At 43.6% G+C, this 281,086-nt stretch overlaps 24 protein-coding genes, 4 non-coding genes and 2 pseudogenes across 52 annotated transcripts; 15 read left to right on the forward strand and 15 right to left on the reverse strand.

Moving 5' to 3' along the window:
- The first annotated feature begins 4,478 nt into the window (after positions 1-4,478).
- LOC6615213 (ATP-binding cassette sub-family A member 3) lies at positions 4,479-12,115 on the forward strand. Its single transcript, XM_032726003.1, has 10 exons — positions 4,479-5,351; positions 5,421-5,564; positions 5,969-7,261; positions 7,388-7,767; positions 7,996-8,448; positions 8,566-8,906; positions 9,056-9,379; positions 9,441-9,789; positions 10,813-11,562; positions 11,631-12,115. The coding sequence occupies exons 1-10, from the start codon at positions 4,479-4,481 to the stop codon at positions 11,809-11,811; spliced, it is 5,088 nt and encodes a 1,695-aa protein (XP_032581894.1). The 3' UTR covers positions 11,812-12,115.
- On the reverse strand, positions 11,938-25,599 carry LOC6615215 (ATP-binding cassette sub-family A member 3). Of its 7 annotated transcripts, none has more exons than XM_032725999.1 (13): positions 25,395-25,599; positions 19,713-19,953; positions 19,075-19,140; positions 17,871-18,459; positions 16,375-17,799; positions 15,975-16,311; positions 15,542-15,909; positions 14,628-15,480; positions 14,354-14,504; positions 14,121-14,297; positions 13,214-13,987; positions 12,968-13,156; positions 11,938-12,547 (listed from the first exon to the last, which is right to left on the reverse strand). In XM_032725999.1, exons 2-13 carry the CDS (start codon positions 19,922-19,924, stop codon positions 12,493-12,495), a joined length of 5,196 nt encoding a protein of 1,731 aa, XP_032581890.1. In that variant the 5' UTR covers positions 19,925-19,953; positions 25,395-25,599; the 3' UTR covers positions 11,938-12,492. The 7 variants fall into 7 exon arrangements, with proteins under 7 accessions (XP_032581890.1, XP_032581889.1, XP_032581891.1 ...); XM_032725998.1 differs by lacking the exon at positions 25,395-25,599 and adding an exon at positions 22,476-22,565; XM_032726000.1 differs by lacking the exon at positions 25,395-25,599 and adding an exon at positions 22,148-22,456.
- Positions 24,257-24,350, reverse strand: Trnah-gug. The gene is made up of 2 exons: positions 24,314-24,350; positions 24,257-24,292 (listed from the first exon to the last, which is right to left on the reverse strand). It is a non-coding gene; the product is annotated as a tRNA-His (tRNA).
- Trnay-gua lies at positions 24,522-24,629 on the forward strand. The gene is made up of 2 exons: positions 24,522-24,558; positions 24,594-24,629. It is a non-coding gene; the product is annotated as a tRNA-Tyr (tRNA).
- A 1,832-nt stretch (positions 25,600-27,431) lies between the features above and the next one.
- LOC6615218 (ATP-binding cassette sub-family A member 3) lies at positions 27,432-35,037 on the reverse strand. The gene is made up of 13 exons (XM_032725534.1): positions 34,820-35,037; positions 34,133-34,718; positions 33,922-34,065; positions 33,096-33,852; positions 31,980-32,464; positions 31,611-31,890; positions 30,664-31,174; positions 29,789-30,474; positions 29,122-29,260; positions 28,881-29,063; positions 28,085-28,744; positions 27,952-28,017; positions 27,432-27,777 (listed from the first exon to the last, which is right to left on the reverse strand). Exons 1-13 carry the CDS (start codon positions 35,035-35,037, stop codon positions 27,525-27,527), a joined length of 4,968 nt encoding a protein of 1,655 aa, XP_032581425.1. The 3' UTR covers positions 27,432-27,524.
- Positions 35,038-35,700: 663 nt separating this feature from the next.
- On the forward strand, positions 35,701-37,313 carry LOC6615219 (26S proteasome regulatory subunit 8). The gene is made up of 3 exons (XM_002039589.2): positions 35,701-35,830; positions 35,893-36,037; positions 36,191-37,313. The coding sequence occupies exons 1-3, from the start codon at positions 35,813-35,815 to the stop codon at positions 37,243-37,245; spliced, it is 1,218 nt and encodes a 405-aa protein (XP_002039625.1). The 5' UTR covers positions 35,701-35,812; the 3' UTR covers positions 37,246-37,313.
- Positions 37,314-37,576: 263 nt separating this feature from the next.
- On the reverse strand, positions 37,577-38,460 carry LOC6615220 (acyl-CoA-binding domain-containing protein 6). The gene has a single exon (XM_002039590.2). The coding sequence runs from the start codon at positions 38,433-38,435 to the stop codon at positions 37,704-37,706; it is 732 nt and encodes a 243-aa protein (XP_002039626.1). The 5' UTR covers positions 38,436-38,460; the 3' UTR covers positions 37,577-37,703.
- Positions 38,461-38,466: 6 nt separating this feature from the next.
- Positions 38,467-38,962, reverse strand: LOC6615221 (SRA stem-loop-interacting RNA-binding protein, mitochondrial). Its single transcript, XM_002039591.2, has 2 exons — positions 38,859-38,962; positions 38,467-38,776 (listed from the first exon to the last, which is right to left on the reverse strand). Exon 2 carries the CDS (start codon positions 38,761-38,763, stop codon positions 38,491-38,493), a length of 273 nt encoding a protein of 90 aa, XP_002039627.1. The 5' UTR covers positions 38,764-38,776; positions 38,859-38,962; the 3' UTR covers positions 38,467-38,490.
- A 472-nt stretch (positions 38,963-39,434) lies between these two features.
- On the reverse strand, positions 39,435-43,581 carry LOC6615222 (CTD nuclear envelope phosphatase 1 homolog). 2 transcript variants are annotated; one of them, XM_032726670.1, is made up of 4 exons: positions 42,690-43,581; positions 41,526-41,774; positions 41,258-41,440; positions 39,435-41,142 (listed from the first exon to the last, which is right to left on the reverse strand). In XM_032726670.1, exons 1-4 carry the CDS (start codon positions 42,786-42,788, stop codon positions 40,951-40,953), a joined length of 723 nt encoding a protein of 240 aa, XP_032582561.1. In that variant the 5' UTR covers positions 42,789-43,581; the 3' UTR covers positions 39,435-40,950. The 2 variants fall into 2 exon arrangements, with proteins under 2 accessions (XP_032582561.1, XP_002039628.1); XM_002039592.2 differs by having other exon boundaries at positions 41,526-41,783.
- A 322-nt stretch (positions 43,582-43,903) lies between these two features.
- Positions 43,904-47,630, forward strand: LOC6615223 (pyridoxal-dependent decarboxylase domain-containing protein 1). The gene is made up of 6 exons (XM_002039593.2): positions 43,904-44,148; positions 44,287-45,399; positions 45,466-45,747; positions 45,805-46,320; positions 46,380-46,573; positions 46,637-47,630. The coding sequence occupies exons 1-6, from the start codon at positions 44,038-44,040 to the stop codon at positions 46,977-46,979; spliced, it is 2,559 nt and encodes an 852-aa protein (XP_002039629.2). The 5' UTR covers positions 43,904-44,037; the 3' UTR covers positions 46,980-47,630.
- A 621-nt stretch (positions 47,631-48,251) lies between these two features.
- On the reverse strand, positions 48,252-58,568 carry LOC6615224 (protein tweety). Of its 3 annotated transcripts, none has more exons than XM_032726667.1 (8): positions 58,475-58,568; positions 56,280-56,562; positions 55,633-56,118; positions 54,805-55,568; positions 54,510-54,679; positions 53,684-53,695; positions 52,681-53,602; positions 48,252-52,006 (listed from the first exon to the last, which is right to left on the reverse strand). In XM_032726667.1, the coding sequence occupies exons 2-8, from the start codon at positions 56,415-56,417 to the stop codon at positions 51,610-51,612; spliced, it is 2,889 nt and encodes a 962-aa protein (XP_032582558.1). In that variant the 5' UTR covers positions 56,418-56,562; positions 58,475-58,568; the 3' UTR covers positions 48,252-51,609. The 3 variants fall into 3 exon arrangements, with proteins under 3 accessions (XP_032582558.1, XP_002039630.1, XP_032582559.1); XM_002039594.2 differs by lacking the exon at positions 58,475-58,568 and adding an exon at positions 58,314-58,454; XM_032726668.1 differs by lacking the exon at positions 58,475-58,568 and adding an exon at positions 57,704-58,008.
- A 683-nt stretch (positions 58,569-59,251) lies between these two features.
- LOC6615225 (protein flightless-1) lies at positions 59,252-64,392 on the forward strand. 2 transcript variants are annotated; one of them, XR_004362422.1, is made up of 5 exons: positions 59,252-59,398; positions 59,561-62,715; positions 62,945-63,095; positions 63,207-64,090; positions 64,153-64,392. XR_004362422.1 is itself a non-coding variant. In XM_032724866.1 (4 exons), the coding sequence occupies exons 1-4, from the start codon at positions 59,345-59,347 to the stop codon at positions 63,615-63,617; spliced, it is 3,771 nt and encodes a 1,256-aa protein (XP_032580757.1). In that variant the 5' UTR covers positions 59,252-59,344; the 3' UTR covers positions 63,618-64,392. The 2 variants fall into 2 exon arrangements, 1 of the variants encoding a protein (XP_032580757.1); XM_032724866.1 differs by having other exon boundaries at positions 63,207-64,392.
- A 452-nt stretch (positions 64,393-64,844) lies between these two features.
- On the forward strand, positions 64,845-66,053 carry LOC6615226 (putative peptidyl-prolyl cis-trans isomerase dodo). Its single transcript, XM_002039596.2, has 3 exons — positions 64,845-64,983; positions 65,091-65,423; positions 65,860-66,053. The coding sequence occupies exons 1-3, from the start codon at positions 64,926-64,928 to the stop codon at positions 65,967-65,969; spliced, it is 501 nt and encodes a 166-aa protein (XP_002039632.1). The 5' UTR covers positions 64,845-64,925; the 3' UTR covers positions 65,970-66,053.
- Positions 66,034-69,377, reverse strand: LOC6615227 (protein penguin). The gene is made up of 5 exons (XM_002039597.2): positions 68,827-69,377; positions 67,519-68,221; positions 67,048-67,450; positions 66,491-66,957; positions 66,034-66,286 (listed from the first exon to the last, which is right to left on the reverse strand). The coding sequence occupies exons 1-5, from the start codon at positions 69,288-69,290 to the stop codon at positions 66,101-66,103; spliced, it is 2,223 nt and encodes a 740-aa protein (XP_002039633.1). The 5' UTR covers positions 69,291-69,377; the 3' UTR covers positions 66,034-66,100.
- Positions 69,378-69,853: 476 nt separating this feature from the next.
- On the forward strand, positions 69,854-77,496 carry LOC6615228 (calpain-D). 8 transcript variants are annotated; one of them, XM_032724679.1, is made up of 9 exons: positions 69,866-70,389; positions 71,390-72,021; positions 72,345-73,254; positions 73,710-74,023; positions 74,088-75,664; positions 75,731-76,237; positions 76,297-76,563; positions 76,634-76,776; positions 76,845-77,496. In XM_032724679.1, the coding sequence occupies exons 1-9, from the start codon at positions 70,154-70,156 to the stop codon at positions 77,020-77,022; spliced, it is 4,764 nt and encodes a 1,587-aa protein (XP_032580570.1). In that variant the 5' UTR covers positions 69,866-70,153; the 3' UTR covers positions 77,023-77,496. The 8 variants fall into 8 exon arrangements, 7 of the variants coding, with proteins under 7 accessions (XP_032580576.1, XP_032580570.1, XP_032580571.1 ...); XM_032724680.1 differs by having other exon boundaries at positions 74,091-75,664; XM_032724681.1 differs by lacking the exons at positions 71,390-72,021; positions 72,345-73,254 and having other exon boundaries at positions 69,869-70,389.
- A 366-nt stretch (positions 77,497-77,862) lies between these two features.
- On the forward strand, positions 77,863-81,260 carry LOC6615229 (septin-1). Its single transcript, XM_002039599.2, has 5 exons — positions 77,863-77,967; positions 79,102-79,294; positions 79,361-79,619; positions 79,744-80,109; positions 80,181-81,260. The coding sequence occupies exons 1-5, from the start codon at positions 77,950-77,952 to the stop codon at positions 80,428-80,430; spliced, it is 1,086 nt and encodes a 361-aa protein (XP_002039635.1). The 5' UTR covers positions 77,863-77,949; the 3' UTR covers positions 80,431-81,260.
- A 1,170-nt stretch (positions 81,261-82,430) lies between these two features.
- On the forward strand, positions 82,431-84,630 carry LOC6615230 (translation factor waclaw, mitochondrial). Its single transcript, XM_002039600.2, is given in 3 exon segments — positions 82,431-82,525; positions 82,528-83,003; positions 83,062-84,630. Coding segments are annotated over 3 exon segments (2,088 nt in total). The 5' UTR covers positions 82,431-82,461; the 3' UTR covers positions 84,610-84,630.
- Positions 84,631-87,464: 2,834 nt separating this feature from the next.
- Positions 87,465-92,568, forward strand: LOC6615231. The gene is made up of 4 exons (XM_032726753.1): positions 87,465-87,548; positions 89,114-90,144; positions 90,216-90,297; positions 90,406-92,568. The coding sequence occupies exons 2-4, from the start codon at positions 89,171-89,173 to the stop codon at positions 91,657-91,659; spliced, it is 2,310 nt and encodes a 769-aa protein (XP_032582644.1). The 5' UTR covers positions 87,465-87,548; positions 89,114-89,170; the 3' UTR covers positions 91,660-92,568.
- A 2,968-nt stretch (positions 92,569-95,536) lies between these two features.
- LOC6615233 (proline dehydrogenase 1, mitochondrial) lies at positions 95,537-106,104 on the forward strand. 5 transcript variants are annotated; one of them, XM_002039603.2, is made up of 12 exons: positions 95,537-95,671; positions 97,237-97,783; positions 100,926-101,047; positions 101,573-101,659; positions 101,800-101,981; positions 102,657-102,692; positions 103,122-103,186; positions 103,481-103,659; positions 103,726-103,900; positions 103,961-104,314; positions 104,381-104,558; positions 104,631-106,104. In XM_002039603.2, exons 2-12 carry the CDS (start codon positions 97,322-97,324, stop codon positions 104,834-104,836), a joined length of 2,046 nt encoding a protein of 681 aa, XP_002039639.2. In that variant the 5' UTR covers positions 95,537-95,671; positions 97,237-97,321; the 3' UTR covers positions 104,837-106,104. The 5 variants fall into 5 exon arrangements, with proteins under 5 accessions (XP_002039639.2, XP_032580104.1, XP_032580108.1 ...); XM_032724213.1 differs by lacking the exon at positions 100,926-101,047 and adding an exon at positions 100,545-100,666 and having other exon boundaries at positions 95,538-95,671; XM_032724214.1 differs by lacking the exons at positions 95,537-95,671; positions 100,926-101,047 and adding exons at positions 96,611-96,701; positions 100,545-100,666.
- Positions 106,105-106,309: 205 nt separating this feature from the next.
- Positions 106,310-108,711, reverse strand: LOC6615234 (probable ATP-dependent RNA helicase DDX56). Its single transcript, XM_002039604.2, has 4 exons — positions 108,581-108,711; positions 107,768-108,519; positions 107,153-107,572; positions 106,310-107,094 (listed from the first exon to the last, which is right to left on the reverse strand). Exons 1-4 carry the CDS (start codon positions 108,644-108,646, stop codon positions 106,659-106,661), a joined length of 1,674 nt encoding a protein of 557 aa, XP_002039640.2. The 5' UTR covers positions 108,647-108,711; the 3' UTR covers positions 106,310-106,658.
- On the reverse strand, positions 107,637-107,729 carry LOC6615235. The gene has a single exon (XR_048614.2). It is a non-coding gene; the product is annotated as a small nucleolar RNA Z30a (small nucleolar RNA).
- Positions 108,712-109,914: 1,203 nt separating the features above from the next.
- Positions 109,915-111,895, forward strand: LOC6615237 (protein misato). The gene is made up of 3 exons (XM_032725883.1): positions 109,915-110,048; positions 110,104-110,833; positions 110,893-111,895. Exons 1-3 carry the CDS (start codon positions 109,968-109,970, stop codon positions 111,804-111,806), a joined length of 1,725 nt encoding a protein of 574 aa, XP_032581774.1. The 5' UTR covers positions 109,915-109,967; the 3' UTR covers positions 111,807-111,895.
- Positions 111,896-118,176: 6,281 nt separating this feature from the next.
- Positions 118,177-118,785, reverse strand: LOC6615238 (annotated as a pseudogene).
- Positions 118,786-123,235: 4,450 nt separating this feature from the next.
- On the forward strand, positions 123,236-124,881 carry LOC6615240 (annotated as a pseudogene).
- A 2,617-nt stretch (positions 124,882-127,498) lies between these two features.
- LOC6615241 (basic salivary proline-rich protein 1) lies at positions 127,499-127,894 on the reverse strand. The gene has a single exon (XM_002039610.2). It carries the CDS (start codon positions 127,841-127,843, stop codon positions 127,553-127,555), a length of 291 nt encoding a protein of 96 aa, XP_002039646.1. The 5' UTR covers positions 127,844-127,894; the 3' UTR covers positions 127,499-127,552.
- A 23,387-nt stretch (positions 127,895-151,281) lies between these two features.
- Positions 151,282-186,376, reverse strand: LOC6615244 (neurotrimin). 4 transcript variants are annotated; one of them, XM_032725734.1, is made up of 10 exons: positions 186,152-186,375; positions 172,304-172,610; positions 171,476-171,615; positions 165,397-165,582; positions 161,409-161,601; positions 161,064-161,192; positions 155,699-155,818; positions 154,628-154,798; positions 154,272-154,327; positions 151,282-154,132 (listed from the first exon to the last, which is right to left on the reverse strand). In XM_032725734.1, the coding sequence occupies exons 2-10, from the start codon at positions 172,551-172,553 to the stop codon at positions 153,737-153,739; spliced, it is 1,641 nt and encodes a 546-aa protein (XP_032581625.1). In that variant the 5' UTR covers positions 172,554-172,610; positions 186,152-186,375; the 3' UTR covers positions 151,282-153,736. The 4 variants fall into 4 exon arrangements, with proteins under 4 accessions (XP_032581625.1, XP_032581623.1, XP_032581624.1 ...); XM_032725732.1 differs by having other exon boundaries at positions 171,476-171,645; XM_032725733.1 differs by lacking the exon at positions 186,152-186,375 and adding an exon at positions 185,960-186,024 and having other exon boundaries at positions 171,476-171,645.
- A 5,833-nt stretch (positions 186,377-192,209) lies between these two features.
- On the forward strand, positions 192,210-192,274 carry LOC116802370. Its single transcript, XR_004362712.1, has one exon. It is a non-coding gene; the product is annotated as a U7 small nuclear RNA (small nuclear RNA).
- Positions 192,275-199,735: 7,461 nt separating this feature from the next.
- On the reverse strand, positions 199,736-201,424 carry LOC6615246. Its single transcript, XM_032724129.1, has one exon. The coding sequence runs from the start codon at positions 201,422-201,424 to the stop codon at positions 199,736-199,738; it is 1,689 nt and encodes a 562-aa protein (XP_032580020.1).
- Positions 201,425-223,033: 21,609 nt separating this feature from the next.
- LOC116802087 lies at positions 223,034-224,188 on the forward strand. The gene is made up of 2 exons (XM_032725189.1): positions 223,034-223,827; positions 223,883-224,188. The coding sequence occupies exons 1-2, from the start codon at positions 223,042-223,044 to the stop codon at positions 223,892-223,894; spliced, it is 798 nt and encodes a 265-aa protein (XP_032581080.1). The 5' UTR covers positions 223,034-223,041; the 3' UTR covers positions 223,895-224,188.
- Positions 224,189-245,447: 21,259 nt separating this feature from the next.
- Positions 245,448-247,348, reverse strand: LOC116802199 (probable cytochrome P450 6t1). Its single transcript, XM_032725848.1, has one exon. The coding sequence runs from the start codon at positions 247,310-247,312 to the stop codon at positions 245,723-245,725; it is 1,590 nt and encodes a 529-aa protein (XP_032581739.1). The 5' UTR covers positions 247,313-247,348; the 3' UTR covers positions 245,448-245,722.
- Between the last annotated feature and the right edge of the window lie 33,738 nt (positions 247,349-281,086).

Below are 281,086 nucleotides of genomic sequence, written 5' to 3' on the forward strand. Positions count from 1 at the left end.
AAATGAACATACTTACACAACTGATGTAGCAGAATCAATATACACATACTATATTGCGGTTGTATCGGATTATAACTTATCCAATTATTACATTTCCAATAGATTCATTATGAAAGCCAAACAAATAAATTAATTGGTATCAAAGATGAGAATCACATCAGCCCCTGCATACCCTGCATATTTACCACTAACGGCACTTACTCACGCCGGAGTAAAAAGAAGAAGACGGCTGGCAAAGAAGAAGAAACAGCAGAAACGCCAGTTAAAAGAAAGTTGGCAGAGCTATGATTTTAATTGGGAATCGTTTATGGGACAGAGATTTTTCTAATCCAAATGAGTTATTCGGTCATTAGTAAGGCTATTAGGGTTCCCTCCCGCTCATGATGTCTCCCACTCCCTTGCACTCTCTGCTGACGGTATCTTTTTGATACCCTATATGTGGGATTAATAAATATGGTTTCTCTTATTTTCTTAATCTTTTTACTTTATTTTGGTTTGTTGCCACGTTAAATATACATTTGTATGTAATTATTGTACATTGTGTACAATAAATTCTAAATACCGATCCAAATTCAAGTTACCAAATTACGAAACTGTCCGCTAGGTGGCTATTCAGCACATTTGTTTACATCCCTAAACCAAAGACACTAGAATAATAGAATAATTATTCTAGTGTCTTTGCCTAAACAATACATTTTTGGTAGGGAACTTTAAGATTCGGTCAGATTTCGCTTCTCATCCTATTGTAACATTTATGTATGTGCAAATTATCATTTTAATAGATTTTCGATATATTTATTAGTGTAGGTTTATTAATTATAATAGGGCTTGCGCGGTCTGCACTTAATGAGACGAATAGTAAGTACGTGGCGATGACCGACGCTTCTAATCTTCCAAAATCGTCTGACTTAAGTACAGAGGTGGTCAAAATTATTTTCACAAAGTGCATTTGAGTGAAATGTGAAAAGTGAAAATACTTTTGACCACCTCTGTATATCAAGAGTTCTTATCTCTATAGCTTAACAAGTTACAGTTTCTTATAGGTAAAGCTCGATCTATAAATGGGAAAAGCACTTGAGGCTTACGACTATATTTCGTCTGTTTGGTGATTGTGTTAACTTGCATATGTATGTATATTTTCAGTTGTGTTGTTGTTATAAGCAAGGCAGAACGAATTTTTCAAGTTCAACATGTCGCCGCTTATTTTAATTTTAATCACACAACACATAACATGAGCCGTGGTTATTGCTGTTGTTGTGGCTTTTTGTGTTACATTTTAATGTTATGCGGCCTTTGTTTGTTTGTTTATGCACACAAAATATTCGTAAAAGTGCCCCAGGGTGGACTTCAATTGTTCCTAAAATTTAAAGTCATGGGGTGCAGTTTATAGGAAATTATTTAAGGCGAAACTGAACACTGGTGCGTTTTGAACAGAAATAATTAATACAAATGATAACCATTTTAATTACAACAATTAATCAAGTACTTGTTTATTAAATAATATTTCTGTATAAATGGGTTTTTCAAAAGTTAGCATAACTTATATGGTACAAATTAATTCTTTACATTTTTAGGAATTTCCTATCTTTTCCTTTCAAAATCCACCCCAAATGACGCATATTTTATGGGATTTTTTCTGGCTTTCCTTATTTAGACTTTTGGACCCTTAATGTCCTCTATGAGATATTATGTGCCATGCACACACACTAGCACATATCCAAAGATAACTGTAATGTTGTAATGTAGTCCATTTGCGACAAATATGCGCACCCAAAAAATGCTCCTCGGACAATGGCTGAAATTGTTCGCATATTCATGACCGAATTACCCACATTCGGCTGGCGTGTGAGCGAGAGGAGAGACCCTCCAGTGCGAGCGAGAGGGAAGACGAAGGGAGCGCGGGGAGGGCGGATGGCTGGACACAGCAGAACAAACAAAACCCATTGGCAAGGCACGCAAATCTCGGCTATGACCAAAATATTTGCCAAAGCTCGTCGAGTCCTAAAAAATCACAAAAAATGTACACCGAACATAAAATCTTGAAGCAACCCTGAACATTATAGGATTGAGAGCCACTTTCAATTATAAACACATATGTATGCATGTACATATGTTGCCTGTTACATGAACTTAATAAGAATCATTCATAATTTTAAAACATGAATTTCTTTGATTTTCTGGTTTGACCATTGCTATATTAAATAGGCGAATAAGTAGAAATATTAAAAAAACATAACCTTAATGCTAATGAGTTACGAATTTAAAGGAATGATATTTGTTTATTACATTTGTTTAACGCCCACAAACCACGCAAAACTGTTTTGATATATTTCTATCGATTTGCAAAAAAACTTTTTGCCACGCCCACCTTAAGGCTCTCAAGCCGCCGAACCGGTCACGCTCACAATTTGGAACAATTTTTACATTTTTTTGTCAATTTATTCATCAATATTTATGAAATTTCGCGTTCACATTCAAACTAGCTGAGTAACGGGTATCTGATAGTCGGGGAACTCGCCTATAGCATTCTCTCTTGTTCAACATTGTATTATACAAATATATACCTTTAATTTTAAATACATTTTTTTTTTTGGTTACGGAAGATCATTTCCCATGGGCCTAATTCCGTTTGTGATATATAACCTTATTTACATCTGAAATGTGCCTATATTTTTGCTGAGTGTGAGAGTGTGTAAAAAAGCGTTGCCAAGAAATCAAAGTGAGAGGGTTTGCTGACGACAACGGGGGGATGAAGCCAGGCCGGATATATTAGCCAAGACAGGACAGGGACAGCATCGTCGTTTCATTTTGCTGCCTGCGTCAATGACAACAAATTTCATGTAAGTCCCTCTCCCAAAAAATTGGAGGGGATTCACTCCATTGACGACGGGCAACTAATATTTGCCAAGCGTAAAGTAATAAAATATTTCTTTGGTCAATAAATGCAATTGAATGTGAGGCCCAGAGCCGAAGACACGAATGAAATGGAAACAAGTCCAAAAGCGCTAAGGGCGCAAATACAAATTAAACGAGTTCAGAGAAACCCGCAAACTGGATATGCTCTAGTAACTAGAACATTTCGGAAAAGGGTTTTCCAAATAACACTGAATCATATGTGTGAAGAAAAGTTATAGCCACTACTACTACAAATATATATATATTATATATTATATATACATATAAAATTAAATTTTAGCTGTATTAAATATATTCCTAAAAATGCTGAAATAATTAATTGATTTGAACACTTCCAACGCAGTTTCAACATTTTTAGAAATTTATTTCAAACAGCTAAAATTTAATTTTTTGAAAACTAATAGTCATGTTTTTGAACCAACCTAAAAGTTTTTTGGTTAAAGTCACTGTCAAAACAATATATTATAATAAACTGAAATGCAAGTGCAAGTGAACTGACTTTGAATTTTAAAGATAATATCCTGTCAGCGCCTCTTGCGCCTCCCCCGCATTCGGCAGGACTTTTATAACTATTTTTTCTCATTTTCATTTTTCCTTTGAAAGCACTCTGGTGTCATTTTAATGCCCACTCCCTCGCCTTTCTTCCGGAGAAATATACGTAAAAGCTTTTATTGTCGTTTGTTTGCTTTAGAATGCAATAAAAATGTTATGCCAAAGGATAAATAAATACGCCTGCATGTTGCCAAAAATCAACATGCGACTGACACGATAGATCTATCGCCCTATACTATATATGTATGTATATGATACAGAAAGGAGGTCACATGCATCAAAGATGACCAACGAAAGAGGCGAAAAAGAGCGGATATGAAAATTGACAGCAAAAAGAACTCCATTGAAATAGAAGGTTTAAATGATCGAAGGTGTTGGAAAGTAGACAAAATGATAAGAAGGATAGGTATTCATTTAATAACTTTAATAACAGTGAATAACTTTAATAACCCGTTACTCGTAGAGTCAAAGGGTATACTAGATTCGTTAAGAAGTATGTAACAGGCAGAAGAAAGCGTTTCCGACTATATAAAGTATATACTTGTATATTCTTGATCAGGATCAATTGGCGAGTCGAACTATAAAAGATTTTAGAGGCAAAGGCGCAGCTCAAGTTTGTTGACCCACTCTAACGCCCACAAACCGCACAAAAGTGCCGCGCCCACATTTTTGAAAAATTTGTGGATATTGTTTCATAATGTGTTTGGTCGTGTAAATTTCTATCGATTTGCCAAAATTATTTTGCCACGCCCACTCTAACGCCCTAAAGTCGCCTGATTTTATTCCCCAATATCTATCGATATCCCAGAAATATGATGAAAATTCGCGTTCGCATTCACACTAGCTGAGTAACGGGTATCTGATAGTCGAGCAACTCGACTATAGCATTCTCGCTTGTTTATTTTATTTTCAACGCGTCTCACAGCTCACACTTCATCGCAGTAGCCTGTTTCGTATCAAAGCGAACGTATCATATATGGAACCCGAGCCCATCTGAAAACCCTGGAACGATGACGGTGCGCAGCTACATCCGCAAGTTTCTACTGATGAACTGGAAGAACCATAAGTTGCAGCTGGCCAATCCGTTGGAACTGCTGGTCATATTGCTGGTGCCGCCATTGTTCACCCTCGTGGCTGTGCTGATGCGGTTCTTCATACCGGTGGATCATCGCTCTGATACGGTCTACGATCCGATCGACCTGGACCGCAGCTGGATGCAGATGGTCGAGAAGCTGGAGAAGGCGCGACAGGTGGCCGATACTTACAACGTGAAGGGGAACCCGTTTACTCCGCATCTGGTCATCGGCTGGGCACCGAAACGCTATGGCATATTTCAGGCGATGATGCGCAGGGTCCAGAAACAAATCGAGCCGATGACCTCAGTGGGCTTCGAGGATTGCGAACAGATGCGAGAGTCGGTGATCGAGAACAGCTTGTTCGCGGGCCTCTGTTTCGATGGGAGTCCCTTCGTAGAGGACCAAGTCTTCGAGGAGGACACCTTGGAGAGCTACTCGAACATTCAGCCGATGCTCAACTACACGATCCTCCTGCCCAGCGAGCTAAGACTGCTGGACGGCGACTTTCGGATGGCCAACTGGATGACTCTGTACAATGATGATCCGCACACTTTTGTCCTTAGCCGACTCAACCAGCCGTATGAGGGCGGATTCGTTGGCTATGTCCGTGAGGGCTTCATTCGGCTCCAGAAGTCCGTCAGCGAGTCCTTCCTGGTCCTGACCAGTCACAAGTCCTTGCCGACCATTCAGATTAGACGCTTTCCCATCACAGGCCGCGAACAGGACCCATTGATGGGTAATCTCGACTACGGCATGCCCCTTATAATCATAATAGGGTTCCTCTTTCCCGCCCAGCTATTCGTCTGGGTAGGCCGATGACCTGAACTCCTTGTTTACAGTGCTTTCAAGCTTCCTTCCTATTTCATTTATTTTCAGCAAGTGGTATCTGAGAAGCAGTCCCAAGTTCGCCAGTTTCTAATCAACATGAACATTGGCAATCTCATTCACTTCGTGTCGTGGTACCTCAAGGGCTTGATATACGAGATGATAAGTTCCCTAATCATAGCAGCACTTTTGAAGGTAGGTTATTCAAATTATACTATCACTAAGCATCCAATTACAAAACACAGCAGGAACATTAAGGCAGTAAACATTCATGCAACTATGTACAGAAGTTGTCCGAATAACTCTAGTACTTAAGTGAAATTAATAAATTGTCTTAATCGCACTATAGCTTTGTAATGGGTACCTTACCTAACTATAGCTAGACGGGTAGTGAATTTCAATGTACAATATTATTCATTTATGCTATTGTTAAGTCCACCTTTGATCAGTAAAGTACAAATTCAATTTGAAACGATTTATGCTTGGTCTTGGCTTTCTTGTATAAGTCCTCATGCAACATCACTTACATAAGTCAGCTTTGCAAAGATATAATTTTAGTTCGCTATGTTTACAAATACTCTAATTTCTTCACTGTACAGATAAGGTGGGACCAGGACCACGGGGTGCTGACCCAAACACCCTGGTACATACTGATCTTAGTGCTGTTCTGCTACAACTGCGCTGCCGTTGCCTTTGCAATAATGGTGGCAGCCTTTTTCCGGAACGCCCTCAACGCCGTTCGGGTGTTGACAATCTTGTGGATAATGTCCTACGTGCCCACCTTCATTCTGTCGAACAACTTGGAGGGCAATATCCACGCCCTGCGCTACGTGTCGTATGCGCTGCCAAATGTGGTGGCAACTCTGGTGATTGAATTTCTCATCGAACGCGAGTCGATCGTCCATATCACGTGGGAGGACTCTGGGTACAGACTCAACTATGACGGCGGCCACATAACGGTAACCTCGAGCACCTGGATTTTCATGCTGAACTCGTTGGTTTACTGCGCAATTGGTCTCTACGTGGACATGTGGCGGGGTGGCGACCGATCGGGCAAGAAGATGAAGAAGCCCAACACGAATGCCAGTGTACAGGAAGATCCATACCACGAACGGGGGGACAGTTTCACCCATCAGGGTCAGGCCATTGGCGTTAACTCCACGAAAATCTACGAGGTGGAACCCTCCCATCGGCGCTTCAAGCTGAAGATCAAGAAGCTGTGCAAGCGGTTTGCGACGAACGATCGTCCGGCGTTAAATCTCTTCTCGTGGAATGTATACGAGAACGAGGTCACCGTTCTGATGGGCCACAATGGCTGTGGCAAGAGTACACTGCTCAAAATACTAGCCGGCTTGGTGGAGCCCAGTCGGGGCACTGTGATGATATCCAGCCACAATATACAGACCGAAAGGAAGGCGGCCTCAATGGAGCTGGGCATCGCATTTGGCCATGACATGCTCCTGACCGGCTTCACAGTCATTGATTACCTACGATTCATTTGCCGAGTTAAGGGACTGCACAACAACATCGAGATCGATGGGCAGTGCAGCTACTTTCTTAACGTCCTGCAAATTGGAGGCCTAAAGACCAAACGAATCCGCACCCTCACCGATCGCGATTTGTGCCTGGTTAGCATCTGCTGTGCCTTCGTCGGTAATAGTCCCATAATCCTCATAGACGACGTTCACTCCGATCTGGACAAGCGCACGCAGTCGCTGGTCTGGAACCTGATTAACGAGGAAAAGTCCAAGCGCACCATTATCCTGGTGTCCAACTCGCCGGCTCTGGCCGAAAACATTGCCGATCGGATGGCCATTATGTCCAACGGGGAGCTCAAGTGTACCGGAACGAAACCGTTTCTGAAGAATATGTACGGTCATGGCTATCGATTGGTGAGTATTTGGGTTATCCTATTCGGGCAGCACGCTACAACTGGACGTAGGTTTTTTCAGTGTTAAGCAATCGCGTATTGCATTTAACTAACAGCTTTAATCAACACTTCATTTGATTACTTTCAGACCTGCGTTAAGGGCAAGAACTACAAAAGGGATGAACTGTTCGGCATGATGAACAGCTACATGCCGAACATGAGCATCGAGAGGGATATTGGGTACAAGGTCACCTTTGTACTGGAGAACAAGTTTGAGGATCAGTTCCCTATGCTAATCGATGATCTGGAGGAGAATATGCAGCAGCTGGGTGTGGTCAGTTTTCGGATTCGGGACACGTCGATGGAGGAAATTTTCCTGCGATTCGGATGCGAGGAGAATGACCAGAGTGGCGCTTTTCAATCGCACGAAAACACGCAAATCCTGCTGGAGGAGTACTATTCCACACTGGCTGAGGCCAATGAAAAAGGTCGAAGGACTGGCTGGAAACTGTTTTTTTTGCATGGCAGGTATTTGAAAAACAATACTCTATAAAAGCTATATGCATATATTTCGAAAAAAGCTCCATCAAAAGTGTGATAATAGCTGCTGATCCATTAACTACTTTTAACCACAAAATCTTCGGCTAGCCGAATCTTACGTATATACCCTTGCAGCAATGATAGGGTAAATGTATTGTCGTAGTAAAGTCAATATATCTGCAATTTATAAATTACATAATTATTAACCAATGCCAGGGCGGTGATCTACAAACGTTGGATTGCGGCCCACCGACACTGGATCGTTTTAATTTTTGAGGTTCTGGCCATGGCCCTGGTGGCGGTGTGCACCTTCTCCAGCATTTTCATCTACGGCAAGAACTATGAGTTGGCACCGCTGACCTTTAACCTCAGCCAGCTGCACACCGTGGACGCCTTCGTGGAGCTCTTCTCCGAAGAGGAGGATGTAAAGGATATGCACGCCTATTACACGGAGCTGCTCTATTGGTACGACGCTCATGTGGCGACGCTGACAAGAAACCGGCATAACGCGTACGCCCTGTTGACCCAAAACCAGTTCACCGCCCACGTCAACTCGCGCTACATTTTCGGGGCCACGTTCGATCAAAAGATCGTCACCGCCTGGTTTAATAATATACCACTGCACGCTGCACCCTATGCCTTGAATGTTGTCCACAATGCGGTAGCCAGGTGGGTTTCATTTGTTTAAACAAGGCTGCCTCAGGTGGTAACCTAATGCATTTGAAGTAGGATGCGTCCAATTTCAGCTGTTGTACTTTCATAACCTAACCAGTTCTTATGCCGCAGGCACTTGTTCGACGAGGAGGCCACCATTGATGTGACCCTGACGCCGCTCCCGTTCCGTACGGCCATTAACAACTTTCCGCCCAGCACCCATACATTTGGTGGCTGTTTAGCCTTTGGCATTTGCTTCGTGCTGACCTTCATCTGGCCAGCATTCGCGATTTACATGATCACCGAGCGTGGAAGCTTGCTGAAGAAGCAACAGTTTTTGGCCGGAGTCAGGGTGTGCAGCTACTGGACGTTTACGGTTGTATATGATTTGCTCTTCCTGCTGATCTTCTGCGTGTGCGTTGTGGTCATGGTGGCCTTATACGAGAATCCCAACCACGACGCCATGCTATACGGTGATATGTCCGTCCTATGCCAACACCAATATAGAATGCCTGTCGGTTAAGCGAAGATGGGAAATGCCAAGCATTTCTATCATCACTGGACTTGATAGATGTTTGCTACACAGAGTTTTGATCATGCCTATTGACACATCCATCCACAGGTTACATATCGGTCACATTGATGCTGGGAGGATTCTGGGTGATCCTGCTCGCGTATTTATTGGCGAGCCTGTGCCGGAACCCGTGCTATGGATTTTTGTGGCTATGCGGGATTAACAGTATCGGCCTCGTCTGCTTCTCGCAATTCTATAGAACTGATCCAGAATCTATGCTCCTCGAGCCGACCTTTTTGGCCATGTACACGGTGGCCACAGTTATATGCAAGCTTTTCATGATCTACGAATTCAAGCTAATCTGCATGGATCCCGTTGTGAATTTCACCTCCGTCGAGGTATTCAAGTGCAATAGCACACCCAATTGCTGCAGTTGAGTATGATTCCATAAAAAAACACAATTTTTCTATAAATATCTCTCTCTCTTTTATAGTAAAATCGAACTACGGCACTTTTACCGCGGGCATCTACCAGGATCTGGTGTTACTGACCCTACTTAATATTATCCTGCTGGCTTTCCTTTTTGTCTCCGAGTATCATTCCATCTTGGGGTTTGCAGACTGCCGTCTGGATTCCGGGACGGATGAATCGTCGGATAGGAACCAGGAAAGCCGTCCTTTCCCTGGCATCGTAACTCATGACACCGCGACTGTTGTAGATAAAGAACACACTAGTCGTTTGAATGATGAGGAGCGCAGCAAATGCGCCGCTGTCGGGATTGGGATTGTCTGCAAATATCGACGAAATCGCGTGCTCAGAGATCTGGACTTCACTGTGGCCAAGCAAGTATTCATTGTGGAATTACATTTTTATACGCAAAATTTAAACATAAAAGAATTTGAGACTAATCGGCTATCTATTTCATCGACTAGCAGATACCCGTTACTCAGCTACAGGCAGTGCTAGGGAGAAATTTCAGAATTCATTTCGCATATCGATAGAAATTGGCTAGAAAAACAAAAAAAAAAAGAAGCAAGAATTTTATAGTCGAGTTCCCCGACTATTAGATACCCGTTACTCAGCTAGTTTGAACGTGAACGCGATATCGATAGATATTGGGGAATAAAATGTGACCGGTTTGCGGCTATAGGGCGTTAGGGTGGGCGTGGCAACGTGGGTCAACAATCTTGCGCTGCGTCTTTGTCTCTGGAATCTGTATGCTGAATCTCAACCTTCTAGCTTTTATTCTTTCTGAGATCTCGACGTTCATACGGACAGCCGGACATGGTCAATAATATATATACTTTATATAGTCGGAACGCTTCGAGTAACACATGTATAAAAGCCTTTCCTTAAAGTGTTTTTGGGGGTTGGATGTAGTATACTAGATACCCTGGAAGAAGAAGCTTTTCCGGCCCTATAAAATACATTTACTTTTGATAAAGACCATAAGTCAATCTAATCTGGCCATGTCCGTCTGTCAGTACATATGAACGCTGTGAGACACCTAAGCTTTGTAAACTTGTTTCAGAATATGGCCCATAATTGTCACGACAAAACTTTAGTTTCTATTTATCATAAATGTTATCATTTGCTTTGTCAATTCTATAGATATATCAAATTGAATATAGACCAAGACAACTTCAACGTTTAAAAACTGCAACAAAACTGCAAAAAGCAGGCACGCCCACAATTTCTAAAAATGTTTTTTTTTATTATTGCACTTTATTTTTATTATTAAGCAATTTAAAAGTTATACTAGGTGAGTTGAGGGAAATTAGCATTATATAACCTTGCATACTTTCTTGTTTTGAGTTCCTACAAATAAATGTAAGCAAACGTTTATAAATATTATTTATACCCAGATCGGAGTGCTTGAGCATCACGGGAGCGAACAACTCCGGCAAGACTACGCTGCTCAAGGTGGTGGTGAATGAGACAAAGATGAACGCTGGACAGCTCTGGATCCATGACTACTCGGTGAACAGCCACCGTGTCCAGTGCTACCGGATGGTGGGCTACTGTCCGCAAAAAGACAGCCTTCCGGCGGAGTTTACACCGCGGGAACTGTTGTACATTCACGCCATGTTTCAGGGCCACAGGCACCGCATAGGCCGCGAATTGTCGGAGGCACTGCTCCGGCTGGTGGGACTCACCCCTTGCTGGAATCGGTCAGTGCGCATGTGCACCACAGGTCAAATCCGGCGATTATACTTTGCCTACGCCGTGCTGGGATCCCCGGATCTCATCTGTGTGGACGGTGTGCCAGCTGGACTGGATCCGACCGGCAAGCGAATCATCCTGATGATGACATCCACCATGCAGGCGATGGGATCCAGTTTCTTGTACACTATGCTCACAGGTCTGGACGCCGAGCGACTGTCCCTGCGCACGCCACTTCTCTTAGAGGGCCAACTCTGGATGATTCGGCCCATGGACCCGGAGACCGAGAACTATAAGAGCGGCTACCAGCTAGAGGTACGATTCAAGAGGAAGGTCAATCCTAATGTCAGCATGTCCCGGGCCACCTGGAACCTAATCAACCACTTTCCCATGTCACCAAACAAGAAGTTCAGTGCCTTCATGGAGATCAAGTTCCCCGATGCCGTGCTCAAGTGAGATTAACCTTTGGCTCTTTGTAGGCAGAATAACTGAACTCAAACCAATGATGTTTAATTTCCAGAATTGAAAGGGATGACTCGATGGTATTTTTATTGCCGTTGGGCACGACCACCTTCTCGGAGATATTTCTTACACTGCGCAAAGATGCCTTCGAAATGAACATTGAGGACTACTTTATCACACGCAACATGCTCGTAGGCTTCCAGATCTTTACCTACGATCAGCATCAGGACAATCCATAAGATTTAAGATATAGTTTGATTTCTCTGCAGTTTATCTGTCTGTTTTAAGCTATTTGGAAAGATTCATTGTATTGCCTTGTGGGGTTTAAACAGTTCACATTCCCTCCTTAAATACAAGAACATTAGTTTACATTTAGATAAAATTTAATTCAATCGTATAGTTTTACATTTATATAGTATACATTTAACATAGTTTGTAAATTCTCATATGTATCGTAGAGTTTGTGCCACAATTAAATTGACTTATTTACACGCTTTGGTAAGCCGGTCTAAGTACATCGGACTAAATACACATATTACTATATGCAACAAGTTTCCTTTGGGCGCTGGGAATAGTTTCGGGCCAAATCTGGCCAATACTTTTGGAAGGCGAAATGAAAGAATAAATCAAAACTAAAAGATCTTGGGAACTAATAGTACATATCAAGCATTTGTATATGGATATATGTATATACATATACACATATATATGAACATAAAAATTAAAGATCTCTCGTCGTTTAGTGTAAATTTCGCTAGATGATCACAATGAACTAAGGCTGCTATCTATTGTCAGGTCGAGCTTAGAAACTATTTGTTAGCTGTTCAGGCATCGGCGTTGCTTTGGTATACAACATTATTATCTGTGAGTGTAAGATCAGGTGAAGATCGGATCGTAACGGACCCGCTCAGGTAGTTGGTTCAAAACTCATTAGTTAGCAGGCACTTGCACAGCTTCCTCAATTCCGAGAGGCGACTTGATAAAGGAGGGACAAATTTCATAAGGAGAAAGAAAGAACAGACGTAACAAGGTTAGCATCAGCTCGGCATTCAAGGCGGGCGCTAGTTAGTGGGAAATTGTTAGCTCTTTAAGGAATATACGCATGCAGCTAGCTGAGTTAGCTTGTAACATTAATGTTAGGGTGTTGGCTAAAACTACGAACAAAAAATCATTAAACAAAATCAATGAAATGACAGATGAACTACTCCGAGTGCTGTTGTGCATGAGAAATAGGATGTTCTGGCGGTGTTGCGGTGCTCGTTTTGTTTAGGTGCTGGCAATGCGATGCGATGCGACAGGCAGAAGATGAAGCCAGGAAGCAAGAAGCCCGTTAAAAAGAAGCCAGGTGGTGTTTGTTATCAACTGGGTGTCGGGTCTTTTTGGGGGCTAGCTCACTGATTGGCGCGCGTATCCTCGCGCTGGTATTTGGCGAACTCGAGAAAGATCTCCTCCAGCGTTGTCTGGCTGACTGAGTAGTCCTCCACGTTCAGCTGGTCGCGATTGCTCTCCATCAAGCCGAAGATGCGAGACCATTTCACTCCAGTCAATGGAATGTAGAATGTTAAAATGCCCTGGTACTCCTCCCTTTAAAAAAAAAAAGGTTGATATATAAAAGCAATAGTGAGAAACAAATAAACTCACTGCAAAATAGAATTTGGATATTCGTGCTCCACAAACTCCTTGACGGCATCTATGTCCTGCTGGGCCATTTGGGCGGGCACGGTCTGCTCATCCGGATTTCGCGCAAAGCCACCACTCAAACGCGCTTGACGCAGTGCCTCCATATTGCGGCGCACCTTGATCTTGAGGATAAGGCCCTTGGAGAACTTGTTTTTAAGATGCTGCGTGGAGCCAATGCATTTGAATTCTCCGTTCACCATAATCGCCAGTCGCGTACAGAGTGCTTCACACTCCTCCATGCTGTGGGATGTGAGCACAATGGATTTACCCGAATCACGGATTCGGCACACCATGTTCCATAATTGACGCCTGGCCGCCGGATCCATGCCGGTTGTGGGTTCATCTAGGTAAATAACGGACGGACTTCCGATCACAGCAATGGCCGTACTTAACTTGCGCTTATTTCCGCCACTATAGGCGTATGTTTGTTTATCGATGTGCTTCATAAAGCCAAATGACTTTGCTAGATCCTCGGACAACTGTCGGATGCGAGACTCCTGGACACCACGTAACATGCAGAAAATGCGGAGCACCTCGCGACCCGTCAGATCATCCAAAAGTGCATCGAACTGCGGACAGTACCCGATCATTTTGTAAATGCTGTTCATGTTCGACTCCAGGCTCAGACCCTGGACGTAAGCGGCTCCCGAGCTAATACGCTCATCGCCGGTCATCATCTTAAATGTGGTCGTTTTGCCGGCTCCGTTCACGCCCAACAGCCCAAAACATTCGACTCTGTGGGGAGATGGAAGAAGCGAGAAAAGATCTATTGTTAGAGGCCATCTTATTTTATACACTATAGTTTTTAGCTTTCAGTACTTCCAAATATAATTAAAAAAATTCATAATAAGTAACATACTCAACTTACTCCTGTACGCAGAGCGACACTTGATTAACGGCCAGAAACTGGCCGTAGTACTTGGTGACCCGGTCAAGCACCAAATTCTTGGCGGCCAGCTCATTAGAGGACATCTGCAGAATTCGCTCCCGTTCGTTAGCAACATCATCATCCAATTGACCTTCCGTTGGTGGCGGTGGAGGTTTACTAAACATGATACACATCGTTAGACGGGACACACGTCCGGGGTGGCCATAACTTACGATAGCATTTGACGGATTTTGAACATCAATTCGTTGATCAATCTAAACTCAAGCACAATAATGATAAGGAAGAAGACGACTCCGGTGACAGTCATGTACACAGTCTCGGGCAGAACGCCAGGCTCTTCCCAAGCGAAGTAAGGCTTAATGTCTGAAATTGGAGAGTATAATTAATTAATTAAGATAATAATTTGTTTTACTTTGTGTGATGAGGCATCTCTTAAGGCCTTCTTAAGAATGGCTCGTTACGGGGATAGACAAGTCAAATACTCACTGCAGCATTGTGGCACCAACTCGCAGAGGAGAATGGGTGGAAGGGCTCCGGCCTTGGCGCAGGCATTCCTTGTCGCTGTGTTGGTGTAGACCTTATTCAAACTCATAGCCAGCGAAAAGTGTGGAAAGATTCGGAATATCCAGCCTAATATGTCCGCAGTATCCTTCGTATCGAATAATTCCGAGGACATCACCACGACCACAATGAAAAGGGCCATGCCGCAGAAGATATTAACAATGGATACCCTAGCAAAGCCTGTGGCCGGTTCCCTAAAGAACAACGACATTATGTAGATGAACGGCAACACGGCGAAACCAAAGAGCAGTAACAATAAATAGTATCTGCCCAGTTCTCCGAAACTGGATAGGCCGGGCTCCTGGAAACAGACAATCGTAATCACCACGATCAGAGCCGTCACAATGTAGGATGCAAAATCGCAGATGAACTGCGACAACCAGAAGGTCCAGACTTTCACGCCGCCCACAAACTGCAGCAACTTGGCTCTGGACTCTCGCTCCTTGATCAGAAACAGAATATATATTGAGCTCACGAAGCACATGCAGAAGCACAGATTGGAGGCCAGTTGGGTGCCCAGATTATTGCCCGTGCTCAGCTGAGAGAGCAGCGTGCTGGTCGTGTACGGCAATGGTGCATTTGTCACCTGGATCTTCACCGAGGAACCAAAAAGCTTATCGGCAATGGCATTGTGGACCATGTTCACTGTCAAGGGAGCAGTGTGCAACGCCTGGTTGTTCAGCCAGGCAGTAATTTTGGACTCGGTAATAGTGGCGGCAACCAAATAGCGCGAGTTAATGCGCACCTGGATCGTTTTTCCCAGATCCAGGATGTAGTCCTAAAATTAAGATACAATTATGCGTAAGGAAGAGCAAAGACAAGAATTAGATATAACCTACCTCAAAGCCCTGAGTGCCTGTTAGTTCCAGACCATAATTACTACCATAGGAACGAGCCAAATCCTCGTATTTATTAGCTATTTCACAGCCAGCACCGCTTTCCACATTAGACCGATCCAAAACAGTTACAGCCTGGGGATATTGAGTCAACGAAATGGTAATGGGCTTTAGTTCCTGGAAAGTTCCCTGCGTCTTTATGATCAAAATGGTGACAACCACGAAAAAGACGGGCATAATGTTTTGGATGAGCAGAAGGAGCTTGTTGCGCCACGTGTAGAGGAACTTTTTGAGGAGCATGGCCTTCCATTGGTTCAACAGCAGCTGCAATCCCTGGAGCAGTCGTCGATTCTCCGAGAAGATGCCGTCCGCTGCAAACAGTTAATTGAGCTTATCAAGAGTCCAAGAACCAAGATCGAGTTCAAACACTGCTTACACTGTACAGATTCGTTGTCATCCTCGCCACGGAATCCACTGCCTCCGTTCATAATCTCGTGTTGGTCCTTTATGTTGCCGGTATTGTCTTTTTCTGCGCCAACCTTCATGAACACCTCCTCCATCGATGTGATGCCCACGCCGTAGCCATTTAGATACAGTTCGTCTGATTGTTCCTCCAGTTGTCCAAACATCTCCTCAAACTTGGTGGAGGCGCTATCCGGCAGTTGATAGGACAGTTCCGCGCCAATATCGCACTCCGGCTTCAAGCCCGGAATGTACTTGTTCAGTAGAGCAGTCACCTCATTCGTCTCGCAGTCATCTCGTTTCACACAGATCTTGAGGTATTCACAAGTTTTATAAGTACATCTATCTTAAAATAAAATCTGATCTCCACTTACCAATCGGTAGCCCGATCCATATTGCTTCTTCAGGAAAAATGAGGTTCCTTGGCACTTAAGCTCACCGTCGCACATGATAGCAATACGATCGCCCAGCACATCAGCCTCGTCCATAAAGTGAGTAGTCAGCAACAGGGTGCGCCCCACCTTCTCCTGCTGCAGTAAGTCCCACAACTGCCGCCTGGCCGACGGATCCATTCCTGAGCTCGGTTCGTCGCACAGCACCACCTTTGTGTCGCCGCAGAGGGCGCAGCAAACGGACAGTTTGCGTTTCATGCCGCCAGAAAGTTTAGATGAGGCCACATTCGCCTTGTCCTCCAGCTCGATCATCTTCAGATACTTTGCCACCTCCTGCTCCACGGCCTTACCGCGCAATCCCTTCATCCGACTGAAAAATCGAATGTGATTCGACACACTCATCTCATCGAAAAGGACATTGTGCTGTGGACAGATGCCCAGAGACATGCGGGCTCCTTCGATATTGGTTCGGATGTCACTGCCGTTTATAATGGCTGTCCCGCTCGTTGGGGGAAACATGCCCGTCAGCATCGATATGGTCGTAGTTTTGCCGGCTCCATTGTGACCAAGCAGAACCGTTATCTCATCCTCAAACATATTCATTGAAAGGCCTTTTACGACCATTTTATCACCAAAGCGCTTTTTGAGATGTCGCATCTGCAGGCCGATATGCTTGCCCTCTGGTTCCGTTTCAAAGGCCTTCGGATCCCGCTGCTCCACATGCCCATTGGGAATGTCCTCCACTCCCGTGTACTCCCGTTCGCCGCACCAAAATTCGCGGGTGAACGGGAAGTTCCAGGGGCGGGGCACACCAAAACTACCCGGCATCACTTGCTCTACGTACAAGCAGATAACCATGTAAATAACGCACGATACCAGCATCATGATCATCACGGCTCCCAAAGTCAACGTGTCATCTACGGAAACCGGCGTGAAGAAGTTGCTCCACTGCAGACCCTCGCCTGTTCCCTCGAAGCCCAGGATCAGTTTGATGCCAAAGCCCATGGCCGTGTTTGAGATCAAGCTCCAGCCGAGCTTGGAGGAAAGACTCAGATCGTCGTAGCTATTTATGGTAAATGAATACGGAATGTAGGCGATGAACCAAATTAAGCCCGTAACGGCGGCCGCAGTGCTCGCTCTGGAGAAGAATGTGGCCATCATGAAGCAGAAGCAGATGCTCGATACGATGTATATTATCAGAAAGAAGACCAAAGCCGTAAAATTAGCATGCGTCAGTACGGCTACACCCTCAGACCAATTGATTTTGACCAGAATGGCAATCAGAATGGCCGATATGGTCAGCATGATGAAGGACTTGACAAACCAAGCGGTCCAATGGAGCCAGTTGTTCAGCCCCATGATCTTCATCACCTCCTTCAGCTGTTTCTCCTTCTCGGCGGTGATGTACTGCAAGTGAATGAAATGCCGTGAGTGGAGACTCTAAGTATAATAACCACAATCCCGGCATAGTCACTTACCTTGGTGATGTACGTGCAGGGATAAATGAAGCTCAGCAGTATGATCAGCGACATTATCGAGGACATGCCCTCCAGGAGAGGATCGAAGATGTAGGCGGGAAACGGATAACGTTTCATCACCACATTCGGCAGATCCTGTTTCCCCGATCTTTGTCTTAAATACGCCATTGACAGGCTGTGCTGCAGGGGCAGAAATCCCTCTCGCAAATAGCCCGGCGGAATGCCACCATCGTCGTCTCCTTCGTTTCGCGGTCCAGTCAGATCGATTGTGGGAAACAGCCGCATCGTAAGCCACGTATTTGCTATGGCTATCGTCGCCGTTCGCAGCTCCGCTGGGAATCTCAGTGCGAAATGAAAGTCATCGGGTAGAGTGTCATTCTCCGTCAGATTAGCCCAGGCATCGTCGAACTGAACGCCGGCAAAGGCGTTCTTGCTGACCGTATCCAACTCCAGTTGGGCGGCATTCTCCGATTCGCAGATCTGGGTCTTACCGAGGCTCTGCCACGCCTCTTCTACCAGATTCTTCAGCACGGGATTGACGGGTGAGTAGCACAGGGTGAACTCAAACTTTGAAAAGCCGCCATTCTCCCTAACCATTGCAAATCAATCGGCATTAATATGGGTTATGAGTACGCATATAACATATATGGTTAGTATTTTAATGAATTATTGTTAGAATGGGAGTGCAGCCTTTATTTTAATTCAAGAATTTCACTTTATTATCATTATTTTATTAATCCCTAATCGTTTCGACAGTGTCGCTTGGTAGCAATATAAATAAAATAATAATATATCTGTCAGCAGTGCCTGCGTCTAAGTGCATGAAAAGATTATTTTAGAAAGGTACTAAAAGACTTGAATGTAAAAAGTCGCACAATGATCAAAAGCTTATCACTTCTTTTAAAGTTGCAACAAGTTCAGAAAATATAATACGAGTATGGCAGATCACTACACCGTTTACTTATATTATCTTATCTTCAATTTTTGTTTATACGCTACAACTTTTAAATTATTATATAGCTCCAAAAAATTTCATTTAACACTTTCTTATTAAACTTGTACCTGTGTATTTAGGATTTTTGGGTTCTAAACGTGCAAGTGAAACATTCCGAAATGTTGCATTTTGTTATTTGCTTTTGTTAGGGTGACCGGTTAAGTACGTTAAACATTGATTTGTGTTCTGTTTTATTTTGGATTTGTTTACCTCCGTCGATTGGGTGCAATCAGCGCTATGAGCTTGCCAAGGTAGGACGATCTATGCAACGAATGTCTTCAGGTTTTGTGGCCAGAACAAGACAAAAAACATTTACATATATTTGATATAGGAAGATCTAAAGGCGTGATTGCCCTGAAGAGCAGTAAGCTAAATTATAAATTCGCATAGAAGCCAATAAAGATAGGAAAGAAAACTATTACTATTAAGATCAGCTTTATAGGCGTTATAATAAAGCAGAATCCGAACAGCAGACTAGCAAGCCAAATAATACTAAAATATTAAGAAGAAAATAAAAAAAATTTATGAAATCCATATAAAAAAATAAAGACATGGAGGACACGTAACATGTAAGGCTATAGTAAATTTAAATGGAATATATAACATAAGTAATCGTATAGTAGAACTGAAAAAAATAACAAAAATTAGCATTTGGGCAAAAAATGCAGTAAGTTAAGAATGAAGCATATACAGCACCTATTTAAAGCAAATAAAAGCATAATAACATTAAATCAATTACATAAAATGCGCTTAGGGAGCTTAAGCTAATTTAATTTATATAATGAAATAAAAAATAGTAAAATGATAAGACAAGAACAGGTACCGAGATATCATGGTTAAAAACTCACTGCAGCAGATTGAGGTCTGTTAAGTTCTGCTCATTATAATAACGGACTCCTTTTTGCTCCGTATCCACCAGGGTGCGGACCAAAACGAGGAGCAAGGAGAAAATCGCTGGCAGCACCAGCTCGATAACCATCTGCCACTTGTGGTTCCATTGGAGGGTCCAGTTCTTCCACAAAAGCAGCACAAACTTATCCCAGTTCGTAACCTTTGCCATTTTGCAGATTTGTTCGATTGGCTTTTGGACTTGGTTTAAATATGGATATGTAAAAAAAGTTTTTTTTAGCCTTAATGTTTTTATGCCCATTACGCGTAGTGTAAAAGGGTATACTAGATTCGCTGAAAAGTATGTAACAGGCAGAATGAAGCGTTTCCGACTATATAAAATATATATATTCTTGACTATGTCCGTCTGTCCGTATGAACCTCGAGATCTCAGAAACAATAAAAGCTAGAAGGTTGACAATTTGTTGACCCATGTTGCCACGCCCACTCTAACCGCCCAAAACTGCGACGCCCACACTAACGCCCACCGCCGAACAGGTCACGCCCACACTTTGGAACAATTTTATAATGTTTTCTCATTTTATTCCCCAATATTTATCGATATTCCAAAAAAATTATGAAATTTCGCGTTTGCCTTCACACTAGCTGAGTAACGGGTATCTGATAGTCGGGAATCTCGACTATAGCATTCTCTGTTGTTTGTATTGATGTATGAGATTGGATCATTTTTAGAACAGGCAGATTTGTTAGTTAAATGATTTATTTCCACCTAAAATTGTAATTATTCACAAAACTTGTGTGCTAACTTAAATCATTTAATAAAAAACAGCAATGTAAAAGTGAAACCAATATCAAATGATATTTAAAGGTAGCTGATATTAGATACATTAAAAAGTATATAACGTATGCAAAGTCTATCCGTCCTCTCGTCCGTTCGCTTGAACGTCTAAATATTCGAATAGATAATGTATTCTATATATAGTACATAACTATTCTTTCTGATTCTTAAAACTAGTATTCAATTTTATTTGAAGTATATTATGGGACTTATTTCTTTTATAAATGACTTCAACCAAATAATTATTATCTAAACAAATAAACGGTTATTATATTTACATGTTTACGGAACTAAATGCCACTTGAACTAACCCCGACTTTAGTAAGTGAACAACAATAGATTGTTCAATGTCAAGTGCTCTTTCGATTTATGCATTCTGCGTGTACTCTAATCTTCGACGCTGATGTTGGATTGATAAGACTGTGGCCAAAGCTAAAAAATCACATTTACCGACATAAATAAAACATATGCCGTGTAACACCATTGTTATTCTGTTTGTTTTTGTTTGACTTATCCATCTCAAAAGTAATTAAAATTCAACTATTACGAACCTATTAAAAGTTAACTAAAAAGTTTATTGGAATAACAGGTGCTTTTCACATGCGAAAGCATTCCAGTTCTGCCACTTCACCACTCGCTTTTCTGTTTGCATATGTTAAATGCTGGGTATCTAATAGTCGCGGCACTCGACTATCGCATTCTCTCTTGTTTTACTCGTATAACCTTCGTTCCCTTCAGTTACCTACCATAAATATACACGCTTTATTGAACTTGAAATACACATTTATTGCTCTATTTCAGTTTGCATTATCAAATGCACTCAAAATGTCTGGTAATTTAATTTTCCTATGGCCTGATACCCTAATAAAGATCGTTAGTCCCAAAAGTTTGTGTTGTTTGAATTCCCTGGGTACATATGTATAACTCGGCTAGAAACAATTAATTCAAAACAATCAGATTCATTGGCAGCTGGCTGCTACCAACTGGAGCTAAAATTAAAATGGAATCATGTCTGGCAACTGGTTCTGATTAAAACATTAAGTATCTGGGCGCGAACGGAAAAACTTGCTGATCTAAGGATGATTCGCATAAAATTAAAGTTGAATGTACACATAATACGATAAGTTGAAGGCTTTCGCTGCTGCAGTTCCTCTATTATTGTCGGAAATATGAAAATGATTCACGATATCTCGTTGAATTGCATCGTGTTAATAAATACTAATAAAGATAGTTCACCGTAAAATTTCAAAATTTTGGTATGTAAGCTTTTTATCTTAGCAATGCATTTTTCTTTGAATAATAATACTGTTTTTAAGAAAATACATCACCAATGAGTCAAAAATACGTGCCCTTTTACATGGAAATTTCTATATCATAAGACCACAATTAACAAAATAAGTAAGAAGGCTAGCTTAGGGAAGTCGAAGATTATGTACCCTTACAGCAATTATGTATAAAAAACTGATATATACCAAAAAATAACACTCTAAAAATTTATAATCTGCGAAAAATTTAATTATTTTATATTATTTTCAATTAATTTTTCTACTCTTCCTATATGATTTACTCGTCCGATTTTGACAGATTTTGGCGTACCTGGGTATATCCTCGGGCGCAATGGTTGTCTCAAATATCGTATTTATTTTTTTTAAAGCATTGTCTTAAGGGTATTCACAACAATACTTTACAGTCGTACAGCGATGTTTTTGTTAAGATGGTGGGGACTACAAAAGCGAACCACCCGCTTATCCGGCAGAGAAGGCACTAACGCACAAACCCGTGTAGGACAGTAATAAACAGAGATATAGCGGCATAAATCCAACAAACGTCAGCGACAGGTGTACTAGCGATATGATAATCCGAGGGCGGATTGGGCAGTTGGCGATGGGTGTGGCATTTGCACCTGCCAAGCACCGGCACTTACCCGAAGCTTAGCCAAACAAAGAGTGTCACACAGCCGCGGCACAAGAACAAATAAAGAAAAAACAATTGGTCTGAATGGGTAGGCAGGAACTTAAGCTCGGGAACTCGGGAACTCGGTAAATTGGTAAGTCGGTAAATCGAGAACTCGCGGACTTCAGCGGTCACTCGACCGTATCGACGAGCGGACTTGTTCGAACTGAATCGCAACGCGGGCCAATCTTCCTTTTTTATCAATAGAACGGAATCTAGCCCTGTTCCATAGAAGGCCAATAAAACAAATAGCATTTATTGTCTCGGCCTGGCTAAAAAATGATAAGCCCAAACTCTTTTTCGGTACACGCTGACATATGTTCGCGTTCGATTTTGGTATGTAACGGGTCAGGGAACACTGCGACCCCATAAAGCCCCAATATCAGGAGGGAATCTAACAGAAATGGATTGCTCGCTACTCAATGTCATCCCTATTGGCTAATAAAAAAGCTAATTTAATTACTCGATTACAAAGGTGAAAACTCAAATATTCAAATAGCTTATTGCCAGGGTCTTAAAACTACTTAAACTATACCAATAAGAACAGATAGAGGATTCATAAAGCCCAAAGACATACTATATACAACAAAACCTTTGAGCTCTTTGAGCAAATTTTTATCAACCGTATCTAATGAGTATTGGATGTAAAGATAAGCATTTATTGCAGATACATATTGTCTCTCTTCATTTAAAGAGAGTTCGCAATTCATGTTAGTTTTGTATGTTTTCAGCCAAAAACCGAGATACTATGTATCCAAAGGATTAAGTTTGCTCCATTTTTGCATAGTGGTAGACTAAATATAAATTAGATGAAATTTTAAAATATGGTCGGCATATCAATTTAAATAAGTTGTAAGAATGTTGAAAATTGTGGGCGTGACGGCCAAAATGACCTTGGCATATCCATTAAAACAAAAACAAAAACTATAATATGATATAAAATATCAAAACATTTTACTGAATGACTAATTCCAAAACCCTTAGGACTTCTTATTCTACTAAAACAAATGCAGCACCTTGAGGTGAATCATACGGGACGCGTGGCCGTTGTCATTATCTTTTAGCCACATTCTTATACGCCAGTAGAGTCGTTGAATGATTCAAGTTAGTTACGGTTAATTGCTTGTCTGGATTATGCGAACTTTGAGTGGTCATGTGAATATGGTGAAGTTTACACTTGACTACTGCGATTAGACAGAACGGCACTTTGGGAAAATTCTTGAAACCCGTGCTGCTAAAATCTTTGATTGTATACGGAGAAATTTTCACGGACACCTGTTCTTCGCAAAGGTCTTATCGCACATTAATTTGAACGGTAACTATGACATCGACGTATTATATCGCTGCTTTAAATTTATTGTTCGCTCGAGAGTTCATGCACGTTTTGGGCAATAAATATTTGGAGCAAACTGTTCGCGAACGGTACAAACTGTTGTACCGAATGGACAGGTACCAGAAAACTTAAAATTCTCACGGCCTGGGAATGGTTAAAATATATGTTACGAATCTAGGTGTGAGAGGTTGCATTGCTACTCGTTACTCGTTGCTCGTTGCTGGTGGGAGAGCAAGGGAAAATGTAATATTTATTTGGGATAACGATAAGAATTAGCAAAAATAATTAAATATTTTATGATCGAAAGCAACGAAAGTGCGGCTGCTTTCCTGTTACTTTAATTTAAATGTCCGATGTTCCCAGATCAGCAATATGATCTCTTTGTTGTGTGCAAAAAAATAAAATTAAAGTGGAAAAAATCCTTCGAGTCGGATTTGAAACAGCGACCTATGGATCTCTGCCATTGCGATTTACCATCACAGTCCACCGCTCTACCAACTGAGCTATCGAAGGTGCGATGGGCACTCCGTCCGAGCAGATAAACAAGAGCTACGAAATTGAAGCCACGCGAACTAGTAAAAGTGAAAGGTAAGCTATGAGATGCATATACATATGTAGCTGGCATATATATTATATAGAAATTTTAAATAAAGCAATGTCGGCGGGGCAAAGTTTTTGACACAACCTTCGATAGCTCAGTTGGTAGAGCGGTGGACTGTAGATGGTTTCATATTGAGTGCAGAATACAGAGCAGAGATCCATAGGTCGCTGGTTCAAATCCGGCTCGAAGGATTGTTTTTTTTTTTGCCCCGAAACGCTCCGAAATGCCATAATTTGCCCAGGGCGATCTTGAATCATAAAACTAGTATTAGGGCCCCCAATAGCAATACGATGCGGAATGTTGATATGGATTGTTTCGCAGAATGTACCGAAAGCAATAAGAGCACCATTCATCACGAGGACCTCTAACCTGCTGACTAATTTGGAACGATGAATCATCGAGTGTCGTTAATGGCACCTGACATTTTGACATGTGACGCACATAAAAGAAGGAGCACTGTACTATCGCCAACTGATTGGCCATAGATTGGCCCATTTAGCATTTCTCGTGAACAGTGGATTGCGGTGATGATAGTGGCATTATCATGAATTCATTAAGCCCACAGCACACTACCCATTCACTTCCCAAGGGTCTGAAAAGCAATCTGTAAACTCTCTGTTGATCGATACTAGGAAGTTTAAGAACTGATAAAGCCTACCCCTATCAGACAACAAACACATGTAAAGTTGAAAGAATTAGTCATACTAGCAATCTCTTTTCAAGATCATGCTGTCAAAGCGCTCTTAAGATAACAATAAGGAATACCCTTGTTTTTGATTTGAAATGAAGAGTATGCGGTAGACGGGTATTGTGCAGTTAAGCATCTGGAATGTTGACTTTTTATTCATTCAATCGAAAATAAGAATATGTATATCCCCAACGATCGTGAGTCACTTTTTAATAACATGGAACCACCCATAGAAAATTAGATAATGTTCAATTGCTCTTGCACTTACCCCGTGAACGTTTTGAAGGCAATAATTGCAATTGCAACTCTGTTGGTTTTGCACTGTTTGTTGTTCTTGCGATTAAGTGAGAGCCCACTTAGTGATAAAAATTAGATCGACATTGAGCATTACTGCATAATCGATTGCCAATCAAATTGCTGCAATTGCGATTAATTATTTATGCTGACTCTTTGCCCTTTTTGCACTCGCATTTGCACTGTCACTGAAATTGGAATATATTGCAGGGATAACAAAAGCAAAAAAAGTTTTCATAAACAGGGTTGCATAGCTTTAGTTCATTTAGTTAGGCCCTGAACCAGGATTTTTCAACTAATTTAAAGCAAACACTCTTTAACCTCTTCGATTGTTTTCCAATATTAAAGATAAACATTAATATATGCAAAAATGTACATACATATATATTAACAAAAAAGAGATTATAATACGATGTTTGCACAATTCACTTTTATGAATATTTAAATTTATATATATATTTATATACATATGCACAGAGTTATGAAAGGATAAACATAAAACTTCAAGAAATTCGATTGTTTCCTTAATATATATTGTATAAAGGGTGTTATTAAATTCATTACGATCGCATTTAGCAGCCCATTCCCCAACGGTCAAAGTTCAACGGCGGTGCCGTCTAACTGTAAATATGACTGCATCACTTGGGGATGCGCATGAAACACTTTACGCCCGGGAAAATGTGTGTATGCACCGTTATACAGACAACACAGACGCCTCTTAAAGAACCGTGCAAGTGTGTGCTTGAGTTTTGGCAAAGATATCGAGCAACAACTACGAACCGGCAAATCTGCGGCAAGAACTCGGATTTCGCCCACTGTGCTGTCTAATGATTATTCCGCACTAACACCGCGAAACATAAACAATATATATGTGCGTTGCACGAATATTTAGCTTTTATTAGTTTTTATCTCTTGCTGCGTCATTGAGTTGCCCAGAAGTTCATAGTTAAATCGATTAGTGAAACGTCGTCCGCACTTCTATTTGCTATTTTTTATATCAATAATTTGGCTGATTTGTTTTTAGGGGCTAAACAGCTGTTGTTGACACACACACTGAAACACACACAGGAAAATAATGATAATGTAATAGTAGTACTTCTAACGCCGCCGGAGATGCCAAACAAAATGAAACGAAACGAACTGTTAGGCAGCTAATAACAACAAAGAGAGCGGAGAGAGCTGAGCACAGACCAGTGCTGAGCAGTCAGATTCTAGATTTTGTCTACTTTGCGGTAGACTCCGTTTTATGATAAGTAACGCGCAACAATTTGTAAACGGACTAACAAAATCTTTCTAAATATTATTTGGTTTCAATAGTCGTGAAAGAAGCATCCCGCAAATAAAAACAATTTTAAGTTCATTCTAAAAGTTTGTGTAGCCTTTAAAGCTGCTTCTTTGAAGCCAAAATGTGGGCAGCACTAGCGGTAGCAAAGGAACGAATAACAACTGTTACGTCAGCTGGCATTGAAAGTGGGAGCGAGAAATATTCTAACGCCAAAAATATAAGCATCGATTATTGGTCTATCGATAACGGATGCGCGCGCTAGTTGATATGTTTCAAAATTAATTTTAAAAGTAGTTTCAAATCAACGTAAATCGCAGTATTTATTTTTTAATTGAATCCTTGCCAAAAACTCAGCGCACTAAGAATACAGTTTTAAATCTAAAAGTGTGTCTTGCCGCTAAACTGCCTGTTCATCAATTATCAATTGCTAGTCGGAAATGTGTCAAAGGAACGAGCACGCAAATGAAAAATGAATGCGGGCACGTGCAGAGCTTCCCAGAACCTATGAACTTCCCCAGGGATTATTATTATTTATGCAAAGCCACACGTGTGGAACCAGCAAAGTTCTCATTTCTTGAAAGCGGGAAAGCCCACATTTCCAAGGCCCTGTGTCTGGACAACTGAGGCCAGACATTGACCTCCGCATGAGTCAGCCCAAGAGCCTACATAAGATTTGGTTAACTTTCAGTTATTTGAAATTGTCCTCCCATTTAAAACATTTGTAAATATGTGCTGGAAAATTAATAAATTTTTCATTTGAGCACTGTTTAGAAAATATACGTGGCGAAACATGACGTCTTCCCCAATAAGTGCTCGGAATCACTTTTTTGCCCTGCCCTTTTTGGGGGACGCAGTGTCCAGGGGAAGCGGGCCCTCCGTCTGGACGAGGTGGTGCTTTAGCTGGGCCCGGGTCTCCTGCACCTGAGCCACCACACTCATCATGTCCGCCTGGTAGATGCAGTAGTCACTCACGTTGAGACGCAATTTGTTCTTCTCCATTGCGCCATATAGGAATGAGTAAACGATGTGGCCCACTGGCACGTAGAACTTGAACCAATTGTTTAGTCGGCCTCTGAAACATAAATCATTAAAAGTAAATTATTATGAAATCTTCTTTAAAAGCGAATATAAATCAATTCAATAGTTATTTAAGACAACCTTAGGTATCGGTCGAATAAATGTGGAGCCTATTCGAACGATCACCAATTATGCTTTAATGATATTTATATTCATATAGGAAACTTACACTAGCTCGGATCTATTGTGCAGAAAGTTGACGAACTTGGCCAAATTTTCCACATCCTTGCGCAAACTGAAGGAGGGAAAAAAGCGATTATTATTAATCCATGAACCAGGGGACATAGCTGTGTAAAACCCACTTATCCTCCGATTCGGCGAGGGTGGCTCCATCGCGGATGAGCCGAACCTCTAGATAGAATCCGTGGCTGTACTTGTATCGTAGATACTGCAGGCTGCCGATGGCCAGCATCTCGCTGTCCTGGAACAGGATAATAAAGTCGGCAAGGATCTTGCACTCCAGCTCATCGTTGGTGGCAAAAATGATTGTCTTGCCGCAGTATCGGATATAGCGAAGGATGTTCCAGATTTCCCGCCTGGTAGTTGCCGGCATGCCGCATGTGGGCTCGTCCAGAACGAGGACTTTGTTGTAGGCCACCAGTGCCAGGGCAATTTTTAACTTGTGCCGCTTCTCTGCGGTCAGCAAACTGCACTTTCGGTGCATCCACCCGGTCATGTTGAGCATGAGGCACAGGTCATGCATCTTCTCGCCGATCTTAGCCTCGGGCACACCACGGATCATGCACAACAGACGGATGTGCTCCCGCGGTGTCAGCTCATTGAGGAGTCCTCTGTGCTGCGGAGAGTAGCCCATGTAGGTGTGGATGCTTTCCAGATCGTACTTGAAGTCCAGCCCCCGCACGTAGATCTCGCCAAAGGCGAATCCATGCTGGCCCACCAGCTGCCGCATCAAGTGACTTTTTCCAGAGTTGCGGGGCCCGAAGATACCCATGCTCATGTATCTAAAACAAAAATGTAAGTTGCATAAGTTAAAAGTCTGAACCTAGGGTAAAACAACACTGCTTTTCACAATAAGTACAAGCTTAATATCTGTCTAGATGGATTTCAATAATATAGTTAAAGCAAAACAAGACTCACTTGTTCAGGGCGAAGGAGACTGTGTGTATCCTCTTGCCGGCAGCTGGGACCCTGGCTTCCACCTGATCCACCAGGAAGACGGACTGCTTGGCCTTGGTGTTATCCGCTTCAGCGATCTTTTGCTTCACGTCCGCCACATCGCCATCGTCGAAGGGATATGTGGCGGTTCTCATTTTACGAAGACTGCCGGGGTGTTGAATTCTCTTATAGGACGAGGCATATCAATATATTACAAACTCACTCTCTGGAGGTATGGAACTTCTTCTCCCTGCGATGCAACTCAATCCAGAAAATAAGCATTAAGAAAATTAGAGCAGACAATATCATGTACAAAATAGGGGGTAAGATCCCCGGAGCAGCCCACTTGAAGAAAGTGTCAACTGGAGAGAACCGAAAAAGAAGCTTAGTTTTACGAAATTTAATTTACGAAAACGATATAAAAGCAAGAGAGAATTCTATAGTCGAGTTCCCCGACTATCAGATACCCGTTACTCAGCTGTATGCGTAAACAAGAAATTTGAATATTTTTTTGAAATATCGGTCAAAGTTGAAAAAAAAAATTATATGAAAAAAAAATTAAAAATTATTCAAAAGCGTTTGAAAGATTTGAATGGTTTGTGGGCGTGGCAAGAAATTTTTTTCGCAAAACGATAGAAGTTTCCAAAACTAATACTAAAAGAAAAGAAGAAATATTAAAACACATTTCAAAAGTGTGGGCGTGGCAGTTTTGGACGGTTTGTGGGCGTTACAGAGGGCGTGGTAAAGGGTATAATAAGCCACATAATAAGTTGTCCATTACAAATTCTAGCGTGTCGTGACCAATAAATATCGTCGTATAAATAAAATGATCAGATCGAATGATAAGTTTGCTTTGGTAAATGATGGACTATCAAGACCGGGGGACTCACACTTGCAATTCGGCACCACCTCGTTCATGTTTTCCTCCGTGCAGCTGTCGTGCGCCTCGCACTTTTCTATGCAGATCGCCTGCTCCAGATACTGGGCGTAGACATTGCTCACTCCGTCCAAGAGCGAGAATCCTGGCGACATGCAGGCGGCGTAGAAGAAGATTGTGTTGCTGTTCGCGACGTCCCAGTAGATGATATATAGGACCAGGCCGGACACTCCCTGCAGGAGTACGGAAACGAGGAATGCCCGAACAATTGACTTATTCACGAACATGGAGACCAGATAGGTGAGCGGCAGGGCCGCCAGTCCAAAGGTGGTCAACAGGACCACCATGATGGCATTCTCGTAGAACCCAAAGCCACCGATACCCATCAGGCTCATAATAACCACAATAATGATCGAGTAGACGAAGAAAGTGAACCAGTCCCAAAACAAATTGATGCCCCAGAAGACCTTCAACCCAAGTCCGGCCATGTGCTGCAGGAATCGAACATCGTATATCTCCTCCTCCACCAGGGGGATGACGAAAACGGATACGGTCAGCGGTATGATGCAGCCGACAACCAAAGGCACGTGGATGTGTGCGATCTTGTTGTCCAGCACATTGATCTTCTGGGACAGCTGTGTGGGCAGCGGATGGTTCTCCACCAGAACAACTAGGTCCGTTTGCGTGGGATATGAAAGTCTGTAAATAGAAGCCACAGAGAACGCTTTAGTCGAGTAAATCGACTATTGGTTACGCAACCAGAAAAGCGAGTGAATTAGAAATAATATACTGCTTAACGAGTATGTTGCTCCTGGAATCCATTAAATCAAATCCAATAATTCAGAAGCAGGAGGAAGTCTTTGAAAAACTCTGAATGGCAATTCTCACCTAAGTATGACATTTTGCAGCAAATTGAGCATCATAGGAGCCGAGTGAAACATATCCTGGCTTATATAGCCGTTTAGGTGCTCATCCCCGTCCGACTCCACTGCCCCAAAACTTCTCAACTCGTTCTTCTTTCTAAGATCGTTCCGATAGCTACCCTTTTCACAAACGAAAGAATCGTCATCAAAAGTTCGGGAGACATCGACGCTTTTCTTTTTGTTCACTTTCACCGCCGACCGGATGTCGATGTACCCGCAGTCCTTCAGATTTGGTATGTACTTAATCACGTCCGCTGGTTCCCTGAAACCAATGTGAATCGAGTTCTGGCGCTGTTTCGGCATATCGAGCAACACGGACAAACGGGCAATGATGGCAATCAAAACGAAGCTGGTGAAGATCATGATAATGGGCCAGACATTGGGCGCCGTGTGGATCATCTTCTTGTAGAACATGGCCCGCATGCGTTGTTTGGTCAGTTGCTTCTGGGAAACCACCTGGTACTTGAAAGTTTGCGCTGCAGAAACGGTAAAACATTTATATTCAATTCGTAAACATTCTTTAAACTATTGCTTGCTCCCTTCCCCACCTGTACCATAAATGGGATGCAATATTGTAATAGGACGTATTTATATGGGTCGCACTGTATCATACATGACATACTGTAAAGTAGAATAAGTAATATGCACAAATCCCCGTTAGCATTAAGCACAACATTGTCATCCCCTTCTGTCATGTACATTTGGCATATAACTGTTTACACACTGTGTAATATGTTGAATATTTCACAGTGTGTAAACAGTTTCTTGACATACTGCATGTATATGTACATACATACATATAAATATGCAATCTTTGTATAAAGATATAAAACAAGAGTGTGGTTTTAGTCTTTTACAAGATCAAGTGCCCTCAAATGTGTACTCCCCCAGGAACGATGGCTTTATACGTACTGACATCGGGAATCATCTGCTGCTGCAGTCGAAACGAGGTGACCAGTGTCATGTAGATGTCGGAGAGCTCCGCTCCCACCACTCTCACATTCTCAATTCCCAGCATCTTGCGATCGATTTCCAGGTGAATCAGTAGTTTCTGCAGCCTCGGACGATATATCACGGGCAGTCTGTAAGTAAGGGAATCACCGATCTCATTTTCCGGCTCGATGTTCTGCATAAACTGGTTTACGTAGTCAGTGATGGGCTGATCAGGCACATGTGGCTTCTTGATGATGACCTTGAAAACGAAAGCGATACAAATTCAATGTTGCGTCCTATCTATTATATGTACATAGATCTGATGATATAAAATCGGTCTATAAATACCAGATCCACACTGCTGCTGAACTTGGCGCGCAAAAAGAAGGGTGTGCCACTGGCCTCCAGGACGCCCATGCTGAGGATCCCGATGCGATCTGCGACGTGCTCCGCCTCGCCAACGTTGTAAGTGGCTATGATGAAGGCGCGATTTTCCTTCTCCGCATGGACAATCGACCAGAATATCTGCGCCTCCCTTCCCGTCAGCTGGGTGGTCGGCTCCTCCAGTATAATGATGGGCGTATCTCCGGCCAAGCAGCAGCACAGCGCCACCAGTTTCATTGAGCCTGAACTCAGCTTTCCGATCCGGACACCCCGACCCTCCACGTGCTGATCCAGTATGGCCAACCACTTGCGCCTCTCGATCTCGTAGCGGTCGGACTCGCTGGGCGACAGTTTTAGACGCACATGGTAGTCAATGGTCTGTTCCACGGTCAAATGCTTGTTGAGCCCGTGCTCATTGAAACGGAAGTCCACCAGGCGACGGGCTTCACCTAGTTTAGCCGCCGTTTACAGAAGTTAACATTCGAATACTATTTCAATTGTCTCTTTTATTTCGATCTGTACTCTAGCTTGGTTCAACAGCGACTGACTGCCGCGCTCTCTGCAGAGTGGCGAGTCGATCAGTCGATAAGTTTCTCGATAATATTTGTATGTATGTATATAGTAAGGATGGGTGTATGAATGTATAAGCTTATGACTAGATTGGCTATGTATAATTAGGTATGTACGACTAGGAATGTATGACTAAGAGTAAAGGAAGAGGGTAGAAGGAGCTGCCTACTACACTAGTTGTATTTGTTCTCATGAGTATTAGTACGGCTAGAGCACGCCGCGACTATTGTATACCCTTTACTCAACTAATTAAAGTGTAAGAAAGTTGAAGATAACCTGCTGAAATACAATTTCAATTCAGAACGGGACGGCTCTCTTCAAATAGAATCTGAATGCTTAATATCATCCTAATCTAATCTTATCTAGCTCTTATAGTTCCCTAGATCTTTACGTTTATACGGACGGACAAACGGACATGGTCAAACTATCTTGGCAATTGATCCCGATCAATAATTTATATACTTTTACCGTACGAGAATTGCGTATAATCACAAAAAACAACCAACTTACCATTGGGTTCAAAGGGATTGCCCATTATATACACATTGCCGCGAAGTGCGAACTTGAGGCCGGCCAAAATCCTCAGAAGCGTAAGTTTACCGGAGCCAATGTGGCCGAGGATCACAAACACCTCCCCACGATAGACTCGCATAGATATATTCTTGAGGATCTTTCGCTCCGAGTCGCGATGTGATGTGCTGACATGGCGCAATCGCATGAGCTCCACACTGCCCACGTCGCCGAATTCGAAGTTTTGAAAGCTCGGAGCCCTGCCCAAGTACATAATGGTAGTGTCCGATTCCTGCTGCTTCCGGGGCCTATTGTTCACTATCCGCCGGCTGAGGAAGGTGCCCGGCATTCGCCACTGAATCGCCAAGAGAATCAGGAAGTAAATCAAGGCCGAACTTATGGCCGATGTGAAGATCAAGACGAAATCAATGGTGTTCACCATTTCCGGTTGCTCGATGCAGTTTCTGAACAAACTCATGCTGAAGTGCATCTGGCAGTTGCAGAAAGCCACCAGGATGAAGAAAATATAGTACTTGTGGATGTCCCAGTAGCGTTCCAGAATAATGCAGAATGCCGCGTACATGAACAGCCAGAGCATCAAGGCGAAAAGGACGGCATTCGTGGGGTTGGCAAACAGTTTGGCCACCACCATTCCGGTGATAATGATCTCCACGGTGTACAGTGTGATGAAGCACACAAAGGCTATCGTCCCAGTGCCGGAGAACTCCCCTTCTCGACCTCCAAAGGCCCAGAAAGCCTAAATATATTTATTTGTTAAATTAGTTCCGGTATGGTAGGTGGGTATGGTGAAGTGACAAGAACTCACCAGCAGCATGACTGTATATATGACACCTAAAATGCACATTCTAAGAAAAAGCACCAAAAACTTAATGCCCCACTGCATGCCAAAGGAGTAGCCGTAGTGCCACTGATGCACCATCACCCCATCCTCCACCTGGGCAGCTACGTTCTAAGGATTGGGCCAGAAAGCATCCTTATGTCTCGTGTTGGTTAGGTGGTGTAGATGATGTACTTACTCTGATGATATTCAGAAAGGGCAGTAGGTATATGAAGTTATAGAGGAATGTGGGCAGCTGAGCGACACTCATCACGGAGCACGGCTCGTCGGCGGCCTTCAGCAGGATGTTGTAGACCTCGACATTGGGTTCCGGATAGATGCTAACTATGTCCTGGCGCAATTGGTGGAACCATTCCACAAAGATCTGGTGCTGCAGCTGCAGAAAACCCTCGCGTATATATATATCCTGCTGCTTGTCGTGCTTGGCCCGATCCCGTCCGGGATTAATGCGACCCGAGCAGCGGGTTATCCACAGGCGATCCTCGGTGAGGAACGGAGCGATCGTGCGAAACTCGCTGGGAAATCGAATCGAGATGGACAGCGTCAAAGGGGTGCCGTCATCACGCAGATCGTTGAAGACAATGCCCGCCAGGGTAGTCCGCTCGTCGAACTGATTTTGCATTTCGGACTCGCTGTCGTAGCCCACGGTTGAGCTCAGCTCCAGCGTTTTGGCCACATTCTTGGTCACCTCCGATGTAAACGTCGTTTCAGGCGTGAAGGCCAGGATGTACTTGGTTTTCTCCCGCTTCGAGTCTGCCATGCGTCTGCGGAAAGTAATGAAACCATATAAATAGGTAGGAGCATTAAGTTGCCACTTTGGATGGCGCTACATTCAAAAGGTTGTAGGTGAAGACCTTGCACTTACGTCAATATATTTATGTCCTGCAGCTTGTGGGACACGATGCTCTGCTCGTTTTCGTTCTCGGTGGTCGTGTAGAGAAGCCTTTTGGAGTGGGCTATGGGGTTTAGGAAGATCACTAGGACCATTATCACTAGGGCGACGATCTCGAAGAGCGTGCGCCGCCACAGATTCAGCTCGATGCGGATGTAGCGCTTGAACAGAAGTCCCTTGCTGGCCGGCATTTTACACTTTAAAATATAAATTTAACAAACGACAGAAATTGGTTGGCGGGTCTGCACTCCCGCACAAAACAGATGGTTTAAGTGTGAGAAGTTTGATTTTCGGCAGGGGATTTTGAAAATATTCTTATTTTGACTTAAAACATATCAATACTTTGTTCTCAAAGCACATTTTGATGAATTCAGACTACGCATTCGCATGCGTAATGTTTTGAAAACTTGATAGATAACATTGAATGTCTCAGCTCAGAAATTGTCACATTTGGTATTCACAATTAATTAAAAATACGTTAAATTATTTTATTAGCATCGGTATTAGGCTTATTCTAATTCATTACTTAAAAATCGCCAGTGCTACGCAAAAACAAACGAGAACACCAATGTGTTTTTCCACGAATCAAAGAGAAACCTATAGTCGAGTTCCCCGACTATCAGATACCCGTTACTCAGAGAAATATCGTAATTTACCATTTACTCTACGAGTAACGGGTAAAAAATTTATTCTACGAGTAACGCCGAGTTTTATTACATTTACTTTTAATTGGTTACTTGGCACACTTAATTCGAAAACCTTAGCTAGGCTCCCCACCTAGCGTTTTTATCGATACCGATTACTCAATTGAAACGATAGTCCGAGTGCAGTGCGACAACGAGCATGTGCCATCTCGAAAAGCAAATGCCGAGTCATACAATAAAGACGAATTAATTCGACATCTTGCATTGTGATCCTTCAGTTTGACAAATAATAACAAATTAAAGTGCAAACAAGAAACGTAAGATGACGGTGACGAATCGGGTATGTGCATTTGAGTCCCCCAGCTTTTCCATCGCGAGAAACCAATGCTCATGTTTTCGCAGATGGAAATCGAGTCGGCCTACCAAAAAGGCGAGGGATTCCGGTCCTACTACATCCAAAAGATCGAGGAACTGCAGCTGGTGGTGGCCGAGAAGCACCAGAATTTGAGACGTCTACAGGCCCAGCGCAATGAGCTCAATGCTAAAGGTAAATGTACTACGGGATGACTATTACACATAGATAATGTCCATAGTTGGGTTAGCCGTAGGATATAGAAAACATTTAAGTCTGGTTCTTGGTCTTAATATCAAAGAATCTTTAAATTTGAGAAACCAATCCTAATTATCACGTCTTTCACAGTTCGGATGCTGCGGGAGGAGCTGCAGCTGCTCCAGGAACAGGGTAGCTATGTGGGCGAGGTTGTGAAGCCCATGGACAAGAAGAAAGTGCTGGTTAAGGTCCATCCCGAGGGCAAGTTCGTCGTCGATCTGGACAAAAACATCGATATCAACGACGTAACCCCCAATTGCCGTGTGGCCCTGCGCAATGAGAGCTATACGCTGCACAAGATTCTGCCCAATAAGGTGGATCCGCTGGTCTCGCTTATGATGGTTGAAAAAGTTCCAGACTCCACATACGAAATGGTTGGCGGCCTGGACAAACAGATTAAGGAGATCAAGGAGGTAATTGAGTTGCCCGTAAAGCATCCAGAGCTGTTTGATGCCTTGGGTATTGCCCAGCCGAAAGGAGTGCTCCTTTATGGACCTCCAGGTACAGGAAAGACTTTGCTGGCCAGGGCCGTTGCCCATCACACCGAGTGCACCTTCATTCGCGTCTCTGGCTCGGAGCTGGTCCAGAAATTCATCGGCGAGGGTTCGCGCATGGTTCGAGAACTCTTTGTAATGGCCCGTGAACATGCCCCTTCAATTATTTTCATGGACGAAATCGATTCCATTGGCTCGTCGCGTATTGAGTCAGGTTCCGGCGGCGATTCCGAGGTGCAGCGTACTATGCTGGAGCTACTCAACCAGCTGGACGGCTTTGAGGCTACCAAGAACATCAAGGTGATCATGGCCACCAATCGCATTGACATCCTGGATCCCGCTCTGCTGCGTCCCGGACGCATTGATCGCAAGATCGAGTTCCCGCCACCAAACGAGGAGGCGCGTCTGGACATCCTGAAGATCCACTCCCGTAAGATGAACCTCACGCGTGGAATTAATCTGCGCAAGATCGCCGAGCTAATGCCAGGTGCATCGGGTGCCGAGGTCAAGGGCGTCTGCACGGAGGCCGGCATGTATGCGCTGCGCGAACGACGCGTCCATGTCACCCAGGAGGACTTCGAGATGGCCGTGGCCAAGGTGATGCAGAAGGACTCGGAGAAGAACATGTCTATCAAGAAGCTGTGGAAATAGGCGTTGATCGGCCATTGCAAAAGAACCCTTATTTTATATTCAATAAATACATCAGTTAGTAACATAAATTCATTATTGTGTCATAGGATTTACTCCTTAGTCAGTACCCATAACCCAGTTATGGTCTTCAAAGATAACTTTCGTTCAATTATATCTAAAGAATTGAATAGATTATCAGATTAGACTAGCAGCTTAGTAAAAAGTACACTGCACTGTTTTCAACAGGCTGCTTAATTAGAACAAAAAAAAGGTCATCCATCTCTTTCTTTTTTAAGGATGACGTTTTTCGATGTCATAATTCCTAAAATCCGAAAGGAAAGTACTTTCAAAATTACATTTATGAATGTATGTTTATTAAAGTTCCAAAGAACTTACAGGGGACTTGTCGGAGATTTACAATGGTTCACAACACCTTGCTGTTTTTAAAGCAAATGAGCACCGAACTTAAGATTTTGACATCAGGACGCGGATCCAGCGAGTCGTTCCCGTTCCGTTTGAAGCACCTGGCAGATCTGTTCATCGTCAGCCACGTCGTAACAAGTCTGTCCATCAGAATCGCGTAGCTCCAGGCTGGCCCGTAGCTCCAGCAGGCATTGGAGCGCCTCCAAGTGTCCACAGCTGGCGGCGTAGTGCAGCGGAGTCTGTTGCTCCGCATCTCGCTGATCTACACTGGCCCCACTCCGCACCAGGAACTGTATGATTTCGACGGCATTGCGATCGGTGGCCCAATGGATGAGCGCCATGCCATGCTCGTCCAGCTTAACCAAGTCACCGGGCTGCAGCAGTTCCCTCAGCCTTTCTAGATTGTTCTCCTTCACGTGGTCAAACAGGGTCTTTTCACTGTCCAAACGTTGGTCCTCCAGTGGGGCCGACTCAATGGAATGGACGACCCAACCTGGGTTGCGCCAGGACCGCCAGTTGGGTTGAAGCTCCTGCAGCTTCTGGACGTAGGCCTGCCGGGCAGCGGACTGGGACATTGTTCCCAGATTCCGCCATGCCTGCCACTTGCTCTTGGCCTTCAGTTGGAGCAGACCCGGACTTTGCTCCTTGCAGGGGCCATTCGTAGCCTGCTTGTAGTATCCGTAAAATATTAAAAGGTCCGCGGAACCAATGCTGGTCGACTGCTTGGCCACATGCTCGGTGGCAAGGTGGAAAAGCTCCTCCTCGGTATCCGTATCGCTGTCCGACATGTCAAAAAAAAAAAATGCTGAACTTATAAGCTAAATGACAATTAAGGTGGGGAATCTAAGATTTCTGTATGTTTAGGTAGTTGCCCTCCAGTATGTGCTTCTGCTCGTTTTCGATCTTCTCCAGCGCGGTCAAGCTGTTGAAGCTAACGAAGCCGTAGCCCTTGGAGCACCCCGTTCGCTTGTCGAAGATCACGTTGGCGGACACCACGCGTCCGAACTCGCGGAAGTAGCCACGCAACTCCTGGTGGCCCACTGTCCACGGTAGATTGCCCACGAAAATGCGGTGCACTGATTTTCCGACTTTTGCTACAGCTGCGGCGGTGGCCATGGACTCGGTTTGGCTAAATGAGGGGAGACTTCGAGTTAAATATGGTTTTGTGCTTCTTCCGGCCAAGGCGATCTGGATTCCGGTCGACTCCTTACCAGTTGCGTTGCGTAAATACTGCTGCGTTGCTGTTTCACGGCAACTTGCTGTTTTTGTCGGAAAAGCGGGCGGTCATAACCTCAAATTGACAGCTAACAGCACAGTGCGATACCCTACATGTCTCAGTACATTTGTTCATGTATGTAATCGATACTGCAGAGGAGTGCACAGATTATTAATGAAACGTAATTAATTGGTTTGAAAGCCAATGTAATGATTTTTGAACTATATTACTCTTAAAATAATAGGTAATACAAATAAAATGCTTATTTTGTATGCCTTATAAATAAAACTACTGGTTTCAACAGATTTATCTGTCAGAATCGATTTGATTTTAATCTATCGTGCTAATCATTTTTTTAATGTCACATATTATTGTTCCAAATAGAGTATCAAATAGCTGATGTCCAGTAACCATAAGCTGCTTTCATTCATTATTTGTGCGCTTAACAGCACATATCCGCGCTAACAGGTTCTACTAGCAATCTGTAAAGCGACGAAGTTCTGTAGAACTGAAAGGGAGCGCCAAATTCAAATGGCAGATCAAAGAAAACACGACTTTTTTCGATTTTGCATGATTTTTGTAATTTGTTTTATTTTTGTAATTCTTTTTCTGATTTTGTGTTCCCTTTCTCATTTATTTCATTACTCTTCAGTTTAACAAATTTGCTACCAACTACTTAAAATTAACAACATCGCACACGTATATTACTCGTTTTTCTTGCAATAAACAAATATTGATTGTTTTAAATGTACAATACGATCAAAAGAACAATTGGATAAGGGTGGGGTTAGGGGTAAGGGCGTGTGCAAGCTTTTGTTGTTTAGTTTAGAGTGGTGTTTTTATGCTTTTGGAAATAACATTAACTATGGAAGCAGTTTTCACGTGTTTCTTTATGTTTCTCGCCTAATTCCTCTGCTGCTGTCCGTAATATCCTGAATATCCTGTGATGCCTCGGATGATGTGCCACGATTTCTCAATTCTCAGACTAACTCGGTTCTCGTATAATTAGTGATTTGGCTCTCTAAACTCCCTATATATATCTGTCCCAGTCTGCGGCTCATTAACCTGATCTGATCCGATCCTATCAGAATTAATTTGATTTTTAATTCTTTTCGCTACTTGGCTCGCATTACAAAATATAAATTTTGCCCTACTTGCTTGCTCCTCGGTTGTTGTTTACTTTAATAGTAGTTTATAGTTGTTGGTTTTTGCTTAGTCGTAAATTTATTTATATATATATGTATAAATATATAACTTCCCCGAAAGACAAAAATCTTATCCATAGAAAAGTGTTATGTTTGGTTTGCAAGCAATGAAACTCTGAAGATCTTTCATCCGTTTAGTTTTGTACAGGAAACAAGGGCAGAACGTACGTAAGTCTATACAGAATCGGTTAGATCGGTTTAATAATTATCCATAATAATGATGTCCCAGTTAAGTTGCGTAATCAACTAATTTGTATAAATATAAGTATTTTGCTTCGTCTTGTTAGTTCGTATCTGCACAAAAACAACATCAGTGTCATAATAGTTAAATGTTATCATGGTATAGAAATTACAAGACTCTTGTTGTAAGTGGCCTTAAATTTAATTTATAATAATATGATATATAACTTGACCAATTTGTTCTTTATGTTGTGGCTTCGCCCTTTGCTCAGCTTTACTTTCATACATATACTGTATACTGTATATATATACTTTATACTATATACTGTCTGTGTTCAAGAGTTTCTATTTGATATTATATCAAAATATACACGCAAAAAACAAGCGAAAAAATATGTCTAATAAAAATAGCTGGTCTCTACATATATGGACAAATGACAAATATGCATGCATAATTAGATTGTTACAAAACTGTTAGTCTATACACAAAATGACAAAAAACCATCGTTTCCAAATCTCCCATCATTCATTTGACTCATTTGACTGAATGGTACAAATTGTAAATAATAATGAACAAATTCGTTAATGTGTCACAGCACCACCTTGTTTGTTGTTAATTTCAGAAGATATCCTCCCCACTTCGCTGGCCCTCAGTGCTCCTTCTAAATAGATAGACTAAACTAGCGACAGGCGGCCCACCTGCTACCAGAGGCGGTGCAGGTGCAAGTTCCTCGACAGCACCGATCTCACGTCGTTCGTGAACCTCAGCGCATCCAGCATGGGCAGCAGCGACAGCAGCGCCGTGTCCATCGGGTCTGAGAACCAACTCTTGATGGGTATGGCATTGTTGGGAAAACAGCGATAGGCGCCGGGCGAATTGTCGATGATGAATATCTGCAAGGAACATAGGACAGTACATATTATAAATTTCACTTTAATTTGTAGTTGAATCTATCATTCATGGATAGAGAATGCTGGCATGGATGGAGACACTTGTTCCCGAGCTTACCCTATTTAGGTCACTGCAGATGGCCGACAGGTCTTTGGTGTAAGATCCGTAGTCGGGCGTGCAGTGTTGTCTGTAGTATCGCCTCCGGAGGATATTCCGTCCGTTGTCCAGTTTGTCTGCCACCGCCGCTCCGTAAATCTCCATGCTGGCCGTGAAGACCACCAGATCGTACCACTGCGAGACCTGCGGGCAGTAGGGCGTAAGTTAATGTCTTGACTTAAATGCGGGAGTACATCTATTTGTTTGGGCAATCCCGTCGGGAACTTACCACGTCCAGAAAGTAGTCCACATGCGGTCGCTTGTGCACGAAAAAGCGCACTGGATTCCGATCGATGGTCACTTTGACGGTGAAATCGTGCGGTGTGCCCGGCTTCACCGTATTCCGGGGCATCGCATTGTGATGGGAGTGGATCAGCGTTTCGTCCAGGTCCAGAACGAGGGTCTTGCGCTGCACCAGGCTCAGGCGGTGCCGCGAGACGGGTGACAGCGGGAAGAGTTCGTATTTAACCGGTTGATACTGGATAAACTGAGAAAGTTAATACATAATCAACGGAGCAGTACTTGAACGGCATTCGACATGGGGGGTTCATATGATGCGGTTGGTGGCTATGCGTCGCTACACTCTGTTGGGGTTGGGTTGCGGTGCAAGGGGATGCTAGAGGTGCTCAATGGGCCAAGATGTGGATTAAGCGCTATCTATGTACATGGGCATTACTTAAGCCTGTGGGAAAGTATAAGTAAGCAGGTCGAAGGTCAGTGCCTCTGCCGCGTCACGATTTCTGGCCGAAATCGCCGGTCCAGTACTGAGAGAGTATTGAAGGCGGGTGGTCGATAAGGCGGATGGGTGAACCATGGACAACACTTCTGCGAGGAGTGGGGATTCGGTGGAACAAGCCCCATTAAACGTGTGGCGGAAAATCTTGATAGAGGTTTACTCTAAGACAGGTGTCGCTGACTAAGCGGTACCCAGCAAAAATATATGAAATTTCACAAAATTTGTGCAAATATTTAGGATTAAATATCTTGTATTCGTATATATTGAATGTTACTCTAAATTTGATAGGTCATACATTGGAGTAACGTAAATATAATTCGAAAATACAAATGAAACTATATTATTATTTTGGGAGATTTGCAGATTCAAAGATCTAGAATATATTCATTAATTTTAAGTCCGTTTCTATTCATGCAAATCTTCAGATAAATTTCCGGGGCAAACACATCCAAACTCTCTGTGCACTTTAGCGAGTACTCCCTGTATAATTGAAAGTCTTATCAGTGCGGCCGCTTTTATTATTATTATTCTGTAGCTGTAGTACTTGAGGGCCCATCGCGGGAGCGGGTTGGGAATAATTTCGGCGTTTCGGGCGGGTAAAAATAAGACCTTTTTTTTTGTGATTTACTCCTGCTTTCGGGCAATTTCAGTACTTACAGCTCGCACTTGGCGATTGAACATGAAACAAATGCATGTCCATACTTTTGATAGCAACAACAAAAGCGCACGGAATTTCATTTGCAGCAGCGAAATCATTTGAAATAACGCAACTACTTGTACGGTGGTTTATTTGTTCGGGTCGATTAATTCGATAAGTCGACCACGATCCGCGATTGACCGCGGTGCGAGCGAGATGGCGCGACTTGCAACAGATTCCTCTTCTTCCGCCTCCTCTACTTTATTTTTTTTTTTTTGCAACGAATTGTTGTTGTTTTTGATAACGCGCCAAGAGCACACACCCACACACCTGCGGGCGCGCTTCACACAACACACACACACAAAAAAAACCCGGAACAAAATCGATAACAAGGCTTTTATATATTTTATTAGAAAAGTGTTCCTCAAACTTTTCCCGGTTTTTTACTTGGATTCACCTATTCACTTAGTTTTGAGGCCCCTTTTCAGGGGAAATGGAGGGGTATGGTCTTATTTCCAATTCTTTTCGGGGCTTTTTTATAGCTGGCGTCTGCTCTTCTTCTTATCGTTTGTTGTCTTGCACGCCAGTGTGTGCGTATGTTGTTTTTTTTTGTATAGTTGATTTTATATTTTGGCAACTATCGCACCGATTTCCGAATAGATTTTGTTTTTGGTTGAGCAAAACGAATCAATTGATTGAGCTATTGCACTTTGATTGCAGTCGATTGCGAGGTGCGTTCGTCTGTATAGTACGACCTGCCCATGAACTGTTCATTACTCGTTGGCGGCTTGGCGTTTATTACATAAATATAGTTTGTCCGCGTTTCGTTTTTGTTTAATAAATTCCCACACTTATGCACACACTCATGTTTATTCGATACTATCGCAGTTTCGCAGCATCGATGAGTTTTCCGCAACTATCGATGGCTGTGTAGTATGACCGTGCGGTGCTGTCTTCAAAATCGCTGAGACACAAACCGTGACACAAACCACTGTGAATACTTTGATATCTCCTCGTTCAAGGATACGATTAGGTGCTATGTATGCACGTCTGTGTGTGCTGCTACCCAACTTCTTTTAGTAGCGCGCATTATAAAGACATTATGATAGTTCTCCAACTTCCCTGCGACCCAAGCCATCACCAGAACCATGGGCCGACAATCGCACACTATTTGCGATCTTAGTCAGCCGCACCCACTACGGTCACACCATTCCACATCAGCCTCTCTCCCATCAACACACACACACTCGCCCGCCCCACACATACACGCACACACACCCACCCATACAGACGCAGTGGCACGAAACGAAAACAATTATTTTGCATCGCAGGCGATAAGTTAAAAGTGATTTAGACCGCACTGAAACCATGTCAGCGGCTGGTAGATCGGAGGACGATCCCGGCCAGAGTCCACTCGTAGACCAAGAGCCGGATCCGGGCCAATCAACGCCAGCGGTGGCCGAAATAGCCGCTTCCAGTGTGAGTGTTTCGTGTTTTTCGCCCTGCTTCTATCTTTTTTTTTTTTGCTGACGACGACGGAAGACACGTCAACTTCTGGAGCGCTGTTGTTTACTTTGTCTACTATGCCGCCTAATTAGCCATGTCTTCGCCACATAGATTCGATCGGGCCTGGCGGAGCTGGAGCTGCGATCTTCGCAGGTGCTGCAGCGCTTAGAGAACGTTAAGGTGTCGTCCACGCCGGAGAGCCCAAATCCCGTCGAGAACGAGGAGGAGGCTGGGGAGCGGGTGACCAGCGAGGACCTCCTGCCGGCGAAGCACCGCGTGCCCTCTGACATTCTTAAGTCGCTGGAACAATTGGTTTCTTACACGGACAGTGACGATGATCCGGAGTTCCCGCTGCCCGCCCTGGATGACGTCTCCCACTTGGCTCTCATATCGCACAGCATTGTGGCCTATTTGTCGCACCTGGACCGCCAGCAACTGCTCCGGGTGACGAACAGCATTTCCGGGGACGCCACCCGTTGGTTGGGCACGCTGTTTCACTTTGCCCACCCGGCGAGCAGCTTCCATGCGGACAATGCCGACGCGGTGCTGCGTACGGTGCGACTGGCCATCGTCGCCAGGTGTCCGGGGTACTTGGAGGGTGGCATACCCGCCCTGGCGCAGCCTACGTTTTACATTTCGGAGAATACGACGCCGATGAGGCTGCACTACGCATGCCGCCAGTTGGGCATACCGCTGGAGGCCATCAAGGTCATTCCGGAGCACAGTCAGTCCGGGACAATGGATGTGACGCTGCTGCAAAAGCAAATTCAGCAGGATGTGGGCAATAACAGGACGCCGCTGCTGGTGGTCGCCGACATTGGAGCCTCGCTGTGTGGCTATGTGGACAATTTGCTCCGACTGAGGGACGTATGCAAGGCGCACAACATGTGGCTGCATGCCAGTGGTCATGGACTGGCCGCCTTGGTTTGCGCCCAGAATCAGGGCCATGTGGAGGAGGTACTCCACTCGATGGCCCTCAATTTGGGCAGCTGGCTGGGTGTGCCCAGTCTCCCCATCGTCCTGCTGCACCGCCCGCTGCAGAACAGCGCTCTGAGTGCCTTCGAATCCGATCCCATACTGTCGCGTCGTCTTAATGCCCTGTCCTTGTGGACCAGTCTGCAGGCGCTGGGCCGGAAGGCGATTGCGGAGCGGCTGCATGTGGCCTTCCAGACGTGCAGTATTCTCTTCGAGATTGCCTCCAAGTGCGAGGGCATCCGGGTGTTGGTAAATTATTGCACACACGTTTATGGATAATGTTTTTAGTTTACCAAAGGACCTTGGCATTTTCAGAGCCATACTCCTGGAGCGCAGACCGGAGCCTCTTTGTCGGACGTCATTCAGAGGCCCTTCGATGTTCAGGCGCTTTTTGATGCCGCCGCCCCCGTGGTCGCCTATCAGTTCGACGGCAGCACCACCATTCCACTGGGCGGGAGTGGCTCCTCCGCCGCCGCCGCCTCTGCTGACCGGGAAACGGCCGAAGGCCTCAAGCCGCTGGAGAAGATTAACAATGCTTCCTACTTCGACCGGCTCAACTCCTGGCTGGGTCAAATCTTGCAACGCGACTGTCCCAATGTATGGAGCGTGAATTAATCACCTCACTGTATGAGCCTAATCACCATGTTCTTCCAGTTTGACTTTGAGGTAATTGAACACCCGACGCACGGCAGTTGCATCCGCTACTGTCCGCTGGAATTGGGGTTGGGTGAGCAGCCGCCCAGCTCCGAGAACCTGGAGAGCTTCGCTCAGAGCTTAGATGCACATGTGGACATCCTGCGCGCGACCATCAAGCACAAGGCACGGTTCATTCATCTGGTGGAGCGCAGCGAGGTGCTGCGCCTCGTTCCACTGCCCGAATGGGCGGGCATGGGCGGCGTTCGCTTCGTGCCCGAGGGCTGGGAGTCCCTGCTGACGGACCAGGCCAAAACAGAGCTAAACAAGCTCAACATCGACCTGGTGGAGGCCCTGAAGTCCACGGACAATGCCTTTTCACTAGGCGAGGGCACCGATGGCCTGATTTGTGTGCGATTCGGAATGGTCACCCACGAAACGGAGGTCGAAGAGTTGCTAGACTTGGTGGTCACGGTGGGCAAGAGCGTCCAGGAAAACTCGCGGGTATTGGACACCATGTCGGAGATTGTTAAAAAGGTTGGCTAGCACCTCGTGCTGGATTAATGTAACATGTGTTAATTTATTTGTGCACTCAGGGCATCGAGGCGGTTACCGCAGATCTGCAGCGCGAATCGGAGGAGAAGCTCTGGCAGGAGGGCATCCTGCGCCACGTGCCTGTGGTGGGACGCGTCTTCAACTGGTGGTCCCCACCGGCCAAGGAGTCGGGCATCAAGGGGCGGAGCCTCAATCTCACCCAAGGTGTTGTCGAAAGCACCGAGAACATTTACAAGTGGGTTCCAAAGGTCGTTTGATATAGTGTCCTGGTTTAATGTTCATCAATCTTACTCCAAAGGTACCACATGCAGATGACCGGAGCGACTGCTCATCAGTTGCCAGCGAATCGTTCGCCTCCCACACCCATGGTGCAGACGCCCGTGGGCGCGCCTGCCTCGCCGCCCGTCTTTCCCACGGTGGAGCCCGTACCCGGAAATGGAAACGGATCCGGAACGAGCGAGGGCACGCCAGTGCAGTCGGGCGAAGCTTCGGGATCCATGCCAGCAGCCTCGGTGGCGACTCCGTCTGCGGCGCCGACCCAAAACCATGTGGATCATGCCCGCACCGTCAGTCAGAGCAGTGCCGCCTCGTCCAGCGTTCCGGAGCTAGTGGCCGCCAGCAGTGCAATTAACAATAACTAACAATAACACAAGTACGAGTATACTTCAACATTAACTATTGCTGAACAGCAGAGGAAAACACTTAGATCAAGGCAGAGCCAGCAATATGGATTTCACAGTGGGAGAGGCCTTAAAAGCAGCAATATCAAACAAGGCTTGAACAGAACAGAAACAGAAACGCGTAGACAAAAACTGGACAGATTACCATATATGGACGGCTTCATTTCCACTTTCCCTACTTAAACGAAAAGAATTCCAAAGAGGATGATTGTTCGCCCGAAAAAATGGAAAGATGATGATGATATGATCCAATTGAATTGCTTTTATGTATTTATATGTATATGGCTATTTCTATGATCTTTTATATATCTCTATTATATATTATATTATTTTACCTTATACTTTACTCCCACCATTGTTGTTGATTACGATCAGAGGGAAAGGTGCGGAACTTTGTCCCCTTTTCGCTTTTATTTTTTTGTAATAACCTAACTTAACTCTTTGCCTTATTTATTATTATTCAGATGCAAGTACCTTTGAGAGACATAATATATATAGGCAATTCTTCAATGTTCAATTGTGCGAAGCAATAAATTGCGCTATTCTTATTCGTTAAGCTAAGTGACAGCAAACTAAAGAAATTAAAGAAAACGAGCAGAAAGATAATAATTAGATGACAAAAATATATTTATTATACAAATTGCTGCTATAAGAAAATATCTGCACAAAATATGATAAAAGGAAACTATACAAAATAAAATGTAAAATCATTTAGAAAGAGAAAGCATGTGTTTCTTTCCTTTCGCTCTAAATGGTAATGGTAATAATCTTTCCCTTTTAGTTGTATTTTCCTTAACTTTTTAAAGGTGTTTTTTTTTTTTAATGCTTATGGGTTCTTTTAGTAACGTTTTGAAGTGTGAAGTTTTTGGTTTCATACACCAAACTTAACTCGATAGTTTCCAAACTTTTAATCCGATTTTCTCAACAGTTTTTTATAAATCGAAAAATTTACAAATTTTGTAGAATTTACTTCGTATCTTAAATTGAATAAGAAAGATGATGGTTAAGCTTTTGATTTTATGGAAATAAGATGCTTTTTTACACACAACAACTCTCTTACATGTTTAAAAAAATAGTTTTGAATAATTTTTTAATTGCTTGCAGTTTTTTATGGTTATCATAAGTTGCTTTTGTGTGGTTACATACTTACACAAGTACTGATAGTTTTTATGACCATATTCACCTTCATCATTCGTCACACCATTGGCGGCACCCATTAAAAAACAACAGTTCTCCATCTAACTAATGCAATTAAATTTTATATTTTTATTTTATTTAATATTTTTGTTGGATGTTTTTTAGCGCTTTACTTTGCCGCTGCTTGCTTTTGAATGAAATTCCTCCCGACTTCGCGCCTTTCGTTACCCGACTCATTTCGATTTGCGCATAAAATATGTTTTCATTCCAGAAATTTGGTTTCTCCCGCTCATTGGAACAATTCCGAGAAGCTGACGGGGCAAAAGTGGTTTCTGGAACACACTTATTAGTTGTATTTCGTACTTCTTACAAGAGTTTTCAAACTGTTCGCACGATTCGTTAGAATCGCCTGTGTGGTTCATTTTGGTTTTACTCGTTTATAAATATGCCACTAAGCGCTTCGATTTATGCCTCTGGTCTTTACATTTCATTAACTATGCATACAATATATTTAAATATATATGTTGTACAACTCGATCTTCTCTCGTCTTATTGCCGCTGTCGCCGAGCTTTCGAAAAAAATGTGCGAATTTCGTTTTGAATCTCCTGTTGGCCTTTTCTCGGATTTTGTGTATTTCGAGATCGGCGCACCTATGTATTTTGCGTTATTCTTAAGGATTTTCTTTTGTAATAACTACAACGCGTACGATGACAACATTTAACACAGAAATATATTTACGAACTAATTGTGTTATATTTATATGTACGTGTACGTGGAGTTCCGATCTGGGCTCGGAACTCCCATGACTCCCAAACTTTGCCTCTCAAGGGGATTCTTCGGAGCTTTACCATCTACTAGTATAATTCGGTACTGCTCATGGAGATTGGGCGATCCTTAAAGGATTCCTAGAGGATTACGATTCGATTCGGTTTGGTTTCGTGACGAAGGACCCCTTGAGACGACTGTTGTTCGATTTGTTCGTATTTCGTTTGTTGTTTTTTATAACTGGTAATTGTATAATAAGCGAATAAAAAACTTGATTAGTTTGTTCCGATCTCTCTTTACAGCGTCTTTACATATTTACTTTAAAAATGCGATTGAGCCAACTTCGATCTGAGTCCCGATTGTTAATATCTTACAGTTGATCATATCAATGGGGGGATCGCTCTAGTTGGGGCTCGTTAGGTGTATGTATGTATGTATATTATGGCTAGATTGATCGATTGATTGATCGATCAATCGATCGATCGATCGATAGATTGATCGATTTGTGCGATCCCTTGATCGATCGATCGATTGGTAAATGTTGAGAACTTCGCTGTGTGGGCAGTGTTCGGATGCGACCTAGTTGGTTGGCCACCTGGCGTCCACTAAAGTTGGCCTCCGGGAATCGCTCTAAAATGCTTCGATTATTCTTGATGCGTGTTGCTGGTATATAGTTGTCGATAGGCTTAAGTATCTTGTCTATAACTATTTTATAATATCTATTCGTGTATATATCGCGTGTGTATATATATCTATATAACTTTGTAGTTCGCTTGTTTTCTTGTCATGTCGCTTTTAATTCGGTTTTTTTCGGTTCGTTTTTTCGGTTTGCGTTCTTTGGCGATTGGGGTGGAGGGGGGGCAGTACTTTGTGTTTGTTTCATATTGCTATCGGTTTCATGCCAAGTCAAATTGTTCATCTCTCGTCTCGTCTAGTTGGTTATTGATTACGCTAGTACTATGCATGCCTTTCGTTTAGCTACTAAATATACAGTTAGCCCACTAAGTATCTACATGTATCATCGTTAAGTTTAGGTTTAATAAATGCATTCCATGTTAAGCTTAGGTTAAATACACAATAAAATCGCGGGCTCGAATCCTCGACCGATTCAGCCCGCCAGTCCCGGACGATCCCATCGCATCCCACCGCATTCCATCCAGGCGTGGGCATCGTCCGCAGCACAACCCAGACCCAGGACAGAGTCGAGCACTAAACGGGGAATCCCCTGAATGGATGTGACCGGGGATGGGCAGTGGTTGGGTTCGGGGTCTTAACAGTAGCAGTACGAGTCCTTGGGTGCTTAAATAACTCGAAGGAGCACCCACTAACGTGGGTTTGGCATACTCGAGGTTATATCGGTTCGATTCGCTTGCAACGTAAGTGGGGATTGTTTCTTCCTAGCACTGCTAAGCGATTTGTGAACATTTATGTAGGATTAGGTATAAATGCAGTCAGTGAGGAACTTAGGCCATGAAAATAAGTACAAATAGGTATTCACATCCGCCATGTGTCCGGATTGAAACATAGGTCTAACGAAACTTGGAATGACTAGAGGTTATCACACATGTGAAATTTTAGGAAAGTTCGTTATAGATAGAACAAATGACTAAAAACGAAAAAGAGGGCTGCCACGAATATCTCCAGACTCAAAAATAGACTTTTCAATATATATAATGCAGTGTAATCATAAATATTTTGTCTGGATTCTTTTCTGATGGAAAATAAGCAATTCCTAGTTACGAGTAAAAGTATTGATTATACAAACCAAAAGGCTAGTAAGAACCTGCCACGCCCATTTGCCCATCCATCCAGTTGCCCGTTTTCTACTTAAAAATTGACTCCCGTGACAAGTGCCTAAAAATCTTTCTAACTTTTCTACTACAGTTCGATTCTAGAACTTATGAGCTACGATCCGAATTCGATTTGAATATTTGGTGGTTGCTTTTTTAGGTTCAAGTGTCGGTCTTTCGATTTCGGTATGCTTTTCAATTCATTTTCTCTTCATTTTTCTGTTTTTTGTTGTAGAGGATATACAATTCATATATTTTTGTAGATTAATGTTGTATAATACAGTAAGTTAGCCCCCGTAAAATTGTTTCTTCGGACAATTTAGCGCTTTAAAATTGGTAAAAATATGCTATTATCAAAAAGGAATAACCGTGTCCTAAATGGATATATATATGTATGCATATATGTATATATATATTTATATATATATATATATTTATATATATGTATATATATATTTATATACATGTATATGTATATTTATATAAGTAATAGATCGCTGATATATGTTACACGTGTCCGTCCATCTGTCCGTCTGTCCGTCTGTCCGCCTGCGGGTATCTAGTATCTGTGTTTCAATCCTTCGTGTCGCCTTGCTCGGAAAGTTCGGGTATAGTTCGGTGTATAATATGTACAAGAGTCGAAAAGCAGGATTCCGGTCTAGAATACGATTACGATACGATACTGTACGTTAAATGCAACAAATCAAGAAGGAACACTCGCCGCTCCAGCCATCCTTAGTCCCATTTCCCCGATTCCCTCGATATATGTATATCTATCCTACATCCGCCCCAATCCTAGGAAGACGCCCCAATCCCAAGTCTTGACCAATTCCCGTCTCATATATCCTGCCTGCCCGCCTTCACTGGGCGTTGTCGGGGTGTGTCAGCAGTAACCATCTTACAGCTCCGTCACCGCATAGTTGCTTTCGTCGGTTATCGCTGGCGGCGGCGGCGGCAGATCATCATCGTCGTCCACCGCTCCTCCGCCGCCACCGCCTCCGCCTCCGCCATTGTGTAGCACCTTGCCATTGGCCGCCGGTCCTGCTCCCATTCGGGCCTTTGTCGCCTCCGTTTGCGCTTCCAGCGGCGGCGGCGGCAGCGAGGTGTCCTCGTTGGCGTTTGCCCCGCCTCCTCCCACAACAGCTCCTCCATTCTGCAGACCCGACGGCACTCCTCCGTTGGACTCGTTGAGCGGCTGGGCGACGGGCGGGGGCGGCGAGGTGGGCGTGCCAATGCGCGGCGGCGGAATCGCCTTCATCTGGGGCGGCAACTTCATCGGTGGACGCTGCAGGGTCCTGGACGGAGGGAGAAAATTCAGTTCGAGATATCAGTGCAAGGCAGGTAAAGATGTTAAGGCTTTCGTTTAAAACAGCGTAGTAGATGGAAAAAAGGCACATTTTTTTGAAAACATGAGAGAAGGCTCTACTTCACTTTCTCGACTATCGTATACCCGTTACCCAGCTAGTGCGAGCGAGATGGCGGTGTGGAAACAGAAAGATATAATTTGCTGGGCAATAAAGTGGTCTGGATGAGAGGGGCGCGGCAACGTTGAGAAACTATATTCAAAATTAAAAAAAAATAGTCTAAAATGTCTAGCTTTAGAGATCTCGCAATTTATACGGACGGATTAACGGACAAACGGACGGACTTTCTTCTTTTCTTCTAAAAACGAAATTAATAGAATGAAAAAGGAAAGTTGGTATTGGTAATCTAAGATATCTTTGTAACATACTAGTTTTCTGAATTTAGACATTTAAAATAATAATAATAAACAATTAAAAAAATGTAAAAAATGTATCATAAAATAATAATAAGTACATTATTTATTATTATGTTGTGGAATATTGTCTGTACTTATTAATAGTTAATAGAATCAAACCATTATCATCATTTAAATCATTCTTAATGCACTTATGATCAGAATTTAGAGTTCACTTTTCGTGCACCATGGTATAAAAGCAACACCTACTTGGAGTAGTTTTGGTGGTGGGCCTGCTGACGCTGCTCGTAGATGGACTCCACCTTGGGCTGCTCCGCATCTTTGGGGATCTCCGGCAGTGGGCAGTTGAGAATCGATGGCTTGTACTTGGGATCAAACTTGCCGCCCTGCCGCAAAGTGGAGCACTTATAGATCTGCTTGTCCCGATCATAGATGGCGGTATCCATGGCCGTGCTGATGGGCACGACATCCGATTCGTTTGGCTGTTGCTGCTGATGGTGTTGCTGCTGCTGTTGCTGCTGGTGATGTTGCTGCTGATGGTGCTGCTGCTGCTGCTGGTGCTGCTGCAGCTGTTGCTGGTGCTGCTGCGGGGACTTGAGCTGATGAAGCTGTTGCTGCTGCTGCGAGGGGGGCGGGGGCTGCTGCTGTTGCTGATGCAAGCTGGGTGGATGCTGGTGCGCCGGTATCTGTGGGCCGCCCTGGCTGTTCTGGCGACGCATTGTGGCCAAATTGGATACATATATGGAGCCCTGGCTAACAGCAACTAGCGGCTGATAAATGGAGTGGGGATTGCCATTGGCCGCCAGTTGGGGCGCCAAATGCGCAGGAATCTGCTGGTAGATCTGGCTCTGGCCCGGCCCCAGATGATGCGGCGCGTGGTGGGCCGCAGTGGTATAGGTGCCGTATTGCTGCGCCTGCTGTTGGTGGTAGATCGCATGCTGGTGCTGCACTGCAGCGGCCACGGCGGCAGCCGAATGCGAATGCGGATGCTGGTGCGGATGGGGATGCGGATGCTGGTGGGGATGATGGCAGTAGATGGGCTGTGGTCCTCCCAGCTGTTGCTGTGCCTGCTGCTGTTGCTGCTGCGCCTGCTGCTGCTGTTGCTGTTGGGTGGCCTGCGTGGTCGGCGGCATGTTGGCGGCGGCGTTTGCTGCTGCTGCGACTGCTGCTGCTGCGGGGGGTGGCGACGGTTTTCAGTAAAAGTCATTCGCTTCCAATGTCTTGCATTGTTTGCTTAGGGTTGCATATTTACCATTATTGGGACCTACAAAAATGCACACACACAACGATTAGCAATAGGCGCGGGTTGGACGAAGGATGTGGATGTGGACGTTGGATGCGGATGCAGGGTGCAGGTGGTCGGCGATGGCGACGGTGGTGTGGTCATGGAGCGGGTCGATGGATGGGCGCGGGAATTTAGCATGGAATGAGATTATATAGAAGAATATACGTGATGAGAGCGAATTGAGCGGTTTGCCGTTGCCTTACAAATATTTGAAACGGTTGCGAATCGGTTCAGTATCGGTTATTTACTTTCAAAGTTCGACCAAATAGGATATGAACCGATTTAAACGCTTATTGTTTATTTATTCTCAACATTGCCTGAATTTTATAAATAAAATGTATGCCATTTTACATTTTACATATCTTACATTTTACATATTTTACTTATTTACGACACAAAATAATTTAATTTAAGACTTTACTAAATTGCGCAACATTTTTCTATTTGATTCCCAGCTCAATTTCGTCTTCGGGCTTAATACACACATGGATACTAAGATTGATATAAATATGTACATGTACACTGTGATAAAAAGCACCTCACTGAAAGCTATTACAAATTTAAGAATAACAAGTACTAATACTTTTAAAATTCATACATAATAAACCAATTGTTTCTAATGAATGAAGCTCAAATTCTTTGAGTAAAATCTTTAAAATCTTGGTTCTTTTGGTTTCAATTTAGTTTATTTGTGGCTCTTCAGCTGGGCGGTTTTTTCTTCAGTGTAAGTTAGATAGAGTAGTGGGCGTGTGTTTCGAGTTTCGGGAGTGGGTGGTGTGGTCTCCCCACTTACCGGTCATGTGGGTGGGGCTGTGGTTATGCGATGGCAGCCGGCCGAGCGTGTGTGTGCCCATGGCGCGCATGTTCTGCTGGATATGGGCGTGGGCCATCATCTCGTGCTGCTGGCGCTTGCTGGGATGCTGGAGCGTGTGGGAGCCGCTGATCACCGGCGGACTGAAGTGCCTGGAATGTCAGATATGGCGCAAGAGCAGAGAAAACGGGACGAGAAAGAACAGAGAAAGAGAGATCGAGAGAATGGAGGCGGGAATCGGGCGGGACGGGTCATGAAGGGATCTTCTAAAACGTACCCATTATGATTTCGCGGCAATGTCCTGGCGGCGTTCATCATCTGCTGGTGGTTCTGCGGTGCCGGATGCGAAATATACGACGGCTCGTCAACCTGGGCATAGTCATTACGTTTCCGTATATAAATCCACGTGTGCGAGTCCACCCAGACCATGATGGTTAGCAGAATGGCGGCAATGAAGCTGGCTATCAGCATCAGAACCAGTCCCAATAATCCTCCCTCGCAAAGTCCTCGAGCGGCGGCCAAAAAATTGTGATGCACTGCCTTGCAATCCACGAGCGCCGTCAGCTGGGTCAGCAATCTCTCACTGCTATTTAGATCCGCATTTACAGCACCAAGCTTGGGCTGCAGCCCCGAGGACTTGAAGAGCACCAGCGATATCTTCATAACCGTGGCCATGGCACTGCGAGCATTGTTTAGGGAATTCTGTGATTCCCTCAGGCGTTGGGTAAACGGATTCGTGTGGCCTGGTTCGCATTGGGTGTAGTGCAGCAGCACATTCGTGGGCAGGTCTCTTGGTGCCGTGGACACCAGGAAGTCCGCTGGTGAGATGCACAGATCGCCGACAGCCACCGAGGAGGAGAGATACAGACCGGACATGAGCCACGAACCGGTGACGGCTAGCAAGCCGCACACGCTGAACAGGATTAGGGCGCATCGCGAGTGCCGGGCCACGCCCACCAGCAGCACGGCACACAAGACAAGTAGCAGGGCCAAGGTGGCCACCGTGCCCGGCCACCGGATCAGTTCCCATTGGTCGCCACGCTATTGGGATATGGGATACAAGTTTAATCAATTTGGCAATACAATGTTTATGTAAAGTGCCTACCGTGAGGAAGTGCGTCATGGAAATGCCCATCAGGGGTCGTCGGATATCGCTGGCCGCATTGGTGGCTAGGGTAACATTTCCCTGGACAATATTGAGCGACACAAAGAGCTTGGAGAGGGCCGTTTGGTTCGACACCGGCTGATCAAAGATGTCCGCCAGTTCCACCAGCTGCGGCCGTATGCGATTCGTCAGTGTGTTCTCCAAGATGTGCGTCTGATTGCGGATGGTCGTGACCAGATTGTCCACCTTTCTGCCCGCCGTCAGCACCTCCAGCAGTCCGTTGTGCAGATCATCGTTTCCGTATAATCCCAATCCAATCGCCGCGCAGCACATCACCGTCACAATGGACAGGGCCACCTTCAGGCTAGTGATCGAGTGGGCTGGCCGGGGCTTCCGGTCACAGCAGCGGGTCATGAGATAGAAGAGCAGTCCCAGAAGCGAGACGATCAGCAGGGCAGCCGGAACCGAGCCCAGAATGCCCAGGCTCTATAAGAGGAATCAAGGAGAGTGAAACTACTTACAAAAACTACATAACTTTATACATCATATTAAAAACTCATTTTTTAACAATCGAAATCTTTGAAACATGTGAAAGTTAGTAATCGATTCACCATTAAAAAAGGATTTTTAAGAGAGAGTTTACTCACCTCCAGATAGATCTCATCGTTGGGCCGGAATGTGCTGTTGATTTTGTGGAACGTGATGTTGTAGTGGGGCAGGGCGTGGAGTAGCTTCGCTATCACCGGCACCTTGTACTGGTCCGTGAACTCGTGATAGTCGCCCATCCTGGCCTGCTTTCCTCGGCTCCTCCCCTTGTGGAATCGGAATGTGTTCCTGCTCTTCCTGTCCTTTGTTGCTCCTGGCTGTTTTCCTTTCCCTCGTTACAGCTGCGTTTTCCTGCTACGTGCTCACAGGCCTGAGTTTCCTAACCTTTTGACACCAAATCCAAATTGGAGAAAGGGTAAAGGAAAGGGGGAAAGGGACATTAAGTAACCAGAAGTGAGCGTTTCTTAATTAGTTTATATGTATATGCTCTGAGGCCTCGAAAGCACTTTCAAGACATTTACAATCACTGAAGTTTAGTTAATAGATTTCACGTGTGACAGATAACGAATTGACCGTAAGAAGCAGATTAGAATATTTCTCATGTATTTTTGATTTTATGTTAAAAGCGCTAATTGTTATAAAGGTAAGAGGAGGCTTTGATAGAAATACAATGATAATTTATAAAACAGAGCGTTTGTTAACAAAAACGTTGCATACAAAGCGGCATAACAACTCTACACGCACAAAATTTGAAATGTGCACACCGCAAAATCACGCGATTTGTGGGCGTGGCAATGTTTGCAATGCGTTTCGTCAATGATTTTTGTTAAAAATCCTAAGTTCAGACGGACATTACTGATTAATTGGTATATCTAGTGATCCGGACGAAGAAATTGTTTATGCACATACATACATACATATGTATATTCCTTAAAGAGTCGCAAAACGCAATATACTCTTTTCATCCTGCAAAGAAATATGTAGATATATCCCAAAAACAGCTGTGCACTCGGGATAACGCTATTAATTTTATAGACAAACTATTTAGATCATCTTATTGTTCATATTGTCCGTGTTATGTTGCAGGTGTTTGTTTTAGATAAATTGAGCACAATAAGATGCATGATAAATAACCGCGAACTCATGAACTACGTGATAATTTCTCGGATACACTGAGATATGCAAAAAGAAACTGTCTTGTCTTCCTCTTCCGCCTGCTCTACAAGGATCTGCGATTTCGATTTTAACCCCACTTTTTGGAATACTCGAACTAACGGCTCCTGCATGTACACACACGCACACCCATACATACACGAGTATGTGGGCGTGCATGCGTGGGCATGGCCTTAATTGCTCAATAAGTAGGTTGCCACACACTTTCGGGCACTTTTCAATTAAAAAACAAAGCCGCGGGCGAGCCGGTGGATGTATTTCAGCTGTGTACTTATTCCGTTAAATGAACTAAATGAACTGCGCGAACGCGGATGTTTTTGTTTTCCAATGCTTTTCCCCCAATTCATTTTACTTGATTTCGGATTGAGGACGAACGATGCTGCCCAGCGCAATAGCAATTTTGTTCACTTGTCTTCCTCTTCCTGCTTCGTCCAGTGCAGCAACAACACCAACACCCCCAGCAGCAGCAGCAGCAACGGAGAGGCATGGCAAAGAGGCGACAGCGAGTGTGCGAGTAACGGTCACGCGGCTGCGCGTGCGTTTGTATATCTATTGATTAAAAGTTCGCTCCGCTCCGGCCACTGCTTCCCCTTCTCCATATCCATATCCATCCCCATCCTCGTCTTATCCTTATTTCTTTTGGCAGTTCTCTCGTAATTGCTGCGCCCACTTTCCGCCGCCCCGCCCACATCGCTTCTGCTGTCGCCCCCACCCAGCCCCGCAAACGCGCACACACCAACTGCAAAGTGCGTTTGCGTTTGTACAACGGCAAATGCAACAATAACACACGCACGCATACATCCACACAATAACGGAATAAATGAAATTCGCCAACAATTTGGCGTTCGAGCAAGTGACGAACGACGCCAAATGAAAACACTCCCTTTTTCGGGGGTACACAATTTTCCACAACAAACAAAGCCTAGTGCCGAGTGTATCGGCAAAAAATTCGAAATTATTACTTTTTGCTGCACTATTTTCAGTTGGCATTAATTCAATTAATTTGTCGTATTTCTGGAATATCTATTAAATTTCATTCAGGTTTGTATTGTTTTTGAGGCTAGGTTTGATTTTATGTTTTTGCTATATCGGTGCAAAGGCAACAAAACACACGAGCGAGGACCTTCACATTCCGAAGACTGGGCAAAGTATGAAAATTTCGTGTCGTTCAATTTGGTCACACCCTCTGGATTATGCTCACGATACGATGTTGCTGTTTTTTTCGCAGGACGAAAAGGACCCTTCGAAAAACCCGAACCCCATCCAGTGTGACCGCCTTGAGCAAGCTAACATATACCGAGGCGTTCGGCTCTCACAGATCAGCAAAAAGGAATTTATTATATTTAAGACTTATGGCTCATATCAAATGTATAGTTAACCAAATTTAGTTTTCAAATTATATGTGTACTTCAATTTATTTAAATACTTAAAAACAAAAACCTTGGTTTCGATAACTTACTTCGTTAGTTTTCAATGTGTCATTTGTAAATCCATAGGACTATTTGAAACTAACTGCTTTGTTTTCAAAAAGGATCAAAAACTCCAAAACTTAAGTCGCTTTTAGATAGGTTCCGGGTATTCACAATAATTTGTAAATTAACCACACCGTTTTTAGACATTAACGGTCACACTTGACTTAAGCCCGTATAATACAGTGGTGGACGTACCGACAAAGCTCCCATTCTATATGATAAATCAGCTAAAATCGAACTGCACCGGACCTACGAAGAGTGACGCGAGTGTGCCTTCTGTGATTTCCAACACTTCAGTGTTGCCTAACGCTCGTCATAAGCGCAGTGTGGCCAGTTCCGGCAACTGCATACAAAGGTGCGACCAGAAGTAAAGCCGTTTGCCTGGGTGAGCGGCGAACGGTCACCAGTTAGTCTTCTTTTTTTTAGTGCAAAAAAAAACAAAGTAAAGAAGAAGAAACGAAAAACAGGGCCAGCAGCTTGAGCCCAAATATATAACAAATATAACATTTTATGTGGTCAAAATGAGCGTGCTGCCGTTCGTGCGCGGTGTGGACTTTACGAAAAATGATTTCAGCGTGAGTACAACCAGCAAAAACGGCCGCAGCCCTGTTGTTTTTTCGGAGTTGTTCAGGTTCTAAAAAAAAAGAAGCCAAGAAACAGGTCACCGAGAAGCACCTGGGCATTAGTCATAAGTGCGGAGCAGAGATAATCCCGAAATATGATTGATTCCATTGCAGGCAACATTCCCCAGCTCCATGCGGCAGATGTCGCGGGTGCAGTGGCTCACACTGGATCGCACGCAGCTGGCGGAGATTCCCGAGGAGCTCGGCCACCTACAGAAGCTGGAGCACCTGTCGCTGAACCACAACCGCCTGGAGAAGATCTTTGGCGAGCTGACAGAGCTGTCTTGCCTGCGCTCCCTCGACCTGCGGCACAATCAGCTAAAGAACAGCGGCATACCGCCGGAGCTCTTTCACCTGGAGGAGCTGACCACGCTGGACCTGTCGCACAACAAGCTGAAGGAGGTGCCCGAGGGTTTGGAGCGGGCCAAGAACCTGATAGTGCTCAACCTGAGCAACAATCAGATCGAGAGCATACCCACGCCGCTGTTCATCCATCTCACGGATCTGCTGTTCCTGGATCTGTCGCACAATCGACTGGAGACACTGCCGCCGCAGACGCGACGTCTGATTAATCTGAAAACCCTGGACCTATCGCACAATCCGCTGGAGCTGTTCCAACTGCGGCAATTGCCCTCGCTGCAGAGCTTGGAGGTCCTCAAGATGAGCGGCACGCAGCGCACACTCCTCAATTTTCCCACCAGCATAGACAGTTTGGCCAATCTCTGCGAACTGGACCTGTCGCACAATTCGCTGCCCAAGCTGCCAGACTGCGTCTACAATGTGGTCACCTTGGTGCGACTGAATCTGAGCGACAACGAGCTAACCGAACTGACTACCGGCGTGGAGCTTTGGCAGCGTCTGGAGTCGCTGAATCTGTCGCGGAATCAACTGGTTGCGCTGCCGGCTGCCCTCTGCAAACTACCAAAGCTGCGGCGATTGCTGGTGAACGACAATAAGCTGAACTTCGAGGGCATCCCCTCGGGTATCGGCAAACTCGGAGCTCTGGAGGTGTTTACGGCAGCCAACAACCTGCTGGAAATGGTGCCAGAGGGACTTTGCCGATGCGGTGCTTTGAAGCAGCTCAACTTGAGCTGCAATCGGCTTATAACCCTTCCCGATGCCATCCACCTGCTCGAGGGCCTGGACCAGTTGGACCTGCGCAACAATCCGGAGCTAGTGATGCCGCCCAAGCCAAGTGAAGCGAGTAAAGCCACCAGTCTTGAGTTCTACAACATAGATTTTAGTCTGCAGACTCAGCTCCGGTTAGCTGGGGCTGCTGTGCCACCTTCAATGCCATCGTCAGCAACGCCCAAGGATTCGACGGCGAGGAAGATCCGTTTGCGACGCGGTCCTCGCAGTGAAGGCGATCAGGATGCTGCCAAGGTGCTCAAGGGCATGAAGGACGTGGCAAAGGATAAGGATAACGAGGCGGGTGCTCTGCCCGAGGACGGAAAGCCAGAGTCGCTGAAACCTAAAAGATGGGACGAGTCGCTGGAAAAGCCGCAACTGGACTACTCCAAGTTCTTTGAGAAGGACGATGGCCAGCTGCCGGGCTTGACCATTTGGGAAATCGAGAACTTCCTGCCCAACAAAATTGAGGAGGTGGTGCATGGCAAATTCTATGAGGGCGACTGCTACATAGTCCTCAAGACCAAGTTCGATGACCTCGGCCTGCTCGATTGGGAAATATTCTTTTGGATAGGCAACGAGGCCACGCTGGACAAACGAGCTTGTGCTGCCATTCATGCAGTGAACCTAAGAAACTTTCTGGGCGCCCGATGTCGAACGGTTCGCGAGGAGCAGGGCGATGAATCCGAGCAGTTTCTGTCCCTCTTCGAGACGGAAGTCATCTACATTGAGGGCGGACGCACAGCTACTGGTTTCTATACCATAGAAGAGATGATACACATCACCAGATTGTATTTAGTGCACGCCTATGGCGCTACCATTCATCTGGAGCCAGTGGCTCCTGCCGTTACCTCTCTGGATCCCCGCCACGCCTTTGTCTTGGATTTGGGCACCCATATTTACATTTGGATGGGCGAGAGATCGAAGAACACGCTGAACTCCAAGGCCAGGTTAATGGCGGAAAAGATCAGCAAAACGGAGCGCAAGAACAAGTGTGAAATCCAGTTGGAGCGGCAGGGCGAGGAGAGTGCCGAGTTCTGGCAGGGACTGGACATGACTCCGGAGGAGGCAGACGCCGCAGAGCCACCAAAGGAGCACGTTCCAGAGGACTATCAGCCGGTGCAGCCTCGCCTCTACCAGGTGCAACTGGGCATGGGTTATCTGGAGTTGCCGCAAGTGGAGTTACCTGAGCAAAAACTTTGCCATACCTTGCTAAACAGCAAGCACGTCTACATACTCGACTGTTACACCGATCTGTTCGTTTGGTTTGGCAAGAAGTCGACGCGTTTGGTCCGAGCGGCCGCTGTTAAGTTGAGTCGGGAGCTCTTCAACATGATGGATCGTCCGGAATACGCGCTGGTGATGCGTGTACCCGAGGGCAATGAAATGCAGATCTTCCGGACCAAGTTCGCTGGCTGGGATGAGGTAATGGCCGTGGACTTCACGAGAACGGCGAAGTCGGTGGCCAAGACAGGGGCTAATCTCACACAGTGGGCACGGCAGCAGGAGACGCGCACGGATCTTGCCGCGCTATTTATGCCCCGCCAGTCGGCCATGCCCTTGGCCGAGGCGGAACAGTTGGAGGAGGAGTGGAACTACGATCTGGAGATGATGGAGGCCTTTGTATTGGAGAACAAGAAGTTCGTCCGGCTGCCCGAGGAGGAGTTGGGTCGCTTTTACACCGGCGAATGCTATGTGTTCCTCTGCCGCTACTGCATTCCCATCGAGGAGCCCGAGAATGGCCCCGAAGATGGTGCTAACCCAGCCGCAGACGTCAGTAAATCCAGCGCCAACAATCAGCCAGAGGACGAGATCCAGTGCGTCGTTTACTTTTGGCAGGGACGCAATGCCGGCAATATGGGATGGCTCACGTTTACTTTTACGCTGCAGAAGAAGTTCAAGGCGATGTTCGGCGAGGAGCTGGAGGTGGTGCGGATCTTCCAGCAGCAGGAGAACCTTAAGTTCATGTCCCACTTCAAGCGGAAGTTCATCATCCACACCGGCAAGCGGAAGGACAAGGCGCACATCGCGAAGGGCAAGTCGCCAGTGGAGTTCTTTCACCTGCGATCGAACGGCGGTGCGCTCACCACGCGCCTTATCCAAATTAATCCGGATGCAGTGCATCTCAACTCGGCCTTCTGGTGAGTACATTACCAATAATTTATTACTGCGGGTATTATGGTTCTATTTTAAGATGTATGACATGTGCGATCTTATTGGATCAACATTCTTGTCTTATCGTTGGTTGAAACTGAAATTCCTGGAAGCCTACGTGATATGCCGCAGTATTATATCCAAAGATAGCGACCATAGTCCACTTTGACAAGTAGTACTCGCTCCCATATTTATATTCCATACGCTTTGTTCCAGCTACATACTCCATGTGCCATTTGAAACGGAGGATGATTCGCAGTCGGGGATTGTGTATGTGTGGATAGGCAGCAAGGCCTGCAACGAAGAGGCCAAACTGGTGCAGGATATTGCCGAGCAGATGTTCAACTCGCCGTGGGTGAGCTTGCAGGTGGGTTCCATGTGTTAATGTGGTTGAACCATGTAGTGGGCTGTTTTGCGGAGTATACATACTATGTGGGTGCACGCTTTTGTTAATCTTTTGTCCAACCATCCTTTGCAGATCCTCAACGAGGGCGACGAGCCGGAGAACTTCTTCTGGGTGGCGTTGGGCGGCCGCAAGCCTTACGACACGGACGCCGAGTACATGAACTACACGCGGCTGTTCCGGTGCTCCAACGAGCGCGGCTACTACACGGTGGCCGAGAAGTGTGCCGACTTTTGCCAGGACGATCTGGCCGACGACGACATCATGATCCTGGACAACGGCGAGCACGTCTTCCTGTGGATGGGGCCGCGTTGCAGCGAGGTGGAGGTGAAGCTGGCCTACAAGTCCGCCCAGGTCTACATCCAGCACATGCGGATCAAGCAGCCGGAGCGGCCGAGGAAGCTCTTCCTCACGATGAAGAACAAGGAGTCGCGCCGGTTCACCAAGTGCTTCCACGGCTGGAGCGCCTTCAAGGTGTATTTATAATTCTAGCCAACTGAAGGAGCATCGTCGAGTAGTTCTTTTAAATTTCCCTAATTCATGCACCGCCGCTAAGTGGCCATTTAGGTCTCCGCAAAGAAAGCGCCTAAAAAGCGCTAGTTTTTGTCTTGCGAATCAAATGGCGTCTTCGAGTCCTGCCAGAGCTAGTGAATCGCCCTCGGGAGGTGCATTTATTAACCAGAAGTCGAAGAGCACGCCTGCAATGTGAGTTTAGTTTTATGGAATGGATAGAGGCACCTTAGAGGTGTTACCCCAATCTTGGCCCGTTAGAGGAGCCCCTTCGTAAAGCATTAAGTAAAGACTTCCGTTAGCCGGATGCGGATGGTGATCGCTGGGAAGATGCTGGGCAGCTGCCGTGACAGAGTAGCTGCCCCAGAAGACATGACAAAGCAAAAGTATATCGAGGGAATAAGATAGAAAGGGCCAAGCAAGCCCTTCAGGTCGCGAGTGAAGATCATGTTTGTACTTTTATAAAATGTATTTAATTGTTTTGTATAATTAATTTAAATTTTTTTATTAGCTCACTTGCTCCCGCCCCTAACTAATTAATTAGCTAACAACTCCAAGAACGCCAAGTATTCGCCCACTCCCTGCGAGAAAACCCCATGAGTATATTTAATGCAAATATACATATATCACATATGCCTACAAATACGCTGAGCTGAGAGGATTACTCCCTGTGCTAGTCCTTTTAAAATGTTAACCTACTTAAAGCTAGCCTGTAATAAAGTCGAGGAAACACTAAAACTAATTGTACAAATGCCACGTATTTATTTTATTTTTATTAATCCCCTAAATAAACATTAGAAAAATTGCAATTCCTATTCGTGTCGCGGATTGAAGGAGGTATTGGAATGGATTTAATCAAATGTTTAAGAACTATTTTGAAAGTTATTTGCTAATTGCTAAAGGCCGTAGCCTTTGTGGAAGCAGAGATGAACAATTGGCAGATTGCCGATTTTTAATATAGGCTCTACTCTTGCCCATATGTGTAGTTCTATTCTAAACCGAAAACCATATTTTTCAAAATAATAGCACATATCAGCACATTTTAGTTAGTTCGCTGCTATTATTTTGGCCCCAGCTGTAGCTGCGGTTAGCGAGTGCACCCACCGCAGTTAGCACGTGCCAGCACCGCATTTGGCGAACTCGCCACCAAGTGTATCGATACGTCGATGGCAGGCGCTATCGATTTTGATGGATGTTCTCAAAGCGTGCTCGGGGTGGTCACACTGGTGGTTTATTTTATGCCGAAAACTTATTGTAATTTAATTCAAATTAAGTGAAAACAGCATGCCTGATGCCGAGCAACTACCGGAGGGCTGGGAGAAGCGCACTAGCCGCTCCACAGGTAAGCATTGAGTGCAGAACCGCTCGTGCCGTGCCGGCGGCTTTCCGGCGGAATGCAGAACCGGCACGCTAAACTGAACCTGCACATGATTGCTCGGCTTTTTGCAGGAATGAGCTACTATCTCAATATGTACACGAAGGAGTCGCAGTGGGATCAGCCCACAGAGCCGGCGAAGAAGGCGGGCGGAGCGTCCGCCGGCGGCGCAGATGCCCCGGACGAGGTGCAGTGCCTGCATCTCCTGGTGAAGCACAAGGGCAGCCGGCGTCCCAGCTCGTGGCGCGAGGCGAACATCACGCGCACCAAGGAGGAGGCCCAGCTGCTCCTCGAGGTCTATCGCAACAAAATCGTCAACCAGGAGGCCACCTTCGAGGAGCTGGCCCGCTCCTACTCCGACTGCAGCTCCGCCAAGAGGGGCGGCGACCTGGGAAAGTTTGGCAGAGGTATATCCCCCCACTGTACATTTATCACAAGCTCTAAGCGGGCTCAGGATCGAGTGCTCCTCGGTGTGTGTCCGTTTGGGAGCAAGGCGCTTCCCACTTGACGAGATTCTCTTTCGAGGTGCAATCCAGGAACAGGTTGCTACTTCCCATAAAGAAACAGCATTTTAAAAGCATCAATGCTTTCTGCCGAACTATTTCAATATTCAAGGATTCCTGTCCCTTCACAAATGCTTGAGTAAAAATCCAGTTTAATGGTGATATAGAGACCACTATATATATAGTTATAGACAAAGTGTTTGTCTATAACTTGGCAATTGGCTCTGGCATTTCTTCTTTAATATTTCCCTACCTTACACTTTTTATATCTCTATGTGCAATCGTAGAGTTTAGGCCACCCAACCAAACCGACTGCTTCTAATTACATTTCTCCTCACAGGTCAGATGCAGGCGGCATTCGAGGAGGCTGCCTTCAAACTGAACGTCAACCAGCTGTCGGGCATCGTCGACAGCGACTCCGGCCTGCACATCATCCTGCGCAAGGCCTAGATTAATCGAGCACCGACCCACAGCACAACTCACGTCCCTTCACATGAATAAAACGGAATGCACAGCCATTTCAATATAGAATTATTTATTGTATTTTATAATGTTAGGTCTTGTCTATCTAGAAGCGTTTCTCATTTGCCAATGTCCAGTTTGGCGGCCAGTAGCTTGGCTCCGGGCGTCTTGCGGTCCGCGAGTATCTGGCTAAGGCTCCTCTCCGCCGCGACGGCTTTCTTGCAGTCCTCCAGCAGTGCGGGACACTCCTCCACCAGCTTGAGCAGGACAAAACAGGCCCGGTTGACGCCCAGCCAGGCTTTCAGCTATAAAGGGGGAATCGCAATTAGAAATGGGAATCTGAGTGAAGCTGTTTACTTTGCGAACGCATGCCTAGCAACTACTTGTTTATTAGACTAAACTAATGTCGAAAAGTCATTAAATAAAAGGAAAAACTCATAAACGGACGATGCGTTTCTCATGTCTTGAAAAAAGGAAGATACCGAGTGGCATGATTTTTGGGTACTTACCACACCGGAGGACAAGTTTTGGAGTAGCTGCTGGCTGAACGGGTTGCCCTCTCGCTTGCCATCGTTCTTGAGTATCTTCTTCAATACAATGTGCATGCCGGCCTCCTCGATTCCGGAGACCAACGGAGCCGACGGCTCCTCCTCCTTTGCCGTTGGCTTTTTAGGCTCCTTTTTAGCTTTCTTCACCTTGGGTTCGGCACCATCTTCAGCCGCCTCCTTCTGCTCCTCGTCTTCTTCATCGTCGCCTTCCTCATCTTCATCTTCATCTTCCTCGCCGCTGCTGCTGTCGAAATTAACCAGTTTTCTGCGCTGTTTGGTAGCCTGGGCTATAATGGTCTCCACGTCATTGTGTGGCTTCTTCTTATCCTGCGGCTGCGGACCGGCGGCGCCTGCTGAAATGCGCCACTCCGGTTGGGCGACGACTTGGGCAAGGGCCGAAGCAGCCTTCTCATAGGACTCGCCTTGAACTAAAAGGCAGAGATGCAGACGTACATTTATATCGTGAATATATTCTTCCGAATATATTTTTGCTATGGCTTGCAGAAGTGTGCACTTACTGTGATTAAGAATGTCGCCGGTGACCAGGCCGATGTGGCTGTTGGACAGCCAAAAGGCGGCATCCTCGGCAATGGACAGTGCGATCGGCGCCTCTATTTGCTCAAGGATCTCCTTGCGACGCAGCTCCTTCTCCTTTTTTCCAAAGGCTAGACCCTCCTCCACCGTGCGAATGAACTCTGGATGGAAGCATGTCGTATCGCCCGGAGCCACCAGCCATTGAATCACTCGTCGGCCGTACGGACTGCTCATTAGTGCCTTTAGATCTCCGTGTAGATGATCGTAAATCGCCTTCTTGGTCGCCTTAGTGTCGTCCAGTGCGTTTAGCAGCGAGATGAGGAACACGTGACCGTGCTCGTGGATGGCGATCTTGAGCAGATGCTCCTTGATGTTCTTAATGATGGCCTAAAGAAGTGGTTAGAATACATATAAGACTCTGTTTCATCAACACACGGTATATGTGATTCACTTACTCTGCGGTTCTTGGGCGTCGACTTGTAGAAGCATATAACACCCGCCTCGCTGCCCTCCTTGGTGGACAGCATGTGAGGCACTAGAGCCGCAAACGCAGTGACCGTCTCCTCCAGCTTCTCCTCATCTTCGTCGCAGGCACGCAGGTACTCCAGCATCACGGCGTGCACCAGCGCACTGTCCACCAGCTGCTTGTTGGCCACATGATCCAGGTTTGCTTTAACCGACCCCAAAATGGAGGCCTTCATGTTCGTGGCCTCCTTATAGGTGTCGCTCAGAGTCTTCACATTCGAATCCTTGGCCTTCCGGTACAGGTCGCCGTAGAACTCCTGGCGCATAAAGATGCGTTGATTAGGTGTGGCGCTCTGATACATCGTGTCCAGCAGCCCACTGCCGATGCTGTGTCCGGCCAAACGCACTATATGTCCGTACAGGCTGTCCACCAGCTTGGCTTTGGTGGCCGGCGCACCGTACTTGAGCATCCGTTGCACGCAGAACTGGGCGTACTTCGACTGGCACATGTCCACGGTGAAGGGGAGCAGCTTCTCGGAGATCTCGGCCCGCAGAGCTGGCGATGCGTACTTTAGCATGCTCTGGATCACGCGGGCGGTGTCGTGGGCCTTCACCACCTTCGAAATGGTGTCGCCCACGTTGAGCACCTTGTATATCTGCTCCACCAGCTTGTCCTTGTTCTCCGTTCGGCGGCTGCAAGACAAGGACCAAATTATGTTGGTATATATCAAAGTTATAGGATTTGCGCACTCATTAGTTGTGATTTTACGAATAAAAACGCGACAGAGGATAAAGTTGGTTTGTTTATGACCAAACAGCATGCGCGAAATAGGCGTCTATGGAATCTACGCTTTTGGTTCTAACTCAACATTTATACAGACATACAAGTTGCTTAATATTAATGGATTCTTCTTTTTATCCCAGAACTAGCTTGTATTGTTTTAAGAACATGAATAAAATGTTTGGTGTTTTTGAATTCGAACTTAAAGTACCAAAATTGAATGGTCGATTTTGCCTCGCACAACTGCTTCGTTTTGGGACCCACATGCCCATGTTTATCGAGATCTTGTCCTTTAAGGAACCAAAAGGAATGTGTCAAATTAACTTATAATCATTAAAACTATATATAACTATATAACTATATGAAATTTAAACAACTTTGTACTTTCTGAATGTACATAATTGCATGAAAGAGCCCGATTTTGTTAAGTTATCATAATTTGTAAAGTTAATTTGAGCGCTCAGGATGATGACTTCCGATTGTTTGGGCTGTTCCTCGTGTTTTTGGGTATGCTCACCATCGCAGCTTTTCGTGGATTTGGTTGGCCTCCTTGCTGATCTCGTAGGTGTCCTTGGCACTCTTGCGCTTCAGCTTGAGGTCCTTCTTCTCCTTCTTGAACTTGTTCCAGTCCTGTTTCTCGCCCTCTGCCGGCGCCTGTGGCTGTGTTTGTGGTTTTCCACGGAACTTGTTGCCCTCGGCGAACTTGTTGCCACCAAGCCTCTTGTCGCCGGTTGCTCCGGATTTGTCAAACTTCTTGAAGCCACTGGGCCCAGACTTGTCGAACTTCTTGGCACCACCAGCGCCTGGCTTTACGAACTTCTTGCCTGCTCCACCGCCGAATTTGTCGAACTTCTTGGCGCCTCCTGCTCCACCGGGCTTGAACTTCTGTCCATTGGCGGGCTTGCCCGGCGATTTATTGGCCTTGAGGGGCGAGGCCGTGTTGGCCACGTTAGCAGGTCCTTTCGGCTCCAAGCTAACCATCTTTGCTTCGTTTTCTTCGACACTTAAACTTAATAACAGCAAATGTTGTGCCAAAGAACACGAACTACACGTGCTGCTGATGCAGCGTGACCAGATGGTTGCAGTATACCCAAGCCGTTTAATTAATACCGAATCTGGTATTTTCGTTCCACATACAGTAAGCACCAATGAAGTGCTTCTATTTCTTGTCAATGCGTTATTACTTAAGTCAATGCGTTCTGTTTAATTTGACTTTCCATTTGAAAACGGATAAATATAATAATCCACGTCTAAATATTAAATTTAACTCTCCCAAGATCTTCAATGTTGATTACTGGTTATGGAGGGTTCAATAATTGTATGCATGTATTTGCGTAGCTTTATCTATATATGTTTGTATTCATTACCAAAAACGTATTAAAATTGTTCTAAATATTGAAGGTATCGTTTTTTTCATTAACGGCACTTGCTAACACTGGCTTTGCGGGGTAGCAGCCAAGCTTATCGCGCCGTCGCTGGCAACCCTGTCCGGCAGGGTTCACGCACTCGGGCAACCTTGTCGTTGGAGGTGTTCGCAAACGTCGACAACCCTAGCGGCAACAGTTAAAAAATGGTGTGAAACGGCGACGGAGAACGCGGCGTGCAACTGTTGGAAGCCACTGCTTGGTCCTCGTTTTGGTCCCGGGTTTTGGTCCTCCTATTGATCTCCATCTCCGCCCGGCCACCAGCTCGCCAGCGCACCTACACACCATAGTTTCCACAGACAGTCCCAGTTCCACATCCACTCCCCCGCCAGCCAGCCAACAACAACAAAAACAACAACAGCAAGAGGAACAGCTCACAAGTCGAAAGGAATCTGGGAACTCCTGCGACTCCCCCGCGCAATGGGCACCATCTCATCCGTGCTGCAGTGGTCGTGCACCAAGTGCAACACGATCAATCCCACGGAGTCGCTCAAGTGCTTCAATTGCGGCACTGTCCGCAAGGTGTTCCCCCAACAGCAGCAGCACCAGCATCGCAGCAGCAGCATCACCGCCTCCTGGACAGCTGATGATGCACTGGAGCAGGCGGAGAAGGAGCAGGAGAGGGACAAGGAGAAGGGCAGGGCGGCGGTTGCCAGGTAAGCGAAGCGGTCGCCACAAAAACAAACAGCCTGTGTGCCTCCTCTGCGAGGATGTGCCTGTGTGTGTCTGTGTCTGTATGTGCGTGCGTGTGTGTGTGGGCGCCAGTGGTGGCATCCAATTGGAGGACAAAAGCGCTAGCTAAAAGCATGTCGCATATGGTAATGTGTATAGAAATCGGTGGCGTTTTCAAATCCAGCTTTTTTCGCACACACATTGTATGTACACTGTGCAGTACACAAATATGTACATACTTTCTGCGGTAAAATTCTTCAATCAAAAACCTCAACTTTCAAAGAATAACAATAACAAAAGCTTAGCAATTTAAACTCCTATGCTATGCTCCTATAATATCCAAAAAGCAGACCGAGTAAATCTTAGTAAATTTTATAGTTGTGAGCTCACAAACCCTTTTGTGCCTAATGAAACTTAAAGAATTAGTAATTGGGATTGAAATTAAAATAATAAAATCGGTTAGGAAACTCCCGATTAAATATCCATAGGAATAAATCAGTAGGAATATAGGAATAAGTCGAAAGATTTTAATATTACGAACTAGAGTTTCGAAAGACGACTAGGGAAATGCACATGGAAATGAGTGAAGTCAAGTAGTTCAAAAGTCTGGCTTTAAAAGCCAAGCCGTCGGCACTGATGTGTGTGTGTGTGTGTGTGTGCGTGCGAGTGTTGTATGTGAGAGCATGTATACACAGCAGCGGCAGAAGCAACAACAAAACAGCCGAGTAGCGAGAATTGGGGAAAATCGATTTGGATAAAGAAGCATTGTTTACAAGTTTATCGATTCGCGAACTCGCTCGGCGATCTGAAGAGCAAAAGAGCTGAAGAACTTCCGAGTCGAGCGGACGAGCAGAGAGTAGGAAAATGGCCAGTAATTGAGATAACCTTTGCGGTCAGGAAGTGGGGAAAGCCCAAGAGCCCAAGAACACTGAATCCCATCCAAACCCGACGAAAAACGAAAAACCCCATTTACCTATTTTGCAGGAGCGAGTACAAGCATGTGTACAAGTCCCTGCTGCGCGGATGCTTGAAAAGACCACAGCGGAACAGCCAGAATCTGCCCGCCAACTGCGTGGATTGCGAGGACACGCGCAAATACATCAAGAGCTCTATTGAGCTGTACCGCCACTTCTCGAATCCGGCCCTGAATCGGCGGTGGGTGTGCCACGCCTGCGGCACGGACAACAGCTCGGTCACCTGGCACTGCCTCATCTGCGACACGGTCAGCTATCTGGCGCCCATTTACAAGGACGCCATCGCCGCCGACCGAGGCCAGGATCTGGCTGGCAGCCTGGGCAATCGCGGCGAGCTGCTTGCGGCGGACCACTCACATCCACATCATCATCACCACTACCTCCACCAGGAACTGGAGGAGCAGCATCATCACCAGCATCAGTTACATTCCCAGCACTTGCACAAGCGGCACCTCAAAGGTAGATCTGCATCCGGATCGGCATCCGGACCGGGCTCGGGTTCTGGACTGCGCCGCACCCAGAGCCTGAGCACCGCCATCGACAAGAGCGCTTCCGGGCGCAGCTGCCACATTTGCTATGCGAACAACCAGAGCAAGGACATCTTCAATCTGCCGCAGATCAAGCCGGCGCCGCAGCTGACAGGTGCGTTCATCAGCTAGCTTAACCCAGATAAAGAGACTCCATTAAGAACGAACTAATGAAAGGTTAAAGGTTACTAGAGGAAATAACTTTAAGGTCGTTTCCAAGTTTTTACTAGGAGAAACTTTAAGTGGACTATTAAATTGTTTGAAGTATATTCTCTTTTTTGTAAAGTTCTTAATCTTAATCAGATCATGATGATAATGTTTACTTTTAAAATAGGCTTACCACTAAGTCGAGTGTTAGTTACCCATAACTGGAATGCACGCACTTGTTATCAGATAATCCAATCATTTGACATTATAATCCCTATGTGTTTCTCGCAGGGATTCCCCCCGTGGCCGCCTGCAGCAACTCCCGGTTTGCCATCGCCAACGACACGTTTTGCAGGCGCAAACAGAACAACAATAACAAGAACCAGAATCACAAGGTGGTTCGCGAGAGCGGGGCCAAGCGGAAGTACAACTTTACCATCACCACGCTCTCACGGTCGGCGGCAAAGGATGCCGGCCATGGCCAAATGAAGCCACTGCGTCAGGCCGTTAATCTAAATCTGAATCTACAGCAGGAGCCGCAGCAGAAGTCGCCGGCTAATCCGCAGCAGCCGCAGCGGAAGACCCAGCGGGAGCCAGCAGCAGTGAGTATGAATCCCACGCAGTTCACCATTCCGCGGAACGGCGTCTTCATAGCCGTCAACGAGTGGTCGGAGCCACTGGCCAGCAGCTCCTCCGTCTCCTCTAGCTCCAACCATCATCATCACCATCACAGCAACAGCAATAGCAATAGCAGCGGCAACAGCAACATCATCAACAACAACAGCAGCAGCTCCAGCGGCAGCAACAAGTTGTATGAGAACGAGTGCGTGGCCCTGGCCCAGCAGCAACTAAGGGCAGCAGCTGCGCAGGCGGCACAGGCAGCCGCGACGGCGGTGGCCATTGCGAGTTCGCCTTCAGCTAAGACTATGGCCGAACCAGCTCCACCGGCTACCATGCCCATCTATGCGCAGGTGAACAAGCAGCACAAGCTCAAGAAGAAGCAACAGATTGCCAGCGAGTCGCAGCCAAACAACAACGGCAGTGGCGAGATCGCGGATGCGGTTAGTGAATCCCTTACCGCCGGACTGGGCACCAGCACCGATGGCAGCGGCGAGGCCAGCGAGTCCGAGTCGCAGGTGGAGGAGCACTCCATCTACGCCAAGGTGTGGAAGGGACCGCGCAAGGCGACCGAGTCGAAAATGTAATTGGCAGCGAGCGTGGAACGGAGATTAGTCCACACCCATCCAACTTCCTATCCCCCCCAGCAGCTTATCAGTTGGTTAGGTTTTTCTTTTTGCTGATAATTTGCGTGGCGCTTACTCACCGCGGCATTCTGTTTGTGTTTCGCTTTTCGGCCACCAGCTTATTTTTTCTGCCCGCTATAAGTTCTGTTGTATTATTTAAGCAAATTGTTTATGGGTATGATTTGAATTAATGATTGGCTTGCCGCGAGATTGTCATAACTTGGATGAGGTAATTACCACCAATGCGCTGCAGTAAGTGCTCTCATTCATTCTCAATCGTGCTCCTCTCGGCTATGACAATCTGTGGTTCAAGTGTTTAATTTAATTATCTTTTGATTTCGCCTATCTCCCGTCTGGAATCAATTTTGAACTTGGCTGCATTACAATTGATGGTCTTGCTTTCGATTTGCAGTATGCATGATCCAGGGAGCAGCAGCCGCCTATCAGGAGCCGCATCCGCCGCAGCAGGGACCGCGTCCGCGGGAACGGTGGGAGCTGGAGCTATAGCTGCAGCCGTAGGAGCAGCTGCTCCCTCGCGGCACGACAATAAGACACAGCTTGGCAACGGCAGCCGCAGTAAGATGTGGATATGCATCAAATGTTCCTATGCCTACAACCGACTCTGGCTGCAGACCTGCGAGATGTGCGAGGCCAAAGCCGAGCAGCAGCAACAGCAGCTGCAGCAGCAGCAGCAGCACCACCACCACTTACAGCAGCAACAGGCAGGTGTGTCATCCGTTTTCAGGAAAATAGGTAATGCTTGCTACATCAAACACCTAATGCATTCCAGAAGCACCCCGCGACGAGCCCTGGACCTGCAAGAAGTGCACCCTGGTTAACTACTCGACAGCGATGGCCTGCGTGGTGTGCGGCGGCTCCAAGCTGAAAAGCATCTCTTCCATCGAGGACATGACGTTGCGAAAGGGCGAGTTCTGGACCTGCAGCCACTGTACGCTCAAGAACTCGCTGCACTCGCCCGTCTGCAGTGCCTGCAAGTCCCACCGCCAGCCGCAGCTCTCGATGGCCATGGAGGCGGTGCGTGAGCGACCAGATGGCCAATCGTACGAGGAGCAGGATGCTGCAGCCGTCGGGGGCGGAGGAGGCAGTGCCCACCAGTCGGGCGCCAACGAGGTCAAGGCACCTACAGCCTTGAACCTCCCGCTGGCCTCGGTGGCGTTGCCCATGCCCATGCTGCAGCTTCCAACGTCGTCAGCGGCTGGTCTGCGCGGCTCACGCAGTCCCTCGCCCAGGATGCAGCCACTGCCATCGCTCCAGCAGCAGAGGAACTCCAGCTCCTCAGGCGCTATACCTAAACGTCACAGCACCGGCGGCTCCATTGTGCCCCGGAACATCTCCATCGCTGGTCTGGCCAGTTACAACTTGCAGCAGGGCCAGGGAGTCGGCTCCGCATCGGTAGTGTCTGCCTCTGGAGCTGGAGCTGTCGGAGCCAGTACCAGCTCAAAGAAGTGGCAGTGTCCCGCGTGCACGTACGATAACTGTGCCGCTTCCGTCGTTTGTGACATCTGCTCGAGTCCGCGAGGTCTGGCGAGCTCAGTTTTGGGTGAGGCGTTGGGCAGGAAGTCCGTTCGAGTTGCCCTCACACCGGCGGATATTCGGCAGGAGAGCAAGCTGATGGAGAACCTTCGCCAGCTGGAGGAGACCGAAGCGTTGACCAAGTGGCAAAACATCATACAGTACTGTCGCGACAACAACGAGCTTTTCGTGGACGATTCGTTTCCGCCGGCGCCGAAGAGTCTCTACTACAACCCGGCGAGCGGAGCAGCTGAGGGAAATCCTGTGGTCCAGTGGCGACGGCCGCACGAGATTAACTGCGACGGCGGAGCGTATCCACCGTGGGCTGTGTTCCGCACCCCGCTGCCCTCGGACATCTGCCAGGGCGTCTTGGGCAACTGCTGGCTACTCAGTGCGCTGGCGGTGCTGGCGGAGCGCGAAGATCTGGTCAAGGAGGTGCTGGTCACGAAGGAGATATGTGGCCAGGGCGCATACCAGGTGCGCCTCTGCAAAGACGGCAAGTGGACGACGGTGCTGGTGGATGATCTGCTACCATGCGACAAGCGTGGCCATCTGGTTTACTCGCAGGCCAAGCGCAAGCAGCTATGGGTGCCGCTGATCGAGAAGGCTGTGGCCAAGATCCACGGCTGCTACGAGGCGCTGGTCTCGGGCCGGGCGATCGAGGGACTGGCCACGCTGACAGGAGCGCCTTGCGAGAGCATTCCGCTGCAGGCCAGTAGCTTGCCCATGCCCAGCGAGGACGAACTGGACAAGGATCTGATATGGGCCCAGCTGCTGAGCTCTCGCTGCGTACGATTCCTCATGGGCGCCAGCTGTGGCGGTGGCAACATGAAGGTGGGTTCTGCGTTATTAAGAAGTCTTCTCTTTCTTATGCTTATCAATTATCAACATTTACCAAAGGTGGACGAGGAGGAGTACCAGCAGAAGGGGCTGCGCCCGCGACACGCCTACTCGGTGCTGGACGTGAAGGACATCCAGGGACATCGCCTGCTCAAGCTACGCAATCCGTGGGGTCACTATTCGTGGCGTGGCGATTGGTCGGATGACTCCTCGCTGTGGACGGACGACCTTCGGGATGCTCTGATGCCGCACGGCGCCAGCGAGGGCGTCTTCTGGATCTCGTTCGAGGATGTGCTTAACTACTTCGACTGCATTGATATCTGCAAGGTGCGCTCCGGCTGGAACGAGGTGCGTCTGCAGGGGACATTGCAGCCCCTGTGCTCCATCTCCTGTGTGCTGCTCACCGTGCTGGAGCCGACGGAGGCGGAGTTTACCCTATTCCAGGAGGGGCAGCGCAACTCGGAGAAGTCGCAGCGATCGCAGCTGGACCTGTGCGTTGTGATATTCCGCACCAGGTCTCCGGCGGCGCCGGAAATAGGTCGATTAGTGGAGCACAGCAAGCGTCAGGTGGGTGCTTCCTATAGCCACGCCATGTCAAACATTTCTAACAATTGCGTTCCATTTAGGTGCGAGGCTTTGTGGGATGCCACAAGATGCTGGAGCGGGACATTTACCTGCTCGTGTGTCTGGCCTTCAACCATTGGCACACGGGCATCGAGGATCCCCACCAGTATCCTCAATGCATCCTAGCGATACACAGCTCCAAGTGTCTGCTGGTGGAGCAGATAAGTCCCTCGCCGCACCTCCTGGCCGACGCTATCATTAGCCTGACCCTTACCAAGGGACAGCGGCACGAGGGGCGCGAGGGTATGACCGCCTACTATCTGACCAAGGCAAGTGCTCCGGTTGCCAGGGATCTCGGGATTCGGTGGCTTTACTAACTCGACCGCATTTCCTTTGCAGGGCTGGGCGGGTCTGGTTGTGATGGTGGAAAATAGACATGAGAACAAGTGGATCCATGTGAAATGTGATTGCCAGGAGAGCTACAATGTGGTGTCGACACGCGGCGAACTCAAGACAGTGGACTCCGTGCCCCCGCTGCAGAGGTGGGCTCCCAATCGACGACCTAAATTATTCCCCCAACTAATTGCTTATGTGTGCTTAACGCTTTCAGACAAGTGATCATCGTTCTCACCCAACTAGAGGGCAGTGGCGGCTTCAGCATCGCCCACCGGCTGACCCATCGGCTGGCGAACTCCCGCGGCCTGCACGACTGGGGGCCACCCGGCGCCACCCACTGCCCGCCCATCGAGAATGTCCATGGACTGCACGCTCCGCGGCTAATCACCTAGGATGGGATGGGGATGGCAGTGACGCAATTTCGATGCTACCCCGCGATATGTCGCTGTTCGAATCCTGATTTGCATGCGTCTCCTCTCAATTCTACCCGTCTTCTAGTCGATGTTCTGTTAACGAATCACATCACAGCGAAAAACCAAAAGTTAAAACCAATCAGCAAGCGAAACAATTCATATATATGTGTATAGAGCCGTGCAGATATGATATATGTATGTGTTTATGTACTAAGGCGTATCTGAAAGTGGGAGCAGATCGGTGGTGGGAATGGGGATACGGCAGATCGCAGAAGCCCCTGTCCGGAGTCCTAAGGCTAAGGCTCGGCACGATTCGCTTGAGATCCGATGATTTGTGTTTTGATTGGAGCGCCTATGATTGTGGATTATATAGATATGTATTGTGAATTTAAGTGCATCCAATATTAATATGTGTATTGTTTTAAAAATAAAGACTACAAGTTATAAAAGCCACCAATGCGTAAGCAATTTCGAATGTGTAAGCGAATTGGAAAACGATTCACTTTTCAAAAAATATACCTTACGATATAGATGGCGCCAGGAGATATTCGACATGGTACATACATTCGACATCTACATAAGTTTTTATCTACTGTCAAAAACGCTACGAACTAGACCGTAAATATAGTCCGTGCTTAAATTTTCCGTTAATAAAATGAAATCAAGACTATATAATCGACTAAAACGATACAAATTGAATAACTGCGAAAATATGGCTACGCGTTCAACCAGATTTTCAAAAGAAATACCATCTTGATCTTGATCAGACGGCCGGCATTTTTTTTGCCGGCGAACTGGTCCCACTGGCAGCAGGTTTCGCCAGTTGCGCTGCGGTCACACTAGTTGCCCTGCTATTTTGTTCGTCATTACGTTGATTTCTTCGTTCGTTTCGTGTTTTTTTTTAAAATGGCCGATACAAAGGGCGTGAGTAGCCGCAGTTAACTTGTCCAAGTGCCAATGGCCAACGGCCAGTCCCAACGAACCCGATCCGCCGCAAACTGGGCGTGGTGTGCCATTCCACTCCTGGTTGCAAGTGCATCAAATGCCGAATGCGGCGCTTCTGTTGATTTGTTTGCCGCTCATTCCTCCGCGCCCGTTCATCGGACGCTCCTCCTGCACCGCCCTTCGTCCACTCGGCGGGAGCGGGCATTGTTGAGCGGGAGTGGAGAAGGAAGTGGAAGTGGAAGTCAAGTGATTCACAACATGCCGGTGGCGTCGGCGTTGTTCCTTTGTTCCCGGGACCTCTGTCGCCCTCGCGAAGCACCTTAGGGCGCCCGTGACCCACATGGCAGCGCATTCTAGTCCGCAGAAATGAGTGCCGTGCCCATGGTTTGGGCGCCCAAGAGAAAACTGATCCGCGCGTGATGGGCATGCAAATCAAGCCAAGCCATCGCTTTCTAAGACCCAAACCCTAACTACCAGACACTAGCCCATCCCGACTGAGTACTTACGGGTTAATAAGACATATGGCAAACTTTCAATCACTTGCCCATTTTGGGTCATATCCTTGAACCCTTTTCTCAAGGTGCATCCTTTAACGTTAGGTTCTTAACTCAGAGAACTTTCACTTCACGAGATGCAAGTTTTCACTATCCCCCAAAATGCTTTTCCGAGAAACATAGTTCCAAATAATTGGTAGATAAATTGAGCGACTGCAGATATACAATACTATGATTTATCGTCAGTCTGCATTGCATGGTTTTATAGCTTAATCAGCATAGGCTGACCCACTTAGCACACAATGTTATTAATTATTCGCATATACATATGAACGCAATGCACGCCACATTTAGTTTATGTGCAATTCGTTAAGATTATAATATCCATATACAAATTTACTTTAAAGACGACTGCAAAAAAGTCTACGTTTGTTGATATTAAGCTGAGTAATTCTTGGTTTTGCAATAGTACACTCCACATATTTGTTTGTTTACCTGTTCTGAAACTAAAGGCATTACCTATAGCTGGTAGATTCTCAGAAAGTTTTTAATATTAATTATTCTTTTTAAACCTGAAGTTGGTTCCCCTTACTAATGTGATTCACTTATTCTCGTGCAGTTTTCCAGCATCGAGACGCCCGGCTATGTGGGCTTCGCCAACCTGCCCAACCAGGTGCATCGAAAGTCCGTGAAGAAGGGATTCGAGTTCACCCTAATGGTGGTGGGCGAGTCCGGACTGGGCAAGTCCACGCTGGTCAACAGTCTCTTTCTCACGGATCTCTATCCCGAGCGCATCATTCCGGACGCCATAGGTGGGCACGGTCTTTCTTCATCACTCGCTTTGATTACTCATCCAGGAAACCAATCCCCTCTTGCAGAGAAACAAAAGCAGACCGTAAAGTTGGAGGCATCGACGGTGGAGATCGAGGAGCGCGGCGTCAAGCTGAGACTGACGGTGGTGGACACACCCGGATTCGGAGATGCCATCGACAACTCCAACAGCTTTGGCGCCATACTCGAGTACATCGATGAGCAATACGAGCGCTTCCTGCGCGACGAGAGTGGCCTGAACAGACGCAACATTGTGGACAATCGCATTCACTGCTGTTTCTACTTTATATCGCCGTTCGGTCATGGGTGCGTTCCTCTTTCGTTTAACTTTTGAACATTTCGTATTTAAAATAAGGAGTTTAAAGCTCAGTAGTGTTCCAAACTGTATAATAGAAAGTAAACGAAGTATCACATCAATTTTTGTACCCAGCCTAAAACCCCTGGACGTAGAGTTCATGAAGAAGCTGCACTCCAAAGTTAACATTGTGCCCGTGATCGCAAAGGCCGATTGCCTCACAAAGAAGGAGATCCTGCGCCTGAAGTGCCGCATTATGCAGGAGATCGAGAGCCACGGCATCAAGATCTACCCACTGCCAGACTGTGATTCCGATGAGGACGAGGACTACAAGGAGCAGGTGAAGCAACTGAAGGAAGCTGTGCCTTTCGCCGTCTGCGGCGCCAACACACTGCTCGAAGTCAAGGGCAAGAAGGTGCGCGGTCGTCTGTATCCATGGGGCGTGGTCGAGGTAGAGAATCCCGACCACTGCGACTTCATCAAGCTGCGCACGATGCTCATGTAAGTGCAGCAAATATTGCAATATCTGATTGATTGCTTACTAACTAACCACCTATCCTGCTGCACCACAGCACCCACATGCAGGACCTGCAGGAGGTGACGCAGGAGGTGCACTACGAGAACTATCGCTCCGACCGCCTCGCCAAGGGCATCAAGGGCAAGGAGAACGGCGTGAAGGCCGAGCGGGACAACAGCTCGCAGGTGGTGTCGAACAGCGTGCTCGGCGAGAAGGACCGCATCCTGCAAGAGAAGGAGGCCGAGCTGCGGCGCATGCAGGAGATGCTCGCCCAGATGCAGGCGCGCATGCAGGCCCAGCAGTGAGCAGGCGGGTATATCTTTTATATACGCGCTTGGCGGAGGCGGCAATCTATAGTTATACACACAAGTCGTATATATACACTTATACAAAACATATATTTTGTACGCAGATTTTGGTTGCGATCGCGCTTTAATTCTACTCTCAATTGTGAAACGACGGGCGCTAAGTATTCTGTATTAATTTCGCATTCTCCATATATATATTCGTAGTATCTAGGTATACACACCACATACATTTATACACACATCCAGCTTACATCTGCCGCGTATGCAAACGCCTGCAATGCAATTGCTCCATCAGAAGCAAAACAGAGAACATAAGGAACACCAACCATCAGCGAACTCATATCACTTCTATCAAGCGAAACACACACGAAAACCACTGTATTCCTACTATGTATTTAGACGCGATTAACAATGGATTATTATTGTACTTTGCATCTAGGCTAAGCGAATCCAATCCGATTTATATTGTATGTTGATTCATTTTTGTCTGTTTACCTTACCCTTATCTGTGTAGTCTCAAAGCGAGCAATTTATTTAGGTTATACTATATGTGCGTGACAGCCTGCCCTTCCGACCCTTCTTGACCTCCATGGTCCGCAGTCCTCCAGGGCCGCCCGATTCCTAAGCACGATCTGATTGAATAAACAGTGATACCTTCCTAGGCGGTTCCGGGCTCCCATGGCCAGTTGCGGAAGCTCGGTTTAGCAGGCTACTCGCTTAAAAGTGCACTCCTTTAACGGATGAAACAAAAACCAAAATGTGAAATCTCTTTTATTATGTATATGAAGACTTTTTTAACCCAATATAATCCTCTATGAATACATAAATATGCTTTTTATACAATTTGTAAGCCAGACCGTCTTATGCATTTTCTTCTAGTCCATAAAGTTGTATTTGTGTTCTTGATGGGAATCACTAGCCCAGTCCATCCAGTTACAATAGTTAAGCATTCATATCCTTCAGATACATTTGCAGTTGTGTTCGCCTGATGCCAATATTTTGTTGCCAAATAGGGAAGAGGATTCATTTAATCCTCTAAATCTTTTAGACACTTTTCACAATTGCTTGTCATGCTATGTTTAACCGAAACCAAAATGCGCATTCAACATATATTAACAACAATATTATTTTCTCAGAACCTAAACTCTTACAATCACATTGGCATTTTTGTTAGTAGAGCAAGAGGACTACTTGTACAAAGAGCTTAAGGATCCTTACAACTTCAAGTATCCCTAGTTTGACCCATACTCAAGTATTGTCCGTGTGTATGGTCTCCTCAACATGTCTAGCATCAAGATCTTGTGGAATCGGTACAGGAAAATCCCTACCATCCCATGTCGATAGATTAGAACTGCATCCAAATGGGGGGTACGTCGTCAGACTCCAACAAGTGACTCGAAAAGAGGGAGGCAAAAATCGCCATTGCTTAAAACTAGCCAAATTTCCAAATTCAAATTGTTGTATTCGTGGTGCCCCAAGAGCCTGAGAGTTGAGCATTCCTGTTTCAGAATGGGTGCTACATTTTTTTGTCTTTCTGCCCAGACATTCCTACCAAGCTATTGGCTGGTGGACTCATTGCAATTCAGACTGAAGCCGGGAAAGCTACCTTCGCTACCTACGGTTGGTCAGATAGGTCCACAGCAGTCCATATAGGCGGCCAAGATACTTCTGGTCTTTGGGGTGTACTTCCATATTGATCCTCCACTTCGACCAGTTTATTAAGACTGGAATTCAAAGCCAAATAACTAATAGTATTGAGTCCCCCAAATTTATGATATATAGCTCAAAATTTCGGGCTTTCTTACTTATTTATTTATGAATATGGGACTATAGGCAATCTGAGAACTAGGAGCATTACGATGTAAGACCTTTCGCCTAAGAATATGTTTAATGTGCATCCGAAAACAAATAAGTAAAGGATTATTGAGTTGTAAATATTTGTTCATGTGTAAACATCTGGTTTCGTAGATTACCAACAGATGGCGCTGTTTGCCGCAAGATGGGCAGTATTTTCCTGCTGTCTTACACATGATTGTCGGCTACTCGGTTTTTTTTCATCATACGGTCACACGGCGCACATGGTGTGCGGTAACAATTTTTTTTGCCGGCAAAGAAATGTAAATTAAGCAATGATTCGGACGATTTCAATCCGTTGGCTGCTGCAGCGCCTGGGGGACAACCGGCACTCCCCCTGGCTGGTGGCCAGGTCAAGGAGCTTCTTTGTCCGCACTCTGAGCACCACCAATCAGGTCAAGGGCGAAACGGAGGAGCTCTCGCAGGCGGAGCTGTTGCGCGAGTTTGCCCACATGCCGGTGCAGCGCATTCGGAACTTCAGCATCATTGCGCATGTCGATCACGGCAAGAGCACACTGGCTGACCGGCTGCTGGAGCTCACCGGAGCCATTGCGCGGAATGGCGGGCAGCACCAGGTGCTGGATAACCTGCAGGTGGAGCGGGAGCGTGGGATCACGGTCAAGGCCCAGACCGCATCGATCTTCCACCGTCACAAGGGCCAGCTCTATCTGCTGAACCTCATTGACACTCCTGGTCACGTGGATTTTTCCAATGAAGTGTGTATCATGTCAAAAGTCAGCTAATTCTTCTGCTAATCATTTGCCCATTACCCAGGTTTCCCGATCTCTGGCTGCCTGCGACGGCGTGGTGCTCCTGGTGGACGCATGCCATGGCGTCCAGGCTCAAACCGTGGCCAACTATCACCTAGCCAAGCAGCGCCAGCTGGCAGTGGTTCCCGTGCTCAACAAGATAGACATCAAGCACGCAAACCCTGATCAGGTTTGCCAGGATCTAAAGTTGCTGTTTGGCATAGATCCGGATGAAGTGCTGCGCGTGTCCGCCAAGCTGGGGACCGGCGTATCTAAAGTCTTAGAAAGGGTTATAGAAACCGTGCCGCCGCCACAAGTTTCACGGGACAGCGACTTTCGGGCCCTAATCTTCGACAGCTGGTTCGACAAGTACCGCGGAGCCCTTAATCTAATTTATGTGCTGAATGGCAAGCTAGAGCAGAATCAGGACATTCAGTCGCTGGCCACAAAGAAGGTGTATCCCGTCAAGAGCATCTCTGTGTTGAGACCAGCCGAGTGTCCCGTTCCGGATGTATCCGCTGGTCAAGTGGGCTTGATTGCTTGCAATATGCGCAACAGCAAGGAGTCCATTGTGGGCGATACCATTCACCTGAAGAACCAAGCAGTCGCCGCCGCAGGAAGCTATCGACCGCAACAGCCGCTTGTTTTTGCTGGAGTTTTTCCCGCCGATCAGTCAAAACATGTCGCCCTGCGCAGCGCCATCGACAAAATGGTACTCAATGACTCAGCGGTCACGGTAAAAGTGGATTCCAGCCCGGCTTTGGGACAAGGCTGGCGTTTGGGCTTCCTGGGACTTCTGCACATGGAGGTCTTCTGTCAGCGCCTGGAGCAGGAGCATGGCGCTGAGCCCATAATCACCGCGCCATCCGTCACATATCGTTTGGTCTTGAGTAACCCAAAGATGATCAAGCAACAGGGTCGCGATACCATGGACATTTCCAATGCAGCCCTCTTCCCGGAACCGCATTCCATCAAGGAGTACTATGAGCCCTTGGTTTTGGGCACAATCATCACGCCCACGGAGTATGTTGGCCAGGTGATCAGCCTGTGTGTGGAGCGTCGGGGATTGCAGCAAAGTTCAGTGAACATCGACGAGACCCGTGTGCTAATGAAGTACGTCTTGCCGTTAAGCGAGATCATTCTGGACTTCCACGACCGCCTCAAGTCGTTGAGTTCTGGCTACGCTAGTTTCAGCTACGAGGACTACGGCTATCATCCATCTAACTTGGTTCGTTTGGACATCCATCTGAACGGCAAGCCCGTGGAGGAGCTGTGCCGCATTGTTCATGCCTCCAAGGCCACGGGCGTGGCTCGGCAGATGGTTCTCAAGCTGCGGGATCTTATTCCCAAGCAGATGGTACAGATCGCCATCCAGGCGTGCGTGGGCAGCAAGGTGCTCGCGCGCGAGACCATCAAGGCCTATCGCAAGGATGTGACAGCCAAGCTCTATGGTGGGGATGTCACCCGACGGATGAAGCTGCTCAAGCAGCAGGCCGAGGGCAAGAAGAAGATGCGCATGTTCGCCAACATCCGCGTGCCCCACGAGACCTTCATCAATGTGCTCAAGCGGTAGGATCAATCCCGACCAGAACATCACTTCTCAAAGCTATTTGTGGCCAATTTAGGTGAGTGATTGTTGCCATTTCAAAAACGGACACCTAATATTTTTTTTGGGTCTCTCCAACCGATACTTTATTAAACAACAAACAATATTGCGATGTTCGTTTCCCTAATTTAAATGCAAATATTTGCCAAAGCCCTAAATATTTAGTATCGTTTAAAAAATACTTTAGGGTGCGGCTGTCGCTTATCATTATGTACCCTTCACCCGCCCCCATTTTCCTCTCCAGTTTCCGCGGTTTGTGCGATACGTCTTATCATTGTTTGGCTCTTGGCCGCAAATAGAATAATTATTCCGTCTTATGATAACGTACTCGCGGAATTGGGCGCGGTTGTGGAACGCCCCTTTTTCAAAGTTCATTAACATTAGCACTAAACTAAAACTAGCACAAAGCAAACTAAGAGGTAGCACAGTGCGAATGGGGCGAGCATTTTTAATTTGTTATCGCAGCCAATCGATATTAATTCTTAATTATTTTTATAAATAAATGGTCTCGTAGATTCGTTTAAAAGTATGTTGCAGGTAAAAGATCTTGATCAAAATCCGCCTGTCCGTATGAACGTCCTGATCTCTGAAACTATAGGAGACTTGGGATTGAACATGCGCATGTTTAGTTTAGTTTCAAATGTGGAGGAAATTTGATTCAAGTTAATTAGAGGGCATTGAACAGAGTAAAGAAATCTCTAAAGAACTTCCTTGTATGTATGTACATGTGTATGTACGTCCGTTCTCCGTTCTCCGTTCTCTTCTTTTTCTTAGTAACCAGTCTACTTTAACTATTAATAACTTTTCACAAAATCGTGTTCGAAAGCATCATAAAAATTTTTGTAGTTTCGTTAAAATTAATAAAAACTATATTTATAGATTTCTGCATCATTATTATTAGTAATACACACTACGCACTGAGAAAAAAAAATGTATATATTTTCATAGGGGAAAGGGTATTTGGGGTTTCCAATAGGGCTTTCCTTCTTTTATTTTGGCCTTGACCATATTGTTGTTTATGGGCCGCCCGCAGAAGGAAAACCACAGGGAAGAAGAGGCGGAGACAGTCGGACACAAAAATCGAATTTCCCTGACCCTGAAAACTGCCACCAAGCAACATGCAACCATACTCACAGACGACAGTGACAAGGAAAGAGAGAGAGGAGAGCTAGATATAGTGCATAACGGTATAGCCAGCCACCCCAAAATCATACGTAAATACAGGTCACCCCCAAAATGGTGAACCAGTCAAAATATATTTCAATTTTAAGGTCTTCAATTTTAAACTCAGTACTTCTGCTTCAATGATACTCATTATTATATAAAAGATATTAAATTTAATTAATTTTAACATTTCTGAAAATTAAATAATGTAACATTTTTGGAACACAGTTTATTGTTCGCAACAGCTCAAAAGTTACAACCTATAAGCAAACACTTAGTAGGTCAGCCGTTGGTTCACTGTACCGAGTGCGGATGGTAGTTGGCGGACTGAGTGTGTGAGATAGATAGCCAGTTTCAGTTTGTTGGGTCGCTTGTGTCGCTCTCACAGCCAAAAAATGAGAGAAGAGTGAACTGAAGTGAACCTCCAAACCTGAACCGTTGGGCGGAGGGTGTTGAATTGCAGGGGGTGGCGGTGGGTGGCTTGTTGTTTTGCCGTTCATTTCGCTCTGCATGTGTGTGTGACCTTGAAAAACAATAACATTGTTGTTGCCTCTGGCTTGGGCAAAAATGCAAATTGCAAACAAACCGAATCGGCAACCGTTCGAGCAAAACTGTTAAATGCGGTTATGCAATAAAAAAAAACAGCTTCGTGTATTTCCATATGTATGTACATATACATAATCTATATAGAATACGCACACACTCACTAATAGTGCAATTTGTGGATCAACTAGTTGCAAAAAAAATACGTGAAGATTAATAGAATAATTCACGCAGACTAAGAACAGGAACTTTTGTTATTTGCTATTTCTAATTTCTAACCATTTCTAGTGCATCTTTATTTGACTTATATTTTTTAAAAATATTTTTATAGTTTTGTACTTCCAATTCAGGGTATTGCAATTTCATTTATTTAGTACAATTAATTACTTTAATGTCTTATACATGCCGAATTTTTTTTAGAAAGTTTTTAAAAATTTTTCCAAAATCTCTACAATGTCTAGTCTCATGTGATTCTTCAAATCCCCTTTCAAAAAATGAACTGCTCTCTGTGCGATTTTCTCCGTAACAACAAGAACAAAGCCAAAACAGCTGAGCGAGTGCAGCAGGTGCAACAGAGAGGGCTGCAGTATTCCGTCCCACTCGTCAAACGGTTACTTTGTTATTGTTTTTGGAGAGAGGCCACTAAGTGTGTATGTGTGAATACGGATGAGTTGCGGATATGGGGAGCTCACATACACTCACACGTACAGAGGGGCGCCTGCAGAAAGAAAAAGTAAAATAAAATACATTTCGCCTCAGTGTTGTTGTTGCTGCTGAGCGCAATTAAACGTCAGCAGCGACGACACGCACAGTGGGGCCAATTGGTGGCTCGATTCGATTTCGCTGTCAATTTTATATCAGTAAAAAATAAACTCGACTATTCAAAGTCACAGTAACTTTCGCACTTTATTTTAATGAGTTTATAATTATTTATTTAAACACTCAGTGCATTCCTATTTTAAAAAAGTTAGAACTCCAAACAAATTTGCACAGTTTGAAAAAAATTTAGCGATCGGGGCCACAGTGCGAGTTGACGTCTCCACATCGTCGTCTTTGCTGCCGACGTCGCTGCCTCTGGCCGCCGCACAAAAACACAAAAACAGAAAATACAGTCAGTTTTCATTCTCATTTGACATCATCAACATTGAAATTTAATTTAACGAGAGCAGTCTTCGGTTCGAGGCAATAATATTATTCAAGTAAAGCGCGATTTAAACAAACTTTTATTTACGACTAGGCAATAAAAAGCACTTTTCATTTAGCAATATTGTTTTATGCGAAAATACCGTAAAAAATAAGCGACGCGCACAAAATAACAAACGTCATCAGCTGTTCTTTGTTGGTGTGTGTGTGTGATTGTGTGAGCTTTATATACGGGCGAACTCAATGTGCTTGTGTGCGTGCTGCTTTGTATATTTGTTTTTATTTTACTATTTTTTTTTTATTGAGTTGAAATAATTGCATTTCAGAGGCTGTTGAATACATAACCTAAAAAACTAGAACTAAACGTTTGAAGGTTATGAACAGACCCGTTCCTCCCCCACTATCCACCGCCGACCGCTCCCTTTAAAACTTGGCCTTGACCGTGTGCATCTGTGTGTGTGAGAGTGAACGAGATGGATAGAGATGGCCAACGGTAACCAACAGCTGACAACTGCACTTTACTTTGCCAGGTGGCAACGTTGCTACCGCGATCCTCTTCCCTCTCTTTCCATCCAAAAATGTCCACATACAAAACAAAGGCAGTGCGTTGCTCGCACAAACAAAAAAGTAGAATAACGAAGAAAAACAAGAACAAAACAGCAACAACAATTATTTTAGTCAAGTTCAAAGCGAACTTTGCGAAAAAGAGAAAAGCCAACGCACTTCTCGAGCGCTCTCCCGCTCGCACACACGCACACACATACAAGCGAATGCTCAGCTGTACACGTAGCCTGTTTGCGTTTTTTTGTTTTCGTTTTTCCATTTCTTTATTTGTGTGTTTAGTTTGTCACATAATTGTGCAATAGCAGTACAAAAAACAAGTATTTATCGGTATTTAAAACTATTATTACATTTTGCAGGCAGTATTGGAAATAATATGTATCTTGTGCACAAAAAGCACTGATAATGTTCGTTGTTATTAAAGAAAGTGGGTGCATTTTAGTGTATTTCAATACTACCTTTTTTGTCAACAAAACTCAAACTTTTAAACTTTTCCAATTGGAAAGGAGCATGTGACATACGCATTTATAAGGTTCGTAATCATATTAGGCTCATCAAATTGACCATAATATTAAAATTTTTCCCGTTGTTAACCTTCACAAGCAGTGTTGTAAAGTTTTGAAAGTCAATAAGTAACTTTTTTTGAGTGCTTAGCTGTTGCTTTGTTTATTTATTTTGCAAACATTTTTATCCTTATGTTTTCATAGACTGTGATATTTTTTGCATTGCTTGTATATATGAGTATGGATTAGCGTGAATTTCATAATAATGAAAAAAATAAGGGTTTGTTTGTGTGCGATGAGTATTTATTTTTGTTTAACGAAGTTTTGCTTGAGAAAAAAAGAGAAAGAGCTAACCGAACAGGCGCCACAGCACGCACAAACACACACGCACAGCTGATCTATCTTGCTCTCGCTCTGGAAATTTGTAAACAACTCAATATCGCAAAAACCAGAGCTGCCAATTAGTTTTTTATTTTCCAGACACACTGGCAGCGCCATTTTCTTGCATTTGTGAAACTCACCCACTAAAAAGCACTAACATTTTTCCATAATTGCAGCGTAATATGTTCGAGGATCGGGACTAGACAAGTAGGTGGAAAACGAAAGCTAAGAACATGATCAACGGCCTGAGCGTTGGCGGTGGTCAGCAGGTGGCGCAGGTGACGCCAACAGGTGCTGCAATTAAATTGCACTTTGCCTACAACAACAACAGCAACATCAGTAGCAGCAGCAACATCAGCGACAACAACTACAGTGGCCTTAAAACAGCGGAGACGAAAATGAGGAACAACAAGAACTACACAGGCAGAGCGCTGAAAATAGTTGAGAAGATACCGGGAGCAAGTGGAGTAATCGCCGCAACGAGCGGCAACCAAGGAGCAAAAAGCCTTGTGGGATATTCTCCGGCAGCGGCATCTTACGTATCAGGCTTGTCCAGGGACATTTTGATATCCAGAGAACTTTCCCAAAGATCAGGAGACTTCCTGACAGCTGCTGCAAAGATGGTATCCCAAATGGGAGCAAGCGAACTCCGCTGGTTGCCCATACCCAGGACCAAAGACAAACCATCGAGCGCAGGAGGTGCAGAAGCTAAAACATCAGTCAGAGAACGCGAATCACACGGATCGAGTGGTAAAGCTGCCAAAAGTGCCTTAGGTGACCCCCAGCCACAGCGCACCGAAGACCAAGAAAATGCCTTTCGGCGCATCGAGGATGTGCACAACTATGCTAAGTTGCAGGACTGCAGCAGCGACACCGACGACGAGGACGACGAAGAAGAAGATCTCGATGAAGAGGAGGATGATGAGGAGGAGCCGGAAATCCAAGTGCAGTTGCCTGTGCAGCAGGAGGTCACGCGCATTCGTCGCGATGCCGCCGAAGAGCATGTGGACGTGGACGTGGTCACAGTGCCGCAGCAGGAGCAGGATCAGGATAGCCATCAAGTAGAACAGCGACAGCTTCAGCAGGATCAGACAGCGGATAACACACGGCCGGAGCATCATGCCCGCCGCCCCATGAATGCCTTCCTCATATTCTGCAAGAGACATCGCGGTATCGTCAAGGAGCGTTACAGAACTTTGGAGAACCGGTGGGTTTTTTTGCCAGCTGCACCCATTTAGGTTCCGGAAAGATAACTCACTCGCTGCTTTCCTATTTTAGTGCCATTACGAAGATACTGGGCGACTGGTGGGCCGCTCTCGACGAACAGGAGAAACACTGCTTCACGGATCTCGCACAGCAGGTTAGGATCATACCATAGTTACCCGCGCAAATACTTCCCTTCTGTTGAACATGCCTGTTGGGCTTTGAGTTCTATAATATTAACGAGCGAAATAATTTTCCTTTGCAGAACAAGGACGCCTTCTTCAATGCTAATCCAAACTTCAAGTGGTACAAACTGCCAGCTCCGCCGCTGCGAACACTGGCTACTCGTCCCAGCAACGCGGCTGCTGGCTTGCTCATCCCCAGTGAAGATCAGCCACAGCAGCAGGTGCCGACTTCGCTGCAAGTGCAGTGGGCAGAGCGAGGGGAGATGCCCCGTGCTATGCTGCGCCCCAACTACTTTAAACTGGCAGACGAAACGCAGATGGGCGAGCTAAGCTCCCTACTGCAAGTTCAAGTACAAGAGAAGGACTTCGCTCTACAGCAGGTGCTCAGCGAGACCAGCCAGTTTCTATCTGCCCATATGCCAGCTGGCAATACAAATGGGAATGGCAATAAGCGCTCCTTGCAGGACAACAACTCGAGCAACTCCAGCGAGGAGGAGGCGGCCAGTGGTAGCCCGCAAAACAAGAAAGTCAAGTCATCACGCTCCTGCAAGGGCAAGATTTACCAGGAATTGGTCAACTCCGGTCAATTGGCGGCCATAGCTAAGAAGAGCAAAGCTCGCTTGCCGCCGGCAGGCAGCATGGGTGGAAACTTTGTGGACATCCCCTTGGATGCGGGCCCCAATACACCGCCCGTTTCGCCACCGGAACGCCAGGGTAGCAGTCCGGATTCCATGCAAAAACATATGAGAAGCGTTTCCGAGTCAAGCAGCAGTGGTTTCTTCGATCTCGAGGAGAAAATCAAAGAGCTGCCAGCCCTCAGCTTGGACGCTTACCTGCAGCGCAAACGTAGCACCAAAAAGAAGAAGAAGTTTAGCGGCACCAAGAAACAGAGGAATTCGAACAGCACAAGCGGTGCATCAGCAGCTTCAAATGTGGCAGCAGCAGATGCTGCGGCAAAAGGAGCTGTCCCATTATCTAGCGAGCAACACGTGAGGATCAAGCAGCAGCAACTGCAGGCTGTGGGAAGCCAGCGACGAAAGGCGCGCAAAGAAAGTATCACCCGGCGCGATGTTAGTGCCATTGAACAGGAGGTGGCCTCAATTCTGCCCCTGACCATTAATGGCAGCTACTACTTCAACCAGAGCGGTGCTCCCAAGGCGGTGAATGCCTCTGTAACCTCGTCGTCGGCCTCGCCACCGCTGTCTTCGAACTCCTCGTCGTCATCCTCCTCGCTCTCCTCGCAGACGGCCTTCGACGTGACCTCCTCTACCTCAGATCTACTCATTCTGGCCGAAGTGGCCGCCAACCGCACTGAGCTGACCAAGTCCAACTAGCGCCTGCAACACCACTAACATCAGCAGCACCACTGGCTGTCCAGCATTACCACCAAATAGTTAGCCCAAATCAAAATAGCGAACTGCAAGATTGTCATACTTGGGGAAGATATATTCACATATGTATATCCTATTGTAATAATTTGAAATTATGTTTAGACATTTAAACTATTTCCTGTTTACCTTATTATATAGTTTTTAAGAAAGCAAAAGAGCATGGCCTTAACAGTTATTCATATCATTCATTACGTCAGAGCTGAGGAATAATACTTTATATTCTATTTACATACATATATAGGTTTCACACGATTTTCGGGCAATGTTGCACATATATCCGAAATATTCAGTTCTAATCCGCACAACTGTGCATTAATATTTGTTTTAATCGCATCATTGTTTTAATCGCATCAATCGAAAACTTTAAACTGAATTGTTCGCCTTTATGATAGTCTTGCGGTCAAGTTAAGCACCCATTTTCGATACTTACGATGCTTGAAGCTATTTGCTGGTGGTGCCCAATGGAGATGGAAAAACAGACATTCGTTGATCTACAATTTAGTCAATAATATTATGTAATAACAGAAAAGCAAGCCAGCCGAAGAGAATGCGAGAAGAGAGTAGCGGCGATAGCGAATTATGTATTGTTTGTTATGACGGCGGTAGGAGGAGACCCGAGTCAGTTTCACACGCATATATCTATATATTTGGTATTTAAATAACTTGTTCTGTTTTTTTCTTGTTAAGTTTCTCCTTTTTCGGGCCGCGTTCGTCAAGCAGCAAAATCAACAGCAGCGAACGCTCATTAAATGTTAATTATTATTATTTCTAATATGTAGTCGTAACTTATTGATATATTTGTCAAAACGCAAACAATTTGCAAACAAAAATATATTCATTTTAAAATGGAAACTTGGAATTTTCATTTAAAGAGCCAATATTGCAATACTTAACTATGGAACGCGAGAAAGTAATTAATACACACATATATATGCGGTAATAACTTAGCATCTATGTACGCAAACATTGTGTATATTAAAATATAGTCCTTGCAGTTTATTTTACGTTAACATGATTTCCTTGATGCCATATATGTTTCTTTACTTTAAGAGGTAAAAGGAAGCTATTCCGACCCAGTAAGGTATTTTGTTAATGTCACAAACCAAATCGCTTTGTTTTTAATACAAATTCCGTGTATTCTTATAGATCGCATCAGTTTAAAAGATATTAAACGAAGCAATATGTTGGAAATTTGAAGCCGAAAAATCGCTTAAAATAAACCCAAAGGACATTTTTGTGATCGAAAAGTTCAACTTTACCAGAAGGTGCAATCAACGACTTAAAGTTTGATAAACAACATTTATTAACTTACACATTGACTCACTTAGATGTACAACTATGTTCAAAAAAAAAAAAAAAACAGTGCTTGGGACCTGCGAGTTTAAGATAAAAAATCCTATTATTTACAGTTTTAATGGTCAAAATTTTTTTATAGTATCATTAGGTATTAAATTTCAAACAATTTAACAAATGTTTCACTTTTATTTCTTCAATAGTTTCGAAAATATAGATTAAAACAACATAATAGGCAGAAATTCTGGTGTTCTAAAATAGCAGTGCTATGAAAAAATAGTAACAAAATTCAACTTGACTTAGAACTAACTTAGTTTTTCTTTTTAATGTGCTAATTAGGGTCTAATACTTGATTGAATAGCCTTTGTTAGCCAGCACAGCCTTACACGCGGAAGTGAGTCCACCAGGTCCTGGCAACGTTTGGGGGGAATTTTTGCCCTTGCATCCTGCACAACTTGTCAAATCTGAGCCTTACATTGTTTAATGTCCCCCCATAAGTTTTCAATCGGGTTCAAACCGGAAGATGGTGCGGACCACGGCATTACATATATTCTTGTTTCTTAGCCCATTTGCTTGTGTGTTTCGGATCATTATCCTGTTGGAATGTCCATTTTAAGGGCATATTCCATTCACCATATGACAGTAAGACATCACTAAGTATATTTACATATGCGTTTGGGTCTGTAATACCATAAATCATATGTTATGGACTCATACCATTGTAAAAATCAAGCCCATACCAGGATTTTGGGTTCACCATGATTGAAAGTCTTGAGTGGGTGTTTTGGGTGGCACTCGATATTTGGAGGTCGTTGGATTCACTGTAGTGAACAAGTTCCACCAAATAGCAGTATTTTTGACCCATCAGTCCAAGGGATATTACGCCATTTGGAGACTGGCCAGTTTTGGTAGGTTTTAGCGAAGCTTAACCTTGCATTAATATGCCTTGGGCTAAGTAAAGGAACCAGTAGTCGTCTCCGAATTGTAACGTCGCTGATTCCCAAGTTCAGCTCCGACTTTATGTTCCTAGAGGATGCAAAGGGATTGACTTTGCTATGTCTGTGGATTTACGTATGGCACTACGGCTTTCGGGCTTCCATTCATATTTAATGGCATCGGATACCATTTTGGCAGAACATTCAAGGGTTTTTTGAATGTCATATGATTTTCCTTCCTTTCTTAGCTTAAGAATTAACATTCTTTTCTCCTGGGAGCAGTGCCACTAAAATATAATTTTTTTATATTTTTTAATTCATTGCCCTTTTACGAATTAACTCTTTTAGAAAACTCTTTTAGAAAATATTTATAATTTCGGGACTTTACGTTGGACAAAACCAGACACTGCTATTCTTATGAATAGCCTAAAAGTTGTGAATTTGCTCAAGAATGTAAATAAAAAGAGGATAATACGAAAAACTAACGGGTTTTTATTTTTTTGTCCTATCTAAACATACTATTTTACCAAAATAAGTGGAATAAAAGGTGAATTCCGAAAAGGGACATGGAAAAAAACCTTTGTGTTTCTTAGTTTCCCCCGCACTGCTATTTTTATGAACACAGCTGTATATTGGAATACATTAGAATACGTATTACGGTTTTCAAATTTTTGAGTGATGTTAGCTGTAGGGGAGATGGAGCCATCCTAGTCGCCTGGAGCGACACCGACGTATTTTTAATGGGCACCCTAAGTTGGGTGGGTGCGCTTGGTCACAACATCTACGGCCGCTTATTGGAAATTCATGCTATTGTTTACTTTTTTGTTCGTTTGCTTGTTAGAGATCACTGGTGTGTAGAGTTGTGAGACGGCGATAGTTATCGATATTTATATTATATTTATAATGCGAGCTGAAAGTAACAAATAGAAAATAGTTCGGATACTCAATTTTGTAACTAACAATAACTCAATATTTTCTAAAATGCTTTCGTTCGCACAATGCAAAAGGAAATATTTGGCTTACGATTAGAAACATTTAGAAAACTTATATTCATTTGATGGCCTCATATTTGACATAAATAGTGTGCTTAAAATCGAGCAATCTGTTTAATACTCTTTTGATCGTGGACTTACAGCCAGTATTCTTTACACAGAGAAACATTTTTCAAATTTTCAAGCGTATATTTCGTACCGATACATTTTTCCAATGATCTGTGTGTAAAGCGAGGCCAGTGTTGGAAGACGCCGGTTGGCAAGAAAGAGACAGGGAGAGAATAGAAGGAATGGTTCGTTTTTGTTGGGTGTCGGTCCATTGGGAGTCCATTGATAAGATAAGAGCACCAAAGATTCCCCGCCAACCGCCAGGGGCGTAGATAAGCGTACCGATTTTAATTGGGTAATAAGTGGGGACAAGATGGCGATTAATTTTCGATCGGGTTTCTTTTTTTCGCTCACGTGCAGCGCAAACAGCTGCTGGGGGTGGCCCATTCCCTTTCTGCCCCTCACCAACTGCTTCAACCATTTCTCTTAAGCTTTTTGGACGAGCTTTCGCCGTGTTGGCCTTAATTTCGCTTCATGTGTTTCAGTTTATTCGCGAATTCAGACCCTTGCGCGTGCTCACGCTCTGTGCTGCAGCAGCAAAAACCAAAACCCTCGAAAAGAACAACATTGACTCGAAAAAACCGAAAAATAATTATAATTGTACTTGTACTGTGTGTCTTTTGTGAGGTGAGCAAATGCGCTGACAGAAACGGGAACTTTTCTACTTTTCTCGCAGGCTGCTGTGAGAAGTTTGTCAAACACGAGTTTTTTCGGAAAAATTATTTGGCGATTGTACAAAATTTCATTGTTTACCCTTTTTCTTGTTTTTGGGTTGTTGCTGGTAATGTATCGTAGTTTGTTTTTTTGAAGTGAGAAAACAACCGTTAAAGCAAAATTTATATCGAGCCAACCCGCAAAACAGGGGAAAAAGTTAAAGAGCCAAAGAAATTTTGCAGTGTACATGTGAGTGTCTGTGTTGTATTCGTATCATAAAAGGATCTCTAAAAAGCGAGGTAGAGAGCAGTAAGCAGTGTTATATAATAGGTACAATTCGCCGCATAGCAACAAAAAAAAAAAAAATGAAAAAAAAAACAAGAAACCATTCAGATGAATTCGCAATTTGAGAACACCAGCTCCCTGTGCCCCTTTAACTAAGGCGGCCAGAGCGAGACAAAACTTGATATAGGCCATAATGAAGTGTAATGAAATCTGTACAATGAAACCCGCCAAGTTTTTTCGATTGATGATTGCAGCCTCTCGTCTGGCGATTATTTAGCGGGCAGCTAATTAATAAATAAAATGAAAAAGGGAAAGGGGGTTAATGGGTGGAAATGGGTGAGAACGAAAATGGGGGAGAATCAAGGAGAGCCGCAATTAACACCAATTAGTGTGCGCTTTCGGCGCATTTCAATTAAATCAAAACAAATGCCAAATCAAAATCTAAATCACAATCAAAGGGGCTCATATGCCTGTGACGTCACACAGTCGCAGTTACAATTACGGTACAATCTCGGTTACATTTACAGTTACATAAACGGGAGCGAAGCGGCGAAAAGGATTTTCTCGCCCTCGGGTCCTTCCTGGTTTCGCTTCGTTGAATTCGCCGTCAATCGCCTAACAACTCGCCCCATTTTCACGCGTCTTCGTCGCATTTGGTTTCGTGCTTTTGCGGCGTATACAACGCTCAAAGCGTAATAGAATAAATAATAAGAACGAAGTAAGAAGAAAACCCAAAAGACACATAATAGCGAAAGATAGATTTCTGGCCAGAAATTGAGTTTTTTAATTGAACATTTCGAAGGTGTACTCGCGTACGTGTGATTGTGTTGTTGTGCTGTTTTTTCGGCTTCGCTCTCCCTCCCCGCCTCACGTTTTTCGCATTTGTTGTATAACATTCGGAGCGAGCGAAAGAGGGAGAGCGAAAAGCTCTCCGACAAAATCAGCTGTGATCATTGGCGTTGCCGGGGGGATTGGGGGCCAAAAACACAATTAGGCAAATTGTTGCAAATAATATGTTTAATATGTACTGATTTTAATATTTTTATAAATTCCATTTTATTATGCATTTGTTTATTATTATTATATTTATTAGATATCTGATTACAATTAAATCAGTCTTATATGATTTATTGAAAATCAATGCTTATTTTGAAACAGCCGTAGAAAAATTACGCCACTGTCTTCCCTCAGATTCGTAGTGATTTGTAGTGGTAATAGTGAAATTACCTCTGATTGGCATTGTTTTTTTGCAGCAACAACCGAGATCAGAGTGCGTTTCAATAACCGTCTCAAAAGCCGAAGAGCATAAAGCGTAAATAAACCGCAGAATCCCTTGTAATGGCTCTACTCCGTTCGCTGAGCGCCCAACGAACAGCCATCAGTTTGGTCTACGGCCGTAATAGCAACAAGTCGAGCAATTCCGTGGCCGTCGCCGCCTGCCGGAGTTTCCACCAGCGCGGCAGCAGGAGCACCAGCATCGCCGGAGAAGGAGCAGCATCGGAGTCCACGAGAGGAGTCAGTGGAGCGCGCTTCTTGCACAGCGGCGAACGGCCGTTGCAGGCCTCCACTCTGGTCCAACCGGAGCTGGTCTCCAGCGAGTCGTTGAAGCGATCGATGAAGCAGCAGTCGTCCCAGGAGAAGAACCCCTCGCCCGCTGGCTCGCCGCAGAGGGATCCCCTGGACGTGAGCTTCAATGATCCGATTGCCGCCTTCAAGAGCAAGACCACAGGAGAGCTGATACGCGCCTATCTCGTCTACATGATATGTTCCAGCGAGAAGCTGGTCGAGCACAACATGACGGTGAGTTAACCGGCGTCCCGCGCTCCTCGTCTGCCGAGTCCTGCGACCTTTGACCCTTGTATTGGTCTAAAGCATCGACTAGCTGAGCATCCCTCTCTGTTTCTGGTTCTTTTTGCTGAGAAATCTGGGGCTCTGTTAGTACTTAACCCCTGCTGAATGCTTTCTTAATATTACAATTAAGTAACTACCTACAGATTGTGGCCGATTTCGAAACCATTTGTTCCAACTATCGAAGTGTCCGCTGACTCTTCGCCTCTTCTGTACTCTTCTGCTGCCTTCAACTTATAATAATTCATTCATTTAGTTTAAATACATACTTCCTTTAAAAAGTACATGGTACATGGAAGAGTAAACAAAAAGTTATGAACAGCTAAGGCTATTGAATCCATGCTAATGGTAAAGTTGTGTAAAAATGAACGCAGATGAATATTTAATTTTTTTGTTTGTTTTCTTCTTTTTATTCATTCATTTGCCTTATTCATGAATTTGTTCGATCCTGCCATTCGCTTGAGTCCGATTTTCCGGGCAACCGAAGCCCGTGTCAGGTGACTGGCTGCCTTCCTTCCGATTTTCCGCTCTGCTTCCGCTTTTCAATTCAGCCGACCCGCAGCGGGTTTTCGCCTGCTCTCCTCCTCGTGTTGATGAATTCCTGGCTAATTGCTTGTTGCATTTGTTGCCACTTTCTGGCAGGTGCTGCAGTCGCACAGAAGATTGAATGAGTGCCTGATTGACGGCAGGAAAAAGGGAAACTTTGGCATGCAAATTGCCGATGCGATGGCGACCTTGCCCTGTCCGCTGTTTGCTCTTAACTCGTGCGTATTTACTCAGCGAGACGTATGGATTGTGTGGACTGTGAGGGACTGCATAGTATAGGTCGGTATATAGTCAGGCCCCCGAATGAGCGCCAATCGGAATCGTTGGAAAACCCCTCGCATTTCCCTCATTCTCTCTAGCGTGCTTCTATTTAATTACGTCGGCGATCGTTTGATTGCTTATCGATTACTCAAAGTGCCCTGCGTCGCCAAGACGGTTACTTATTTATCATTTTTCCGCCCCGCTCGATGCAATTTGCATATGTGGGTATATGGGTGGCTAAATGGACGTCACAGGGAATGTGCGCACAGCTCTCTGGGACCGTAGCCATCGCATCACATGTGGCATTAGTCTGGCATCGACTTTGCCCACATATCTCAGCCATTCGTGATGCACTAGAAAAAAATTGGTAAGCCATTCCTTTACCAGACTCGGCAATCTATTAAAAAAACATCGTTTGCACAATCGATTTTGAGCGTTCTAGCATTCAATTAGTTATACTTTTGGTACTATATATAGTAAGAACATTCTCAAGAACTGTTGCTCACAGTTCAATAACACAATTGAGGTCTCATATTCGGTTGAATTTATCAGAGTGTACTCATTTTTCGACATTTCTATTTACAGTAGCGCGTCGATTGCTTTTGGGGACCGAGAGGTGTGGGTCTCGTGATATGTGAGAATAGGTTGGGTATTCATGGGTAAAAAACATGGTGGAGAGTGGGATACTGTGGCCGGTGGCAGGTGCCAGGTGACCGGGGGTGGTGTTGGCTTTGGGCAGCTTTTTCTTGGGGCCAGAGCTCAACGGCAAACACCTGTCCTCGGTTTCGAATTGTCTGCCAAAGAAAAGCAAAACATGCCATACCCAAAAAACAAATATAATGCGAAACGAGAATTTGTTTTATGTAACCAGTTTTGGTGATGGTGTATTTATATTGTCGGCAGTGTGTTCTTTCGCCAACTTTGTACTCAATTAATTACTTTAGTGTTCTCGACAAAAACCGGTTCCCCCAGACGGAGAATGCTCTTTTCTTTCCCCACCTGTCACTTCTCAGAATCCCATTCATCTGATGGATCCCGCATCAAGCAAAGCACACACGTGCAAGGGAATCATTTATCAGAGGCCAATGCTCTTGTGTTTTCCACCTTGTAAGGAATGGGTTGCGCGGAAACCGGAAACTGGGTGATTCCCAAATTAGACGATCTCTTTCTGTCCTTATCGCCAGGTTTTATTAAGTGCAGTTTAACATTTTTTCGTTTTTCACAAAGCTTGATAATGCATTGCGAGGTTATTTAAATAAATAAATAATCCCCAAGGGATAGTGTTGTCTCTAGTCGCATAATCCTTGCATTAATAAATTTGGATAAGAGTCTGCACAATTATTGCGTTATTTTTTGGCTTTTCAGGAAGTGTTTATTTCTGGATCCGCGGCGGATCGTCTTTCCTTGGGCACTAGGCTCATGTTGGAAAGGTGATGTTTATGTGCGTATTTAGCTGACAATCGTTTAAATGACATGCAGCCTCTGAAGAGTAATACACATTGACGCCTCCGCACTTTTTGTCGCATTTTTCCACGCTGTTTTGTTGGACTTTGGCAAAGATTTTGGCCTTGACTCCGTTCACGTTTTTTATTTTGCCACTTGGCCAAGTTCCAAATGATTTATGTGCGATCCAGGCGCTGAAAAATTGAAAGAACCCGGGCGAGGGAGGGATCTCAGCTAGATTCGATGGTTATTAGTTGTATTTTGCAAAAACTCTTTGTCCTTGATACATATATCAACTTTGTATTGCCTAAAACGGAAAATTAAAACTATCTCGAATTCAATTTTTGACGCCGCAAACAACATGACAAAATACCGAAAAACACCAATAAATCGACTCACAAAAACGTACAAACTTACTATGTATGCCGCATAAAACCGATCAAAACAAACGAAAATTTCGCAGCTTATGAAATGGTCAAAGAACGTATTGGGTCAACGGTTATTTACAGCATTGATGAAGGCGACCTTCTATGGCCACTTTGTCGCCGGCGAGGATCAGATCAAGATCATACCCACACTGGAAAGGTAATTGCCCACCACGACACTCCCACTCACTTATCGCCTTTTTCTTTTCTTTTCTTTTCTTGTTTTTTTCCGTTTCCATATCGCTTTCTGCCGCCCTATGGTTTTGTGTTTACTTCATGTTATTATTTTGGCCGCGAATCGGGCTGTGAAACGGTTATGCGAAACCCGCTTAAATGCCCACACTTGTATTGTAATGGAATCCCTGACAAACACATTTACCGATAATAATCGAACGAACTCCGATAACGCCGATAAGCAGCTGATGAAACTGGCGCGCAACCTGCTCGGCCAAAAGCTCTTCGTCCTGCTAATGAAGTCCAGCTTCTACGGACACTTTGTGGCCGGCGAGAATCGTCACACGATCGTGCCCGCCCTAGAGAGGTTAACCCCCTCCCCCTACCCCACAGCACCCCATGCATCCCAATATATATATATCCGATACTACATGTGCATATAAATGGTTTCAGCCGAAGTAATAGCACTCGAAAACACGATGGCGTGCTTTTCAAATACTGGTTTAATTCAATGCTATCCGAGTAGCAGATTGAGTAGTTAATAATGACCAATTTGAGTGAATAATTCAGAAAGCTTGGGTGCTATTATTACCACCATCCATGTATATGCCACACATTTTCCCACTAATGTTCTAAAACTATGTCCAAGCTAAGCGAGCATAAAGCTCTCACTAATAGGAGTCACAAGTCCTGGGCATGTACCAGCATGAAAGATCTACTCGAACATTCAGATGCGAATCGCCAATCCGAATTTGATCCCCCTTAACGAAAGAACTTTAAATTTTCTCAACCGCTAACCAAGCCATACTCAAAATTCTTTTATTTAACTAATATTTAGTGGTTTTCCTTGGCTTGTTGAAAACGGGAGCTAATGTATTTTGTGCACTTACAGGCTAAGATCCTTTGGCGTTAAGCCGATTCTCGATTATTCCGTTGAGGAGGATATCACCCAGGAGGAGGCCGAGAAACGTGAAGTTGAGTAAGTTCCTGATATGCTGAGGCTAGGCCTTCTACTAAGTAGTGGGAAAACATCCTATAATATTGTATAATCAATGCCTGATGTTCATTATCATAGTTGTTCAGTTACTCTTATATTCATTCTGATTCATTCCCTTTCAGATCTTCCGTCTCCAGTGCAGGCGACAAAAAGGAGGAGGGCAGCATGCCGCAGTACCATGTGGACAAGTCCTTTGCGGATCGGCGCTACAAGGTCAGCAGTGCTCGCACCTACTTCTACTTGAACGAGGCCACCTGCGAGCGGAACATGGAGATCTTCATCAAGTGTCTGGAGGCTGTTTCGGGTATGTTCTTGGCCAGTTTTACTCGCTGGTTCCCGATAGCCTACTCCAGCATGCAAGTTCCTTGAGTTCCATCTCACCATTCCCGACTTCCTCTGTACAAATGTTTCAATTTAGAACGTGCAAAGCAAACGCATCCATTGCTAAACGTTAAGCATGCAATTTCATTTTGTTTTTATTTTGTTTTTAGTGTACTGAACGAAAGTCATGACATATCGAGCTCTGAGCTTTTCTTTATGCAATCAGATGAACTTTTTTCAAGTCAAATCTTTATGCCTAACTTTACTTTAATCAGAACATGACTTCCTACAAAATGAAACCACAACTAGAATGTTGTATAAAACAACTTGCTCACTTTTGTACAACTCGATATGTCACTACATATGACTAATATGACCGCTCTAGGTGAGAACATGCCCCAGATCTGTGTAGTTCCCCGTCCTGCATTCAATGCTTTGGGGTTTCAGGCTATTTCCTGCTAGGCTTTCTTCTATTCTCTATCTTTCACATTCTCGATCTCTATCCCTAAAATAAGTTGAAATTGAATATTAATAAATTCTCTTTTCTGCCCCGCAAATATCCCCAAAATGGCATCAACCCATCGATTATCGAATAACCCCCACATAACTCAAAAACCCACAATCAATTTGAATTCGTTGCGAATGCTAATATGAACAGATGATGATCGCAAGGCGCCCCGGGCAGTGGCCACGGGTAAGCCGAGAAATTAACGAACACACAGCCCGAAATGCCAACAAGTAACTCTGAAAACTATCCAACAAGTAGCCGAAATACCCGGAAGAGTAACCATTGATGGCCAAATCCGTATTTCGACAGAACAAAGAAAACTAGTTTGACTTTCTAGCCATTTCGTGTGCGTTTTCAGTTGGTTGCTGTTATGCAATGTCGTAGCTTTTGTCGTTGCTTCGTATCTCTGTGTCTTCAGCTCAATCCGTACTCGTATCCGTAGCTCTAGACGCTTTTATGTGCCGTAGTTGGACATATGTGCTATATATCTGTAGAATCCGCTTTACAACTTTCGCCTCTGCCATCGCATTGCATTCACCGATTGCTCTGCTCTTTTTCCAAATGCTTTTCATTTCCAACAACCAACCATCGATTGATCCGTATATCGACCTGCAGGCGCCACCTTCGGAACTGGCATCACCGCCATTAAACTCACCGCCCTGGGCCGTCCACAATTGCTGGTAAGTTCGCACAAAGTAATCCCCTTGAGAACCACATAATTGAGTAGCTTTATTTGGGGAAACACAGGGGTTAATAGGTGTTAATAAATGGGAAAGGAACACAGTTAATTGACGCTAATAGATACATAGTAAAGGCCACTGATTCGTAAATGTATCACTTTCACTATGATTGTAAAATCATAACTCTTAAAATGTTACCTTACTAGAGAAGCATTGTAAATCGAAATACGCTCTTTATCATACGCTTTTGTTTATCAACTGATGAACTCTGATGACCTCGATCCTCCTTTGCAGCTGCAACTGTCCGAGGTAATTATGCGCACACGCAAGTACATGGAGGATATGGTGGGCGGTCAGGGCAATGTGCTGACTCACCACAAGACCATCAAGGATCTCGAAAAGTATTACGCCACGCTGGGCGACAACAAGGACGTGAAGGAGTTCCTGAACAATGTAACTTCCGATAAGGAGGGGTGAGTCCGTTTCAATTGTCAAACCTCTTACCGATCTGACTTTATATGCTCGTCTACCTCATCTAGAATTTTGCATTTGTTCCCCTGGTCGGGCATCGTTGACGAGGACTCGCAGCTGAGCGACACGTTCCGCGTTCCCGATCCCCAAACCGGACAGATGCGTCGACTGATCTCACAAATACCGCCCAAGGAGGAGGAGATGTTCAGGAACATGATCCGTCGTCTCAACACGATTGTAAAGGTAAATGATTTTGGCATTCTAGCTGTGAAATCGTACTAATATGGTATTCCCAAACCTCAGGCTGCTGCGGACTTGGATGTTCGCATCATGGTGGATGCGGAGCAGACTTACTTCCAGCCGGCCATATCCCGCATCACCCTTGAAATGATGCGCAAGTACAACAAGGACAAGGCCATTGTCTTTAATACGTACCAGTGCTATCTGCGCGAGACGTTCCGCGAGGTGAACACCGATCTGGAGCAGGCCAAGCGTCAGAACTTCTACTTTGGCGCCAAGCTGGTGCGCGGTGCCTATATGGACCAGGAGCGGGACCGTGCCAAGTCGCTCGGCTACCCGGATCCGGTAAATCCCACGTTCGAGGCCACCACGGAAATGTATCACAAGACGTTGTCCGAGTGCTTGCGACGCATTAAGGTGGGAATTTCTGGACTTCGGTTATCAGTGATTATCAATAAAGCAAGTATTTCTTAATAACCCCAGCTGATGAAGGACTGTGATGACGATGCCAGGAAGATTGGCATTATGGTGGCCTCGCACAACGAAGACACCGTGCGATTTGCCATCCAGCAGATGAAGGAGATCGGCATCTCACCGGAGGACAAGGTGATCTGCTTCGGCCAACTGCTGGGCATGTGCGACTACATTACCTTTCCACTGGGTCTGTTTCCATAGCCTACCCCTTCCACTTGTCTTCCATGTGTATATAATATGTGTTCTCTCACACCTACAGGTCAAGCGGGCTACTCGGCGTACAAGTACATACCATATGGCCCAGTCGAAGAGGTGCTGCCCTACTTGTCTCGTCGTGCCCAGGAGAACAAGGGTGTGCTCAAGAAGATCAAGAAGGAAAAACGCCTGCTGCTCTCCGAGATTCGGCGTCGTCTGATGCGTGGTCAGTTGTTCTACAAGCCCAAGGGCAATTACGTGCCCATCTAAGCTGGCCTGGATGGATGGAATCACTCTCACCCACACACCTCCCTGAGGCGGCAAATCGGTTGCCAATTATATCCGCCTGAGGATATCGCCAGGAAATCGATCGCTTCGGACCTATTTTAATGATTTTTTTTTGTCGTTCTTATATTACTCTAACAAAATTTCGGTATATCTACAGTATATACATATATAAAAACTTGTGTCCAATGTCCTATAAAAGAGCGACAATGTTCAACTCATTGTGTCGTCCTGCGAATCCGCAGGACCTTCTTCGCCCACAAACAACTTCAATTAGAGACGGTAGCACTGAGCGGTGGTAATTTTTGATGAAAATATGTATATTTTTACGTCATGTTGCAACAATAATCTAAACGAGTTCTGTATGTGTGTTACAAAGAAAAAAAATAGAAAAAAAACCAACTGAAAAACGTCAAAAACGTAAGAAAGCGAATGTGGGACTTCCACAACGAGGATTTTGAAAAAGGGGATTGAATTAAAGCGAACATTTTTTAGCATCGTAACAAATAAAGCATAAAACGTATGGTATATACATATTATATACAATATAATGAGAGCAAACGTTTATAGAGATATATCTACATAGATACATTTATGTGTATGGCTGCATTTTAGTCTAGATTCATTAACTTCGTGATTGTGCCTGTTCCTCAGTATCAGTTTATCAGTTGTTAGTTGTCCATTCTTCATTTGCAATGTGATTTCATGTTCGTTTCCCCTAAGTTATACCATAAACTATATATTTATATAGAGCAATGGCAGCGAGAGAGGGAGTGTGCAGAGCATTTGTTCCTCCAGCTCGTGGCCATCCCATCTAAAATAGTCAAATAACACTGTTCATAGGAACCTGGGATAACCAACCGCGCATACCTATACATAAACCTAGCGAGTTTTATTACGATTATGCTAAATTAACTTAAATGTGTACGTTTAATTTAGCACTTAACGGAGCGATATTATAAAAGTCATTACTATGATAGTCGATGGATAAGAGCCCGCTACAAAAACTCTCCCCCTATTTTCAATACCTTTCAATATCCATATCTGTTTTCGCGTTTCGATTTCTCAGACGACAACAACAGATATAGACAGTCAGACTTGGCCATATACTAAGGCACGCAGATCGAACCGACTAGTTTTTCATTATTAAACTCATGATTATTATTGTATTGCATAAACGCTATAAATAAATGAATAAATAATTGTATGAATGTTAACTATTTCAATGACAATAATAAAATGTTAAAAACGAATACGCATGCATCGCTTAAATTTCGCCCCTAATGGTGATCTATTGTTCCTGGGACTCTCGGTATAATGACCTTAAATGGTATCCAGCTGCTGGATAATCGTCGCTGTGAGCTACGGCACACTACTGGCACTTTGGGTAAAGTGACTCGTAGATATTTTTTATTTTTATTTTACGTCCGCTGTCAGTTAGAAACGTTGAGCAAATGATATAGTGCCTTCTCCGTTTATTTGGTTAAGTGGTTACCCAACGCCACCCGCGCCGCCACAGCGCCGGTTTAAGCATATACTTGTCAAGTTTCTGAGTTTAAAAAGACATTCACTGGCTTATCGGCTGGATAGGTACAAACACACACATTTTGCGGGCATGCAACATTAACAGAATTTAGAAATATATATATAAAGAAATAAGCCTAGGTTTGTCAATATGCAGCTATCTCCAACATAGGTATTATTTTCGTTAATTTTACTCAATTCTAATTTAGGGTAAAATAACATTATTAAAATATTAAAGTTACTTCATTATTGACTATTGCGGCTATAGATACAATTTGTTCCCCTACGAGGCCTTCTTTTTTCTCCGGTGGGCAGGACGCCGTTTCCCTAAGTCCACATGGCTTGCCATCAGAGGATCATTGGCCTGCCGCTTGAAGGCAGCCTCGGCGCCAAACTGTCGTGGCTGTTTGGCTTCCGAGGCTCCGGCAGCGGAAGGGGACGTTCCAACCACTCGCTTCAGGGCCTTTGGCACTATGTACTCGGGCATGTCAGAGAGATGACTGTGTACCTTGATGGCGCGCAGAGGCTTGTCGTGCCGAAGCGCTTGCAGATCGCGTTTGTTCTCCTCGAAAAATCCCTTCAGTTTCTCGCAGTTCAGGATCTCTGTCTTTATCTCTCGAATTCGAGTGTCGTGAACAGCGACGCGAGTTGCGGCACGCCAGCAATCCTGAGCACGATAACGGAAGGACTCCACTTCTTCCATTTTAAACTGGTAGTTCCTGAAATGACGGCACACTTAGCAATATTACAAGTTTTAAGATGCTATTCTATACTCACTTCATGATCTCTTCGCCCTCTTGAGCTGCAAAGCTATCGCACAGTTTCTTCGCAACTAAATCGTTTACCTTGGCCTCCTTCGTGCTGACAAATGACAAGACGGAGCCCTTGTTGTTTCCTCTGGCCGTCCTGCCAGCCCGATGGATATAAGACGTGACATCCCTGGGGAAGTCGAAGTTGATTACGTTGTTCACGCACTGAAAGTCAATGCCGCGGGAAGCACTCGACTCCATGTCGCCGCTTCGAGGCGATTTTCGGTTAGTGCCTCCTGGCTTTTCTATATGATGTTCGTCGGAGGCAATGATTATGTCGTAGGTGCCCTTGTTAAACTGGCTAATTGTGTGGATGCGAATGTTGGCCGGCAGCTCGGAGTTCAAGACACAGGCACGGATGCCGAACTGCTCTAGGAACAAGCGAACCCTGAAACAATTTAATGGGTAATAATTAGGAAGAACTATAGTAGGTATTTAGGGGCAGATGGGAATGCCGTCAGCGAGAAGATTAGTTGCTGGTCATGTGTGCGCCAACTGTTGCCAGCTGCACACTCCCTCCATTTGTGATTTTATCATCATTGGCTCCTGTGCATCTAAGGGGGGATTCGTATGGTTTACTCACTTGTAACACCGATCGATGCTGTTCACAAAGATTATGCTCTTGCCGCGTATGAGTCTCAGCTTTAATAGGGCGTACAATATAGCCGGTTTGTCGTTTTCCTCAGCCAGAATGCGCTGGTGCGTTAACTGATCTTGCGGCACCAACTCCGGCTCCTCGAGTTTAAGCGTCACCGGGTTTTTCAGGCACAGGCCCTTCATGCGCACCACATCGTCGGTTAGAGTAGCGGAGACCAGGACTGCCTGGTAGATAGGAGGCAGGTGCTTAATCAACCGCTTAAAGTCCTTTTCGTAGCCATAGGCAAAAACCAGATCCGCCTCGTCCACCACCAAGGTCTCCACATGCTTCAGATCTACCACGCCACGAGCCTCGGCGTAGGCCAGCAAATTGGCGGGTGTCGCGACCACAATGTCGGGATTTTCAGACAAAGCGTGCCGCTGGGTCACCGTGTCGTTGGAGCTATCGGCAATGTCCGCCACGCGTACAACCTTGCCGCAGGACTCGACCAGCTGCTCTATTACCTTACGGGACTGCCGGCATAGCTCCTTGGTGGGCGCCAGGACCACGGCGCTCACATACTGCTCGCTGGCGTTCAATTTCGAGTTAAGGATCTTCTGAATCAGTGGCAGGGCGTAGGTGGCAGTCTTGCCGGATCCGGTGCGGGCGCGCACCACCACATCCTTGCCCTCCAGGAGCAGCGGTATCGCCGTCGACTGGATAAGTGTGGGCTGCTGCCAACCCAGCTGGGCCACCGCCTGAAATATGAGCACAACCCTTTGAAATCTGGAACTGTCGGCCGCATGCCGGGGCACTCACCTTAAGGATGCGCTGGTCCAGCTCCAGCTCGTGGAACTGCACCGTTTTCTGGGTCTTCTGGCTCATGCTGGACGACAGTATAAAAAACCCTGGAAAATGCGCAGCGCACGTTTTCTGGCCCAACAACAAAAATAGTGGAGTATCGGTATATTGAATTATCGGCGATTTCATCAGTCTATCGATAGTGGAATTGAACTGCTATTGAAATCTATTTTTAAAGGGAAACAAATACATTTAAAATAAAATTAAAATATATTTCAGTTATTTAATTAAATAAATAACAAGAGAGAATGATATAGTGAGTTCCCCGACTATTAGATACCCGTTACTCAGCTAGTGTGAATGCGAAAGCGATATTTCATAATTTGTCGATAGAAATGAACAAGACTAATAAAAATGTGAAAAAATATCAAACACTTATTTAAATTGTGGGTGTGGCAGTTTTGTGCGGTTTGTGGGCTTAGAGTGGCAACATGGGTCAACAAACATGCGCTACGCCTTTGTCTTAAGAATCTGTATGCTAAATCCTTTTATAGTTCCTAATATCTCGACGTTCATACGGATAGACGGACATGGCCTGATCGACTCGTCTATTGAACCTGATCAAGAATATATATACTTTATATAGTCGGAAACGTTTCCTTCTGCCTGTTACATACCTTTCAACGAATCTAGTATACCCTTTTATTCTACGAGTAACGAGTCTAAAAATTAGCAATTAAATATTTTAAGCTAACATTGTATAGCACCTCAACTTCCTTTCTTGTTTATTAGAGAAATCTCATAATTCGCACTTTTCTGATTTATTTATCGTTCGTCAAATTCACAGTGAATGGATCTCTATGGGAATCGACAATTTCTATAAAAATACGTTTAAGCCGACTTACAGCTTCTTCATTCAGAGATCCTATTTATAAGGTTTTGTCGTATCGACCAGAAATAATATCCGGTGCTATACAATAACTAAACAATTGGAAGTACAAACGCTACATTTATTTTTTGAGATTTTACCGTATGACTTTAAAGATGACTAAGTTATGATAAGTTTTCAATGTTCCCTCCCGTCAGTTTTTTTCGGGTTAGATATTAGGTTGTTATGCTCTATTGTAAAAATTCCTCGTACATCTCGTTTTTTTTTTCAATGTGATAGACATTATGGTCATATCGATATAATTAATAATAATAATAAACATAACATATTCCTATAAAACTTTCAAATATTTAATTGTTTAGTGATAAACAATAAATTTAAACATTAATACAGAGTATCCAAGCGTCGAAAGTAAGAGCGCTCATTACCGCACACAGCTATCGATAAATCCGCGAAAATCGATAGTTCCGCGGGCTCGCGCAATTGCATCCGAATTAGTCACTTTCGCCGGCTGTTATGGACCAAACACGTGAAATTTTGACCTTCCAGCTCGGAACTTACGCGAATTACGTGGGCGCACACTTCTGGAACCAGCAGGTGAGTTGTCCTACCCACTTGGCAGCCGGGAGCCTCACGAATTACACATTTCCAGGAGGCCAACTTCAGGTATGGAGACGAAAGCGAACAGGTGGCCGAGGAGCAGCTGCCCAACAATGATATTTTGTACCGTGAAGGGTGCAACGACCTCAATCGTATCACCTACACGCCCCGCCTGCTGTCCGTGGATTTGGCCGGGACCCTGGGACATCTGCCGGTGACCGGCGAGCTGTACGGCAATTTTGTGCAGCGCGATGAGGAGTTGCTGCCCCTGAGCACAGGAGAGGAATTGGAACAGGCTCGCAAGCGGGCAGAGGAGAGCGGCGTATGCGCACCGGAGCAGCTGGAAGTGCAGGCGCAGCCGAAGTCCGCCATTTCCGAATATCAGCGGGATCTGCTCAAGAATGCTGTGGTGCCTGAGAAGAACTATCAGCTGGCAGCGACGGCAAACAGTTGGGCGGACTTCCTTTACGCCCGGTATCACCCGAGAACCTTAAATGTCTTGCCGGGGTTGATCCGAGATCCGACTGCCCAAGCGCTGGGTACCTACTCTACCGGAACAGAAATGTGGCAGGAAGCCTCCTTTAACGAGGAGTTTTGCGATCGCATCCGTTTGTATGTAGAGGAGTGCGATGGCCTGCAGGGCTTCCACGTGCTGTTCGACATTGATGATGGCTTCGGTGGACTGACCGGGAAGTGCCTGGAGCACCTAAACGATGAGTACAGCCGCGCCAGTTTCGTGCTGCCACTTCACTATCCCAGGATCACTAGTTATGCCCAAGCGGGTAAGTAAGGTGATTTTAAAAGAAGTCTAGCATATAAACACAGTTTCCCCATTTCCCAGATTCCCGCCTGTCGCACAGCATACGGGTGGTAAACAATGTGTTGGGCTACCACCAACTCAGCGAGCAGGCTATGATGTTCACGCCGCTATCCACGCTGGAGACCATCTGGCGGAACAATAATCTGAAGTCGCGCAGTCTGCCGGGACTCCAGTGGGAGACGGATAACCTCTACCAGACATCAGCGCTTCTGGCCGCCTTTTTCGACACGGCCACCTTGAGTTACCGCCTGCGGCAAACGCCAGAATCTTTGCTACGTTTTTGCGAACGCGTCACTCCAGCGGGCAGAAAGTTGACCGCCGCCGGATTAGCTCTGCCATTTGGGCTGAGGGAGGGTCAGGATCTAATAGAGTTTCTAGACCAGAGTGGCGACCACGCACTGCTCACACAACTCACACCTGGCTGTGAGCCTGGCACATCCTACGTGGTGCAATCAGTGACGGCTCGTGGCATTCCCGTGGAACGTTTGAAACGGCCCAGGGAGCTGGCCGGCGATCAACTTCGGATGGCTGCCTATGGCTGCGATAGTATATCCCATATGCTGCAGCTCTACTACCAGTGCACCTATCATGGAAGTGTTACAAATGCGGCAGCCACACCATTGCCACTAAAGACACAGCTACCTTTTCCCTATGAAATGTTTGCAGCCGGTATATCAGGCGGTGGCTACCGCTTGCCTGAGGGGGCGGAACGCGAGACGGGTAGTCGTGTGGATTCCGCACCCATGCTGGCCGCCCTACAGAACTCCACCAAGCTCGGCGAGCATCTAGACAACTTGCACGCCCAATCACATCGCGTGCAGCTGGCCAAGTTGCAAGCCTATTCCAATTCTTGTTTGGAGCGGGATGAGTACGATACGGCGCTGGATCAGCTGCTTGAGTTCCGCGACCTTTACGCAGACTCGCAGTATCTATAGGATGCTATAATTTTGGAAAATAAGCTTTTGTGATAAGCCTAGGATTATGTACACAATAAACTAGCGTATGCAGTCGAATTTATGTGGAATCTCAGTCTTTCGGTCATATTTTATTTTGACTCCGAATTATAATTTCATTTAGATCAAACGAAATAATTTTACTAGTTTTTATGCATTTATTTCTGTTAAATTGTAAAATTAAAATTCCAACCTCAATCTATTGTATTTTTACGACTCTCTTAAAGATGTGGGGACCAAACGCAACCCCCCGATGCACATTATATTTGCTTAGCTTATAAAAGTTATCGAAACCATCGCTACGGCCTGTAAGTATAAGCTTTATGTGCCATGCTCCTTGTCCTCTAAGGTGTCAGGTTGGTTAGGTTTCCCCGGAGCGGAAGTTGATGGGCTGTGGCCCCACCCGCGGCACTTCGTGATTGGCAGTCTCGGAAGCGGCTTTGATATTTTCGCGTTTCCAGGAAAGCGAGGAATATCCAAAACAAAACAAAAACAGTGTTGTCTGGGCAGAGAATTTTGAGAGTCGTCAATGAAGTTTCCAACAGCGCAGAGTGGGCAAAATTCCCAATTTGATGAGTATTTTAAAAAAATTTTAATTCTGAGCGGTTAAACGTTTGTCATTACAAGTCCAATCTTTATATTGATTTATAACTTTAGTTCCTCAGCTGAATTCTTTGACTTTATCTGCTGTTTAAACCGTAGCCTTAAAATATTTGTTTACTATAAATATTTTCCGCGTTATATATTTTGTTGACATACTAAAGTTTGTAGTGTTAAAAAACATTTGAGGACAATATGTAATTATAGGTGTTTGCGTTTGGAAATCTTTAATCTTCTTATATATCATGTTCAATAAATGTTGGCTTTCACCGTTAGGAAGCTATTAAATTATGCGTGCCGGATGTGCCATTTCGTCCACTGTGCGACCATGACGACATGGACGTGTCCAAAGAAATCGGTGAATTTTTATTTGCATGACAATCAATTTTTATTCTTGATATCCTCGAAAAGGCCAGGGGCATATTTATTTATTGGAAAAGTCTTTATTAAAAAGGATAGACTGTATAGTCAAAAAACTGAACTAACAACTGTATTGGGATTAATGAGTTTTTACTTGTACTAAACATAAATTAAATGAATGTGCATCGTGTGCTTTTATTTCTGAATTTCCTTTATCTATGGCAATGTTTCAGCTTTGAAACATATATTTTTTTTAAAACTCTCGCTTTTATGAAATATAAAATTGTAAAATAAAAACATCGCAACATTGCAACAATCGCTGTATATTTTTTATATCAAACACAAATCTACATACTTATTCAAAAAGACTATAACTCCATTGACCTACGCAATCACTGGGTAACCGGAATTCGTCTTTTGCTTAGGTTGCCGTCATCTCCGTTGACCCAAAGGACCCCTTCTGGTCGACTTCACCTTTCCGCGACGTCTACGTGCGGCTACTGGCCGCTTTGTTTAACCTTAACCCTTACGGATCGGATCCAATCGGATCGGGAGCTGGGCCGCTTAATTTATCCGGAAATTTATTGTCAATAAAGCGGCAGTAATTGAAATCTCAACGGGAGTAAATCACAATTTTATGGACTGCTAACTGGCGGCGACTAGGTGGATGGGATTGGGCTTGGGATTGGGCTTGGGCTTGGGATTGGGCTTGGGCTTGGGATTAGGACCTGGAGAAGGGGGTTCATAATTTGTGCGAGTGTTTTGTGTTTGCCGGTCAAGTTTTCCGCACCAGACCTGCGCGTCCACATTGTTTGGCAAATTAAATTTAAATTTGATTGGCACCGCTCCTTTAACATTCTGCCGTCTTTTTAGCCCAGGTCCTTAAAGCAGCTGCTGTTCTCTAGCTGCTGCTGTTGTGCTTCCGGGGAAAAGGGACCAAATCCGAAATTAAAATTACGCCAACGACTTTAATGGAATATGTGCGTGGAATTCGAAATGCCAAATTGAATAGCCTGCCGAGCTAGTGGAGTGTATATATTTCGTATATTGTTTTTTGCAGCTTTTAATTTCGTTTCGTTTTCATTTTCATTTTCGATTCGGTCCGGTTCGGTCCGGTTCGGTCTCCATGTGAATTGGAACGAGTCCTTGCATTAGCATGCAGTCCTGTCACTGCACATCCTGCCACTCACTCCACCTGCAAAACATGTATTTGATTAATGTGGGCAGCACCAGCTCCGATCCAAACACTGGGCCACTGGGAGTCAACTTTTGTAGAATTAAAATTTAATAATCAGGCAGATCTTAAAGCGCCTGCAATGTGGGCATAAAACCAGGCGAGGCATGCAAAATAGTTTCATTTTGTAGGTCAAATTTGCACAGCTCCAATCTAAAACGCAAAAGAAGTTAATGTTTTAACTGGGACACTGGTACACTGAGAACGAAATGCATAATTGCATGGAAATTTAATGTCATCATAAATTCGTAATTATTGAAAACTCGAAATGCCTTCACCAGGAGTCATTCTACATGCACATAGGCAATGTTGACGGATTGTGTCCAGCAGCTGGGCACCTTCCAGGTGGCTTGTGTAGGAAGAGAACACTGTGACGAGTTGAACGATCCATTTCTGTACGGATTCAATGATCTATTTACTGATACCACGCGCATTCCGGAGACCAGAAATGGGAGCCACTAAGGCAACGTATAAGATTGAAGGTTTACTTATGGATCGCTCTACATTGATCCAGATCCTATGGTCGAATAGGACACCAAGATCTGGGACTTTATCCGGGGGGATTCTAGTGCAGATAATCAGTATTAAGCAGTAGCTTCTTGGCTTTGCCATCAGTATCGATGGTTATTGAAGTCAAGCTGGGGCTGCTTGTAGAAATTATGCGAGTCTAAGTGCAAGTAACTTAACTCACTCACTTGATAAAGATGGTTAATGGGCGGGCAGAATAGTATTAACCCAGTATGACTGGCTTGAGGAACTCCTTGAGGATGTGGTTTCAAAGTGTACTCACTAGGTTCGATTCATTTATAAAGGAGAGGATCCATATTAGCAAGGCTGAAGGGATTCCAATGACGTCAAGTTCAGTAGTTCGTTATTGACCTTTGCTGAAGTTAGAAAAGATCACATAGGCATTTATTAAATATCAATAAAGCTTCCATACATGTCAAGGTTTTACATTTCTCCTTAAAATAAAATTGCACTTTGAATTAGTTTTATTCAACAGATATATCTCTTTTAAGTTGACTATTAGCTTTGATTCCACTCCCACTCCCATTTAACAATTTATGATCAATCTATGATTGCGAGACTCTACATCCCAGTGTTTTTAATGGGTTCCCAGGTGTCCCGATTTAGAGTTGACTAGTATTTCTGATTGCAGAAAATAAAGCGCACATTATCTCTCTCTGTATCCTGAGCTCCGTTATCCCTTTATCCCTTCGTTTTCAATTAGCTCCTTCAATTACTCAGTTGGTCAGCTACTTAAGTGCTCGGCTTGTTCGCCCACGCGGCAGTTGATTTTTAATTTCTGCCCGTCTTGGCAGCCTCCATCATCCGCACCCGGCTATATCTGTGGTTCCATCGCCGTCTGGGCACTTCATCATCCGGCGGAGCTACTCGGAGGCGGCGGCCGGCACTCGGCTCCCGCGGCCAAAACAAACTTAACAAAGTTAGCTAAATTTGGCCGAAGGCGTCATTTTAACTGCCGCTTACTACCACCCACTCATTCGGCTGCCTCCCACCGACCGCCCTTCGATGTCGACATTTCAATGCCTTTTTAATCTAGAACAAAAGCAAACTTAATTTGCCACAACATCTGAGGAGATAGCAAAAGGACGACAGCAGAGGACCAAAGGAGGGCTACCAGGGGATGCCATCCTGTATTGTACTCGGGGAAATTAGGGGTCTCGCTTGTGGTCGGTAAACATTCTCAAATATACCCGTTTAGCATTCATATATTTATGTGCAGTAACTAGGTTGATTTCCGAATGTATTTTCCAACTTCTAGTATGCGATTCTCTTGTATTTTTCTTTTTAAGTATGTAAACCCTTTTATTACAATTAATTTATTGCCATGTTGAGCATTTACCTAGGTTTATTGTTTGAGTGTAGGCGAAAGGAGAAGAGAACGATTGCGAGAACGTCACTTGGCACATAATTTAATTACAACAACACTTTTGGGGGCCATAGCCATCCAGGAGGGGATGGCACTTTGAAGTTAGCCACCCACCACCACCACCACCCACAGCCCAGCCACCCAGCTACCTCCCCCCATGCGACTCCACCACTCAACGCCAGGAGTCGAGTGTTGAATGAGCAACAACTTTCGAGTGCAACGCGTCCTGAATTGTAATTAGTGCCCAGGAGCAGCCAGTTGGAGCCGGATTGGGGAAGGGTTTTTGGCCAGTTCATTTAAAAGGGGGAAGGGGAAGGAATGGAGAAGCGCCTCCAGGAGATGGCTTCACTTGATTTATGGAGCGCGCGAATTTGTAATTGTTATTACGTGTAAATGCTCCACTTCAAACCAATCAACACGCTTCTCGTTTGCCCCTTTTCACCAAACCGTATCCCAGATGCGGCATCCTGGCCATAAATTAGTTATCGGTGCTAATTGTTGAATGGATGAAGCGTGATTTGATAAGGACGTAACCGGTGGTCATTGAGGAAAGGCCAACTATCGTTGGCCCCACTGCCGACGGATGTCTACTTAAATAATATAAAACGGGGAAAAAATGATCAGATTTCAATCAAAACTAAACCACTACGGCATTTGACATAAAAACAAGAGGGAATTTTATAGTCGAGGTTCCCGACTATCAGATACCCGTTACTCAGATAGTGTGAATGCGAACGCGAAATTTCATCGTTTTTCTGTTGTATCGATAGATGTTGGGGAATAAAATGAGAACAAATTTTAAAATGGTTCCAAAGTATGGGCGTGAACGATTAGACGGCTTTAGGGCGTTGCAACATGGGTCAACAAACTTGCGCTGCGCCTTTGTCTCTAAAATTTGTATGCTGAATCTCATATAGTTCCTGAGATCTCGACGTTCATATGGACAGACGGACATGGCTAAATCGACTCGACTATTGATATATATATATATACTTTATATAGTCGGAAACGCTTCCTTCAGCCTGTTACATACTTTTCAACGAATCTAGTAACGAGTAACGGGTATCAATTGAAACGAGTTTCTCGTCTTAGATACTCGTTACTTACACTCAAAGAAAAAACCGTTCCCAACGATCTCAATTTGAGAATTTAGATTTTAAAATCTAGATTAGATTGAATCATGCTCAGCATATCAGAGCCAAGCCGTTCTCAATTGGCAACTCAACTAATAATATCCAAAAATATTAAAATATTCTCTACCCTACTTACAGTGTTACCGGAGTCTCTTCTTTTATTTGGTTAAACAAAAGAACATGGCAAGATCGACTAAGCTATTGAGGCAGATAAAGAATGTATATATCTTATAGGGTCGGAACCAAATTCTTCTATCTGCTCACCTTTGACATCAAACCAGTAAGAAAATTGTACATCTTTCTTTAATACTAATGGGCCATAATGCTTTTAACCTCTAAGTCCGTCAAAATCAAATACACTTCAATCGTTCCTTATCACATGCAATTTATAATACATATCATTCCAATTTAGAATGCAACACTTTGCAGTGGCTTATATTTAATATCTAGTAAGTAACCAGAACTGAGAAGTAGCCCGTTACTCATACTCATACATTAAAGTGGTTTTTCAAATTTATTTTTTATAAGAAACCGAAGACATGGAAGTTTATACTCGAACAGTTCGAACACATAATGAAAACAAGAGTATTTGTTAAAGGACAACCAAAACGCATTTGTTCACTGGCACACAACCAGTTGAGTGAATGTGTGTGTTCGTTTTGGCAAAGCCATAATCTTGTTGTTTTATAACTTTTAATGCCTCCTAATCCTGTTGCTGCTCCTCGGGCTCATCCTGTTAAGCTCCTTTGCCTTCTCCTTGAATCCCACCAGCACCAGTTGTGTCGCAAATTGACCAACTGCAATTAAATGGTAAACAATTTGGCTTTCATCCAAGCCAGACACGAGTTCGGCTCGAATAAGTTATACTCCAATTGGCCCGGGGAATGATTTGCTTCAAATGCGCTTAATGCATTCCCTAATCGCCAGTGGGTAATTTAGCACTGGCGTTACATACAGCCATTTAACTAATTGTCCTAGAATTACTTAACTCACGAAAAGCTTTAGTGTTGGCCGAAGTAATTAAATGGCTGGCGTGGCACTCACATGTATCTGCTGGCTTGATACAGCAAGTTGATCATAAACCAAATTACGATGAAGATCCTTTGGGTAACCACTAATGCTCAAGGATTAACTTAGCTAAAAAGCTCACTTGTTTTGGATAAAAAAATTGTTAATATGCACAGAATTCCGTTTTTGATATATACAATTTTTTCTGAACCCGGCTTAACCAAATAGGCAAAACTCAAACGGGAACATGTCAAGCGATTTATTCTGTGGAGGATGCCGTGGAGGATTCCGTCGAGGATTCCGTAGAGGACTCTGTGGTGGAGGACACTGTAGTGGAAGAAGCTGTGGTGGTGGAAGTGCTTGTTGAGGCCTCAGTAGTCGTGGATGTGGTTTGATTGCATGGTGGTCCCCATGGTTTGGGGCCTCCTGGGCCTCCTGGTCCGCGTCCTGGTCCTCCTGGGCCACCTGGTCCTCCAGGTCCACGACCTCCTGGGCCTCCTGGTCCACCAGGTCCGCCGGGTCCGCCAAATCCGCCAGGTCCGCCAGGTCCGCCAGGTCCGCCAGGTCCGCGTCCTGGTCCTCCTCGACCACGACCTGGTCCACCTGGTCCACGGGGACCCCAAGGACCAGGTCCTTGGGCGGAAGCTACTGCGACCAGGGCAACAAGAGTGACAAGGATAAGTGTACGCATTTCGTTATCTGATAGTTAACGACTCGAACTGATCTCGGCATCCCCTGCCAGCGGTATATATACCCACCGTCTGTGGAGATTCTCGCCGGCAGATGTGTTCCATCGGTGACGTTTGCGCGTTGAGCAAACTTACGTCAGTGTGGATTGGTAAATTCCACTTTCCAAGTCAGTCACTTCGCAATTGACATTGGCCTTCATTCTGGGGTTCCGTCAGATGGGAAGAATATGAGTTTGTAGACACTTGTTGATTCATGCTTAGGTTTATTTCCAAAATTGTTGTTTACAAGGCTTTGATCCGAGTTAATTGTAAATGAGACTACAAAATTTATATACTCTTCTCAAATTGAAATGAAACTACTACACATATGTTAAAGTAAGATCTTATAAAAGTAAATGCTGGATAAAAATCAATCATCTAAAACTATTTCAGTTCAGAACTTAACAATGCTTTTACCTCATGGTACAGTACCTATAATTTCTACCAGCTGTTTGGATTGCTTTATGGATCTTACATAAAAGAACCAGCAAGTTCCGTGAGCCAATATCTAGCTAAATATTTGCGCTCCGTCGTATGTGATGCACTTTGTGGCCAGGCGTCAGTGGACTTGATGTTTATAAAGCATCAATCGTGTCTTTGACAATAGTGTGAATTATCTAAGAATAAGGATGTTTGGACAAGTGGTTTCGTTAGGCTTTAATGAAAGTCAAATTAGCAAACACATATAGTGGAAAACACGCTAAGGAAAGAGAAATCGTAAGAAATTCTGGAAAGTCTATTAGCGGAATAGAAATCTTTGAGTTGTGATACAACAAAAATGACTCACTTAACATTAGTTCAGTGCAATCGTTATATATGTCAAAAGTACAAGAAATCCTCATGGGGCTATATGGCTTACCACTTATTAGTGCCCTTTACTCAATATAATGTGATGGTACATACATACGCCAATGTACACTAGCCGGCATAAATACTTTGACAAAATAAGCGCCAAACATTTTGGAAGTAAAACTTTAAAATGGCTTGATATGATAATAATGATTTTTTTTGTTGTGTATAAGTAATATAAACTTAAAAATTAACAAATTGTATTGGCCTAAGTATTTTGACAAGCCTTTAATACTTAAATAAATAAGTGTAAATGAAGCGGGAGCTTAGGAGTGAACCAATTAATAAGATATACCATATATCGACCAAATTGAGAAAGATCTCTGGAGTTATCTCTTTCCAAAAGAGAGGTGATCACAGAAATCATCTCCTCTCGAGTTTTGTGTGACGAAACTGTTCTGCTGCGTTTTAAAAGAGACCAGATGTTCTCAAAAATATTTAAATCTGGACTTTAAGGTGGCCAGTTTAAGACGGTGACGACAACAAAAAAACTGGGTTATCATTCGGGAATTGTGGCGGGGATAAATGATTCCCCGATCAGCCTATCTCCAGAAAGAAATTAATTTTCGTTAAGGGTCGTCAAATATTGCCTATGGTTCATCGAGCCGGTTCATCACCACACCATGACAGGCCCTCCACCATAGTTCAATTTCTAACAAACGTATTTTTTGCCTTTTCTGAGTTGGCAAACTTACAAAAAAATTTTTTTTTTAATTTCCCGTATAAGGATTTTGTCGTCAGCGAATGTTGTTCTACACTTAGGTTTAGTTCTTTTTAAGTATTATAAATGATTATGTTTTTTAAACTTTTTAATTTGATAATACACAGTTTGCCGCGACAATTTAAACTCTTTCGCAATGTTTTTTACTTTAATTCAAACGTTAAATTGTGCTACCATTGATAATCTAATAAACAAACTGAACTATTTACACATAGCCTTTAATTAAATTTGGTTTTTTAAGAACGTTTAATAATCAAAATAGTAAAGTTTAAACAGTTTTTGATTTACACGTGCTTAAAAGCAGGATACTATTTACTAAATGAGCTTGTCAAAATATTTGTGCCCACCAAAAATTTGTTGTCTGCGTGCAAGCCGTAAAAAAATGTGGATTTTGTGTGTTAAATATTCATTATTTGCATTGCTCATCGTCTCGCACTGATTGTTAATATTAAGCGCAAGCAAGTTTGTCAAAATAGTTATGCCTACTGGTGTATGTGATATTTCCCCTTTTTTTGGGTACGCAGGTAGCCGTGGAGGTAAGTGAAATTTCGTAAGGGTTTTTGTTTGTATACAAAATTCATCTTCTTTCTAATAGTATGATTTACATGCGTCGTTCTCTCAACAGCTTTTTCTATAGCTTTTACTTTAGCCACCGTTTACAGAAGTTAACATTCGAATACTATTTCAATTGTCTCTTTTATTTCGATCTGTACTCTAGCTTGGTTCAACAGCGACTGACTGCCGCGCTCTCTGCAGAGTGGCGAGTCGATCAGTCGATAAGTTTCTCGATAATATTTGTATGTATGTATATAGTAAGGATGGGTGTATGAATGTATAAGCTTATGACTAGATTGGCTATGTATAATTAGGTATGTATGACTAGGAATGTATGACTAAGAGTAAAGGAAGAGGGTAGAAGGAGCAGCCTACTACATTACTGAGCTCAAATATTTTCTAGGAATTTACGCAACTGTCATTTGCAGTGTTGAAAAGTGTTTTTGTTCAATTATTTCCATCCGATGCCAGTAGCGTTTCGTCCCTTTCCGACTCCGCCGTTTCGCTCGCTCGCACATATACATGTCATGAAGTTGTTGTTGTTAATTGGAATAAATTGCTTCGGTGCTTTATTTAAAGAGGAATTTGTTTTGTTGCAGCATCGTAAAACAAAATGCTTAATTAAGTTTTTGCTCGTGTTGCTTCAATTGTTGTTTGTCTACACTTTTTCCAAATGCCTCTGGCTGTGTGTGTGTGTGAGTGTGGAAGCGTCTGCGCGAGTGTGCAATTGAGAATGCTGGTAATGAACAGTTAGAAAATGCAATGGATGTTTGGACCTGCTTTACACACGTAGAAATGATACCCTAAAACAGTTCTTTGAAAACATCCGTCCGTCAGTCCGTCCGTCTGTCCGTTCGTATGAACGGTGTTAGCTCCGGAACAAAAAAGCTAAAAAAGTTAAGATTAGGTATGGTAACGAACACTTAGTAGCTCTTAGTAAATCTTTATTGTTCGTTCGCTATACACTCGATCTCCCGTGGTGGGCTTCTCCTCCGTTGACGACCGCTCACCAAGGTACTGCAGCGGCCACGCGTGATCGGTGGCGAGGATATGGGCTTAGGCTTAGGGAAGCGTCATCGTTCCCAGACTAGGGTTAACAGGTGCTGGGCTTCCAAGTCGAACGCCTTTCTAGGCGCAACCTCCTGTCCCGGCCGGTCCCGCCAGACGCCTGTTCAGTTCCTGCAGACTCACGGTAGTCAACGGCTGCCTCTTCCAGGCTATCGCCGGATGATCTTGCTCCTTATTGACTCTCAGGGCTGCAGCTCCCTTGTTGCTTCGTTGCCTTGCGTTGTTGACTCGTAACCTCGCTAACATTGACTTTCATTGCTTCCAGCGCTCGGCCGGCTTATATAGGCCTTCCTTAACCGTTATTCCTTGATATTTCCAGTCTCCAGAACCAAAATCCAAGGCTTTACCGTTATCCCGGTTCAAACTCCAGCTTGGTACCGTTGCTTTCCTTAAGTCGGCACGCCAACGCTCTCAGTTCTCCTGTAGTCCGGCTCTACTTTGTTCAGTCTCACTATTTCTCTCCTAACTCTCTTTCTACTGACTCCGTTTCCCCAAACTCTCTTTCCACAGACTCCGTTTCTCCAAACTCTCTTACTACGGATTCTGTCTCTACAAACTCTCTTTCTCCCAACCCTCCGTTTCGTACTCCCGTTAGTACGCTCTGATTTGTTGCGTAACTGTCAACAGGCAGGCCCTCCTTTTGCATTTGTGCGGAGTTTTAACTCCTGACATTCCTCCCTTTCTTCGGGAAACAATAAGCTCGTTCTGGCCGTCCTTGTTGAACACTCCTGAGATTTCCTCGACGCTCAAAGCTCCGTCTTTAGTTCCACAGCGCCGTCCGTCCTTCCGACCTTCTGTCACCTGGTCGCACTACCCCCTTTCGATCGAGTGTTGCCACCTTCTGACATCTCCAGCTGGTGTGGTGTTGCCACTCGGCGATTTTGATATTTTCTCAGTGCGACTCGTCATGTGCTGATTCTTGTCACAATATTTGCACCCGTGTGCGTCTTTAATGCCCAGCACAAACCAACAAAGACATCTGAACAGAATAGGAAAGCGATAATAAGTCGGGAAAATCAAAGATCAAATCTGAACTTAAAAAAAACAGAGAGAGATTGTGCTGGACGCCGAAGGAGCTGTAGAAGAAGAAAAAACAGTGAGAGTGAAGTTGACTGGAAGTGAAGTGGAAGTAGTAGAGCGAGAAGAGAGCCAGCGAAAACAATAAGGAATACAGAGTCGACTCCAAGAAATCGCCCTTTCAATCTATCTTTAAATGAGTAAGCAAAATATTCACATAAAGGGGCCCTGACAAACAACTCAAAAATTAAAACGGGATCAGCGTCATCTGGAGTAGGCAAATAAAAGCAGCTGGCAGACAAAAAAAAAAACAAAAAACAAAGCCCATACCAGCTTTCTACGCCTGGAAGTCACAAAGGAAAAACGCAAGACAGGAGGGAATTATCTCCTCAAAAACCCCACTAATCACAATTCCACTTGGACCACGAAATAATCATAAGCACCGTAAGCTTGAAAAACCCAGACCCGACCAGTTGCCCTTTTAAGTGCGCTACAATATGGCGTGCCTTAACGCCCTGAAGCAGGAAATCGAAACGCTAAAGAAGATCTTCCCGAAGAACCACGAGCGCTTTCAGATCCTCAATTCCAGCATCGACGAACTGCTCTGCTGTTTTATCGATAAGAATGGAAAGCGCTACGATATTCACGCCCACATAACGGAAACCTATCCCTTATCGCCGCCAGTTTGGTTCGCCGAGACCGAGGAGACGAGCGTTACAAATGCTGTTCAAATACTTAGCAATACGAATGAACGGGATAATCACGTGATCAATCAGGTGGGCATACTGCTGCTTGAGCTGTGCCGCCTTCACAACGTTCCACTGCCACCCGAGATCGATAATTTGGCTCTGCCGCTGCAAACGACGCCGACATCCGCTTTCCCCCTCCGCTGCGAGCAGAAAACAGGTGGCGGTGGAGCGGGGGGCGAGGGCGGTTCCCACGGCAACGATGACACCGAGTCAAATCAGGAGAAGATCAAGGATACCATCGGCGAAAGCGATCAGAAGAGCGAGCGCGATGAGGACTTTTCGCTGGAAATGGATGATGTACGAAGTACAAGCAAGAAGGACAACATGGAAGTGGAACAGTTAGCGACTCTAAAAAGACTGCGTCAAAATCAGATACAAGGCTATCTAAAGGGTTCCGTTTCGGGTTCCACGCAGGCAACCGCTCGCTTAATGAAGGAACTAAGCGAAATTTTTTGTCACACGCCTATAAGAAGAAGATGTTTTCTATTGAACTCGTCAATGATTCGATTTACGAGTGGAACATTAGCCTCAGGTCTGTCGACCCTGACAGTCCGCTGCACAGTGATCTGCAAATGCTCAAGGAGAAGGAGGGCATGGACAGCATACTGCTCAACATCCTGTTCAAGGATACGTATCCCTTCGAACCGCCATTTGTGCGCGTCGTCCATCCGATTATCTCAGGCGGCTATGTGCTCATCGGTGGTGCCATCTGCATGGAATTGCTGACCAAGCATGGCTGGAGCTCGGCCTATACCGTGGAAGCGGTTAACGTGCAAATTGCAGCCACTCTCGTCAAGGGAAAGGCGCGCATCCAGTTCGGGGATACCGAAGCACCGACCCAGCTCCAATACAGTTTGGCTCGAGCCATGCAGAACTTCAACTCTATCGTGCAGCTTCACGAAGCGACAGGATGGTTGACCCCGCCCAAGGAAGATGGCTAAAACCACATCCATCCTACGCCAACCTACGCCAACCTACACCGACCAACACCGACCAACACCACCCGTCGTAGCCCCTTACACCACCAGAATTAGCCTGACCACATCTGCCAAGCACGCATCGCGCATTCACTGCCGGCTTGATCTGATGTGTCTGATGTCTGATCTGGTCAGGACGAAGCCCCCATATTTAAGATGTCTCACGAAATTATATTGCTTGCAGCGTCGATGATCATTAACTACTTTCATATGTTTTTTTTCCCCACGTTGGGCGCCAGATATGACGAACTGATTTTGATTGGTCTGCTCGCTACGAGATACGTGCGGCTAGCTCAGAGGATTTTGTGTGTTCGTCCCACCAAATTTATATCAATCGTGATCACCCGGTTAGAACACTAAGTTGTTCTTATGTCCTTGATCTTTATTATTCGCTTTACACTGCAACTCGATCTCCCGTGGTAGGTTTCTCCTCAGTAGTGGACGACCACTCGCCAAGGTACTGGCGCGGCCACGCGTGATCGGTGGCGAGGATATGGGCTATGGGCTCATGGAAGCGTCACCGTTCGCAGACTAGGGTTAACAGGTGCAGGTCTCCCAAGGCGAATGCCTTGGACGTGCGCGCTCGACAGCCTCGTATCTGCTGTCCTCCGGTTTGCGTTGCCCTGAACTATGAGGGCTGCGCTGCTGGGTGGGTAGACTCGTTGGGCTGGGAATTACTGTCGTCCGCGGACCCACGGTAGTCAATTGCTGCCTGTTCCGGGCTATCGTCGGGCGAGATGACAACGCGTTAACCAGACGTCTGCTCTTCTGGTCGCGCCGGTACCGCACCTGCTCAGTTCTTACGCACGCTCCAGGCGATCTCTTGGTTACGTTACGCGAACATCTAAACAGTCGACCGGGCCTTCACCACAATCCCGCCACACAAGCGGGTCCTTGCTAGGACGGCTTATATAGGCCTCACTTATCCGTTATTCCTCGATATTTCCAGTAGAGCGGGACAACAGGAGAACCGAAAGCGTCGGTGTGCCGATTTTGGGAAAGCAACGGTACCAAGCCGTGAAATTTGGTTGTGGAGCCAAATTTCACGGCTTGGTACCGTTGCTTTCCCAAAATCGGCACACCGACGCTTTCGGTTCTCCTGTTGTCCCGCTCTACGTTGTTCCGTCTCACTCTTTCTCTCCAAACTCTCTTTCTACAGACTTCGTTTCTCCAAACTCTCTTTCTGCAGACTCCGTTTCTCCAAACTCTCTTCCTACGGATTCTATCTCTTCAAACTCTCTTTCTCCAAACCCTCCGTTTCGTACACCCGTTAGTACGCTCTGATTAGTGCGTAACTGGTCGATTTCCGTTGCATTTTGAGTGAAATTAAAATAGCCACACTTAGTTTTACAGCTTTTTGTTTCCGTCGTTTTTTGTCTGCGATTTCCACATACTTGTTGTTGCTGCTCGGTGGGCGGATGATGGGCGCGTGGGCCCTGTAAGGGTTAAGCTGCTAACCACGATGGGCAAAAAGCCGAAAGAAAAACAAAAGAAAAGTTTTATTTGCATTTCTTTGGCATTTCGCTGCCAAAGGAAAGTGAAGCGAAGTCTGCAGGTATGCGATGCGGCAATTCCTGGCCCAGAATCCAAAATCCAGGATCCTTCTGCAGGATGGCTTTCCGGCCCAGGGGAAGGTCCCTGTTCACGTGAAACTTGTTTCATCTTGAAAAGTACAACACAGCAATGGCTGCAAAAAATACAACACAAAAAAATTAAATAAAATAAAATGCGGGAAAAAAAACAAACTCATTTTACACAGATTCCTCGTCGTTCCCACTTTTCAACTTCCTTCAGCCAAGCCATTCAAACCCATTTCTCTACATATAACCAATTGAAATGAATTTGTATCCTGTGGACACACACACACACAGGCGCACGCATGCAACAACAACAAGGAGAGCAACAAGGACGAAAGAGGCGAAAACTTTGCCGGCAAACTTTGACTTTGGTTATTGTTACAGTTTAACTTTGTTGCCTTTGCTATTCATCGTTTTGGTCTTATTTCGGGAGTCACTTTTTCGACAGGATATGCGCTATCTGATTACCCATTAAAAGTTTAAAAATGATACATACATATGTGTTTTAGATGGATAAAATCTCTGTAGAATCATATATAAATTTAATTTTTTGAAACCAGTTATCGTTGGTTTTAAAACAGTTGCATAATTTATCAGAAGTCACAATTATCATTTCGAAATATCCTTTGATTTGTACCTAATCATTTAATGTCATTTAACAAATAGTTAGGAGTATTAAATCTTAATTTATTCTAAATATTTGTTATGTTAGTAGCTTATTATCTAGTTGCCCTTTTAGTTAAGTAGCTTTACGCATTTTTAAAGTAATATTTTATGCTGCTCTGTTAAAGTAAAGTTACTTTCGGTGGAAATGTTCTTTTTTGCTTTTAATTCATAGGTATAATGGGTATTTCCAAGTCGTGTGCGTACTTCCTACCGCCTTCAGCTGTCCTTATTGTTGCTGTCTTCGCTTTGTTGTACCGCTTTTGCTCTTGTTGCTTTTGTTTCGCCCGATGTTGCTGGTGTCGCCAACGCAGACGTCGCCGTCTTCTGCCCTCGAAAAGTGGGGCGGCAGCTGGAGGGGGCGTGCCAAAGGGAAACTTTTCAAATAAAATGATTTCTTATTTAGGCAGCCGATTTGAGACACGCCCCCACACCCACACCCTTGCCCATTTCCACTTCCATTTCCATTCCTCGGGCCGGAGCAACCATTACTCGGAGTTCGGAATGGAAATCGGTGCGGTTAATGGAATCGGTGGACGGGTTTGTATTGAAATAAGCAGAATATATATCTTTATTCAAAGAGTCTTGAATGTTTTTACATGGAGGACTCGGCGATCGAGGCAGACGCCTCACTGGAGGACTCGTTGGAGCTCTCCTGGGAGGAAGAGTCCTCGGAGGAGGATGAGTTGTCACCTTGGGGAGGTCCTTGCGGGAGTCCCTGAGGAGGTCCCTGAGGAGGTCCCTGGGGTGGTCCCTGCGGCGGGCGGAGTCCTCCAGGGCCCTGAAGTGGTCCCAGACCTCCCTGCGGAGGTCCTGGAGGACGACGTCCTTGGGCAGCAGCCAGAGCCACCAAGGCGAGCAGAACGACGAGGAAGAATACACGCATTTTGATCTTGTAGACGATTGACTTAGCAAATTCAACTGACTTCACCAACTGCACCCGAGCCTTATATATACCTCGATCTCTACGGAATCGGATCTATTGCAGGTGTTTTGCAATTCCATGTTTTCGATGGACAAACAGAAACTCTGTGCAAACAGCGATGCGCCAAGTGGAGCTGTGTAAACCCTTCATAACGGAAATACTTGGCCAACTGGTGAACTGGTGATCTTAAAATATTAAACAAACTAACCTCGTGGTTATGAAACTTTTGATTCTTGACTTCTTAAAGCTATTCCGTGTGATCTAATGAATAAAATGTAGATTTTTAAGAACAGCTTTAGCTCGATTCGTTTCTTTTTCATTTTAGCAGAATATGAAACTATTGGATTTCAGTTTCATAGATTTTTCTTTTCCGTAAATATGCATTTTGATTTCGCTTAAAGCTCTTCTCAGCACACCCGAGATGGGGAAATATAAAAATGGCAATGAAACAAAGTCGGGCAAAACAATTGAGCTGAAACCTTAAGCTGCTTGCTGGGATTTGGCCAAAGAAAGTGGAAAGTACTTGCACTTGTCTCGCCCCCACAAATCCGCCACTTCGCGCATTTCAAAGATCCTGGAGCATTTGCCACTTGGATGATACACCCAACTTATAAAAATTTCTGCACATGATTCCGCTTTATTGCTTTATGACTGTGTGTGAGTTTTACTTGCAAGGGTGGGCAAATTCGTGGAAATGTCAGTCGTCTCTCTGGTACTAAAAAATGTTTCAACATTGAGATTCGGCTTCTTGCTTTCCGGTTTTTTGAAACAGGAGCCTCTTTTCAGCGACCTTGCTTTTAATTTTTGTACTTCGGGCTCTTTTGTTAGCCAGCTTAAGTTTATATTTAGTTGTAGTTCTCAACTTTAACCCTGTTTTCCTTAGTGTACATTCTTATGAATATTTCAAAGTACTGCCAGGCTCAAACTGTGACATTCAGACTGAAATTTGCCTTTATCCCGCGGAGAACAGCACGCACCCACTCTCGTATATCCACATAGTATCCTTGCAGCGAGTGTATAGCGTACCCTAAGTGTTAACACTTTCACTCGCTGGATTTCTTTTCGCTTATATTCCTGTCTCGCAATTGGCGGCATGTAGTGTTGCTTATGAATCTATTTACAACAGCAACAAAAGGACCTTTTCCGTACTCGTAATAACCTTTGATGATCTGTTTCCACGGCGCGTGCTGTGAATTGTCAATAAAAAGGCAATTTCGACGCTCTAAAACCAGCTCGGTGGACTGGATATTCCCCTTCAGCACCGCACTTTCCACTTTTCGTATGTGGCTGCCGTTATGTGGTAGCTTTATGAAGAGCATGGGTGTACGACAGGGACTCGCAGGATGCGATACAAAGCTCTAGTTGTCAGGATTCATTTCTGAGTTCAATCGGTGGGAACAGGATAATCGCCATAACCTCAAGAATTGGCGGTCGCTTCAATTGTGGCATAATTGATTTAATTCTCCAGATAGAAATTAAATTTTCTCCACCATCAGTTCATCTAAACTTAATTTGTTATTCGTGTATAACAGTATTTAATGCGAGCTCAAAGGATACGGATTATTTATACCAAGTAGCCTTCCACAGGACTGCTGCCAAGGACGATTAGAAAGATTCCCCAACGGGCTTGATTATTGGGGTAATGGGCCGCCCGGGCGTCCCCTTGATTTGCGGTCAGCTGTCGTTGCCATCGGTCACATTTTGATTAACCCGAACGCAAATCCACTCACACACTCAGATAAACACTCACCGGAATGCTGATGAGGCATTTAGTGTCTGGTGTCGAAGTCCGGTTCGCATGGTCATGGGATCGGCTGCCCCACCTCCGCATCCGCATCTTCATTCGCATCCGCATCCTCATTCGCATCCGCATCCATATCCATCCGGAACGTACTGCTAATGCGCCAAACGGGGTCTAATAGGACTGATTCGATTGCACAATCGGTCAGTCCGCAGGCCAAGCTCCAATTTCGAGTTTCCACTCCCGAAACTGGTGAATCTGGCGAAACTACGAAAGCTCCCAAACTACCAAACTACCAATCAGCCAAACGCCCATTTCCAACCCCAAACCATCAGTGAGCTCGGTTGAGTGAACTGGGGCCAGAAATGTTATTATGCAAAATAATAACAACGCATCGCACTATGAAATTAAATTTTGAATCCCAGCAGTGAGTAAACTTAAAATACAAGTTATTGCAACACCACAAATCGTTTCACATGTGTGGATCCCAGCATGCGAGATGCCTCATGACTGCATTCGACTCCGCCTACGACTACGACTTCTACTCGAGTCCTACGGATGCGGATCTGTTCCGTGCTGCCTGCTCATTTCATGCCATTGAAAGACCTTCGATGGCATTCGGTCAAGTAATTGTAGTTTCTATTTAATACCCCAGAAACTAGTCTTATCATGGGCTATAGGATTACAGACTAACAATTTAGGGAAATATTTTGATTACGAAATCCTCGCACAAGCCACTCTATTATATATGTATTTAATATATGTATTTATATGTATTTAATATTACATATATATTTAAATGCATTAATATTTTACCCATTCTGCCTTAAATGCCAAGCAAAGCTCAAGCTAGGAAAACGTAACGAAAGCAGCGATTAGTGGTTTAGAGTCAAGAGGATAGTAACGACTTTAGATTACCTGTATTGAGCACATTTCGAACTCTTCCTTATTTTACCCTCTATTTAACATGCAACCGAATGGCAGGTATACTCGCATCGATTGGATAAGCGTATTCCCGATTCGTGTTGATGGTATCTGGGAACCGCCTCTGTTTTTCCGCAGCAGTTTTCTGGCTCTTTTCATTCCGTTCTTGGGGCCGTGGATCGGGGATTCCCCTCGCTGTTGCATTTGCCGTTCTTGGCTCGTTTTCGTTTTCGTGGGAGTTGGAAGACAAATTGATTTCATGTCTGAAACTTCTTAAGCGCCTGCACCGGGGGAATCCTTGGCGTCCGCCCCACTATCTCCGCACCCCCTTCTGGTTTCCGTCTGTGTCTGCGGCCATCCGTGTTGTGTTTGTGTTTTCAAATTTGCTATTGCACACATGAAGCGCAGCCAGAGCCACCTACTGAACCACCGGCTGAATTCGCTGCTTTTTTGGGGGTCCTTCTCGTATCTACTCGTACGTACCTACCTACATACTACGTTCTGTCGGTCCTTTTGAAGTTGGTGTGTGCTGAATTTGTCTAGAAATTGATGCGCATGCCGTCGAAACAATATAGCGAGACAACAGGGCAATGGCAACATGTTGCAAAGGCCAGCCGGCCCGGTCCCCTTTCCCTGATCCCCCCTGCCCCCTTCCCCCGCCACCGGCCACCGATGCACCAGCCCCTTTCTCCACCGCCCCACCAATTTTGGTTGCATGCTTTTGGCGAATATTTTGCGGCACGTCGCTGCGGCTTCGCCTCCGCTGTCATAGACATGAGCAATAGACAGATACATACAATCGAGCACATGTGCACTCGTGCCAGAAGTACACTGAGCGAAAATCAGTCGAACTGGGAGCAAGTTCCTCGGGTATTGTTGTCAGCATTTCTAGCATTGGCTGAGTTCTTATCTTTCCATACTTTCAGTTATAGTCGTAAAATAAGGCGATTGATCGGAAATACAATTCAGGACATAATTTTCAAATGTGAAGTGATTGCTCCTTTCTGAACAGGACTAAAAAGTGAAGGCCTCAAAGGCCAGATTTACATAGCACTTTAAAACTGTCCACTGGATGGACCCATTTTCGAAAGTGCACTTATATATAGCTGCGTGTGTTGCCGTATAAGTATATGGCTAAATATTTGCAATTTCGTGTTCGGCATTCCCCCAAGTGTGGCCATAAATTGGACCCTCTTTAATACGAGGTGCAAGCGATGCCGCCCCTCAATCCTCTTGTTTTCCCACATGTCCCCTGCCCTTGCTATCGATTTGTTATCCTTTATTTTTCTGTTGGCTTTCCTAATCAGTTTGGTGGTCGTCGAGGAGCTGACCCAAAGAAAGCAACCAAGGGATTCAAGTCAAGTGGAACAAAGTGGATAAGATGGGGAGGGGTTCGAGGAAAGAATCTGTAATGCATGTTGGCGGCTCATTCAGTCGAAAAGGATTGGGTTATGATCTATCGAGGTTTCGGGCCATCCCGTGGGTATTTCCAATATAACTTATAAGGTCGGATATTAACTAGCTTAAGAATAGAGTAATTGGAGATACATTCGGTGATTAAATAAGCGAAAGCAGCTTGTGATTAACAGTAACTTATTTACGGCTTCGCCAAGCACCTTTAATCAACACCCCACCGGATAGCTTGCCTGCAGTATAAAAATTAATTATACCGTTGTTTACGGCTTAAGTAAATCCCCTTAATTGATATTCCTTTTCAGTGGTTAAACGGTTCAACAACTTTCTCTATCATTGTATAGCTCTCGGGGGAGACACACGAGCTCATAAAGTACTTTTCGCTTTTCGAACGCAGCACAAGTGGAAGTTGCAGTCGCAAGAATGAAAGCAAATTCCACACAATATTTGCAGTATCAATAACTTGAACGTTTTTAGTTATAACAACAGTTTATCCATACTAAGTACGATGCTGGGTGACTCCTAGAGCATACCCGTTCTCCAAGGACCCTCATCAGTTTTGTTCTCCTCCATCGACTGCGAAACTATGAAATGCCAGTCAAAAAAATAATACAAAAAAAATAAAAGAAAACAGCAAGAGTTAGGATGAACTAGACGTGGCAAAGGTAGAGGGGGCGGGAAAAGTTTGCACTGCAACTTTTTTGTTTTCCACACGCTTTCGAAGCACTTGCAGTCGCCTCTTCCGGTCTCTTCCCGCCGTTTCCCGCTTTTCCCGATTTCCCGCTCTTCCCCCGCCGCCCAGTGCAACGGAGTATGCGTGAAAATCTTGGCAACTTGTTAGCTTATCCGGTGATTACATCGATAATGCTACGTGGTGTTTTAGCTTCCCGACTACGTGCTGTTTATGCCCGGGGAGCCAAGCGGGTCGGCCTGTCCATGGAAATACGAGAGGGGCTGTGCTCGTGGATGCGGCGGAGGGAATCCCGTGGAATGATACTGTTGCCATATCTGTTCGACTGTCTCAATGTGTCTGGGCTTGTGCCGTGCTACTTTTGGCCAGGACTAAGGACGGCGGAAAGCCACTCAACTATTTCCATTTGTTGTACTCTGTCGATAAGTGGAACCCTTTGCATTTTGTCGGCTCTATGTGTCCCTTTCCAACTGGCAGAAAAAAAAGGATTTGGACTTGGGATGCCTCTTACCTTTTATACACCAACAAATGTGCTATCACTATTCATGGAAACGGAAATCCATGCTGCACGATTGTTATTTAAGAATTTTCGTTACACTCTTCTATATTTCCATCTAATATGTATTAAGTACTTGTATTACTAATTACAGATTGTGCCTACACTTGCAGGGAAATTGTGAGTTCGACCTTCAGTCAAGTCGCATATCTCCTCCTGGCAGCTTTTGGCATACAAATGCGCAAGCTGCAGTTCTTGGTGGCGTTTACAGATACCCCGTAGTGCCCCTTTTCACCCTTTTCTGGCCACCAACTGGTACATTGTACACTTTATTGCCTTCCGCCGATTCGACTCGAGTCGAGAGTCGTAAGCAGATACATTTGTATGGGCGAGCATGTATGTGCTGCTCCACTTAGACCCCCGCAATCGTCCGGAATCGCCTGGAAAGGATCCTCTGCAGGACTCACGCCCTCAGCAAGCCATTTCACTTGCTGTTATTCACGCGCTCAATCAATATTTCAAGTTTTTACAGCCAGGAAAAGGGCGTGAAGCAAGAGGAGCTTGCCATCGGTTTTTGTTGCAGCTTGCGGTGCACATTTCGTGTCGTGTTCGCTTCCTTTTCTCGCCAGCTCCTAATGCAGTTTCTCCTGGCTCTGAGTCTGGCACTAATGACATTTCATTGGTTCTGATTTATGTCCAGTTGTTTGCTTCTTAGCCGGTTTTTTTTTTCACCCCACCACCTTGTCTTTTGCATTGATAACGGAGGCGAAGAAGTTCGTACAGGGAAGGTAATGAGTCAACAGGTGGCATTATGGCCCTTTTCCAAACCCATTTGCCACTCTAAGTACACTGAAATAACTGCCCCAATACATTAATTATGTGCAATTTGTATTGACCTTTATTTAATTTATTAATATTTTATTCCGAATTTGTCTACGACTTAGTTATGTTCATGATTCTGATGTAACACAGAAATACCCTAGGGTAAGAGTAAAGTAAAGCCTTAAATTTGTCTTAAACTTCATTAAAATAATGTCTGCAAGGGCTGATACGTACTAGACTATCCTGCAGATATTCTAACTCGTATTTGTAGAAGCTCTAACGTCCTAACAACGCTCTGGATAATAAAACTAAATTAGTCAATTATTATTTTTATCATAGGCCTATCTGCCGTTTTGAAACTGTGGCAATAAAGCGAAACTTAACAAAACGATATGAAATAAAAGGATGAGCTTATTATCCGCCACTTGAAATTGTTGCGTAAATTTAATTCCAACTTGGCACGTTAAAGAAAGCTGCGAAGACAATTTGATGAAGTTTTATATTATGCCTTTTCGCAGTGCTATATGGTATACGCTACATGCCATATGCTCCTATATGCTAGGCACCCACCACCCACACTGCGTGCTCGGAGGCGCTTGCGAGGCTGGGGATGGTGCGCTTGCGGTGGAGCACGGGGACGGAGATGTCTTGGGCCTGGTTGAAAGTTGCTCCGCCATCTCATCCGGATATCCAGCTACCCGGCTACTACTGCTGTTGGTTCCCATCTCGCAGGCCGTTATGTTAACGCAATTATTACGCATTTCTTATGATGTAATCAGACGCAGCTTGGTTTTCAAATGAAAATATGCCATCCTTATGCCCATTTCCGTATCCGCATCCCCACCCGCATTCGCAACCTGAATCCGGAATCGAGAATTCGCTGCCCGCCCCGCCAGTTTTCCTTGCGCTTTTTGCGGCAAAACTTTCGCCAGGTGAGCTGCCGCTGCCGCCGTCCGTTTTCCCTGAAAATGAAGCAAAATAAAACTAAATTATGGCAATTGAAAATGAAAAGCGAAAATTAAGCGCATAATGAGTCGCAACGGAGGGGGATTTTCGTGGGCGGAGAGAGCGACGGGCGGGGAGATGGGGGAGCCAAGATTAAAGCAACAAGCGACAACAATACAGGGTAATATAATAAAAGGCCGACAAACAACAAACTGCCAAATTATGAGGCAAAAGTTGGCGTGAAGCAATCTCAAGAGCAAGACAAAGGGACCCGGGCGATTGGGGGCGTGGTCGCGCAGGGAAAGCGCATTATCCATCGCCCTAATGCACTGGGCTCACAATGAACCTGCCGCCCTCAACGTGAACTCTGCCCTGGACGCCACTTGAAGAAGTCCTTGGATTGCTGGCTTGGTGGCCGGATTTTCGCGGTATTTTTGGGAGGAAGGGTGTGGGTTGGTCTTTGGGGCCGCTTTTCGCTTTTCGGGGGAGATGAAATGCCTGCCGGTGTGGTTTTGCGGGTAGGCTGGAGGGGAGACTCAACTTGAGTATCGCAGGGCGGGCATAAAAAATGCACATTCTGGTAAGATTTTTGATCACTAAAAAGTTCAACAATCTCATTTTCTAATCCCTGTTCAATGCGAAGTTCAACGATTAGTTGTGTCACTAGAACTACCAAAAAGTAAACGATGCTGAAAATAAGTCATCAATTGATATTAAATTTTTTATATATTTTTTCTACTTTTATATTCGCTTAAAACCACGGAACCCAAAAATACATGTTCATTGAATTGGAAAACCTGAAACGCTTTGGTTACTTTTTGATATTTTTGCTATCGATTTTAAAAATCGACCATTTAAAGTTCAATTAAAGAGCCAAACCATTAGCTGGTGTTTGGGAACGAGACACCCTGTATACGCGAACAAGTCACCCTTTATCTTTGTGTACACTATCATTTGTCTGCAGCTTCAGCGGAGCTTATCAGCGGAATCAATGTAAGCATCGCACCGCTGTAATTGTCCGCGAGCTTGCCCAGTACTTTTCCAAACTTCTAAATGTAACTTGTTTACGGCTTATGCTAGTTTAATCGTACAGCCAAAGCTTAATTTAGTCACATTCTTGATCTGCGATAAAACGTACGCAACGGTGTCGGTCTAATGAATATCAAGTGTCTGAAATTAACCAATAAAATAAAATAAACAGTAACACTGGCGGTTTTATTTATGAACAGCTGGGTTTAAACGAAGGGCATAAATCAAAGCGAATAGTTTTCAACAAAGCACGAGTTGCGAAGAATTCAAAAGATAAACTTAACGTTTTTTGAAAAAGTAATGATAAATAAAACTAAAAACGCCATTCATAGAATGAAAGTTTGACCAGTTGAAAAGTTCTTTTTATTTGATATAAATTTTATACATTGGCCAAATGTATTCAACGCGATTTTGTATTTTTTCCACCATTTAAAAACAATAATGGTGCGGGATTATCTGAAACAAGGATACAATTTCTGAAAGCCGGAACTTAAACATATTTTTTGTGACCCCGTCACAGGACATTTTTGTCGCCTGTCAAAGGACTAATGCATTCGCTGCATAGCTGCATGTGGATGCCTCCCGTTTAACATCCTTTTGCCCACGTGCAGCCAGCGAAAGGGAAACAAACGGCTCTGTCACTCAAATCTGACACAAGACAAATCGCATTGAGGCGACTGCCGAATTGATCGCCCGACTTTGCCAGCGCCGCCTTGCCCCCGGGAAAAGTTCCCCGGAAAATTCGCTACACTCGAGCAATCAATTCACAATTACGGAACTGCCGCTTCAATCTCATCCCCATCCCCATCCGCATTCCCAGTACCAGGCACATTCGCATCCACATTCGCGCGAATGCAAAGTTCAATTCAATCATTCAGTTGTCACTGGCAAAAACAATAAGGGAAAGGATGCACCGGTTGCTCCGTGTGCTGCCTGCATCTCAGGATCGAAATCGAACACAGATACATACATATACACATATGTTTATACACAACAGACATCTGTAATGGCATTTGCGATGCGAAATCTAATGAAACGTGTTTAAAACAATTTGTTCCCAATATCGAATTATTCACATGAGTGCATTTTGACTTCTTTCCATGATGCCAAAGGTGTTTTTGGTGAGCCGTCATCCACGGGTGCAGAAGGGGTTTGGAACATGCAGGGCTTAAACGCGCGTGTGTGCGTGTGTGTGTGCATAAATTAAGATGTGTGCGTTTGCGGCGCAAGATCAATGCTCATTTGGCTGGCAATCAATCCGAGTCCCCGAGTCCTTGTGGGCACTCAGCCAGGCTAAAGACACTTACTTGCTCGCTGGCACTTCAGTGCACTCAAATTGGTATTTGGGGTTGCGAGTGGGGCAGTGCCATTTGGAGAGGAATGCAATTTACTGAGCAAAAGGATATCATTTTGTTGTTTGCTGCTCTTAACATATTCTTCTCTACCAAAAATGGCTTTTGAAGGCACCAAGCTATGGATGATGAGACACTACAGTTACATATGTGTCCCGACTATTCGATGGCCGTTGCTCAATTTACTTAATTTATATCAATATTATCGTAAACTAATATGTACTGAATATGCTTATATATAACTACTGTTAATAATGCTAGTCCATATACAGACTAAACTATCACATGAACACCGATTTGCGCACCAATAAAGTAACAATCCCATCCTAGTCTTTCAATTACTAGATCATAGTGTTCTCCTAATATGCGCTACTTTTGAGATTCTCCCTTAAATAGTTAACTTAAGTATATCAGTCCTTTAAACTGTTTCCTTACATTTGTAAACTTGTATCCTAAGTGAATGTAACTTATTTAAACCTTAACTTAGTACAGAGGTTATGTTTATGTTTTTACCTCTACCTTTAAATTATGTGAATCTTATTTGGAGATCTCTCGAAGAAAATTAGTGGACGAACAGAACTAAAAAAAAAGGTAACCATGGAGCTTTCCCATCTCTAGACTTTCTTTATGAATGAACCGATCAATCAACTGTTAGTTTTCGCAGAGTTTGCTGCCCAACTCACAATGAGATAAATTACTGCCTTACTAAAACTTTTGCACGAGAGTGTATATTTTCGCACGAATAAATATATTTTGCAAATTTTATACACTTTAATCGAAGTTACTAAAAACAGAAATATTTGTCATTTGCTCTTACAATAAAACCTTTTTCGACGGTTTAAAGTCATGGGAAAATGTTATCTATTAGCGACTATTTTCCTAATTTCAATTTTAATTGTTTGGAAAATGGTAAGATTCTAAAAATTTGTTCAAGGATACCTTGTCAGTGATAAAAAATAAATTTCTTGAGGAAAAACGCTCTAAGTTATTATAAGTCATATAATATTAAGCATTAAAAAAAACCTAATTGTTAAAGGACAGACAATGAAGGTATATTGAAGTATTTTTACACTTTTTTTTAATTGCATGCTCCTTTTTTTATACCCGCTACTTTTAGAGTAAAAGGGTATACTAGATTCGTTGAAAAGTATGTAACAGGGAGAAGGAAGCGTTTACGACTATATAAAGTATACATATTCTTAATCAGGTTCAATAGCCGAGTCGATCTAGCCATGTCCATCTGTCCTATAAAAGCTAGAAGGTTGAGATTCATCATACAGATTCTAGAGGCATCTACAACACCGCACAAAACTGCCACTCCCACATTTTTGAACCATTTTTCGATATTTTATCATAATTTTATAAGTCTTTTTAGCCGCCGTTTACAGAAGTTAACATTCGAATACTATTTCAATTGTCTCTTTTATTTCGATCTGTACTCTAGCTTGGTTCAACAGCGACTGACTGCCGCGCTCTCTGCAGAGTGGCGAGTCGATCAGTCGATAAGTTTCTCGATAATATTTGTACGTATGTATATAGTAAGGATGGGTGTATGAATGTATAAACTTATGACTAGATTGGCTATGTATAATTAGGTATGTATGACTAGGAATGTATGACTAAGAGTAAAGGAAGAGGGTAGATGGAGAAGCCTACTACATCTTGTAAATTATATATAGTATATAGTCTTGGAAAATATATATGTATTTGCATTCACACTAGCTGAGCTGAGTAAGGGGTATCTGATAGTCGGGGAACTCGACTATAACACTCTCTCTTGGTTTTAATATCAAACTTATTGTTAGCGTGTATTTTTAAATGTAGAAAATTTCGAGATCACTGATCAAGAGTTCATACGCTCAAAATATGACGTATACGCAACGTTGTTCATTACAACGAATAGACACACATTTGCCTTCGGCCGCGTATTGGTCAAGTACATTTTGCAACTGATTTAATCTGTTTTTAATATGTGCTGAGGTTTCAACCGCTGGTGGAAATGAAAATGGCTCAAAGGCAAAAAAAAATCCGGTGAAGGAAAAATGGGCATTGCACTCATAATAAAATTGAAACAGCAGGCGGCTGGCCGAAGGATGCAGCTCGGCTGGGGGAAAAGGACACAGGACATGGCTTACAACCAGGCCCAAATGGCCGCAAAAAATAATAATAACAACACGAGAAAACGGCAACAAACATTGTGTAAACACATGTAAGACTTGCTCGATTGTTGTTGCCCTTTTTGTTGTTCTCCCCCCTCTGCTATTCTTGTTATTGTTGCCTTTGTTGTTGGTGCCGGCGTTGTCTGTCTGGTAAACCAAAATTGTTGCTCGTTTTCCGCATGAATCACTTGCATCATCATCATCATCATCGTCATCATCGCCATCGCCATCGCCATCGTCATCATGGCCAGTTTTCGTTGCCAACGCCGCACTACCTATATGTATGTTCATGCATGCACACATATATAAACCACAACAGTGTACGTGTGTGTGTGTGTGTGAATGCACACGGGCCGAAGCGTTTGGCTCTGCACTTCGTAAGTAGCTTTTAATATATTTTGCGACAAGCCAGGGGGAAAAAAAGGAGAGGAAAATAAAAAAAAATACAAATAAAAATAAATTCTCTTCGTTGGTCTTTTGTGTGTGCAGAAATTGGATTAAAATTAAAATAAAACGAAGCACAAAATACATATATTCCATATGTATATGTGTATGTATATGTACCTTAATAAAAGTAAATAAATAAAAAAAATCAGTTCCCAGAGAGCACAAAATTAAATGAAATAAAATGTGCAACAAACACATGAAACAAAGGGCGATGATGAAAGGGTCAAAGGTCGGGGAAAGTTGAGGTGAGCAGCCAGAACTGCAACAATATGAGTACGAGTACGTATATGATACAAGTGTATGTGTATGTGAATACGTGTATGTGTGTGTGTGTGGCAAGTGCCAAGGAGGTCGGAGTCCTGGATTAGCAAAAATTTGGTCACGAATGGAATTTCCTTTGCCAAATTTTTTGATAGCTCGGCATCCCATTTGGCTTCTTCCTTTTTTCAGTTTGCTGTGCAATTATTTGATTTAATTTGCCAAATCCGCATATTGCACTTTGTCGCGTTTTGACACACAAATTGGTTTTGGTCCATGCGATCATCTAGTGTGGCGTTGCGTTCAGTTTTGGTTTTCTGGAAATAACTATTTTGAAATACACACATTGGGTGAAATTATTTTCACAACTAAATCGCATACCTTATAAACTGTGGTCCAAAAATCTTAGCTGCATAATATGCAAGAATCATTTCTTATGTTCCTCTGGATATATAGACCATTAAACTATTTTAAGCTATGCTCCTCCCATACTAAAGGATCAAAATCTAAAATATTTTCCCTGGTAATATTTCAAAGAATTATATTTAATGGCACAATATGTGCTGCGAGTTTGCGTATGCTTTCAAGAAATTAACAACATTTACTACTTAAGCCTATAATTTGATCCTGACAAATGGTGTCCGTGCGTCCATAAAGCATTCGCACCGTTGGCACGCAGGCATCGCAGTGCAAATTCGGGCGGATGGTGGGGTTGTCAAGGTCTCGACCAAACCAATTACTGGCTGGACATGCAACCGAGTCACCGCCCATCCACTGATTTTCCTTGGCCACGCCCCCTTTGCTCGATGAGCTGTCGCCTCTTTGACACTTTCGATTGCTTTTCATTTCGTTCCCGTTCCGTTTCTCACAGTGCCTCCGGCGGTGCGGAGTGGTGTTGTGTGTGGTGGAAAATGTGGAATACGGGGGAAGGAGGAGCGCTTTTCCTGCTTAGCTTGGCACTTTCCACTTTCCACACGAGCATTTGGATTGCCTGTTCGCTCGAAACTTTTGCTGACGTCGGCAGTGGGAAATTGTTGTGTTCTGGTCAATGTTACATATGCCATATTAACCAGCGGTGGCCCCTGGATCCGTGACCCCTTCCAACACCTTCCACCAACTCCCACCACCTGCCACCGCCTCCTGGAGGCGCCCCTAGAGCCCTCAATCATGTCAATTACTCGCCAATTGTTGGTGTCCTCGGCGAACAGTTGAAAATGTGTTATATCTGACGTCTGCGATGTTTCGCCTGATGGGCATAAATTTTGATTTATGAACAGCCGCAGAGATACTACATAAATGCCCACATATTATATATACATATACATATATGTATATGTGCGAAAATACACATACGAGTATGAATAAACGTATTCATGTGCGATATATAGCACGTATATCTGTACCGGCTCGCTTCATTAATTTGTCATATGTAGCGATGCATGAAGTGAGGCGATATATCCCTGCAAAAGACTCCGCGCAATCCTCGAACAGTTTAAGTTTTCAATTAATGCGTAAATTATGAATATTCGTATATTTTTCGCCATTTTAAATGCGCCCCAAATGAGATTTAAATAACAAAAACCACTGATTGGTCTGGTCAGCGGACGGGAGAAGCTCTCTACTTCGGAATCGGCCCCGATCCGAGGACGATATGCCTCCTTATTTAAGCATGATTTTCGAAAATCAGCATTGGGCGGAAGTGGCGGTGGCATAATAACGCTGATTTATGAGCCCGGCCCGATTTGGCAGAGGGTGCCAACTGGCCCGCTCTTCCGCCTCCACGGCTTATTTTTTATTTATTGTTTGCCTCCTTTGGCTGCATTAACCTTGGGCTGATCCGCATCCAGCGGCGCAACTTCACCCGGGGGCCAACAATTGAAATTATGGATTTTATGTGTCATAAGCTTTTATTGATGCAACAATCAAATATTTATGATGACAATTCCCGCTGACAATGATGGCAATAAAAATGCTTTACCCCCCACGAAGCTCTCTTTCATTGGGATATATTTTTTTGTCGCTTTTTTCAGGCCGTTCAGTTCGGTTGAGGTGATGTGAGGTGAGCTGAGGTGAGGTGAGGTGAAATGGAAAGGCGGGGAGGGAATGGAAATGGGAATGGGAATGGGAAGGAGGATAACGAGACTGAGCGGGCGGCAAGGACAAGTGAAATTCAATTCCGATTGATGAGCGTCGTTGGAAAAATATCCAGTTTGAGTTTGCTCGAAAACGACTTTGTTTCGGAATTGTTATCCCTGTTCTTGCGCTCTTTAAAGCCGATTTACTCTTGTTCACAAACTGATATGAGTTTCGCCTTTTGCAGTATCTTCCTATTGAGATTTTCTGGCATTCTTCTCTTGTGTAATATTGCAAAATACATATTATACAGCTCTTAAGCCCAAAGTTAAGAGGCTAACAGGTGATAGCACGTTAAAAGTTTGGCCTAAACCCCTATGCCATATAAACATAGGAAGTGGTAGAGCTCTGGCCCGCAGGTAAATGTAATTTATCTAGACGATCTCGCCCACACAAGTGCGCCTTTAGCCCAACCGAATCCGCATGGAGTCCGTGCAGATTCTCGGATGTTTCGCGCTGCTTTTGAAGAACCCTCCTGGCGGCCCACCTGCATATTTATCGGGACACCCCTCGTCCATAGCCTCCTTTTGCTGTCCTGCAGTCGTGTTCCTCTTGGCGAAATATCTATGAGTGCATCCATTATCCTTAATACACTTACGTGCACTAATGTGCTCCACATTAATGTGGGGCTGCTTGAAAATTTTAGGTTTTCCGTTTGCTTCAATGTCTGTCTGTCTGTCTGGCTGACTGTCTGTCTGTTTCAGTTCCGCCGGCGTGCCCCGTCCTTGCATCACAGCTACAATAACAACACTGCCATATGAGGTTCTTTGTTGGCTGAGAGCACGCGGTCTCCTGGGCAACACGTTGGATATCCGTTTCCATTTTCCATTTCCATTATTCCTCATTTCCACCGGCTAGCATGCAATCACGACTAGGGGCGGACTTGCAAACGGTGGGCGTGGTCATCTAAATACTGTCTGAATTTTGTGAAAGTTATTCTAGGTTTTCCCTCGAAGTATTGTTAATTAACGGAGTTATGTGTGGCTTCAGTCTTTGAAATTAACTTTGGAGTTTTATTATTATTATTTGAATTTTTAATTTCGATAAATAGTTTTGAATAAAGAGCCCTGGCTGGTAAACATAAAAGTATGTTTTAATATATCCGAGTTATTTTATTACCAATATCGATTTATTTACTGTGTGCTTACTAACTCGATTTTTTCTACTTTGCCGAATCAAAATTTATATTCGGCTTTTTATATAAAATAGTGAATCTTGGGCTAATAAAATATAGTTTGCATGCCTAAAACTTGCTTTCTGCTGCCAGCCCACCAAACTTGTTTTGTATTGGCAGCGCCAAACATATTTGTGTGCAAACAAAAGAAAATATTTAATAAATCAATTAATTAACATATTAGCTTAGTGCTCGGCGATTGTCGGTGGCATTTCAACGCAAACGGAGCACAAAGCAGGACATGCCTTGCGTTAAACAACCCGTGTTTGCGTTTATTTATTTGTTAATTTCTGGTTGTTGCAAATGGCAAACAAACTAAATGCTTAAACGATTTAAAACACTACGCGGGTGGATTGAAATTGGGAAAAAAGGCAGCAAAAAGCAGTGTGTAAATAAGCATATTCAGGCGGGTAAACAAAAGGCAAAGGGGCAAACTAAAGGCAAGGAGAAAAAAAGCGAGGACAGAATGGACGACGGGTCAAATTTTATGCAGGCGCAAATATTTTAAATGTTAACAATAAAACATGAACATAGTAAATAAATGCACATGTGAGTGTAAACAGGCTGCAGAAGGGCAAACACACAGGCACATATACATACACACATACATCCTGGACACATACATCCTGGACACATACATCCTGGAAATCCTGGACGACCTTCTGACGAAGGTCAACCTCAACGGGGTGAGGAGCATTAATCTGGCAATGAAGAACTCATTCGCCAGATTGAAGGAGCTCCAATTAAAGCTGCGCACTAGGCTGCCGGAGGCGGAGAAAACGAAGGCCGGACGTACGGCAAAAGCAGATGCTAGCCAACAGACCACCCCTAAGCTCCCATCCGGCCTCGAAGAACCGTGCAACGCTAAGGGCAGCCCTAAGCCAAAGGATCGCACGGCGCTGTCTGCGAAGAGAGCCCAGCGACCCGACCACCAGAAGGCTGCGGGACCCAAGCGCCCACCAAGGGCTCCGCCCCAAGCCACTGTAGCGGGAAAGAAGTCGCAACCAAACTTGCAGCAACCGCCCGGACCGCGCAAGAAGAGACCGCCGAGGGAGAGACCAGATGCGCTGGTTATCACCCCCACAGCTGGCTTACCTTACAGCGAAGTGCTGTCCCTGGTCACAAGAGGGCAGGACGCTAGGCTCAGGGCCATCGGGGAAAACGTAGCAAGGGTGAAGAGGACGGCCAAAGGCGAACTGCTCCTCGAACTACGTGCCTCAGCCCAAGACCTGACGCAGAAGCTCAAGATGGACATGGGAGCGGTGCTAGGTGACCGCGCCAGCCTTCGCGCGTTAACACAAACCAAGGTATTTGTGATTCGCGACCTCGACGAGCTCACCACGGAAGACGAGTTGAAGAGTGCCTTGGAGGCCCAGGCAGAGGTCCCTGCAGCAGTCGTGGCTATCAAGAGCCTTCGGCAATCGCAGTACGGAGGGAAGACTGCGGTGATAGCAGTCCCAGCCAATCTGACGGACCCGCTGATCAAACGTGGCAAGCTGAGGGTAGGATGGTCCCAATGCTTGATCAAGGAGCTGGAGCCACGCCAAAGATGCTTCAGATGCCTGGAAGAAGGCCACATAGCGGCCCACTGCAGAAGCACCGTGGACAGAAGCCAGTGCTGCTTCAGATGCGGGACCGCGGGACACAAAGCCGCCGAGTGCCCTAACGAAGCTAAGTGCTTCTTGTGCGCAGACAGAGGTAGCCAAGCGACCAACCACCAAATGGGCACCCGGAAGTGCCCATTGGCGGGTAAAGGAGCACCAAAGGCACTGCAATGATGCGGCTGATTCAGCTAAACCTGAATCACTGCACGGCAGCCCAAGACCTGCTAGTGCAGACGGTGCGTGAACGCAGAGTGGAGCTCGCTCTACTTAGCGAGCCCTACCGAACGCCGGCTAGCCCAGACTGGGCCTTCGACCGCACCAAGAAAGCAGCGATCTGGAGGTGCAGCAGAGAAACCCAGCAAATAACCGATGTTCTTTCGGACATCGGATTTGTTAGGGCCAGGGTAGGCAGATGGTGGGTGTACAGCGTATACCTAGCCCCCAGCCTGACCCTAATCGCATTCAGCCGGGCACTGGACAGACTGGCAGCGGATGCTAGAGGCCGCACCCAGGTCCTAATAGCGGGCGACTTCAACGCATGGTCAGAGAGCTGGGGCAGCTCAACCACCAATGCGAGAGGCAGGATGGTGCTGGAGGCTTTCGCGACGTTGGACCTGGCTCTTCTTAACCATGGAAACCGGCACACGTTCAGGCGCGCCGGACTGGGCTCTGTGGTGGACCTCACCTTCACTAGCGGCTCGTCGTACAGGCTAGCGAGGTGGAGACTCAGCGAGGACTACACTGGCAGCGACCATCTGGCCATCATCTGCGACCTGGGAAGCCCACCCTCGTCCCAAGCCCAGACACCAGCCCAGGCCAGGATTAAATACAAGACGGACTCTCTGGACACGCAGGTGTTTCGAGAGCAGTTCCTACCCATGGCGAGCAGACAAGGAGCCGAGCTGACGGCAGTGGAGCTGATGAGACGGCTGAAGGCCGCGTGCGACGCCAGCATGCAATCGAGCAGGCCGCACAGCCGACAAAGAGCCCCTGTCTACTGGTGGAACCAGGAGATAGAGACGGCTCGTCGTGAGTGCCTCTCCGCCAGACGTCGCTACCAACGCGCGAGAGGTGCGGAGTCCTTTGCCGAACGCCAATCCGAATACAGAGCCCGCAGAAAAACGCTTAAGTTAGCCATAAGGGAGAGCAAGCGCAAATGCTTCCTCGACCTATGCGACTCTGCCGACAGCGACCCATGGGGAAGTGCCTACAAGGTGGTGGTCAAGAAGGCGTACACCAGGACTCCTAAGCTACTGGACCTAGCGATGCTCCGCAGTGTAGCGGAACACCTGTTCCCTGTGATGGATGGGTTACGCCCAGCCGACCCAGCCACAGGGGACCACGTCGATTCCGACGCCACGGTCAGCAGTGACGAGATCCTGGAGCTGGCAAAACTGCTGAAGGACGGCAAGGCCCCCGGACCCGACGGCATTCCGAACAGGGCGCTTCGGCTTGCTCTCCAACTCCAGCCAGACTCGTTTGCGAAGGCATTCACCAAATGCCTGGAGGAAGGAGTTTTCCCGAGTTGCTGGAAAATCCAAAAGCTGCTTCTCCTCCCAAAACCAGGGAAACCACCCGAGGAGCCTTCATCGTTCCGGCCAATATGCCTCATCGATGGAACTGGCAAGCTCCTGGAGAAACTGGTGTGTATTCGGCTTGAGAGGGCTATCGCCGACGCGGGTGACCTCTCACGGTCCCAGTTCGGATTCAGGAAAGCGCGGTCCACCGTCGACGCTGTCAACAGAGTGGTCGAAGTAGCGGCCCAAGCAATCGACGGCACCAGATGGAAGGGTGGCAGCAAAGAGTACTGCCTCATGGTCACTCTAGACATCAGGAACGCCTTCAACACAGCGAGATGGGACCGGATCCTAGAAGCACTAATTGGCTTCAGCGTCCCAGCCTACCTAGTCAGGATCATACGCAGCTATTTTTCTGATCGGGTCTTACTGTGCGAGTCGTCGGAAGGCGTCTTCAGGCACCAGGTCACCGGTGGAGTCCCACAAGGCTCGGTCCTCGGCCCGCTTCTGTGGAACACCATGTACGACGGGATACTTCGTCTACCGCTGGTCGGGAGGAGCGAGATCGTAGGCTTCGCGGACATGGTGTGGAGGTGGTCGGAGCGAAACAGCTGAGCACGTTCTCTTCTCGTGCGGTAAATACACTAGGGAACGGAGCTCCCTGGAAACCGTACTTGGCGGCAGACTGAATGCGGACAACCTAGTCCCATTCATGCTGCAGGGGGAGGCGGAATGGCAAGCGGTCAACAGCTTCGCCGCAGCGATAACCACCGAGCTCAGAAGAGCCGAGAGAGCCAGGAGGGTCCACGAGTGAGCAAATCCTGATCGTCCTCGCGAAGCAATGCTTCACGGCCATACCGCGGGGAGTCCTGGATTTGTCCTCTTAAATGTTATATGTTGTATAGTATATAGTTTAGAATAAGGATTCAATAAACGAATTAAAAAAAAAAAAAACATACACACATACACACACACACACACACACACACACTGGCAAGCAAACCAACAGCAGAGCCTAAAAGTATGCAATAACCCCCAGGAAAACCCCTTCGCCACATTCAAACAAAAACCGCTTAAAACACTTTACTATCGCATTTTGGAATTGTTCAAATATTTTCGCTCTTCTTTTTGCGTCGCTTGTTGCTGTATTGTTGCTGCATTTTTTCTAGCCCTATCTGCCCTCTCCCTCTCCCCCTCTCTCTCTCGCTCTCGCTCGCAAATACAAACAATTAAAATCCTCAAATATTTGCGCCAACTGCAAAAAACAAATGTGAACTCAGTGTGCAAAGAAATAAGTACGAGGAAAGAGGAAAAGAAAGGAGCAGCTGGAAAAGCAGAGCTCGGAAAAGCGGGCATTTTACGTTGAAGTTGGTCAGCAATTTCCACAGATATAAATAAAAATTCGCTGCCGCTTTCGTTTTTTCCACTATTTCCTCCTCACTCACCTTAACTTTTGTCTGTCCACCTTTTTTACCGTTCCATCATCTTATACACACCGTGTGCTTAAATTGTCTGCGAATGGCAGCTGCACTTCACATTTAAATTTCCCCCTACGTATACGAAATTTTCAAATATCATTACGCATACGCAGTGTTGCTGCTGTGCTGGCTCTTTAAGATGAAATACAAAACATATGTAGGTAAGCAACCAGGACAAGAGCAACATTTGGCCAGTTGGTAGGCAGTTTTCCCCCAAATTCGCCATTTCAATACATTTGTATACAATGTAGTATAACTTTCATATACATAAGTTGTGGGGATATATATAGTTTTTTAATACGAGTATTAGTTTGCTTATCTTTCATTTAAATAGAATTTAGGTCTTTGATTTCTGCACCCAACTTATGCATCAGCTGTTATTGTGTTATCAACTCAAAAATAAACCTTATTTATTCATACAAGTGAAAAACTGGAAGTCATTACAATGCCAAGCCTTCCAGTATTGCTTGCTTTAAGCCATTAAGATTCCTTGGCCAAGGTATAGAAAAAAATTACTAATAGCTGTAAAATTGAATCAAGCTCAAGGCTGTTTTACTCCCCCAATTTAATACGAGACTTGATTTAACAAACCCTTACACGGCCATACAAGTGTGCACTTTGCTTTTAAATATACATTCTTAAATATACATTTCGGTTTTACCTTTTTCGTGTTTACTGCAAGCAAATTCATATTTCATACTTACACAAACGCAATAAAATGAAATTAGGCTTGTTTCAAGCGGTTCAAATCGAATACTTCTTTGGGCAGTCCATTTTTTGAAATTGTTTCCACATTCAAACACCAAGCTCATATTTTCATCGATTTGGTATTTGTTTGCCTGCCCAATTGGAGTGGCTTCTACGTTATAATTTGGGCTAATCGATTTCTCCGAGCAGCTAGTCGCAGGTGGCAGCTTGATATGCAAACTCTGCATTTCCTGCAGCCAGTCATCGGCACACAAAAAGTCAGCGTACATTGCTGGGAAATATTCGAGATATATGTATGTACATACATTTAGATGTGATGTGTGGATGCGGATGAAGAAGCATTAGCCGGAGAGTTTTGCATTTGACGTCGTCACGTGGTTGCTGCTGTATTGCTGGCCCCACTCCTCCCGCCCACGTTTCCAGGCCTTAGCTTTCCCGCTTTTCCTCCGGAAAATGGAGACGACATCAAATCATTAGCAGTGCATAAAGCGTGAAACCAGGCACAGACATGCAGATGAATTTAAGCTATTAGCAGTGGCAAGAGGAAAGAATGGAGCGAACTGACTCTGCCAACAATGTTGGACTCTCATCCGCCTGCAAGGTGCATCCATCGTTAGGCAGCTGGATTCCGTTGGGATTTCCCAGCTCATCACTACACTGGCGAAAAATACGTCGTGCGAGAAGTATGAAAAAGGTAGCTAAGAGTATGCAACAATATATGTACCTTGAATTCGTAAGATATATCAATCATATAATGAGGCTTTTATTGGTCAGCACACTGTTACCTAAAAAATTGTTATCATAGATTCCCAATTTGTAACATTTTAATTTTAGTTTATCAAATCCCTTTAGAGATCAGCGATTTAAGTTAAAATACCTAGGCCATAATTTGATTTGTTCTAATTCGTTATTATCCAATTAGCAGATATACAATTGTTAGAACATGACAATATAAATATAGATTGTAAAGAAATGCATTGAATAATAACAAAAAGACTTCACAAAGTATAATAAATAGGTATATGAGTTTGAAATCCATTAAAACAACGAGGACAGCTATAAGCCTAGCAAATAATAGCTTCGTCTTGCTTAAGTAGATCTGTTGGGCATATTCATTTGGAAAGCTTGATCCTTTCCCCCAGTGCATTTCCGGCACACCCACCCCCGGCTGTTCCCTTGGCAATGTTCGTCCTTATTCTGCTCCAGGATCTGGTTCTGGTTGACATAACCCTGCACATTGTTATAAACGCAATCTTCGCTTTCTCCCTTGGCCTTTATTTGTGTCGTGTGAATATAAAAGATGCAAATGCAAAGATATTTTTTCCATTTTCCATTTTTGTTTTAGGCTGGCAGCAGGCGGAGATGGCGAAGGCCATGCGGCGGGGCTGTGATACGGATTCAGATTCAGATTCGGATTCGGGTTCGGATTCTGTGCTGAGTTGCGGTGAGTGCAACGTTCTGGGGCAACATTGTCGCACAGTTTCATCCATTGTGTGGCAGAGCGGGGCGTGCAATATAAATAACTCGGCCGGAGTTGTGTGCATATTTAGTAACTGCCCGTACAACTTAAAATAAATACAAAATGTTAGTTAGTTCCTCTGCTGCAGGCAACCATCATTTGACCAATTCAAAACACACACTCGCACACACATCGAAAATATTTGCACAGCTCCTGTTTGTGTTTGTGTTTCGGTTTGCGTTCAAATTTTTGTATTTATTCTTCACGAGACAAATCGAGCTCAGTCCTCATATTCCGATGCCTCAGCTTCTATATTGCCCTTGTGGTTTCTTTTTTTTAATCAGACTCATGAATGTATGCAAAAGTAATAGTTATACCCGTTACTCGTAGAGTAAAAGGGTATACTAGATTCGTTGAAAAGTATGTAACAGGCAGAAGGAAGCGTTTCCGGCTATATATATAGTATATATAGTCTTAATCAGGATCAGTCGATCTAGCCATGTCCGTCTGTTCGACTGTCCGTATGAGCGTCGAGATCTCTGGAAATATATAAGCTATAAAGTTAAGATTCATCATACACATTCCACACTTGCAGCGCCAGTTTGTTGACCCATGTTGCCACGCCCACTCTAACGCCCACAAACCACACAAAACTGTCACGGCCACATTTTTGAACCATTTTTCGATATTTTTTCCACAATTTTAAGTCTTGAAAAAAAAGACTTTATTATGTCTTGAAAATTCATATCGATTTGCCAAAAACTTTTTGCCACGCCCACTCTGTCGCCCAATTTTTAAATTTCTCATGTTATTCCCCAATATCTAACGATATCCCAGAAAAATGGTAAATTTCGCGTTCGCATTCACACTAGTTGAGTAACGGGTATCTGATAGTCAGGCAACTTGACTATAGCATTCTCTCTTCTTTTGAAATACATTTGACATTCGCAGTTCATTTTGTGACGCTTTAGAATTTCAGGGGATTTACCTCAGTTTTAAGCTGCCAAAGATACAAATATTGCCATTCATCTATTTTACAGCACAGTTTTCGGCTGAAAATAATTTTCCGGGTATCAAACCGCTGGAAAGTTAATAAAATACATAATGCGTTGAATGGGGATAACTTTCATCAGACCATTTCCACTTACCGTGCTATGTTAAATTGATTGAATGCTTATTAGGTTTCCATAGGTATTTCTCTTTATTTACTTTCCTTTTTTTATTATCTTTTTTTTTATTTTGTTTGTGGGGTCTTTTCGATTGCGCGTTTTGAATATTCAGTTTCATAATCAGATTTTACAGTACAAACATTTGTTTTCGCTTATTTCTTATATACATACATAAACACAAATCCAACTAAATGCTATTTTATCTTTACGTTATTTTGTTGAATCAAGAATCATGGAATTTCGCATTATTACGCAGCAAACTTTCGTTTTTGTTTTACATGGGGTTTAAATTGTTGGATATTCTCATTGCATATGTAGTTGTCAAATATTTGTATACTCTTCTCGTTTATGGTTTATTTTCGTATGGCTGTAGCGTAGACATTGAATGCTTTATGACTTGAATGGTTTTCTGGCTTAGTTCGTTAATTCTTACGTTTTACTATAGGTTAGTTTACCTTGACTGCCATCCCCGCCCGCAATTTCCACTAAATGTACTCGTAGTTACCATTTTTCAACAATGCGATGGCCTGTGGGATTCCATTTCGATGAGTTCATCATTATTTTCCTTGCCTTACACGTGTAGGTTAAACGTAACTTTGATTTGCTAGGCGATTACGTTACTCGCGTACCCGCAAAAAAAAAATATTCCCTATATTTAATTAACTTTACTTTATTCATATCTCCATTAAATTTAAAATGGATTATACTCCCTCCTTTTGCTTTTTGGTACGTATATATGAGTCAGAGTACATCTGAGTAGTCGGCCTTCAAATTCTTACCAACTGGATTTTGGGGGAACGGAGTTGGATATGCGGATTATACATATGTCTGGGTATTACTGTATTTTGTATCTTGTATTTTGTATTTTGTATTTTGTATTTTGTATTTTGTATTTCAGATATGAACACACACATTTTATTCGGTATTAGCTCTGCTTATTTTCTTCGCCTCGCGCACTGATTTAATTCGAGTTGCTTTTAATGCTTTTGGCACATTTATTTCTGTTTATTCTGATTTCCTTTCCTTTGCTTTACATTCTATTTAAACATGGAATTGAGCTGGACACGCACACATGAGTAATACGGAAACAAGTACGCGGCTGGCTTCAGTGTGTGTGTGTGAGTCTGGCGTTAGGAAATGTATGTCGCAAATCTAATATTGAAGGACCCCAAATATCCTTTATAAATAAAATAAGGTCTGAAGAACTTTTTAAATCTCTACATTCAAGCAATCAAGAATTTTTAAAAGTATAATAATGCTTTCCTACATAGTAAACAATTTAAAGTCGCCTGAAAGTGTGCACGTTACTGCGTTTTTTATACCACACATGCAATTCCCAATGCATCGAGTTTAGAGTGCCCAGACTCCAACTCAACACACCGAAATCAAAAATGAATCTAACATTCCAGTGTTGTAGATATTTTAAAGTATAAGAACATTAGTCATGTTAAATTTTCTAAGCTAAAATCACGCACACACACACACCATTGGCGGATACTATGCTTATGGGATTCCAAATATGGCTTAAATCTAGGGTCCGCATTAGTCTTTTGAGCCGTGAGAACGAAGGTGAGAACAAAGGGATCCAAAATAGAACCATTTTTACCATAATTACAACGAAACTTTCTCGGGTTCACTAAGGGTGTAAATATTTACAGCTTACGATATGCAAGGATCGTCTAAACGTATTTCTTTAGCCGCGGAAGTCCTTCTCTTTGAGCAGGCGCCTTAAATATATATACAGAACTTCTGATTAAACACCTAATACATATAGATTCATGTATACGTGTATATATTTCATCTAGAAACACGAACTCAACAAATTAGGGTCTTAGTTGAACGAAAGCAAACGTTACTTATTATATAGACAGGTAGAAATATCCGTATCAATGTCTTTACCGTAATCATTATTTATAGTACGCAAATATCCTGCGGGCGTACTTTTGTTTACTTTATAGTAGCTAAAGCCATTTAAAGAGCCGAACACCATTTAATCGTAATATGATTTATAGTTGACGTCCAGTTGTGGGGACTGGGGGTTTCCTTGCCATCATTTTCCACTAACGAGGTAACATTTAAACGAGTTTTCTTTTCCACTTAACTACGACACTTTAGTTTTCGCTCTTCCTTTTGATTTAATATGCATTCAATTAGCCCTGTCCCGTCCCCCCTTGCAATTAGCATGGGCGTAGATGATTAGCCAGTGAAGTGGTGGTGACCCCGCCATCCCCATTGATTAATGCCTTCGTTTCCTGGCCCGTGTGAGCGTGTGTGTGTGTGGCAGGACCGGGACTCGGGAGCAGGAGCCCCTTGCATCATAATCTTGTTTGTATAATTACAATTGAATTAAGCTATAATAATCTAACTCCGGAGGCGCTGACCGCCTCCAACTAAGCGCCGATCTCTCCCAGCACTGTCTCCACTCAGCCGCGTGCCCATCCTCTCTGCCGTCCCTGCCCCGCCGCCCGTTCCAGCTCGTTTCCTTGGCCTTCTTTTGTCTGCCGCCTTTTGTGCGGCAGGACAATGTTGTTGGCCCGGCCTCGGCCAGCGCTGTGAATAATACCAATAAGGCTAATAGAAATGTCCCGATTAGCCGCATTGTCCCGCGTCCGAGCAGCGGGTCACTCCCGCTGGCCGGGTGCTGATCCGGAGCGCGGTCCTTGTAGAGTCTGCCGTTCAGGTTGCGTGACCCATCCTCGCTGCGCGTGTCCTTCTGCACCACCTCGTTTTTCTGCGGAATGAAAGAAGGCAAGTGCGTTTTGTTTTGTTTCGTTATGCTCCGTTTCAATTGTCTCGGTAAAGGTTGGGCCAAGTTCTTAAATATATGGGTTCGGGGATGCCAAGGACCTTAATGTGCGGCCTCAACTTACCGACACTTCGTTGAGATCATCATCACGAAGGATTTTTTTCCCGGGACGCTCCATTTCTGGAAATACAAAGGAGGGAGCAGAGGGCGTGTGCTTTAATTTAAATTAATTAATTGCTATAAATCAGGAAATCAATCAGGGAATCATTTAGTGGCATCTATGTATATTGGATTTAGCTGTTATTCGTTGTATCCTTTTCCAAATGCGAAACATGGTGAATTAGATTAGCATCGTTTGGTTATTTCAATTTAGCTCGTATTCCTGAGTATTTCGACCATATTTGCCATGAAATCGAGCAACTTTTTGGTGTCGTTAATGTAGCTATACTCTTTAAAAGTGTGCAAGACGTTTTTTCTTACCATATAGACGGATGGTGCCCTCGGTGTCGCCAATGCTGTTTTTCGATATACATTTGTAGCCACCGAAATCGCTTGACTGCAGCCGCTTGATGTGCAGGATCATCTCGATGGCATACATATTATTCTCCTTTTCGGTGAGCGCGTAACGATCGCCGGCAATAATCATTTCACCTGTTCCCAGGCCAACAAGGTAAAAGAAAATTTAGAAAAATCGAAATGAGCAACGATGAAAACGAGATGTAATGTGATGTGATGAGCTGAGGTGTGAATGAAGTCATGAATACGAAGCAGGGAATCGGGCCAAATGAGCTCGAGTTACGTGAGGAGAAAGGTGCAAGGGTGGAGAAGGGAGGGGAGGACCGTAGGAGAAATGCGGAGAAAGTGGCTGAAGGGACTCCGTTGACGAGGAGACGAGCCATGGATGATGACATTTCTGGCATTGCCGTCGAGCGATTCACGTTTACGCGGCGGCTCTCGTCACGTCTGCAATATACGTCAAATGCTCTTGACGAAAGATCCAGCCAGCCAGTACTCCCCCAGCTCGTGCTGCTCCACTTCCCCCCCCCCCCCCCCCCCCTTTCCTTTCCCGGGGGGACAACAAAATATTTGAGCTGGGAACACGAACCAAATAAAGACAAATTGCGGCATTGAAAGGTTTATAAAGTTTGAACCAGTCGAGTTCCAACTCGAGCGGATGCTAAATGAAAAATTCAATTCGTGGCCACTCCCCGCTCATCAGGCACACTGAGAAAAAATGCAATAAATGTAAGCTACATAGTGACACTATACAGTTTCTGAATAAAAAGGGAAAATGAAGCTTTTTCGCAATGAGCTCAGTATTAAGTCGATATAGTGTAATGAAAACCTCAGGCGAATTAAATAAATTTTAATCAGATCAGTGATCGTGTTAATGAAACTAACACGCTTCGCATTATTTTTCAGAACTAAAATGAATTAAAAAATAGATTTTTCATAATTTTTGAAAATAAAAAAGTTGGGTATCAGGCAGTTCATTTGTGGGATAAATGAAAATCAGGGAAATGACATTTAAGATGTTGCTGTGCAACTTACCATTCTCGCGCTGCCAATAATTGATGGCCTTCGGCGATGCCTCGACATTGCAAATTAATGTGACATCCGTAAGGACCGGGGCGCCGACCAATTGATTTGGCACTTGCACCAGCGGATGAACTGCGGACGAGAAGACGGAGCAAATGGGGTGAGTCAGTGTGGGTGGTGGATGAGCCCGCGCCCGGTGGCAGTGCCAATTGATAAGCCATCAGTGGCCTTGTGACCTTGCCTACCCGCCCGCTAACCCCGTGAACCCGCTGAATTCGCTGAATCTGCTTGCCCTCCGCCCTTAACCCCCAACTCGTAACCCCCAAAGTTGCCCCCGCGGACTAGAGCGGCAATTAAGCTGGCCACCAGGGAGCAAAGTTAAACTTCAAACCCTTTGTCGGACTCCGGATTCCCGATTCCAGCTGTGATTTTTGTTTTGTTTTTTTTTCGCTGTCGGTTAATGGCAGCGCCAACAACAACTGATACGATTTTAATTGAAAATGAATTATTTTGTTGTTAGAGTGGGAGCCAGCAATCCTGGCCAGCAATCAGGACCAGCAGCAGGACCAGGAGCCTGCAGCAGCGGCAGCATCATCCATCGTTTTCGCCCAGTGGTCAGTCAGTGGCAAATAAAACGAGCAAGCCATATTGCCAGCTTCTCTCCGGGTTTTCCTATTTTCCACTCCCTACGAGGAATACAGTCACTTATCTGGCTGGACTGGGAATTGGCTTTCCTTGTCGGAGGAGTGATGATCCCAGAACGGTTTAATGATTCCTCTGCTAAAGCGTCTTTCGTTTGAACTCGTGTACTTGCTTCAGCGATTTGTAAGATTTTTATTCAGGAACTATTACGCAACAAAAGAGCTCAATCTGTCTACTTAAAATCAAAAGTTTTCGGGATCTAAAGCATAATGTTAAATATTGAAAAAAAAAATGAAATAAGCAGTTTGTATCTTCATATTGCACGTGTGTGATTTTGTAAGAAGCAACTTTTTAAGCAACGAGTTAATTGTTTTACGTTTGCCTTCCTTCGAATAGAGCATTTTTAGTTCGCCAAGGACGTGCCATTAATTCATTGGGTTTGCCCTTTGGAGCCGTTCCTTGTTGTCCGTGTCGTGTTGAGTTTGTTTTTTTGTTCTTTTCGGATTTTTTGCAAGTTGATTTTTGCGTTCTTTTCGTGTTTTTTCCGAGCTCCTGGCCCCTCGCCCTTGTCTTTGACGTTGTCTTGAAGCCGCCCCAGGGAGCGCAGACGGCAAAGCGAAGGGCCACTGACCATCATTGTTTTTTGGCTTTTCAACTTTGCTCCTATGTACATCCACTCACTGCACAGCGCTCTCGCCTCGAGCTGCATTCGAGCGTTCATTATTGGTCAATTTATTGGATTTGGGCATTCCGCACTCTCAGCCCGGCTCCATATGGCGTCCGGATTTTCGGTCCCTACTCCGTAGGTTCCCCGTACGTTCCCCGTACGTTTCCCGTGCCACCGTTCGTTGCACCACCCCTTTGGACTCGACATCGTGCAGCATATGTCACGTGGTGTTCTCAGCGGTGTCGGGTGTGCCCCATCATTATGCCCAATTCCCGCTTAGCCTACCACTTATTGAAAATTCAATTTGCCCTAATAGAGCTTTTCGGCAGGCGGCAACTGGCGAGCGGCAGAAATTTAAAATCATTTACTATTTTCGGGATTAAATTATCAAAACAAGTAGCCTTTATGCTGTTTACTTTGCAACAATAAATGATGATATCCTTTTTTTATCAAATGAAATTATTTAGATTAATTGACTAGTGCACTATTACCCTTCTTAGGCAACTTAATCTAATCGGTATTAATTTTAACGATTCTTAATATCTAAGTTATTTACAAAGATTATATGATTAAGAGTATTAAAGAAATGGAATGTTTAGGCAGTAATATTTAGAAGATTATAATTAATGTCAAGTCCTGTCTAGCTAGACTATTAGTATGAGATTCCAGTCTGTCGTTGTATTTTTTCGCTATTTCCCGAATTCTGTCCCCAATTTTTGGCACATTCAGATCGCGTTCGATATTTCTGGTCCTCATGTACCAAGGAGCGTACCTGGCACCTGTGATCTTCCGCAGAGTTTTTGCCTGAAGAACCCGAATTTTATTCAGGAGCGTTTTGGCAGCGATTCCATGCATCTGTATCGCATAGAATAGACCAGGAGCTAATATGCTCTTGTAAATTTTAACCCTGTTGGCGAGGGAAAGCTTTTTGCGAGCAGCAATTAACCAGGAACCTTTCTTTTAAAGGACTATAATCACTCCAAGATATTTGTATGATGACTTGTGGTCATTTGTCGGCATTGATGCAGGTGTTCCACAACTCCGCCCAATTCTGGAATGCGTCCAAGTACTTTTGCAGTGCGTCTGAGGCCTCGATAATGCTGTTGCTTTTTGTCAGTACCGCGATGTCGTCAGCATATGTAGCATTCAGCACATCTTTACGATCTAATCCAGTGACTGCTGTCTGGATATGTGACTAATATATTCCAAGTTAAAGAAGTGAAGTTTCAATGTGCCAATTAGATTTTATTTTCATACATTTTTTATACCCATTCCCTGAATGTTTTCAATACGCTGCCATCGAGATTCAGAATCTATCCCGAACCAGTGGTGCTCTCCGTGGAGCTGCTATCAGTAGAGCTATCGGTGGAGCTATCAGAGGAGCTATCAGTGGAGCTGTCAGAGGAACTGCTGTCGGTGGAGCTGGAGGAGCTGCTAGTTGTGCTGCTGCTGTCGGCCAAGGAACTCTCCGTTGTCGTCCAGCAAGGTCTTGGGCGACCGCCGAATCCACCATTGAAGCCTCCGGGCTCGCCAAAGCGGCCAGGACCTCCGAAGCCTCCACGACCGCCAAATCGTCCAGGGCCTCCAAAGCGACCAGGTCCGCCGAAGCCACCGGGGCCACCAGGACCACCGCCGAAGCCACCTGGACCGCCTCCACGTCCTCCGAATCCTCCAAGACTGCGGCCACCGCCTCCGCCGCCACCGTCTCCGCCGCCACCGCGTCCTCCACGTCTTCCGCCTCCTCCTTGGGCCACGACAACTGCCACCAGGGCCAGCAGGGTAATTGCAATGTAGGCACGCATTGTCGGACTTTTGCTCCAATCGCAACTGATTTTAGTTACCTACAAGAAGCCCCTTTTATACCCAAAAATTCGGTGTCGAATTCATCCATCAGCCGGCCGAGAATCCCCCGTGACGTCAGCATCGGCTGTGTGCTTAGCTGGATACTCCGAAGAATGGAAAATTGAGCGAAGAACTCCCTGAAGAGCTGAGAACGCGAATTCTTCGCATCTAATAATCCGTGTGTTTCTCTTGTTTTTTTCCTCGTGTGGCAACAGCTGGTACATGTTTGAATTAGTTCCATTGTTTTCTATTTTAATCCAACCGTTTAAGTTTGAAAAAAGTGCGGTGTCAGAGGGGGAGATTTACAGACATTTACGCAGAATCCTCACAATCAACCAAAAAACAATCATAATGTTAACCAAATACTAAGACGAATTGTAAATTTGCTTAGAAGAAAATGAATGTCTATTTGAAGGTTTATAACCCTGCTGCATATCTTTGTTTATTTATTTTGTTTATTTGAGAAAAAAGTCAACAACTGGGTTACTTAATCAGAGAAACAAGCGGTTATGTTTGTTTTTCTTATTCTAATAGTACTCGTTTAAAAGTTATCTTAAAATCTTATTTCAGTCGGAAAAATGCGATTTTTTTGTTAATATGGTATTTCATTTACATATTTATACCCATTACTTGCTGAGTAAAAGGGTATACTAAATGTGTTGAAACGCATGCAATGGGTATTTGATAGTCGGGGAACTCGACTATAGCATTCTCTCTTCTTTCATTAAATATGTGTTCATTTATTTATGTCTAAAATCTATCCACACCAACTACCAAGATTTCAGTTTCATAAGTTATATTTACGCCTTTAGTCTTCAATGTTTATATCAAGTATTAAACATATATTGCTTATAATAATAAAAAAGCTGGATAGAATATCGAACGTTATAGAGTTTAGAAACAAGAGGAATACCCTCATTAAAGGCTTAGATGTGGATTAAGTTTCTGAAAAGCTGAGCAGCTTTTCTGACTTTCCCAATTCGCGTTGCGGATGTCGAGGAAGAGAAATCTTTAACATTAGTGCTAATACATGGCAAAAGACCTCGAGGAGCCACTTAATTTTCTGATTAGAATCAATCAGGGCGTCGAGTGAAATGTGCGGCTGAGACAAGGACACCTAGTTGGGCGGAGGGAGTGGGTGGCGTTTAAGAATCGGGAGTTTTCCCGCTTTCCGCACATATGGATTTTTAAATTGAAATTTCGAGGACCGGAAGGTGGGTTTGACTTCGTTTGGAGTCAAATGAAAATGAAATGACAAAGAAAAATAAAAAGAAATTTGAAAATTAATTTTTGCGGCAAGTCGAGTGTCAAAAGTATGTGTGTGTGGCTGAAGAAACTGGCGCCACATTTTCACCACCGTGTCAATATAATTTTCGGATACAATCTTTTGGGTTTCCAGAGAATCTGATGCTTCTGGGTATTCTTCGCTGTCCCTCTTCCACTTTCCCCTACGGCTTCCCTTCATGTTCCCGTACTTTTCCCCCTTTTCCGCATTTTTTCTGTGTTCTCCCTCCTCTAGCTTTTGCGCTTGCCAAATTGTCGTCGTTTGAACTTTTGCTCCTTTTGGAAATTTCATTAACTTTGATGCGGGAAGGTAAAACAGTTCAGGGGGGTTTTAAGGGGTCTTAAAGGGGGTTTTTATGTGGGCAGACAGTGGGATAGTGCAGAACTGCCCTTAACAATTACCACTTCACATGATACACAAACTCGCCAACACACACAAGTTTAAAGTTTTACTGCAGAAACGTGACGTTGCGTTACCCCAAGAAACACTATTTTCCCCCCAGGTTTTCCATTTTTCCTGTTTTCCCGTTCCCTTCGTAGGGAAAAATGCCCTTTGACCCAACAGCCACAAGTTTGGCGCCCTAATGCATTTGGAAAGTTTGTCGGCCACGTGAAGGAAGCTGCCGGATATCGAAACGGAAACACTTGCAGTTGCCGCCGCTGCGTTATTGCTGCGGTTCTGTTCCTGTTCCTGTTCCTCTTCCGCTTCCGGTTATAGTTCTGCCATACATGCGACTCCGATACGGAGCAGCCCCCTTCTGGAACAAGCACAGCACAGTACATCCGAACGGGGCTATATGTTACCATTATGATTATTATGCGGCATTAGCTGCCTTCGACTGCCATAAATCAGGCCATTTTCTTGGCCAACAGCTGCAGGTGGCGCTACCCATTTATCATGTATCATATATGGATAGATATATATAGTGTAGTGGTACTCACAGTGCACCTGTAGCTTCATCCGCTTGCTCACCGTCGGCGGCACTCCGTTGGAGGCAATGCACATGTAGGCGCCCATTTCCGATCGCGTGATCTTCGACAGCGTCAGCATTTCGCCCTCCACCGATTGTGCTGTGGGCGATGAAATGAGTATTGGTGTATAGGGGTGAGTATATAACAATATGTGGTGGTTGCTTTAAAATGGAGCCATTTGTTTAAATAATTGTGTACATGTGTAGTTCGATGCGTCTGCAGTTGTCTTTAAATCAGGCCGGAAGCATAAATGTTTTTTTAAATGCAATAATTCAGTTTTGCAAGTCGGTGGTGAGTAGGAATCATATCACTTACCTTTGGTTTTCTGGTGCGAGCCGTTGCGGGCAATAATCTCCCTGCCATCTTCTCGTCGCCACGTGATCTTCGGCTTCGGATGACCACGTGCTCGGCAAACGAGCTTGGCGGATCCGCCCTCAGGGACCATCATGTCTCCGGAGGTCTCTTCGTTTATAATGTCCGGTGGGATGACCACTTCCAAGGTGGCCGTCTGCAAGCGAAAGCATTAAGGATACACATTAAATTCCCCATAAGGTTTCGCTTATTCGTCATCTAGCATATATATTACGCATACGCCTAGTGCACCGCCATACAGCATGGTATATATATATGAAGTTAGTTCCTTTTTAATAATTTTAAAGTTTTATCCTTTAATGCAGAACTTGATGATTTCGAATCAGTATTTACTAAGCTGTTTTTTAAATCATTTGTTGCTCTAATAGACTTTTAAGTATGCTCGCTTAAATTAATGTTTAAAATTCCATTCGTTAGAGCGCAATTTTTCGAAATAATTTGTTTATGCTATTGTAGGTGCCACTAATTTGAGCCCTTTTAATAAGTGTTGGTCAACATTTTAGCTGCACTCAGCGGCAAATAGCCGTCTCATTATAGAGCCCAATGTCCCATGCCCAATGATTTTTTTTCCATTTTGTTTGCCATTTTTTGCCTTTTTTAACATTTGTTTCATTCTGCGGTTGCTGGCTGCTAGCAACAATAACCGAATTGCTGCTATCATTGTCGTTGTCAGTTGACAGTTGTGTCATAAAATAAAGTTGACGTCACTGGGAAAAAGGAGAGGCTGGCTGGCAGCAAAAAAAGGGAAAACCCCAAACGAGCCAAGCGCGAAATTTATACGGCAGTGGGTAAAAAAAGCTGGAAAGCAGGACGGCATGCGAGAAAGCTGGAGAAATGTCAAGCCTGTTTGCGTTTTATTTGTCTCATATTTGCTTTTCACTCAATTCGCTTTGTTAGGTTGATTTTATTACAAAGGGGGGGGGAGTGGCAAGTGGGAAGTGGCGGCCGGGGATGGGTGGTAACGCCACCCCCACCCACGTCTTCCTCATCGCCATCTTTGCAGCATAAATGAAATGAAATTGAAAACGCAATCGCTTTCCACATGTCGCTTAATGGCGGGGTGGTGCTGCATAAAAAAAAAACTCAATTCAACTCGACTCGACTTGCCTCGACTCGAGTAACACCAAACGTCAGATGAAAACGACGCGCACACACACATAGGAAAATTCCCCCGCAAAATTCCAGAGGACCCCCGCAAGCACACACACACGCACACACACAAGCGCTCTTTGGTGACGTCAACATTGCAGCGGCGCTGTGTTTGTTATTTATTTTTGTCATTAAAGCGCTTCATTGTTTATATATCGTGTTTAAATGTCACCCCGCACAGACACAAAGAAGTGGGAAAAAATAGAAGGAGGCCAGGATATATGCACACACACACACACACACTCCGCACACGCCAACACAAGCGAAGGCCCAAGAGGGATCTCCAACATTCTCGGAATAATTTCATTATACCCTACTCTTTTAGGAATTTTTTGCTCCGGCCTTCGGAGAGAGGCAACTGAAAGTTGATAGCTTTGATGCTTTGTAAGTTTCAAGAAATTAGGCTGCAGCAAAAAATGAAAGCCTTTCACGGGAGATGCAAATACTTGATGCCTCGCCTCAGCAATAGATCCAAAAAAATACGGGATTGATGTACATACGTGAACCTCTTTGTATCGCCTTATGCCGAACATTTGCATAAAAATAAAGGGATTAGGCAACACTTTGTTAAAGGAGAACATGATATCTTTCAAGGGTAGTGCATGTTCTGGTTCTTACAATTGCTATTGCAAGCACTCTTCTTTATTCATCAGTTGAGGCCAGTAATATCTTGATTATATAACAATATAGCAGATGTCCTTTTAGTATTTAATCTTAAAATACTTTATTTGAAATAGAGCTACTAAAAACTCGAAAAAGATGTGAACTAATTATATCAAAATAAACACGAAGAGGGGCGCTTCCTTTTTAAATGGCTGCTATTCCTTTTCTTAAATCACCCCCTGTAATTAAAAGTTATCATCAATTTTTGTGATGTCTGTTTTTTGCATTGCTTGATATCGCTTCGTTCTACTCATAAAAAAACTTCTTGATTCATTTCAAAAGGATAAGCTAATTGCCAAATTAATTGATGTGCTGAACATTCTAAACTTTTATCTAAAGTTCAATGCAAACCAGCAAATTCATGTGATCATAACTCAAACTATACAGGCGAAAGTAGTCATTAAATGGAGTATTGAATAATCATATTGCACGAAATGTTTTTACACTGCTGGTCTTAGGTTAGACGCACCATAGTTTTTTTTTTTAACAAAGTCCATTATTTATTATCATGCTTGTTCTAATTGTCTAAAATGCTCTCGTTTAATATCCGGTGGGATGACCACTTTCAAGGTGGCCGTCTGCAAGCGAAAGCATTAAGGATACACATTAAATTCCCCATAAGATTTCGCTTATTCGATATCTTATATATATATTACGCATACGCCTAGTTCACCGCCATATAGCAATGTATATATAGTAAGGGCGTATCTTGTTCGAAAAAAAATTATCACAGCTGCTTGATTTGCGAAGAAATAGCGGTACATTCAAGATTTCTGAAATTCGGCTTTAGGGCGTTAGAGTGGGCGTGGCAAACAGTTTTTTGGCAAACCGATAGAAATTTACAAAACTAATAAAAATATGAAAAAAATATCCAACAATTTTTAAAAAATGTGGCCGTGGCAGTTTTGGGCAATTTTAGGGCGTTAGAGTGGGCGTGGAAAAAAGTTTTTTGCAAATTGATAGAAGTTTACAAGACTAATAAAATTATGAAAAAAATATCGAACAAATTTTTCTACGAGTAACGGGTATAATAAAAAATAGGAAAAGCTTATGAGCTTATTGGAACGTCAAAAAGTACTTTCTTAACTTGCAAGGACTTTCCAATTGGAACATTGTCAAACAAGTAAGGGCTAAAAATAAGGCACTATCAAAAAAATCAGTGTTACAATTGCTTAGAATTCGATTAACTGCTGCTAAGATCAAGGAATTGGCCGGAGTAAAAGCAAATCTTTCCACTATTCAGCGTACGATCAGAAATGCAGAACACCTGAAGCGTCTTAAAATCAAGAAAAAGGCCCCTTTGAATGCAAAACGCAAGGCAAAGTGGCTTCTATTCGCATATGTAAATATAAGAATACATGAAGCTTTTAGTTGTCTTTACTAATGAAAAACGTTATAATTTAGATGGCCCTGATGACGATTGGCGGAAAGATGAGCTATATTTAAGTCGAGAAGGGGTGTGGTTTTATCGAACAATTGTCTTGATTCTTATCGATCGAAAGATGAATGGCGATCGCTTCAAAACATTGTTGTGTCCGTATTTCCAAAATTAAAAGATCTCTTTGGACCAATTCCTTGGATTTTTGAACATGACAATTCATATTCATAATTCTCCAGATCTTAACATAACTGAAAATGTTTGAGGGTGGCTAACACGAAAGGAATACGAAGGAATATTATATTTTAAGTATAATTAAATATGAAACGTTTTTGCATATCAACTTATTTTCTATCGTCATTCATAAAATAAATGCGTCTAACCTAAGACAAGCAGTTTATATTCTTTTTCCTTTTTAATCATTATAACTTATTACAGCTAGCAGACCCTTGAGCTCTCAAAAAATGCTACCATCTCGACCATCTTACTTACAGCTACTTACTGCTTACAAAAAATATTAAAAATGCAACAAATAGCAAATATTGTGGGTAGCGAGTTGGCCAACAGTTCTACTTTGTATCAAGTCAAGGAGGGCTTGTGGCAAGCCCTTATGGCCTTTTCAACTTCGCGAGTAACCGGTGGCAGCGACATTTATTATAATCTGGACAGAAAACAAATGATTCGTTTTTCCGGGCAAGACAGTTGGAGAGTCGGAGCCCGCTGTGCAATCGCCGCACTCACCTGCATCTTCATGGGATCCGTGTTGACCTGACACATGTATTTGCCGGCGTCCTCCATTTTGACGCCGCGTATGTTGAGCGTCCATGTGTTGTAGTCGTTGTGCTGCACCGATAATCGATCATTGTTGGTTATCACGTGCTCGTGAATGGCCAGAATTGCCTTGGCATCGGCCTTAATCCAGGCGACCTGATGGTGCCAGTTTGCCAAATGGAAACGGGGGTGACGTCGGGCACAATGGGCACAATATGTGGGGAAATCCAGGGAAATCGAGGGAAATCGAGGAAAGTCGGGGTAAGTCGGGGTAAGTCGTGGGAAAACGGGGAAATCGGGGAAATGGTAGTGGGGATAAAGGGATGACCATTGTTGTTGTTGAGTTGATGACAGCGCCGGTTTGGATGTCCATGCGTGTGTGTGTGTCCGAGTGCGTTGATGAAGACAGCGGTTGGCCGTTGTTGCATGTCAAAGTGTTGTTTGTGTTTGTGTTTCAGGATATATGTGAACGTGAGGATGTGAGCGGACGCCAGATGTTCGGAAATTGCAGTTTGATATCCACCCACAGGAAAAGTTTCGGGGTCATTATATTTAGTTAATGCCATTGTGGGCAACATTCGCGCGTTGTCGCGTTGTTGTGTTGTTGTTTGGTTACCCGAGCGTTAAGATGGTCCAATGTTGGTGTCGATTTCAATGAACGCAGGTTCACGGGATCATATGGTTGTGGAATTCACTCCAGGTTAAGTTGGGTATCGAACATTCGTATGGGTAAGTACGGTTGTTGAAGAAACACCAAATGAGTTGTTGAATATTGTGGAATATTAGCATTGTTGTTTTTGAAATATTATTGAATGTTTGGGGTACACGGTTTATTGGTTTGACCATGTTAAGGTTATGTCCATTGGACGGTTGGGCAGGGGTGGGGTTTCAATTGTGTGACGGATTTCCCAAGGTTGGCCATTCGCGCCAGTGCCGTTGCAATGGATTCAAAGGAGCCGGCGATAGTGTTGATAGTCAGTTTGGTTTCAGATTTGAGGTCGTTGTTGTATTGTGTTGGAGTAGCATTGTTATTGGTATTTTTGTTGTTGTCATCGTCAGATGTCAGCGCAATTTGACGCCATTTCCATTTCGCACAGGAGCAGTGGAGAAGTTTTTGCAAGTTTTTGGTTTTAGGGTGGAATGGGTTGGTTTGGGTTGGAGGGTTTTGTTTTTTTTTTCGGTGGTTTTGGCATCGAGAGCAGATTGTTAGAGTCATTGTTGGTGGTGTTGTTATGGTCGGTGGATATGAAAAGGGATATTTCAAGTGCAATTAGTGGAATTGGGTTTGTGGTTTTCGGGTTTCGGTTTTCAGCGTCCATCGTTGGCCATTTGGCGAATGGATTTTAGTGTATTTTTTGTTGATATGGGTTTCAGTTTGTGTGCGTGTGTGTGTGTGGAGAGAAGAACATTCAACAATTAGTTAACATTTTGCGCTTATGCAATCGCTTCTTATTTCTTATGCGTTTCTATACATGTTCTTTTCCTTTTGTTCGTAACCAAAGAGCAATGATAAAACAAACGTACATACAACAGGAAGTAACGCTCACATGTGCATGACACACACACAGAGACAGTGTGAGAGAAAAAGAGATAGTCTGACAGACAGAAACGAAGGGAAAGGAAACACAAGAGTCATGAATTATGGGTGCATTTGGCGGTGCGTTGTAAAGCGGCTAATCAGTTGGCATTAACATCGCATGCACAATTAGAAAAAAGAGTGGATGAACGTCACGGAAAGAGGATGGGTACAGGGAAAACGACTAAAAGGATAAATATGAGTACATGTACGGTGCAGGCAGGCAAACGTTGCAACACTCGCAATGCTCCTCCATTTCACTAATCCCAGCCCCGCCCCGTTCCCTCCCAGCTCCTCTACTCCGCCTAGTTTTAATTAACATTATAATGTCCCGACTGAGAGCAGTCTAGGGGTTTTAGCTAATAGGCTTAAGCGGCTTTGTGCGGACGAAACGAAACGGGTTTCGCAAATCCGGAAAGTGGAACGGGGAAAGGGAACGGGGACGCAGAAAGGAAACGGGAACGGTGGAAAAGGAACTAACGAACGATAAAGTCGGATCGGTACACTCAGGAGAAAACTGGACATATAGGCTTTGTACGAGTATTACGAAAAATCTTCTAACCTGTACGAACTTTTTCCATTTCCGAATGGTGTCTTCGCGGCTTAGAATTCCCAAGTCATTATTCTGAGGAAGTAGCGTATATATATGGCTTTAAGAAAAAAGTTTCCAATTAACAGTTTAATTTTTAAGCCTATTTATTTGGTAACTCATGGCGATTTTGATTTGAAATTTTGTTTTTAAGTATTTTGAAGGTCACCAAACAACTAGAGCCCTTGGCTTACAATTTCAAATATCACATTTATTTAGTTGATGATAGCACATTTATTTATTTGATGAAAAGGTGATTGAAATGAGCTGGACTTGTTTTTAGAGAGTATTAATTTAAAAGCGAATATTAGATCGCCCAAGCATTAAGAAGACAATTTAATGGAAATATACAATTTAATGGAAAACTATTGCTATTGCAATTTAGCCTACTCTTTGTCATTCTCTATGTTAATAATTAAAAATTTAACAAATTCTCGTGCTTCTGTTAAATATTTCAATTTATTCCTTTATTAACGACTTTGGTAAAACTTTTGTTCTAGAATACTGCGTTAATATATCTTTTGGTGTATTTAATGAATGCTTTTGGCCTCTTTTAAGTAACGCAATTCTCTGTAAGCTCCAAAGCACAAAGTGCAGATGCAAAACCTTGCACTGTGTTGAATCTCTAAAAGCTAGAAACTGAAATCCCCATGGCCCTGGTTCTTTTTTTAATCGCTGCTGATTGATACAACTTTTGACTAAAAAGTGATTAAATATTTGCCATTAGTCCTTTGTGATCCGCCAACCAGGCAGCCGTTTTGCACGTTTACATTGTAGCGGGTCCGGCAATCCAATAAGCAGGAATGCCAATACAGCTGAGACCCATACTTCGCATTTCGTTTTTTCCCTCGTTTTTTATTGAGTGTGTCAATAGCGGGACGTTCGGTGGGTGTGGCGTGGTGTTGCAAGGTGGCTGCTCGGAAATGTGGAGCGGATGGTGCGGGGTACGGGTGATGGGTTATGAGCCCTCTTGGAAAATAAATACCCATGGACGGCAGCCAGGACGAACGTTTGATGTTGCAGCGCGACGGCGGCACTGGCGTTTTATTTATTTACTCAATAAAGCAAATTTATTGAGTAATGCATGGTTGGGATGGGAAGACCGGGAGCTTTTGGAGGGTCGGGGACTTCAAACAAAGGCTCAAACGGATTGTGACGAAAATCAGGCAAACAAAGAGTGGGCCAACAAAAAATCTGAGCGGGGAAGTGGATATGTAAAACGGATTGCAAAAAATTTTCAAATGTAAATGCAAATAAAGCGAGCAAATGTCATAAAGTAAATCTACAGTTACTACATGGACAACACACTACTACATAAAGTACAACTCTCACACACACACAAACACATTCGCACACACTCACACACCAGCACTCTCATGGATTATACATACGTATGTTATATACATATACAAAAATGGTGCAAAGTTTGTTTCGGTTTGAACTCGGTGCGCTTGAATTTATTTTTATTAATATTTTTCTGTATTTTACTAACCAAAAATAAAAACAGTAAAAGATGCCCGAGAATTTGGGCTAAAAACGAACCGAAAAGCGGAAAGGAAAGTACAAACAGAGAGACAGAGATAGAGATAGACCCGGAGTGCGAGTGCGACCGAGAGGGTAACATACAAATGAAACAATGCCAATGCCATCGCATTGTTCGCAGATGATGGATGAGCAGCAGAAGTCGCGTTTCGCAAATTCAACCAAAGTTTTCTGTGAAAGAATTCATTAATTATGCAAAGCCGACTAGGAATTGAGTGTATTGCAAGCGACTGCTTCAGATTGAATCCTGGTCACACTTGCCATTCTATGTTAGGGGAAAGTTATGCAGAGCAGCCCCATGAATACAAAACCGGAAGATGTTATCGACCTGACCATTTGATCAAGTCTGCTTTAATGCTAGCTTATATATAACTAGAAAACGAATGATCAGAATAAGGAAAATTACGTTAGTAAGCTTATTTTATTTTATCACAAACAAAATTAATTGTAGTTAAACTTTGGGGCATCCAATATTCTTCAATGTTAGCTGTTATTCATCGCCTTGCATTTGTTTTATTACGTTGAAAACAACTTATTTGTTGGAATATATTCGTACTTTAAATGAAATGACATGGGGCATTAATACTTTCCTTTTTCTGTCCGATTCACCCATTTCATTGCAGTTTGGCTTTGTTCTCTTTGTTTGATTGAAACATCGAAGGATTTATATGAAATGGCGTTTTTATTTATGATGCCATTTCGTTGATTAACACTCTTTGATGCGCGACGCAAGCGACTGGGACAGAGACAAAGTCGGATAGTCGGACGAAAGAAATAGTGGTAGCAAAGACTACCAGATACCCTTTTTGATGGGGTTACAAAAACTGTGGAACCCAAGAATATACACGAAGTCATGCATTTCGGTAAGATATTAGTCGATATTAAGGGGATTCAATGGCTAGATGTGACTAAATTTGGATAATCTGAAACTAAACCTTTTATTATTAATTCAGAAACTAGAAAGACCTCATTTGAATTTTATTTAATGGGTATTCCAAATAGTGTGGACATTGTACACTCAAAACCGCACTTAACTCGAAAGCATCGAAAATTGAAGCAGAAGAAATTTTACAGAATTTGACCGACAGGGTCACATTTAAAGTTGTTGTTTAGTTTCACGGGAATATTTTCCCTTCAATAATTTCGATACGATTACTCTAGGTAATAGATATTTAGAGGATATTACAAACGAATTCATGTATTTTGTCTTAGAAAATGGACATGTAATGCTTAGATAATTTAAAACTCCTTTTAATTTTTGTATGCATTTCATGTTTTTACAGGGATTTAAAAGATAGAATTATCAATTAACCAATCGTGCTTCGTACGCCTACTCAAAGAATTCAACAATCGCATAAAATCCCATGTTGTTCGCTTAGAACGAATGACTTTCGCGATTAAGGAATAACCAGGCTTTAAAGAGATTAAATCCTCGCTGATACAACGACTTAATTTGTTTTCATTGTTTACGCAGTGCGATGCGACCTCATATATGTAAGTACAGCCCCCTGGGATGCGCTGAATAAAAGCTATTTCGCATTTATTATTGTAATATTAATTTTTTGTGTTTTAACGATTCACGATTGTTTATTGTTGTTAACAACAATCGCTTTCAGCTGGTGGTTTTTGTGCGCTGCTCTTTTATCGCTTAAATTCTTTGGCACAATGCCGGAGTCGGGAACCCGGATCCCCGGATCCCCGGGTCCCCGGACTCCCCGCTTTGTGAGTGTTATAAATTAAATGTGAGTGCTAATAATAATATAATACGATGATAAAAACAATAAGCTATGCATTTTTCGGTTTCGGTTTCGCATCGCACAAATTGTGTCATGTTTATTTAAATTTATTTTGATGCCGCTGTTCGAATCGATTCAATGCGATTGTTGATATTTTCGCTACTGTTATTGTTTGGTCCTTTTGCCTCAGTCGTTGCTGTTGCTTTTGCTGTGCATCGGGGCGTTTAATATGCAGAGTGCTCTATATACATATTTTTTTGTGGGAACTATATATATCGTAAATATTGTATGGTGCTATGATTGTTATACTGGTAGTTAACTATAGATATGCGTATAATAGGAATAGGTGCGCTTAACGGTTACATAATTGCGATAATTGTGGTGCAGTTGGGAACTCGTTATTGTTATTGGTGCCTTTTAGATTGGAAAATCGTTAAAACGGTATTAAGTTATATGCATATTGTGCACTTGAAATGACTAATGAAACGGAACGGAAGAGATCGGAAACAAAACGAAAGGAGTCGAAACGAAACGAACCGGAAACTAATCGAAACGGAACGGAACGGAAGTTGAGAATTCAACGCTGCGCTTGAAACCGATACATACCTTGGCTGGGGCTGACGAACCGTCACCACTCACCCGATGACCCCCGAGATTGTTCACCACGCACGTGAAGGTCGCGTCCCGACCTTGTGCGATGGTCACGTTCTCCAGCGGAATCACAAAGTCCGGCTCGAAGGCGCCCACTGAGGAGATTTTGTTCGAAACGGTAAGATCTTCATTTCAATTGACATTTCCATGAAGAGAAGACATTGATTGAACAATTAACACAATTTCGAACAAATTTACAGATGCTATGTGTTGTGTGTGCGTGTAAGTGGATGTTTATGTGTGCGTGTGAGCGATAGTGCACAGAGAAGAAAAATGTATGCCCAAATCAACAACCATCACAAAATGGAAATCCCGCTTTCTTTTTGTATTTTAAAACGCTTTGAACGCCATGTCAATGCCATAGAATCATATAGAAATCCTTAGAATTTTTTTTACGGCTATTCGGGTAATTTATTAGAATGTTCATATATTATAGCCGTGTCTTAAAATGGTGTTGCATATTTTTTCTCCGTGCATATGCTTCTGTACAAGTGGATTAGTGTCAGTAGCGAGCGGCCTTTTAACAGTAGGCAAATCAATATGGTTAAGCTGAACAAACCAATTAGGTCGATAGCTGCCATCGACCTAAACGGGAAAATCAAGCAAGCATAACGTAGTAAAAGCTGGAATACAGATAAATCGATTACAGTAAAGTGCTCGATTACCCATATTCCAGCGATTCGATAGTGCAGGATTATCGTAATAAAGGAAGCAAAGCGAAAACATTAATCGGCATTTGCCCAGCGCCAGAGCTCGTTGATTTCAGGATCCGTCATCACTTACCAATGCAGTTACAGAGCAGAAGCAGTAGCAGTAGCTGCCACCGAATAGCTGGACCGCACCCACTTCCGGTTCCGGTTCCCGTTCCTGATCCCAACAATCCCGATCCTGATGCAATCTCGAGCTGCGCCAGCTTGCGATGCTTGGCTACTTGGGACAGTTTTGGTGAATATTGGGTAGTAGTATGCTCCTGGCTACAGCTGATGTCGGCGATCCGCTCGCCGCTCTCCTTCACCACCAGAAAGTTCATCATAATACTGTCCTAGCTTCCATTGGCATGACTTTTCATGTGTTTACTCTGATGGGGATGCTGAAATATGTATAAATTCGGAATTTATTTTCTCAAATGTTTTAACAATTATAGGTACGAGTATACTTATATCGAATGTTTGTAGGATTCAATATGTTTGATTCACAGTAATTAAATAAAATCAATGGGTATGAGTATACACCGATCATTTTAATTTTCCTTTTTCCCCCATCCAAATAGTAAGCAATAAAGTGCCACTCAGTTATCCACAACAGGACCACCGATTAACTCTAATTAGTTAAATAAAGGTCTTCCACTTTAAGCACTCGTTTCTTTGCCTTTCTAACGCTTGTGTTTGTCTCCAATTCCGTTCACATTTTCCGCACTGTCAAATTGTCAAAATAAAGAATCTAAATATACGTACGTACATATTGCACTATTTGCCATGGTATCTGGTTTCTGGTAGCTTGTATATTGTATCTTGTATCTTGTGGCTGCATTATCTATTGACAGAGCGTTGCATGCCCAGTGTGGCAACTAGTCGACAGAGCACAAGGACTCCGGACCCGACTCCAGGGACTCCAGACGACGAGCTGCCTCGCCTTTGTTTGGCGACGCCAACTTTTTTATTGCCAGAGCGGAGGAGCCAACGAAGGATCGGCGATAGGAATTTTAAAGGCAACAAAGAGCGACAACCTTTTGAGTACAGAGGAAAAACGTGTTTTCATATGGATAGGGTAAAGCGTTTTATACCCTCCACTCGAAGAGTTAATTATTATACCAGCTTCGTTTAAAACTTCTTAACAAGCTGAATGAATCGTAACCCATATTATCAGATGTACATATTGTAGGTCAGTAACATTTGGCGGTGAATTCAGCCGTGTCCGTCGTCTGTTTGTTCGTCCTTATGAACTTCGAAAGGCACAGTTCTGCGAGTAACGGATAGAAAGATGTGCCTGAGTAGTTTTTCAGTATTATAACTCCCTCTGCAATGCTATCCTTATACATACCTCATATCTCAAGCAAGGTAGTCAGTCAGTGGATTCAAAATGTTAAATATGTAATAAGTTATTGATATAGCTGAGTCTTTTGGAAAAATATTTAGCATGGTTTTCTAACGTGTATCTGGTTCTTCTTGGCATGGCACTAGATCCTTTCACAAAGCCGAAGGACAGCGGAGCGCTCTGGGTACGGAGCCCGCATGTGCCGCTATTTACATTTGCACGTAATAAATTCAGAGAGCGAAGGACGAGGACTAGGAGTCGTAACAGGATATGTGCCGGAAGTGCATATGCCGGCTGTCGTTTGGCTTCCCCGTCCTTCAGCCTCCTCCTCTCTCGTCTTTCGAAGGACACCATCGCGGACGCAGACACGGACACGGATCCGGACCAACGTGTTGCATTCTCCTTTGCAGCGGCACACATATTTACATTGACGAAATTTAATGAGCTCACAAAAGCTGGTCCCAAATATTTGAGCTGCGATGTCTGGATCGAAGCCAGCACATTAGTGGGGGGACGTGTGCCAGGGGTTTTATTGGAAACGTGTCCTATCTGTCGCCCATGTCCAATCCTAGCTCCTCAGCACTTAGTCCTCGGTCCTTGTCGCCCCACAATAATCTTCTGATGTCGCCTATGCGGGCGTCTTTTGTGCACTCGTCACTCAAACATTTTCCACACTGTGTACACTTGTCCCAGTTGCCGTTCCAGTTTGGTGGCCCAGTCGGTTGAGATCGCCAAATGATAGGTGGGTGTAGTCCCGATACCAGAGGACAACCCCAATTCCATATAAATAATTGTCTGACTGCACCATGAGTGACGAGTTTACGCAACTGGATTCTCGGATATTTACCAATTTATCACTATTGTGCTTGGCTGAATAATTACACGAATTAATTTATTACTAGCAAATACTCAACCAAACACGGATGCCATTACTATGTTTTACCCTAGCTGAAAAGTGAAAAGTTATTACATATTTCTAGCTTTGGTAAGTAATTAAATTAAAATTGAGTAGGTACAAAAAACCTGTTCATGCTATTTGAAAGGACATTATTTAGTTTTCATGCATTTCTTCTCAATTTATTCTCTTCGCTCTATTAAAAACTTGATTATAGTTACGTAAAGAAATTCACAAAAAATTCAGTTTATTCACTGCAAGTGCACAATACCCATGCCCAATACCCAAAATACTCAGGCACATTTATTTGATACTGTTGCTCTGCTCGAGCAGAAATTTTTTGAGCTTTTGGGCAGAATTGGTTAAATGAAAACTGTGGGAGAATGTAAATAATATTGCTTAAATAAATCTGGTGTCCTTTAAAAATGTGTACGTGTGCCGCGTGGAGAGCTCATTTACTTTACGCTGCACTTTCGACGGAACAAATTGAATTACCGGGGATAATACTATATTGATTTTGGGCTGCACACAGGGAGAGTTAACAATATGGTTTAAAATTACCTTGTAACAGGGCAAATGGACGGTTCTGTCGGGTGCACTCTTATTAGGGTCAGGGCGAAAGGTAGCAGCAGGTAGGTGGCCTCCACAGCCGGCCAATCTGAATTCCAGCCCTTTTGCCAGCTCAACAGGCATTTCAGGCTTTTAATTGAAACAAAGTGCCATGGCTGAAACTCAATATTAGAGTAAATATTGCCGGTGCCTCGAAATAATATTCCTTGGGAAGGGACAGGGACAGGGACAGGGACAGGGGCTCCGAGATCTCAGGCTCAGGAAGCCTAATATAATTTCTGTTTGTGCAGAAGGCGAACGGAAATTGCTGGCAATTAATTGTTTTGCTTGTTGCCTAAGTGGCATTCTCCTTGCATCTACCCCCGTGTTCTTTCCGTGATTTTTCCTGCAGCAAAATATTTTCCTCTCTGCCTTCCCTGCCGAAAACTTTAAGTAAATCAGTTTGTGTTTGCGGCCAAGTAAGCTTGTGTGCTTTTGTTGCTGACATTTTAAATTACACACTTGGGAATGCCAAGTTTTGCTTCAAAGTAAACAGAATTAAACATATAGTTTCGGGGGATAGTGGGTGGCTGAGGGCCAGTTGACTACTGGCCATCGACTGGCCATGGAACGTGCTCATTTTCCCACTTTCCCACCCAATTTTCCCCAACGTGGTCGTTGTCATGGTCAGCAAAACTTACTTCTCGCGGCGCTTTTGGAAATGGGGACGGAGATTTCTGGGGGCTGGAATGGGCTTGGACATCGCTGAACAACTGGTATAACTGTATTTGCCTAACATCTAACAAGCACACACACCGAGAATTCCACATGCCATAGTTGTGTGTGTGTATGAAATCCAAATATCTAGCAATCGAGCTGAGTGGTCCAACTATTTGGTACCCCTTACCCAAATATTCTGTGCCAATTTCATTCAAGTGTTTTCAAAAATATATGCATATGCATATCATTAAAAGCCCTTAAGACGTTTTTAGACTGGGTTTATGTTTTCCCAAAGCGACATGTGCTCACACCATGTGGAAAATATCATTATCTTTTGGTAATATTTTTCAATTTAACGGATAAATAGCACTATAGTTATCAAAGTTATGCATAATCCAAAACCAGAAACCATAAGCCAAGGCCCATGTGCTCATTAGCTGCGATTCGAGCTCCAGCTGCTCAGATACCTCGCTCAACAATGCAGCAAACCGTTTGACTTGCCCCAACCATTGTTGAAAGACCCCCCATATGCCCCGCCCTTGGAATGGCCCACATGCACCTCGTGTTAGTCTGGGACTTTAGTGCTGATGCGACAGATTTTCGAGACACTGGGACATGTGGCAAAGTGTAAATGAGCAGTCCAGGCCAGAGATTCTCGCCTCGTGTGGCCAGCGGCGCAATTGTCGCCCAGTAGGTGGGGCGGGGGCTGGGGCTCTCTAGCCCCATGACACGCCCCTGTCGCACCCCCGCTGGCCAGAGCGAGAAAATGCCTGAATATGCGTGGGTGTCAACTGGTCCACATGCACGAGAAAAATGCCAGTTCGTGTCATATTTTTATTTGCTGGCACAACTCCCAGTTTTTCACCAACTTTCCACCTCTTTGGCTCTGTCGTTTGTTACTTGCCCACGCCCACCGTGCACCGCCCACCGCCCACCGCCCACTACTCACCGCCCATTGCCCACCACGCCTTGTGGTCTAATTGACCGCTTTGGCTTTGGCTTTCGCTTTGGCTTTAGCTTTAACTTCAATATCATCTCTACCAACCTGACCTGGCGGCCATTGAGCCGGCTAAAAGGAGGAGTAGCGGGTCGGAAAGAGCAGTTGATATGCCACAACCATGGCTGGACAATTGTCGTATTGGCCTGATCCTTAGTTATCCTTAGTTATGCTGTGTGTGCCCGCGCTCAAGTGGAAAAGTGCCTTACTCCGAGATGGGAATGGAGAAGGAAGTCGAAAGCCCAGATCTGAGGATTTGTTTTCCCGTTTTGCGGCCACTTCTTAGCCGCAAATCTCCTTAATTTAGTCTCTTGGGTTGAGAGGTATTTTTAATTGAACGTAAGTTCAGATTTCTAAATCTCGTAGAGATTTTAGAAACTGTATTTCGAAAGCTCGAAAGAAAACATGTATTTGTTTATAGCTGCATAAACGTATTTCAAATGTTCGACAATGTGTTCTATTCTTTATTTGAAAGTTCAGAATGAAAACGTAAAGTTTTATTAATAACTAAGTAGCCGCATTTAAGACGATCTACAATAAAACAATCTGTATGTCTTGAAATCGTGATATGGAGTATTATGATTTAAAATTTTTAAGACGGAAGCTTTTAGAATTTGTGAGATTTCGATTGAAAATGAACTGCCAGAACGTCTCCCTGGACAACGGCGATGAAGCGAAAATACCGAGTCACTTGGCACCCAAGTCCATGACCCATCACCCATCCGCTCCGTTGGCCTCAGTCCTCAGTCCTCAATCTCTATTCTCCACTCTCCAATCCCCAATCCGCAAACCCCAATCCGTAATCCGTAATAAGCTCTATCAATAGCCGGCCAAGTCAATAAGCGAGCAAGGAGCAACGGCTCAGCTGAGTTCAGGATTCGGTTTGGCTGAGTTGAGTGAAGGCAATTGCCGTCAAGTGCCAAATAAAGGCATAACTCGGCAGTCAGGACACGACATCCGACCTGCCCAAAAGGATATGGCCACGAAGATGAGACGACGAAGGGCGAACGGGCCGAAACTTAAGGCATAAAGATGGAAACTTGTAAATGGGCAAATAAAATGGAAATGAATATAACAAAGTCTCCGACGCGGAGTCTTCCGCCATCGCTCTTCCGCCCACTTTTCCCTAAGTAAAAAGCTGACAAGCAGCTTACGTAAATAATGTCAACGCAACAATAAAAATAATAAACGAATTAGCTGCTTATTCAAGGACCATGACCCGAGGGCTCTTGGTAAAAAAGCGGGTGCTAAGGTCGCACAAAAAGGCAAATCCCCCGGACAAAAATTTAAATTGACTTGGCGACTGAGAGCGCTTGTTGGGCTTACAATTTCAAAGAGCGACCCCGCAACCCGCGACCCCAGGACTCCTGCGAGTCCTGTGACTCCTGCGACACTTGTAACTCTAGTCTATTTGTCTGCGCTGGATGGAAATAGTGAATAGTGAATCGTGAATCGTGAATGGTGAATGGCGAATGGTAAATGGTGAATGCTGAACGGGGAATGGTACATGGGAAGCGGAAAAGCGGCGACGGGTGCAAGGACGTTAAGATGTTTATGGCTTGTCATGGATTATTGTTATCACCAGCTAGCCAGGTATGCAAACAAACGACTTTGCCCCTGTCCCGCGTCGCCCAAAAAAGCTGAGAAGCTGCTTTTCCCAGCTTTCCACGCTCCTGTCATGTAATTGCCGTGTAACAGAGATGGCAACCGAGACCCGCAGATCCCCGACAGACTATCTCCCCAGACGGGGTGAAGGGTTGGGAATGAGCCGGGATGAGGGGCACCCCATGTCTGGTCGGAGCCACAGCTTCAGTTTTAATCTTGCCCAACTCGAGTCAGAGAAAACAACCAAAAAAAAAATGGGGGAAAACAAAAAGGCGAAAAAAAAAACTATGGGAAATGTAAAATGTTATTAGAGCTGCGAAAATGAGAGTGGGTACGCAGTGAGGGGTAGTCCGGGGTAGCTTTGTTGTGGATTCAGTTCCTATGAAGGTGTAAAATAAACAATAGAAAGGGGCTTCAGCTAAAACTCAATTGAAAAAGGGTTCTGTTGGTTCTCCAATGTGTACAATGTGCCTAAGGAGATTAACGTTCATTACATAATATTTCATAAATAAAACCTAGACAGTTTTCTAGGTGAAAGCGCAGGGTAATCAGTTGAAAATGCATTATCTATAAACATATATTTAAATCTATAAGTGTAATCCTTTTATTCAACTCCCTTTTTTTATATACTCGTGTGTATGTATATTGTTTAAAATTGATTTCTCATTGCTAAACTTCGATACACTTTGGCTCGAGGTAATCTTGGGTCCATTCCTATCCTGCCGGAAAAGCAATTTATGAGCAGCAGACTTCGCCCAACTCTTGCCCATTTTCGGCTGCCGACGAAGCGGAGCGGAGTGCATGGAAGTGGAGCAGATGGGGAAAGCGAAGATCGAGTTGGACACGGAGCTGGAGCTGAGGCTGGATCTGGAGGAGGAGGTGGAATGGGAGCAGGAGCGCCGAAAAGCTGGCAAGTCATGAACTGTGACAAAAGGATTACAAGGAGGATTCTGGCGGAGGTGGTTTCGTGGCTGTGGCCAGTGCAGTTTGTAGGTTAAATGAGATTAATTCCGAGATTAAGCAGGAACACAACAATGGCCGCCGCAGGGATCTGGATCTGGATGTCCTTTCCCTGGACAAGTGTGTGTGTGTGTGTGTGTGTGTGCTAACACCCATTCACACTTATCCTGTCTGCTGCCTTTCAATTCATTCGTTCGCCTGTCGATTTAGCCAACGTGCAAATTTATTAGATTAACAGCAAATATCAAATAGGAAATTAACTGTCGTCTGGACACCCAATGGAGTGCGATGGCTAGTGGGTGGGTCATTGACTGGCCGCCTGTTGTCCACTTGTCCCGCACACCGGCACTCAAGCGACTGTCACTCTGCGGTTGAGTCTGTCTGCCTGTCTGACCGTTTGTGTTTCTTTGTCGCCCGTTGACATGCAGAAATCCGATTGCTGGGGCGAATGAATTTCGTTATTTCTGGACTCTGTTTACCTGGTCCCTTGTTTGCCAACGAAATATTGCCTACTTCTTGGGTGTTGCCCATCTATGAGGGCGCATAATCAGGTCACAAAGTACTGCCTTCTTGCTCAGAACTGACTTAATGGCGAAACAATGTAATCCGTGATTGATAGTCGCTGGAAAGGCTGTTCAGAATATGTCACACATTATTTGAATGTGCGTCCAGTGTTAGTGTTTGCGAATAAATGCTTCATGTTTGAAAACGACGATGAGCTGCCTTAACGCGAACTTGCAAAACCTTCGAGTTGCGAATATCAAAATTGTATTTAAAACATTTTAGCAGCTCGTATGTGTACATTTCCACGCTGTTCATTAATTAACAAAACACATTCCAACATATGCTGGAACTCGGGTCCGCAGCAAATGGCATTTACCGAGTGCGCACTGTATTCTCGTGGTGACAGGCTGTGAATCCCAACAATTTGCTAACATTTCGTGTGTCGCCTCCAAGTCCATCAAGCAGGAGATGCCAGCAGCAGAGAGCGAATGAGGTGGTGCAGCACCATAGACGAGCATGGAGCAAGTGACAAGTGCCAGGATCAGGAGCAGGAGGGATGCGTCAGTGTGGGGTCAACTGGGCTAACCACTTGGGGCATGCGGATGTGTATTAAATGCTACAAATAGCTGAATCCCATTCAATAGAGAGGAAAAGGCTGAGGTCAACTCTACAAATGGCAAGCAAAACATGATTCGCTGACTTGTTGCTGTTGCTCTTGCTCTTGCTCTTTCTCTAGCTGTGTGGGTGTAAGCGTGTGTGTGGTGTGCGGCTGGCTGGGTGCGCGTGTGTGCGATTGTGTGTGCAATGCAATGAGTCAACGTCGCAAGGACACATCCTTTTTCATGTCGGAGAAAGAGACCGACAGAGCGGGCTGAGCGAGAGGAGGGAAACCGCAAACGAAAGCAGGGCTTGCCATATGCATATGTGTGTGCCTGCACTGGGAAAAATTTCCAGGTAGGTGCATCATGCATCCCATAGAAGCAGTGAGTAACACAAATGACTCGCTTAAAGGATACGCCAATTGCGATATTAAAAGTAATGTCAAAATGTAATTCTTGTGTTTTAAAGTTGGCGAATTGCTCATATTCAGCAATGTGAAAGCGTTCATCAGGGAAAGGAATTTCGCTCAGCACCAAAGTGCTTTTTTCGAATATTCTTTTTTTCAGTGTGGACTTTGGTGCGGCCTGGGCGAGGTGGGCGTTGTGGGGGCGTGTTCCTGCATGTCCCGATTTTGTCAGTTGAAAAGGGTTCAGACAAATTTTTAAATTAATGACAAAACGAGCACCGCGAGACAAAAATGGTTTGGGATATGGGGAGGAATTTCGCTTTTGCACCACACCGCAGTTTGTTTGCCAATGGAAAATCGTTTTAATTAAATTTCGTGGCCAGTTGGCAATGCCAGGCGGCAACAACAGCAGATTTACAACAAAAGCAATGAACTTGCAATTGCCTGTAGAATTTACTCCATATTATTTATAAACACCGCTGCAGAATTGTTGGGCCCCTTTGTTGTTTGCCGAAAGCAAATGGAAATGGCCAATTGATTTGAGTCCTTATTTCGCAATAAATACCCACCGACTGTGCGAATCAATCAATGCGAAAATGCCTTTCATGGCCGCCCAGTTAATCCACATTATACTTTCCTTTGTCTTTTTAAAGAGCCCCTAAGTTCCAATATTAATTTCGATTAAATCGGCTTTAATTATGGCCAAGCTAAGCTGTGCCTCGATGTCTGCAAATATTTGCCATCAAGTGTGAAATATCTTGGGCAAGCCATAACTGCCAAAGGGCTCATACTTACTCAATTTACTGGGAAGCCACAAGCTAAATTCGGCCTAAGCCCATACTTGAGGCAGATACTTTAATCAGGCCAAAAATACTCACATATGTTAGTATGTATGTTAATTCCTGCACACGCACGTCTGTATTTATTACACTTAATATGCCACTGCTGCCATGCATTAAGTTGTTCGCTTTCTTGCTTCGGCCTTTATTGTTGATATTCAACTGAATATTTGTGTCGACATTTTTGCGAGCGAGTCTAATCAAAATTCAAGTGGCCTACCACCAAATACACCCACGCAGCACTCCGTGTTCTATTTGATTTTGGCCCGATGCAAATATTGTGTAAATGATCTGCTCAACTTGCTTATTGCAGCTACACATGCGAAAGGGGGGAGGGTGGCATGCAAGGCTTTCGAAAATAGCTTAAATGGGTGTTGAAATTGTGGAAAGCGGAGGGAAGAGCCCACAGTTCGATACATCTTGGGTTTATGCAATACCCATTTCACGTTTTCCCACTTTGCATGAAAAGGAGCAATTCGTGAGTGCATAAGCAACAGTTATACCCGTTACGTTTCCAACTATATAAAATATATATATTCTTGATTAGGATCAATAGCCGAGTCGATCTAGCCATGTCCGTGTGTTCGACTGTCCGTCTGTCCGTATGAACGCCGAGATCTCAGGAACTATAAAAGCTAGAAGGCTCAGATTCTAGAGATAAAGACGCAGCGCAGGTTTGTTGCCCAAGTTGCCACGCCTACTCGAAAGCCCTAAAACCACCCAAAACTGCCAAGCCCACATTTTTGAATAATTTTTAAATTTTCTCATATTTTATTCCCCAATATCTATCGAAATCTAAGAAAAAATTACGAAAATTCGCTTTCCTCTTCACAGTGGAGGAGTAACGGGTATCTGATAGTCGGGCAACTCGACTATAGCATTCTCTCTTTTTTCTACAGCACGGAAATCGAATATGAATTCAGACTTCAAGACCAAATAGGTAAGTTTCAATCTTTGTATTATTATTTGTATAGAATTGTTTGTAAAAGCCAATTGAGCATTTCGCAGAGTGCATTTAAAGACAGAATTTCTATTCATTTCGAAAGAGTTCTAGTATGCCTATGAACGATTTGCTCGAGTGCTCATCTTTACTTTTATAATGGCCAATTACTTTTATAAATTTCAATAATATTTTTGTTTTCCGCGTGCAGCCGCCTAGATATACTTCTCATTATTTTCTTCTATTGTACGTGCGCAGTTGATCTTTTCAATTTTCCTGCAACAGCTATAGTTTTTTGTATTTCCCAGGATGCATTTGCCCCCTTCTTGGCCTCTCCACCACCACCTCCCTTCGCTATTTACCTGTTGTTGTCTCGCTGGCTAATTTCTGTTGTCAAATTGCCCTCGCTTTTCTATGCATTCTGTCCCTGCTCAACTACATTACGCATACGCAGCGTGGTCTTTTTGCCATTGCCATTTCTCGGTTTTGTTGCCGTGGCATTATTTTTTTTTCACTTAAAGCAACTGAAACCGTTGCGCTCCGGCATTTCCTCTCAATTGTTTGTGCAATTTTCTTTTAATGTATGGAAAATATTTCTTTTATTGTGTTGCTGCTGCCGCCGTTGTTTGCCTTTTGTTAATGTGCAAGTGCTGGTTGTTTGTGGTTTGCTTTGTTGGCCATCCAAACCCCGTCCTTAACCATTTGCTGCCCGAGCGCCAACTCTCACATGTGTAACCATTCGCCACTGATGCGTTTTTAATTGTGTTTGTTTCCGCTTCGCTATGACACGTCATTTATTAGCCCACAAAAAACGGAAATCATGCTGCTTTAAGAACTTTTTCGTTCACTCCACCAAACATACATATATCTTCACTGGGGGCTCGATCAATCTTGGGGTTAAATATGTATCGCAGCCTGATTTATTCGCTGACATTTTGCATTATATGCAGGAGCCATTCTCCGCTGCGTTTGCCTTCGCCGGAACAAAAAATTAAACAAGCAAATGGGGTTATTTACAACAGGATTCGGGGCGAATTGGGAGGCGGAAACGGGTCTGCACCGAAAAATAATGCTTGCGAAATTTCGTTTAATTTTCGCTGGGCGGTGGCCGTGGTCGTCCTTTGTTCGGCAATGTCTTTTGTTGCCGATTTTCCCCATAATTATTCTTCGAAGTTTCATTTTGAATCGAAAAGAGGGGGTTCTGAAAACAAAATTTTGGGAAATATGATTCCATAATTTAATGTAGATCTGATTCGAACGACTGCCAAGTAATTGCAGGTAACATGACTAGTCAACAACAAGATGTTAAAGCCTGAATACCAGACAGGTTCTAGGGTTATGTACGCCAAGCAAAAATGTCTTGCAAGATCCAGAAATATTTCAAATCTCCCAGACGCAGCACAAAACCAAAGACCCCTTTTCTATTATGGATTCGAATGGATTCCATTCGGATATTATGGGACATTAGTTGATTAACCAGTAGACACGGCGGACACGGAGATCCGAAGGCGAGACCGGAGTTGCCAAGCTTCTTGCCTTGGTTCCGGTTAATCAGATGGAATCGAGATGAGTCTGAGTCAAATTTCAAATTAATGCTAATTGAAGTGCATGACCTTTGTTTTGACCGAGATGCCAAAATTTGGCAATGGCTTTGGGAAACTTCGGGGAATTTTTCAACAGATAAACACAAAAATCATGAGTTCAATAAACATTTTTTCGTTGTATTTTGCTTAGGTATTTGGATTCCAAAATATAATGACAAAATGTGGACATACATTTTTATTATTCGACACCAATAATCAAATTAATTACGTGTCACAATTAAAGTTCCCCAAATTTTACAATTCTCTCTGTGCACTGCGGAGCTCGAGATTTCCTGTCCCCAAAAAGGTAAAAATTTACATTTGCCGCATAAAGCCCTTTCATTTGCCTCTTTGCTCGGTTTGTGTGCCACTGCATACATTGTACACACTTCATTATTTAATATAAAATGCATCCCCACACGCACACCTGCGCACAAGGGAAGACAATTGCTGGACAAGGCGATGCGAATGAGTAAAAACGTTATTTAATTAATTAATTTTCATTAAAAACACGACAAAATGCGACGGCTGGTGGGCGGGGCGCGGAGGGGCGTGGCGTGGCTGGGCGGCGCAGCACATTAAAGGACGAGCAGATGCCTGCTCCTTCCTTGTCCTGTCACGCTGGCTGTCATTTACAATTTTAATCTCGCTGTGCAGCAGTTTAGCTTAAGTTCGGACGGCGGGATAATGAGCGGCCGGGTCCACGCTTAAGGATAATGGAGCCTGCAGCCGGACAGAACTCCCTGACCCATTCCATCTGTAATTAAACAATCGCGCATGCAGCCAAGCACTCCCTTCACCTGGTCGAATAAGGGCCAACGACCAAGTTGGCTCACAAATTTCATGGCTAATAAATCACTTTTAATATTAATAAAACATAAATCATTGCCAACTAAAAACTTGGCCTGCTAGTTGGATGCTGCAGTCTCATTTTGGCGCCTTTTGTTCGATGGCAAAAAGTTTCGGAGGAGTCTTCCAGAAAAGGTACCTCAAGAATGTGCCAAACTGGTGGCGGATGGCGAGGGATGAGCGAGAGATTGAATGGGGTTTTAAAGTTCAGGTGTGTGGAAGCTCTTCAAGGAAATCCGAAACACAAAAAGGGTTCAAAGCAATACATGGATGCCAGATTTAAAATAAAATATAACGCGGATAGTTTTGCAAACCAGTAAAAAATATATGGAAAACCTTTCTTAATTTTTGCAATCTGTAATGTGCAATATGTATACTTATAATAAAAATAATATGCTATCATATTATAGAAAATAAACAATTACAAACAATTAAAAACAAAAAGAAGACAAGCTGATGGTTTTATAATTATGTTAAACAATATATCAAATCGTTAGTATGCGACACGTCTTTTGTCGTTCTTCTCTGCAATTACATTTAGTGGAGTTTGACATTACATTGCACCAAAATGTACGATAGGATTCTGACCAAAAAAGGTGAGTACATTTTCCCTGCACAACACTGGTAAGAAACGGTGAATGCCTTATTATACACGAGTACAAGGTACAAAGATAGTTGTTGTTGGGAAAATACTGGCAAAAGTTAATTTGCAACTTGGCAAATCAACTGTTTTATTTACTGAAAACAAGAAACGAGGATAAAGGATTCCAACGAGTGACTTAAGACACACACAAATCCAAACAAAGAACGTTAATGTAAGAAAACGGAAAGGACATAGAAATGCAATGAACTGAAAAGGTATTCACTCACGAACAGGCGAGGGAATTCGCAAGGAAACAACTTGATTGGTGTAACAATTGGTTGAAAGGCTGAGAAAAGAATGGGAATGCTAACATACCGATAATGCAGTTGACAACTGAGTGAACAAGCGTATGTGAAATGATTTAGGCAGCGATCGACGGGCAATGGACTAAAGGACTGAACGAGGGATTGACTTCACCTCACTGGTGTAGTAATTTCTGAATACGCAGTCACAGCTCACATCGGATGCTCCGCGAAAAACTTTTGAATTTTTGGGTTTTAGAATTACCTTGTTCGAAAAACAAGCGAAGCTTCGAAACTGGTCCAAAGCACTGGCCAACACTAAAAAAAAACTTGGAAAATAATCAACTAACACTTGTCAAAAACTCTCTCTTGACTTTCAGCTAGAGTAATTGTATCACTCGTTGTTGTTTCGCGCCACTCGAAACCCTTTTTCGAAACTTTGGAATTTTTAGTTTGAAACTGAGTCCTTTCGTGTCTCGAATCCACTGGACTGAACTGAACCGACGCGCTAGGAAGTTGCCCGAGCACTGAACCTGTCGCGCCAAGCGCGTTTCGCATTGGGCCGACCTAGCGCAATGTGCTCGTCCTTCGGCAGCACGGCCATCCCGATTTCCCAATTTCCCGACTTCCGATGTCCTGGCACTGTGGAGTCCCGTGTCCCGTGCCTGCCATCCCGAGGCCAGCCGAAGCGAGGAAGTGCTTCCGAAGGACCCCTCGTGTGGCGGACGAAGGCGTCAGCGCTTGTCCTTTGTCAACATGTTGCCAGCAACATTTCGAAGCTGGTAAATTTACCAAAGCAATTGCCTTTCCTTGAAGCGCAGAGATCTGCATAAGTGGTTAGTTTATCCCATTTGATTATTATTGGCTGAAAATCATTCTAAAAGAAAACAAAAACGAGTTAAGGTTATACAGAAACCAATTGCTGAAGTATGATATGAGAGATAATTTTTCGGTTGTTCGCTTTCATAATTTTTCTAAGGGGTTATAACATTTTTAGCTGTTTTGAAATACATATAGAATTTATATCAGCCGACTTTTGAAGATATTTTTAACTTTATCTTGTGCGCATATTAAGTTAGGAAAACTAAAAGAAAGACGAAAGCATATGGAAAATAAATCGAACGTTTGAAAATATATCTTTATTTTGCATGCTCACTTTTTAAAACATTTAGATTAAGTGTCCAAAAACAAATTTAATGAATGAGAGAGAACGTTGTGGTCGAGTGTCGCGACTATCAGATATCTATTAATCACCTAAGGACTGTGCAAGGGAGATGAAAACGTGGAAGCAGCGAGCGTGCAGAAGTCTCAAAAGACGTTTACTTAACTTTTAAAAGGTATGCAATAGTTCGATTTAAGCAGTTTTTGACACTTATATTTGTGTTGGAAAGTTAGGAACATTTTAGCTAGACATTAACTGCTACTATAACTATAACGTTTGAAGATAACTTGTGCTGTGAATGCGTCACTAGTCACTAGTTTTTATACACTTCCTTCTGTCTGTTACATACTTGCCAACGAGTCCAGATTGCATTCTTTCTTAGCTAGGTAGTAAGACAAGTTTTAAACACATCACCTTAAAAATAAGGACTTCAATTGTAGGTAAGTAAAGCAAGACAGGCGGTTAGCTGTGGCGATCATTTGAAGGTACTTCCTTCCTCCTACTTGAACAGCTGAGATGTTCCTTATATTCTGGATTCCTCCTTCTCAAAATATAATTACGACTGCAGGGGGCAAAGGAGCGTTAAATAACTTAAATAACTGCGGCTTTTGCAATCAAAGTCACTTTGTTGGCGCTCTCCTTCCACTCACAGGTGCTTAAAAAAGGACTTCTTACCCTGCCTTTCTTCGTTCCCCATTCTCCAATCCGGGCCTTCCCATCCACACATCACTTAGGCAAATCAAGGAGACCAATAAAGGCAAAAAGGCGGCAACACTTAGTCAGCCAGCTCGCGATGAGAGCGAGAGTCCTTGCCTATCATAAGTCGTTCTTCCATGTGTGGGAAAGTGGGCGTGGTGTATGGATAGGTGGGCGAATGGGCATGGGTGAGCTAGGTAAAAGCACTTTTGCGCTTGTTTTAATGAAATTCAATGCGTCGACGGCGGCGACGTCGTCAAACCTTTCACCAAATGAACACGAAAATTTTCATCAATGTCTGGGACAAAATGGGCGAAATGGGGGTCTACGTATACCCGAAAGTAACCAAAGAAACCCACTTTCATGCTTCATAAGTAAATTCATTTGGCACGCCAGCCTGTTCCTCCCGCGACCCCCACCCAGGGCTTAATGAAATGTCTTCAACTTTGAGGTGTTTATTGCGCTGACAACCCGGGCAAGAATCACATCAGCGGTGGGTGCGTGAGTGGATTTTAATTTTCAATAAGAAGACTTCAAAATCACTTAATTTGCGCTGCAAGCCCGACTTGTGCTCAATACTCAAGCTGAGCAAGTTGCTTCCGAAACAAAACAGACTGGGCCCTACGAAAGAAATATATTCCTGGAAGAGAGTTGATTAGCGTGAATGCTGACTTCTCAGAGAAGTCACGCACTCATCTCCGAAACATGTAAATACATCACAGAGCTTCGAGGGTCGGGGAAAACCCTTTGAGCAGGACTGAGGTAAACCGAGCCCAAAGTCTTTGAGTCTTACTGTCAGCCTACGAAGGGTGCACAGGTGTGTGTGCTAAGCAGGAAAAACATTTTCATGTATCATAAATTGTCTAACACTTAAAAAGTGATTACGCCTGCGTGTTCCACCCCCATTACTTTGCTCCTTTCCGATGGAGAGACCCTTCTTTGCTGGGAGCAATCCAATCGAGGACATCAATTTATAGAGTTGCCAACGGAGGAGCTTAGCACTTTAGATAAACAATTTTGTGCAAGTTGTTAACTTTTACGATGACTCATTAATTTTGTAGATTTTCGCTCGTAGTTAGAATAGATGAACGGATGGGCCGGGCGGGTGTAGCATCCTAGTTTCTGCTGAATTGTTGTTTCACAAAAGTTGTTTGTCGATTTCAATGATGTGACACTAAATACTCGACGAAGGCTTCGAAAGCCCGGCATCCTGTTTGGGCCGGAACTTTTGCATAACAAAGCCTTGGGTTCCTGTTTCCACTAATCCGCAATGCATCCTGCCAAAAACAATAAACATCTGCCATTCGAAACAGATGACAGCACATCATATAATTAGTGGACTCCGTCCTCGGATTCCGGCTTCCCAAACCTTTGGACCGGAGGTACCAAAAGATGCGTGTTAAAAACCATACAATTTGGGATATGGCTAACCGTTGATAGCGTTTGGGTTATGGGGCATGTAACTAATCGGAATTGTTGTAAGTTTGCGGCATCTAGGGAAATCACGGTTTGAGGTTAGTGTTTATTATTATTCTAGTTTTAATTCAAATTCAGAAATAATACTGTGTTAGTTTGTTGAATTCTGTAATTTTCGAGTTGGAGTTTTAAGCATACGCTAATAAAGGAATACAATTTAAGCATATCTTTGTCGTAAAAACCGAGTGAACTACTTCACATACCCGTATATACGCCTAACTCTTAGTGTAACGTGTGTGGAATAGATTTAAAATGTAAATAACAAGTACGACCCAATAAAAAAAATATATTTTTGATAAGGATCAGATGTTTGCCCGAAAAATCTTTGAAATTTTTATTAAATTATTAATCATTGTTTGTTATTTTATATATGACCTGAAGAACTTTTAAATTGGATGATTAAAAATGTCAACAACGGCAGAGGAGGTGTGGTGTTGGTTCTTTTGGGTAATATTAAAATTCTTGTAAATAATAAGCCAACTTCTTTCTATAATTTGTTCGATGTATGCGCTAAAAAAAATAAGTTCCAAAGGTTTTGAACATTATGTTATGCTTATCGATGCATTGTAAGCTATCGTGTTGAATGTTCACGAAAGAAATCGCGACCTCAGTAGTTATGGCAAAGTCCTTTTCGTCCGGTATTTGGAAACTAAACTAATGATTTGTTAAATGCTCAGAACACTACAAGCCTGCATTCTACATTTATGAACTTAATATATTTTAACGCAACAACTATTCAATGCTCTAGAGAACGAGAGGTCAGTCACTCTCGTGGGGAAGTTATCGAGATTGAGTACCAGTCCCCAATCAGTCACTTTTCGCATTCCCCTACCCTCGAAAGTAGAATGTGAGGTCCCGACTTTCACGGCTATAATTTGATGTTCGGAAATCAACAAACTTGGCCCCTGCCCCCATCGAAATCCCTATTTTTCCGTGCCGTCCCTTGTGTTTGATGCTATATTGGTGTTGTCTGGCAAATCGCTACAAAATGTAACTACTTAACAGCGACAACATTGCCGCAGGGCGTTGCGGAGTTCAGGGGTCACGGGTCAGCGGGCGTTCGGAGGACCTTATGGCTTGGCAAATTAAGGAATTTTCATTGAAAAAAACTTGCCAGTCACGCAACAATCATTTGGCCCGAGTCAACGTCAACAAATACCAGTTACACAGAAAAAATTAAACTTAGAAACGAAATGAAATCTACTTTATATTTCTTGTCAGTAGGTAATGTAACAGGTGGTATTAAAATATTTTAAACCAAGCCCTGTAATCTGAAGCCCAAATCAAAGATTTGTTAAAACTAAAATTTCATTTATGCAACGTTGTTTTTTTACAAACAACTTTTTAATATGTCTAATACAGACCCCGCAAGAGTGTTCAATTTGCTGAGCCCCCGAGCTTTGGGTTCTTTTTGCAGTGTACCCTCAAAATCCCAATTTCCCATTTCCCCCGCATCCTTTGAGCCTTGGCGTGTCCATCAGTGGAAATATGTGCCCCCCGTTTTCGTTGCGACTTCCTCTGTCCCACACTTTATTATTTCTTATTGAATAATTATGGGTCATTTGGTTGCGGCGACGTGGTGGGCGTGGCGGTGGGCTGTGGGCGGGGGTCGGACGCGGTTCGGGATCAGAGGGTCGCGGGTTCGCCTGCCACCTCACGTGCTTATCTTGTTTCCGTTGCTTCATTTAAAAGTTAATGACTGCTTTTAATGCCCGCGAATCGGACTTGTGCCTCGGAGCGGGTGAGCTTCAGCTTCCGGTCGGTGGCAGTGTCACCAGACAGGCAAATTGATTAGGTTTAAAGGCAAAAATCATGGCATACATTAAGGACACCCATCCACATCCACCCAGCCGTCGACCGACTGTTCCCATTACGGGCGAAAATGTTTAACAAATTGAAAGTCACGCAACAATTGACCAGCCCCAGCCATTCGAAGCTGTCCTCTTACCGCTATAAAAATAAGAAAAAAAAAACCCAATAAAGCGGAAGTAACCACGTTAATGTCGGTGGTTGTCTCGCAAACGCCAGCGGCTATCAAAGGCTAATGTTATTGAATCATTAACACCTGGACCCTCGCCTGGCTGCTGAAAAAATGATGCCATAAAGTTGATTAGAAGTCACTTAATGGCAGCGGATGTGCAGGTTTATTACAATTTGTAACGAGAGCCCCGAAAGCTCCGGGTGTCCTGCCAGTTCGTGGGGCTCTTTGGTGGCTTCTTGGTGGCTCCGGGGGCCTTGGGGGACTTCCACCGCGTCCGACATTAGCGCTTATAAAATATGCAGCGGTCGCGTGTCTGTTTCCAATAAATACGGGGCACCCGGCAGGAATCGGAATCGGAGTCGGGAATCCTTGGACCACGACCACTCGGGCTGAACGGACCCCAACCAAACTGAACTGAGCTGAGCTGAACAGGACTGGCATTCCATTCCGGCTGGTACCGCGGCACTTAAATAGCCGTAAAGACAGCTCCAAATGCTGTTCGAAGTTCGAGTGGCGGGTGTAAAGCGATTTGGTCAGGAGCTGGGCAGGAGTGTTGGCGTTTCGATCGATCTGGAATGGGCATTAGCGGGTACATAAGCACGTACAGTGGCTGACCAAATACTAGCATCATACTTCAACAAAAAGGCATCTCAGCTAGTTGATAAACCAACAATAATATAATCATTATTGATTTCATAAATAAGTATCTTGTTCAGCTCCATTTTTGATAGGATTACGAATAGCTTAGGAAAAAAATGAAAGGGATAAAATAATATTAATTAATTAATAAATAATATATTTAAATATTTAATTTCAAAACATTCAACATATTTTTCAATAGCATAAGGACACGTATAATCGGTCAAAAAATTAGTAAATAAGCTATTATATAGAATTACATTACATTTTATAAGTAGTCACTGCAATTTCTCGTTCATTTTCACTTGTTTTTATACCAGTTACACGTAGAGTAAAAGGATATTCTCTATTCGTTAAAAAAAAAATTGAAAATTTTGATTCTCTTTGAAATTTGTCTTGGTGAGATCCTTTGTCTAGGCATTGAGTGTTCCCGTTTAAAATAAAAAAAAAAGTATATAAAAGGTAGAATAAAGCGTTTTCGACCATATAAAGTATATATATTCTTGATCAGGGTCAATAGAGTTGATCTAGTTCTGTCCGTCTGTCTGTCCGAAGGAACGTCGAGAAAATTATAAAGTTTCGCGTTCGCATTCCACTAGCTGAGTAACGGGTATTTGATAGTCGGGAAACTCGACTATGCCCTTCTCTCTTGTTTTTTTAAGCTATATAAATGTTGCAAATTAATGTACTTTCGACTTTACTATAATCTAATGACTATAACAAGGAAGATGCATCATGTCAAATTTTGAAGAGTGACTCATTTAACTTTACTTATCCCGATTCCAGCCAAGCTCAGTAGCTTTAGTCGCCTTCTTAGTGAATTAACTTTTTCAGGACCGTCAGCCTCCGTCCAAATGATGTATTTGCAACCGAGAATATCATATTGGCCCGGCCCTCGTCCAAAATGTGGGCGTAGAAAGACTTGAAATGAGGACCAGGAGGGAATGGGATCGGAAAGGCGGTGCAGGGCTACAGGGACAGCTGATGGCGTTTTTAATGTTGCCAACAATTTTTAAGTAGCACAAAAATGACGCAAGACAGCCGACGAGAGGGCGGTGGGGAAGTGGAGTTCGCGGTGTCGGGGTGGACGGAATTTCAGTTTGACAGCCAGGGGGGCAGGACGCCTAAAGGACTAAAGGGCCGAAGGACTGGCGACGACGTCGTCGCTGGTGGACGCACGCTTAAGCATAAGTACTTCCGACTTTAAAAGGATGTCACATCCGGTTTCGCTTCTGGAGCGTGAAGAGCGGACTGGCGACGCGATAAGAGCCAGGCCAGAGAAACCTGGGACCCTGGTATCCTGGGACTCAGGAACCAAGAGTCGACAGCCGGGACTCGGGGAATAAGAGTCGCAATTTAAGGTGCAACAGTTTGACAGGCTTAAGCCCTTTCGCCTCTCCGCCTGCTGCGCTTCGTATTTGGCCGTAACAATCACCCTGACCGGGGAATCCCAGGCGAAGTCCGTTGGGTTAGGCAGCAAAAGTCGCCAAGGAGGAAATGTGAACAAAGCTGCTTAGAAGGCACACTTTCTGCCAGTGTGGTCGTAGCTGCACGATAAGGCAGCCATTTCAAATCGGCTTGCAACCTAAGCCCGATCGAAGAACGCTGTGGACATTCTTCCGCAAAGTAGATTTGCGCCGTGCAGGTGGTAAACCTCGTAATCGAAATACCCGTGCCACAATTATAACATCCATTTGATTTTTTCGAAATATCTGATCTTTAATTATTTAGAAAGTTTTCTTTTCAATTTTCATACACTTGGTAGACCATCTCAATTAGATAAAAAAGAAATTGCTTTTATTTATTTCTGTTGTAGAAGGTAATAGGAAAAATATAAAATAGAAAGAACAAGTATTCTATATCATTTTTAAAAATGTAAATATTAAAGCTCTTAATATATTTTCACAAAAGAATCTGTACCTTAAGACTTTGCGCGACTTGTTGACAATTTTTGATATAAAGTCGAAAGGTCGAAGTCTTTAAGATATATTGTGTTTGCTAAGCGCGCACCTCGCCGATGATAATGGTAGTAACGATGATGACGATGATGTTGTAATGAGTTTGGGAACCAGCAGCCCTTGCGAGCTGAGACAATGGCCTGATGCTGACATTTATGCAGTTAGACAACAACAATGAATGCGAAATTGTTGTTAGATGCGAGGCAAACGCGACAATGACAATAGAAATCTGCCTATCCCCACTGCCGCCCCCCTCTGCCTACGTCCCTGGAGAGAAGGCATAAAAAAGAACCAAGATTGATGAAGAAGCGCCACAGCAAAAACAATAAAATGTATCTAAGGCGGGCAGAGGCGCAGAAAAAAGGGTTAAATGACGGAAGGGCGGGAAGAGCAGACCGTTAGCATCTGTATCTATGACAATCTGCGGCAACAATAAAAAAGGAAGGACTGAAAGGAAAGAAACACGCAGTGGAAGCCACGGGGAAAGCGCCGAGTGAAAAGAAGAAAAAACCGGCAGCAGAACGAATTGGGATCGGCTTGGGCTTTCCACTCCTCCCCGCGAATGAGGGGCTCGGTTCAGCTTAAAACAATACGTTTGACAAAAGTGGAGTCAACTGCAACGGCGGCAGCCTGCACTTTGCACAATGACAGTGGGCTTGCTGGGGGCTGCGGCTGTGTTGCTCGGCTGCCACCGCATAATATGTGTAAAGCCAAAAGGATTTGTTATTCGAAACCGAGCGAAAAGATAAATAAACAAAAGAAGATTCCTTCTCTTTTCTAGCCATGCCACCACAGCCGCACTCCCCCGCAAAGCAACAACCGCTCACCACCTACCACCCACCGCCCATCACCCATACTGTGGGTGGCTTCGGTGGACAGACAAAGGCTCCAAGGTTCCTGCTGTAACAAAAACCCAGAAAAAATACCACAAAATTTTTAATAAGTGCCACAATGCAGCAGCAGAAATAAAACCAAGATGGAGGAAACAGCGGGAAGATACAGGCGCAAATACAAATACAGATAGACCATGGATACAGATACAGATACAGATACAGATACAGATACAGATACAGATACAGATACAGATACAGATACAGATACAGATACAGATACAGATACAGATACAGATACAGATACAGATACAGATACAGATCAGATACAGATACAGATACAGATACAGATACAGATACAGATACAGATACAGATACAGATACAGATACAGATACAGATACAGATACAGATACAGATACAGATACAGATACAGATACAGATACAGATACAGATACAGATACAGATACAGATACAGATACAGATACAGATACAGATACAGATACAGATACAGATAAGATACAGATACAGATACAGATACAGATACAGATACAGATACAGATACAGATACAGATACAGATACAGATACAGATACAGATACAGATACAGATACAGATGCAGACACAGTGGGAAATGAAGGGAGCAATAATGAATGTCCGGACACTCACACACTGAAGCAGGGAAGCACATGTGTGTGTGTGCCGCCATTAGAAGTCAGCCAGGGGCCAAATTCCAAATACCAAACACCGAAATCCAGACAGCCACGTTGATGGGATGTCAACCAAAACGTTTGAGCGACATGGCCACGCGAGAACAAATAAAAATTGTTGCATTCTCCACTCTCGTTTGGTGCGGTTTTTGTTGCAGCGTGGCGGCGGGTCGTGGATGCGAGTAATCACCGTGGCCAGGCTCTGGTCCCTTATTAAGCTCTCATCAGCCCTCATCAAAGTGGGTCTTTTGTATCATCTAAATTGGGTAGGTAGAGTGTCGCCTTACTTTAGTAAGTAGGAGGAAGAGTAACTATCAATCAGTAAAGTCTGTCTAACACCGTGTTAAAAATCAAATCTCATTTCTTTTTCTCTGTTAAATTTTGGGTCTAAACCAAAGTTTTGCCAGATGAGAAACGTCTTAGAACTAGGCTGCTACTAGGCTACTTTATAGTTGACCATATTGGCTTTTTAATCTATATTTGGCAATCTTTTTCTGGACTTGCGATCGATCTATGATCTGGACGCAGTCACGTAGTCACTGTGCGGCTTTATTTCCACTGCAGAGTTTAGCATTCGAACGAGGGCACAAAACATATTTAGGCGCACCGAATGCCGAAACAGAAAAGGATAAAAACTGGGCCGACTTGTGCTCATCCGCCCCTTCGACCTGCGGTGCAACCTGCAAAAAAAAAAAACCGAAAAGAAAAGTAGGAAAGTGCACAATAGGCGACAGCAAATGCAAATAACAATAAAAAGAAAATAGTGGACCAAGAGAAATGGCACTTCAGGGGGAAGGCGGCAAGCGGCAAGCGGCGGCGGTGGCAAACGGAATGGCAAAATGCAAACAAATATTGCACAATTTTAATAACTCACATTTTGCGGCAGCGTTTGGCGGTATTTTCGGAATTAAAAGGGAAGTCCAGCGGGTGGGTGCAGGGTACCATGCAGGGGGTGGAGCGGGGTTAGCCGGGGATTGTTCGCACCCCCAGTCGGTCGGTTGGTCAATTGTTGTCATTGTTGGCGCTGCGGTCTTTATTTTCGCCCACGTTGGGTATCTTGTTGGCCGATTTTCACTTTCCACTCCCCGCTTTTCACAGCCCCCAAAAATGTCGCCACAATGCGACCGAGTCGGTTATGATGCGAATGATGGCGATGATGAGGCATAAGTGCTGTCAACAGGCCGCAGACGGATTTAATGATTCAGCCAACTCGACCTGAAAAAGTAAGTGAGCAGTTTGCAGTCCGACTTTATTATTCATGGCCTTTTTACGGCCCATGAATTGTGTGGCAGGGCCTTTGGCCGGGCATAACGGCACTGCAATCAATGAACAATTAATTGTTGCAATAAAAAATTGATGGTAGCATTATTTAATCTTAAAATGGAAATGTATTTACACCCAAATCGATAAGATCGCTGCAGGCATATTTGTAGGTAATAAAACAGATCTCAATGCAATTCAAGCACTCAAGAATATATGAAGGTGTAAACTTGTAATTCGTGGGTGCTAGATACATTTACCGATTTTAATTAACTTTACAGGCGAGGAGCGACTGTAAAATCAACCGATTGCAGCTGATCCTTTCGGGTCATGTGTCCCGTTTTCGAGGTCCTTCGAACCATTGCAATCCGAGTTTGATGGAATGCTCGACAAATGTGAATAATGAGCAGTATTTTCCGCGCGTTCCGCCCACGCTTTTCGTCCGTCCGTCCGGGGGCTTACATTATTTATGTGAATAATTAAGGGCGTATTTTTTTTAAAATTAATAACACCTGAAATTATTCCGATTCGGGTGCACACGCACACAGGACACCGCCACTGCCACTGCCGCACATATGTTAACCGTTTGTTTGCAGAGAGATTTTCCAATTTTTCACTCTGTTTGTTTGTTAATTTTGTAAAATTATACAATTTAATTGCACACACGAGCCGCAAACAGGAGCATTGGCCATTTGGCCCAAAAGTTTACCTTCTGCGGTTTTTTTCACGTGGCGCAGAGTGAGTTGCATGTGCAACAATATTCGCATTAATTGTGCGACTCTAATGATGCGCGGTCTCCTCTCGTTTTATATATAATTAATGCGCAATTTTCACTTTTAGTGCAGTTGGCATTTTGTTTTTAGTATGCCTCTGACCACCCCCTGTTGCCGCCTCCCACTTCCATTTATTGTTATCCGAGTTGATGAATTACGCTTAATTAGCCGTTCGAAAATTCGCAGCCCCAATTTACGAAGCTATGCAACCAAATTACTTGTTTCAATTACAACTAATTCGCTATAGGTAGCAAGTATCAAGTCGCGCGTTACTAGACTTTTAAGTTTTAGATAATTGTAGGCACTTAACTTGTACAGTGTAATGAGTAATGAGTGTGCTTTAAAGTTATACGATAATATAACTTTTTATTTGTTAAATAACTTCCCGCGCTTTCCTAGTCGCACATTTTGTACATTTTTCGAAATGCAATTATCTTCGATTCGACTCGCTGAAACAGCAACAAGCGCGCTGACCCGCCCCCCGAACTTCCGCCGCCGAACTTTCGCAGCGCGGCTGTCATCAGCAACCTCAAAACTCATCCTCACCCGGCCAATAATTTAAATGTTTTTCGGCTGGGGGCCAACAGGCCAACATCAATTTAAAATCATTTAATAAATTCGCACTAAATTTCAATTCCGTTTTCATTAAATGCCACATAAATTATACGCACTGCGATGGCCGCGGGTAGAGGGGCGGTGCCTCTGCCGGTCGGTGGGTGGGTTAGTCCCAAGTGGGAGGGTGGGGGATGGGTTACTTATGTTGTTGTTGGTGTTTAGGTGGAGTTGTCAGCTGGGGCCGCCAAATCGCGTGTTACCACATTTCGCATTCGTTTTAAACACCGCGCGCCATTTGCACATAAAATGCTTTTAATTTTCGTTACATTTGTCCTCGCTTGTTGTTGTTGATGTTGTTGTTGTTGTTACTGTTGCTGCTCTCAGACAACAGCCTCCGCCTTGTCCCGCCCCCTCCGGGCACGCGCTTCATTCCGCCCACCCCTGCACAGTGCACCTTTCATCCCCCATTGACGCCTTTCGCCCACTTGGCCACATTTTCAATTCGACCTCAATAAAATTTACGCCCAAAGGCTGCAGACGAAAGGAGTGGTGGTGTATAGGGGGAAGGGGGGGATGGGCTGGGGTTGTGGGTGCCAGAGGTCACAGGCGAAGACAACCGATAACGAAGGGGGCGGGGAAGCAAGAGAAGTCCCAGCCACCGAATACTCTGCAATCAAAGTTGTCAGCTTATATCGACCACTTTTCACATCGTTCAAATAAATGATATAAGTATATTTAGTTACCTTTTTGGCTTAATTTAGTTAAATCAAGTTTCAATCTTAAGTCCAAGCACTCGAAGCTCACTAAACAGAGATCAATAAAAGTTAGAAGCTTGCAAGAGTGTCCCCTATTCATTGTTATGTGGAGTGAATATAGGCATTCGGCGATGTTGTTGGTCTCGTGACCAACTCTCTCGTTGTTGTTTGCAGTAACTCCATCGCGCCCCATTGCCCAAAAAGTGTTCATTTCCTTTCTGGGGTGTTATCATCGCCACTTCCGGCAGCGCGGGGGAGGAGAAGTTCGACAAGGACGACAAGGACGAGAACTTGGACGGCGGTCGGCATTGAATATCGGCAGTTAATGTACAGACTGCTGTACTCGTACTTACGTATGAACCATATGTACGGCATGTGGCCGCAAGAAAGCGCCAATTTAAAGTTCGGCATTAAAGGACCTTTTGGCGGGCTATTTTCCAATTGACGCGCCGCCTCTCGCCTCTTCCGCGACGACCTTGGGCGTGCTGCAGCAGTAAAGTAAAAGTAAAATAGAAAACAGAATAAAAGTTTTCCCTCTGTTCCAGACGAATGCAAACACAATTTGAATGCTGCCGCTGCCAGCAAATCGAGCAGAAGACATTCACCGCCAAACGCCGCTTTTCCGAAGCGTACAGAATTTTTCACTTAATCGCTTTTCGTTGCGTTTGAAGGAAAACAAACAGAGCTAATTTTACTGTATCTCCTTGGCGTCAAGTTTCGTTTTCGTATTCGTTTTCCACAGTCCCATATTTTATTTGCCAGCTCCAATTTTCGCCATGAACTTTAACTAGTTTCCCAGGCTTAACCCAACAGATTTCCAAGGATTCTGAACGCAAAAGTTTTTGCAATCAATAATATTGTATTGTAAGACAAAAATAGCATTTGTAGCGGCAATTACACTACATCATTAGTTTGAAGATTATATTTTATTTTATATTATAAAGAAATTATTTATTATTTATTTATATAGTAAAGACAATATGCATTGATAGCTACACTCTTCGAATGATGTTTGAATATTATATGTTATGTTATATAATTAATTTCAAAAAACACCTTACAAGCTATTGAGAAATACGTTGATGTAAAAGTACAACAGCTCCATCAGGAAAATCGCAGAGGCCACTGCGATAGCTGCTCCACAGACCCGCCAGACGATATCCAAGTCCCGGATATTCAGGGGCTTAATAGTCTCCAGATCGCTATAGTCCTCAATGCTCATCTTGCCGGACTTGACCATATCGTAGAAGCTCTTTCGGACCCAGTGCTTCATTAGACCTGCTTGGTGGATACGAAAGGTGAAGTCCTTTAAGGACTCCCAGTAAATCGAATCGGGGGCCACAATAACGCTGGTGGGCATGAAGTCGAAGAAGCAGAGATCCTTAGACCAACGGAAAACCGGTTTGGAAAAGTGTCGCTGCTGGGTTTTAATCACCAGCCACTTTATGTAGGCCATGGTGTAGGCCCACGTTGTGTTAAAGTGGTTGCGCAGATCGTACAGCTCGTTGGGATCGTCAATCAGGTGAAATACGCCTGCATACTGCGCCCGGAAAGCCCCATCCAAGTCGTAGAACTCGTTTCGCATGCCCAGGATCTTCTGGTCACCGCGAAGCAGATCCTCAAAGCTGGCTATTCTCACGTGGTAGGGCGGAAAGATCAGGAGCGATAGCAGTTGGGCACTGCAGGTGGTCAGCAGGAGCAGGGCCAGCAGGTGGGGCACGATCCGCGCCGGTCTTGAGTTCTTCAAACGTGTCAGGCAACGCAGATGCCTGACCACCAGCCAGGTTACGAGGATGATGAGTAGCAGGGTCATCGCCAACGCTGGACACACGATCCGTCCAAATAGATCTGGAGTAGCCAATGGTTTTTCCACCGGCAACATAGTGCACCAGCTGGAAACCAATAGCGGATAGGTATACTGATGGATGGCCCAGTGATTCCGCTTCGTGATCAGCGTGGTGGTCAGGCCCACGTCTATGAGGCCCTTCGCGGAGTACTCCAACATGTAGGAACTATCAGAGGCCGAACCCGCCCGCCAACTGGGACGAACTACCTCCAGACCAGCATTAACCCGACCGGCAAAAGTGGCCAAGAAGTCCCACAGGTAACCGGTCACCTGGTTGTCGCCCCTGGCATCGCGATAGAAGAAGGTGTTAGGCGGCGAGAGATCTGGAATTACACGCAGACGATGTCCCCTCAGATCATCCAATTTATGGAGAAACAATTTCACGTCTTGACCGCCTGAAATCCGACGCATTATCAGCTCGAAACTGGGAAACACTTGGAAGGAGTAGAGTATAAGGGAGTGGTGGTAGTCCCGGAAGTACAGCTCCACATGCAGCATGCTCCGGCGCAGACAAAACGAAAGATACTGCCTGGCCAGCGATTCTTGATCAGGACCTGCCACTTCGATAAGCAATCGAACCACCGTACGCAGGTGGTTTAGGCTATTGGCTAGGGTTTCTAGTTGAATTGCAGCTGTGGAGTCCATCGGCAAGCAAGCCAGCACAAAGAGCTCCGCATTAAACTGATCGTAAAGGTCCGGGTATGAATAGTTGCGCTGCCACACGATCTGCGGATGGGCAGTCAGGTTCCGCTGCCACAGGACCCTCCAACTGCAGTCGAGTCCTGCGGGATTGTAGTACACCAGTGTGGTCTCTCCCCTCAGCAGAAAGTGAACCACCAGGCCGTAGAGATCCAGCAGTTCGGCGGGAAGACCAGTGATCCGGTTCAAGCTTGCCAACATGTCGCCGACATCGAAGGAATCGACTGACGGGCTTCTCAACTTTGGTCTGAAACGTGGTCTGCACCTCGCTCCTTATCGGGAGCCATCCGGTATAATTGACCGAGGACGATTGCATAGTGGCAGTCGCATTGTTTGCTCAACGTGGTGGCTCGGGCATTGCAACTCCCTAGTATTTGCCCTGGAACCATGAGGTTGGAACTGGATATTTCGTTGAACTGAATGTTTCTTGGTACACTATAAATAGGACATTCAATCTAAAAAGAGTGAATCCTATAGTCCAGTTTATGGACTACTCCCTAGTATCACCATACTTCTACGATTAAAAAATGGCTGGCTATGAATAAGGTTTTTGGATACGGTGTGCTCCGATCTTTGTATTATTTTGACAAAATTTGGTGTTGTAAAACTTGCAGCGTTTATTTTGCCAAAACACTGAGGCCGACTAGTGTATGCTAATAAATATATGCGGAATTTTAAGTTTAAAAAAACGTTCAAAATTCCCAATACCCCTATTCACCAACGAAATCAAAATAACCGATAAAAGAATGCCTTCAAACTCAAGCAATAAAAGCTGACTCAAAACCAGAAAAGTCCGGCAACAACACAAGAAATCAGCGCATTTCGAACTAGTTGTTTCGGTGCGCCTAACTCGGTTACTTCGGTCGAAGTGGACCACTCACCTGTGTCACCTTTTTGGGGAGCCCACCTTTTGGGCGAAAATCCCCTGGAAAGGCCGCCAAAAACGGTCGGAAAGAACGGAGAGTATGCGACGGGTGCCCACGCAAGTATTCCCAGGCGAAATGTTTTGCGCATTTCGCCGCCGCGTTTTTCAAATACACTTGCGACATTTGACAGCTCCAACTGTCAGTGCAATGTGCTCGGTGTGTCGCTGTGTGTGTGTGTGAGTGGGAGCAGGTGCGGCTGCGGGTGTATCTGTGCGCGTATCTGTGTCCGTGTGTTGCATGTTGATTTTGCCGAGTTGTTTTGTGGACCTCCTCCGCCTCTACACCCCTGCTCCCATCCTACAACGTTAAACCTTCAGCTGCCATTGGCATTCATTCACGTGGCATCGCCATCGCCATAGTCATCGTCAACTCGACCCTGACGCTGGCTGCAGTTGTAAATAAATTTGCATTTTTGTCAATTTTGATGGCGACCACATGCACACACACACGCAACTCCCGCCGTCCCACACACCCACACATGGCATGGTGTTAGGGGTGTTGGGGCCTCACCAACACACACATAGCCACGCATGAATGCCTGCAAAGTATGCAAAGTTTATTCATGAACGAGTGTTTTGCGGCCACATCAACCTGCCAGGGCTGGCAAAGCCACCTTCCAGCGATCGGCGAGTGTCCTTTTCGAATGCTTTGGATCAAGGCTGTCTGGGTGAGGAAACTTTCGTTAAAACTATCAGATGAGGGGCCATAGTTTAAAGTGCATTTAAATTATATGGAAAAAATTAATATATTGTAAATAATCGAAAGTGTCAATACACTAGGTAACACATTTGATTTCGCCAAGACCGACGTTAAAACTAAATTTTAAAAATGATTTATGTCTTCCCTCGACCGATCGCCAGTTCTTTGGAAGATTTGATCATACTTTGGTTGTCGAGTTTTTTCCACCATAACTGACATTTGAATAATCTACCCTTGTACACTATTAAAACTGTCGCTTGACCATGTTTTTGAAAACGATTCACAGAGGGATTACCCTGGACCTTAATGGTATTACCTGTCCAGCCCCACTTTGACCATCTTACCCATCTGCACCCCGCGATATAACCATACCAAAACAATGCAGCTCTCTGGGCAGATGCAACTGGGCCGGGAATGGAAATGAAAATGGTCATGGAAGTGGGGCGGGCTGTGGACGATAGTCCTCGCATTAGGACCTTGATGGTCGGGGATCGAGGGATCGGGGGGTGCAAAAATTTGTTGTTCAAATGGTCACAAAGTTGCTGACTGCGTTTTTGGTCATCACTTTGTCGTCATTCTTGTGGTGCGCCCGACATTGTTGTTGTCGCTTCAATTGTTGTTGTTGTTGTTGCTGTTGTTCTCGTTATTATTGCTATTGTTGTTATTGTTGGTGTTGTTGGTGTTGTTGCAATTTTTGTCGGCAGCCTAAACACTATTATCGCTGCTTTTCCTCTGCGAATGTTGGTCTGAGTGAGTGAAGGTGTTTGGTGTTGGTGTTACCAAAAATTAATTTGCATAATGGACAGACACACACACACTCCTGCCCACATCCACACACAACATTAGCGCAGCTTTGAGGGCGGCATTGTGTGGGTGTGGGGGCGTGGCAGGAGAAGCATCAACATTGCTGGCATATTCCAACGTCGAGGACAAAGAAGAAAGGGAATTCGTTAAATCTGAAATAAAATCAAAAAACAATGCGACTCACACACACGCATATTTGCGGACATGTCCTTTTGACGCCATTTATTAACTGCGAGTGCCGAACAATGTTTGCATTTTGCATTTTTGATTGCTCCTGTCCAGCTGCTCAGCACGCTCCTCCTCCGCTCACCCCCGATCCCGGCCGCGGTTCGCCCACACACCCCCTGGTCATACAGCAAATCGCATACTATACAGCAGCAAAATTAATGAAAAATGCTCTCGTATTTGTTTAATTCGTGATAAATTATTTAATGCTCCTGATAGGATTACCATATGGGCGTTTGGTATTTTTGTTCTGTTTAAGTTTGTTATTGATTCGCTGTCAAATCATTGAAAAATATGTACGTAACGCTATTAATTAAATTAAATGGATGTTATTATAGGGGCTTGCTAAATTAATTTATTTTAATTTTATCTGTTACGGGTTTTGCGCAAACAAACGAGCTTAATATGTCGTTATCCTGGCCAATTAAAGTCTTAGACATAATAACCGTAGCGAAGCTAGATTTCAGTCAGATTTAACACAAGAATACAAAATAAAAATAGCAGGTATAACTAATAAACAAGATAGAATGCTATAGTCTACTTCCCCGACTATTAGATACCCGTTACTCAGCTCAGCTAGTGTGAATGCGAACGCGAAATTCCATAATTTTTATGGGATATCATAGATATTGGGGAATAAAATGAGAAAAAATTTAAAAATTGTTCCAAAGTGTGGGCGTGACCGGTTCGGCGGCTTTAGGGCGTTAGAGTAGGCGTGGAAAAAAGTTTTTTGACAAATCGATAGAAATTTTAGTTATGTAAAAATTATGATAAAATATCCAACTGTTCAAAAATATGGGCGTGGCAGTTGTGGGCGGCTTTAGGGCGTTAGAGTGGGCGTGATAAAATTTTTTGTGCATGTCGATAGAAATTTATTAGACTAATACAAATGTGAAAAAATATCAGCCCACTTTTCAAAAGTGTGGGCGTGGGCACGGCAGTTTTGTGCGGCTTGTGGGCTTGGCAAAATGGGTCAGCTTGCGCTGCGTCCTTATCTCTAGAATCTGTATGCTGAATCTCAACCTTCTAGCTTTTATAGTGCCTGAGATCTTGGCGTTCATACGGACAGACGGACATGGCTAGATCGACTAGGATATTGATCCTGATCAAGAATATATATGCTTTTTATAGTCAGAAACGCTACCTTCTCCCTGTAACATACTTTTCAACGAATCTAGTATACTCTTTTACTCTACGAGTAACGGGTATAATAAAATTAACTTCATTTTTATTTACAATATAATAAATTTGATATGTATTTAATCTGAAGCCAATTGGAATCTAATGATATTGGGTCTGATCACCTTAATATCCTTAAATAGTGAAATAATATAACAAAGTTTTCATGCCTTACAAATTGTGTTTTTTATTTAAATGCATGTCATTCAACTGATTAAATTATCTGTCCATTAAAATCATAAAAAACTGGAAAAAATTAATAAAATAATTTGATGTATACTATGGGCCCTTTGTTCAATAGACCAAGAATTGTTTCTATGGCTTCTAATCGTTCCCTACTAGTACAGATCGGAGATTATTAGTAATAAGCTTGACCATATTATATTATTATTATGTATTAGCTAACAAGCTTTTTAAGCATTTTTACTTATGGCGTCTCCTTAATAGGTTATTTATGGTTTTACGTAGCATTCACATTTGGCCCATGAAAGACGAAACACGAATCACGAGTTGTGAGTACGCTTATTAAAGTTTTCCAGCTTCCAGTTTCTGCTAATTTCGAGGTGCAATGGCGTATCCTGGCGCACTGTGCGCCGCATCCTGATTCTTCCTTGGGCTATGGTCGTGGCCTCGCGGTCTGGCGGACTGGCGGAAGTCCTAAGAATCTATGTTGCAGCTACTTAAACTTAGTTGGCTAACAGTTTGCAGTGCTTTTCTTTCTCTCTTCCTTTGAACTCGGCCAGAAAGTTTGCGCAGAATGGCGGAATGCAATGACAATGTGATGAGCCGGGGAGGAAAATCGCGGAAAATGAAGGGACCGGACTGAAAAGTGCCACATAAGCATAACAATAAAATCCAATAGAAGTGGCTAGGACGACGATAATGCGACGGGCCTGGCCGAAAAGGGCGAGAAATCCGTTCAGGCCGCCAAAGCCGGAAGCGGAAACGATTTTCGCTTTAAAAAAGAATGTAAAGAAAATCTGGACTCGGAGTTTTGGGATTACTCAGCAAAAGTTCAGAATGTCGCACTTTTAATCACAGACAGCAACAAATTGTTGTAGCTTTCGTTGGGTTTTGTCTCGGTTGCGTTGTTAAATGTCATGTTAATTCCCTCGTAATACGCGTGTTCATTATGTTAAACACTTAACATGCGTGGGTGTGCGTGAGCGTGTGTGTGCGCTCTGCTGTGCTGTGTTGTGTCGTGTCATGGTGTGTGTGAGTGATGGGTAGAGGGGGTGGGGATGGTTGCCTCTGGTGCACGTGTGTGTTTGCATTTCGGTTGTTATACAAGAGAGTTGTTGTCAGCCTCGTCACCGCAGCTCGCTCGCCCCCTGAACAATAAATGAAAGTGTAACACACTAATTAGTCCTGTATGCGATTCATAATGATAACAGTAATTAACATGTGTGCCTGTGTGTGTGTATGACACACATCCCCACGTCCTTTCATCAAAGCACCCGCCTCTGATGAACTTTGACTCGCTGCCGGCGCTGCTCTTTTCTACGTTTATGCGGTGGCCCAATTCACGAACTCGCACTCGAACAGCACCCGAATATGATTCGAATGTGATATTATTACACTGTTGTATTACTCTCTATGGGTACGTTTTAAGACTTCTAACCTGATTAAATTCTTTACGAAATATTAAATTGAAAAATAGAAAAACTATCATAAATTCAATTCTTCATCACAGTTTAAATTGCATATAATAATATCGTAAGTTTTATGAAATCAGTGAAAAAGAGATGCAACTACCTAATTTTAATGCACAAATTTGAAACAGTTTTCGAAGCAAGCGTACTAATTATTATTTTTGCTCACCTCGCCACATTGTGTTCGTTATAGGGGTTGCCGCATGCTTGCTTCCTTGTACTTTTTACTGCCGGCGCTTCCTGGGCGGGAAAAACAACATCTCATCCTCATGCAGATCCACATCCGCACATCCGTCCCCCGGCTAATCCCCCCGGCCCGCCGTCCATGCCACCTTGGGCGCTTGTTTATTGCCCAAGTGTTGCCAAGAGCCAGGATACCAACACACAGCCATCCACACGGCAAACATGGGAGTATGTGTGCGAGCAAACATTTACACATCAGTACACACACACAGACTCACTCCATGGTGTGTGTGTGTGCGGGGGGATGGGGGTGGTTAGGTGGTGATGGTGAAGGGGGGCGGGTAGCTGGCGGTGGGCGCATTTTGATTCTCGCAGGATGCCATGTCATGTTTTCATTGTGCTCATGTGTCTAAACAATTATCCTGCAGGCATAATTATGGCTGACGTTTATAAGCTTTGACACTTTCGGTTTTCGGTAACATGTCGAGCCACTCGGCAGGGTTTTCCAGCCGCCCCATCCCACCCCCTGTGGCCGTTTCCCACCCCCTGCAACCACGGATGGGTTTAAAACGTCGGTACATTGAAATGATTACAACTAATTACGATGCACTTAGGCTTCGGTTAGTCCTCAACCTGGGCTCCGGCAGGAGCCACCCGCACTTTCGGCCCCACTCCCGCATTGGGGTGAAAAATTACTGGCATGGCCAAACTTATTTTGGCGTAAAATTGAAAAATTCTTTTGTATAAGGAATTAGGAGTAAGTTGATTCTTTGTTTTCTGCCCAGTTTTTTTTTTTCTGTCTTCGCTTTTCGGTTGGTATGTGTGTGAGTCCTGGTGAGTCCTGCCCCCACATCATCCCTCGCCACTGTTTACGCTATTTTATTATGCAAGAAACAAAAGTTTCATTTGTTTGTCCCGTTCTTCGTTAAGAAAAACCATCAATCATTCGCCGTGTTTTACGATGTCCTCCAGGACGACACAGAAAACCCTGGCGCGAGCAGATTGGGGGAGTGGCAGCGACAACAAAAATGTTTCATTTTCACACACTAAACAAATTACATGCCGACAGAGTGAAGTGTCCCTCTGCCGACTCTGCCGGCAAACTTCACCCCGTTTTCCACCTCCACCGCCCAGTTTCCAAGTTTCCCAGTTTCCCGCCCACCATTCCGCTTGCCATCTTCCACTAGGTGGCAAATAGTTTCCATAATGTGCTCTGCTGTGCGGATGCCCAGGAGCTGGAATTCCGTCGCCTGGTTGGATTCCCTTGACTCACGGCTCCTTGGTCCGGCAACGGTTCAACCATGCCGAATCCACCGCAATTCCATTCACGCATCGGACTCCTCCGTGCAACCGCAGCTCATTCCGAGGCGCCAGATGCGTCCACTAGTGCACAGCAGAGCATAGAATCCATTGTTAAACATAATGGCTCGACACTTTGCAGAATTGAGATCATACTATAATACCCTGTAAAAACTCAGTGGTGGGGAGTGTCTGGCGCACTAATGGCATACTTTTCTGGGCTGCATGTTATCGTTTAAAAGTATAAATATGTATCTATTGTAGAAATGCTGATTTCAATCAATGAGGTATCGAGTGTAAATATTCTAGTTGACTTTTATAATGAATGTGCCCTTCTCCAAGTTGTGGTAAGTGGTGTTTATTCTCGAAGCACATTTCCACCCGCCGCCCACAAATGGCCATTTGTCGATTGGCAATTGAAATTCATGTTAAAGCATTTATCCATTTCACCTTGGCACGGCATTTGACCTTCAAGAGGGCCGCAAGTTCCGCAAGGAGTGCCCAGAAGTGGGATGGGAATGGGTGCGGGTGCGGGTGCGGGTAGTTGGCGGTGTTCTTCTTTTGAGGACCGAAACTTAAACCAAAACCGAACCGAACATGAACATGAACCTGTTTTTGGTTTCTGGTCTGTGTGGGAACAATTTATTTTGCAACTAATAGCGCTCCGCCCCTGCGTCCTGACCCCCTCCCTTCCCTTCTACCCCCTCTACCCCTTCACCCATCTACCCTACGCCCGTGGACCCCTGGCTCGACACTTGAGCCATGCAACTTAAATTTATAGAAACACATTAAACTTTTAAATGATAAATTGCTGAATATAATTTACGTGGAAGGTGGAGGGGGACTGCCGAGAAGGGGTGCCAGGCAAAAGCATTTGCTCCTTTTGACGTTGACGTCGTGGCAGGCCCAGTTAATAACTCTTGCGCTGTTGCCTTTGGCTTTTCCGAGGGGGATGGGCTTTTCCGCAGGCGAAGGGTGGAGGTGGGTGGTCTGCGGGTTGTGTTCATTCAGGCAGCCCCTGTGCAAAGTAAACTGTTTATTTAATATGCACGCAATGTCAGCGTAAATGTTTGTTGATTAGTGTGTCCTTAGTTTTTAGTGCCTTCCGATGGAACTGACGAATGCGTTTCCGTTTTACACTGATGGGGGTGGGGAGTGGGGGGGGAGGGTTGGATGGTACGGAGATACGGTTGTACGATGGCAGGGGGTGGCAAAAGGGTGGCCTTGGCAGCACACAGCACTCCATATTCATGCTCATTGACAGCACGCTAACGGCATATAAATTGCAAGTTGTTCGCGTGCCAAGAGCAAGACTGCAAATGAGCGAGGGAGAGAGATATTGCGAGGCAAAGCGATGGAGAGGGGCTATCAGTGTCTGTCTCCCTCGGATTTCCCCCCTTTTCCGCTTTCCGTCAGCTTTTTGCACAGCATTTATGTCAAAGAAGCAACACAACGCTTTTAGCACTCTTTTCTTCTACACGATAAAAATATCTCATCGTAATTAGCAAAAATTATATTGATTTTGGTCAAAATGATTTTTGCTTCTCCGTGGGCGTTTTTAATATCAGAGTAAAGAAACAAATAACAAGAGAGAATTCTATAGTCGACTTATCCGACTATCAGATACCCGTTACTCAGCTAATGGAATGCAAACGCGAAATCATTTTTCTTGGATATCGATGGATATTGGGAGTAAAATTAGAAAGAACTTAAAAATGTTTCCAAAGTGTGCGCGTGACCGTGTTGTAGGTGTGAGGAGGGCGTGGTTTGGGTATAACTATAGAAATTAGCAAGACAAACAATAAAACAAACAGTTTTTAGAAGTGTGTTCGCGGCAGTTGGTCGGATTGCGGCCATTAGAGTGGCCAACATGGGTCTACAAACTTGCGCTGCGCCTATGCCTCTAGGATCTGTATACTTAATCTCAGCCTTCTAGCTTTCATAGTTATATATTATATGGTCGAAAGCGCTGCCTTCTATCGTTTTCTCTATGAGTAAGGGGTATATAAATAAAATCATAATATTTTAAAACTATTTTAACTATTCAAGTTCTGCCAATATGCAAATTTTGAGTACATTTCATATATTAGCGTATGCCTTCAACGGTTTCCTTATATGATTGGCTTTGTCAATTCTTCTTACTTTAGCTAGAATTCCGAGTTAGCTCTCAACGAATTTACAAAAACCTGGGAAGGAAATCCGACCAAAGGCAACGTTTGCTATCAGGCTTTTCTTTCAGTGCACCATTGTTCCCGTTTTGTCTTTATTCTTTGTTTGAGTGCCTCTGTGTGGGTGAGTGTTTTTCCGTTCTTATTGCCTGGCATATCCCTTTGTTGTTTTTGCATTTTCATTTTCAATTACAAATGACACAAGTGCCTCACGCTCCAGTTTTCCGCACTGTGCGAGTCAGTGTGTGTGCGCGCGCTTGTACGTAAATGTGTGTGTAACTGTCATGATAATAACGAGTACCGCAATTTGTTGTTGGGCACCCACAAGCCTACAAAATCAGCAACAACAACAGTCCAAAGAACTTAGCACGTTTCTATTTTCATTTCTGTCTCTGCTCCTATTTCTATTTTGGCTTTTGGCTCCTCCACTTCTTGTTTGTAGAACAGGTGAGTGTGTGCGTGTGTGTGTGCGTCCGTGTACAACACCTTTTTAGGGGGTAACTTAACATTTCGATTTCGATTTCGCCTGTCAGATGCCAATTGGTCCAAAATAAAATTCAAATGTGCTCCACTGACCCTTTTGCGATTCAAGCGAGCAGATTCTGTGGCCAATCCAACCGGCTGGGAGTCGGTTGAAAGTTGGACCGGATGGAAGAGGAGAAATCGGGAGAGAGCATTGGATGTGTATTAAAAATTAAATGAGTCCGAAGGCTTTTTCAGATAAACATTGGTTTTGATATAATATTATTTTGATTTATATTAAGCAGTGACATTTGTGGCAAACACAGATATTTGCATATGTTTTTTACGGAAACTAAGAAACGGTTTTATAAAATCTAAGAGATACACGACCCAAAAGTAATGATAAGTCATAGCCAAGTTTTGGAGAAAAAATATTGTTATATTGTTAAAAAGTTCTGTTTCGCCTTATTGCTAATGTACTGCTGTCTAGAGTGATATTTACACACATAATTAAATGTAAATGAATAAGCATGTTTATTGCCCACCATTCCCTTGAAAACACACAGAGTATCTTTTGTTTAAAGATTTCAATTTGCAGAGACGATAAGCTCGTAGATTGTGATGACACCCGACCGATAAAAACTAGACAGACCTTCTCGCTGAAAAATCTCGTTAAATGCACTGGCAAAAATGCCAAAACTCGCACAAGTTTAGGACTTTCAATAAGAATTTTTACGATATTAGCGAGTGAAAACGCCGAGGGCGGGTGGAAAATGGAGGAAACTGCAGCTCTAGGCGACCGCAGACCGCAAGTCGATTATAGAAAACTTGTAATAAAATTTTCGTTAGCCGAAACCAGCAAATGGAACGCAGCCACGAGGGGCTGCATAAGATGCAGATGCGGGCTGGGGAAAACGGAGAGTGGAAAGTTCGCTGGGAAAAGAATGGAAAAACAGGGAAAACTGCGACAACAACCGCTGAACTCTTGGCAATTGGAAACTATGAAACAAGCGACCGCAAGGCGAAGGAAATGGAAAAGGGGGCGGGACAGCTGCGAAAATTGTGTTTATTTAACGCTGCTGCATGAGCCGGCAAAGAGAAGGCGGGAGAGAAAATCTGCGGGCCAAGTCGCTCTGCAACCTGCGGTTCCTTCTTCTGCCTTAAGATAAAACGCATTTATGCGCGAAATTTCACCAGCCAACTAAGGGTTAAGCGGGGGAAGGGCTTAAGCGGACGGCCGTGGGCGTGGTCAGCCACATGAGCCCAAACTACTAAGCCTGCTAACGAACTCTGAGCCAGGCCAATTCACTTAACAACTTTATCGGCAACTTCATCATCGCCGAGCAGCTCGAGGAATGAGGAATGAGGACCGGGCCCCAAAGCCTCGACATTGTCAGCTTCAGATTCGGATACAGCAAAAGATACAGATACGGATTCAGATGTCCCGTGCAGAAACAGGTCCACACAGAGATACACTGCCAATAAAATGGCTGATTGAATTGACGGTTCCGAGAAGCAGATGGTAGTGTATGGGTTTTAATCTCTTTAGCACGTGGAATGAATTAAAGCTGTTTCTATAAATATGAAATATGAGTGCATAAAACTACTTCTTATGAATCTATTTCATGTAATAAAAATATAAGTTTAGATTTCAGCAACGATTTGTGCCCTGCTAATGATTGCTTTTTCTCTTTGTGCAGGATATACACCCCCACTTACCCGTATGATTTCCACTTTGATTTCAATTCGTCGACGGCCTACGACATGCATAAACGTCATCATGATCTTAACCCAGCGACCGATAAATTCTTCTCGAAAAGATGAAGGGATGAGCGGAGGGGCGCTCAGACAGGGAAGACAAGAGAAATCCGGCGTACGTGATTTTCCACCTTAATGCCATTTTTTAGTTGACAGCCTCTGACAATTTGGCCCCCTCTATATGGATCCACTCATTCACTTTATACTTTTCGTTTTTTTTTTGAATACATTTCTTTTTGTTGCTGAGAATCTACTCGCATCTTTCTTACAATCCCCTAGTACCTGCTATAGGGAGAAATTCCCCCTGACCTTGCCAGCCCCACCGCCCCATCGCCCCATGGCCTCAACCAAGCTCAACCCCTCGGCTTATCGTGCAAAGTTTTTAAGTTTCGATTCGTGTTTGGCATACGTAATGGGGGTATTTTTTCTGGCCTGCCTTCCACTTCCTGCCACGCCCGCCTCGGCCAAATGTACCCACTTTTTTGCCAGTGCAGCCTTTGCTGCTTTCAATTTGCAGATTTCCGAATTTTCTATTTTGGCTCTTTTTGCGCCGAGGTTAAAGCCGATAAGATGGACGTATAAATTATTGAATTTGGCTGCTTCTGATGGCGTGCTTATGCTGATGTACTTGTAAATATCCAGCGATGCCGACTGCGAGTTTTCACTTTCTATGACTTGATGACCGGCTCTATTAGAATTTCATTTCTTATGAAAGATTCCGAAAGAGGAAATTGTAATGTGTACTTAGTAAATTAATAAAGGCTCATATAAATGATATACACATTGAAGTAGTGATTTATACTTTATAACATATAAAAATAATATATATTATAATATAATATAATAATATAATAGCTTATTCAAATAACAATCAAATTCAAAACTCGACCACACTTTTTAAAGTGGTTTTTGGAAAAAAAAACGTTACGTTTCGCTTGTGCAGAGTTACAGACATTTTTGGTCGCTTTTAAGCCAAAAATAATAATGTGGGAATAAGTACACACATTTGACAGCCCGACTGGCAGAAAGTAAGTCATCCAAACCGATGATTTGACAATCAGCGACAGATTCGAATGGCGAAAAGTTGGTGATCTGTAAATCGCAGCGTTTATCGAACTGATGGGAACGCGTATTCTGATTACATCTGGGGCTATGTAAACATAGGATTGGAGCCAGTAAATCGAGAGATACTCCGTAAGCCGCTTACCAAAATAATAGCAAAACAAAGCTGGCAACAAATCAAGGTAATCAACATGAAATCAATCGATTTGCTCTTTTAGGCGCTTTCAATTCGATTTTCCTACTTTGCTATTCCCTTTTGTCGCCCTCCATTGTTTTCAGGAAACAGAGCAACAAAAATTGTACGGAAAAAAGAACGAGCAATTCAAAAATGCCTCCGTTTGGGGGGATGATATGGGGGTGGATGGGTACGCCTGGCCCTGGTTCACGGAGCAAACAAAGGACAATGGCACAGGACGACGAACATTTTGGGGATATACCAAATGCAACAATGGCAAAAACAAGAGCGTCGTGTGTGGATCAGAAAGAGGGTGGGGGTCCCGAACAGGGGGTCAGATATTGGGGGCTGAACGGGGGACTGGGACAGCGGCTTACGGCAAATAGAAATGCTAATAAAAAAATTCCAACATCAATCTGTGGAATTTGTGTTGAGCATATGCGCCAATAATGTTGAAGCCCCTTGCCCCTTGCCCCTTGCCACTCGCCACCAAGCACTCACTCACTGGGCCAGGGGAGTGTTGGGGGATGGTTGCTGGGGGTTAGGGGTTAGGGGTGGCAAACAGGACCTGCTGCCACGTCCTTGCTCCGATGAGGTCGATATGTTTGCTTAGCTGAATGTTGGTGATGATGTGTAAACATTTACATGACGTGCTCCAGTTTATTTTAACTATTGATCGGAGCCTCTGCCCCTGCCCCTCCTCTGCCGCTGCCTCTGCCTCTGCTTCAGTCGACGTCGCTGCCAGCGTTTGGAACCTGCTTGAAGAGTGTGCAAAAAAGGTAAGGAAAAATATTTGCATTAAAAATGACTTGTTTGTGTAGGTGTAGGCAGGAAGCATTCGACAAGGAGTTTTGGTTTCAGGGACGCACAACAGGGCAAGAGATTTAGATTTACTTAAACCATTTAAGTGCAACACATTGCTAAAAGTTAAGCCACCACTTTCGAGCCAACGAAATTCCTTACAAAACAATCGGTGTCAAATTTTCGTTTTGTTGTTCAGGTTGGAAGAGAATGTTTAGGTTCACTCACTTCACGGAAGTCCAAAGAAATTGCTAGAAACTAACAAAGCTGACTTTAAAGACCACCTACATACATAGACACGCACCAACACACCTTTAAGCAACACAGTCGCGCACACATAAACACACACCCGCTGCATAAACAGGAAAAGCGCAAATGAAACCTCAGGCTCACGATAAATCCGAGGACTCCAGCCCCCTGCAAGATGTCCCATGAATGATGTTCAGGTTAACGGGCGCAGATTAGGAGAGGATGGGGCTACTGGGGGTTCCAGGGGGCTTGAAGGGGTTAGGCGCCCCTAAGTGTGCCAATAAGCTAAAGTACGTGCTGCAATCCAGGCAACCATAAACGCATTTGCAATCGCCGCCTTTAAGTTAAGTCTTTAAAGTAAACTGGACTGAAAGTTCCGCCAACGATATTAAGCTAGTTTTATTTGAATTGAAAATTGTGTACATAACTTTCTGAAAGTTAAGTACAGCTCAAATTGCTCGAGGGAAAAGATAGGCAGATACATGTGAGAATTGGTTCAAGTATGAATACTCGCAGTGGTAATAGGTATTAGATGTCTCGATACTTCTACATTGCAGCCCTGATTAAAATGCAACCCTAGACAAGAGCACGCTATCGATAGAAATGGAGCGAGTGTAGAGTAAAGTGGAGTCGAGTGAAAAAGTTGCCAAAAGCGGTTATTCCTAGGTCTAAATAATACATTTCGTCATAAGTCTAAATAATTAAATGTGAAGTCCTGAAGAACATAAATGATTTGTTACACTTATAAGCTCTACTACTTGTTTAATAAAAACTACCTGAACAAAGAACTACATACATGTTTTGAAGCAAAAAGGAACGTTAGGTTGATTGCCTCTACCATCAGATACTTGGATGCATGAAGGCGGCTTGGATTTTAAAACAATAGTATAGAATAGCTGTAAAATAAAAACATAACTTAAAGTGCATTGGCTACCTAATCCCATTTTCTGGATCTTTAAATATAACGTTATATTTCACGCCCACTTTAATGTATTTTAGATTTCGTATGTAAATATGATACATATTTCTTGTAAATACGTTTGTTAAGTTTTTTTTAAGAGAGGATTTTGTCCCAAGCAATTGAATAATTCCCTTCCCAATGTAAATGCACTTAAGCCCTCCTCCTCGCAAGATGGCTTGATGCACTCGATAAAGCCAACCAGAAATAACAAAAGCGTATTTATTTATGGCATTTATATATGGCCCGAAGGGGTGAAAAGCCGCAGAAAGCAGCGATGAACATAATAAAACGAAATCGAGGAGGCAGTAAAAGCCAGAAAGGGAAAATCTCACACTGGCTCAAGCTTTTTCGACAAGGTCCTTGCCATGGACATTGGAAATCCGTCCCCTCCCGATGGGTGCTGGGAGTGGGCGGTCGGCCGCCCGGGGGGTCATCAGCAGGGGGCTTTCAATGCGATGGAGCGGGAAGGGGTGTCTCTCCCATGTTGATCACATGGTAATCACTGCTCCTTGCATGGTGCTCCGCCGCGCTGTTGTTGTTACGCCAGCCGAGCTTTTTATGCCTTTTTATTGCTTGTTTATGACATTGTCGTTGGCGGGGCCACCACCCACCTCCAGACCAACGCCCCGCACCGCCCCGCGCCCACTTTCCACCATCTTTTGTTTCGGCTGTTTGTTGGTGTGTGTGTGTGTGTTTGGACAAAAGGATATTTGTTAGCACTGCATGTGCGTGCGAGTTGCCGGAGCTGTTAGATTCGGCAACACAAAAGCAGGAAAAAAATGGATTCCTGTCGAAAGAAGTACAAATGCATACACATTTGATCGTATATGATTAGTTCATTAGCAATTACAGCTTTTAACTGTCTCATACAATTGGAAAAAAAGTATTGCCCAATTTTGGGAGCACAGTGTATATGTATAACGTCAAGTAATTATGTTTATGTATTGCACGCCAATAAAAAGAAAATAAAAGAAAAGAATGTGTGTTGATATTGATCTCTAGGCAGGATCTGGCAGACCGGGCTTGGACCTAACATATATGATGAACAAAGTTCCCTCTTATCTTTTATATATCTATAAAAACCCATAAAAATATGTTAATAGCTGTAAATTGCCTATAGAAAGCAACTTAAAATCTGTATGATGAAATGAGATACTGTTTGTTTCAGTGCACGTGTAAAAACAAAAGCGAGGCGAGTTTTACGAGCGCATAATCGAAAAACTTCCCTAGCGGGAGGCGAAGTTTGGGGCGCTTTGGGGTTTGGATATGGTTATGGATAAGGATGTGGATGTGGGTGTGGGGTAAGTATGACATGGTGGGTTGACAGATGAGGTCGCAACGCAGGCCTAAAGTCATTTTTCTCGTGTGCAGCCCCGCCCCCGGAAAAGTGCCCCTTTCCAGCGGCCCCCGTGGTAAACAGCTGCTTTGAATACAAAATACAAAGGCAGCGACAATATGAGCAGCCGGACAACTTTTTCATTGTTCGATGTCTGAAAACATCCGCCTCTGGCTAATTGTGTGCGCGACTTTTTGATTCCCCATTTGTCTGTCTTCCTTTTCTTGCCACACTAATTGTTGTGCGAGTATCTGTGGGCGAGGGTGGAGGCGGCTCAGACACGGCCATGGGGGGCGTGGCACTTGGCCTTTGCGAAAAATTATGACATGAAATGCTTGGCTGGGCTAGCCAATGAATTTGTTATAAATAATACACTATATACTATATATTATACTATATTTAAAACTTTAATAATCTGAAAGAGTTATGTGAACAGGTGGGTAACGCCTAGCTAAACTAACGAGCTATACGAACTTTATAGCTTAGATAATATTGAACTAATCTATGCGAAACTTGCAACACAATTTTAACCTTTTTCCAATTGAGTGCAGGGAAAATATATGTACATGGAGTGTTATTGATTGCTACTGATGCTGATGAAATACTTTCAGGTTCCTTCATTGAATTTGTCTTTGGGCTGCTGAAAATCCACTAATCTGTAATTTCAATTGCCATCGGTAGTTTTAAGCTGGCTCGAATGCCACCAATTAGTTGCCACATTCCCGGCAGGGTATGAAAACTGCAACAAAATACAGTAGCTGCAACACGAGCTGCAACTTTATTAGCTTTGACAAGCAAAGTGAAAAGCGTGCAGGCAATGCCGGGGAAATCGGGGTGATCGGGGTAGGGCTGGGATTCTCTCGCTTCTCAGTTGGTGACAAGCGATGCACCAAAGTTTTCCCCATCTACTCATATTTATCATATTTAATTAGTAAACGGAGTGCAGTGCAACAAAATATGGCCAGTCGTGCAGTCCTAATTTCAGTTGTTTTGCAGCCCCATTCCCCCAGGGATTTTGCAGCTCTCAGCCGCTGCGTTTCAGTCAGCCAACTTGGCTGTTATAAAGTAATTTTCGCCACTCACAAGAAGAAGAAATAAGTCAACAATGTTGTTGCATTTACTGTAGTTGTCCAGGACCACGCCCTACACCACCGCGCCAGCACCCCACATTCCCGCCCACCAATCCGCTGATTACACAGTTGTGAGCGCGTGTGCGTGTGTGTGTTGTCAACAAATATTTGTCGCTATATTGCATTATTAGTTTATATGAGTTGTGAAAAGTTAAATAATTGCACGCACCGAGTGATGGAAATCTAAGCCAAGTTCGTGGAAGATGCCAGATGGCGAAGGGGGCGTGCCATCGCCTGGATTTCTGCTGACACACGTATTGCCGCTCCTTGATTGCCATCGCGACATCCATCCTTGGCTAGAAGATGTTGGGGAAAAACAAACTGGAGGAGCCAAAAGTTGCAGCAAAGTGCCGACAAGTTGACCTCACACCCATTTTCCCGCTTTTTTTTTCGGGAAATTGGAAAAGTGTTCCCGGGGCCGCTATAAGTTAGTGCTCCCCAGATAGTAATTATCAGTGGATTGTTGTTGGTCAGCCGGGCTCACAAGCTCGCGAAACGCAAGTTTGACAAGTTTTGTAATCGGTTTTTGCCATTTTGATTTCATTTATTGTACTTGACAGTGGCGCAGAGGGGAAACATTTGGGAGTTTGGAAGAACTGAGGCTTTGATTATTTTTGAATTGGGATGACACGATAAGCTAGATGGGTATACTTTTCAGACTCACTGAAAAATATGTAAAGGGCAGAAGGAAGCGCTTCCTATTCTTAATCCGGGTCACCAGCCAAGTCTGTATGAGCTTCGAGATCTCGAGCATTATAAAACCTTGAAATTTTCGAATTAGCTTTTAGATACTAAGTTTCAATTACGCAGTGCACGTTTTGTACCGGAAGATTATCGTATGTCCGTCCGTCTCTCGGCTTCATTCTGTTAAAGGTAATATAGAAGTGGAAAGGACTTGGTCATATATATATATGTATATATATATCTTTAACTTTTGGAACAGTTTGAAAATTAATTGGAAATAATACAAGAGAAATCATCGGTATCGTTGTTATTCAATTTAATTTCCTATGCAGCACATTTATTTTAAATATAAATTTACTACAAGGGTATACACGCGTTTTATATTTAAAATTACATAAATTTTACTTAATCTAGTTAAGTTAAGTCGACTTTTTCGAACATGTCGAACTGATCAAACCAGTTTTTATCTATTATAATAAAAACTATGACTTTGTAAGCGTGTCAATTTTGAAAGTCAAGTATCGCCTTTAAGTCAAAGTCCAAGTACCGAGAGGATAATGAAAATTAAATGCAAAATCGATTGATCGCACAAAATTAGTTACACAATTTAAATACAGTTTGATCAGTTTGTAGCCCCTGATGCTTAAAGTTGTTCAAATTTAACTTTAGACTGTCTAATAAACTGTTCAACATTTTAAATAATGTTGAAGATAAAATAAAGTTTTGTTAAGGGCTCATAGAAAGTGTTATGCCCGTCAAAACCAAAAAAATCCAGGCCATTGGCGAAAATATGGCTCGTAAATGGAAAACCTTTTCGTGCATCCTGTTTGGAGCTGTTTTCCACTTTTTCACAACCACAAAACCACCGAAGAAAACAAAGCCACCCAAGGTCGAATTCTAGCCGCATTAATAGGCAAGTGGTCACCACAAATTAACTGCTCCATTCGAATGGAAAATTCGGTCATTTTCTTGGTCGGCAACCAGCAAAGTGAAAGATGATGAACGCAATTCGGAATCCGAGTTGGCCAATTTCCGGTGCCGACACTGTCCAATTGGCAGGCGTGGCAGCCCAGGAGACAAACTCCATTGGCCCCCTGAAGGTGGCCACTCTTCTGGCCGCCTTCGTCCTTGTTCTCCTTCTGCGGCAAAACAGGACGCCCAAGGAAATATTGAATAGTCGTAGTTGGCTGTCGTCGTTCTGGCCGTTGTCTGCTGGAATATAAGAGGAGTATCGGGAGAAGTCACCATATCATCAGTATCGGCCGAGCTCTTGCTCCTCCTACTAGGGCAGTCGCACACACACATTCGCAGGACGGCATACAGTAACGCACATGCACTGAGAAAAACCGCACACTTCATATTGCATTTTTATTCAATGATTTTTATATGTGGTAAGAGTTATGAAAAATGCGACTTATACATTTCTAAGCTTAATTACTATATAATATGAAAACTGTGTTAAATTCACTCCAGTACCAATTAAACCAATTAATTAAATTTGGAATACATTAATTGGATACATGAGTATCTTCAAGATACCACTGAAGTCCATGGTGATTTTTCTCTCTGTGAGTTACACACATATGTATGCTTGTATGGTCACACTCACACAGAGTTAAAGGAAATGAAAAATTCTTAGTAAAATTCCCATCATCCCTTATTGTGCTCTGGGGCATTTTCCTCCCGAGTTTTCCTCAACCCACTTATGCCATTTTCTTAGCCTTCCTCTTTCCGACACCCACATTTTCTATATTTTTTTTTAACGAAATTGCAATAGTGTGTGCTTCTATTTTTGTGAGTGAGCCTGTGTGCGTTGACAATAAACACACAATATGTAATAAAATCGGACGCGTTATAGAAAACGCCGCGGGCACCATCAACGATGATGATTTCCAGATAGGAACGGGATTACAAGGGAAAATGGGAAACTGGCTGGGCGCCAGTGAAATATAAAATTTAGGAGAAATATATTGAATTTGCCCGGAATGCAATAAAAAGAAAAGATAGGCATTTGCCCAGAGTCTAACTTTTAAACTTTCTAACCATGTGCCGTCAGCTAACGAAGGCTGCAATGAAATCCAAATAGTTGCATTAATAATATATTTTATCTATTAATTATAAATCAAATCAATTGGATAAAAATGTATCGTATTCAAACCCAACATGTAGCGAAACATGAAACTGAAAGCAATGGCAAAAACGAAATTTAATTCTCGAGGTTGGTGAATCATTTGCGCTTTGTTCAAGAAACGTAGTGCTTGGGGCTGGATCCTCGTAGTGACGAAGTGCAGCGCAAGTGTGGTAGTCCGAATCAATCAAGTTTGCTTCTGGATATTAAGGTATTTTGAAACTGTATCTAACGTTTTGAATAAACAAAAGAGCATTAGTTTACAACACTTTGTGGACCTGTTAGACCCGTCGGATCAAAATGTCCAGACTGCTTACTTTAGCTTAAAATACGTGTCGACACCTTAATCAGCATAATCTGATCTGCACGGATATTATTAAAAAAAAAACAATATTCAAACAGTTTTTTTTTGAGAATATCTCTTGATATATTTCTGGTCCTGGAACATTTTCAGAAATCAAATTATTATCAATACTAAAAATTACTGGTCTTTGCGCAAAAATAAGTTAATTGATGCCTAATTATGTTTCTCTCATGTTGAATGAATCGATAATGTGCTAACAATGACTGTATGCCAAGTATGTTATCCGATTGTAGATTTAATCCCCTCCACTCCCGCCTCAATCACTAGATCTGAACCTCCAGTCTCCCCGCCTGTCGAGACCCTTCCTCGAGCTTTTGAGCCACTAAGCCAGCATAATTGAATTCCGCCTGCCCTGCAGGTCCGAGTATTTGTTTGTTTGCCCAAGTTGTTAGCCTTTTGGACAAACTAATTAAAATAGCAAGCGATTTGCGAGCAGCCTTCTCCTTCACTTGAAGGTCTGCATGAAACTTTTGGTCGAACGCAAAAAGCAAAAGCCTTGAGTTCTTGGTTTTCCTTGGGCCAGAGAGGGGAAATCTGGGAAAACTGCAACACATGACGACCAAAGTCAAATATAGCCAAGCGACCACAAGGATGCGAGCATGCAAGGAGCAGCAACAGGATGCAGCACCTAGGACAATGCAAGCAGGCAAACACAACAAAATGCCAAATAAATAAATATTAAGTGTGGTAGGATGAACACTCATAAGGCCCACTGTACCATGTAGTAGCATAGTCTTAGGTATGAAGCCCATAGTGGCAGATCATATCCCCGTTAGGAATAAGAATATGATTGTTATCTCGCTTTTACTTATAAGCTAGCATTAAGAGATAAGAATGTATACCTAGCTCGCTCACAAACACATACACACTTCAGAGAGCATAAGGAAAGAGGAATAGGCGAGACGCGGCATTGGGTGGCGTGTGCTTAAAGAGACAAGTCGAATAAAGGGATTGTGAAATTATTTAAAGGGTTGAGTGCAGATATTCATTTTTTCGGCGTCCACAACATCAGAAGTGGTCATTACCCACTATGCCTGACACTAAATGGAATCAATTCTCAGTGCTCCAACTAAAGAAGTGGTTGGAAGCTCTTGGACGCCAGACTTCCGGCACAAAAGCGGAACTAATAGTGCGTCTGCAGGCCATTTCCCCAGAAACGCGGGGCGATTCACCGCCAAATAACGGATCAGCAGCGGAAGAGGTGGAGGAATTGGATGGAGCTGCAGCCTGGCTAAAGCAGAGAGAGCCACAGGGTGGAGACACACGCACGATCCCGTTCGACGAGCAGTCATTGCAGTCAGAATCCCCGGAGAACCTCGATCTGGATCAGCTATCGTTGGTGGATGCAGAGAGAGCCACTCTAAAAAAGCTTCGGGACGAGATAGAGGCAAACATGGCTGTGCTGCAGAGGATCCATGCGGATATCGACGACGCGAACAAGAGCAAGTCTGCTCATGCTCGCCAGCTCAATGACGTCATCGAGAACAACAGCAACGGAAAGCACGGCAATGTTAACATATGCGCTAACAACACCGACGCCAATGTTAACAGCACCAAGGCCGACAACATCGATATGGGACATACCAGTGTTGGAAAAGAAACCGCTGGTAGTGTTGTTCAGCACCAGAGTCGAAATGTAAACAAGCTTCTGGAATCTCCTGCAACATCGCTGGCCTTGGCAAAAGAGGTAACGATGGAGTTTGACGGCAGCTTATGTGCGCGCAATTGGGTCACGCAGTTTCAGAACATCGGAAAGATTTACAATTTGGACGACGGATGCATGCACATGCTGCTAATTGCCAAACTAAAAGGAAACGCACAGCGCTGGCTGCACGCAAGCGCCACACGCATCCTAGAATCAACCGACCAGCTGTGCGAACAGTTAATCTTGACATTCGAGGTCAAGATGTCAAAAGGGGAACTGAGGAACGCATTTCAAAAACGCGAATGGCATCCGGATGAGAAATTTGCTGTTTACTTCGAGGACAAGGTGATGCTGGCCAACGACATCAACATCGATCTAGAGGAGCTCCTGGAAAACATCATTGAAGGAATCCCAGCACCAGCGTTGCGCAACCAGGCGCGCATACAGTGTTTCTCCGAGCCGATGCAAATTCTGCGGGCTTTCTCGGAAGTCCGTCTGCCGAAGCACAAAACAGGGAGCAGTTTATCAAAGCGTCTTACTGGAGGAGGTGCAGCCAATAAGGACTTACGTTGTGCCAATTGCAACTCCAAAGGGCACTTCGCCAGGGAGTGTCTCAAGCTAAAGAGGGAGCCCGGATCCTGCTATGCCTGTGGGGCATTTGGACACTTCGTCGGACAATGCCCGGAGCGCAAGAGCTCCAATATCAACAATTATGTAAGACTTGTCAAGATTTTTTTTAACAATAGCTATAAAATCCCATTAACTACAGAATGCCTCATAGACACAGGGAGTCCAATATCATTTACAAAGTTAAGCAATGTATCCAAGGAAATTAATTTAGAATCCGCTTCAGAAACCTATTTCGGGCTGAATAAAAGCCAACTGACAATACATGGAAAAATCTTATGTTACATTATAAAAGAAAAAGTTAAATGTTATTTTTATTTGTACGTGGTCCCAGACGAGTCTATGAGTCATAATGTAGTTCTTGGACGAAATTTCATGGAAGCGTGCCAGTTGAAACTGGATCCAGACGCCTTGGGAAGGATAACGGTCAACCCAGTCGATAGTAAAAGATATAGAAAAGCAAATAGTAAAACAGTCAGTTATATTGTTAGTGAAACAGTTAGTGAAACAGTTAGTGAGACAGTTAGCGAAACATTTAGTGAAACAGTTAGTGAAACAGTTAGTGAGACAGTTAGCGAAACAGTTAGTGAAACAGTTAGTGAAACAGTTAGTGAGACAGTTAGCAAAACAGTTAGTGAGACAGTTAACGAAGAGGTTGATGAAACAGTTAGTCAAATGGATAATGAAACAGTTAATAAGACAGTTAGTAAAACAGCCAACGAAGCGAGTAGTATAGTAAGTCAAACTGTTAACGAAGCAGGTAGCAAAACGGGCATCGAAACAGTTATGCCTTTAGCCAACTTCACGACGGATTCCGGACTTTATGCTGCGGTTGTGCCCAGTTATGAAGAAGCTGTTAGAGAAATTTGTAGCATTGATCACTTAGAGGATGAGCAAATGAACTTCATATGCGGCGAAAACAATAACCAAGCCTTAAACAGTCAGTTAAAGGAGATTATTAAACGCAACTACTTAAGCGTTATTAAGCCTACCGAGCCTTTAGTCAAATGCGAAATAAAACTTTGTTTAGAAACGTCAAAACCATTTAGCTGCGCCCCAAGAAGACTTGCCTACTCAGAAAAAGAAAAATTACAAAAACTATTAGATGACTATTTAAAAGAGGGAATTATTCAACCTAGTAAATCAGAATATGCTTCACCAATTGTTTTAGTCAAAAAGAAAACAGGAGACATACGGCTATGTATAGACTTTAGAAAACTGAACAAAGTTTTAATTAAAGACAATTATCCGATACCGCTTATCGATGACCTTTTAGACAAGCTAGTCAACAAAAAAGTTTTTTCGAAGCTTGATTTAAAAAACGGTTATTTTCATGTATTCGTTAATAAGGAATCAGTTAAATACACCTCATTTGTTACACCGTTAAGGCAATTCGAATTTCTCAGAATGCCAATGGGCCTAAAAACTGCATCGGCGGTGTTCCAAAGGTTTGTAAACAAAATTTTCGAGGATCTTATAAGGGATAACAAAGTAATTGTATACATGGACGACATCATGATTGCCAGCAAGAACTCGGAGGAGCATTTAGAAATCTTAAAGGAAGTGTTTATCAGATTAGCTCAAAATAAATTGGAATTACGAATGGATAAATGTGAGTTCCTTCAGACAAATATTAAATATTTAGGATTCATTATAAATGGTGAAGGCATTAGGGCTGATGACAAAGGAATAGAGGCCATACAGCATTTTCCAGTTCCAGACAAAATACAAGCCGTTCAAAGTTTTCTGGGCTTATGTTCATACTTCCGTAGATTTATAAAAGATTTTTCAACATTAGCGAAACCTTTATATGACCTTTTGAGAAAAGATGAAAAATTCAAATTTGGAGAAAAGGAAATGAGCTGTTTCTCAACTCTTAAGGAAAAGCTGGTGCAGGCACCGGTCTTAGCAATTTATAATTTCAAAGACGAAATAGAACTGCACTGTGATGCAAGCGCTCTTGGTTTCGGTGCGGTGTTATGTCAAAAAAAAGAGGATGGAAAATTACACCCAATATTTTATTTTTCAAAGCGAACAACAGTCGCTGAGGCAAAATATCACAGATTCGAATTGGAAACAATGGCAATTATTCACGCACTGCGAAGATTTAGAATATATTTGTACGGAAAACGCTTTAAAATTATAACTGATTGTAATTCTCTTACTTTGACGCTTAACAAGATTGAACTTAATCCGCGAATAGCTAGATGGGCGTTAGAGCTCCAGAACTACGATTATGAGCTCATACATAGAGAAGGTAAAAGGATGCAGCATGTTGATGCTCTTAGTAGATGCACGAATATTTTGATAGTGGAATCAAATACGTTTGAAGACAATTTAGTAATCTGCCAAGGCAAGGATCAAAAAGTTCAAGAAATCAAGAAACTGCTGGAAAAAAATGAACATAAGTTGTTCGAAATGAGAAACGGAATAATTTATAGAAAATGTAACGACGGTAGACTTTTATTTTATGTTCCCACAGACATGGAAGATCATATTCTATATAAATATCACAATGAGATCGGACACATAGGTAGAGACAAGATGTTAGATGTTATTTCTAAATCTTATTGGTTTCCCAATGCCAAAGACAAATGTTTGAGCCATATAGAAAATTGTTTAAAATGTGTTGCGTTCTCCCCTAAGACAGGCAAGGAAGGATTTCTGCACTGCATTCCGGAGGGCAGCAAACCGTTTGAACTAATACATATCGATCATTACGGCCCAGTCGACTCAGGCAGATCCAAAAAACATATTTTTGTTGTCATCGATGGTTTTACGAAGTTCGTACGTTTATACGCCACAAAGACCACTAATACAAAGGAAGTCATTACAGCCCTGAAGGACTATTTTAGAGCATACAGAAAGCCTAAATGCATCATTTCAGATAGGGGAAGTTGATTTACATCCAAGGAATTTGATGACTTTATATTAGAGTTCGATGTTAAGCATATGAAGATTGCGACTGGTTCACCCCAAGCAAACGGACAGGTTGAAAGAGTCAATAGAAGCCTAGGTCCAATGATAGCGAAACTGGTACAACCAGAGAAAGGCATATATTGGGACACAGTAATAGATAAAGTTGAGCACGTCTTAAATAATACACAGCACCGCAGCATTAAACAAACTCCAAGCAGAGTTCTTTTTGGTTTAGAGCAAAGAGGAAAAATAGTAGACGAATTAAAAGAAAAACTAGAGGAATTAGAAACTACTGAAGAAGATAGGGATTTGGTAAAAATTAGAAATGAAGTTGAAAATAATCAAAAAAAGGCTCAAGCGTATAATAAAACACATTATGACAAGACCGCCAGACAGCCATCAGAATACAAAAAAGGAGATTATGTGATGGTTAAAAATTTCGACAGTACAGCAGGCATCTCTAGAAAATTGATTCCAAAGTGTAAAGGCCCATATGTGATATCCAAAGTATTAAGAAACGACAGATTCTTGTTAAAAGACGTAGAAGGTTTTCAGATATCTCGTAACCCATACCAAGGTGTCTGGAGCATCCAAAATATTAAGCATTGGATAGGCAACAAGAAAAATAAACGAAGACACAATTAAACAATAATAACAATATAATAACAGATTAATATAGTATGTACATATGTATAAATAAGGTAAAAGAATTCATCATACAACTAAGCAATCAATGTAAACCATGATCAGGGGATCAGCTAGTCAGGATGGCCGAGTTGTGGTAGGATGAACACTCATAAGGCCCACTGTACCATGTAGTAGCATAGTCTTAGATCATATCCCCGTTAGGAATAAGAATATGATTGTTATCTCGCTCTTACTTATAAGCTAGCATTAAGAGATAAGAATGTATACCTAGCTCGCTCACAAACACATACACACTTCAGAGAGCATAAGAAAAGAGGAATAGGCGAGACGCGGCATTGGGTGGCGTGTGCTTAAAGAGACAAGTCGAATAAAGGGATTGTGAAATTATTTAAAGGGTTGAGTGCAGATATTCATTTTTTCGGCGTCCACATAAGTATTTGCAATTGTTGTTGAATTGGCCGAAGGGCGAGCGGAATAGTTCGAGTAACCATGGACTGGCCAGGAGTCTCCGGTTCGAGCCATCTGCTGATTGATATATTGTCAACAAGGTGGGGGTCCCGGAAATTTACTCGAGGTAAAACCGGACTACATCGCATTAATCCCGAGCCCGTTCTGACCTTTGATGGGCACCCAAATTGATTCTGTCTGCTGACTATTTATTTGCGAAAGCGACAACAATGCATAATTTAAAGAAAATTGTCCTACAAATAATGCCAATAGAACTTCAAAAAATATCTTGTAGCTGCATAATTAAAATCTAGACTGAACGTACATAAATACATAAGTTTCCCCATGATTTAAGTCCATATGAGTAACAACTTTGAAATTTCACGAGGCAACATTAACATTGCAACATTGCTTTGTCCAAAAATGGTAATGATGGTGATGAAAACTGAAATTTGACCTTGGGGTTCCCGTAATGTGAGGTGTGCGGATTCCTTGGTACCATATATGTACGTATATATACGTACTGCTATCACAATTTTAAAAGGCATTTTATAACGAAGACAACCAGTTACCCATTTAGGATGTCGCATTTCCAGCTTGAATTGCTCTTAATTTGCTCGGTGAAGTTGGCAGCCTGTCTTGTTCATCCACACATCCCGCCAATCGCTCTTTTCCGGAGCCGGGTGGATTGGGGCCAGGCGCTGTCTAATTTAATTACCGCAATTCGAGGCGTGGCACGCGCCTCTCCTGTTGCGCCAACAACAATGAAGTGCAGCCTGCTTAGAATAGCAATTAAGGCGATGAGAGTCGTCGACTCGGAGCCAAAAAGGAAAGCCAAGTTTGGGGACAAACTGTGTGCCACCCACTGGGAGGCCCCACCAACCACCCGCAAATGTGCGTGCACGTGCCACAAAAGGGTGGAGGGTGTCTTGTGTTGTTGGGGGTTCAAAACGGGCCTCAAGTCCGCCGACCATGCCCATTAATGTGTGGCCACAATTTCGTTTTCATTGAGCCAACTTTTAGTCGCCCATGCCCTCTTCGCCGGCCTATGCACTTCAGCTGAAATTCTGCAACTTGTTCGGCTATTTGTCGATGAGCAAAGCTTCCGGGACTAATCCATCCTTAGATGCACAGTCTATTAATGCGGGAACTACCACTTAAATATGGGGAACACTTGTTGGCTCTAAGAAAGGTAATCTTTAAGAAATAGCAGTATGAAAAGACGCTAAAGATTATCTGAGACCCTCATACCTCAAGTATTCGGTTGTCAATGATTTTTGTATGATTCTTTAAATCGGAACATTAAAAGATAATTAAAAGTTAACCAAAAGTTTATTGAATGGTGTCGCATTCGATTTCACAGTGCTCTAACCATATTTCTGTCACTTCAATTAGCTGACTAACGGGTATCCGATAGTCGAGGAACTTGACTTTAGCGATCTCTATTGTTTAAAATCTTTGCAACAATTGGTAGTTAGTAACAGAAGCCAATTTAATAGTGAGCAGAAAGATAATGAGAGTGCAAAAGGAAATTTATACTTTTGTCTTAATAAATTGGCTATTTATCCTAACTATTCATCAGCTATGTTTTCCACCAACTCTAGTAGATTTAAATAATTCTAGCTCCCTGTTTAACCTTATATAACCATTACCACACCTTTCAGTACAAATTCTGTCTCTTTAAAAGGTTGCGAAAGTGGAGTCCCTCGGAAAACCCATATGTAACGTGCACACCGTCTGGCATTTATTCAGGTGTGCTGCATTTAATCGCACCTGCACCCTTCCACAAGCCACCGAAAATGATGCATTCGGAATAATCGATGCTTGCTGGTTGTTTGCCAGTCCAAAACCCAGCTCATTGGGCCATCCTGCCATCAGGCAGTCCATCCATTTCCATGCGCGTCCGCCCTCGTCCTCGTCCTTCGCCCTTTTGGCCATTCAGTCAGCGAGACCTGCAGCCGGAGGAGTGGCATTTGCTTTATTACCCCCCGGTTCATCTACCCCTCTCGACCACCTTGCACGCTCCTATTTACGCTGCACTGAGGCCAAAGAATTTCATATGTACTTTCGACACTTTCGGCGTTTCAATTTCTTCACTTAAATGCTAATTAGTCGTGACACTTAAAGTTACCACACGTGTAGTATGAACTTCCCAAATTCCCACAAGTGATTACTGCAAAAACATAACATATCTTAGGCAATGACAGGGTGAAGCTTCTAATTGAAAAATTTCCAAATTTATTTATTACATTGCTTGGGAAAAACATGCCATCAATTGTATACCATTCGCCAATGCTTCAGTTCTAAAGCATTATAATTGAATCAACCAACAATGGATATGGCTATTAATAAGTTGATCAAATAAAATATTTTTTAATGAGGCAATAATCCGGTGTTGGGGCAAAAATCCACTTCGGGCCAGCGAAAATCAAGAGCAGGTCCAAAAATCTATATTTCAACCTGGTTTTCACCATTTGCAACCTTTTATCCAATTAACCGAGTTCCCCGCAGTGCACTGCAGTCTGATCGGTGGGCTCATTGAATGATGCGTTTGATAATTTACGGCTTTGCTGATTGCACAGCCCTCCACATGGTTACCTCGTCCGGGTAAATCCTCCTCCAGCACGACCACTATCATCATCGTCATCATCATAACCAGATTCAGATTCAGCATCAGAATCAAAATCAGAATCAGAATCAGAATCAGAATCGAAATCGAAATCGAAATCGGAGTCGGTGGGTGCAGTAAACACATCATCGCAGTGCAGTCGGCGAGCATCTGGCTCGCCGAGGTCTATGAATTAATTCCGCATTAATTTGCTTTAATTGCGAGAGCTGGGCGAAAACTTTAACGGCCACTTCCGCATAATTTCACCGCATGTAAACATAACCATGACATTTAGCGTTATTCGGGAGTTTATGCGGCCACACAGTCTCCATTCCGGATCCAGGCTGCTAACTTTTGGCCAGGAACCGGAATGCAGGGGGATTCCCCGGATCGCGCCATTTAAGGCCACACTCGGTTGCGCCAGTTGCCAACGCCATTTTCCATTATCCGTTAGTTTTGCGCATTTCCGGTTCATGCGATTGCCGGCGCTGCGCTGCAGTTGGACCCGGAATCGGAATCGGAGTTGGGGAGTTGCAGAGTCTGAGTTGGATCTGGTGGAGTTGGAGGTGGAGGTGGAGGTGGCACTACGGAGCACAGATCACAGGGGCGTGGTGGCAACTGAACTGAATGATGACTCCCTCCCTTCTTGCCGTCCACTTTAATTTAAACTGCCGAAAGTCTGCGTGAAATATTAGCGCCTTAAATTGTATTTTAAAGTTTATAGTAAACAAGCAAGCATTTGTCCATTGCGAAATCCACTTTTGAATAATTTTGGTCTGGTCAACACAACCGGCAAATGTTGCGTGAACAAATGAATTATGTAACAATATAACTATATCATTTTGCATATTTTGTCAATTAACGTTGATAGGTTAACTCGTTCGATCTTTTCGTGTCCTTCTTCGAGTTGCCCCCTGCTAACCACGCCACTGTTCCCACTAATACTCACGAGATTCAGCTGACCTCCAATTGGAGCCAAAAACACAACAGCTGAATTTTTAATGCGCTTTGAGTGTTACTGCGGTGTATCTACACACCGCACACACGCACACATATATCCGAGTGCAAATGGATACGAACATCGCCGAAATCGAGCATATAGCGCTGTGCAAATCGGGCAATTGCACTTTTAATTAAATTTGTATACGAATTTCTGTTTCGTTTCGAGGGGGAAAGCATCGGCAACTGTGTCAGCTGCTCAGCTGCTGGCCGGGCTTTAAGTTTTCCTCGGAGTCAAGGTTTCACCATCTCCCCCTGGCGATTTACCACCGCCCTGCGCCCAATCTTGAACAATTTCCAAGCGCGCTGCACTTTTTATGCCCCTGTCCACACACATGTGCGAGTGAGTGTGCCTGTGTGTGTGTGGGACCATCAGACAGATATATATATATAAAGGAGCAAAAGGACCAAAACGAGCAGCGGCGGTAAAGGCGCCAACACCACGAGCAACAAACCAGCATTAACACCATCAAAGTTGGTAAACAGAGATACAGCACGTATCTAATAAAAGGCCACAACGTGATGCCAGCGTCGTGGCCGCGACAAGCGACTAGCGCCCCAGCCGCTGCCCCTGCCTCGTCCCATCCCTCCTGCCGCCGGAGATGGGCGGACGCGAGGCACGCAGTCACGCCAGCGGGAACGGTCACGGGTTCGCAAGGTCACAGTCTCATATGCCAATGGCGAGACTAACAAGAGTACGGAATATACTTAAACATTCTGGACATATGTATATATATTATTTAAGCACGTGTTAATTATAAATACTTTCACCATGAATTTGTATTTTCCGGTCGCTTAAGCTATATTTGCATCTATAAGACTTCAACTTCTTCTTTTAGCATTCACTGTTTTAAGTGATTTCAAATGGCTCGAAGGGTTATGTGGCACAGGAAAACACATGACGGTATATAATCGAAAACGGTGACTGAATCCATCATCTCTGGCGGAATGTGGGGGGCGTGGGACTGACGACTGAGATTTCCTGTCACTGGCTGCAGTCAGCGGAGACCTTCGCCCGATGTCGCCGTTCAACTTACAATACTTTCATGCGTTTCGCTGAGACAAAACGCGGGAAACGGAAAGCGGAAAGCGGGAATGGGAATGGGAAAGGGAAAGGGGGAGCACAAAGGGGGAAGGATCTGGGGGAGCCAGCTCCTTTCAGCGCTTTTGCCAGTTGATATCCTGCTTAAGGATGCGCTCAAGTACTTTCAAGTCACTTGGCAGCTGCTTAAGTTAACTTTTGCTTGGCTTTGTCAGCGGAAAGGACGAGCCGGTCGCCGGGGGCAGGATAAAAGGGGCTGATGGCAGGGGGTTCTGGGCCAGAACCATGAATGTGTTTCAATGTTGACGCAGCAAGAGGCTGTGACGGAGCGCCACAGGACGAAGGTCGTCGCCAGGCATACCTTTCTACCTTCTTCATCTTCTTCGCCAACAAGCCCCCTTCCGCACCCTACCCACTCAACCCCAGCCAGTTGTCCCCACTGCACTTGACTCAAGTGGCCTTCTCGACTGCTTCAAAGCGGCAAGTGTCGCCACAACTGTTGCGGTTGTATCTACAACCAGTTGGGTTGCCTTGCCTTGGATTGGCTTGGCTTGGCTTGGCTTGGCTTGGCTTGGCTCGACTTGGCTTGGCTAACACAGACGCACACCAGGTCAGGTCGGCCAACAACAAGAGATGCAGCCTCGGCAGCAAGCCATGCCAATCCATTGGCCAAGTGAGGCGCCGAGTGGCCTACACTTGCAGAAATTGCAGGGGATCAATGGAGTGGAGTGCATTTGAATAGGATGGAAAGGCAAGTATTGAGTTACTTCCGAGTGATTAGCTTCCCGCCAACGTAAAATCCCAAAACATCTCTTATTATAAAAAGTAAATGGTGAATTCCAAAGTGCTTCACAATTTATAACAACAACAATTTTACGTTGTACGCTCTCTGGAAAAATATCAAATAACATTTTTCAACCAGATTAAATAACTGTGCAGAATGATGGACTAAAGAGATGACTTCAAACATAGAAGCATAATGCAAAATTGCATAGGAATGCAATAAAATAAATATATTTTCCAGCAAATATTCTATTTTCGGGTGCACTAAAATAATAATAAAATAACCAAAAATATGTTCTGCTAGGTGCTCCAGAGACTGATTGTGACTGATTCTGATTCTGTAAGTAAATCCGAGTTCGAGTTGATAAGTGGGGAATTAGGAAAGGTAACGATTCTTTGTTTCCGTTTGTTGTGCTTGTCCAATTCATTTCCTGTTTCTTGTCGTGCAATTTTCGTTTCCGTTTCCGCTCCGCCACTCTGCCAATTCCAGTCCTTTAAAACATACGCGTGTATACGAATATATCCACCAGGCATGCCGATTCATTCGCCAAACACTTGACACTGTTTTGCAAGTTATTTTCGCATTGTTTGATTTCACTTTTAAATTTCATCTGCTTGCTCAGACACGGGGGTAAATACGAGTAATGCGCCAGCTCAGCTCAGCTTAGTTCACCTGCCCGTTTTCCGATTTCCCACCGCTTTTCCACCGCCATTCCACCCCCTCCCGCTGACAGTTTTCGCCAGCAGCGCACTTGTATTTGGATTTGGTTATAAACATTTTAGTGGAATTACTTTTAGTTTAAGTTGCTTTAAGTAAATTGTGTCTGCTTTGTCTTTGCCACTTTTCGGCATTTTAATTCCGCATGAGTGATTTGCTTTTAAGCTTCTGCGAAATTTAAGCTTTGGCACGTATGCAGCCGGCTAATTAGGGAAGAACTCTGATCCAATTTGGGTTTAAATTTGATTTACTTTTATTAGCCATGCTTTATGATATTCTTTCCAAAAAATCCATTGAATGAATTAAATGAAACGATATTTTTTAAATTTCATAAAATATATATTTTTAAAGGTTTTTTTTGCCTGACTTAAGGGGTTAAATAAAATTGAATTTAATTATATTAATAATTTCGTTTAATGAGAATACCAAAGTCATGGAATGCTTTTTAAAAAGCATTACGAAAATTATTTAATGACTTTTACAAATATTTTCTAGCGTGTATAATATTGTGTACTACATCAATTTTATACCCGTTACTCGTAGAGTAAAAGGGTATACTAGATTTGTTGAAAAGTATGTAACAGGCAGAAGGAAGCGTTTCCGACCATATAAAGTATATATATTTTTGATCAGGATTAATAGCCGAGTCGATCTACCCATGTCCGTTTAAATGTCGAGATCTCAGGAACTATAAAAGCTGAGATTCAGCATACAGATTCTCAAGATAAAGACGCAGCGAAGTTTGTTGACCCATGTTGCCACTCCCACTTCAACGCCCAAAAACAGCACAAAACTGCCACGCCCACACTTTTGGAAAACGTGTTGATATTATTTCAATTTTTATTAGTCCTGTAAATTTCTATCGATTTGCAAACGAAAATTTCTTCCACGAACACTCTAACGCCCTGAAACGGCCCAAAACTGCCTCGCCCACATTAGTGAACATTTTTTGGATATTTTTTCATAATTTAAGGAAAATTTCTACCGATTTGCCAAAAAACTTTTTGCCACGCCCACTCCACCGCCATAAAGCCGCCGAACCGGTCACGCCCACACCTTGGAACAATTTTTAAATTTATTCTCAGTTTATTACCAACATCTTTGATATTCCAGAAAAATGATGGAATTTCGCGTTTGCATTCCCACTAGTTAAGTAACGGGTATCTGATAGTCGGGGAATTCTATAGCATTCTCTCTTGTTTGAACTAATACGAATAGAAAATAACCTATAAATTAAATATCACAGTTTTGTAATAATGTTCTTTAAAATAATATAGCTGCCTTTCAATATTAAGCATTTATTGAACTTGGTCAACGTATCATATGTTAACCATTAAGAGATAAATTATTTATTGGCTTACACAAATTTTACTTGTATAGATTATGTTCTAAAATAAACTCAAATAAACCCGAAAGCCACGCCAAAACAGTTAGAATCCGGGGTAAGGCGTCACCATTTAAATGAAGTCAACCTGTTAAACAAACCGCTAAACAGACCCGGCTCAAGTGGCGAAGAATATTTCCGATTGGAAAAGGTGGAAAATGCATGGCTTTTGGGGCGACAATTGAAAGTTCAGGACCACCAAGAGGGCAGCTTTAAGAGTGACATCGACTGCAGCACTGCACCACCCACTTGGGGGATTGTGGTGGGGCCAAAGGTTAAGTTAATCTCCGTTTGAGTTGAACTCCAGTTTCATTTCATTTTAGTTCGTTTCGTTACGATTCGGTTGTGGTTCTGCTCCAGGTTCTGCTGTTGGTTTCGGGGTTTTTGGCTTCTCCATCTCCATATGCACTGCCATTGCCATTGCCATTCCGCTTCCATGCCCCGACTATTTTCATTCTCCCCTTTTCTATCCGCCCGGAGTTTTCCTTTTTGCCTCCTTTGCTCGCGCGGAATGCAAAAAGGCAACGCACATGTTCTCCAGCTCCCGTTCCGTTTTTCCGCTTTTCCGACCGGCAAGCGGAAATACTTGAAATTCTTAGAGCCTTCAGCTGCCGGGCAATCGAACTGCAACGGCCACTGCATCTAAACTTGCACCTTGGACTGCCAGCCAACAGCTACCTGTAACCTGTAACCACCGATGCGCCTCGTTGCTGCACGAACACTGTGCCGCAAAAAGACAGGTCCGCTTTTCCGACTTTTCCGACTTGGCCGCGGCCGAGCCACGAAGCCGGGAAGTCGGGAAGTCGGGAAAGCCCCAGTGAGCCAATTGGACGAGGCTTTCCACACGGCCGGCAACATTGTTGCTGCTGTCGGGGACATGTTGCTGCGGCGCCAGCAACATGCCGAGTGCAACATGCAACTTGCAGCGCGCAACACGCCACGCAACACGCAAACGATTGCCCATTACTAATTATTAACGTAATTATTGTCGCACGGCTTGAAAGAGAGTGTGACTTTGATCCGGGTATGGGGATTTCCTGGGCCCGGTCACGTCCCTCTATTCAACTATAACGATGCAAATTAGCTAACGGAATTATGAGTGCAGTGGGGGAAAAGTTTCGCCTCTCTTCCAGCACTTTCCATCATCATAATCGTCATACGCGCCGGCTCCAGCGTCATCTTCATCGTCGAAAGGAAAGGAAAACTTTCGTCAGCCGCCGTCCCTCCATTTGGGTGCGAGTTCGGGCCCGGGGTTAATTTCAGTTTCTTATTGCAGTTAATTAAGTGAAACTTGAGTTGCCGTCAACGGAAAGTCGGGGAACAGCGGGCCAAGGCGGCAAATGCTCAGTTTTAATTTATGCGGCCTCTTTCCATCACAGTTGCTGTGCATGTCAAAGTGCTGACAATCAGCCGGCAATCAGCCGACAATCAGCCAACAATGCCAACAATGATAATCAAGTGCAACTCGCTGCCAGAAATTCAAAGAAGTCACGCATTGAGCAGAATGGGATAATAGAAACACCCAGCAATTATCAGACATGCTGCTTTGGGCCAAAGCTAAGGGTTTAAGCTCTAAAATATATGGGTTAGGCTCGAAAGGTCGGTGCACGTACCTTGAACTTTACAGAGGTTCAAAGGACTCGATAATTTGAATCAGATCACTTTGCAATGAAGATTGTTTAACTCCGAACAGTTTCTATAGCAACAGTCTTTCCTTTATGAATATCGAGCTCGAAGGATCTGCACACTCTATCCAACCATCTGGCTTGCAAATGAAACCAAATGCACATGCATCTCATTTGAGTATATTGAGCAATTAGCAAAACACTCTTGGCTTAAATGCCAGGGTATCAAATGAACGGCTTGGTAACCTATCCAGTTTCTTGTCCGAAATGCTGCCAGCCTTATATTAGGTTTCTCAGTCGCTCGTGACCGCTGTGAATCTTAAAGGAGCCTTCGGCTTGGCGCTTTAAGAAAGTCCTCGCTGCGAGTACGTTGTACGCCAGCCAGTCCTCCTGGTGTGGCCCATCATCATCTGCCCGGCAATGTGGATTCAATTGGATTGCCTACGACTTCCCGGTGACCACCAGCCCACTGGGAGTCCCAAGGTGCAGACATGACTGTGATTGCGCCAAGGACATAAAGTATGCAGCACTCGCAGCGAGGACGAGCCAATGCCCACTGAATTCACAATGGAGTCGGGGCAGTGGATAGTGAATCGGAACTCGGAGCTTGGGGCTCGGGAGTCGGTAGATGGGAGTCGGTAGTCGGTGGAGGGTGTCCACGTATAATCATCATAATGGCAAATTATATATAATAATAAAATATTTCGTGTCCGAACTAACAAACTTTGCCGATTCAATGGGTTCCGGATAGCGTGTGTGCCAGTGTGTTTTTCAATACACAATGCGTACGTGCAGTTGCCACATTTCATATCCCATATCCCATGTTCCGCACTCAAGTATCCCCATGCCGGTCCCCACTAGCCGATACTCAATTCCCTGGCCATGATGTCGACTTTAAGCAAATCCTTTTCAGCCAGTTTTCGGGACAATCCGGCAAACACTCCGGTCCATTCCCCCACCGACTTTTCCGCTCCGTCTAGCCATTTTCGCAGACGGCGTGACAATGGCCCGTTTCCAAATCAATCGCCTGCGTGACCATGCCACGCCTCCTTCTCCCGGACGTCCCCAATGCGACGCCTTTGTGCGCTGCATGCAAAATTAGCCGGGCGAGAGAAAATGAAATGTTTGGAGACCTTGAGTCCTCATCCTGCTTAGCTCCGTTTCCCCCCGAGCATTATACCATATCCATTTCCGTTTCCGGCACTCGTCGAAGAGTCGCTTTCAATTCTGCGCGTGCCTCTCCGATTCGATAGCCTACGCCGGTAGTCTTCGATTTTCGGGCCAATTAAGAACTGGCTTGCGAAAAAAATATAAATAAATATATGCAGTCGATACGTACCTACTGCGAATTTAAAATCCCCATTTTTCGTTGATAGCCCCTTTGGCTTTCGGACTCATTTAGTTTAAAGAAAGAATAGTATACTTTCCAACATTAAATACCTATTAGTATTGTTATTACAAACCAGTTTAAAACAGAACGGTGAAAGGATTTATAGTAACGTATTACTAAAATCGCATAAACCACCTAGTTGTCTTATTTAAGCTCAAAAATATTTCAGTGGATGAAATCTGGAACATGCTTGAATAGCTAGTTCTCACAATCTTCATTGGTGCACTGGTCGAAGATCTATTGGCAGGATCCGTTTCCTGATTTCCGTTGGAACTTGAAAGGTTTTCCACACTCCTGCACACGCAGACCAAGTCAATTTGCAACTTTTCCTGACTTCCACCCAATCTTCCCCTTACATCGCATTTTCCCAGCCGCTTTTCCCCCTTTTGTGGAAGTGGCAACCGCAAGGCAGCTTCCTTCTTCTTCGGCAAAGTGTTCCATTTCCTTTGTGCCGTGAAAATTCGAGGTTTGGAGTGGGCAAAGTGGGTGGGGCAGCTCTTAAGTGTGGCAGCGCGGTATTCACTTCCATAGCCAAACGCCAAAGTTCAAAGCGAACATTTTCGATTTCGCCATTAATTAACGTTAGTAAATTAGCGGCTCAGGCGCAGACTGCATTGAAAATCTTTCCAACAACTATCAACCGAGGACAGGTTCATTGATTCGCAGTCAACACACCCCACACTTGATTTATTCGAGTCGAGGAAAAGCTTTTGACATTTTTATTTAAAATTAACTTCAATCACAAAAACTTATTTGTAAGTTTCAGGAAGCTTTACTAAAGCGAAATTATGAATATATTGTTAATTAAAAATCTTGAGTAGAACGTCTATGAGTAGACCGTCTGAAATCGAATTCTCTAGATATTTTTTTGCCGCCTTGTTTCCGGCCTCCCCAGAGATACAAAACGCACTATTTTTAAACAATAAAATTGTATAATAATAAAATTATATAATTTAAACAAAAGTCGGACTACAGTGCTCCACTTTTGATAGTTATGTACACAGTCCGAGAAGACTTCGTTGAAACGTTGAAACGTTGAAACACTGGACTTGTTGTTAATTCTTTAGAAATCGATCCTTGCAGGAAATGCCCATCGATAGGCGTTGGCTGCGTCGCCTGTAAGGCCATCAGGAAAAAGTGGTCCATCGGCAACTTATAGTTCACAGATACAACAGCTGCCTCGGCCCGATACTCCAACTGATGATAATCGAAGCCACCGGATGGGGTGGTAAACAACAGAAGTGACATTAAAGACACATCAGAATTCATCAAGCATCAAACTAATAGAAAAAGTTGTGGCAGCAGCCGGCCATTTTTCTGGGTTTTTCCGGCTGTCTTGTCCCATTTGGCTCCCGATTTGCTGCCGCTGCCATTGCCACTGCCACTTTCCATCTTCCTTTTCCATTTCCAAGGGGCCATACCCTTCGGCATTAAAGCTAAATAGTGAAAACAATTGCAGAGTTGCAGTTTCAATGCCTGCTGCACTTTCCAGGCCAGGGCGGCACATAAAAATGATTTAAATGCAAGCGGCTAGCTGCATTACGAGCTTACTGGCCAGGACCAACTCCGAGTCTCTCTTTCTGGATGGGAACTCGTTGAGTGACAAGCTCCTTGCTCGAGGCCATGTATCAAGTTGATGGCTGATCGGTGGCAACTTCGTTATGACCGTTAGCAGCTCTATTTGCCAGACTCAGAACCGAACTCCGATCCACACTGGGAAAATAATACCAAAGTTTAGCTTGTGAATGGGCTCCCTGGATCATCTATCTAGGCTTAGTGTGAGATTTTTAAGCATAAAAATCATGATTAAATTCCACTGCCTCAGCAAATAAGTTGCATGCGCTAGTCAATAGGGCTAATAACTTTCGTCCATTACCATGGAAATAATTCAAGCCTTTTCACCACAAGACTTCTTCTTAAGAAACAAGATCTGAGATTCCCCTTCTTGAACTCAATTTAAGAGGAAATGGCATTTTCCTGAGTGCAGCTACTCCACTTCATGGACTCCGGAGCGGAGTTCACTGTGGAGTGGGATCTGCACTCCATCTGCATACTTAATGCATTTTCATTTTATTTCATTGCTTTAGTTTTGACCAGGCCAACGGGATGGGGGATGGTGGATGGGGGAAGGCGGAAGGGACGAGGTCGTATCGTTTGGACCTGGTCCTCATCTCCTTGCACTTGGACTTGGACTTGGCCCGAACCGCAGATACGGGCATCTGTATCTGCGTCTGTATCTGTATCTGCATCTGCATCTGTCTCTGTGGCTCCATCTCTATCTGCATCTTTATCTGCGCCTCGCTACAACTATTTGCTCTACGGCTTGTCTTGTGTTTGCTTACTTTCATTTGTGTACTTGTGTTTCATTCGGGTAAGTGCTTCCTTGATTGTTTTGCCCGCGCCTGCTCCGTCTTCATTTATTTCGAGCAATTTCGGAATTGGGGGCCTGCACTTTATGGCGAAGTTTTAACCCACCCGGCGCCATCGCTATCCGCCCGTGCGAGCAGCTAGTGCTAGTTCCCTGGGCCACTTGTTAACAACATTGTCGGGGATTACGTCGGGCTTTTGACACCAATTGGCCACCGACGACGGGTCAATAAATATATGCAGGCATGCCCATGGACGGCGGTATCTGGGCTATATATGGTCGCCCGATTTGCATGGATTATCCGGAATGTTTGTGTGTGCAGATCCTTTTCCCGCCGCCGGTGTTGCCGTTGTTATAGCACCACAGCCATTGACCATAAACATGCAGCCTGTATGCATACATTATTTTAATGAATTATTGATTTCGTTCGATTCCATAACTTGGCCGGGCTCCCAATTCCAGCTCAGCAACTGTGAAATACTCTTATTTCGACCACTGCACTGGGTAAATTTTGTGTCCAATAATACATATAAGCAACTATGTACAAGAGCACACTTGGAATTTATAGGCTAAAAAAATCATAAAACTTTTGAAGAGTTCGTTGATTAGATTATACTAGTAACTGACTTTGTAAGATCTTTTTTCATAAGCCTACGAGTTAATTTATTGGACAAAAAGAGAAAATTATTTAGTGACTTTAATGAATGACTTGCTCTTCACAAGGGATATCAAATAATTTCGTGTAAATTCCTGGGTAATTAAATGAAAGGGTACCGTTTTGCTTTAAAGCTAGTTCGACTCCGAACACGGTTTTATGCAAATCTGTTAATCATTTTTATCAAAAATTGGCCTAACCTTTATCCATAATATCAGTAACTATCAGTAAAGCCAAGCAAGTTGCTTTTGTACTTGTGTGCGTGGGTGTCGATGTTGATGGAGGTGTTAGTGTGTGTGGGCGGTAGTGTGCGTGTGTCTATTTCCATGTAATTTATAATGCTTTATTTCCATTCAATCCATTTTGGCAGTGTGCGAAGTATCTTACGCATTGATAACTACCAACTGACTTGCCTCTTTCTTCCTGCTCTCAACTTAAGTAAGGGGATTTCCCTTTTATTTCCTTTGTGCATTTGTGTGAGTGCGTGTGTACGAGTGTACTGGCACTGGTGTGCGTGGCCGTTTGTGTGCGAGTGCAGCGTGGTGTGAGACCTTTGTGTGGTTGTTGTGGCCTAAAATAGCACTTTGTTTGCCCATCGAAAGGTTGCGCAGAGAGGAGGCAACAATGGAAATAATGTGGTATCTATTCAATTATATCGAATCCGTTGCTTTGCCTTCAGGATCTCCGCTTTCGGAGGTCAGGTGCTCCCGATTCCCTTACCGATCCCTCCGAAAATGCGGCGAACCCAAAAACCTCACACCAGTGCGCCCTAATGGATGACAAAAGCACTTTTATGGACATTTTATGTTAGTGCATATTATTTATTATATTAAAAATCCATTAGTGATTTTTGAAACTTGTGGTCGCCGCCAGCCACATCTTTCATTTTCACATTGATTCGCGTTTTCGGTTTCACTACGGTTTGGTTGGGTTTGGTTTGGCCCGGCATTCAGTTTTCATTTTCCATTTACATTTTGGCCCTGGCCGAGACCAAAGTGACGTCAATAAAATCGTCTGTCGCCATATTGTGGCCACTAATTGCATTTTGGTTAAGCCTGGGATGGCTTGGACTCTGTGCGGGATGCGAGCTTGGTGCTGGCTTGGGGTCTGGTCTTGGTTCTGGTTCTGGTGCTGGTTCTGGTTCTGGTTCTGGATGTAGTTCCGTTTTGCATCTTACAGATAGCTGTTAGCCTGCTGCACTTGATTTAAGCCACCCAGACACGCCTACTCGCCCCACATTCAAGCTCAAAGTGGTGGGGGAGTGGCTGGATGACAACGACAAAGTCGCGCCATTAATGCATAAAGTGGCAGAGATAAGTGCGAAAGCTGGGGGCGTGGTCGCAGCTTTTTATGGTGCCTCCCCGGAACAGCCATTCCGTGAGATCCATCTAACGGTTGCAGGGATTAAAGTTGCTTGCATAATTCCACGCGCATAATGAAGCCAACTGCAAAGACACAAAGATGGCGCCCAACAAGAAGATAAGGCCAAGAAGTGTCGTCGTTAAGCGTTGAGGAAAGCCGCTCTGGGAAGTGTCACCGAACCAATTAAAGCACGACTAATTTCAATTTTTAATATGTATAAGGCAGCACTAAACATTTAAAGAGAGCTCAGATTCTTTAGTTGCAGATAGACCCTCAACCATCTTTAAAACTGTAGTCCCTGTTTGAATAATACGCCGGATTATTCCTCACATTTGCCAGATCATCCGATGCAAATGCTTGGCCTCTGGGCTGCCCTTCGACTCCTTTGTCCTTTCACAATGGAAAAGAGGGCATTTCAAATCCAATTTACTTAGTCATCCCACTCAAAGGAGGTCGGAAAACGAGGAAACGGCTGGGTCAGTTCAATGGCTATTTGTATCCCGTCCCGGTTGGGTCGGTGTCTCTGTATCGGTCTCAGTGCATTAAGCAGTTTATCACGTTAAAAAGATTGAATAGATGCCCTGCGATTCGGACACAAAGGATAACTTTACTGGGACAATACAGCCCGACGCGTTTCCTCAGCTCACTTGGTTTTTGGTTGGTGGTGTGGGATATGGAATCCAATGCCAGGACAACAGTAATAGGTAATATAAGGTAAAAGATAAGGAGTAGAAGTACTCCCTGAATCATTCTATCATCCTATCGTATTTCCTTATCCTGAGAAATCAGTTTTTTAGACAAACTCAATATCATTTTGCAATGTATTTGCTATACCCCAATGGCTAGGGTAGCTTATATATATGTTTTAGTAAGACCTTCAAAGTGGATGTACCAGAATAAAGCCAAACTACTTCCCATCTTGCTCTAAAATAAATAGATCAATAGCCAGATAAAGTTCGGAGTGGCAATTGTCGAATAATCTAGTTCATCTAGCCCCAGATTTCCCACAAGAAGTTAGAAACCAGCTAAGAGCCATTGCATTATTGTTCGCAATTTAATTTATTTTTGGTAAGCAAACTGGCGAGTAAGAGCCATTTCCCCGAGCAATAAGAAATATTTCAAAGCACCCCCAGCCAGAGGATACGTACGTACTCGTACCCATATCTATTTCTCCCACATGGGCCCGCAGCTAATTGAGTCATATGTCAAGTTGAAATCGGGCAACCAATGCCGCGGAGGAGGCGCAATGCAATTCGCATTGACTGCCAACCGGGGAGCAATCTGCTTCTTTGATTTTAAGTTGCCCATTTGCCATAAAAAATTAATGCCTGCCGCGTCCACGCCTCCGCAAATCTGCTCCGCCTTCTAGATCTCTGGGTTTCTGGTTCCGGGGGAGTTATGGTCGTTCACCGGACTTAGTGGCTGGGCTGGGGGCCTTTTTGAAGGTTTTTAATTGAAAACAAACAAGGCTTAAGCCAACTTTGGATCTCCGGGCCACCTTTGACCCACAGCCACCTCGCAGATTGTTTGCATGCGTGTCGCTGACGTTGACAGTTGTTGGTCGGGGCGGAGGACTCGGATTTCGGGGGAGACTTCAGTTGGAGGCGTTAAGGGTTACGGCTGGGGGCGGCATATCTGCAGATAGTGGGAGCTTGCGGGTTGCCCAAAGTGGCCATCGAAAGTGAAATGTGAGCTGCGCACTCCACTGCCAAGGTGGCTTAGTTTTGAGGGGGGTGGGGTGATTCTGGGGGCCGTTTGAGAGGTTCCGGAGCGGAGCATAAAAGTGAAAAACAATTGAACCCTTGGGCGAAATTGGTTTTGACAATGTAAATAAATAAAACACAAGCATAAATATTTACTGCTGACGGCAGTTTCGTTAAGGGCTTAGGCTGCCAGTGCTTTTGGTGTTGTGTTGGGAAGGAGGGGGAGGGGGAGGAGGGAGGTCGGAGGGTCCGGGCCTTCCAGGGGCTTTCAGGGGGTCGGAAATGAGAGGCGAAGCCAGCGTAAGCACGGAGATTACAGGGGCTCAGTAAAGTAAATTTTAGAATGGGTTTCCACCAGAGTTCGGGGCGGGGCTGTTGTCAAAAGGATTTGCAGCTCATTTCATTCCCAGGACCCCACAAGCCGAACCCTTTGGCCTTGCTAACCCGAGTGCTAATATTTGATTGTGCTGTGGGGTCAATGGGCAACACAAATTTAAAACTCAACTGGGCAAAGGCAGAGGTGAATGCCTGAAGGTTTCGGCATTTATGCAACTCTGTATTCGAGACTTTTGCGATTAGTGAGCTGCCAGAGTTGCCTGCTTTGTGCGGCTCCAGCTTCTTGCAAGAGGTGGCTCCTCGATGGTCAAGGATTCGGAGAGAGCTCCTAGTGGTCCGGCTCCGGCTCCTTTGTTGTCGCACAGATCAGCTCACAGTTAGCCAACATTTTGGCTCCAATTTGTGTGTAATTAATGCTCGACCAAAAGCCGATGTCGAGAACAGTCAGTCCTGGACGAGCATGGCTTAATTGTTCGGCTGGTGGAGGTGCCAGGCCGGGTCGTCTTTTGTCGGTATTACATCTTTATTAACCAGACACATTTACGAGAATTGGCAACGGCCAGGACCCTTGCAATTAATGCAGACTAATTGCCAGATTGATTTCCAACTTCCATTTTCCCCCTTTTCAATTATGCAAATGGTATGCTCGTTGGGTAAGCTATGTATCTGTTTCACGTGCACAGATTGTTTGCCGTACGGGTGGCACTATTCAAATGTGAATTGGAATTGGCATTAATGTATTCACTGTTCCATTATTTAAAAATTCACCTGCTAATAAGTACATGCACGATAACTGTAGCTCTTATATAGTAAAACAATGCGCATAAAACAATGTAAATACATATTTTTGAAAGGCCACTTGATATTCCCGGAAAAATGCCCTTAAATTTAAACTTGCCTAAAGAGTGGTTTACTTTTTAGGAATTTCTAAGGTGCATGTTCAACAGCAATTGTCCAGCTAAAGTTGACCTAATATAACTATCACTGGATGTAATTCAAAGAGAATCCCTAACAAAACGTAGGAAGGCCCCATTGTGAGCTGTGAGGACAAAGGCTTTGGGATCGAACCTCATTTCTGGTAGCGTCCTCCCGCAGAGCTCCACCCGAAAGTGCTTTAGGATGTGCAGCAGTCCAACTTTGATCTCCAACTGCCCCAAAAGAGTCCCGATGCAACCTCTTGGTCCTGCGCCAAAGGGCAAATAGGTCATGGGATGGTGCTGTTGCCGTTGCTCCGCTGAGAAGCGCTCCGGGTCGAAGACTTCGGGATTTGGCCAATACTGTGCATCACGATGGAGTCCCAACACCGATATGTAGACAGGCGTGCCCGCACGCAGTTTGAATGGCGATCCACCGTTCCAAGGCGAGAGATCATAGCCCGTTCGGGAATTGCAGCATCGGTCCAGGAAAGCTGTGGGCGGATAAAGTCGTAAGACCTCATCAACTACCTGTCGCAGGTAAACCAATCCGGTGACGGCGTCGCAGCTCAGTTGCCGATCTTGGCTAGACTGCAGGGCAGCCCGTAACTCCGTCCGCAGGCGGTTCTGAATCGTGGTGTTCTTGGCCAGCTCGTACAGCGCAAAAGTTATGGTGGACGACGAGGTGTCGAAGCCGGCCAAAAGCAGAAAAGCTGCCTGGGCTGCAAAGAAATCTGGCCGATGGATTATGCTTTCCGCCGACTCCGAACGCTTCAGCTGCAAGAATATATCGATCAAATCGTGGCGATTCTCCCCACTTTCCGCGCGCTGGGAAAGAACGTAGTCCATGGACTTGCGCATAAACCGCTCATACTCTTCGGAGTATAGATGGGTGCGAACCCTGTGCGCTAGTCGCGGAAAGAAGAACATGGTGAAGAGGTGTAGGAGGCGCTTTGGCCTGGGGTCATTGACCTCAATGCACATACGTCGAAACTCTGCCTCGGGATTTTGCAGACTGTGCGCCTCTATGCCAAAGGCCAGTGATGCAATGATGTCCGTAGTGAAGAGGGCACACAACTGCTTGACCTCCAGCTCCATGCTATCTCTGCGGCTTAGCTTTTGCTCCATGTGCTCCTCGAGCTTCTGTCCAATGTTTTCCAGCAGCCCGTACATATGGCGCACCTTTCCGGCAGCAAAGAAGGGCGCAAAGATCTTGTGCGTCTCCCGCCAAGTCTCGTATTTGGAAAAGAAAAGGTTCTGCGAACCCATTGTGTCACAAGTGGGATCAGTCGTCTCAAAGCGGCTCGAGAACTGAGCGAAGTCTTCCACCATAATGCGCTTGATCAGAGCCGGATCTCGAAGAAGCAGTGCGTGGTTGTGCAGCACGTGGATTCCCACGAAGGCGCGGCCGGCAGCCTCCTTACTCTCGTACAACTCGCGAAACTGATCGCCAAAGCAGCAGGCTCCACGCAAAAGGTTCCACACATTCCCCACAAATGGTGCAGCCGGAACAAAGGGGACGCCCAGACGTCGCCAGTGCCCGAAGTGTAGAAGTTGCCACAGCCAAACGATTGCTACGACAAGTAGACATCCACCGCTCACGACAACGGGGAGCAGAACGAGGAATCCAACGGCAAGAGTGGCCGCAATAAGTGCAAAAACAGCGATCATGGTTACTTGGAGAGTGTCCGGCCAGAACTGCACCCGCGGTTGGTGCACAGTGACTAAATGTATGCACCAGCTTAATTGTTTGTTCGTCGCTATCTAATCGCTTATCTTATCTTTAGTACCTATTTAACGGCGGCCGCCTACACTCATAGAAAAGTTTTTCAGTATTTTAGAAAATCGCTTTTGTAGGAAACATTTCCCATACATATAGTTGTTTTCTTGATTTAAGTTGAAGTTTTTTTGAATTTTTTGGTAATTAACTTGGCCCACCCTGAAAATAAAAACTATGTCTTAACTCACGAAAATGCACATAAAAAAAGAGCAATATTATGTTCAGTGATTTGGTGTTCATTTTTCTAAAATTGGTTCAAGTTGATAATGGGTCCTTCTTTAGAAATTTCTCCTTATTGTTGTTTTTAGGGCGATTTTAGTTAAGCATTTTTATAAGTGTAGATTCATCGGCGGCACATCGATTATAGCGGACCGCCGTAACGCAGTAATCCGATCGCACCAATGCGAGTTCATCGATAATATGTAAGTTTAAAAATAGAATACATCAATATTCTCTAACTGAAAGTTAGAAAAGAATATGATGACCTATTTTTTGTATACTAGATCCATTTTTCATTTTCCGTATCAAAACATCAATCGATTCAATCTGTCCGTATGCGTGTCCGTCCGTATAAACGTGGACACAAATCAATTTTTATATGCGTGTACTTAAATCACAATTGAGACTATCTATGTATGTTCATTCTAAAGAGGCCGAGTTACTCAAATCGGGAATTTCGTAGCAAACACATTTATGAAATAGTAAAAAAATGTCATCCTTTGTGCACAGGAATTTGATAGCATAATCGATGGAAATCGATGGACACTTCCAACAATATTACCATATTAAACAGCATCGGCAATTAGATACATTGTGGCTCAAGAGGAACCCAGACAGGTTTGCCACTTGCGAGTCAATCGAAAGGCGATTGCAATAAAACTGCCACCACCACCAACTGCCATCCGAATGGCCAACATCTCGCGGCTCGGGGGCAGGGAAAGTGGGCTTGAGCTGCATTAATTTTACATTACTATTATCACATGAGTGGGGGCGACTGCTACTCGGCCATAATAATTTTCCGCGTAATTTATTTGAGCGCCATAATATCATATTTCACGCTGGGCGCGGGGAAATGGGAGTTTTTGGAGCGACTTCCGTTGAATAATTTAAGCGCGCACATGTGCGCATCGAGGTGCTGGCTGGAGTGGATTTTGGTGGGGGGAATGGTTTGGGCACATTAAAATAGGCGGAAGACGATTATCAGACAGTTTGCACACAATGTCGTCGGTGGCGAAGTTGCTGCCAGGATACTGGAGTCCCGGAGTTTCTGAGACCTGGAGTCCCAGAGTCCTGGAGTGCTCGAACCTGAATCCAGAACCCAGAAACCAGAAACCCGAAAGTGGTTCACATTTATTGCCAAAATTAAATGACAATGTATGTATATGTAGCTGACGAAGGCAAAGATGGGGCCGCGGCGTCAAGTTTGTTGTAACTGGAGGTAGATGTGGATGGAGTAAAGGGAAAAGGGCAGATGACTCCGCTTTCTCCAGCGCATGCATACATGCTCGTATACGTCGGAGTATTTGGTGGGGCCAAGTAATTTTTCATTGAGTTTTACACAATTTTTGGGAGCGCTTGCCCCGAGTTCCAGTTTCTCCGCGTGGCATCAGTCCAAGTGTAAAGGAATTTTAACGCTCACTGACGCAGTTCTGGCAGATTGTTTGGCTTAACTGTGGCGCGAAGTGCCACCCACTCTGCCAGCAAAGTGGGCGCCCGGATGGTGGGCGGTGGTGCAGGTGGTGCGGCCGCTTTTGTTGAACTTTTGCGTAAGATTGCGCAGTAAATTGTCGAAAATTAATTTTCATGTTGAAAAGCTGCAAATTGCAGGGAAAGCGGCAAGAAAGAGATATGGCGGTGGGTTGGCTGCCTGCTTGGGTGGCTTTGTGGAGTTGAGTGGTTGTGGAGTTGGCAAAAAAACTCAAGAATAAGGTTGGTCAATTAATTTCTTGAATGGTTTGCCTAATTGAAATTTTATGGCTTTTGTGTTTCCTTGTCGGCTTTCGCCAGCACACACGAACTCGATGGGCGGTGGGTGGTGGGTGGTGGTCGGTATCTAGTGGGCGGGGCATTCCTTTGAAAACAATTCATTAAGCTTTTGCGATTCTAAGTGGAAAATAACGCTTAAGGTACACGAGAGTTTTAACAATTTGGTTATTTTTATCAGTGTTCTAAATGTATGTAGCTCTTACTTAGTGCTAAACGAGAGATAACACTACAGTCGTTAATGGGTATTGAGATTGAGATGGATATCAAATAGGTTGTATCTATATAAGGCTAGGTCGAACTCTGACCACCTCAGTGCACTGTAATACAGCTATCTTTCTACATATCTATCTACATATATATCTACATATCTATCTACATTTCTATCTACATAACTAACTCAATTTACCCTACACCTCTAGTGTCATGTTCTTGAATTGTATTAGTGTTCTGTCGAATGTTTGAAATGGGATAGCAGCGCACTTTGTTCGCACTTCAATAGTGTCAGGACACATTGTATTTATTTCACTGAACTCTTATTTCTAATTACGCAAGCAGAATAACAAACAAAAAACGCGCTCAAACGCCACGTTGGGTCATGTCAAATACGAGAAGCACTGAATAATCATATCAGAAATCCCAGCTTGCAGTGTAATTTAATTAGAGTTCATTAAAATGATTACATAATAAATTATTACCCATGACTGACTGTGGTATGTCCATTTCCACCCCACCCATGCGATTTAGAGCGCGGCTGGTCGGGGATCTGGGATCATGGGGGGAAACATACGGCTTTGCCGCGAATGATTTACTTTTAATTTGATTAGGCCGAGTATTATGAAATAAATGCACTCTTAACAGATGATAATGCGCTCGGACATTTTGAGCCGTCACTTTTCCGCAAATGGTTTTTGCAAAATATAACTGTATATGCAGGTAAAATTGTAGATAACAATATATAAGTAATAGTTGTTGATATATTTTTCCTTGTCTTAATATACATAAAAGGATAATGTGAGTTGATCCAGCTAAACTGACCATTCATGCAAATGGATTGCAAAAGTGGCTATGAACTTAGTAACCAGTGACGTTGGCACAGTCTAAAAATCTATTCTCCGGATTGTGTGTATGTACAGGGTCAAAATGAATCACCAATTGGCCCATTTATTCGATCTTAGAGTCTATGTGCCCCCATTTCCATCAAAGAGATCCTCAAGTGGTTGGTCGGGTTAGACCGCTAAAAAATAACCATAAAAACATCAAAATGGATTATTCGCAGAGTAAAGGGATATCTACGAGTCTACCAAGTACAGCAATAAGGTGTATTTATAAGGTTTATTTATTTATATACATAGCTCCATTCGAAAAGTAAGAGATCATACTTAAGTCGTTTAAAAGTATACTAGTTAATCTGGACGTGTCCGTCTGTCCAATCGTCTGTCCCTCTATATGTCCGTATGAACGCCAATATCTCGGAACCTTCAGGAGCTGGAATCTACAATCATTTTGAACCCACTGATGCATCGATAGAATTCTGAAATGCAGCTTTAACATGAAACGAACCTTCCTAACATCCAGTCCTCATCCTAGACAGCACTCACGTGGATTCCCGACAAAAGGTGAGAGCAGAAGGGACTAGGCCGTTGGCGCTGGAGCGCTGCATTCAGTGGCGTTCCTCGTTGGATTTCCCTTTAATTTTCCCAGGACATTGCACACCTGCCCTCCGCCCGGCAGCCGCCGCCCGTTCGAGCTTAGAGGTGACACGACGAGCCCGCGACGCGTTTGTTAATTACAATTATGATAATGAATCATTCAAAAGGCTGTGACCATACTAATTGTATGGTAAAAATGTTGACTGCCACAAGGACGTTGAATTTGCGAGCGGTGTTTTCAGCTTTTCCTTCTTCAAGTGCTCCACTCTGGCGGTGTCCTTGTTCTCTATGGATAAAGAATTTGCGGCACACGAGGTGCGGCATAATATTTAAACACACGTTTGGGTTAGCAACTTAACGTATGTACTTTATGGGTACTATAATGGGATAACTCAGCAAAGTCATTTCACTTATCCTGACAATAGGGATTTTGCGATTCTTGTGATTGTCTGTGCTGAAATGGCTGGCTGCATTCAAGTTGGCTGCTGCTAATGAAGCATTATTTAAATCAAAATCGAAACCACGCTTGTGTTGACATTTCGGTTGCACCCTGTTTGCTGGCCACATGCACACATCAATGGTATTGCAATTACAAAAATATTAAGTGACGGCGAACGAGGCGTCAGCTATTCATTTAATTATGAAATTTACAAATGTCACACGAGCTTATTTCAGTGTGCATTTGCGGTCTGTCCGGTGTAATTGAAATTAATTTTAGACATTTGCGCATTTGTTTAACTATAATTGGTACACATCTATACTTTTACACATTTTAATGTGCTTTGGTTTCTTTAATTCAAGTTAAGGGGATATGACAGAATTTGCAGGACTGGAAGTACACACTATTGTATTGAACTTGCATCTCCATTTGGCCAATTAAGTCGTGGCCTAATCTGCTCGATGTCAGGCCCCTTAATCCTTATGCCTTACAATCGACATCCGAATCCGTTGACTTTTTAATCGATTTAGGAGTCACGCCGACAGCCGGCAGCCAACGGATCCTGCAGCCGACACATGAATTAGCCTGACAATGGGCGATGGCGATAACAGGATGTCGGGGAAAAGGAGCAGAAGTTGGAGAAGAGCGCGGAGAAGGAAGCGGAGCCATCGCTGGATTTTTCAGATTTTCAGAAAAATTCACCTCCCCTGCCAACAAGTTGTAGATTTTCATTTCGATTCCGATTTGCGTGCAGCTCAGCTCCTTCAGGCCACAAATTGCCGTACCATTTGCATATGGCTGGCGGAAAACAGGCGGGTGGAAAATTGTGGTAGCAGCATTCGATGCCTGTGCGCGACATACACTCAAATGAAATCGATAAACAGTTTGGCATTTAATAAAATCAACCAACATCAACCCGCTCCGATTTCCTTCCGCTTTCCTTTTCTTTTTCTTTCTCCGCACTTTTCCGCGCATTTTCAATGCACAAAAGTTGCCACTCCCCCCGCATCAGCCAGCACTTAATTACTTCAGGTCGTCGCAGTCGAGTAGTTGAGTATTAATTGCCCGAACTTCTCGGATCACGACCATCGACAAGGGAGGGGACCTCTTGATTTATCGTGCGTTGACGGCTGCCTCGTTTTTTAATCCCTCTGATTATTCACCATTCTCAATTCTGCTCTGCCACCAACTTCAATCTGTTTAAACAGGCGACCGAGAAAAAGGGTGACAACCCTGTCTAGATACGAAGTACTTGTTGGCTTACACCTTGAAAAGCAAGAAGAACTTTTAACCACATTGAACATAGAAAGATATTACATATATTGACCATTCCTTATCGACCTTTTAAAAGTTTGTAAAACATTGTATATCACCCATGAATATTTAGCTAGTTTCTTCTTTGGTTTCTAAATCAGCGCATCAAATCGCAGGAAAATAAATAACATAAAATTCCAGTATTTTACATAGCGAATCTATAAATAGAGAAATCATTTAATTGAAACGTATTTTCCCACATTTTATCAAGGTCAAATTATTTTTTTTAATGGGAAAATTTGTAATACAATATTATTATAAAGATAAGGATAATTTACGTACCCATTCCGAATTCCCATTCCTGGATGGTAATGCGATCAAATTTGATGCTTATAGGCTTCTTGGAGAAGCTGAAGCAAGTTGCGGTATGAATTTCTCGCAGTGCGGCACTGCTCCGGCACCGCTCCGCCGACCACTGCAATCTCAATTCCATCTGTCTGGCCTGCAGACCTTTGGCTAACTCGCATTAAATTCGTACGAGTTTCAACATTTAGCATATTAAGCGGGCACGGGTTACCTAGCCGTAACCGGCTCACAGCAGACTGGACTCGCCGGACAGCGGGACCTGGACTAGGGACAGCGGACAGCGGACTGCGGACTCCGGGCTGAGGACTCCGGCTCGAGTCCGTAGTAAAGCTGGTCGTCTCGCTGTCGTGCTCTGCCGGATACGGGTGCGTGTGTCTGTGTCTGTGTGGGCCAGTGGACAAGCGGATGTTGTGCGATGCTGTTTATGCCTTTTACATTTTCCGCCGTAATGAATTCAACGTAACAGCAGCCGGGAACGGAGAGCGAAGGGCGGTGAGGAAGGGGGGCGGGAGGGGGGAGAGGTACGGCAGCACACTGTGAAATTTCTAACTTCCGCTTTTTGCAAAGTTGACAACATGTCTGTCCAGCTATCCGGCTGTCCGTTGTCCGGCTGTCTGGCTGTCCGGCTGTCCGGCTCTCCAGGTCTTCAGCGGCACAGCATCATATGCGCCTTGCCCACATGTCGGCCTTGTGTGTCCTTAAAGTTGGTTTAGAATCCTGACCCATTAGTGCGCGGCTTAATGTGTCCGACGTACTTAGAGCTCATTTTGGCTGTAATTCCGACTGCAAAGAGAAAACTTTAAGTCTTTTGAGCACATAAAAACGAATCAAGCAGTGCAATTAATATATATATCAATATGAACAGGATTGTATACCACTGGGTTATGCCGCATTATACGGCAACAAAAAATACGTAATAGGATAAGTAAATCGTTTCATTACATACATGTCACAGATGGGCATTGAAGGAACTGAAAGCTAGTGAAGAAATGTCCTGAAACCAAATCACATGGTAGGAAGCACTTAATTTCTCTCCAATACATATATTTCAGCCCCCAATTATTTGGGCTGAAATTGTCAATCCGAGAAGGATGACTTGTATAGGGGATTCGTTTTCATTATCGTCTCTCTCGCCAAGATGGCAAGGTGAAAGTATTTTCAGCGCTGCGGCTGGAGGAGCTGGCAATTTAAAGCAGAATTGCACGGACTTCCTCGGGTTAACATGATAAAGTGTCGCCGCAGTGCCACCCAGAAGAAGGGAGGACCGTGTGGCTCTGTGTCCTGCGCCAGGACTCCGATTCCCCTTCCCGGATCTGGGCCATAATTCCAGTGCATTGTGTGCACGGCATGTCCGCATCCGCCACAGCCGCAACAATGCAAAAAATCAGAGGCAGCAAGAGCAACATTAAAAATTAATGCAAAAGAGCAGAGCCTCAGTGCATGGATATATGTATGTATATATGAAGAAAGAGGCGCGAAAATTAATCGAATGTCAAGTCAACACATCCTAGCAACGGAAGTTAGATCTCAAGGAAACATCGCAGTCAGATTATTTACAGCAACAGCGGGAAACCCACAAGTAGCAGCATCAGCAGTTGCACCTGCAACACGAATGTCAGTCTTGCAGTAACAACGCTTGCAACACAAATTAGGACACTGAAGCGGCAAAGCCAGCAACGTAAGCAACATGAGCAACAACTGCTGCAACACGGGCAGAAATCACCAGTATCAGCAACAGGGGGCGCCACTCCACCAAACACATAGGCAACTGGGGCAACAGGATCGCGGGCAACGACTGCAGCAATCAGCATGCATAAGCCATGGCAGCGCCAGCAACATCCATCGCTGGCATGAAAAGAAAATATTAAAATAAATTTGAATAAAAATGTCTGCAAAGATTAAATCGCCATTGCCATGGGCCGCCGTCGTCTGCAATTCCCAGACGTTGTACGTAACCCTCCCCCTTTGACCGACTCGAATTGCAACTGCTCGTTTGGCTTATTGTTGCCGCTCTTGGCCAGTGCTCGCTGGCCTGGCACAAATAATACGTATCCGTTGCGGATTTCGGCCTGCGCAGACAGAGCATCCTCGTGCCCAATCCCCTTTGTCATCGCCATCGCCCTCGTCCTCGTCCTCGTCCTCGTCGTCGCCCTTTGGCAACTTCTTAATTTGTTTATTTGTGGCCCTTGCCCTTCCCTCATCGCTTTCACCTTTAAACAATTCCATTTACATGCGGCGACAAATTTCAGTTTTATTACTTTCGTTGTCAACTTTCCTTCGCGACCGCTCTTTGGGTCACCTCATCGCCACGTCGGGGCCACCCACTTGTCGGAATTTTCCAGAAATTGCTCGGAACGAACGGAAAAGTAGGCGCTGGGCATTTGATGCGACCGCAGCTGGGCAATAACAATAAATAAGTTAATTTAAATACAATAAAAACAATCGAGCCTGTCAGCACACAGAGGAAACTGGAAATTAAGCAGGACAGCGCTTCACAAATTCCAATTTAGCGCCAAGCCATTGATCTTGCTACTTAGTTATGCTATGGTAAGCATATCTTAATATGTTAATGACTTTCGATTCGTTAATGACAATCGACTGCCTTTTAATTAGAACTATTTAAATTTATAATTAGTAAAAGTACCAATATTTATATGAAATATATGAAGTTATCTGTTTGACTATCTATAATAAATAAAGCAAGGCATTTTATTATCCTTTCTCCTACAGGTTAACTTTATTCATAACACTGCAGAGGCAAATATAACTGTATAAATCAGTTTGCTGGTACTTAAAACGAGAACCGCCCTAATCTGTCACGCCCACACATTTGAAAAATGTTTTGATATTTCTAACGGGTATTACTCGTAGTTAGAGTTCGTTGAAAAGCATGCAACAGGCATAAGGAAGCGTTTCCGACTGTATAAAATATATATATTCTTGATCAGAACCAATAGCCGAGTCGATCTAGCCGTGTCCGTCTGTCCGTATGAACGTCGAGATCTCAGGAACTCTCAGGAAGGTTGAGATGCACACTCGCCACATGGGCCAACCCATTTTGCCACACTCACACTTACGCCCACAAGCCGCACAAAACAGCCACTCCCACACTTTTGAAAAATGTGTTGACATTTTTTCACATTTGTATTAGTATTGTGAATTTCTATCGATTTGAAAAAATATATATATATTTTTCCAAGCCCACTCTAACACCTTAAAAGCGCTCAAAACCACACCCTAATTTTTAACCATTTTTCGGTATTTTTTATAATATTATTAGTCTTGTAAATTTCTATCTATCGCCCACAATTTTTAAATTTCTTCTCATTTTATTCCCCAATATCTATCAATATCCCAGAAAAATTATGAAATTTCAACATTTTTGAAAAGTATAGGTAGCTTGATAATTTGGTCAAATCATTCTATTGTTTTACTTAATCACCACAATATACACTCTGCAAAAGTAAAATACAAAAATATTATAGCTAAGTTGTTCTTGAACTCTTTTAATTCGTAACATAATTCATAATAAAATCAGTGCGAGTTGGCAATAACTAAATGGTTTGGGGGTGACATTAATACATGTACATAACATACATGTATGTACATAAGGGACGTTTTTGAACATAACGCTTAAACATATAATTACCACACAGGTTGGCTTGTCAAAGCTAGCTTTCAATACTGTTCTATTTTCTGGCAGTTAACAATCCTTGTAGTCAAATTATTAGACTTCATTTAAGGCTTACCCACCTGTTAAATACTTTTAATCGAATCTAGTATACCCATACCCAATAATTATTTAAGTAGATTAAACGCCTCAATAAAAACCTCTCAGGATCGTTATGAACAAAAGTTGTACCACTTGTTCAAAAGGAGATAAGATTTAACATTAATAATGTTGGAATATACTATTCAACCTACAAAAATAACGTTAAACAACACTACTTTATATTTGACATGAATGGCCACACTTTTTTGTTTGTTTTCTCATTCTTGTACGTTTTTGCTGAGAGTAGGTCGTGGTGCTGGTGTTGCAGTTGAAAATAACTTAAAATATAAAACATAAAACTCAAACACAAACTTGACTATTTATTTATTTATTAAGAAAGGAAATATAAATTATAAACTACAACAAATAATTTATCTTTTTAATAAATTGGTTTATTTGAGACCATTTAGGGATCTGAATAATTTTCTTTTTATCTTTAGGTGGCTAAAATATAAAGGCTACGTGAATTGTATTGAATTTGTACAATATTTGTATTAAGTAGTTCTCCAGCTGAAGAATTAATCATCCTAGTGACTGCACAATGGATAAAATCAACACAATGGAAATGATATCAGGCGGAAAAATCATTTATCTGTCATTGGGCAAGTACTGCGAAAAGAACAGGCGAAAACAGTGATGTCAGGAAAAAAAAGCGAAACAAAGTCTGACATTATTCGAGTGACCTGGCATGTTAAGCAAATACAACAAAAAGCAATAGAAAGCAGATTCGCTAAGCTTCCCTGCAAAGTTCCTTGTGGATTATGTAAAATAAAACATAATTAAAACCAGAGAAAGTGCTATAGTTCAGTTTCCTGATTATTGGATACCCTCTACTCATCTGGTGGAAATGAGAACGCGAAATGTAGTACTTTTTCTGGGATATCGATAGATATAGGCAAATAAAATGCGAACAAAATTTAAAAAATTTTTGTGGGCGCAAGGAGGAGCGTGACCAAAGTGTCATTGGTATACTCATAGAAATTAGCAAGGCAAATAATAAAACAAGGAAAAATTCCAACATTTTTCAAAAGTTTGGGCATGGTACATTAAATTGAGACGTGGAAACTTCTGGACTACAAATTTTAAGAGACTGATCAGCCAGAACTTTTGCCGCGTGCTACTCTTACATGAAACCCTAGCAATCCATCCATCTTATTAAACGCATTTTTAGCATTTTATTTGTTTTTTTTTTCTGTTTTGAGACTCGATCAAGACTCCACACAATCCGGACAGGTCGTTTATTAAAATGAATTTCATTGGCAAAAAACGGCAACTTTTAAAGAACATTTGTATAAAATCTTGCACTCAATAATATTTCCCTTAAATGGGCGCACCACAAAAACGGTTCTGTTCTGTTTTGTTGTGAAAAAAATCAGTAACTGATCCAGGTCCTGTTCCCATTCGCCTTCTTTCCACCTGGCAGTGTTTGGCCCCAAGATAAATGGAGCACGAAAGGCTTTGAGTCGGCATTAAAAGTCCCCTAGCCGTCTGCAGTGGCGCCACCTGACGGGAGGAACAGGAGGTTCGGCAGGCATAAAAATTCATTCGCCTAATGGCTCGTCACTGCAGCTGGGGGCGGGGGCACGCCCTATCCCATTTGTGTTTGCACTTCTATTGGCAACATGTGGCGCTTTTATTAAAAATTCATTTGCTCATCATGCACAAACAGCCGGAAGAGTAGAAAGAGACGGCTAGTGGTGGACGAAAGAGACGGAGAGAGAAAGAGACTGCACCGATGTCTGACGATGATGATAACGGTGATGTCGGTTCATCTTGGCGGCTTTGGCGCCCAACGCCCCCTGCCAACTCTTTTTGACCTTCAACAGCTGCCACATATTCATGCGCATTCCTTGCAGCCCCCGCCACGCCCCTCACCTGTCTGTTTGGAGACCTTTTGGTCAAAGAATTTTGACCCGCATACGTCGAAAAAAGCCCGAATGATGGATGGCTTAAATCCTCACCGAGCCTTCAGCGAATTTAAATGGCATCGGCTTTAAGGAAGCTGATTTTTGAGGTAAATATTGAGAGCCAAGTACGTCGATAGGAAGGTGAAGGTAATTTTCCATTACTTGGTTTCGGGGGTAACCTAAAATTGCTTTATTTATACATATGTATTTATAAGTTACGCATCTCGACAAAATCTGAATTTAAATATTTTTTTTTTATTTAGACTTTATTAAGGCATACGGGCTAACCAAACATAGCTGTTTAAGAGCAGATCTCCCCATCTTCTTTATTTGTATGACTTGGGTAACGAACATGTATCTGAATCTACCGCCGAGCGTTCATAACTGAACTTTAAATTAACTTTAAACTAAAATTCTGGACTTTAAACAGACTGGAATATGACTGCATTTTGCTAGCCTTCAAGGTGCCAAAGCCGAACAGGGACCACAATGTGGAAGTAAACCTACTGCCAAACAAACGACTCATTAGAACGATAATGAACTGTATTAACTTAACGACATCTGATATGCGATGAGTGGAGCAACACATCGCCTAATCTCTTTTGGCCAGTGGAAAACACAAAAATTCTTTTCAATGATGGTCAGTCAAGTGAATTTCTGCGTTCGTTTTGCCAGCTGCCGGGTTGTCCTCATTCACTTCGAGCCAAATGCTAAATGAACTAAAAGCAAGGAATTTCACACAATGCGCATCTAACATCTAACCTTTGCCCCCTTTCGTCCCACATGTGACTGACTGTTCAGCGGCGGGTCGGGAAATTGGGGAGGAGGGATCCAACAAATAAACAGACACAACAACACCACCCACAAACCAAAGAACGAAGCGGAGCAATCCCCGCAGCAGTGGGTTGAGCCAAATGGGAGTGGGAAGCTTCGTGGAATGGATCGGTTTTTGGTCGGGATTGGCTTTGAGCTGGCGAACAGTTCGACGGGGTTTCCGCGGAGGAAACAGTTACAGGGGTGTTCCACAGGCGTTCGAAGGGGATACAAGGGGATCCGCTGGAGGAGCTGAAGCTGAGCGATGTGAGCATGCCGGCAAGAATTCGGTTTTTAGCACGGAAATCACAAAAGCACACAGTGCAGTCTGTCCCGTCTGTCCCTTGCAGTTAGTTGCCGGCCATTGTCATCCGACGACCCGATGACCCCCGTTGCCCAAATGGCATGACTACCTCCCAAACACATACCTCCCAATACACATTACCTCCCCAGCTTACCATTTGGCGGCGCATCAAGAAGTACTTCATTATTGCCCTCAATTGTGCACGTGTTGCTTGTTACAGCGGGCAGAATCCGATGGTCAAGTGAAGTAAAATAATGTTTTTGTTAAAATGTGACTAAATGTATAAATCACGTTATTGTACATTATAAGCAATTTGAAAGGGAATATACTTTATCGAATGAGCTAAGCATATACTGGTTTTAGGGTTCGAATTAACTTAAATTTAAATTAAATACCATTTGTTTTCCAATGAATATGGATTGTTTTTGATTGCAGTGCAAAGGTGGCTCCTGCTGAAGGACTCACGTAGCTCGACAGGCGAGAAGTCCTGGGAGTTGGCTGGTGGCTGATGGTGGAAGGGCTGGGCGGACACTCTGGCCACAGGACAACAGCATTTCATTTGTTGTCCTTCACATTCCCTTCTCACACTTGGCACATAAACAAAGGGAATGTCCCGCCAACTGGGAGATGAGCATCAGTCCTGGCGTTACCTTCTGCATTGCAATGTGTCACACCCCCTCCGCTCCGAAAAGCGACTCCATGCGCCCCGGAAAGCCCCTACCCTCCCGCTGGAGGGTGGGTAAGCCTGGTTCGCCTGGATCGCCCGATTCACCTGGTACATTCACCACCCCCTGGACCGCAACTTTGGCTGTCTGTCAAATATGCTGGAGAAATATTTCAAATTGTGGCTGCTAAAAATTGAACATCCCACCTCCGGCTGGCGGTGGGTTTCCTTCACTACTAACCTCGTGCTTTGTCCACTGGTGTTTTCCCATTTCATTTTCCTCTTCTTTTCGGCAGTATTCATTTCATTTATTTATTTGGTATTCAAAGCGCAAGTCGCGCCACGCCCCGCCTCTCCGCCGCCCGCCTCCTTTCATATGCACGAGCATCTAGAATTTCATTATCCGCACCTTTCGGGTGTGTGTTTGAGTGCCATTTTAAAGCAAGAACAAGGAGCACTTCTAAATTATTCATTGGCGCAGCAACAATGAACCCACTAAAAAGACACTCCACGTTTTTCTTTATTTTAAGTTCGTTTAATTTGCCCAGCTGCTAACGTCTGTCATGAAAATTGTAGTTCCAGGAAGTAGTTGCTTTTCCTCCGCTAATATCTGCGGATGGTGCATTCTGTTTAAGGATGAAAGGTTTTCCACCTATCATCAAATCGAAACAAAAAGTTATACTGGAGAAGAAAAATAAATAGTTTGTCTAAATTAATTTCCTCGCGAATGCGACTAAACTACCACAGCATTTTGATTTAATTTTCATATTTGATTTAATTGCAACACATTTTTTATAAAATGTACATTTTTAGGCAATAGACTTTAGCCGCCGTTTACAGAAGTTAACATTCGGATACTATTTCAATTGTCTCTTTTATTTCGATCTGTACTCTAGCTTGGTTCAACAGCGACTGACTGCCGCGCTCTCTGCAGAGTGGCGAGTCGATCAGTCGATAAGTTTCTCGATAATATTTGTATGTATGTATATAGTAAGGATGGGTGTATGAATGTATAAGCTTATGACTAGATTGGCTATGTATAATTAGGTATGTATGACTAGGAATGTATGACTAAGAGTAAAGGAAGAGGGTAGAAGGAGCAGCCTACTACAAGACTATTCTCTTATTTTCAACTAACCAACTTGATATCTTTAGGTTGCCACTTTTGCTTAAGGTAATTAAAATTAAAATCCACAGCATGCTTACAATCTAAATGGCGCAATTTGAATCATGATAAAATAAAAAAAAAATTATTTTCCAAGACGAGATTCATTGCTGTAATTTTTGAAAAAATAAGGAATTATTCATGTATTAATGATTTTTGGCTACTTAAAAAAAAGTTTATTTATCTGGGGAAACAATAACTATGTCATTTGATTAAGTTAAGCAAACAATTCATTCATTCATTCAACCTTAAGCCAAAAGCAAAGATAAAAATATAAATTCAGAATGTATCCTTACCCAATTTGTGTTTTAGGAACTTTACGAAATTTACAAATATAAAATATTCAGCACCGGTAAACTTACCATTACATTTGGGTTTTTATCGAATGCTCCCGCATTCGATTGTCCATTTTTAATTCACTATTAATCACATTGCTGATCGCATTTTTTATTTGCCGTAGGCTTACTCAACCGCTACAAATTTGCAATATTAATTATAAAATTTCAATTTGTATTTGGCCTGTGGGCACGCGGACACCAAAGGAAAGCACAGCTCTGCTTTTCGGCTTTTAGTCGGTCGGTCTTTCACGTATCCTTTAGGTGCGGTCTTAAGGAACTTTTAATTTGGCTAAGTGACTCAACGATGATTATACGGCCGAGATCCTCAATCAAGGAGCGCATTGGAGCGCAGAGAAAAGCCAAACAAAGCATTGCAATTTAATGAAAACCAACAAAAAGGATACTATCTTATGTGTTATGAGCTAAGATTATGTTTCTCTCTGCTCCTACACAGGGCAAAATTGAATCAGGAATGGATCAATTTTAAATTTCGATTTAATTAAAAAAAAAGTAAGGAATGATATCTCAAAGAAAAGCTCCATAGCCTACTTTTTGTGTATTGACTTTTGAGTACAATTTATAGTTTTATTAACAGATGAAATTCAAAGAACAAATTTTTGCAAGTGCTGAAGACAGAAAAAATCAATTTAACTTAAAATTAGATTTTCAAAATAAATAAAAACACACACACGCACATGACTGACTGGGACGAGGACATTAGCGGACCCCGCCCCTTTTCCCCGCCCCCAGAACATCCACAGGCGCAAAGTTTAAATATGAGTTTGGTAAAAAGTTTGGCGAGGCGTAAATATTTTGTGTAGCAGCCGGCTCAGCACGGTTGGCTTTTTCTCCCCGTTTGCCATTCGAACAGCCCCGCCCCGAATTTCCCAACCCCTGGGCCCCATGTTTATCCTTTTTTCCCAGGCAGCTCACGAAAATTGCCGTCCCAGTGTTTGATTTATGCCGGTTGAATTTTAAAATTCCCCCTTTTCTGACGCAAAGCGCTCGCCAAATCCGATTAAGTTTTCACAGCCTCCCCGGCGATTCCGCCCCTCGCCGATATGTGAGCAGAAAAGAGTTTTAAAAAGATAAAGTAGCACCCACCCACACACAAACAAAGGAAAAGGAAAACTTGTGCAGTTTTCAATCTCAAGACAGCGGCGCGGCCTTTTCCCTCATAAAAGGAAAGCGAAAGGATTCAATTTTCCAAGCAAAGAGCACGCGACCAGCAACAACAAACAGGACGCCAAATCAAAGCCTTTGAAGTACCGCCAAGGGGCGTGGCGCATCCACCATAGCCAACGACCTTGCTAAATAGTTGACATGTCACACACACCAACACACAGCCTCCCCCTGACACCATACACACAGTGGAAAGTTCCGATGACTGACAAGCTGAAATGTGTCAAGTTGCTTTCCTTTCGAATTCAAAGCTCTTTCGGGCGGCGGATTAGCTATAGTTTTGTCATCTAATATCTCATTTTTGAATAGTATAATAATATGTAATAAATATAAATACATAAAATTATATCATTCGATGTCGTTAATATGGAATTTCTACTACCCAACAAACAGGGCATACTTTGCGATTTTAATCACTATCTAGCTAAGTTAAATATTTTATTCTCAGGAAAGTCTCGCAAGGATAATTCCCTTAAAGTTTCACATTATCTCCGTCTTATTACAAAAGTAAATAGTTAAAGTTAAAGCTTGAAGCTGCAAAATAGCTTTATTTAGGCCAGACACTAGAGCATTTAAATTTCAAACGAAAAGTCCGCATTTTCCCCCGGAATTTCTGAGTCCTTCCACCGTTTTTCCTTCTTGATTTCAACTTTCTAAGCCGGGAGTTTGACGTTCGTGTTGGCATTTTTATGACTTTGTCGCCCTTCCGACAAAACGGGAAAATTAGGTGGGTGGCGATGGAAGGGGCGACTGGAATGAGAAGCTACTAATTTGGTAATACAATAATTACCGACGAGGACTTGCGGCCAAGGAAAGGCGGAGGCGGGCTTAATCATTAATGACTTTCCGTCAACTTGTCAGCGCCCAAATGTCATAATAGATTTCCTCACGCTTTTGTTTTTGTTTACACGAAATTGATGTGGCACTCTCGGGCGGATAAATAGCTCCCCGAAACAATCCACAAGACCAAGTTTAATGCTTTTTTTGTCGCCCCAACCGCGGAAATTTGCGCTGCCTTCGTTGATTTGTTGATTTTGTTTGCTGATACGCCAGCCTTCCACAGAAATCGCCCAAAAAGGGCTGGGAGTCGGACATTCTGGCGTCTAATTACAACCGAAATTGATTATTTCACACGCCACTCAATGCTTTTGGTTCAACAGATTACCCAAGGACTAACGCCAGAAGCCAGAATTCTCACGAAATCCCGCTGTTTTATCAAATTACATAGGGTATAGAGCACTATATTATATATCTTTTCTAAGCTCAAATTCAGATAATAAATGAAATAAATAAATGTATATAATAATAAAACTTCACTTTTTCTGGCATTTTTACTCAAAAAGTCTGGGAAATATGTAATATTTTTTTTTTCTAGTAAATAAATCTTTTTGCAGTCGCACAGATCCCGTAATTTGTTAAAATACTAATGCTTTCAAACCAGCAAAACAAAACACTTTGATGGACGACGTGTAAATAACTCCGCACAGGTCTTGAATGCATTGCCAAATTTGTAAAATTACTGAGCTCTACTTTCTAGACCTTGAGGGAATACTTCACTACAAAAAGTCGAGCTCCAACTCAATTATTACTTAGCTCTGAATCTCAACCGATCGAAGATTAAAGATGTGAAGATGTGGGCCGCAGATCGATTGGAAGTCAATTCGCAGCGGAAGCTTTGATTGCTCAGCAAAACAGGCGACGTTTTGCAACACTTGTTTGCTCTGTTAACGCCGATCCCCCGACAAAATCGAACTGTAATCTCTGCAAATTGAATGTTATTATTTTTTTCAATCCACTCGGGGATTCGTAGCTCGAAAAGCCACGATTCCCGAGGAGTGGGCTAGAGCTAATAAAATGATTTTTCTCAGAGAGCAAAGACAAAAGGAAGCGAAAAAAGTCGGGGAAATTCTCAAAGCTTCCGAGTTTCCCACTTTCCTCAAGCGTCAGCTAGATAAAGTTTTAAATGCCGCTGCAGAGCGAAAGAAACCGAAACAGAGGCGGCGAACGAGGGGGTGCTAAAAAAGCTCAGACGGAGCGAAAGGCGGCGAAGGGGGCTGCTGGAAACTTAAAACTAACATAAAAAGCCAAATCTTGCAGCACTTGAAGTCGCCGAGCCAGATAAAGTTTACGCTCGATTTTTCAGGGGTTCTAAGGGGCTAGAGGGGACTCAAAGAAGCTAGTGAAGGGGCTAGAGAGCGCTCCAACTCGCTGCAGGAGGAGGAGGGGGGGTTGAGCGGAGTAAGCATATTTCCAGCACTTGATTCACATTGATTTCTGAGCTGGGACACTGGGAATGCGAGGCGCTTCGGGAGTGGGCGGCACTCTTAAAACTGTCTCAAGGCGAGAACGCGTCGAAAGTTGTAATTAAAACCTTGAAGCCAAAGTCGCGCCGGAGCCAACAAGTCAGGCCGAACCACCCACCCACAGGCTTCACACTCTATTCGACATTGATCTCTAAGTAGATCAGATCAGCTGGAGGCAGCTCCTTGGCCTTATTGTAATTTGCGAAGGGTACTTAGGCACAACCACTAAAGTGAACAGTGGCATTTAAGAAAACTCCTGCGAGACATTTTATAATATTTACCTATTAGGTAGGGTAGCTGCAGGTCGGTACTGCAAGGAACTGAAGACGCCAGCAGAAAACCGATTGAGGTAAGAAAATGCCAACTTTTCCTTCGGCGGAAGTGTGGGAAGCCAGCCTTCGTCCCCACCAGAGCTGGAGGAGCTGGATCTGGTTCCGGAGGAGCAGGACTTCGTGGAGCAGGAATCTGTCGCATGCCCTGCGGAAATATTGATTCTCGTCTGGCACTCTACCGTATGCCCTACGCCCCACCGAAATTCCGCCAACGGCGTCGAGAGGCCAAAGTTTGCATTTTTCGCCAGACTCGACCGACACCAACTTCTTTGCAGTTTTTCACTCGGTGTGTGTGTCATGCTAATTATAAATCGAAACTTCCGGGGAGACTTTGTCAACTGCAAGAAGTCCTCCACTAACCCCGTCGCCACTCCTGCCGGATTGTCTTCCACTTTTGGCACTTTTCTGACACTTTCCGAGATTTCTTCTCCGGGCACGCTGTAAGTGAATTAAAATCAATTAAATTAATGCAGAACGCAACTTTCGGCATAATGCCTCAATTGCCGAACACTTAAACAAGAGTTAAGGGATTCTGGCGTATTGGACAGAGGTTTAATGGGAACTGCACAAAGGTTATCCTTTAGCTCTCAATTTAATTAATTTACTCAATTTAATATTTTTCATAAGGTTTTGTTTACCTTTAAGCCTTAACTTTTCAGCCATTTCCGCCAAATAAATAAATAAATATTTTAAAATGTATATTTCGAGTTTGAAACTTTCGTAGGCAAAGTATGGACTCGTAATTCCAATTTAAACTATTTAAAATTTTGTTTTTTCCGCACTTTGCATGTTTTATTATTTTAAATAAATCTGTTTTAAAAAGATATATAACCACCTTTGCACCGCCCACTTGTGGCTTTTTTGCACTTTTTCATCCAATACCCGCGGACAAAAATGTATACTTAATTGAATTAATGAAGTATTTTAAAATCATAAGGTCTGACAGTCCGCTCGCCCACTACCGCAATCGCTCATCGACTAAAAGCAATCAGCGTCAGTCTGCGGATAGGTGAGCGGAAAGGGTTTGCGTAGTCTCTGCGGGGTGCGGGGGCTACATGAATTTGGGACACTTTTTGGGATCCGGCGTTCGAGTTCTCGGTACATGTGACTCAGTGAGTGACAGTGGCGGGTAATTTGATTTGGTCGCCACTCATTTATGGACGACAGGACTCCAATGCTGAATGCCTATTATCGCGGTGCAAGTGTATGTAGTTCTTTGTTTATGTTGTTTTTGTTAAACAAGTAGTAGAGCTTATAAGTGTAGCAAATCATTTATGTTCTTCAAGACTTCACATTTAATTATTTAGACTTATGACGAAATTTATTATTTAAAATTAGGAACAACCGCTCTTGCCAACTTTTGCACTCGACTCCACTTTACTCTACACTCGCTCCATTTCTATCGATAGCTTGCCCTTGTCTAGGGTTGCATTTTGATCAGGGCTGCAATGTGGAAGTATCGAAAGATCTAATACCTATTACCACTGCGAGTATTCATACTCGAACCAAAGACACTAGAATAACAAGATGAGTAACGGCCATACAAATTTTTGGCACGCGATTTTTTGGCTGTGGCTCTAGAGGTGGCTCCAGGCTCTCTTAAGTTTTTGTTCGAGAGAGAAAGAGCGGAGAGCGCTACAGCAAACAGCTCTTTTCTACGCATACAGTGATAGCATACAACTGTATGTGTGCACACGTATGCTCATGTATTGTAAATTTGACAAAATATGCCCTTCACCTTAGAAGTTCGTTGACTTTAAATCTATATTATTTTTTATCAATTGGCACCATGCGAAAAATTCTTGTTTTGCATTGCCTTAACGTTATTATTATTTAAATGAAGCTTAGAAATAGTAATAGACGAATCTATGTACATCACAAAATAAATTTCGAAAATGACTTTATATTAGAATACTTGTCATTAGGGTATTCAGCTTGCGGCGTGAGAAAAATTAATAAGGCAATGGTTGTTGACTGCTTGTGTCCGCACTTCGTGCCTGACGATATGACTTTTGCAACGAACTGTTTTCATATTTTTATTTATTTTATTAATTTTTATTTTCTACTACGTATTATTATTTTTTATGAAATTTTATTATGAAATATTATTATTTTTATTATTTATTAATAAAATTATTATTTTTATTATTTATTAATAAAATTATTATTTTTATTATTTATTAATAAAATTATCAGATGATGATGTTATGGTGCCAATAGAGTTCGATTCGATAATATATCAGCCTTTCATTGAAAAAAAAGAAATACAGCAACAAGAATACTCTGTATCATTTTCCAAAATTCTGCAAGACAATGAGAGGTACTTTGACCAAAATATAGATAACTTTTTGTGCAATGATGTACCCATTGAACTAACTTCCAGTAGATATTTTGTTGGATATATTGCTAAAGGATCCAGTTGCGATAAATGCAGATCGGTAATTTTAAAAGAAACCGAGCATTTAACAGCTCCATCAGAGCTTTTCATACATGAGAAAAACTACTCAATAGACTCGGACTTCGGGAAATTAAAGGCACCATAAAGTTTTCGAAAATATTTTTAAAAATAATAAAAAACAAATGTGTATAAAAAAATTTATTGTTGAGCAATGCATTAAGTGCACAAATGAAAGTAGTGCCTTCTCATTATGGTTTTATGAAAATAATGAATGTTATGCACATAGAACAGATTTTTTAAACAAACTTATAAAAGTTTTGCTTTTTAAGCATTGCAAGTGGACTGTGATGATAGCTGATAAACAAAAAAAGCAAGCTAAGCTCAGCATTCTATCTCATAAATAAAAAAATTTATATTTAAATAATTGGCGACTGAAAACTGGACGCAAAATATAAAAAAAAAAACAATAGTTAGAAAAATAACTTAATTGGGGAACATGGAAATGTTTTAATGTTATACAAGGCCTAATTAATATAGGACCCCATTACAATTCTAATGGCCTCCCCGTGGTGTTCCCTGGGTACCGAATATTACATATATTACAAATAATTAATTAATATAACATAATATAAATAAAATAAGAATAAAATATATGGTAAATATGTAAACGGTAGCTAATTCGAGCGGCGATTTTAACAAACGAATATAAAAAACTTTAAAATTATAATAGTCAGGGAATTTTTATTTTATTTCATCATATTGCTACGAAATTGCCCACAACTCCAAATATGTAAATTCGTTTCTTCGATCAGAATTGATTTTGGCCCGAAAATCGTCTTCTAGCACAACACGCACACATATACGCGTTCTCGTCTCTTGTTTTTACTCACACAAGCAAGCAAATTCTATTTTTAGATTTCTTATGCTCTCAGCGTGAGCGAGCGGAAAGAGAGCAAATTTGGCCTTCACCAAAAAAGTGGCTGCATAGTGCCAAACGAATGTATGGCCGTTACGCATCTTGTTATTCTAGTGTCTTTGCTCGAATCAATTCCCACATGTATACAAGCTGAAGATTCAAGCAAAAATCTTAATTTAGAACAGCTTTCAAAAGGCCTGTATATATATTGAAAACATGGCTATTAACTCATTCAACTACCTACACTACTAAAACTTAGCCTCTAAAAATTTAACTGGGTAAGTGAAAACTTTTTTACCCGTAAGTCAACAATGTATGTTTAATACGTTAATCTCATTGAAGGAATAATGAAACTCACAATTTATTAGTGTGAAAACCGCACAAGCCCGAAACGCTGGTGACAGCAACCACTTCATTCTGACGGCATTTTCGGGAGGGGCGGGACGAGGATTCCGCTGCTGCATTGTACAATCTCCTTGGGCTCGAGCCTTCGTCCTCCAGAGGCAATGTTACCCAGAATTATCCGCACCGCTTCCAATTCCCCGTCGCCGGGTGCACAGGCACATTAATGTGGCATCTGGCTTTCGACGTCTTCGAAGGACATTCTCCTGCCTCGCCTTCTGATTCTTCGCTAGTTGCCAGCATTCCGCCTTCGGCCATCAACAATGTTGTCCGCATCCTCCTGCTCTGGACTGTGCGGGAATTTGCTTTTAATTTTTTAATGACGCATTTAGAGGGACTCGCTCCGCGGGCTGCCGACATCAACATTCCCCCGCTTGTGCCCAGATTTGCGCAGGACGAAGGACTCGCTCTAATATCTGTTTGTGGCAAACAAATCGCATCTCAAGATGATTTAGCACATTCAGGTGTTAATCAATTAGCAGATTGGGCAGGTGGACAATGCCACGTGGTTGTGAATTTAACATGAAAAGCTACGAAAGAAATACCGAGTTTCACGGCAAATTGGTTTTTTTTAGGACCATACATGAAGGATAATCTAACTACTAAGACTGGACCATTGTCGAAATTGTGATAATATGATGCATTAATTTCGGGAAATTTCGAAAAATATTAGTTTGCTAAAAATGGGACGAGTCAAAGAGTCCTTTAGTTGCCTTTAAGAATTTATTTTCATAGCGACCTATACATTTTTAATTAATGAATGTGTCACTTCAATTCTACCTTGTTTATAAGATATATGTATACTAAAATTTGAAGGTATGTAAAGCTGCAGCTGTCAGATTGCCAAGGCTCCCCTTCAAAACTCAAGAACAAGAGAGAATGCTACAGTCGAGTTCCCCGACTATCAGATACCCGATACTTAGCCAGTGTGAATGCAAACGCAAAATTTCGTTTAAAAAAGATTTTTTGGAAAATCGATAGATTTTTAGATGTTTAACTTTACGAGTAACGGGTATAAAAATATTTCATTATGCTAAATTGCATTTGATTTTTTACCTTTTCTTTAAATGAAATTATTAGCTTTTATAGATATAAAATAGATTTTAGAACATCAAATACAACAATTGTTATCTACCGTAGTAATACTGTTAATAAATCTTACATGGAATGCAACAAATTAACCGTTTTGATCTGTTCGAAATATATAAAAATTAGTTTGAAACGAGCATATATGTACATACATATGTACTCCTCATTTTGGCTTAAACGGGCACATTAACATAATTGAAAGAGGCGTTCGAGGCATGTTAATTAGGTGAATGGCCAAAGCCCGACCACACATCTTATTGAGTTAATAATCCCGGCCAGGACTGCACATCCGTATTGCACACATCCAGAGTTCCCAGCTGTGCGAAAGGGAAAACTATTGAAATGCCAAGGGGCTGTAAGGGTGTCCATTGGCCCCTCTCTCTCTCTCCTCTCACACACGCACACAGACACACTCACGTGGAGCAGGCCAGGCCATATCCTTTGACAATGCCAATTGGGGGCAACCCTGGCGTTGTCCTTTTTACAATTTGATTGCTTGTTTACGAGCTGCTTTTCGGTTTTACTTTGCTTTGGGGCTCCCCTCGCCCACTTCCTCGCCACTTTATCGCTCCGATATCAACAACAAAATGAGAGGTTTAGTTCCGTCGGTTCTTGTTATTTTTGCTGTTGTTGTCGATGTGCGGTTGAATTGCGGTTCGCTTTTGGCCAACTCAGTTCAGTTGGCCAGGACCAAAAGCATTGGGCCGTCGGTGGTGGCCCGTCGTTTGGCCAGTGTTTGCGCACAAACACCGAAAACTTTCACAAGCATATAATCGAAAAAGTTTCTCCCTTTTCGGGGGAAGGGAGTTCTGCGAGTTCTGGTAAACTGTCCCAAAACAAGCCAAAGAACCAGAGAGTCGAAGTCCGAAATCCGCATCGAAGACGGAGATATTTCGTGGGCAGGTCCTTGCTGTCAAAGTTGTTTTTCGATTTAGGTGATCGGGTCAGGATAGAAATTAATCACTTTAATTTAGTTGAAAGCCTACGATTTTGCTTCTCGAATTTAATAAACTTTCATAATCTGTAATGTTCATGCTTCATGATCTGGATATGTACATAAATGCCCTCTGACGTTATATAAAATGGAAAAATGGAAAAAATTATAGTATACTAAATTGCATCTTAGTTGGACAAAAATACGATTGTAGACACGATTCCATTAGGCTAGTGATCTTATTATGTATATTTTTTGAGAACCAAATTTCACACTAACATAAAGTTTTTTTGCGGTTTCAAATAGTTATATTTTGCTACACGTATAATACATTTTTACTAGTAAGGGCTTATATTCATAATAGTTGTGCATTTCCCGTAGAAGTAAAAAAAAGTTTTGTTGTTTATCCTTACACTGTGTGGAAACTCGAATTTTTCAAATATACGTACATGATATACAAATTTTGGTTAAATATTAAAATAAGAAGTATTAAATACGGGACGACGATTTTATGTAAATGGCCTAGCACAATAATTTATTTTTTAACTTACAAAATTTGTTCAGTAACTTTAATTACGCTTAAATTTTAGAAGGGTAATAATATGACCTCTATAGCAAACTAACTAACAGAAATATTATAAATTTTTATTTTTAAAACCTCCATTAAAATAGATTCAACCATAATATGGAACTTTAATTTTAAATCTATTTCAACCTAAGATTTCATATTTTCATTTTTCACGGACCAACAAACAAAGATAATCGAGGCAATAAAACGTAAGAAGCAGAAACCAATAAAAACAGAGTCGATTTAAAATCAAGTAAATAACTAAAACAGATATTCAATCTACTTTTCATGAAGTAATATTAATGATCAATGGTCCGTTTTGTTGTCCTAAGAAATGTAGAGAATCTGGTCAGGAGTGGTTAAGTGCTTTTAACTGATTATTTTGAGTGAATCTTTAAGTGTTCAAAATGAAGATTTCTTATCTTTAATCTTTAAGGGGAAGGCAAAACTGCGGCTTCGGTATTGGGCTACCATTTTGTCAATTAGAAAACCGCAGATACAAGCAGTGAGTTGTTGTTGGACGGGATGCAGGCGAAATAGACGCACACCTAATTTGCAGCTAATTAATTAAGTGTTTCGTTGGGCAAAGGAGGGGGTCTGGTTGGAGTGGGGGTGCTTGAATTCCCCGCAAAATGGCTGACAACGCAAGCGTTTTGACAAACAAACACAAACACGGGGAATCCCCAGAACCCATACTGCGCGCCGATCCTTCTAGGTATTTATGTTTTGGAAGAAAAACTTGCAACATCCTTTGACTTAATATTTATTGCAGTTGACTGCACAAGCAAAACACGAGAATGCAAATGCAAGTTTGAGGAACTCAAAAAGAAACGACGAATGCCCTTTAAAAATTAACAACCAATGATGTAGTAGCTTGATGTTAATCACCTAAGCAAATATAAAATTTTTATGCAGTTTGACAGTAAATATGGCAATAAAACAATTATACAATGGCAGGAACTTTTTACCAACAAAGTATTCAATTTTTGAATTGTTATCTAAACCTTATTTTTAGAAAATTTGCCTTAGTAACTTCAATTTTCCAAATTGTCTCGAGTAGCTATATTACCCATTTTGGACAGCTAACTAATGCATGCAAATACGAATACAAGTGCATGTGACTGACATATGTGTGCGTAACTCTGCTTACACGTGTGTGTGTATGGGTGTGCGCCAGTGTTGCCAACTAAAATGACAAATGACTTTTGCTTTTGCTTTGCTTCGGCTTCGGCTTCTTGTAGCGGTTGTTGTTGCCCCAAGTGAAGTTAAGCCAACAAGAAAGTTAAACACTGACAATGAGATTTATGAGGGAACTGTTATATGTATACATTTAAACACACAAACGCACGCACGCACACACATGCACAGGCACATATACACGTTGGAGCGGGAAATGTCCTGCCTGGCTGCACGTATGTTGATGTGCATTAAAGCATGACTAACCTAATTCAATTGTGCTCCAGGATATGCACACTGCGATGTGGTATCTCCCCTCCCCATAAATACACATTCGTTTCTGATTGTGTTTGTGTTAGCCTCGTTTAAATAACGTCTAACCCCAATCAGGGCTAGCTGCCGAGCTCCATCGTCCTTCGGGCCACGTCCTTCATCCATCCTCGATGGCCGCGGGTCGTTTCCGAAACAACCGCCACCGAGTGTCCTGCCCGAGAGAAGCCACGATGTAGCATTGTGCCAGGGGCTTTCCAGCCGAAAGTGTTGCACAGAAGCAGGCGTATTGCTTTTGTGATTTTTCGGAATGTATTCAAAAGCTAAAAGGTCTTGAAAACGAACTTTTCAGAAAAACTGAATTTTAAACAAATCGCACATGTCATGTCGAAAATAAAGAACTATACCTCTTTAGATCACACTGCTTCAGTTGGCATGCAAAAAAAATGACCTAGTAAGCCCTAAAATGAGGCTCTAAGAAGTGATAGATTCGCATATCACTCTTAAAAAAGGCAACTATCATGAAACAGGTGTCCGTACATGCCTCGTCCTGATCGCATCATTTCTGATTTAAACCCAACTCCCCCATATGCTGTCATTCAATCATTTGTTCAATCATATTTCCAGCAATCCCAGAGGCACCCGAATAATCGACTTCATTTAACTGAAAAACAGTGAACCACAGCTGAGCATTTGGTGGGTGGACTCCCGCAGGAGTTGCTCCTGCCGAATGGCATTACGATGTAATATTGCATTAGATGATAGATTTATTCCCAGCACAATTTTAACTGCCACTTCTGCTGTTTGCCGTTATTTCCGATTCCCCATTCCGGTCCCTTGTGCTTCCCCCAATGCTTCGGGTTCCTGGCCGACTTCCTTCTTTGGCAGTTTACAACGTCCGTACAGTTTTTGGACCAATGGCCGATTATGTCCTTTGGGTGCCTTTTGCCATTATTCCCCAAGTCCTCACGCCTTTCCTGCTTGCTCGCCGGAAGTTTCCCCCGTTTGGCTAACGTTTCCACTCTGCCCAGTTGATTGTTTCGTTTTTTTCACACAATTTTTCTTGTTTCGTTACTTTATTTCTGCTCCTACCACTTTATCTACTGGCCAAATCTGTATGCAGAAAATATTTTGTCCATCACCGACAACGTCTCGCCTTTTTTGCCTCTGTGGAAAAACTTTCGAAGTGAAAATGATAAACATCTTTGTGAAAATTCTGTGATTTTTTTCTTCCTTTCCTTCCAATGATTTTGATACCCTATGCGTGGGAGCCTCAGTTGGTGGATCAGTTCAAAAATAGGTAACTTCACATAGCTCGGAAATTTCTACAGATTACCAGCTTGAAACAAAGAACGGAACATTTATGGGGAACACAAATATTACATCTATGCTAAATTTCTATTTCTATGGGTTTCAGATGGGTTCTTTTATAATCTGCAAATTATTCGAGTGAACTTTGTTTTGTTTTTTTTATTAAGCTTAAAGTATATATATTTACTTAGTCGGTGCTATTATTTTTTTTTAGCAGCAGCTGACATAGTTTTTTATATTTCCTGGTGGGTTTCACAAACATATAACCATCTCGCTCGGCTTGTCCATTCTGCGGCTTGTTTCTTCTTCATGCGCTCCACTTCCGTTTCCCTTCTTTCCTCATCTTCCTTTTGGTCGCTTCATCAATGTTTTGGTGTGAAATGTAACAGCCACTTATTGTGATTGTGTGGGTGCTGTATTGGTGGGCTTGTTTGGGTGTGTGTGTGTGTGGAGAATAAGAGATGGAACGTCAAGCGTATCAGATGGTAGATTCCCCAACCACCATTCTGAAATCCCTACCAGCCCCTCCTCCACCACCCACATGATGATGATTCCGTTGGGTTGTAATTTTTAGTGTCCTTTTCTTCGATTGCAACATCATTTACACGCTCTGCCGTATTTATCAATCAAATTGAAATCTGTTTGTTGTTACCAACCACCAACCGACCAACGAACCCCTCCCGCGGCCCATAAAATAATTGAAAAAAGAGGCAAAAGCTGATGAAGTTTAAGGCAGGGGTGGAATTTATATGGGGAAGCGCATGTGTGTTGCTCTGGCCAGCTGAATGAAAAACGGAAATGGAATTGCCAAAGTGATTGCCATTTTTGAGGCAAGTATTCGGAGATTCTTCATCACTTCCTTGATATAAAGTGAAGTCCCAAAGCAATGGCTTCACAATGAATATTTTGTTGAAATAATAATAGTTTTTAGACATATTACTGTTTTTACTGCGTGGCACTAAAATACGCACGCCTAATCCCAAAAGTCTAGGTCCCTTGGCTTCTGACGTTCTCAACGTTCATACGAAGAGAAGGACAAGCAAACGGACATGCTAACGTAATACATAACGTACATGGCCAGTTTGACTGTGCTAATAATTTCATCAATGCACAATAGATAGGCTAAATGAACACGTCATTGCAATGACGTGTAAGACTACCGTGTGTGTGCGTAAGTAATGCAAGTCCGAATGCGCCTCCCAAAGCACACGATTCTCAACACTGCAAAATGTACAGTGCAGGTGTTGCAGAGCGTCATTAAAGAAACTGCTTTGCACAGTTTTAGCCCAAGTCGGATTTTCGGGGACTGAGAAACAGTTTGGTTTTGTACTTTAATAATTATGAAATGCAGCTTTTTATAACCTCCTCCCAACCGCCTCCGTTCTTCAAATATTTATATTTATTACAACATTTTTTAAGTTTGCACTACCTGAATGTTGAATTCCTGGAATCACAGAGAAATTGTTGGGAAATTTGATAGTGCTTCTCACCCTAAAATCACAGGCCGGATCGTTCCTGGCGCTCAAGCCCAAAATCATTGGCAATCGTATGCTTTCATGGAAATCGTTCGACTTCTTCAAATAATGTGAACAACAATCATTTTCCTTGATATGGGATTCTTTTTAGCCAAGACATGATCACACTTCAGCTGCTAGACACGTGTATACTAGCTTATTAAAGTTGGTTACCAGTTTTATATGGTATGGTTTTGTCCAAAGGTGGAACTTGTACAATTCCACGAAATATTTTTCGACTCTTAATAGAAGTTGTTGTTGTTGAATAGAAGGAATAAAGACAGTCCCAACGTAATCTGGAGTATTTGTTTCAAATCCTGAACGGTGTCATTATTTAGCATGTGAACATTTTATACCTTTTTTCTATTTTCGTGCGATAATTTTGTTCAAAGACAGCAACTACTCAGTAAAGCTTAAAATAGGTTTGATCGGTCAAAGAGGCTTTAAATCCCATTAAGATCACAGCATACAAAAAGGTAAACAAAGCTAGATGTTGACGGAAAATGGAATAACTATAAAAAAATCTCTACCAAGTACGTGTTTTTTATTTTTAGGCGTGGGCGTGCTACAACATAGATTTTAAAGAGATGTCAGAACATAATTTAACGGAATGTAGACTCCAAAAGTTGTTAACTCAAAAGTATTCGTCCATGGAGTGCTGTATAAATAGTGCATTGGGTTTACTCTAGAACCGCCTGTTCATTTATCTATTTATTTATTATGTATTTATTTATTCATGCTTTGTTTCATTGGAATTCCTTTTCTAGCTTCTGTGGGGTCCACCCCCCCGTCCATGTATGGGTGTGGGTGGTAAGTGTGTGCTTTCATTTGATTTTCCAAGCTGGCGCTTTCAGTTTTCATTTCTTTGTCAAACACGTTACGCAAATATTGTTCCAGTTCCCACGGCGACGGGCGTGCAAACATCTGGCGCTTTTACCGTTACCTGACCGGGGGAACAAATGGAATGGGACGCGGGGAACGGAAACGGGAGTGCGGACTGTGCCTATGCCACTTATGTACACAGTGTCCACGGTCGGCTTTGAATACTGCCCGCTCGTCCCTACCACTCCCCAAAAATGGTAAACTATGTAGAACTGTCGTCGGTCATGGAAAACATGGACTGCATTGAATTTGGGAATTGCTGTTTGTAGCACAGTCCCAGAGGATGCTTCTTAAACGTCATCCGTGCTCAAGTTAAGTTACTCGAATAGTAACTCAACGTGTAACTTGATCAATTAGCTTTAAATAGCAATGCAATAATAGCTTATTAATAGTTGCTAGTTATGTCACAACATTAATTCATTCAAGCGTGATTTTAGCGTGGATATACTACACTCATGAGAAGAATTTATTAACATAAAACCAAAAGATGCTTGGATGCATTGTACAGAAAAATAAAAGCAACATCGAACAGTCTAAATTTGAGCAGGAAACCAAAATGGAATTACTGAAGTTTGGCACCCAGTGAATTCTTGGTGGTGTGAGAACAACTAAGCTATAACTTATAACTATACAACATTAAAAACCAATAGCCTAATCTTAACCGAGTTCAATTGATAGGATCGCACTGAAATCCCTTCGGTAATTTCAAGATTTACCATTTAACATTCCCTATCGATCGCATTTTCGCAGGATTCCCGTTTGTGGCCCCACATGTAGGCACATTACAAAGAATCCCCATTATGGATTCTCCATACGCGGACGTAGTTTTCCGCTTTCCCCACAGCGTGGTTTTTCGGCACGTTCCACGTCCCTCTCCTTTCCACTCGTTCCTGGAGTTCCCAGAAATGCCCAATAGCGTTGTTTTTGCTCCATTCTCCAGCTTCCCGTTCTTCGTCCTTCGTTTAACGATGCCCCATAAATTATTCCAGCGCTCCAAATTAAGCGAGCGTCATCGCCTTTTGATGGGCGCCCCGGTTGTTTTATGCTCAGTACTAAAATTACCGAGTGTATTTTGAATTTCTAAAGCGCTTGTAACAATCTGCAATTATTTAAAAAAAATCCATTCGCGAAATGCCTTAAAAATAGAATCATAAAAATTAGTTCCATACAAAAGAAAGTCTTATCCCATGCAGTTGACCTAAAGTGCCATATTTTATATTTAGTTATGCTATCAAATATATTTTGTTTTCAGTTCAGACGCCTATCTACATGTATTCCTGATACTAATTAAGTGAACACATTTTCCTGAATTTGCTTGTATTTGCACCAATGAAAAAAAAATTTTCTAAAATCACGGTATTTTATGATCGTTACGACATGTTTTAGTCCCGTTTCCTTTCTGGGCTTTTTTATCTTGAGTGTGTGGCTCTGCACCCCTGGACATTCAACAATTTGATTTTTTACGCCCACTCCAGCTGCCCGTGTTGGCCATTGATTTTACATGCTGTGAATAAATAATGAACGACCATGATGTGTTAAATTGAATATGGCGTGAAATTAGCTTAAGCAAATGGAATTAAGTGGATTTCACAGCTGACTGAGTGTCGCACCCCAGCATTCAGAAAAACGCAAAAAAAAAAAACCGAGGAAAAAACTGAAAGCTGTTGACTGGACAGCGGAGGCAATGATTTAGTGGCCTATAAAAGGCCACTTCCCTGACCTAAAACCCCAACCAATCTTAAAAAGGGGAAGCCCCCGATGGAAGTCGTAAAAGTTTTCGGCATGAGTATATCGTGTCAGTTGTCGTGTCATGTCATGACCTCCTGGAACATTTTATGGCCGTTCCGGAAACGAGAAAAACTGGGTTGTCTTAAAATCCGTTCAGGCAAATCGCATCGTATTAACCTTCAACGTTTTCATTTTGAACATTTTCAGTGACAGCAATTCAATTCCCACCCCCACGAACACGAACTCCCCGCGCCACTTGATCCCCATTTGATTTGTCAAATGCTCCAGACATCAGAGACGTTGGTATGCAGGGGCAAAAGTACACACACATTCTCAGCAAAGCAAAAAAGGGTTCCCACATCGGCCTTACCAGCAATGACACTTGTAGCAGACAAATGGGATCTCGGAATACCGGGCGGAACCTTGTACACCCTTTCCCTCTTGAAAATACAGCAGTGAATGCGAGAGCACAAGGAGCACTTACATAAGTCAAATTGACTAACATCCTTACTTCGAGAAATAATATTCGAGTTGTACGAGATACAGTATGTATGTATTTTTAAGTTATAGTTAAGTTATTGTACCACTTAAAAAGCTCAGATATTTTACATCAATATTAAAGCTTGGCACTCCCCGCGAATAAGTGTAAACGTGCTGGTTATACTTATTAATGTATTTAATGTATTTATTTAAGGTATTTAATGCTGCTTCCCTTTCGTTTTGGCACAGACTAAGCAACCTTGCTTTGAGACCATCAAGCCAGATGATTCAACTTGATGTAGTACTCTCAGGATACGAGGGACTTTGGGGATGCGGTGTCTGGATTCCGACCATCCGCATATCCCTCTCCGCCTGCGACTCCGGCGGAGCTAAAATGACATTCACTGACACTGAGCACTCGTCGCCTGGGAGTCTCGCAATAAAAATAAAACGATTCTCAAATAAGCGCTCAGGGAGTTTGTCACAGGAGCTGTCTTTTCGCTGCCAAAACAGCTCGCATATCCTTTCTGCCTGCCACACCTGCAAGTGTATTATATATATATATATATATATATCTAAGCGTGTCTGCAGAGAAACCCAAATACAAATGGTCTGTTTTAATTTGCAAGCAACGTAATAACACTGCCAATGTATTATACTAAATTAGAATTTGAAGACTACATAAATTATTTAAGTCCAGTGAATATATGTTTTTTTTATACTCGATGAGTAAAAAGGTTGGTAAAATTAAAAAACAGTTAAGGGGAGCCGTTCCATACATATGGATGTAAAATATTTAAATTACTTAGAGCTAAGAAAGGCTACGGATGAAATTAATAGTAAATGTTCTCACGCACACCCTCTATGTAAGATCATAAGACTCTGAAGATTCACCTATGAAACAGCCAGAATCTGAAGCAGAGAATATGAGTCAAGTGAGTTAAGTGCAGTTCGTCAATAAGCAAGTGTCAGATGTCCACTCCAGTTCTCATGGAAATTCTATCAGCAGGGCATTGACTCCCGAAACAGGAGAAGTAGTTAAATATTATTCCTAGGCGGGAACACTTGGCCCATAGAACCGATTATAGGAGTAGACCAGAGAAAGATCTAAGATGGTATAAAACGACTTTAGCCTACTAGAAGAATGTTGAGAGGGGACTCGCTTAGGAAAAGACAGTCTCAAGAAGGGACTCTTTTAGGAGGCTCCTAAAGGAGCCGTTCCGCTGAGGAGATCGTCCAAAGAGCTACAGTCATCGGTGCAAAAGGATCCCGCGATCGAGAGCCCCGAGAGCCCAGATAGGACATCGTCGTTCCGATCCTGTACAAAATAGCGGGATTTCATGGACCTAAACTGGAAAGGGGACCTGACAGGCAAAAGGACACTTCGTGAAAGAAGACTCACTTTTTCAATGCAACAGACAGGAATTCAAGAGGGCGCCTTGTGAAGAAAGACTTGCCTTTCAAAGCAAGATACAGGAAATTCCTAGATAGGCTACAATACGGCCAATGTGATCAAGACCGTG

The sequence above is a fragment of the Drosophila sechellia genome, chromosome X (assembly GCF_004382195.2).
Source record: "Drosophila sechellia strain sech25 chromosome X, ASM438219v1, whole genome shotgun sequence".
In the NCBI taxonomy this organism is placed as follows: domain Eukaryota; kingdom Metazoa; phylum Arthropoda; class Insecta; order Diptera; family Drosophilidae; genus Drosophila; species Drosophila sechellia.

What these genes read in the sequence shown, in the direction of transcription:
- LOC6615213 (XM_032726003.1), top strand. Translation starts at nt 4,479, where the DNA reads ATGACGGTGCGCAGCTACATCCGCAAGTTTCTACTGATGAACTGGAAG. An exon ending in ACGGTCATGGCTATCGATTG is followed by an intron (nt 7,262 to 7,387) that starts GTGAGTATTTGG and finishes GATTACTTTCAG; the next exon opens with ACCTGCGTTAAGGGCAAGAA. An exon ending in TAGCACACCCAATTGCTGCA is followed by an intron (nt 9,380 to 9,440) that starts GTTGAGTATGAT and finishes TCTCTTTTATAG; the next exon opens with TAAAATCGAACTACGGCACT.
- LOC6615215 (XM_032725997.1), bottom strand. Translation starts at nt 22,759, where the DNA reads ATGCTATTTGTTTTATTGGCCTTCTATGGAACAGGGCTAGATTCCGTT. An exon ending in AAAATCCGTCAAATGCTATC is followed by an intron (nt 14,298 to 14,353) that starts GTAAGTTATGGC and finishes TATCATGTTTAG; the next exon opens with TAAACCTCCACCGCCACCAA. An exon ending in TATCCAAATTCTATTTTGCA is followed by an intron (nt 13,157 to 13,213) that starts GTGAGTTTATTT and finishes TTTTTTTTAAAG; the next exon opens with GGAGGAGTACCAGGGCATTT.
- LOC6615218 (XM_032725534.1), bottom strand. Translation starts at nt 35,037, where the DNA reads ATGCCGGCCAGCAAGGGACTTCTGTTCAAGCGCTACATCCGCATCGAG. An exon ending in CCTTTCTGAATATCATCAGA is followed by an intron (nt 34,066 to 34,132) that starts GTAAGTACATCA and finishes CCCAATCCTTAG; the next exon opens with AACGTAGCTGCCCAGGTGGA. An exon ending in CACAATAGATCCGAGCTAGT is followed by an intron (nt 27,778 to 27,951) that starts GTAAGTTTCCTA and finishes TTTATGTTTCAG; the next exon opens with AGGCCGACTAAACAATTGGT.
- LOC6615219 (XM_002039589.2), top strand. An exon ending in CAATGAGCTCAATGCTAAAG is followed by an intron (nt 36,038 to 36,190) that starts GTAAATGTACTA and finishes CGTCTTTCACAG; the next exon opens with TTCGGATGCTGCGGGAGGAG.
- LOC6615220 (XM_002039590.2), bottom strand. Translation starts at nt 38,435, where the DNA reads ATGTCGGACAGCGATACGGATACCGAGGAGGAGCTTTTCCACCTTGCC.
- LOC6615221 (XM_002039591.2), bottom strand. Translation starts at nt 38,763, where the DNA reads ATGGCCACCGCCGCAGCTGTAGCAAAAGTCGGAAAATCAGTGCACCGC.
- LOC6615222 (XM_002039592.2), bottom strand. Translation starts at nt 42,788, where the DNA reads ATGATTTCGCTGCTGCAAATGAAATTCCGTGCGCTTTTGTTGTTGCTA. An exon ending in TGGACTACTTTCTGGACGTG is followed by an intron (nt 41,441 to 41,525) that starts GTAAGTTCCCGA and finishes TACTGCCCGCAG; the next exon opens with GTCTCGCAGTGGTACGATCT. An exon ending in TCTGCAGTGACCTAAATAGG is followed by an intron (nt 41,143 to 41,257) that starts GTAAGCTCGGGA and finishes TGTTCCTTGCAG; the next exon opens with ATATTCATCATCGACAATTC.
- LOC6615223 (XM_002039593.2), top strand. Translation starts at nt 44,038, where the DNA reads ATGTCAGCGGCTGGTAGATCGGAGGACGATCCCGGCCAGAGTCCACTC. An exon ending in TGTCGGAGATTGTTAAAAAG is followed by an intron (nt 46,321 to 46,379) that starts GTTGGCTAGCAC and finishes TTGTGCACTCAG; the next exon opens with GGCATCGAGGCGGTTACCGC. An exon ending in AGCACCGAGAACATTTACAA is followed by an intron (nt 46,574 to 46,636) that starts GTGGGTTCCAAA and finishes CTTACTCCAAAG; the next exon opens with GTACCACATGCAGATGACCG.
- LOC6615224 (XM_032726667.1), bottom strand. Translation starts at nt 56,417, where the DNA reads ATGGGCGACTATCACGAGTTCACGGACCAGTACAAGGTGCCGGTGATA. An exon ending in ACGATGAGATCTATCTGGAG is followed by an intron (nt 56,119 to 56,279) that starts GTGAGTAAACTC and finishes TTCCTCTTATAG; the next exon opens with AGCCTGGGCATTCTGGGCTC. An exon ending in CCATGACGCACTTCCTCACG is followed by an intron (nt 55,569 to 55,632) that starts GTAGGCACTTTA and finishes ATATCCCAATAG; the next exon opens with CGTGGCGACCAATGGGAACT.
- LOC6615225 (XM_032724866.1), top strand. Translation starts at nt 59,345, where the DNA reads ATGAGCGTGCTGCCGTTCGTGCGCGGTGTGGACTTTACGAAAAATGAT. An exon ending in TTACGAAAAATGATTTCAGC is followed by an intron (nt 59,399 to 59,560) that starts GTGAGTACAACC and finishes ATTCCATTGCAG; the next exon opens with GCAACATTCCCCAGCTCCAT. An exon ending in CGCCGTGGGTGAGCTTGCAG is followed by an intron (nt 63,096 to 63,206) that starts GTGGGTTCCATG and finishes CATCCTTTGCAG; the next exon opens with ATCCTCAACGAGGGCGACGA.
- LOC6615226 (XM_002039596.2), top strand. Translation starts at nt 64,926, where the DNA reads ATGCCTGATGCCGAGCAACTACCGGAGGGCTGGGAGAAGCGCACTAGC. An exon ending in GCGCACTAGCCGCTCCACAG is followed by an intron (nt 64,984 to 65,090) that starts GTAAGCATTGAG and finishes GGCTTTTTGCAG; the next exon opens with GAATGAGCTACTATCTCAAT. An exon ending in CCTGGGAAAGTTTGGCAGAG is followed by an intron (nt 65,424 to 65,859) that starts GTATATCCCCCC and finishes TTCTCCTCACAG; the next exon opens with GTCAGATGCAGGCGGCATTC.
- LOC6615227 (XM_002039597.2), bottom strand. Translation starts at nt 69,290, where the DNA reads ATGGTTAGCTTGGAGCCGAAAGGACCTGCTAACGTGGCCAACACGGCC. An exon ending in ATCCACGAAAAGCTGCGATG is followed by an intron (nt 68,222 to 68,826) that starts GTGAGCATACCC and finishes CTTGTCTTGCAG; the next exon opens with CCGCCGAACGGAGAACAAGG. An exon ending in AAAACTTGTCCTCCGGTGTG is followed by an intron (nt 66,287 to 66,490) that starts GTAAGTACCCAA and finishes CCCCCTTTATAG; the next exon opens with CTGAAAGCCTGGCTGGGCGT.
- LOC6615228 (XM_032724679.1), top strand. Translation starts at nt 70,154, where the DNA reads ATGGGCACCATCTCATCCGTGCTGCAGTGGTCGTGCACCAAGTGCAAC. An exon ending in GCCGGCGCCGCAGCTGACAG is followed by an intron (nt 72,022 to 72,344) that starts GTGCGTTCATCA and finishes TGTTTCTCGCAG; the next exon opens with GGATTCCCCCCGTGGCCGCC. An exon ending in GTGGCGGTGGCAACATGAAG is followed by an intron (nt 75,665 to 75,730) that starts GTGGGTTCTGCG and finishes CATTTACCAAAG; the next exon opens with GTGGACGAGGAGGAGTACCA.
- LOC6615229 (XM_002039599.2), top strand. An exon ending in ATATCGCCGTTCGGTCATGG is followed by an intron (nt 79,620 to 79,743) that starts GTGCGTTCCTCT and finishes TTTTGTACCCAG; the next exon opens with CCTAAAACCCCTGGACGTAG. An exon ending in AAGCTGCGCACGATGCTCAT is followed by an intron (nt 80,110 to 80,180) that starts GTAAGTGCAGCA and finishes GCTGCACCACAG; the next exon opens with CACCCACATGCAGGACCTGC.
- LOC6615231 (XM_032726753.1), top strand. Translation starts at nt 89,171, where the DNA reads ATGATCAACGGCCTGAGCGTTGGCGGTGGTCAGCAGGTGGCGCAGGTG. An exon ending in TACAGAACTTTGGAGAACCG is followed by an intron (nt 90,145 to 90,215) that starts GTGGGTTTTTTT and finishes TTCCTATTTTAG; the next exon opens with TGCCATTACGAAGATACTGG. An exon ending in TCACGGATCTCGCACAGCAG is followed by an intron (nt 90,298 to 90,405) that starts GTTAGGATCATA and finishes TTTCCTTTGCAG; the next exon opens with AACAAGGACGCCTTCTTCAA.
- LOC6615233 (XM_002039603.2), top strand. Translation starts at nt 97,322, where the DNA reads ATGGCTCTACTCCGTTCGCTGAGCGCCCAACGAACAGCCATCAGTTTG. An exon ending in TGGTCGAGCACAACATGACG is followed by an intron (nt 97,784 to 100,925) that starts GTGAGTTAACCG and finishes GCCGATAAGCAG; the next exon opens with CTGATGAAACTGGCGCGCAA. An exon ending in TGGGCCGTCCACAATTGCTG is followed by an intron (nt 103,187 to 103,480) that starts GTAAGTTCGCAC and finishes CCTCCTTTGCAG; the next exon opens with CTGCAACTGTCCGAGGTAAT.
- LOC6615234 (XM_002039604.2), bottom strand. Translation starts at nt 108,646, where the DNA reads ATGAGCCAGAAGACCCAGAAAACGGTGCAGTTCCACGAGCTGGAGCTG. An exon ending in TGGACCAGCGCATCCTTAAG is followed by an intron (nt 108,520 to 108,580) that starts GTGAGTGCCCCG and finishes CTCATATTTCAG; the next exon opens with GCGGTGGCCCAGCTGGGTTG. An exon ending in GAGGGCGAAGAGATCATGAA is followed by an intron (nt 107,095 to 107,152) that starts GTGAGTATAGAA and finishes CCGTCATTTCAG; the next exon opens with GAACTACCAGTTTAAAATGG.
- LOC6615237 (XM_032725883.1), top strand. Translation starts at nt 109,968, where the DNA reads ATGGACCAAACACGTGAAATTTTGACCTTCCAGCTCGGAACTTACGCG. An exon ending in CACACTTCTGGAACCAGCAG is followed by an intron (nt 110,049 to 110,103) that starts GTGAGTTGTCCT and finishes ACACATTTCCAG; the next exon opens with GAGGCCAACTTCAGGTATGG. An exon ending in CACTAGTTATGCCCAAGCGG is followed by an intron (nt 110,834 to 110,892) that starts GTAAGTAAGGTG and finishes CCCATTTCCCAG; the next exon opens with ATTCCCGCCTGTCGCACAGC.
- LOC6615241 (XM_002039610.2), bottom strand. Translation starts at nt 127,843, where the DNA reads ATGCGTGTATTCTTCCTCGTCGTTCTGCTCGCCTTGGTGGCTCTGGCT.
- LOC6615244 (XM_032725732.1), bottom strand. Translation starts at nt 172,553, where the DNA reads ATGATGAACTTTCTGGTGGTGAAGGAGAGCGGCGAGCGGATCGCCGAC. An exon ending in CTCGCACCAGAAAACCAAAG is followed by an intron (nt 161,193 to 161,408) that starts GTAAGTGATATG and finishes CATCGCCCACAG; the next exon opens with CACAATCGGTGGAGGGCGAA. An exon ending in GATGAAGCTACAGGTGCACT is followed by an intron (nt 155,819 to 161,063) that starts GTGAGTACCACT and finishes TCTCGTCCGCAG; the next exon opens with TTCATCCGCTGGTGCAAGTG.
- LOC6615246 (XM_032724129.1), bottom strand. Translation starts at nt 201,424, where the DNA reads ATGTTGGCAAGCTTGAACCGGATCACTGGTCTTCCCGCCGAACTGCTG.
- LOC116802087 (XM_032725189.1), top strand. Translation starts at nt 223,042, where the DNA reads ATGGGACATACCAGTGTTGGAAAAGAAACCGCTGGTAGTGTTGTTCAG.
- LOC116802199 (XM_032725848.1), bottom strand. Translation starts at nt 247,312, where the DNA reads ATGATCGCTGTTTTTGCACTTATTGCGGCCACTCTTGCCGTTGGATTC.